The sequence below is a fragment of the Harmonia axyridis genome, chromosome 3, assembly GCF_914767665.1.
Source record: "Harmonia axyridis chromosome 3, icHarAxyr1.1, whole genome shotgun sequence".
NCBI classification, from domain to species: domain Eukaryota; kingdom Metazoa; phylum Arthropoda; class Insecta; order Coleoptera; family Coccinellidae; genus Harmonia; species Harmonia axyridis.
The window spans coordinates 21,047,725-21,320,130 of NC_059503.1; the positions used below are offsets into that span (position 1 = coordinate 21,047,725).

At 33.4% G+C, this 272,406-nt stretch overlaps 10 protein-coding genes, 2 long non-coding RNA genes and 1 pseudogene across 24 annotated transcripts; 7 read left to right on the forward strand and 6 right to left on the reverse strand.

Moving 5' to 3' along the window:
• Nucleotides 1–432: 432 nt before the first annotated feature.
• On the reverse strand, nt 433–159,297 carry LOC123676276 (tyrosine-protein phosphatase non-receptor type 13-like). 4 transcript variants are annotated; one of them, XM_045612083.1, is made up of 15 exons: nt 159,031–159,297; nt 117,642–117,685; nt 56,173–56,339; nt 37,691–37,875; nt 34,928–35,080; nt 26,161–26,318; nt 21,909–22,320; nt 12,883–13,077; nt 12,077–12,415; nt 11,629–11,838; nt 9,782–10,017; nt 8,633–9,240; nt 6,930–7,172; nt 2,957–3,471; nt 433–1,753 (listed from the first exon to the last, which is right to left on the reverse strand). In XM_045612083.1, the coding sequence occupies exons 3-15, from the start codon at nt 56,336–56,338 to the stop codon at nt 1,523–1,525; spliced, it is 3,651 nt and encodes a 1,216-aa protein (XP_045468039.1). In that variant the 5' UTR covers nt 56,339; nt 117,642–117,685; nt 159,031–159,297; the 3' UTR covers nt 433–1,522. The 4 variants fall into 4 exon arrangements, with proteins under 4 accessions (XP_045468039.1, XP_045468040.1, XP_045468041.1 ...); XM_045612084.1 differs by lacking the exons at nt 117,642–117,685; nt 159,031–159,297 and adding exons at nt 74,098–74,469; nt 91,388–91,514; XM_045612085.1 differs by lacking the exon at nt 117,642–117,685.
• LOC123676285 lies at nt 3,796–5,015 on the forward strand. Its single transcript, XR_006746902.1, has 2 exons — nt 3,796–4,772; nt 4,866–5,015. It is a non-coding gene; the product is annotated as an uncharacterized LOC123676285 (long non-coding RNA).
• Nucleotides 67,986–68,497, forward strand: LOC123676283 (annotated as a pseudogene).
• LOC123676281 (phospholipase A2 inhibitor-like) lies at nt 113,069–114,473 on the forward strand. Its single transcript, XM_045612092.1, has one exon. It carries the CDS (start codon nt 113,120–113,122, stop codon nt 114,176–114,178), a length of 1,059 nt encoding a protein of 352 aa, XP_045468048.1. The 5' UTR covers nt 113,069–113,119; the 3' UTR covers nt 114,179–114,473.
• Nucleotides 114,615–116,828, forward strand: LOC123676282 (leucine-rich repeat-containing protein 15-like). The gene has a single exon (XM_045612093.1). It carries the CDS (start codon nt 115,656–115,658, stop codon nt 116,655–116,657), a length of 1,002 nt encoding a protein of 333 aa, XP_045468049.1. The 5' UTR covers nt 114,615–115,655; the 3' UTR covers nt 116,658–116,828.
• A 421-nt stretch (nt 159,298–159,718) lies between the features above and the next one.
• LOC123676279 (sialin-like) lies at nt 159,719–189,505 on the forward strand. The gene is made up of 10 exons (XM_045612088.1): nt 159,719–159,900; nt 161,162–161,391; nt 162,831–163,055; nt 178,138–178,222; nt 178,606–178,772; nt 182,232–182,384; nt 185,345–185,477; nt 187,158–187,313; nt 189,042–189,127; nt 189,233–189,505. Exons 1-10 carry the CDS (start codon nt 159,834–159,836, stop codon nt 189,407–189,409), a joined length of 1,479 nt encoding a protein of 492 aa, XP_045468044.1. The 5' UTR covers nt 159,719–159,833; the 3' UTR covers nt 189,410–189,505.
• LOC123676280 lies at nt 165,282–177,013 on the reverse strand. 4 transcript variants are annotated; one of them, XR_006746901.1, is made up of 6 exons: nt 176,489–177,012; nt 176,042–176,405; nt 175,861–175,983; nt 175,541–175,797; nt 169,960–171,432; nt 165,282–165,403 (listed from the first exon to the last, which is right to left on the reverse strand). XR_006746901.1 is itself a non-coding variant. In XM_045612089.1 (6 exons), the coding sequence occupies exons 1-5, from the start codon at nt 176,603–176,605 to the stop codon at nt 170,821–170,823; spliced, it is 1,473 nt and encodes a 490-aa protein (XP_045468045.1). In that variant the 5' UTR covers nt 176,606–177,012; the 3' UTR covers nt 165,282–165,403; nt 170,807–170,820. The 4 variants fall into 4 exon arrangements, 3 of the variants coding, with proteins under 3 accessions (XP_045468045.1, XP_045468046.1, XP_045468047.1); XM_045612089.1 differs by having other exon boundaries at nt 170,807–171,432; XM_045612090.1 differs by lacking the exon at nt 165,282–165,403 and having other exon boundaries at nt 170,476–171,432; nt 176,489–176,628; nt 176,759–177,013.
• Nucleotides 189,506–189,811: 306 nt separating the features above from the next.
• On the reverse strand, nt 189,812–196,760 carry LOC123676278. Its single transcript, XM_045612086.1, has 2 exons — nt 196,649–196,760; nt 189,812–192,292 (listed from the first exon to the last, which is right to left on the reverse strand). The coding sequence occupies exons 1-2, from the start codon at nt 196,661–196,663 to the stop codon at nt 190,265–190,267; spliced, it is 2,043 nt and encodes a 680-aa protein (XP_045468042.1). The 5' UTR covers nt 196,664–196,760; the 3' UTR covers nt 189,812–190,264.
• Nucleotides 196,761–203,070: 6,310 nt separating this feature from the next.
• On the reverse strand, nt 203,071–210,237 carry LOC123676286 (carboxypeptidase Q-like). 2 transcript variants are annotated; one of them, XM_045612094.1, is made up of 5 exons: nt 209,777–210,237; nt 206,980–207,130; nt 205,644–206,134; nt 204,337–204,519; nt 203,071–203,455 (listed from the first exon to the last, which is right to left on the reverse strand). In XM_045612094.1, exons 1-5 carry the CDS (start codon nt 210,145–210,147, stop codon nt 203,203–203,205), a joined length of 1,449 nt encoding a protein of 482 aa, XP_045468050.1. In that variant the 5' UTR covers nt 210,148–210,237; the 3' UTR covers nt 203,071–203,202. The 2 variants fall into 2 exon arrangements, with proteins under 2 accessions (XP_045468050.1, XP_045468051.1); XM_045612095.1 differs by lacking the exon at nt 209,777–210,237 and adding an exon at nt 207,790–208,198.
• A 2,775-nt stretch (nt 210,238–213,012) lies between these two features.
• On the reverse strand, nt 213,013–241,576 carry LOC123675678 (protein unc-80 homolog). Of its 4 annotated transcripts, none has more exons than XM_045611131.1 (58): nt 241,369–241,576; nt 239,776–239,824; nt 239,672–239,707; nt 239,568–239,588; nt 239,014–239,159; nt 238,796–238,964; nt 238,520–238,739; nt 238,132–238,259; nt 237,048–237,197; nt 233,528–233,640; nt 233,214–233,444; nt 232,633–232,808; nt 232,396–232,583; nt 232,043–232,158; nt 230,635–230,664; nt 229,712–229,847; nt 228,866–229,063; nt 228,518–228,792; nt 228,132–228,370; nt 227,959–228,074; nt 227,754–227,905; nt 227,573–227,699; nt 227,327–227,489; nt 227,146–227,275; nt 226,977–227,092; nt 226,734–226,924; nt 226,462–226,677; nt 226,034–226,169; nt 225,716–225,982; nt 225,483–225,568; nt 224,837–225,202; nt 224,497–224,780; nt 224,272–224,443; nt 223,973–224,220; nt 223,717–223,924; nt 223,476–223,662; nt 222,620–222,789; nt 222,315–222,563; nt 222,133–222,265; nt 221,938–222,078; nt 221,510–221,703; nt 221,115–221,455; nt 219,661–219,856; nt 219,283–219,501; nt 218,987–219,132; nt 218,583–218,910; nt 218,231–218,434; nt 218,058–218,174; nt 217,874–218,008; nt 217,698–217,818; nt 217,031–217,240; nt 216,794–216,978; nt 216,138–216,288; nt 215,889–216,050; nt 215,618–215,728; nt 214,025–214,153; nt 213,730–213,884; nt 213,013–213,666 (listed from the first exon to the last, which is right to left on the reverse strand). In XM_045611131.1, the coding sequence occupies exons 1-58, from the start codon at nt 241,461–241,463 to the stop codon at nt 213,178–213,180; spliced, it is 10,167 nt and encodes a 3,388-aa protein (XP_045467087.1). In that variant the 5' UTR covers nt 241,464–241,576; the 3' UTR covers nt 213,013–213,177. The 4 variants fall into 4 exon arrangements, with proteins under 4 accessions (XP_045467087.1, XP_045467086.1, XP_045467084.1 ...); XM_045611130.1 differs by having other exon boundaries at nt 227,327–227,504; XM_045611128.1 differs by having other exon boundaries at nt 227,146–227,504.
• A 966-nt stretch (nt 241,577–242,542) lies between these two features.
• LOC123675653 (fatty-acid amide hydrolase 2-like) lies at nt 242,543–253,479 on the forward strand. The gene is made up of 10 exons (XM_045611098.1): nt 242,543–242,655; nt 244,185–244,398; nt 246,648–246,867; nt 248,725–248,942; nt 250,959–251,070; nt 251,127–251,284; nt 251,557–251,799; nt 251,862–252,020; nt 252,319–252,501; nt 253,291–253,479. The coding sequence occupies exons 2-10, from the start codon at nt 244,228–244,230 to the stop codon at nt 253,381–253,383; spliced, it is 1,557 nt and encodes a 518-aa protein (XP_045467054.1). The 5' UTR covers nt 242,543–242,655; nt 244,185–244,227; the 3' UTR covers nt 253,384–253,479.
• Nucleotides 252,435–254,297, reverse strand: LOC123675654. Its single transcript, XR_006746803.1, has 3 exons — nt 254,178–254,297; nt 253,481–253,659; nt 252,435–252,570 (listed from the first exon to the last, which is right to left on the reverse strand). It is a non-coding gene; the product is annotated as an uncharacterized LOC123675654 (long non-coding RNA).
• Nucleotides 254,298–254,381: 84 nt separating this feature from the next.
• On the forward strand, nt 254,382–268,485 carry LOC123675652 (fatty-acid amide hydrolase 2-like). Of its 3 annotated transcripts, none has more exons than XM_045611097.1 (10): nt 254,382–254,480; nt 259,214–259,463; nt 261,081–261,300; nt 263,442–263,659; nt 263,890–264,001; nt 264,053–264,210; nt 266,580–266,822; nt 266,881–267,039; nt 268,016–268,198; nt 268,299–268,485. In XM_045611097.1, exons 2-10 carry the CDS (start codon nt 259,293–259,295, stop codon nt 268,389–268,391), a joined length of 1,557 nt encoding a protein of 518 aa, XP_045467053.1. In that variant the 5' UTR covers nt 254,382–254,480; nt 259,214–259,292; the 3' UTR covers nt 268,392–268,485. The 3 variants fall into 3 exon arrangements, with proteins under 3 accessions (XP_045467053.1, XP_045467051.1, XP_045467052.1); XM_045611095.1 differs by lacking the exon at nt 254,382–254,480 and adding an exon at nt 254,487–254,667; XM_045611096.1 differs by lacking the exon at nt 254,382–254,480 and adding an exon at nt 257,358–257,461.
• Nucleotides 268,486–272,406: the final 3,921 nt, after the last annotated feature.

The window sequence follows — 272,406 nt, forward strand, 5'->3', positions numbered from 1 at the left end:
ATGAAGGAATTAGCAGAATCAAGAAGAAAATCCAAAATGTGGCGACGCAAGGGAAATGAATTTCTATTTCAATTATTTAAGAAAATGTTTTATTTATACCAATTTATCGACTTATGAGAATATGAGTTGCCTATAAGATGATGCTGACCTAATTTTAATAGTTTTATGGTAATTCATCAGTTCAATATAGCTCAAACAACATTTATATTGTTTACAATAAACATTGAGATGAAATTCATCAACTTCAAGGTGGGATATATTTCAACTATCCAGTTTTAGCACCAACCATATCATACTGATTCACTACAAACGCTAATCTTATTGAATATTAGAATCTGACTTTTTCAGAGTATGATGAGAGCTAAGCCACACTCCAGGAAGATATTTCTCAAATTGTTATACGATGAATCATAAATAATTAAAAAACAAGAAAAATTTTATAAATTATACTGAATATCAACAATTCCAAAGACACATACAGTTACATCTCATTATGCACTTCATTATAACATTCAGTAAACTAATTATGTTCGTTCATGATCTTATTTATATAATTAAGTATATCAATAAACATGGCGTAAATATTTTTGTTTCATCTAAGCATATTATATTCATTATTAATACGATTTTATTCAGACTGTTTAAATTAGGCACAATTTACAATGGCCATACTAAATTATCACTATTTACTCTAACATCACATATATTTATTTAAATCATTATGATATAATGACTGTAGCAGTCCATACCTTCAACTAATGAAGAAAAAAAATAGAATTCAAATAAGTTATTATACAACTCAATTCCAAGTAGTACACTTCACATTTTCTATTTAGATCAAAAAAATCTTTATTGCCCATATCATATTGTGTATATGATAGGGAAACCTTGAAATCAAATGTGCTTAAATGAAAAAGTAATATATGTTGATATGAAATTCATTTGAAATCTGAAGAACATTTTTTCACAAGGACAAAACTTGATATGTTCAAGATATGAACAATTGAATAGGAATTTTACATCTATTTTGTTGATACCTGTAGCTTCACAGAATAACTCCTATTATTATTGTTTAAGATGTTGATATATTTTGATATGAAACTCTCTGAAACTAGACAGTATCAAAAAACACAATTAGTCTTCTATAGAAATATAAAATAGGATAATGATGAAAATAAAGGTGATATAATATGCATACTAAGGAAGAAATTAAAAATTGTTTTTTTCAAATGAGGGAATATTTTCTGTTGGGTTGAATTCGAAATATTTCAATTGTCACATTAAGTATTCACTTATAACTTCACCATTATAGGTCCTTCGTGATATATTAAATATTTTACTTTATTATCTTCAATAATTTCGGCACTTGACATTTATCTAAGGAAGCTCTATTAGTCAATATACTCATATATCTTGGTCAATGAGATATAAAATAGCCATAAGAATTACTATATCTGTTTCATCATAATATTTAGCAGCTTGGATTCGCAAATAAGAAAAATCAAAATATAAACATAAAACATCAAATAAACACTTGTTCCTCATCTGAGGTGGTATTTGCATCATAACCATTATTTTTATCGTTTTTATCGAATTTTTTAATAGGTGTTACAGGATATCTCACTGGGCCTCTCCATTTCCTGCCAAGTCCAAGACTTCTTGGTAACGCTATTGAAGGGATGACTTCTTTACATAAGTTTTCTCCCTTCAAATCCCTTAGAAGTCTACGATCCATAGAATAATAATTCGGATTCTGAAAATGAATTAAATTATCAAATGCTTCAATCAATTTCCCGCTAATGCATAAAATCTAAGTTAGGCTGTTTTTTAACATTACACAGTTGGACAACGCAGTTGAAATTCAATTGAACGCTTATAAGCGCCATCTAGGAAGGAATATCATATTATCAGAACTTCATACAAAGCAAAATCTTTTGGAAATTTGATGAAAGTACAGGGATGGATTGAAGTGGGTGTTCAGAATGGTTATTTACTATTGGGATATAAACAATGAGAACTATGAAGCGGTTCATCAATTTTTACATATACATATGAATGAGCTAAAATACCTACTTTATCGGAAAACTGAACTAATAGATTCCGATAAGCTCACTTCAGGCCTATGTAAGATGAAAATATTTTTTATGTCATATCAGTTTGTTATTTGACCACTTTCTTTACCATTTATATTATTGTGTACATTATGACCCTTGGGCATAAAGAAGCAAGCACTCTTGAAATCTAATTTTTTGAAGATATACACTGTCCTTCATATATCCTTCAGCAACAAACCTACTCTTCGAATCACCATGGCGATTCAGATGGATTGTGAAACACAATTTTCCTTACTGGGTCTCGAATATTTCCACATGTGCTTTTGACCTATTTTGGCGAAAATTCTTCGACGTTGATGTAATCCAATTTGAGAATCATTTTCGTGACACTGCCGTTGCCCTACTATACTACCGCGATAGATAGATGTGAGACTCATCTAGTCTACAGACCCATATGTAGTTATAAAACTTGCATGCTGCTCCACACTACAGTGAGTAGTTATACTAATATTGTATTTCGGTCAGCAAATGAGAACTAAACTCAGTTAATTTGAAACAACATCCACTGGATAGAATTCATAGACAATAATGTCATGTTCTAAAGAAATTGGACAAAAACATGAAATATAGTCGCACGATGCCGATATACAATTTGAAAATAACGCTAAAAATATTTAACAAAAAACGGCGGACTTTTTACAATCTTAGGTCTTTTTTTCGCCACTGTGGAATATAATCACTGAACTCAACACTTAGCAGAACGGCACAGTTCAGGGGATATACTCGACAATTCATTGGCAGAGTAACTATGATCCACACTACTGAGATGTGAAAAGTGTATAAATCAGTGGGAAATGAATATCAGAGAGGAAGCGCGCAATGAACTTGATGCTAGTACTCACCATCAATTCCGGTCCTTCATTCAACCTATTGCAAGACATCGAGATAGCCTTCCTCAATTCCGAGTTTTCCTTATCGCTAGCATTTTCTGATTCTATCTCATAGCGGATGTGCTTATGGTACGGTACATCGGTCTTCGAAGTCTTTCCATACTTTCTAGTGTTAGAGAGGTCCATACAACTCTCTGTCATGTGTTTTTCTTCAGAAGTTTCTTCGTCTATTATTAAATGCTGTCTAGGACTCGTTGGAGCACTGGACATTTTTCTAAGTTTATTCATGGTATTCTGAAGTCTCAAGTTTGTCATGCTGGAATCGTTGATGTTGCTCAGATTAACCTTAGCCTGGAGCATGTTCGGGTCCATTGATAGAGATTTTGAATGATTGGTGCCATTCCCATTCTGAACGACTCGTGAAAGGATAAACTCCACCTTTGGCCCTGTGGACTTCAGCAAGTTCAAAGCATCTTCATATTTCATGCCTAGAAGGCTCTGATGATCAACAGCTACTATTTGATCTCCTATGGATGTAAAAATTAGTTAGAAGATGTTTTTGAGTACCAATATTTCGATCATATCCCAGCAAACCATGTTGTTATATGCGCCTTCCCGTTACATAACATCCCTAAGAAATGAGGTATATACCTGATACATCTCAAAACTAATGTATCTGATACATAACATTTCATATATTCATGAAATTATTTGACTTATTCATATATCATATATGTAACATTGTTATATTACTGAAGTTACGTATATGATACATCTTCCAGCATCCCTAAAAACAATATTACTCTGATATCTACTAGTGTGTAATATAGTTACATATCATATATTATGTAACATTCGCAATATATATTTTACATTGCTAATATTATGTAAAAGCTATGTAAATATAGCATATTCATGATATATTACTCAGATCTATACAAGTACTCTTATAATACATAACCTTTATTAAAGTTGAACTGTTTAGAGATTTTTGCCAGGACTAGTGCAGTGAAAAGTGATATGCATTTTCTAACTTTTGATTGTTAGTTAGAAGTGATGAACTATAATAATAATAATATTCAATATTCTTTGATTTTTCATCAATTCCGGATTACTTTCATCGTAGAAATATGTGAGATAAGAAGTGAAAAACTGTAATAATAATATTCAACATTCGATGATTTTTCACCAATTCCAGATTAGTTTCATAGTGAAAATATGTGAGGTAAGTGAATATAAGTATACTTCGACAACGTAACTACATTTAGATATATAAATGCTGTTGTATGTGCCTTTCATTTTGCTTTTGTACTTGCATGCCTGTTAATAGCATAGGTATATTTGCTGCATGTTTTTGTGGATCGTTAATGGAATGTGTGCATGGTTTCTGTCTTCTTCATTCAAATTATATGCATTTTGATATTTTTCCTTTTTATGGTAATTTGCATTTGGGTGTATATAGTTCTGAAGTAATACCACAATTGTTTTATCATCTAAATAAGAAGTACCTATCTGAATAGTGCGCTAGTTTTTACTACTTAGACTATTTTTCTGCTATATTTTATTTATGTTTGTGATGTATATACCTATGTTATTCTCTGCTATTCGTGAAATTAAAACATCTAGATTTCATATATGCACAATACACTTTTCTTCCATCATTATTAATGACCAATGTCAGATCACATAAGGATGCTTTTTGAGAAATAGATTCTGATAAGTTTAATCAAATGTTTTAGTATGATATAAATAATTTTGCTGTTTCAGAATGAGGAATCACCTCCTGAAGTTTACTCATGTATTCAAAACTTTCATAACTTTATATTATGTAAGAAATTTGTTATTTATCCAATCAGGAAACCTCGTAACTGAGAATTTTAATTGTAAATACCATTTTTTAATAACATTCTAATATGTTTAGGTTTTGCATCTCAATCTTTTATCCAATGTGCAGACTTTGAGAAGATAGATATCAGCCGAGTGGATAAGGCTGGCCACATTGAGGATCAAGAGACAAAAATAAGTTTTGGTTGATGTAGGTACTTTGATTACATTAAAAATTTTCAATAATTCTATGATCTTTTATTTAACAAACACCCAATTGTTAAATTATTGAATCCTGTTTTACTATTCATAAATTATTTGTAATATTTCAAATGAGGTGCATACCAAACGTAGGAATCTGGTTTTTGTTGAATTTTCTAGGTTCAAAATAATAATATTGTTGACTAAAAAATATCTTTCTAGCAAAAAATGAAAGATGGAGTTTAAATATATATTTTTGGAATGCACCTTAATTCATAAGTATCTCTTTTCATGTAATTTATAAGTGATATATCTCTTATTAATTGATGTTGGCTAGATACCAGCAGTTTTAGTTTCAATTGGTATTGTGTATCATTTGTTATATTTTTGTTTGGAAGGTATTGAAAAAAATTCCAACAAATTCACTAAAACATAATTTGTGTGGTGTCAGCATATTTAGATTTTTTATTTGTAGTTTGATTAGTTTTTCCTCCAGAAAGAATTGTACAGGTATGTATTGTTTTTGAATTGCATAGAGAATTTACTTCTGAGTACCTATATGTAATATAAACATTCAGATAACTATTACATTTTTCTTATGTCTCTTGTTTGTAGCAGATATCTTTCTTTTGGTTATATCACATAGAACGGATAATTTTTTTTATATTGCATGGTGAACTTTTTACTGAGTATATATTATGTAATATAACCATATACAGGTTGGCCCAGTTCTTGTAGAGTAACTTGGTGTATTCACTTTTAGGATGAAAGCGTCATAGTCACTTTATAGGTCAATAAATTCACAAAAACATAAGGAGGTTATTGACATCAGGTTGTTCAAAATTAAAGATTTTATTGATAAATCTGGTAACTTGAACAACCTCGATATAACTTCCTTATGATGAAATTACGACCCATATTCATATTATGTTTTCATCTTAAAAACTGAAAACTCTCACAACTGTTATTCTACAAAAAACTGAGCCAGCCTGTATATATTTATATTACATAAAATCGCAGTAAAAAATTCTCCATGCAATATAAAACAATATCTCAGTTCTGTGTGAGATATATTAGAGATATATATCAGCTACAAACATGATATATAAAAGTAACATAACAGATATCTGAATGTTATATGAAAGGTACGTATTATCTATGTAAATTATTATATAACAGCAATATATCAGCTACGTAAATGATACATAAAGGATATTACAGATGTAATGTACCAGCAATATCTTTCAATGTATCATGTAAGGTACATCATCTATACAGAAATGTAACAGCTACGTATATGATACATAAAGGATGTACCATAAATATTACAGATGCAATATACCAGCGATGTATCATGTATGTTACATGAAATGTAACAGCTACGTATATGATACATAAAGGATGTACCATAAATATTACAGATGTAATATACCAGCGATGTATCATGTATGTTACATGAAATGTAACAGCTACGTATATGATACATAAAGGATGTACCATAAATATTACAGATGTAATATACCAGCGATGTATCATGTATGTTATGTTATGTGTATCTGTACATGATACATGGCAATTTTGTTACATGTTATGTAACGGAAGGCGGACATAGAGCGGTCGTTGAGCGGTACTAGAAAGGCGCATGTATGTTACATTGTTATGTAACATAGATCGTTGTAATATATATGTTATGTCTATGATACGTATTTGTGTTTGCTGGGATTGATCATATTTAAATTATTAATTAATTGATTTCAAATGGATATCTATCAGATTGAGGCCAAAACAATCTTTAACACACAAATAACTTCATGTTATGAGGTATATTGAAGAAAAGTCTCTACAACAACTGCCGTTCTATATTTCCATTAGATGAATCCTATTTCTATTTATTCTGAAATCTAAGTTTGTTTTCAATGAATAACGACAAATCCAACTAGTTTCAACTGAAAATATATACCTGTCATCATATTTCCTGTCAAATGTGCAGCACCACCTGATATTACCGTCTGGATATATACATTTCCATCTGATCCCTGTGTGATTTGTATTCCTAAAGAACCATTTCTACCTTTTTCGACAACGACTGTGGAAAACACTCTTTCTTCTGTAAATGATATATTGTTGAACTTATCTAGGAGAGATTCACTTAGACTTTCGTGGAAATCTGGTAAAATATTACTGTAGGCCTTTATTGTCGAGTCTGTAGGAAGAAAGCAAATCAATTAATTATATATTCATCCAAAAATGAGATGAATTATAGTGATGTAGAAATTTGAATTTTTTATTTATTAATAGGCTAGATGGGAGATTAAGAAAGAACCCTCTTGTTATGCAGAAATACAATGAATAAATAAAAATGTCTGACACTTGGTAATGAATAAAGACAAAAGTCCGATTTCCAAGTGTATAAATATCTTAAGATATTACTTAGCTAGTTAATGTTTCGGCAAAATGCCATCCACATAACCATTGCCAAACAGAAGATTTCCACGTTATTACATAGGAATCAAAATCGAAAGTTACCCAAGGAGAATGCACGCCATCGAAGGAGGGTAGCGATATACCGGTTTCACCCTTGTTCATCAGGATCATCAGTACCGCATAACGTGGAAATCTTCTGTTTGACAATGGTTATGTGGATGGCATTTTGTCGAAACATTAACCTAATATCTTAAGATTTTATACACTTGGAAATCGTACTTCTTCACCTTCATGTAGAAATACGTCTACTATTTCCTATAGAACCTTTATTTCGGCAACTAAGTCATGTCTTGACGCAAATTATGAAAATTAGGTTTCAGTATTTCTGAAGGAGTTCAACACTTCAAAAGGTGAAAAATTTACAGAGTGATCCATTTGAAATAAGAAAGATCATTTTTATTCCGGAATAGTTATTTATAATACAAGTGCAGAAGGCATTGATATTCTTCCACGAGTTCAAAATTCAAAAGCGAGCCACGAAGTGGCGAGTTTTTGAATGAACGAGTGGTAGAATGAGCCTTCTGTACGAGTGTTATACATTATTTTCTCTAATCCATTGCATTTTTATTGAAATTAATGAAATATTTTCATAAATATCATTTAGTGATTTTTACATTGAAAAATGTTGGTTGGCAGAACTGATTTCTTTAAGGCAAATTTCAAATGATTTGACAGATGAAGCCGTGGCGGAAAGTTCGGAGTACCAACATATAATAATAAAATATAACAATGAAAACTGTGCGTTTCTGATATATTCTCGCACGATTTTGTTCTACAAGATGTGGAAGAATGAACGGAATAACCACAGAATTAGAGAAAATTCATTCTAGACTGCCATATGAAGGTTTCTTTCAAAAATTGATAGAACCGATCGAGCGAATTCAACACAGAAAAAAAATGAATCTGCACTGAATAACCTAATGGGGAAGGTAGTGTATGCCCTTAAAGAATCTATTTTTCGATCTCACCAAATTTCCTCATTTTTCAAATCTCGAAATGGCATTATGCTTAATATTTGATGAGATGTTCGAATATGAACAAGCGCAAAATTTCTTGTTTAATATCATTTCCAAGGATTACAACAGAAATTTAAGGCGTTCTGTCATTTTAAACACCAATATTGGGGTTGAATTGTTCGGACCAGATTTTAACCCTATTGATTTTTTCTTCTATACTCACCAAGTATATAAGCATTCGAGTTAGGTGAGAGAAGTTCATTGCCAGAAAGCCTTATAGAATTTGAACTGCAGTGCAGTGAGACAGATTGCAAAGATAAACTCTCTAAGTCATCCCTAGCGTTGACTGCCTCCATCGATCTCGAGATCCTACACCCTGTTCCTCCGATAGCTCTTGTTCCCATTTTTACTCCCCTCCTCTTATCGGTCACGTTTGACACACCGGAAACATATTGGCTGCCATGGGATGACGGATTTTCTCCGATTTTTTTTTCCACCACATAGTGCGAATTCCACTTTTCCTTGTCATCTTCATTGGGAAAGTCGTCAGCACTTTTCGATCTTCTGTATTTGTAATTTTCGGACAGATCGCTGTTTCTGGAAGACGGTCTGAATTCAATCCTGAATTCGGTGTCAGCATTGACGGTCCCCAAGTCCAGGTCCTTATATTCGGTAAGGGCCTCCAATTTATATAGGGAGTTGGTTTCATTCTTCATCTCTTTCAGGGGAATGCCAAATTGCTGCGAGAGCGACTGGAGTGATGCATATTCCGTCCTCAGTCTCAGAAAGAATTGGTGATGCAGAGAGGCCAAACGGAAAGTAAAGTAGCTCCTAGAAAAGAGATAACATTTTGAAGGAGTTATTCGTTCAATGGAATTGATATTGGATTCAGTGTTTTCACACACTTGAGTAGATGAAGTTCAAATTACAGGGTTAGGTTAGGACCATTGAGATTAGGCGACCAATTTGCACAAAGCCAACGTTTCGTCTATACATAAACAGGGTGACCCAACGAATATTTGACCCCCCAGAACTCAGATACGAAGAATTATCCAACATTTGAAAAAACAGGACGACTTCTGTATTGAGGGGGACGAATTAACATCATGAGTTTGTTCCGACAAAACCACCCCTATGAAGGTGGCATCAATATTTTTTCAATACATTCGAATACATTAAATAAAAATTGAGCTTTTAAAATTAAACATTGAAATTGTTGTTCATCTTGAACAATAGCATAGGTTAATTAATCTCTTTTATTTACTCTCATCTAATATTGTAGTAATACGAATAAGACCAGGAAATATCATTTTATAACTGGTGAGAAATGACAACTCTAAGTATTTCATGTTATTTGCATGACGGTACTTACTTCTTATGGTCCATCTTCAACTTGTATTTCTTCAATTTGGAGGCAAAGAACTTATTCTCCTTCGGTATCACACATAAGTAACGTTTACTATAGCAAAGGGTTTGTATATTTTTCCAGTCGAACATTTCATAAAGCTCTGGTCCACAATTACTTGTTGTTTGACCTCTCTTATACAAGTTTATTCCCTGCGCACTGATGTACAACCAGACATCCTTGGCGGAATTGTCCTTGAGTGTCTGTGGAATACGGAAAATTTTATTTATATTCCTTTAGATGACAGGAAAAAAATCAATAGAAATTAGTGAATACCCTCAAAATAACTCACTATCGAGCGAATAATAAGAATATAATTTGAAACTTGCTGGAATGAGAAAAATTCTTGATGTCAGGATCCTTTAAGCGTTAGATAATATATTCATGCGCCCGTGGAGACTATAGAACTGTTAATATGAAATGTGATTTGTTATTATAGATACATATAAGTATATAATTGTTGTCGGTTAGTTTATTCAGGGTTGTTGAGAGGTTGTGATGATACGATTTTTTTTTAAATATAGACGACATAGTCGATGTAGCCGGCAAGCAATGGATGAGAACAGCAAAAGACAGAGGAGCATGAAAAAAACAGGAAGAGGCCTATGTCCGACACTATATGGAAGAGGGCTGAAGAAGAAGAAGAGGAAGAAACTGAATTTCAACCTAATCAGATCTGTTGATACGGAAATATTATGTTTTTTTTTTTCAAATATTTTGCTTGAGTTTTCTATTATTCTGATGACGCGATCAAGATGACACTTTGATGAAGTTTGAACTTGTCATTATACACCTACACGCTGATTTTCAACTGGGTTGGATCAGTTGTCATGAAATAGTAAGTTTTTTTTCTATATTCTGCACGAATTTTCTATGATTCTGATGCAAAAACTATAAATTTTGCACGAAGCACCGAGTCATTATTTTACAGAATTGAATTTGAACATGTTCTTCGAAAGTGAATCGAACATTATCGTTTTAGACCCCTTCCGCCTCAAAAGCCGACAAAAGTGTTTGCTTTGAAATTGTTTCAAAATCGCATTTCTTAGATACAGCTAGCCAAAAATTGTTTCTCTGCATTTTCTTCTAATCTTTTTTTACAATATCCATGAAATTTCACTAGGAAGAATTATATTTCATCAGAATTACTTAATTCTACTTTGTCAAAATTTCTTTTCAATTCCTAGGTGTAACTGTAAGAAGACGAATCGGAAATCTTGAAAATGGACTAATTCTATGAATATTAAGTTATTCCTTGATTGAATGGATTAAAATTGACCGATTTGAGTTCACTTTATCTACAATTGATGCTCACGTGCTTGCTCCAACGGCAATTATCGCGAAATTATAGTATAATTGAAAGATTGTGTTTATCACGAAAGGAAAATCTTTATACTCGCCACAGAAATCTACCGCTCATATCATATATATCAATTCATAATACATCCTGAGTTATCTAATGAAAGAATGCTATTCAAGTGTTGGTGAATTTCTGTTGAAACAGGTTTTCGAGTTCAAATGTTTCTTCTTCCCTAGATGCCCAATTGTTTACAAAAGTAAGGATCATGCTCATAGACAATACACCAAACTAATTTTTGTATTGTGGAGGGGTTTTTGGTGAAGCTCTCGACAAACGATAATGAAAGTCCTGTCAAAAAAAAAACGGTACTCTCTAGAGTCTAGACCACTTCATGATGAGGACTAAAAACTACACTACAGTCCTCTAGAACCGCTCGTGCTCTCTCCATTGAATTTAATCAAAATAAAAAAAAAATCAAAATATAATAAAATATGACTTATAGTATTCAGCTTACCCAAGTGGCAGTATAAAAATGACCACCATAATGTGTTAACTTCTGGGCGCAGCTGATGAAGTCTTCCTCCGCCTTCTCCCGTATCATTCCATATTTCGATTTATGGGATTTTACAAGTTCTTCTCGTAGATATTTGTGATCATCAACAGCACAGGCCATTGTATCGGGTACATAATGTTCCAACAAAAAATAATCACTCGTTCCATGCTCCTGAAAAAAAATTGCCTTCAAATTTCCAATTTTGAATCTTTGTCAGTTTTTTGTAGATTTCGATAGAACTTGAACCAATGGCGGAATATTTCCCACTTAAGGAAAAAGTTAAAGTAGAAATTTGGAGGTGGAGAATCTAGTTTTTTCTTTTCTTCTTTTTTTTATCTGCTTCTTTTTAATGCAAAGTATTGGCGTAGGTATATTTCTAGTTTTACCAAGGGCTTTCATATCTACTTACCTTTTCCTTGTAGTCTCCAAACTCAGCTTGCATTGCAAGGCCGTCCATCTCTATCAACTGGGAAAAAGAGCAAGGCAACTGATGCTCTAAAATTGACCTTCTCAGTTGAAGATACAACAGATGCCGAGCCTGTGGACTCCGTATGCCCCTTAGGGACGGAAGGAAAAACCTGACCCTCATAAAAAGCGTCAGAGTTCCTGGCATATCACCCAAAGACTCTGACGGCTGCATAGCCTTACAAATTCTTGTATCGGATGGAAGAAACACGAAATCACCTGCTATAAGGGCAGACATTCCTAGCATAAAGTTCTCCTCGATGTGTTCTTTCTGAATGATGAGCTGTTGAAAAAAATCGAATGTTGTAAATCCTATTCATTTATAACACGCTCGTATATCAATTATGAACATATGATTTCCTTTGTTCTCTTTGTCTTGACTCAAACAAGCTTTCAAATGAAAATTGAAATAACAATGAAAAAATTCCATAGAATTGATATAAAAATATGATAAGAAATGATTTAATGTGAGTACTCATCAGGATTGCACCTGATTTTCTACTAGTAGATCATATCAAAAAACCTATAGTTACCTTTATAACTGAATTATTTAACAAAAAGTTTGGATTGAAAGAAGGTACACAGAAATGTTCAAAAATTTCTGTCATTAATCTTTGAACAGGATCTTGTTAGAGCAATGTTATGTTTTCAAATTATCCAGAATTATCTCAAAAATGGCTTACCCATGCATATTTAGGAATATCAGAAATGAATATTACTCAAACTCTCCTTCGAATCAATAAATCTTACCTCGAATAATTGACCTGCTGTAGTCGTATTGGGGTTGCATAAGATATCCAACTTTTGTCCATTGAGTAGGATTACCAGAACATTTTTTCTGTTGCTGTTTTTGTGATCTGGTAGAGCTAATTTTTTATTTGGCAAGGATGCTCTTACTACGAATTCTGGACCAACACAGTCACCGGCAGAACCACACTTTGATTCCTGGAATAAAATATATCATTGACAGAAAAAATAATCTAATAAAGGAACAACTATAGTAATGAATTTCATCGAATATAATCAAAGCTTTAAGAAAGAGAGGAAAGAATTTCTTAAATTTTGAAGAAATCCATTTAATCGATATGAAAGTAGTTAACGTTCTAAATCTTTCTTTGTCGACATGATGAAAAAATTGAACATTCTGCTTCTAATATAATCATGAAGCAGATTCCAATTAACGGGAAATTTTTTGGATTCTATATGCCCTGGATTCTTTGTCAGAACTAATCGCATTGGAAAAAGGCTCCAGCATAAAGTTAATGACGGAGTTCATTAGAAGAATCAGAGAAATCCTGGAAACCAACATCAATAATAACAGAATATGTATGGAGGTTCCTTGCTACCTAATCAGTAGACTATTGCTGATGTCGCTATCAAAGAAAAAGAGGAGATAGAGATTTGGTGGGCATCAGTGACGAAGATGATACAAGCGAATAGACAGCTTCCGTGAAACCATCAGATTTTAAACAAAACTGATCACATCATCAATGTGTGTTCACAAATAATGAAGAGCATGTCTGAAGTGATTACCAATTTTGAGAAACTGCGGAGGATTTACTCTTTTTCATGTGAATGAGTCTGAGTGAGGTGAGATTATACTTCGTAGACGTTACATGTACACAGAAGCAGAAATTACAAAAAGGCCTAATTTTGTAGCCATGAAAATGCATTAATATTACGTATAGTTGCACAGGTTGCAGTTATTTCAATTTTTTTATCTAGAACGAAAAATTGTACTTTCCCGGAGCGAAGTGGAGTTCGGGAATCGGGTTCGGGAAACGAGTGGGGAAAGTCCAACTTTTCTCACGTGTGAGAAAATAATAATACAAATAATACAAGTAATGTACCTGATTCATTTCAAAATGGCCTTCGTTGACAGTACCTATGCTTTTCTTGCGTTTCCATAGAAACAACTTTTCAGAAGCACAATTGCATTTGTCTACCAGCGAGGTGTGGGCAAAGTGCCGTGAGCAATAACATTTTTCACAGTATGAGCAATACATAATTTTGAAATTGAGTAAACTATGAAGAATACTCAACTATTCATAGCAATAAGTATTTTTGATAATATTGTTAATTCAACTAATAAAGAATGTTACGCGTTACTTTATGAGCACACACAAAACTATTGTATTTTTGTCCACCCTGTACCAATTGGAATCAACATGTGATACATTTTTGGAATCAGTTCAGCTAGAGTAATCGGAAAATTGAGACAAAATGTTCCATTTGAAAAAAATGACGGTGACGTCATTACTCGAAAGTGATTCATCCTGTATATTAGATTATTATCTTTAAATATGGTAAATTAAAATAAAAAATCGACGTGTTTCAGGATTATTTCTTAAAATGGTCTGTTTAGCTAAAAATGAATTTTTTCCATACTTTACGGACGCAATGTATGTATAGATACAGGGTGGATCAGATTTTAGTTCAATAACTTTGGCGTATAGAACAACTCTTTTTATGGAAGAAGTTCATATAAACATTTATCCTAACAAGCTTTGTTTTCGAGAAACATCAATGTGTTAAAGTGTAAGCTTTGTTGATTTCAGAAATGAAATAATTTTCTCGGAAAAAAGACATTGGTGTAGATTCTCAATCAAAAAAGATTTAACATACCCCTAAATCTACACTGGATAACTTTTGCAGGAGAGACTTACCTAATTCGAGACATTATATTATCTAGACTAGAATAACTAAAACCTAAAATTAAAACAAGGATTGTATTAATACTAGTGTTATAACTGAAATATTGATTTTTTATCAACACCCTATATCCCGAAGAAGAAGCTTGTTAGGATATATGTTTTTATGAACTTTTTCAAAGGAAAAAGTTGTTCTATCTAACGCCAAAGTTATCGAAGTTAAATCTGGACCACCTGTAAAATTATATCTAAAAGGAATATTAATTCAGCAAGAACAAGGGTTAAACATTATGATGGTATAATATTTCAATCAACCTATGAGTTACCTTATTGTCAAAGAGGTCGCGACCTAATGATTTAATGAATCTAACTAAGACAAATTGGGCCTCCATAGAAAAGCCGGATCACTGGTTAACACTGAATACGATTTATGACAGGGTAAGTTTCGAGCATTCGTTATTAATGGAATTAGATATGTTTGATTGTGATTGATGTTTTCATCGTATTTCCGTCGGGAGAATTTACGGCTTCCATTATTCTCAGTATAACTCAATCAACCAAGAAATTGATTACCTGTTACGAGCCATTTTTACGACAAATTTATCGATTGCCGAATTGTTGCCATTCTGGAATAATCCTTGAACTTTGAATGGTATTATCGTATTCTGTTTGGCAATAAGTAAAAAAATAACAATTATGAGAACAGACACATTATCAATTTTTTCTCTGGAATAGATTTAAAACTTCCTCACACGTTTCAAGGTCAATTGTATTCGTTTTATTTGCCAGAATTAGAAATTTTATGACCCGGAGAGTTTTTCGACACTCATCATTATTTCATTTACTGCTGAAAACAAAAATGTTGATCAGGAAACAAGAAGATCTGATTAATATTTATGATTTCTATAGTAGTTTCGAATTTTACTAACTGACAAAGAAATTGCAACACCCAGAAGGAGCTGATCAAATTACCATTTTTTGTTGGTAAAATAGATAGTATATCAAGGAGTAAATGCGTTAAGGTTTTTTCATGTAAACAATTTTTGTTGTTTGTATATTGTAGTCGTTTTTTAAATTTTACAACAAATCAGCTGTTCGAATTTATCTAAAACAATTTCAAATCCTTCGTTGTTTTCTCAAAATTTCAATCATTTACTCCTTGTTATACTATCTATGTTTCACCAAAAAAAAATTAAAATTTAAACAGCTCCTTCTGGGTGTTGCAGTTTCTTTGTCAGTATATTTTCTATAAAAATCAGAAATTAAAACACGGAAAAACTAGGAAACTAGGGAACTGCGATGGATATTTGAATAGGTTGTTATTCAATGGTAATCGAATGAAAACATCAATAAAAAGTCAAGATGAAAAGCACTAACATGAAGCCAGAAGATTTTGAGCGCCAATTACGTATGAGGGGACCACGTATGCTTATACAGAGTTAGAACTATTTAGAAGGGTCTCTAAATAGATCTAACCGAGGATCTAACCCAGTATACAGTTCTAAGATCTCGAAGGGCGTTATAGGTGCATTAATGATGAGCACTCAGAAGATCTTGATATCGCATCAGTGTCTCATGTTTTTTGATATTATACTAGAATTCCCTATGGTTCAGATGGACTATATATTATTATTCGATATCATCGAAAATATTGGGTTGAAAATTTGCTTTGAACTAATTCTTTTATATGCACCTAAAATCTAAACTACGTTCTACGTTGGTTTTATGGTTACGGAAATATTGAGTAATTCTTTTCCGAAATACTTCCTGAATTTTCTATGGTTCTGGTTACGCGATCAATATGAAATTTTGCACGTTATGATCAAGTCTTTCTTGAATATTTATATTCATTGTAAAAACCGTAATGAACTGACAAAATGAAACACTATTACTGAGTACATATTCAATTCAACCTTCTCAAAATTAGAAAAAGAGAACTTAACGATAGATATGATTTCGGCTTTCATTTTTTAAATGAAAGATAATTAATATGGAATTGATTAGATAATTACGTAGTGAGAGTAGCTAAACCTCAGAAAATCGAATTCCAGATTATTGAGCATCACGAAGACAGCAGCCTCTTTCATCTAAGGTAGTAATCAGTTTACCAGTGGTGTCGGTAAATAAAAATAATATAACTTAACTTCCTTTTGGGACACGGCCGAGAATTAAAATTTTCAGCGATCCTTTGTATATTCATTCGGATATTGTGATAATTTTTATCTTAGAAAGGTGAAAACAATCCTTTAGATTGGTATCTGCGAAAGGAATAAATGGAATGTTAGCCTCAAAACCTCTTGCCAAAAATAATCTCTAGGGATGAAATCTACAGGATTCATTGATTGTGACCTAATGAAAAATTCCTTTAAATTTTGTCCACTTAGAATTGTATTGAGGGGAGGAAACGGATACCATACCCAGGTTCCTTTATTTTTTTCATCACTCTTCTCAAAAATTACCTTAACACACAAAACTTACAGAAATCGTTTATTGTAAGCTAATTAATAATTTTATCCACTTATAATTAGCAGACGGGTGCAAATGGACATTACTACCAGATTTTACATATTTCTTCTTATTTGTAACTTTTATCAAAAATTTTATCGAATGAAAGTGGCTGCTTAATTCACGCCGGTAATTTATTGTATTGTTTGATGTACGAAAGTTTCTCTATCTCTATTATACAAGATACTTTTGCCATTTTGAATAAATGCAGCCGGAATCACCGGCTTTGTAAATTAGTGAGAGATTGAGACCATTTTCACGAATAATTTCAAACCAGAAATAATCGACGGTAGCTTTGAGGTTAAAGGCACCTTTACTATAATTTGGGTTTCTTTATGTCCTGTCTTTTCTTGATGTGATTTACCCAACCGTGACTTCTATTTAAATTTCAACCTTTCATTCATGAAGTAACTTGGTTTTTTCAGCTTGGAATTCTGGGTGAATTGTTGAAATTTCTAGAGCTGTTTTTCCCGAATAAACTTGAATCCTCGACAGCTAAATTGCCGAGTTTCCTCAATGTATGTCGTTTTGCCGGGTTTACGGCCACAGCAGCATTTATTTTATTATTTCAAATAATAAACTGAATAACTCACGAAAGTCTTCCACTTATTCTCTAATAATTAAAGTAAAGTAATTCTCTAATATGAAAATTGAGCCATTTGTTTGGCATTATTGAAAGCTTCATTCTCGAAATTCAACAGTCCACCTATTATTCTCTAGTGTTAACGTTGTACCCACACTATAGCTGATATTACTCCATAATCGACAAATAATAAAACAATAAAACTTCGTGGCAAATCGAAGGAACCTACTAAATTTGCTGTCTTCTGGCAGATACTTACAATCATGAAAATGGGTGAACATTTTTCAATTAAACTTTCACTTGAACATAGGTGAATAACAACATATTGAAATTATACACTTGTGTGAGTGGGTTAAAAATTATATAATATTTTAGATTAAGCCAAGTACTACTCATTTCTGTGGTTAACAATAAAAATATTTCAAGTGTAATGGCAATATCTCTCTCTAAAAAAAATATCCAGAGATTTCGGAGAGGCTGAAGATTTTATCGGTGTGTTGGTGAAACACGTATTTCATCTGGCCGATGTTCTGCTGACTAATGACCCGAAAAGGAGTTAGTAGAGCTGAAGCGAAATAAATATAAAATACGCTGAAAGGATATAAACCAATTGATTAATACCCCAAAATTATTGTTTTCTTTTGATAAAATATCGACGATAAAAATATTTCATGCTTTTTATATCCATTTGGCTTTCGTTAAATTTCCTGTGGAAAAAAAAATTGGAAAACATGTGGGAACTAAAGTTCCCTGTTAGTTTTAGATTTCCGTTAGTAGGTAGATACTCATATTCAGTAGATTATTCAATATTTGATTCGAGAGGATTTTCCATTAAAAGTGTTGCAAAAGTTTATATTTGCGCTTTGTGCGTACGCGAATTTAACAAAAATTGTAATTTTGCGACTAAAGCGCGCAGAAATGTTTCCAACATTCGAGTTTGTTGCTACTTAAATGATGCGCTAAGGATTCCTCTCATTCGGAAATGGATAAAAAAGTTCGATACTAAATAAACCAAAACCTGGGCGACCAAGGTTGATTAGAACGGACGAGAATGTGGAATGGGTCATAAGACTGTTCGTGATGATCCCGACCTCCTTATCCGGAAGCGTACAAGTGTTTTGAATGTGCATAAATCTTCGCTACACCGCATTCTGCATATTTGGAACATGGTTCCAGCAAAATGGAACAATTTCTCACACGTCCAATTGATCTCTTCCAAGAGTGAAATTTCTTCTGGTATTAATGTCATACAGAGGCCGTCTTTCTTTATTATACTTTTTTTAAATATAAACTGTTTTAAGAGACACCATTTAGAATGAATGATAGTAGCTGTAAGATAATTTCTCTAATAAATTACCAACATTTTGGCTGTACCAAAAATATGGGCTCATAGGGAGACGGTATGATTTGATTATAAATAGAACAAATTTTGAAATATCCGTTTTGATGAAAAAATTTTCAGCAGTTGTAAAATTGAGTGTAAAGCAACTATCTCAAATGAAAAGTAGTTCAGAATATACTTCTAGTCGTATCAAATAATACGATGAATGATGATACATGAGATTATTATTACATGAGATGATATCCATAAAACAGGACAAAATTCCATCAATAAGAGTGACATAGAAAATCTGAATATCGCGTACTATTATTTAATAGGAAAAATGAAAGATTGATAGAAGTTATTGTCCAACCAAGATTAAACGCGCACACTCCATAAACAACTGATATGCTAACCTCAGTTTTTAAAAAGTCCTTTATGCAAGCATTTGTTATCATTTCCAACATTTTAATTATTGACAATGGAACCACACAAAGTGAAAATGTAAGTCGACAACTCTAGTCAAAACACGATATTTTTCTAACATGTTTCCTCACTTTCTGAATTTAGATATATGTTTGTAAAGATTTTAAAAATAAGATTTTAACTTTTAATGTTGTAATTTCGTGCATCTGTATTTGATTGTAGTTCTTGTTGTTCCATTTCAGAGCCCTGATAAAGACTTTGAAATAAAGTCGAAACTAGTTGGCCTTTTTTACAGAAAGTTGGTTTTGTGAATAAATCCCTGACCTAGAAACCTGTTAAAGATCACCGTATCAAATAATTCCTATGTATTTTCCAAACATTATTTTGCACGTTTCGTTGAAACATTTGAGCATAAAATACTTTGAATTATACATAATCTCTGTTATCTTCCCATTTTTCCTAGTTCCTTGGTGGAAAAATTTTATTCACTCTAATGAAATTTTCGAAACAGATCAATTTTTTAGGCATTCCAACATGTTCATTGTTTTCTTCTAAGACACTAAACTTCTCATACCTCTTCTGAAATATCCCAAACAAGCATCTTCGTCGCTAATGATCCTCTCCAGAAACAGTTAGCAACTCCGGCAAACCTAAGACAATATACAAAATCCTGTCAACAACATACACTCGTAAACCATCGCTGGGCTTTACTTCGCTCGCAGTTACTTCAAACGGTGATACGCCAGAGTGAGTTGTATCGAACAGGAAATTAGACACATAATTTCCATGAACGTTTGATGCAAAAGCGTGGGCCACTCGTAACGTGTACATTTCGGATAAATGATGTATTCCGAAATATGGGCCGAAGCTTGCCATTAGTAACGAAACAAATGCGTATTCTCTAAAGGAGTGATTATTTCGACATGTTAGGGTTAATTCACAGCCTTTTATCCAAACGAATGAAATTGGCGGATGTTATTTCTACCTCCCTTTAATTTAGGCGCTCAGGAAGTCAGGGTCACATGAGAAATATAACGTATGTTTCGGATAATTAAAAAATCTAATAACGAATATACTCTGAATTTGAAAGAAAAACATTGCTTCCCCCATCTTTTTTTTCCGAAATTCGAGGTTTTATTGTAAAAAACTGTTTTATGATTCAAAGTATTGTCCATCGCTGACCACTACTTTCTCCCATCTTTCAGGCAGCGTACGAATCCCGCGTTGAAAAAAACTGGTCATCTTTTGAAACGATCCACGAATCGATCCAATTTTTTGCTTCTTCATAAAACCAGAAGTGCTGGTCAGCCAGGCCGTATGCTATTAATCGAAACACACTTATTTCGATCAATGGCACACGGCCTGGTTTATTCTTCAGACGTTGCTCCCTCGGACTATCTCTATAGTCCGAGGGAGCAACGTCTGGAGAGAAATATCACACGAGAAGGAAAGACGATTTGAAGCCAACAAAATTTAAATGTTCATATATCCAAAAAAATTTAGAATACCAAATCATTTCCATATACATGGTGTACACTTTTACAACGGCCTAAATTCAAGAAGAGATTAAACAAGTGATTTGCAACAAAAAATGCCATACAACACATGGTCGAAATGTTGGTGGTTATTCTTCAATTTAACATCTTTTCATTTTACGGAATTTTTCACTTTTTACCATAAAATCAATTATATCTTATTCATTTCTGCATCCTCATCGAATTTGATCATATATTCCGAAATAGCATAAATTTGCCTTAATATAAGTTATGAGTGGCAAAAGAGTTTTACTGAAGAGTATGGTGAAGTGGTGAATATAAATATTCTGAAGAGAGCGAAATAAGTGGTATCTCTTCAATCGTTTTAACCAGAAGAGATCAGAATGATTTATGAAGCCGAAAAATTGATGCAGAAAATGAAGATTTTTTGAGTAAAAAACTTATATGATCTATCGAAGTATTTAGAAGATGATATGATATACGTTTGTGGAGTGTTTGGGATGTATAACACTGGAGTTTTTTCCCATCCGATCAGTTATTAGTTGTCGTTTTAGATATTATTTTAAATTATCAGTTTTTGATATGCTCGGATTCTATGATGAAAGAATATTATACAATGATGTATTTATTTTTTGATTCAATAAAGAATATATATCTATTTATACCTATATATCAGTTATTATTTTCCAAAGAGCACAAGTGACGCATGAATGAACAAACCCTAGAAAGCTCCTGACTTTTTCTTGAATTGTTGATAGGATTTTCTGCACAAAAAATTCTAAACTAAATATTACCGTTTTTCCAGCAGTATATAACCTAGAAGCAGCACGTTGAACGGGATTCCTCCTACCCTTCCTTAACCTCCTGGCACAAGAACTATCACAAGACGTTTCACAAGAGCACTTTTTTACAGTTTTAGGCATTTTGAATTCACCATGGTCCCCACTACCGTTATTTCTATGTTCATCACTATACCTATTGTAGTCAGTAGGGAGCTCGTCATAGATGTTTTCACTTTCGTAGTAAGGCGTTTGGGGAACGCACATGGATTTCGGCCTGCAAACCGATCCTGGAACCCCACCCTCCGGCAAAAAAGCCACATTTTCCATGCTTGTACTGGCTTCTTTCGTCGTGGTTCTGGATTGGACGTAACCAGGCCACCTCCTCGGTATAGTTCCAGTAGCTTCTGTGTGTTTGGAATCGCTTCTGCAAATAGAAAAAAATCATTCCACGGCCATCGTTATATCTATTATGGGCTAATTGTTATGGAAATTTTTAATTGAGCGAATCAGGAACTTATAACTTTAATAATGTTGATTATTTCAGCACAAGATCATTTGTACGAAGATATTTCGATGTTGCATGTTCGCGAGTGATGGCACCGTTGGAAATAATGATAAAAGTGTTGTTTTTGATTCATCCCATGCATATTCATTGGGTAACGTGAGAGATTATATTTATAAAGATGGGTAACATTGTTCTTATTGATGGGATGCATAATCTATTTCTGTTCGTTGCAGATGAATTTAAAGGATGTCGTGATTTATTAGAAAAAAACAATTGTTTTCTCACTGAAAAACACAATAACTATCGAATACACTCAATGTATATTATTTATGCCATGCGTGAATCATTTTGTTGTATTGAGCAATTGCTGGCTATTTGATTTTCAAAATACACTTAATGTATAGTATTTATGCCATACATGAATCATTTTGTTGTATTGAGTAACTGCTGTCTATTTGATTATCAGAAGTGACTATTGTAAAAAAAATTTGTGTTTTAGGTAACGAAAAATTTTTTTTTCAAACATGGGCTGCCCCCCTGCCCCTCGCTGAATTCGTCTATGCCTCAGTAATCGAAGAAAAATGTCGTTACCAGACTGTGAAAACAATCCTTTTACTGCTTACAAATCAAACTGAAAGTTTAAGATGTACGTCTCAAAGGTGAAAAATATTGGGCAAATTAAAATTTGCCCAATATTTTTCGTCACTGATGACGATTCTGAATAAGCATGCTCAATTAAAGTAGGTTAGGTACATCGAAGACATATCAAGGGGTTAAGAATACGAACGTTAGAAATTGCCTGGTTTGGTGAATAATTATTCACCAACTTTCGTATTCTAAACCCCTTGATATGTCTTCGATGTACCTAACCTACTTTAATTGAACATGCTTATTCGGAATCGTCATCAGTGACGTCATGAAATTGCTAAAATTAATATACTATACATGACTTTCTTATGACTCTTTGAATTGATATCTTTCGTAAAATAAGACACACATCATTCCCGTCCTTATCTGACAGAGGGAGTTTAACTGAAAATTTTTAATTTTTCAGAAATTTGCTAGATGTTGCCAAATATGTATTTGTTACACATTTTCTTATACATACTGAACTGTAATTATTCCACACAAATATTAATTCGGATTTCAATACGTTACGTTTTGAAATTAATGTATTTACTCTCAGTCGAGAAAGAACCAGAAGTTTAATATTTGCGAAGTTCGCCTATAGTAGTATATTACATAACAAGAGTTTTAAGAAGCATATTACGCACACTAGAAAAAGTTAGCTCAATTCTAGAAGTACATAATTGTCTCACTTCTCGAGTAGTGTACTATACTTTTTCATACGACTGCATTCATTACCATAAAAACTTAGGTATGAAAACTGGTGACAAATCGCTACACACTTACGAAACGTCAAAAATTTATCAGCACGGACTGTTTTTTATAAGTTTCCGCGGAACTACTGAAGGTTTCGTTTTATTGATTATTCACCATGCTATTTACTTTACAGATGCTACCGTATTGGTTGTTGATCGTACTCTTTGTTTACGGTAAAGTAAATCGCACAGTTCCACGTTGCATAGTGTTTAAAATAAGCAGTTACATAGTTGGCGAGATGTACGATTTTCGTCACTTTCTGTAGGAGGAGTATAAAAATACATGAAATGGCACCCTGTTTTGTGAAAACTTAAGTCGAAAGTCAAGTCGAACGATAATAGTGAATATTTCACAAACTTGAACATACTGAGCAATACACATTTTGTTTTGAATTTTTTGGAAGAAGAAAATTGGCAACGTAATTTGACAAGATTGAGTGATTTTAGCTTAAAAATTGAAAAATAGTGGTTGTAATTACCTGATCCCCATCTGCAGATGCTCTAACAATTTTATCAATCACACACAAATAGTTTAGTCATCAAAAAGATGTTTATTTCTTTGAAAACCCGGCTTTATTGTAACTCAAAATAGCGATGCCATCAAAACAATGGTCTATGACTGGTATCTTCGACATAATGAATTCCACTTTTCTAGATCTTTCGTGGCTGATCCAATACCATAAATAATTACAATGTTCGAAAAAACAACTCTTCTGCTATACAATTTTTATTTCCTTTGTCTCCATAATCTTATGATAATTTTTTATAATTGCATATAATCGTTGGTAATATAAGAGTAAAAAATTCAATTAGAACATAAATTCAGTAACAATACAAGCGAAGAATCCAAGTGAGCCACACGAGTATAAGTAATGGGTTTTTAATGAATGCAGAATTCTTCCCAAGGCAATAATGATTTTATTATCGTTTTGGAAATTTGATAGATGTATTAATTTATAACCGTCAAATTCGTTTATTCATTAGGAATTTTGGGTATTTTGGGTTTTAGAGAAACGACGGGAAATTGGAATATCTTTTCAACTGTAACTGATGTCTTATTATATTTCGAGTTACGTATATTTAGATGAATTTACTGAAAATTGAATTGAAGTTGGAGAATTTCAAAATGAAATAACGTTTTACGTATTGACCATGTCAATTGACACATTCTGAATATTTTAAGAGCTTTTTTTATGAGAAAACTCTGAAGAGTTATTGTTTGTTTATTTTTAAGAAACATTTTTTCAACTAATTTACTCCTGACAAATAAGTCAGCAATAGCATTTGATTCCTAGCACTCTCGAGGGATAAAAAAACATTAAACAAAAGATGTTTTTCATACAGTGTTTAAAAAACTAAACGGATACAATTATTGCACTATTAAATATGATCCATTCATCAACACTTCGAGACTTGTGCGGTAGGGTTTCGAATTAAATAATTATTGAGTTATAGAGGTAATTTTTGTGGGTCTTTGACTTATAGAGGTAAAAATGGTAAAATATAACCGTGAAATAATTTTGAGTTAGTATGATAATTTTTCGACGTAGACAGGTCTTTTCAAGGGGATTGACCAAAAATTCATGTTATCAAGGATATTTTCGGAATGTAATTTTAAGCTCTATCGAAATATGTAGAAATATCCGGGGTGTCCCATTTGAAAAAAAAAATTCATAGTAATATCTCATAAAATATCAGTTAAAGATAAGATGAGAAAAGTTATAGCAATATTTCTTATAAGTATCAGCTATAGCAATGGAGTTGCAGTTTTCGCCAATGAGTTTCTCATGACAATTAGCCCGCAGACACCGTCATCAGTTTCCGTCTATTAGTAAAGAAATAGGACTTCCACTTCAATAGTGTCCAATATGGCTCACCTTTTACATTGAATAAAAACACATATCGAACCAATAGGAAATTCTTATAATGGAGAATATGAAAAAAATAAAATTACTATGGTTTAGGAAGAAACACACTAAAAATTAAGAATTTGACTTTTTTAGACTTGAGACATTGCGCGAACAAGAAATATAATGCAGTGGCACTTTGCATTTTATCAAATTTCAATATTGCTGTTGCAATTTCTTGCAATTCTTGACTTTTCGATTCTGAATGTTTTTCGTATGAAGTAGTTTATCTGAAAACTACCAAATGAAAAGTTTCCAAATTCTTTTGAAATATAATATATATATTTCAGATATGAGGAAAAATTGATTTTAGGATGTCTACATTCCTGTGAGACTGAATTGCGTATATTTATGTTGAATTTAAAGCAGACCTTCTTATTATGGCGTATATTGAAATAATCAAATTTATCATGGATGAATTTATTTTGCGTTGAATTTCGACAGTTCGTAAGACTATAGTACTAACTCACCTTTGAGATGTTCTTGGTTTTAATTCTGGCATTGCTGGTGGACCCCATGGTGTCTCATATGCGAGTTCTACAGCTGCCATTGCCTCTTGATGAAGATCCATCACAATATGCGAGAAAGGCCGACTTTGTTGACGTTTCTTGCAGTATTCTGATATAACCTACAAATTAAATTGCATTACAACCATATAAAAAATAATGCGTGAATTGGACGAAAATCAATAAAGAATAATTCAAATGATTAGACCACTCACATGTCTACAGTATATTCGAATCAAATGACGTGAAACGAATAAAGTATTATCATCAAGAAATAGTTCTCCTCTTACGTATGAAAGATACCCTTATCGAGTAGTTCTCCGAATAATTGATCGAATGATCGAAAATCCCAACTTTATCTAATAAGAGTTCGGCAGGTTTTCGATATTGTAGTCTCTGTTATCCACGAGAATGTTATTGATGAATATAAGTAATTTAGGTTCGAGTAATTTCAAGGTGATGAATTGAGTTTGGTACCAACTTAATTATCACAAAGAATGTTACGCTAATTTCGTTTCAACTTGATTTGCCGTTAAAGAATCGGAAAAGTATAAAGAGAAATTATTTAGACAATTAATGACCAATTTGTGCCCGATAATGTTGAAAACAATTACTATTTTTATTTGTTTTTCACATAATGCAGAAATTTGGATCAACTAGAAGTGATTTTTAATTAATACAGAATAAAAAACGAAAATCAGCAATTCCATTGGCATTAGAATGATAAAAACTTTAACAGACAACAACTCAAGACTTGAAGAAGCTTGTTTACAAGCTTCTTCAAGAAGAAGAACATATATGTTTCACTTCAATGATTCAATTAATCAACAGATATAATAACATACAGGGTGATTACTCTACACTGTTGAAAATTGCGGTTTTTCCTCATTTGTTCTTCCTCGATAAATCTTAAAGTATTCATTTTGAGTATAGGGTTTGCTTAGGTTCAGACTCATTCAACATAAATTCAAAGACGTTATAATTTGTTGTGTATAATTAAAATGGACCTCTAGTCGAATGTAGTCGTTCTCGTACTTAGAGTAAGTTATCGAGTAAAGTCTCAAATATATCCATAGTTCAAATTCATATTAATTTCTGAAGTTTTTCATTCAAGGGACTATGATGACGAGGAAGGGCTTAGAACGAAAAATGTATGAAAGACATCCTCCACATTCGTCGAAGTATTACCTAAAATGTTCCGGAGCCATTGAGAAACATCCCGTAAAATTAAATTATTCAGTAATATTTTTCGATATGAATTTAAAGAGAAAACAAAATATCCACTTCAATTGTTGATCAGTGTATACGACTTCAGACGATGAACTTCATTGAAGCGATCCAATGTATCGAAAAGAGGCTTGATAAAAAAGACAATTTCTTCTGACAGACTTGATATTAACCCAATATATGAGCATCTTCGCCCACTCGCATTACTGGAAGTTCTCGCAGATAGAATGAAATTCTTTGGGGAAATCGAAATACCGAATAAAAAACCAAACACGCTTTTTTATCAAGAATCTCGACCCTTTCCGTCTAACTTTTCAGAATTGTTTTCCGGAAGACAAATATAAATTTTCAGCAAACATTATGAAGTTCGTTTCAAACAAAGAAGATGCAAAGTCTGTGATTATTATTCGTCTGAGACATTTTCCATATATATGGCATTTTATTTTGGAGATCAAAAAGTACCGTTGAAACTTATGAAGCCTTACCAAAAGTTTGATGATCTAGATATATTCTTTTGGAAATTATTGATAGAAAGGAACACAAGAACGCAGTGATATAATCACGTTTTATCATCAAAATAAGGCTGAAAATTCGACTTCGAAATACATTCATTCGAACCAGATTAATTTATTAGCACTTCAGTCAATAAGTAACGAACCTAACCAATAAAAACTTTTTTTAAATTCGACTTTATACGTCAACATAGTCACCTTCAAGAGAAACACAAGTACGCCAAATCTCTTTTAACTTTTCAATAGCTTTTCTGTAAAAATATTTGTCTTTGCTTTCGAAATAGGATTCAACCTCGATAATGATCTGTATAATCAAGCTGGGTTGAAAGAGCAATTCTTTCAATTTGATCATGATTTTATCGATTTGTTTTGACAAAGATCAATGTCTTGGTAGAAGAGAAAGTTTTTCTTTTGAATATGTTTATTTTACAATTTCTGAACTCAACCGATCCAATACGTTTTGTGAAGATATCAATGAACAATTTACTATGAAAGTTCCGAAATACGGAAGCTATAACCTAGTCACCAGTTGTTGAACCGAAATTCGACTCCGACATACCTGAATATGCAATATTTTCTTCGCTCAATATAAAAATTATAGTAGAAACCTATTCTAAATATTAGTCTAACCAAAACGAAACAATATGTCCAATTACAAAATCCAGATGACTTTTCTTCAGCTAGTATTTCAGTTATTCTTTTCGGATCGATATAAATTGCATTTGTCAAAAAAATGTAGAATACAATTCTTGGTTGATATGTGCTAATAAATCTATTGAACTATATTTGAGATTTCTTTGCTAGTTGCTCATTTAAATGGATAAAAAATTAAACAATTTTCACAAATCTTGAAATTCTCCTCATTGAAATTTCCCACTCATAACGAAAATTGCTCTACTGTTTTGAAATGCCAGTAGTTTCGTCAGCCAAAAATTCACCTCTTTTAACTTGTGCCACCAACATTTCTTGCAAATAATCGGAACATTTAATAATTATTTGATTTTTGGATATTTCAACTAATTTAGGAAGGCTGCCTTAAAATTTCTATCATTCTCATTTTGAGTTGATCTCTCATGAATATCAAACGGTCCAAAATCTTTGTGACCTCTTGAAGGAATTCCACAAAAAATTTAAGTTATTTTATAGTCCCCACTTTATTTCTTGCTTTCAGTTCCAACTTGAAAATAAGCTGCAGCCTGCTACCCTCCTTGGGTGCGCCAATGTTGACGAGAAAAAAGAGGAGTATTGCACTTGTGGTGCCATCTGTGTGCCTGAGAGTGATATCATATATTTTATTATCCTCTTCGATTATTTTTTTCCATTCACTCATTGATTGCATATCAATAATTTCTGCCAAATTACAATGATATTGATCGAGTATAATTCACCTAAATTCATAATTATTTTCATATATATTGATAGCATATTGAGTACTGTAATTACCATTCATACAAATTTCTCACTTTATAATCCATATAAATTTTACTGCAATTGTTCAATTCCTATCATAAAATAGTCAGAAACAAAACATTAACACGAAGTAAATCTTTTAATCACCAACGCTATCAAAATGTTCATATATCACACAATACACTACACAGTATTCAAAAAGAAATTTATTGTATGATATGTATGGTGAACAAGAGCGATAATTATGAGTTCTTAGAAACGGGTTCAACAATTACTGCTGAGAACTATGGTAGTAAAAATCAGCCAGTATAAAAGACAATAACCAATAAATAGCTTTTTCAGATTAACAAAGAAAAATTCTATTCTTATAGGAGAACTCAAAACCACGATAGATAGAAAAACAACCAGGTTGCCAAATCAAAAATTCACTTGGACTTGAACTTCAATGAAGTCACACAATGTGATCGTGGAAACAAATCAAAAGAGGCATGGCCTGAATATCCGGAACAACAATACGATTGGAAATAACAATATGAAAACACACCCACAGCGTATACCTAGATTCCACGAATTAAAAATCATCATGAATTGCCAAATCGTCTAATGGATTGAATGTAAATTTCGAAACTCTGAATTGATTTGATATTAATTGAAATCGTTTCTTTCTGTCTATATGAAATAATTGAAAATGTACAGTGTGTCCCAGAGTGAGTGAAATGAATTAATAGGATATAAAGTACTAATGAAGAAGATAACAGCTTGTTAGGGGGATTCACATAGAGCGCCTATAAAAATCCTTACTATCATAGGCCTGTGAGTCCTCATAGATGGTAACAACTCGCTTGAGAACTGAAATGATTCAAAACTAAATCATCGTGCAACGGATTGAAATGGCACACCACTCAATAATTCCCAGGCTAGTTAACTAGTAAAAACACAGTTTTGATTAAAAATTCGGGAACATGGTCAATTTTGAGAGTGCTACCTCTAATCCAACACCCCTAAATTTGTTCAATACGGTTTCTGTAGAAATACTCGTCTTCGCTTTCGAAATGGCTTCATCCTCGGCAATGACCTCTTACTCTTCATCACCTTTTAATAACACTGATCAAGTCATTTAATCGCTAGCTCAGTATTTTTCCTCATCGGAAAAAGGTTTGATCAATACACGAAACTCGTTTTCATACATTTCTCAAACAACAACAAATGTAGCTTCGATTAATCTTCAATATCTCGATTTGGATTAAACTCTGTGTTCTAAAATCCACATCTTCTGAAGCTGAGTACAATCATTAAAAATCTATGAGAGATGATTTCCAAATAAAGAGGCCTGTAGCGATCCTGGTACACCTGAGGAATCGAAAAATTATCGCTTGAAGAATTGATCCTGGATGAAGAAAACCCCACGATTCGGGAGCAGATTTGGTATTTTCTTCCTGAAATATTTTCAGATCTCTACAACTTCCGGTTATACCGGAAACCTACTACTACTTCCTTATTTCAAATGGTACACCTAGTATATTATTGGATTATTACATAGCTGATGACAATTTCAGCATTTAGATTCTGCAAATACGTAGTATTAGACTGTTCACAGTTTGAATCAAAAATGTACAGGGTGTTTATAAGAATATCATAAATTTGGACAACTCAAATTGTTAAATTTAGTTATCGAAACATGGAATTTCAGTTTCTTTCTATGTTTTCCGGAAGTCAACAGATAACACAGTTAGAAATTGCGGTTTTTTCTCATTTAAAGTTCTTCCTCCATAACTCTTGAAGTATTCATTTCAGCTATAGGATTTGCTTGAGTAACCCTCCTTCTTTTTATACGTATCGACTGAAATAATAAAAACTGTAGGTTCTACTTTGAAAATCTTGAGTTTTGGTGAATTTCAGTTGTCCAAGTTCATGATATTCTGATAAACACCCTGTACATTTTTCGTCCGAACCGTGAACAGGTTGATGATACTAGGTATTTGCAGAATCGAAAATGAAAAAATGTTTTTTCAAGAAAAATTTTTTCTACAGAAATATTCATGAAAATGACATGTGATTTCACCATCATTTTTTTCATAAGAATCCCAATAACTCATGAACTGTTGAGTTTTAACCCAAGGTATGGCATATTGCTGCAATTTTCATAAAAAAATCCATTTAAAGATGCAATAAGATACTGGGTGTGTTATTTGAAATATGAAAGTAGTAGTCCGTTTCCGGTATAACTGGAAGTTGTATATATCTGAAAATATTTTAGGGAGAAAGATTTTTGTCTCAAACCTCTACATGCAAATTTTCAGCAGAAAATGATGATTAGTTTTCCATAAACGTCTAATAGGCCATCGCGGTGAATCACCCTGTATATATACTAACGAAAAAAATGGTATGACGGTGCCATCTATCTGCCAGGCCCGGAACTTATTGTTATAACTTGTTTTTAGCGATTTTAGTAGAAATTGTAAGTTAAAACTACTATACGAGAGCTTTGTATGGTAAATTATTTGTAATAAAATTATAATCACCTGTTCATCCAAAAAGATCAGGAAAGCCACCATATTTCACGATCCGTCGCTGCAATGCCAAACCACGAACATGTAGAATATTGGAAAAGTTCCATACGGCATAGGAAATTGGAATTTTGACGAAATGTGTCCACATAAACAGAACGGATTCGAGTAGTTACAAACCGATATGGAACTGACAACTGACAATAGTTACATGCAGTAGCGGTTAGCCGCATTCACGAGATGGGAACAACGATGTTCGTAAAATATCCCAAATTGCCTTCCTGTATATCGAACGACCATTCAGCTGGATCGGAAATTGCTCCTATCAGGACACACAATAAAATTAACCGAATAGAATTGTTTCGCACGCTGATTAGATTCGAGTTGTTCCGTTGGCAGAATTAAATATACTGATTTCGAACAATACTTGATGTGAATTGTTCGGATTCGGATTCTTAACAAATTAGTTTGATTTATTTAAGAACTAGACAAAATTTTGATTTTGAGTTGTTCAAGAATAAGAGAAAGTTGAATCGATATGTTCGCAGGAAACAACAATCCCTTTAGAGTGAGGCTGTTGAGCCCTTCCACGCCATTTTTTTTTCAGCTAATTGTTTTATATGTTGTGTATTACGTAAGTATTTTTCCATAAATAATGTGAAAAAAAACCACCTCACATTATCCGCGAAAAAAGTTGATATTATGATTTGTGCCAAATATTTCACTACCCACGGTTGAGGGAACTAAAACAGAATTCATTAGAAAAAGGTTGTAATACAATGAAATAAAAGACTTTAAAAATTTTTATTCCAACTTCAACGTCGAAAACAACTCATTGAGATATAATGTAACATTTCATTTTTCACAAGAAACTTGTGGAAACGTTACAATAGGGATATTTACATTTCTGACGATCTTCGTGCCTTTCAGAAAAGTATCCTTTATTATCGCTAAATATAAGGATACTTCCTTTTCTGTTGAATCCAATTGTGATTGCAGTAAGATACTTGGTCGCCCGCGCTTCTTATGTGGGTGGCTTGCAAGATCTTATTAGAATTTCTGCTAGACCAAGTTTGAATTCAGCCCGTAGTGAATAACTACAAGATTTTTTGGCTAATAATGTTCTCCTGCACAATATATAACTATTGCTGCACATCATATCCAGGAAATGAAAAAATTATACTCACATAAAATTAACAGATTTAACAGATAGCTTTGTCTGCATTTCAAAGTGTTCCGAATATGGTACAAGTAAAAAAATGGTTGTCAAGAACAAAAAAAAAGATGGAAGGTATTTCTTTAAAAGAATCGAAATAAGGAATATCTACCGTATATTGAATATTTTTTGTTTCACTAAATATACGAATAATACCTACGTCGGAAGAGGTGTAGGCCGGCGGGCACTTTAGAATTGGCCTAACTCATAAAATGAGTGTCATGTGGGGACAAAAGTTTCTGAATGTGGAACAGGCCGCCTCTGAACCATTCATTTGTAAAAAAAAATTTTTGAATAGGACATGTTCCAAATTTAGCACAGTACGGGCTAAGGAGTTAAGATTTTATTGCCTATGCAAAAAATACCTTAGCGTGACGTTCGATTTTACATGAATGTGCTAGTTTTTAAATACCATCCTATAAGGTAAGCATACGTCTTTAGTTACTGTTTCCCAAGAAACCCGGCAATATTCCTGCAATAAAGTTTCAAGCCAGGAACTAATTTAATCTAGCACGAGAAGGGTCATGGAGTCTGCTTATGATGTGAAGGTTATAAGTATAATTATTTTTTCGGAATACTTCCACATTCAAAATCATCACTGCAAGAATGCTTGAGGAAAATATGCTTGTTATGTACATGCATGTAGGGTGGCTATTCGATGACTTGAATGAACTTAAATTTCAAAATGAATTGCAGAATAGTGAAACAAATATGAATGCAGAATTTCGTAAAGATCCTATAGTTGAAAGATTGAAAAAAAAAAAGTTTCGTTGAATTCTATATCAAAGAAACATCCGTTAGATTTCACTAGAATTTTGTGTGTATAGAAAGCTCATCGAAGAAGTGAATTTCGAAAAATTCAGCCTTGCAGCTAGTACACTAGTGAAAATGAACAAATTTTCTGATCTGCATAACAAAATATCTTTCAGAGAACGGACAGTTTTGTTTTGAATTTTTTTTTCTTTATTTGCAGGGAGGGTTGGAAAATACTAATTTCATAAATATTTAAGAAAGAGGGGATTTTCGTGTTGTGTTCAATTTAAAACGCATCATCAAAAAAAAAAAATCTGTTAATTTAAATCGAATGTTCAATTCAATTTGAAATCGAAAATTGTATTGAAAAGTGACTCATTGCATATTCCTTGGTGAAACATAATTTCAATATTAATGAAAAAAATAAATAAAACACTCGACTTCACGTGTATTCAAAGTGGAAAAACCGAACCTTCTTACGTTGACATTTATTATTTTTTATATGTTCTTTCTTTTCATCAAGTTAATTTTTCCAAATATGTTTTACTCACTCCATTTCGTTCATAACTCAAAATCTAGAAACGACCGGTTGGTTCTGCTGTCATGTGTAGATTAATTAGTAAGGAAAGAAGTGAATTAAAGAATTTATGCCATACGTTTTCTTGTAACTCCGATAGTGCACAAGATACCCTACCTATAGTCAGAGACTTTCACCCACCTTGTACACAACATAAACCTAAAAAACTTATCTCTATTCGACATATTCATCAGTGCTATTTCATCAAAGTATCCAACAAAATTACCGAAGAATCTTTCATTTTTTAAAAGGAAATATGCATCATATTTATATAATATGTGTAAACTCGCATCAGTGAGTTTGGCGATAAGAGAGCGAAAGCAATCTTGTATGGTTGCTCGTCTAGACGTTCGTTAATTCAAGAAAATAACATCATACTGCTCCAAGAAAGATTGCCTCTCATTCAGCTGACGTAAGCTCATGTCATTGTTGATGGCTTTGCGCCGAATGTGAGATTTCACTCTTGCGATAAGGAAATGCATTACCAGCTGGAGGGCAGAATGAAAAAGTAATAATAATATTTACTCACGTCTAGCAAGTTCATCAGGGATGCCCTGGAGGAAGCTGGAAAGCGAGTCATATCCGTTAGAACCCTGCATAGTTCGATGCTCAGACGGGATGTGGCAGCGTGACTGGTCAAACTTGCTCTTTTCATTGTCTCTCCCAAACCATAGATCCACATCTGTGGAAAATCACGATTATTGCAATCACTCAACTGAAATTCTACACAATCTGTGACGAAGCAACAAGTGCATACCAGAATTCAAATGGTGATTCTGTTTTAGAGGAATTATTTGTTTAAAGGTGTGATTTAACTACAAGTATTATTTTTGAAAACTTGTGCAAACAACAAAGGGCTGTATTATTTTGTCACGATGTTTGTGTTATTTGAATTTTGATCCTGGAGTAACCTTAGCCGTCCAGCCAAGAAACCGATGATGAGAAATCTAGAAACTTCTAAATTGAAGTTTGTTAATAGGTAAATTCCGACTAGGGATTCCGTAAATATGAGCTTCAAATTTTTTTTTACGTTATGAATTGAAAACAACGAATTTGTTCGAATTATAAAGGTTTAATGAATCTACTTGATGAAGGATATTCAATATAAATATGAAAAAGTTGACAACTTTGTGTCTATTTCTTCACAATAATATATATTTATGATGTATTTGGTTTATTTTTGTCTTGGTATATAATAACAATTCTAAGAATGACTAACCAACGGATAAATTTGCAATTTTTAAAATTATTGTCTATTTGTATATGTATTTCATGAGAATAACAAGAAAGAAATCTATGACCTGGAGTAATTGCTTTCTTTGTGAATCCTTACTAGAGAAACAGTTACGTTTAGTTAGTTTGAAGTTTTTCAATTACATTTTTTTGTGAAGCAGATATAAAAGTGGTGAGATGGTTAATTCAGTAATTTTGTTGAACTATAAGGCACTGATGAGGACAAATTGTATTATTAAATACAAAAAATTCTGAAACGTACGTCTGTCTTTATGTTGATTCAGTTATTCAATGTGTTAACCGTTTACTCAATTTGTACAGTTTTAGTTATTTTGAATTTTCTTTTGGTTGATTATTAATTTTGTCATTTTTAGAATTGGAATTATATACCAAGATAAGAATAAATCAAATTTATCATAAAGATTTATTATTGTGAAGGAATTGTTTAACTTGTTTATTGATGTAGAACACTCGAAAATTATCACAATTCCCCAAGGACACCTATAACTGTGCATAATATAACAAAATCATAATCGATGTTGAGGTATTATGTATTTATTCAATGAAATGATAAAAACACTCGATTACTGATTCGATTAAACTTCGAAAGAGATGAAAAATTCGACAAGAAACACTGCAGAGGAAAATAGAAATATTTGATCGATTTCCTTCAACAAATGTGCTTAACAGGTAGAGTTAAATGTGTGAGAAAATCTTATTAAGACTTCAAAATTTCATATTCATTGTTGATGTCGTTTTTTATTTGATTGTGAACGAATTTTTATTTCAAAGGTTTTGATTGTATTTCGGAACTGAGGCATTCTCCATAACTTTATTTCAAAAACAAAAAGTCGGTGAGTACTGCAGATTTTCCCTTGCGAATAATGTGTAACGAATGAATTCATATAACGTATAATTCTGCCAAACGCATGTTACAATCTCGTTAGACGGGTACAGTAATGAGAGTCAATAGCCACTTTAATCCGCTCGAACACTTGTGACCAAAGCTAGCTTCTCGCAGAGCTTATAGGTGCTTGTTATTCCTCTACTCCAATTTTGTAACATCACGGAATCTTTTTCAGGTATAGTAGATTCAGCATCGTTCAAATTCACAATCGACTGATACTATATATCTAATGATTTGATGGTTACGGTCTTTGGAAATAATTTCATTTGGAAAAATGAGGAGAAAAATTTATTAAATAGTGAAAATTTCCCACAATGATGTCATAATTTTGTAATTTTCATTGAATTTCCTTCATCAAGTTAACGCATTCAACCTTAATAATATCCAACATCAAACAAAAGATTGAAGAATTAAACTTTCCCAAATTTTGATTTGTATACCTATTTCACAGAAGAGTAAGAGAGAACATACATGACTACCTGTTATGATTGATATCTCTGTAAATCCTGGGGATATATCAAATAGTGAATGTTTTGGCACAATGATAATGTGTATATTATAATTTTGATATTTATACAAAATCGGTAGATCTCATTTAAACTCTATAATTCATAATATCAAGGTTTATGATGATATGATGCTTCTGAAATTCGAATGAATATTTTAGATACAAAAATCAAATTTCAATCTTGTCAGAAATATATAAGTTTTTTTTCTCAAATTATGCTTAATCGTTTATGGCTTTTGTGACGCGATCTACAGAGATTGAAATTGTTATTGTACAAAATTTTGCACGAAGCTTGAATGGTAATTGTTGTTCAGGGAACAAATCACAGACGCCAATTTGGTCAACAAATTTATAAAAACATATTTCCAATACAGAAATAAAATATACGTTCTTCGAAATTTATATATAAAATTGGATTGAATAAAATCATAATTTTCAATTTTTTACTGGAAGTATGTATATTTACATTTGACGGTGTCGTATATTCACAGTATTTCATTTCATTCATTGAATCACTGACAAAAAAAATACTACCTATACCGACAAAATATCCCGTTTTATGTTGTGTATCATGGGATGTATTCAAATTAAATCAGCTTTATGGAAACACGATATTGTATCGAAACGACTTCATTTCCGCTCACCTTTTCTGTTTCCGTATCGGTCCAATGTTTATTCGGCCTATATTCAGGGGCAAGATACCCTGACAGATGAGGTGGTGGAATGAAACCATGAGAAGGATTTTGTTGGAGCTCCACTCTGCCCTTAGCAGATAAAATCAGGTAGTTAGGTGTAACCAATGGAATACACGAATCATTATTGACACCATCTGAAAAAAAAATTAACTTATCACTGGCATGAAAACATAAGTTTTTTGCGCTTGTTTAAACTCAATTGAATTAATTTTTTCCAAAAATATCGTAGAAATTTTCAAACCATTATCCTACAATCTAGCAGTAGATTTCTGCTTCATCGTGTTAACGATTTAATGTTTACTATCATGAAGCAATTTCAGTGATGATTAATGCTTTCTAATAGCATAAAACAAAATTGACGAGGAGCCTATTGGCTACTGTCATCTGATTAAATTTTCAATGCGACATGAAATTTTTAAGAAAGTTCCTGCAATTGAATGTCGGAACATTTTGGAATACAATTTCACAATTAATTTATTACGTATATCGATGAAATAGGGAATTAGAGTACCTACAAAATTTAATTCTTCACTTTGTTAGAACAATTCAGTTGTGGAAGCAAAAAAGCTCGTATTATTTATTTCCTCTCGTCAGACAATGAAGGTGATGGTTGAAATTTTATAGCAAAACCGCCAAGATGAGGAAGATTATCGCTACCTGACCAAGCCATCACTAAAACTAGAATGGACTTCAAGTTAGTGCTTTCCTCATGTTAGTTCGGAGAACGAGTTCTCAAAAAGGTTATAATATCATTCGATTAGTTATCAATTATGTTCATTATTTCCCAAAAATTTTTTTTAGAACTTGTTAATCATCAAAATCTATAAAAAATGTTGACTTCGAATGATTCAAATTGAAAAGAAAGATTATTATTGAATATTCTACTCATATGGTTACACAATTCAATGTATGTCTTTTTCGAATTTGTAGATAAAAATTGTTTCTGAGTTATCTTATCTGAATGTTAGATTTTCTCGAAAAATACGATGGAAAATTAAAAAAAAACGCATATCTTATCATATACCTTTCTTAATCCGATTTTATTATTTTGAAAACTCCAAACAAATAAAATTCAAAAGGAACTCCATTTCCAAGGGTTTGGAGTACACTCTAAGCATTCCTCCAATGACAGACAAAAGATATGAAAAAAATTATGCATGAGTTAAATGGCTTTCATCTCAAGATGTGTACCGCGATAACTCGTTCAGATTTTTTTCTGTACTTTGCTGTATGCAGCATCTTAGCGAGGAAAGATAGGGATTAAAAACAAAAGACTTCATCATAAATGCAGGATTTCCTGCATTTACATTTTCAGAATATTTCCACATCTCATTTTCGTCGGTTTAACTTTTCAGACAATGGAGAAGTGGTACATTAATTCATCCTTTGCGAAAATGGAAGAAGTTTTTTTCACAAAAAAAGCAGAGTTAGGAATATTCATGGAAAACCCTTCAAAAAAAGCTTAGTAGTGATATCTCCGCTTATCCTTACGAAACCAAGCTTTCAACAATTCGGAGACAAGAAATTGAAGAATTTTGCTGTAATTGATTCGATTGTAATGTTTATCATCCATTCAGCTTTTTAAATTGGTTTATAAGTCCCTTTACGCCCAAGTTCATAAGCGATACACTTCAAAAGCAACTGGTAAAATTTAATTTTCGTCGGTACCTATCGAGTAAATTATTAATTTTTTTCGAAGGGTAGGTACTTATGTGGAATTTCACTTACTTCGTAATAAAGTGTTAAGAAATCTATTATTATGTCATTAATAATTAAAGTGAATCAGCAGGAATGGTAATAGAAAATTCTTTTGCATAGAAAAAACACGGAAATAAAATAATATTTTAAGATAGACTGACACATAGTTCTGAAGACAATTCTATTTATGTAAGGGATTTTCACTTTCAACGCGGGTTTTACATCAAAACAAACGTCAACAGAATTTTTTCAGCATTTTCATAAATAGAATTGCAAAAACTACATAATTATTTGAAATTCTTGACTTGTGGGATTGATCGTTCAATCTTTTTTTGCAGTCAGAAGATATCCTTCTCTCGGCCTTTCAGGGAGCCTAACATAGCATAATTCATATGTATATGCAATATTCGGATGGGACACCCGGTATTTGTCTCGAAAAAAACTGTTGAAGGCCTATAAGGAACTGAGTTTTTCTCGATATTCAGTCTGAAATAATACCATTTATATTACGAAAAATGATTTGAAAACAGGTTGGATACCTGTTTTGAAATTGAATATTGAATTTTTTACTTTTACAGCGACCTTGAAAATGACATTGGACTTAGTTGAAATAAAGTGAACCATATGTGGAAAAATCGCATTCTGCAATCCTATACATGAAATTTTATATGGTATAACATTGTGCAAAATAAACATATCAGACTAGTACATTCTAAGCTTATCACAGACAAAGGTGATGTCATCGAATGTGGACAGTAATAGACTCCAGTTTAGCTCTTTTTGGAACTCATAAGTATTGCATAACCCAACATCGATGACACCTAATTAAAACAAAGGCTAGTTAATTGAAAACCAACAACCGGTTACTATTGAGAGATGTAGCATCACAGCATACAGAGTTAAATGCTACTGCTGACTTTGAATTAAATAGCCCCTGTATTGATAGGATTGTCATCGATTTCGGGTTATGCATAACTAATGAGTTTCAAAAAGATAGAAACCGGTCAATTGCTACTCACATTTGATGGTAGCTCGTTAAGTCTTAGATTCTATTGGTCTGATTCGAAGTGTGATCCTTCGTCCTGACTGTATAAGTATCAGGCGTCCTTCTATTGTGAATGTTGTTGATATGGAGTGTATATGAATGTGTGAAAATATTTGAGAGACTTTTGGTGTGTAGGTTTTTTCCGTTCATGATTGAGTTCAGAATTTTCTCGAAGAAACAATAAATGGTTATTTAAAAAATAGAAGTAGTACTACAACGATGTATGAATTGGTCTCTGATATGGTTGATGCTTTGGGAAGTTATGTTTTTTCTAGATTTCTCTAGGACATTTGATAGTATAAATCATGAACACCTACTAGAGGAGTTTTTTTATATGTGCTTGTCAACTATAGTTACGCAAAAGTCCAGGTAAGCAGTCTGGGATCTTTTCAGTTCTTGATGTATATCAATGATCTGGACCTCTTGCTGTTTGTTGATGATGCCAATGCCTTGTTACGCTGAGATATTGGTTCGAGTATTGAGCAAAATCAAACTCGAACTTTCAATTTAGTAAAACACTGGTGCACTCAAAATAGAATGGTTTTTTTTCCAGAAGACCCCACTTTTTTGGCTTTGTCTACTGGACTATTATTTTGATCGCCTGTATCTCCATTGATATTGGGTGGACGAAATAGTTTGTGAATATAAAATTTCAGAGAATTTCATATTCTACAATATTAAAAATGAACGTTCTGGTAGAAAACTCATTAAGTTAGAAGTTATGTGCAAAAAACCGAAAAAAATCCGAAAATGTTGAGGTTCTTCAGCCCTCCTCAAGTTAGCCCAGGGTCCTCGTGTTGGATAACTTGACAGAATCATCCCACAGCAGTCTCAAACAACCTGTAGAAGTTTCATTAAGTTCGGAATTTTTTCCAGGTAAAATGTACATATCTACTGGAGTACACTTTGACCTAAAAATTTTGATATGATTGTTTTCAATTTCAACTATCTTCATTCAATGGAGTATTTAATAGAAACATAGCATTCAGGTTTCTAGTTCTTTTCTTTTTTGTTTTCAGATTCAATTAAGATATATGCATCGTCAACTTCTGATTGAAAGGAAGAAATTTGTTTGGATAAAGAAGAATCCCTTCAATATAAATATATCCGCTTATTCTGTAAAAAAATACACAAACCAATCACTTCATCTATACGAAGAGACAGAGTTTTTGCTGAGTTTTTTATGTGCTCTTGTATCATACGTTGAAATGTATAATGCCCCGTTCACATTTCCTCTGCTAATACTGAGATTTATTGACACATGTTTCATTGTTTGAAATGGAGATAAATATTATGTCATGTTATATTCTGTTCACCTATCTCCCCTACCCTTTCACTAAGATCCATCAAGCAACGTCTGACAACCGAAATGGTATAAACACACTCCTTTCAATCAGTTGTCTCGATCACGGGGCAACCAAAGGACACTGCACTCAATCTCAATTATTCACAAGGAATTGGTAACGGAAGGGTTGCGCGGCACTTCTAATGGGTTATCAAAGACGACAAGCTTTATCAAACTAAAGATAATTGAGTATAGGCTGAACGCATTAATATCTCAGGAACGCAGGATGGGACACACGGATATCCCGAAATCGTGACTCGGTTCGTGATATCTCGCGGAACCCTTCGTGAATTCATATCGCTGTTGTGCCCGGGAATCCATAACAGGATAATTTTTTTTTCCAGAAGGAACGTAAACGTGATATCTTCTCTTCAGACTGAAACAAATGAGGTAAGAACTTTTTCTGCTATCCCGTCTCATATTGCGACGTGATTCGAATAACGAAATATATAATGTAAGATTTTCTACAGAAAACTTATTTTGTATTTTTCATATTTGATACAAGCTCACATAGCACAATTCACTTTAAATCCGATTTATCGAAACTCTCTTAACGTTCATGCTGGAAAGTGTTGTGGTGGGTTTCATAAAATTTTTATCGTAGTGATTCATTCGATCAAATCATTTTTGCGTTCAATTTCTGTTCATTTTTGACACTTTAATAAATTTTGAACTAGAGTTGATTTGTGTGACAAAATGGCGAATACGCCGGGGACCAAAATTTTGCAGGAAGTTTTCATTCGGGTATTGTACTATCTAAAAACATTCAGGTATCTCGACTATTGTGTAGTAATGCATAAAGAATAAATAAATCTAAAGATTGAGCTCCCATTCCCTGAACTCTGTCATTTTGGTAACAATATTCACAATTTTCGAATTTTGTGCCGGCAATGGTCAAACAAAGTTCGACTCACTGACGAAAACTTCGTCCTCAAATTCGATTCCGTCCAGCCGAATAACTTTCAATTAAAAGGATCTAAAAAGTTGAAAATGCAGGGTAGGTTCGGATCTCGGTTGAGTTCGTTATTTAGCATAATTTCGTAATAATGGACGTTAGAAATGTTGTAGTCCTGATAATTTCAAATCTAGTTATTCTATCCAGATGAAAATTTATATTTGGATGTAAAATAACATTTTCAAGCTCTGTGCAGAATTTTATGTTGAATGCTCTAACAGAACCAGAAAACTCAAGAATATCGTGAAGAAAACACCGTGATTATTTAACTGACGGAGTTGGGATTTTTAATGTCGATATGTTTCTATGTTTTCTATACCGATATACCGACTCTTTTAGGCTTCTGTGAGATCTTTCAGAAGCTTAGACTCTGAACAAGTATATAAAATAACAAATTCAAATTTCGTTCAGAATTTGGAGTTGATCATATCATCAGAACCATAGAAATTTCAAGAAGATTATAAGAAAAAATACAATATTTCTGTAAATAATTATCCGATCGGTTTGGATTTTTACGATCTGGGATAACTATTTCAAGCTATCTTCAAAACATCGTGTTGATAGCGTCTTCAGATCCCTCAGAAAATTCAAGCGGTACCTAACACTACAGAATTGTTTTACATATGCAAAACAATATCAAGTTTCGTACATAATTTCGAGTTGATATTGTTGTCAGAACTATGTCAGGAGCTTCTGAGAACTAGTTCATTATGCGAAAATTGCGCTCTTGGAGACAACATATAATTCTCGTCGTCGTCTCTAAGGGTCTGATTGGGGCATGAATGATATTTTTTAATACCTGATGATATTTTCATTTACTCTGAAAATAAGCTTTTAACAATCGCCGTGACTTAGTCATTGTCATTTGCAGTGCTCAATGATGTGAAAATTGATGCTTCGCTAGAAATAAATACAAGCGCTATGATGTGGACTATAGTTCACAGAATTACTGCAGATAGCTTGTAGTCTGATGTAAAATACATTATTATTTTCATGAAATCGATCTCATCGAAGAAGCGAATATTAACTTCAATATTGATAGAGACTTCGCTCATCTACAAAACAAGTTTGAAACTGGATTGAACAACAAAAACCTTAACCTAGATACCGATTAAACTCATTCAAAATCAATTCAATTTGTGGTCATAGTTGAAGTAAATGTCTCCAATGAAAAAGTAGTGACAGATCCATGAAAATTCAGCATGCTGCATCATTATCTATATTATATTCACAAGAAGTATTTCCGTACTTTCGATAAGATTTGATTGAGTACTCGGCAAAAGGCCATTCAACTTAAACGATTGTTTGAGTTAAAGCTAGGTAAAAAGGTCGATATTTTCCAAAGTTGGACAAAACTCTTTTCACTGATATTCTTTCTTGAAATTCTGATATCTACATCGCTGGAAAAAATGAACAAGAGTTTACGATCTCCTTGATGTAATTTTAGTTGGGTTGAAGAGAAAATTTGAACCCTTAGGTACTCATTAAATTTAAAATAAAAATTTGAATATTGTAACATTCGTTCCATCCGCTGCAAGCTTTCCTTGAAATTTGAATAATCCCTTGATTAAGAGCATAAAATTAAGCAAGATAACCTTCATAATATTTTATGTTGAGAAACAAGTTGAATTACGGAGGTAGAATAAAATTTCGTGCCCAGTTCCATTTCTATTGAATTAATGTTCTACAAAATCGCAGAGGCTTTTTTATTAAAGAAAGAAATTTTACAATAAGTTTTATCATACCATAAACCATCTCAGGTATGTGTTTCTAATTTTTCAAAGAGTTTCTGAATTGAAATAATTCATTTAGGAGTATCGGAAGGAAAAAATTTCTGTTTAAAATACACATGAAAACCAGATTTCACAGGGGGTCTAATAAGTTACTCGAACGATTGCAGTTTATTTTCAATGTATGTTGTGGTAAAAAAAAATGAGAAAGGCACTGATGTAGAGTGAGAAACATTTAAACAGTCTTTCATTCAGCGCCAAATACATTCTGGAGTCCACTTATAATATTCATATACATATGTGTACTCAAAGGGCGCAATTGTCACTTGAGTGAACGAGTGTTCAAAAGCTCAGTACTTAAGTATTTTTTTCGATATCCTGCTGGAATTTTATATGGTTCTGATAACGATATCAAAACAAAATTTTGAATGCTTGAAATTGTTATTCTTTATATACACGCAAATTCTCAATTAGAATGGATCTGTCGATATTGAAATATTTGTTTTTAAGATCTTCAGTTTGAATTTCCTATGATGCTGATTACGTTATCAATATGAAATTCTGCACTAAGCTTGAAATTGTTATTATATTTTATATTCACACCCAAAATAGCAACTCGTCTGTTTTGTGATCACGGAAATATTGGGTAATGTTTTTTTCGATATTTTTCTTAAATTATCATTGGTTACGATAACGCGATTGACATGAAATTTCGCATTGAGGAAAAATTGCTGTATCAGATCTCAACAAAAAAATTACAGCTTCGAAATTCTCGAAAAAAAAAATTTCAAATGGATATTTTTAATGAAAGATCGCCCAAAAATCGAGTCAAAAAAATGTTCCTTTCTAAGTGTGACACTTTTACAGTTGCCTTGTAGGTATGAAACGATGAGAACGATAAAAATAATGAGGTGCATATTTGCCACCAAGTCGTCAGAAATACGAATGGCTCAACTCGTTCAGGATCTCAGTCGAGAAGAGATAAGAAGCGAATTTTATGACGAACGGAAATTATTCTAGATATTTCATGTTCACAACGACGGCCATTAGGGACCTGACATCAACATCAAGCGAAATCTTTATCGCATAACTTCCGCGCCATAAAACGGTATGGCCGATGGTGTCACTCTTCATCGGGGCCGACATAATTGAAATCAATACCACTTAAAGTTCTTCTCTGAAACAGCAAATACTCTGTGAACCCATTAATCAATTCCAAGTCAGATTTGACATTATTGAGGCCAATCGGACCGCACCTCCTGGGAAAATGGAATTTCCAGTAGTTGCCTTCACTTCCGAGTTTAATTGAACAAAAAGCATTCATGAAATTTAATTAAGGAAGTTGGAGCGACATTCAGAGAATTTTTCATTCTCTAGTAGAGATTAGAAATTTAATTTTACCACCTCTTTATTCGACTCATGCCTCTGCGTTTGTGTACGTACTGTATGAAAAATTGTGAATATTAAAATGTTTGGAACATATCCAGGCATACAAAAAACCACAAGTTATTATCAGACACAAATTTTTCGAATTTAATTTTTTCAGCCAACTCTCGATTTGAAATTTGCTTGCGTAAACACACATATATATTTTTTCATTCTTTTCATCAAACTGAAAGTTTATAAACGAGCTAGGGGTTACAGACAAGATTTAGTAGCCGGGACTAACTAGGCATCGTGAATATAGAAATGTTCGTTGTTATCATATACATAACACTAATTTGAGAACAATATATAAAAAACGTTCGCAATTAAAAACTTTTTTACTTTTTTCATTAATGCTGTTTACTTGTTTATTTTCAAGAGCTTAATGGATTAAACCTGAGTATTAAGCTGTTGAAAAAATAAACGAAAAATTAAAGGAATCCTGTAATCCTGATAAATTGTATATATTATTGATATTGTATATATCTTCTTCTGTTCTCTTCTTCACCACAATGAAAACGTGAAATTCACAAGAAAAAATTCAGAAAATTACATTGAACCACTGAATCGAACAAATATATACCAATCTATCGTGAAAAAAAAATATAAAAACCCTTCAGTTCATTATTTTTTCTCTCAGCGCTCAATATCTTGACATGTCCAAATAATGGAATGTTAAAATTTTAATGAATTTCGAATTGCAGAATTAAGACTTGGTTTATTCATTACAAAATCTGAATAAAAATTTCAACAATTCATGAATTATACAAATCAGTGATAACTAAAACTTTGCGATAAATAAATATTGTATTCTATGATCTCAGCAATATATATGTATGTAGGCTTGGTTAATCGATCGTCTAGAGGTATGATTCGATTACCTGGCCTTTCGTCCTTTTCTCCGTGACTTTGTTGAATTTGTAATAATTAAACTCTTTTGAATTATTTACATCTATTTACAAAGCCACAATTATACAGTACAAACTCAGTATTGAGAAGATCTTAATTACGTCTTAATTACAAGTTTGTCACTACGGTACTGAATTTCGTCTTTAACTCGTTTGTTGATTACTCGAAACGTCTTGGATTATCACGTCTTCGTCGTACTTCAAGTTTTCGGTCGTCTCGTCTTTAACTTGTTCGCGACTCGTCTTAATCTAGTCCGCGAAACGTCTTTTCGTCTTACGTCTTAAGTTGACCGCCCGAACTTGACTCGTCTTCGACTCAAGTTAAACTCTGTCTCTGCCGATTGGAACTACCCTGTCTCGAATATCGACCCCCCTTCTTTTCGTCTTGGCCACACCCTTAGGGGAAAGTACCATCCCCTAGTCCAATAAGAGTTTTGCCGTACCGCCCACAAAGATTTTCGCGGATTCCTGGAAATCGAATATTCTAGAAGGACTAGAACCTGATAAACAGATGTAACACATCTGATACGACCGTGTTGTTCTCGAACATTATCTTCCCCCAAATAAATCTCTTCAATATTTACAACTCTTGACATATCTTCGACACCTCGAAGAATAACATCCTTTTTACATTTTGCACAATAAAATTCGTTCCCTGTAAATTCATTGAAAGTGTCATGCGCTCGACACTTGAAGAAATTAATAGGTCTCCAAGCATCCGATTGACCATCTCAATTAGTTACAGGGAACAATAAGTAACTGGATCCTACATGTATGTGCTTGATCTCATTACTATTATTGTGGTTAATTTTTCGAAAAATAATTTTTTGAATTTAGTTTTTTGCCAACCAAATCCTGTTCCCGAGATAGAAGACTCAATGCATCCTGTTGTTCTCATAAACATTTGAAAGACTTTGGATTTCTAATATTGAACAATTGAACACCAGGCTTATAGTTTCCTTTGTGTGAGAAACCTCTAAAAAATATTCTTGTATACTATATCTTTCTCTTCGTATTCCTGTAGTGTAAAAAAATATATATTGGGTACAAAAAAATCTTCGATATACGCATTCTTTTCCCATCTCGTAGAATAAACACAAAAATATTATTTTTGAATTAGCACAACTACATCAATGTAAGTCATCTTATAGGCTCAATATATTTTGAAAGAAAATTCTTTCAGATCTCGTGAAAGATTTATTCAAGTTTACTGCCTCAGCGAAAAAAACCGAGATGTTGAGTTCATTATAATTAATACCCAAGAAAATTTTCCTAATTAGATTTCCGCAATTCATCTTGGTAAAGTTTTACCTTCACAGTAAAAGAGTGCCCTTAGATCCAGGAAAGCGATTCAATAGTGTATTTGTATCACTGAATACCCCCAATTCAACGTGAATTCTTTCAATGAAATCCAAGTTTTTGAAAGCGCATAGATTCGAATAAATTCGATAGAATCTTGTAATTTGTGTAAGTTAATTGATTACAGGAAATCATGAAAATAATTATTCTTCCGCTGTATTTGAACATTGTGTCAAAATACTCAAGGCCGGCATTATAAAGAGATGTCAACCGTTCTTTGTGCCTAACCAACGACCAACTCCGACATTTCGACCTACCGGTTGAGACGTAACTCATTCGAAAGTTGACTCAAATCATAGCAGCGGTTTTGCTTTAAACAGGCAGTTCAGTATTGCAATCTGCGCAATGCCAACTTACCAAACTATCACAGCCGTCTATAGCGAAGAAGGGTATGTCATCATTTGACAAGTATAGTTCACATGTAAAAGCCTGGTTTATAATGGTATAATTAATAGTAGAGTTCACTAGCATAGTTTTTTGAGGAATACTCTACTATGCTCATTTTGGTAGAGTAACTGTATTCACGAAAGGTAGTTCGTAGGCTGAAGCACACAAGCAGCTAGAAAGATGCACAATCCTTTGCTAGAACTAAACTTGAGTTTGTTTACATTAACAACAAACGAACCAGTAAAGTAGATAAGTTATCTACTAATAAGTGTTATCCGAAAGATATCTTTTAACTGTCGGTTTGCTGACCGTGGGTTGAACCTGAGCTGTATAATACCGGCCCTCACTCGTTTATTATTTCAGAAGAATATTTAATTAGATTTTCGAGCATCAGATTCAATGCGGAAGAGCAACCGTTTTCTATTTTAGATTTCTCACAAAGAACTCTCAGAAATTCTTTTAAATACATATCTGGAAAACGTATGGCAAAAACTAGTGAAAATTTCAGATAGTCAACAAACGATATTCCAAAAAAATTTCAAAAAATTCAATAACCCCAAAACAATACTCATAATGACTCAAACTGAAAATATACTTGAGTATATTTAGAATATATCTAAAACTGATCAAAATATCAACAGACGACTACGAAAGTAGATTTTCATGTTGAATTATAGCAAATTCAAGCGAACTGCTCCAGAGTCTGATGCCTTTGGACAGACAATTAAATTCAGAAGTGAATACAGTTTCATACTCTTATCTGATTATTTCAACTGGCGCATTGATGAATAGAAGGAAGCGGAGTCCTATTATAAAACGTTCTCTTTTTCGGGGATTCCTGAAGTGAAGATCAATCCATTCGCAAGAAAAACGGTATTGTTAACTGAGCGCTCCCGAGCCAATTGTGAGAATGGAATTGAAATCTTTCGTATTCCGAGAATATCAGTGAATACTAGGTTGTGAAGATAGAATGGTAATTGAGTTCTAATTGATACTAAACTATTCCTTCAAATGAATTTATACTTTGTTTTATATTTTTGAATAAGGTTTAATTTGGTGATTTTTGATGGATAAAATCTAATATCTGCGACATGTCATTAGAGGAGAGAGATACCAGCTGTTGTAGTTGATAATACAGGGAAAAATTAAGGCAACAGAAGCAAAGGTCGCACACGCAAGTTATGGCTCCATAATCTAAGAAAAGAAATCAACTAATAATCAACTCAACTGTTTGGAGCCGCAATGAATAAAATGGAAATAATCATGATGATTGTAAACTTTTGAAAGAATACGACATTCTAAGAAGAAGATAAAGAAAATGGATAAAATAAAGAAATTGAAAAAAAATATTTCACTAGAAAACCGAAATACATCGTCGAAAGATAACTCTACTTTCTTGATTCATTAAGAATTCAAATACATAAATAATTAAATCTGGTATACGAATGATGATATCAATTTCAGTTTGGAATTAAACCACTAATGATATATTTTCTTGCCATTAATACTAATAATGAATTAACGATCGAACGAAAGTGGACGATACTCTGTACGAATTCATGAACGAGCTGAACAGATTACAGAAGCATCATAATCAATAAATACCATTACAGTTAGTGAAACACTTGAATTCACTGGTTTAATACATAATCGCATATTTGATAATACTCTAGTCAATGAGATTAACTTTATCGCATTACATATATGTATACACAAATGAATTGAATTTCCATTGTTTGAATTTCAATTCATCGCGTAAGTTGAAGGTTCGTAGAAATAATTATCTATCCAGAAAAGAATAGTAATGAAACAAAAATGGTAGAAATATAACAAGTTGAAAATAATTAACATAATAAAAGAAAATAATACGTGTGTGGTCAAACCATATAATCCACAGGTGGCATAGATTTTATTGTGCTTTGAACGAAATGAGGATAATAATGGCATTGGATAAAATAATTCAATTGATTTAATGGATTTCTATGTTTTGATTTCTATGTTTGAAGTTTGAAAAGTTTGCAAAATGGTGAATGCGCATATTCTAGAAACATTTAATGGATTTTTCATTATTATTTGAATGCATCGTTGCAATTGGTGATTTTTACATTCATGTTGAAAAGAATTATAACAGGTCTATTGCGAATCGACATCTACATGCTAACCTTTCAAGTTATATAATTGACCATAATTGAATTCTATAATCACATTTCAGTTGTTCACATTAATAAAAGTACATTTTCATTTGATTATACTGATTAATTTGCGATATCAGAAAAATAACTACACTAGGTCATTGTTTCGAGTTGAATCAGTCAAAAATCTTAAAAAGAAAACATCTTACGGAAAAATGTTTCTCATAAAAAGATGATAGTTTTCAGGAAGAAGCTTAACTTATGCCAGAACCTCTTCCATTTATGTTCGATAGTTTTGTTTCGACTCAGTCGACATTTATTAGACCCAGAAGCAGATGCTCACCGTTAAAATGATTGGTAGTGCGATTGGATGAATCACGTTCACGCGATCAATGGCGTGAGCATGACAAAGGATCATATCGAGATTTGACATTTAACTGCTCCACGTGGAAATTGGGTCGACTCGCATTGTATTCGAGAGTAAGTAATTATTGAGGTCCTTATTCCATTCCCTGCATCGTGCCGATTAGAATTCGGAATTCGAAATATGGGGACCAAGTTTGCGGCTGAATACATCCTGGGAGGCTGGTGTGCCGTTTGGAGAGCTGACCTGGAGGTCTTTATCTGAGGGAAAACGGGGACAGAATTTATACAATTATTCCTGTAGGGAATGAGGCAACAGTTTGCTTTATTCTAAGAACAAACAGGGGAACTGCTCGAGTCGACCAAGTCGGTCAGAAAATTTGGAATACTTAGTTCATTGTTATCGAAATATGTTCGTTGAAGCCCACATTTCAATTGCGATGTTTCATTGTGACAGTTAACTAGATTCAACAGTCTGGTAGGATTTGTTTGCACGTTTGCGCTATCACATTTTGAATGAATATTAATGAATATGTTTTCAATGACTAACTATTTGTGGTGAATATAATTATTTCCAAGTAACCAGACCTAAACAGACACTATAACTAAAAGAATAGAAATAAAACTTAAAATGTCCATGGTTCAAAAATACACTTAATGATGAATATGATATGTTTGTGTCCTTAAAGATATACAGGGTGAGTCTTTGACTTGTACATATATTTTAACCGAAGGTTCTTGAGGTCAAAAGAAACACTTTTTTCCTTTACCATTTTTTCCGATTCGGCCCTGTTAAAAAGATATAGCCATTTTAAATTTTCAAAATGAGCTAATTCACCCCTGAAAACCGGAACACTGAAGTTTTCTCAAGCATAAGATATACCTCTTGAACCTTGGAAATAAGCTACTAAATTAGAAAAACCATCATAAACTCACGTTTAACATTCCATTTGTTGAACAAAGTAGTGTTTATAATCAAATAAATGAGTTATTCCAATTTCGTTGACGCTAAAGATTAAATATTCTTCTCTTGATTTCTATTTCATTTTCGATAATTATAACGAATTGAGCTCGCTACCACCCATATTAGCTCTGATACCCATATCCATTCATTCATTATATTTCATTTATATGATATCGTTGTTTATTTTTCGTGCAAGAATTAACCTTAAAATCTCAAATAAATAATATTCATCTATGAAAGATCTAACACAGACTATAGTAATCTGTGGTTTTAAGTTTGAATTTCAAATTTCGAGTGATGCCAAATATAAACACAGCAGTTCGGTTCGAATAATCTATGTTCTAAGTTCTAACCTAAAATTTTCATTTACAGTTTACACTGTTATTGTTATAAGATATTTGTTATGAAATGAAGCATTTGATTTGTTCCAACTATCTCATAAAAATATTGAAATGCATCAATATTTTTGAAACCATCAGTATGAAAATATGGAAATATGTAAAATATTCTGGCTCTGTAATCAATGGAAAATGTTAGACTCCACTTGTAATCAAATTTGTTGTTAATGTGTACCTACATTATAGCAGGCGCGGATCCAGGCCCCACTTTTGGGGGGGGAACTTTTAGATACTCAAAATACTGATAATGTGGACCCCAGACACTTTCGCCATTTTGGGACGTCATTTTTTTGCCGTTCAATAATATGGTTTTCCACAAAATGTATTGAAAGTGAAATTTTTGCTGATCTTGTAATTATTCGATCCTTAGTATGTCAAATTCTAAGAGGGCCGGCAAAATTTAAGAGGTGCCCGGGCCATTTGGGGGGGGAACGTTCCCCCAGTTCCCCCCCCGTGGATCCGCGCCTGCATTATAGCCAACTTTACTACTTAATTCATCTTGATTTTGGCATTGAAAATAAATGAGAAGTATTCAATGTAAATATCCACAATAGAATATTTGGTTTCTTTCAACTCACCTAATTTGTTTTCACATTAAAACAATTATGGCCCTCTTGGAAGTATGTCAATCATAAGCTCTTAGGATGAATTTATGGAATAGCAAAAGAATAAAAGTATTCAATCTCAATCACATGAAAATTTGTCTAGTATGTACCTAGTCCTAGTGATATGTTTCGATGTGAATTTGAATGAGCCAAAGAAGAATACAGTATTGTTCGATAGCAGCAGTCTTTAGTGGGATATTGATTGTTGTCATTATAATGGGACTATTTTGTGAAAACTTTTTTAAACATGGGTTTTATGAATAATCTGGACTTTTCAAAAAGAATGTTGATTTTAGTGAAGTATCTTCTTATTATCAGAGCTGTGCCAAAGCTCAGTGATTTTTAATCAAATCGAGGAGTTGAGGTGAGCTTATTCAAATAACTTCATTTTCAAACTAAGTTGGCTAGTACTTCAATTCTTAAATCTGAGACATGACTTCATAGTAAATATTCATTTCTGTGGTTTTTTTTTCCACAATAGAACAGAGTTGCATTCAGCCAAAGTACCCAATTTTTTGAATTTCACAGATAATTTTTTTTTTTAAGATCAAGTTATTCGAAAACGGCGCTTTGTACGAGAAAATATGAAGAATACTTTTATTTTTCAAATTAGCCAAATATTCTTCAATGAACGTTCAAATTACTATTAAGAGTTGGTTTCTTCGAATTTCTGGTATTTTTATGGTATGTTATGTTCATAACAAAGAAACAGAAGAATGTGTATGGAATCTGGTGTTCGGAGAAGATGTATCACATCAAAAAAAAGCTATATTTCAAAAATCATTTCCTTCGATACAACCATTTACGAGATATAGCCGAAAATCACATTTTTTTAACGATTTTCAACAGCCTGTATCTTTTTAACCGGGCCGAATCGGAAAAAATGGTAAAGGAAAAAAGTGTTTCTTTTGACCTCAGGAATCTTGGGTTAAAATATATGTACAAGTCAAAGACTCACCCTGTATAATGAAGTTGGTTGCATAAGAGTATTAACAATGGAATTGAATACAACGTTTTCTTTAGATGTATATGAGGGTTGTCTTTCATACTTCGGAAATTCGCAATCCTGCTGACTAAACCTCAAAAGCGACGTTATCATCGTGAGTGATAACATTTCTCAGTATGAACGTACTCAGAATATTCGAGCGAAAATTTTCGCAAAAGTTGTTCATACTCGAAGCACTTCGAAGCAAATGGTTTCCTGTTTTTTCATAATAACCAGAATTGTAACTTTTTCGAAAATTTTGATGATTTTCGAGATATATTCAGCTATGACATTTTTTTTTTTTTATTTGTCACTCGGAAATCGGAATATGAGGTGTTTCTGAGTTATGGTCAGTCCTACTGAAATTTATTTTTGGTCGGATGTTATACACGAATTACTCTATCAAACGTAATATCTGAAACGAACCTGTGTTATAAAGGGTATGAAAGAAAAGCTTGTCAAATCTTCTTATTTGAACACTGTATATTTCAGATTCACAAAATGTACACGAAGGCGCATAAATTTGATTATCATTTATCGAAATTCCCCAATTTTCCTTTAAACAACCGTTTTTACGCAAAATGCTCATTCGAGGAAATTTTATAACTTGAATTCTGATATTATCGAAAAAAATATTTCCACTCTACTCGAATGGAATTGGCTTTCCAAAATGTTTCAACGAAATATTAATATTTACATTTTTCTCTTTAAAAGGAAGATCAGCCTTTGTTGACTCATCTCACTATAATATGCAGTGTGTTTTATATGAAATCAGAAATAAGTCTATATAACACCGGTCAGTTTCAGATATATTTTGAAGGGAGTAATTCATGTATGATATTTGGCCAGAAATATGTTAAAAAAAAACTCGCCACAATTTGTAATATAAAACTGTCATAGTCGAAAAAACTGCGAGACCAACAATATTTTTATACGTAATGCTCAACCAATAAGATAGCACCAAAAAAATAGTCGACAAAGTATCGGGCAAACAATAATGTCTGTCAGGAAAAGCAGCAGATTATTAGTCGAAGTTCGAATAAATCCGATGAAATTCAGAAAGATCAAGATTTTATGAACAGAAGTGAAAGAAAATCAGTATCATCGACAGCCTTGTCGAAGATGAGAACCATCAGCTCCATTCAAAGATGAGAACTAGAAACAGAACTTGAAGCCCAACGCCGCATCGTGCAATTGAAGTAGATACTGACTCAGGAAGAAATGCAACTGAAGAAAGGAGAGTTACAAGAACAAGAAGATTTAGGAGATACAGAATCGACAGGAAAGGAGTCAATGTGGAGAGCAAGAAGAAATATGTTACACTCCAGAATGCTGGATCCTAAATTGACTTCTTTTTTCAGCTGTATTCTGTCATTCTGTATCTCCTAAATCTTGTCGCTCTTCAAACACTTCTTTCTTCAGTTTCTGAATCAGTGACTTCTCCAATTGTATAATCTGACGTTAGGCTTCTTTCTAGTTCTCATCTTCGGATTGTACAGGTTCTCATTACCTTCATAAGGCTTTCGATGCTACAGTTTTTTTCTTACTTTTGTCTATAATTTTTCAATCTTTTGATATTCCTCTTGATTCTTTTGAACTGAACAAGATCTGGAGAAGAAGCTGCTAATAAAATCATCACTGTCATTTCATATTGTTTTGTTTGTTAGATAGTAAAAATCAGGAAACAGTTTGTATAAAAGGTAATGGAAAGTTAAGAATTGTTATTAGCTAGCAAAAGAGATATTTATTAGCACGAATTATAGCGTATATCATATATCTAGTAACACTCATTATGGCACAGAGTATATTTTGAAACCAATTCATTCAAATTTCCATAGAAGTGTTTGAATAACATCAGCAATACTGGATTAGTCCTTTCCGAAATTGCATTCTCTCTATCAATTTCCCCAAACACAGGATCACATCGAAACTAATACGATTAATTCCTCCAAACATTGGAATTCACGCGATAATCCATCTCCGGGAGAGTTTTCGACATGATTAGAACCCAGAAATAAATGCAAAGTCATGGAACAATGAATGACAGTGCAATAAATCGTTGGGGCAAACCACAGAAGACCGCGCGTTACGTCTTCCGTCTGACAAATTATTCACAATTACTCTATGCTTACCGGACAAAAAAAGATCTTGTAAGGCCTGCACCGATTGGCACAGAACGGCCCACGCTTCGGGTTCGGTGAGACCTGTGGGACGTGCCGTCAAGAGATCCCCAAGGGTGGCATGTCGGGTTCCTCCATATAGTTGATTGATGCTGTTAGATCCTTGAAAACGTTGCATACTGGAAACAAATTATGGAGATTAATATGAGAATATAATATCTTCATGATTGAATGAGAGCGTTTGCTTTCAACTCGTATATCAGGGGGTTTTGGATTTCATTTTTAATGGTATATCTTTGATCCTCCCTATTCATTTGATATTTGGCGTTATATACATTTGAAGAGGAATATCATGCCACATAATAAGTTCCGGTCCTGGCTCACAGATGGCACTGTCCACGAGCGTAGCCAGCGGGTGAGGGGTTTCAAACCAAATCCAACACCTTTGGAATGCTTGAACCTCGTCTTGAACAAGTGCGATAATAGTTATTTGTTTTACTAGGCAGCAAAGTAGCAGATTGACTGCCGTGACTGATGGTTCATAGCCGAGCGTATCGAGGCTAGGAATTCAGCCAAGGTAGTCAATCTACTTCGCTTGCGAGTTGAACACATAATTTTTTCTTCGATTTTTTATAAAGATATATGTAGGATATTGTATTTTAAAATCATTAAAATTCCCACAATCATTTTATTTTTCCTGTAGTGATAAATTAAAACGAAATTTGATAGAAATCGTAAGTGTTGGACTGGTTGGTTGCTAAGTTTGTCAACTTATAAAATATCTGACAATTGTTTTTTGGAAAAATATCGTATATTTTTATATTATGGACAGTGCTAGCGACTTAGAAGTACTTACCCCTCCAAAAATAAGGGAGGTGGCAAAAAATATTGATTGTCAGAAAATGTGGAATTTTTTATTCGCATTGAGGATAATCATTTTGCTGCCTATGCAAGAAGGTCGTTACTTTGCTGCCTATGCAGGAAAAGTAATACTTTGCTGATTGATATGTGCCTGCAAAATCAATACTTGCTTTAAATGGGAGGAAAAAACCTTTATCCAAATATTTACATATTACTGCAGACATCGGCTACTATACCTGCGACCCCAGAAAGAATAAACTTTAAGGCGACTAAAAACCTACCTAAGAAACATAACGAATGAAAACAGACTGAACTCACTGAACGGATTGGCTCTTATGAATATTCGCTATGGAATAGATATGAAGCCGATGAAGTAGATGGATATACTAAAGAATAAAAACAGAAGACTGATTCTATAATGTGTAATTTGAATCAAATATTCTTGTTTTTTAGATGGTTAAATATATATTTCAAAATAAATATGATCCCACGGTTATTTCATGCACTTTTATACGTTCCACCAGTGGCGTATCCAGAGATTAAGTATTTGCTCGTGTATTTACGACACTTGCCTTTCAGGCTAGTGCCACATACTCGGCCAAACTCGTGAACTTTTCCCGCTGTTTGCTCAATGTACTATTCTAACGTGTTTGGCTTATCAACCGGCAAACAAGACCTACTGTCTTGGCATCAGCAGTATGTATAAGTAATATTTATGTCTGGATTTTTACTGGATCGTGCAGAAATGTTATTTTAATTGTCTCTCTGATTAGTTTGAGTAGTCATCGAATCGGATTGTCTTTATTTTCGGTTTTACAGACCATAAAAAAATGCAACGAATTGAGACTTGAAACTCTATCCCGAAAACTGTATAATGATAATTGTATGGAACCTTCACAAAAATGATAGCCTAGTGATATGATCAAATAGTTCGAAAAAATCTGTTGAAGGTTTTTCTAAATGATAATTGTGTCTTAAGTAGCGGTGAAACTCAGTAATAAGGTCTACACAGAATACAACTAGCTTTTTCAACTTGGAAAGATAAGTACGCACAAGGACCTAGGAGAGCTGAGGTAGAAAATGGGTTATAAGAAACTAAAGCCAGTCAATAAAAACTTTTCTCTCATTTTGAACTTATGAATTCAACATTATATTATGTGCGGATCAATTTGATTCCATTGATTTCCACCTAAAAAAATGACCTTCAAATGCCCTGTCGCATTCATTCACAACGTTGAAGTCTAAAAGCGTATTTCACGCTATTCACCCTTTATTTCCATCAATTAGTTCAATTCCTCATCAACTCTGATTAGAGATTGGGCTCGGTGGTTCTCCCAACCTCTTCTATCAATTAATTCTGCACAAAGTTTAATTTTGGTACACGATGGATGAAATGATGCATGTCTAACGGAATTATCGGAAGTTAAGAATGGACAAACGATACATTTTAAAAGAAAACTTAAGATGGAAATATTACATCTTTTATCGGAAATATCTTGGTGATTTTCAGAATTAACTATGAATCGCTTTCTGATGACTCTTCTATGAGTTGGGAATTCCAGCATTGATACACTTAACTTGACACTTAACTCTAATCGCTTGTCGAGTTTGGTATTTTCAGATTTGTATATTTGACAGTTTGTGAGTTTCATAAAAACGGTGGTGATTCACTCGATCAAATAATTTCTGTTCATTTTTGGCACTACCATAGATTTACATCTACAGTCAACGAGTTGATCGGTCAATCAGAGTTTCATAAATCTCGTTTTTGGTGTGATATGAATAATCACGAATTTTAGATCACAAAATTTAGATTTTTTGTCATCACGGTGTTTGTTTAAAACACTATCGCGAAAATATATTTCCTTCTGGTATTACTCCTGACTAAGTTTTGGTGAATATCAAGATATTCAATCGAATAAGTTCAATAAGCAAAGTGTTTTTATCTGCAATTTATCTATTTTTCCGTCAGATATCATTCAGTACAAATTTTTCCACTGTTTCATTCTACTTTTGGGCAATTTTTTTTTTAAAAACCACTAGCTGAAACTAGGTGACTGGTGTTGTTAACATAATCATAGGAGTTTGAACTTCATCAGAACCTTATATAAACGTGAATAAACTCTAATTAATCTGAAATGTGTTCTGTGATTTTTAAAACAGTTAAAAATATTGAATAAAGAAATTGTCATGAATATTGATTTGCAAATTGAATTTCGTTTATCGAATACTGAAAATGATAGACAATTTGCCGAAAAAGAACAGAGTTTGTCAAAGAGAAATCATACTGATTGCATTCCAATAAACAATATTTTTTGAAAAATTACCTAAATCTCATGACAACAGCTGACCTTGTTTTCTTTTCAGAATTACATTCTTCATTTAGAGGCCTACTTTCCAATGAAAATGTAGGTAATCAAGAAATGATTCTGGATGGAAACCTACTCTTATATACTTAAGTCATAAACAAATGTCAATTCTTGAGAGCTATAAGGAACATTGTTCATTAACACTATATCGAACCAATTTAGTAGAAGCTAGGCGGATTATTAGAGGTGGGAATTTAATACATCTCATTCCACACAATTGCATAATCAGTCAAGCTTCGTCGATGGCAAAATACGCTTATACATTTCGGCATCAAGATGTTGTGAAATGTAGTATGTAATTTAGGCGTTCATAGTTTCGTAGTTCTATAGATGAACAAAGTCGTAGGTGCAAAACCATATAATCTAATTAATTAATTTTGGTAGATAGAAAATAAGAGTTGAGTTTCAGCAATGAACAACAAACACAACAATTGGTAGCGGCTGAAACAATTCAAGGTGTTCAGTTCTAATCCTCATCACAATACCGACTAAGAAATCAGAAATTGTATTTCTCAGAAGGAAGGAAACAATATTCGATGAGTAAGGGGCTTTCAAAGTTTCCGAGATCATACAAAGATTGATTATGATGCATTTGGAGAATGTGTGAGATTAATGTGTTTCTTGCTGTTGGTTTAACTGTATTTCAATATGTTGTTTGAGCCGGAATTAATTCGGATGGATGTGGAAATAGATGGCGCCGCTTTCACGAGTAGGCAGGTATTCATTCATTCAAACAATTCTACCGTTCTCTCGCAGAAAGTAATCAATAAGCTATATTTTGAAGCATCAATTAATTGCATATCATTAATTTTTCAGACCTGAGGCTTTGGTGAGATGAAAATTTAAACAAGTTTTTCAACACATATTGAAGCTGATGAAAAAACTCTATTATAATCTCCTACACAAAATAAGTGTTTTTATCACCAGCACACTTAACATGTATTCATCTCGCGATAAATAAGATTGTGACATGCGTAAGAGGTGCCAGCTTATTCGGTATGGGAATAGGAATTATTTTGGAAGTTCAAATATGCAGTTTTCAATATTATTTGTTTTTTTCTTGGCACTTTTCTAATCGATCGTAGCAGTTCTTGTAAGTTACTGACTTTACGTCAGTGCTATGGATTCACGGCTTGGCTTCATTTTCAAGCTACTTGGCTTGATCTTAACTTGAAATCAAGTCAAGCTCAAGTCAAGTAGTACTTTTGCAATCTCAAATCAAGTCAAGTATTTATTTATCAAATACTTGAATCATATCAAGCCACTTGATTTTTAGCATTATTTTTTTGTGTAGTTACACATCAATAAAAATATGAAGAAATGGGAAGGAACATTGCAAAAAAAATATTTATTTATTAAATTTATTTCATAAAAGAACCGAAAATATAATTTTTTTTGAAATAAAAACATGAATTAAATCACTATAAATCATAAAAAATAATAATGAAATAAAGTTTCTTCATATTGAGAAACCTTCAGGCTTTGTTTGATTTCATACTTTTCCATCCAGGTCTAAGACACATGAGGCATCTTATAAATTTGACGCCTTACCTATTGCGGGTTTTTGAAACTGTAAGAGCAGCTCTGGAGAATTGTCTTTCAACAGGAGCTGAAATTGCTGGTGTTGATTGGCCACTTTGACCAAATTTGGAAAAATATTTCTGAAACTACCAAAATCTACCAATAGATTTCATAGAAATGTGCGTGTTGTGCGACGTGTGTATATCAAGCTCAAGTAATATCAAGTAGCTGGATATCAATTCAATCAATATATATCTAAAATCAAGTTAAGTCAAGTAAATGTAATTTTTCACGAGCTTGATTCTCAAGTCGAGTAGTTGGTTAAAATGTCAAGCTACTTGGTCTGATGAATCTCTAGTCAGTGCTTTCCTGAATTTTTCCTAAAGAGTTCTATCTACAGACAGAAAAATATCAAACATATATTCCCAATATTTTCAAGCTAACTTTTGTGTTTCTTTCTTGAACCAGGAATATTTTATTCATTGCTTATTTAAGTTGAGTTTCCTCCATTTGCCCCCTATGTCTCATTTGTATAATATGAAAAATTCTCAATTGAAATATCTTTCTCAGATTGTTGTAAACAAGCAACCCAACTCAATCATAACGAAGTGAGTAAAAAAAAACTCTCCATCCATCTGAAGTTTATAATCAGATTTAGGCGAAACCGAGAACTGAACTACGGAGAGAATGACGAATTCCTGAGTTTTCAACAGGTTATCCCTGGCGGGAGTTAGTTGAAAAGTGTTTATACGTATAAAAATGCCGAATTCCTGACAATGCTGCATTTACATGTTTCGTCCTAGGATTTTCACCATGCGCTCTGAATGATCCAGTGTTCCGGTTGCAGTGATAACGACGAACATTTCTCACTGTCATTTTGCGAGATAACGAATAACCAGAAAAAATGATATTAGTTTCCGCCTCTGCAAGAAATGCGAAAGCACGTTCGAAAAAAAAAGATAATGGTATTACGGATGGCATATGCCAAACAAACGCTGTCAATGAGAAGACCTTGTTAGTTTTTTTTCATTCTCGGCTACACTCTGCATTTACTCCCTTCCAGCTGTCGAGTTGGTCCGTTTGTTTCTTTGTTACGCTCAATAAGAGATAACGAATCAAAAAAAAAATGAAAAGAAATGTGTCCATAAGAATCTCATATTTTCATTTATTTTATTAAAAAAGAAAATTTTACACTTCCTATTCTTCCAATAATAATAATAATAATAATATATATTCATCATCAAAGTTTACATATACATAAACATACATATGAGGGACTAATGAATATTCAAAAAATAGAGAAAACCAAGTAAAATGGTTTTCTGTGAGTATAATCACAAATATTAAAAAAATTTTACATTAGCCTTAATGTGTAGGTAAGTAGATGCAGAGTATCATTCCATTTTCGGTCTTTTATCAATTCAGTGTGAATAGTCCAATTCAGGTTCAGTGTCGCAATTCGGTGATCCATATCCATATCCGTGTATTATGTCACAATACGGGTAAATTCTCAGTTATCGAGTAGTTGGTCAAGATTCGGGTAAGTAATATATACACACATATACATATATATATATATATATACATACATATATGTCTTTTTGTCTATATGTCTTTTTGTCTCATTCTGTGATAGATTGTTCATTCTGTGATTAATTTTGTCTAGACTGTGATAATTTTTGAAATAAATTGCTTATTATTATTATTATACACACATTTATTTTATTATTTATTTAGAGTTTATAATATTGTAGAGCAGTGTTCTTTCGGTGTTTTTTATCCATATTTTTAGCTTGTATCTAAACTGATAACAATTTTGGATATTCCTTATATCTTCAGGTAGAATGCTGAATATTCTTGGAGCCAAGTATTGGTTGCATCTTTGGCCAATTGTCTTTTCAGCTCTTATAGTAGTGGGACGAGTACCTTTTATTCTCGTGGGATATGTATGAGTAGAGTGTGTTATATCATTTTTATTTTTATGATTATCCATCAGAGTCTTAAATGCATATAGTTGTGCCAGATCCATAACTTCCGCTTCTTTATACGTCCATTCACTGCTGTACGTTCTGCTTTTTCTTAGGATAATTTTTAAGAATGATTTTTGTATTATTTTCAGCCTGTTGAGGTGGCAATCATATGCTGCACCCCAACCCAGAATGCCGTACGATAGATGGGACTCAATTAATGCGTGATAGAGAGTCTTCATTTGCTTGAAGTCCAAAATTTCGGCCATCCTTCTAAAACGGCCCAGCATGAATCGTATCTTTCGTACTACATTGTCCACTTGAAGATCTCATTTTAGGTGACGGTCTATGATTATTCCTAGGTACTTAATATGATCTGCTTCTTCGATCTCTACTCATATATCATTTCAGAATTTTTCCGCTATGATCAGGTCAACCCAAATTCAAAACCTGAAAACTTGCAAGGACAGGTCAACTGTAATTCAAGTGGACCTGCTTTATAATTAAATTACACCAACCCTCTAAAAGGGACGGAAGGTCCCCCTAAACTCTTGAAGAAAGGTGATTGAATGCGAACTAATTCCAGAGGCCATTTCACTAACATTTCAAACTCTTCCCGTCCATTACTTTTGAAGAAATGTTTAGGTATGGAGCAAGCTATGGGCAAAATGTTTATGATTATGTTCATTTATTTTCTCATTTATTTGAGATAACAGGAATACAAAAAGAATAGAACCACAACAGTATTCACGAATTATAACGAAAAATGTATCGTACAATAAAAAAGGAAAAATGAAGGAAATTCAAACACAAAGAACTGTGGAGCTATAAAACCCGCAGAAAATCACATTTAAGCCTATGTCTTAAAGAAGACAAGGAGGAATTAATTAAACAGATAGATCTCATTGGAATCAAATTCATTTTCTGAGGACATCATTTTTACCACATAATGTGATAAAAAAAATGAGAAAAGGATTAATATTTATGTTTCCTCAAAATATTTCTAACTGTGCGGTCCGGAATCTCAATTTAATGAGAAATTTGAGCGGTGGTTATACTAGCAATCACTAGATACATTAATGCTACCGAATTTTCGAAGCGATGAGAATTTTTTTATAGTAATTGAAGAGACGGAACCTGTTGATTGTGATAACAAAAATTAATCACTCGACCACTTTTCTCGTGCTGCAAGCTATCAATCTGGTACACGATTTTTTCAGATTTTGTTGCACAAAGATCTTGTAATATGGCCGATACATTGTTGTCAGATCTTTTTTTTTCGGAATAATAATGAACTTATTATTTCAAATGGATTACCCTGTTCATTATTTCCTTTTGAAATCCTTGAAATACTACATATTTTTTCCTTGAAATACTACATATTTTTCATGTTTCTCTACCTGATATCCATAATTTCAAAATTATAGATATATTTACAGTATCTTCGCCGAAGTTAAAATAATACATTTAGATTTTTATTATTTAATAAACTCTCTTAATTTGAATAATCTTTGAATGTTCATTCCATGTTTTGAGGAATGTCCATATTTGAGTATAAAAAATGATTTTGACCTCGAATTCTTCATCAGCTATTCTGTCTCTACTTCTGGGCCAAAATACCTGAGTGTTACAAAATGGCGCATGCAGCGGGTTAGTATTCTTTGACAGTGAGTCTTCATTATATCATATCTCTATGCGGAACCTTTGTCTACACAACAATTTTTTTCTACATGGTTATAGAAAGAAGCCTATATTTCATAGCCTTCGGTATTTCAAACTATGTTCTGCTCATACTGTAAGAAATATTATTCTCCACGGCACGCTTGATTTGAATGAAGTTGGGTTTTTGAAGAGTCGTTTCTGTGGAAACGCAAGAAATGCATAAGTCCAGTCAACGAAAGCCATTTCGAATTGAATCAGGTACATAACTTGAATTATTCAAATTTTTGTAGATCGCATTTCGCACAGCGCCTTTCAGGCTAGTGCCACAAACTTCCACACTCGTGAGAAAAGTTGGAGTTTCCCCACTTGTTGCACAATATTAAAATTTTCATGGTGATCCAGGAAAATGTACTGTGATTTTTAAAAGACAGGCAGTGGCAATTTAAATTTTTTTCAATTTTCAAGGACCAGTTTTCTTATTCAGTGAGTAATTCAAGGACATATTCATGATTATTATTATTATAATTATTATTATAAGTTTATTGAGCAAAATTAACCAATTATTCCAATTATTATTCTGATATTTTTCATTAAATGTTTAGGTTCTGAATTATTCGATATACCAGCAGTTTGTAATGAGTAGGAAAGATGAATATTTCTAAATAACTTCAAACAAAGACTATTATATACCAAAACGAAATTTCATCAGCGAATGTATATGAGGGATCACAGATACAGCTACAATCATTATTGTTCGGTTCAGTTATTATCGCAATGAATGACCAGATAGAATTCAGGTTCGATTAAAACTGAATTCATTTAATTATACATATTATGATATCGCTTTTGTTCCACCTATTCATCATGAAATTATGTACAGTTCATATCATAGGAATTGAATCAGAATATTATTATGAATTCCAAATCGAATTCGCAAATGGGAAACCTCTAACAAACAGCTTGAATAATATTCGTTTGCATGAAAACGTTTATTTTGTTTCATTAATTTATGTCCGTTTTGTGGAAGAAAAGCATAATTTCGATTGAAGATAATCATATTCATTTCGTTGCCTTCCAACACGCATTCTGGCAGAAATATTTACAAAGTGGATTCTACCAACCCAAATTTCATCTCGATCTAACAATGCAGAGTATACGCAAAAACTACTGGAATAGCTAGATCAACTTTTGCTTATAGCACAAATCTTTCACCTATTCGGAAATTCAAGACTTATCACTTGCCCCACCTCCTACGAAGATTTTTGAGGTTCAACATAATTATCATATATCCTGCCCAGTATCGCCAATTATCTGTTTGCAAAATTTCATGACGATCGATTGCGCAGTTTGTGACTGATAACAAACACACATTCCAATTGATCAGACTGATTCGGTGCTGCAACCGAAGAACCGTACTTGCTCACCAAGTAACTGTCTATTTAAGCACTATACAACGTAAAACTGTGCGATTTACTTTATCATAAATAAAGGGTGTTTTTTTTGAGAGCTTAGGAACTTTAAATTGCAATAAAACAACAATGGATTATTCGATTGACATGAATTTTATTTATCCGCAAGATAATCTTGTGGCATTACACTTTAAATATGATTTCTGGCATATGACCGCCACGGCTAGCTCGGATGTAGTCCAATCTGGACGTCCAATTTTTGATGACTTTTTCCAACATTTGTGGCCGTATATCGGCAATAACACGGCGAATGTTGTCTTTCAAATGGTCAATGGCTTGTGGCTTATCCGCATAGAGTCATAGACCAATGAATTTACATAGCCCCACAGAAAGTAGTCTAGCGGTGTTAAACAACAAGATCTTGGAGGCCAATTCACAGGTCCAAAACGTGAAATTAGGCGGTCACCAAACGTGTCTTTCAATAAATCGTTTGTGGCACGAGCTGTGTGACATGTTGCGCCGTCTTGTTGGAACCATAGCTCCTGGACATCATGGTTGTTCAATTCAGGAAAAAAAGTTAGTAATCATGTCTCTATACCGATCACCATTGACTGTAACGTTCAGGCCATCATCGTTTTTGAAGAAGTACGGACCAATGATTCCACCAGCCCATAAAGCGCACCAAACAGTCAGTTTTTCTGAATGTTTCGACATACACTTGAGGGTTTGCTTCACTCCAAATGCGGCAGTTTTGTTTGTTGACGTAGCCATTCAACCAGAAGTGCGCTTCATCGCTAAATAAAATAAAATGGAAGAGTGCGCGATACGTATTCCGCACAGAACCATTATTTTCGAAATAAAATTGCACTATTTGCAAGCGTTATTCAGGCGTGAGTCTATTCATGATGAATTGCCAAACTAAACTGAGAATAAATCACTTGACAGCTGTTAAATCGGTCGCCATCTTGAACAGTAATGCCAACTTAAAGTTATATACCTCGAAAAAAAAACACCCGTTAGAAAGCACGATCAACAATCAATATGGTAGTATCTGTGAAGTTAATCGCACGGCGAATATACAATAAGATAGAACTTTTAATGGTTGCCATGGAAACTAACAACAAACAGCCCGCGTAGCCGATAACCTTTTGACATTTCGTAATTGTGTCGAGATTTGCCACCAGTTTTTGGAGTTTTTATGGAAATGAATGCGGTCGTAGAAGAAGTATAGTACACAACTCGAGTTGTAAGACAATTACGCACTTCTAAAATCCTTTTTCTAGTCGTGCGTTATATACTTCTTACAACTCTTTTTATGTAATATAACGGGGTGATTCATTTAGAGGTACTTTTTGTGGTGGGGATTTAATTGCGTATTGTGAAGTGCCATTCTTATTCAGTAGTGTTGACTATTCATAATGTAATCGTTCATTATCCGAATCGTTTCCGTTTAATCGTTAAGCTCTTGACAAGCTTCAGAAGATCAACTGTTTTCGATAAAAATTTTGTTCACCGGTGAGGCCCATTTTTGGCTTAGTGGGTTCCTGAATAAACAAAATGCGCGTATTAGGGTTGATAAACAACCCGAAGAGGTTCAAGAGCTGAAATTGAATCCAGAAAAACTATTGTTTGGTATGGTTTATGGGACGGTGGAATAATAGGGTCCATATGTCTTCATAACAGAGGCTGACCGGAATTTTACTGTGAATTGTGACCGTTATCGCGCAATGATAACAGACTACATATTTGATTCCAGAAATTGAAGTCAGGGGTCTCGGCGAAATTTGGTCCCAACAAGATGGCGCCACTTTTCTTATAGCCCGCGAAACCATGTCTTAACTGGGAGAGCGATTCGGAAAACGGATCATCTCACGCATTGGACCAACGAATTGGCCGGCAAGATCGTGTGATATCACACCTTTAGACATTTTCATTTGGGGCTATGTAAAGTCCAAAGTTTATATCGATAGGCCGGGGACAATTGGAGGCCAATATTACTCGTGTCATTGGCCAAATTTTTTTTTTTTAATTTTTCAATCTTCTGTGTCTAGATGGCGGATCAGAACGAAAGAGCATTTTAGAAACAACCTACAGTTTCCGATGTCCTTGCTTCAATTAAAAGTAAAAAAGGCATCGGCAAAAAATCGATGAAATCCTTAAGATACCACCGTGAAGTGGGTTTAGGATTCAAAACGCCTCGTGAGGCAATAGAGGGTAATTACATTGACAAAAAAATGTCCTTTCACTGGAAATGTGTCCATTCGTGGCCGTACCCTGACCTCAGGGTACGGCCACTAGTTGTACTAAAACTAAAAATGCAGCGCACCATCGTCATCCGCAGGGATTACCTTATGTACGCAAGTACAACAGATTTGAAAAGAGACATAAAAATATGTCTGTTCACTTGTCTCCATGTTTCAGGGATGTTGAAATTGGAGATGTAGTAACCATAGGAGAATGCAGACCTCTATCAAAAACTGTGAGGTTCAATGTATTGAAGGTTACAAAAGGCAGTAGCTCTAAGAAGAGTTTCAAGAAATTTTAGAAATACCACTAAAAATATTCAGACGCGTAAATCAAAATTGAAACTTCAGAATGGACGTTGTTAGTAGAAGTCGTGAACAACATTCGAAAGAAATTAACTTAAAAAAATAATTGTAAAGGATTGTTTTTTCGTGTATTAAAGAAAATTATAAAATAAAATTGTTTTTATTCATTTTTTTATTGAAAAAATACCTCTGAATAAATCACCCGATACCAATTCCGTATGTTCTGAAGGCACAATAATCAACATCAGTTCGACTAAATTCAGACCCAAACTCGACTGTTGCAGATCAATCGAATATTCCAAACGATACTGCTGACCATTTATAACCCGTAGGTAGGAGAAAGGCCATAAATAACTTCTGTCTTCATTTTCAAATGTTGCAAAGTTTAATCCTTCCATTTATTCCGTATCGCCTGATGCCGATTAAATAGAATCATTCGGAGCCGCCGTTCGATATCTTTTGTCGGCGTTGAATTCAAACAGCGGTAGTTTGTTGCAAGTCGAGAACGTTCCCCTATTGGATTTTAGCACGGGGGCGGCCGATGAAAGAGTGAACGGATTTATTTCTGGGCGACCATTCAAATTGAGTGGAAGCGCCGGCATATCGGTGATAATTTCTCGACTTTTTGCGAAACATCAATACCCGGGACCTTTTGTTGGGTCGGGAATTGCTGCGGTATTTTCCCGGTTAGTTGAACTTTCTATTCTTAACACTGAGCGTAAAAAATACGTCTGGTGTTATCGATTGTAGTTTTGTATCTACCTTTGTTCTCTACAAGAACGGCCAATGCATTGAATGCCTATATTTAGAAGAAGTGATGGGGCATCTGTTCGGGCAATGACCGCTCAAATAAGCTAACATTGGCATTACTTACAACATGTTAGCTCATTTCGTTCCCTGAATATATAGCTTTGTCACTTCGTTATGTTGACAGTTAGTATTCTGTCTATAAACATAATAATCCTCGAACGTAAAAATCTAGGAACTGGAGAAATGCTCAGAGTAGGTTCACAACAGGCCAATTGAAAACTCCCCGGTCTACCAAAGTAAAACACATTTTTTTAGCAAAATTCGATTATATTATTCAACATAGTTGTCTACGAGGGCGATACAGCGATTATAGCGATTTTCCAACTTTTCGATACCATTTTTGTAGCACGATTTGTCTTTCGCTTCAAAATAGGCCTCAGTTTCGGCGATTACTTCTTCATTGGCGCTAAATTCCTTCCCAGCGAGCATTCTTTTGAGGTCTGAGAACAGGAAAAAGTCGCTGGGAGCCAGATCTGGCGAATACGGTGGATGCAGAAGCAATTCGAAGCCGAATTCATGTAATTTTGCTATTGTTTTCATTGATTTGTGACACGGCGCATTGTCTTGATAGAACAGTTTTTTTTTGTTATTCAAATGGAGCCGTTTTTCAACGATTTCATCCTTTAAACGATCCAATAACGCTATATAATATTCGCTGATAATGGTCAGGCCCCTTTGGAGGTAATCAATGAATATTATTCCTTGAGTATCCAAGAATACTGATTCCATAACCTTGCCAGCTGGCAAGGTTATATAAGGTCCAATAGTCAGCTGACTATTGGACTCCGAAGTGAACTGATGGAGCCATGTTTCATCCATTGTCACATATCGACGCAAAAATTCAGGTTTATTGCACTTAAACATCTTCAAACACGTCTCAGAATCATTAATACGATGTTGCTTATGATCGATTGTGAGCTCGCGCGGCACTCATTTTACACACAGCTTTCTCATGTACAAATATTTTTGAATGATATGATGTACACGTTCAGATGATATCTTCACAATGTCTGCTATCTCGATCAACTTCACTTCACGGTCATTCAAAATTATTTTGTGAACTTTTTGATTTTTTCGTCGGTGACAGCCGATTTTGTGCGTCCACTGCGTTCGCCGTCTTCGGTGCTCATTTCACCCCGTTTAAACTGAACATACCAATCAATGATGGTTGATTTTCTTAGTGCAGACACTTCCTTCATCAATTCAATTACATTCAAAATTTTCGAAACAATGATATCAAATGAGAAAAAAATTAAGAAACAGAAATTCCATTATCTATAATGTTTCTTTCGGAGCCAATATCTGAATTTTGCAGATCTAAAACAAAAAAATGAATATCTTTTTATTGTCGTTAAATTCTTCATTTCTTCACGAAACTTGAAAAAATGAACACTTTTGTACGAATGTTTGTTTCATAGATTTCAGAATGACATATGATTGTATATGAATAATATTGTTTTTTTAGTATTTTTATTTCGAGCCAATTCTAAAATTATACGATGAATATTGATTTCATTCATAATTTCAGGATTCCTTCAAATTAATACGAAAATAACTAAATGAATTACATGTGATTCATTTCTTTGTATTATCGGTTCTCCAAGAATGAGCACTGAGATGAAATGGCCCAAATATAAAGTTATAGTGAAGTACAAATACGAACAGGAGTGCAAAAACCCGTGAATATCCTCTCAACTTTCTAGAATTTTATTTATCATACCTGAAAAAACTACTTCAACAACTGTCATAGATCAGCAAACTCCAGAGTAAAGAACTGGATAGTGACAAAAACTTTCCTCGAACTCATCTCACTTCTGATAAAGAAAAATAAAACGTATCTACCCAGTCAGTCGACTTGGATAAAACTGGGATAGAACTTACGACAGCTGAAAGCAAGTATTGCGATTTGACAGTTTCGTGTTCGTGCAACGACATAAAATTCTCCTAAATCTTCCATAAACATAGATTTCGATCTCCTTATCCTTGACTTCTTCTCAGCAGTGGAAAGTAATTGTGACATAAACGTTCTATATCTTTTCAGTACAGGGTGGTTCAAATTCGTAAAACTGTGACCTAGGGTCTTCTGATTTACTGTAGAAGTTTGAAAACTGATTGATCTCCTTCTTCAAGGAACATAAAAACTAAAAACTTATTGTTATTTTTCATTGCTCCAACATTTCAGCAGGATGTCTGTACCTACATAAGTTTTCTCAATTTTTAGCTGGGAATAGTCTCAAATAGTTCGGCACATAAGAGCTCTAGACTATTAATGAGCATAATTCTATATGCAATTCGAAATGTTGTTTCAAAGCTGAGATTTGATAGGGGTGAAATATTGGTATTTATATGAAGAATAAGAATGTCAAGCTTCGCGCAATGTTTTATATTGATCGCTCAACCAGAACCATATAGAAAATTCAAGAAGAATATAAAAAAAAAAATATCCGTGACCACAAAACCGACATGATTGAAAATTTGGATGCTGATATAAAGTAACAATTACAAGCTACTCGCTGAATTTCAAGCTGATCACATCATGGAAACCACAGAAAATTCAGAAAGATTTTGGAAAAGAAAAACCCAATATTTCCGTAATTAAAAATCTGATTAGGTTGAGATTTGACGTGTATATAAGAAATAACAATTACAAACCTATTGCAAACTTTTGTTTACATAGCGTCATCAGAATCACAGAAAATTTGAGTAGATCATCGAAGAAAAACCCCTGATATGTTAGGGACAACAGATACGACGGATTTGAAATTTTGCGTGTTTATATAGAATGAAAAATCCAATCTTCGTGCAAAATTTGATATCAATAACGACGTCAGAAAAAAAATCTAGCAAGAAATCGAGAAAATGCACATATGTGAAGTCTGGGGCTCTGAAATCTCATGCCTTCATCGTTTAAACATTAAAAAAAATAATAGCCTTTCCCATCATTAAATAATTAATTCAATAAAAGGTTGACATATGAAAGTAACATACTCCAATACAATACATCATAAATATCTTGGACTAGAGATCATATACGACTCCAATAATTGAATGTAACACATGGAACTATTGGGTTCTTGGTATGCATGATTATATATGTATTAGTTTATCGGTTCTAGTTTCCAGTAGTCAAATAGAATACCCAATTATTCTTCTCTTGGATTTGTTACAAAGAGAGATTTGATGCTGTAATCATCTCTGACAAATATTCTGTTCAACTCAAGTTGAAGCCAAATAGTGTCGCATTCAATCCTTTCAGTTGGATATCCTGATTCAATTAAGAGCTTTGCATCATGTGACTTTAGTTAATGGGTTATAAGACATGTAATACAATTCCTGACCTGCATAAATACTAACGTTTCATTTGTTTTGTCTTTATAATATAAATCCAATTATGTTCGAGCTTTCTCTCTAGGCTCTTATTTCACCTCATGAACTTGACAACGCCACATCACGTTCTTCCAGAATTTGAGTTTGCAGAAGGGAGTTTTGGCCTCCCAACGATGCTCAATTAATTTGATTAAAATTTTCCATGACCTCCATATCAGTTTTGAGAGAAAAGGAATTTGAAGGCAGTTTTATATTAGATTAGTTACCTACATAGAACCCTTATTGTTGAATACTTATGGAATTATTTGAGAGGAAGAATTAACAAGAAGACCGAAGTAGTATATTCTAAAACAAGTTTCAAAATAGGCTACTATTCCAACACGAATGCGTAATTCGAAAATGAGCGACGAAGGAGCGAGTTTTAGAACGCATGAGTGTTGGAATTGCCTTCTGCAACGAGTATTAGACGATATTTTCTCTATTTCGGCCAAATTTTGTGGAATATTGTCGAAATCAAATGAAAAATTCAGATTATATATCCTAGTGACTTTTGTATTGTATCTTGGCAGTTGGTGTGACTGTTACGAAAATTGACAGATTACGGAATTTGAATATGCATCGTTCGTTTCGAATTTAGAAATAATTTAGAATTACGCATTTAATTCGTTAATTATGTCTGACGAAATCGATTTATCACCACAAGAATTAAGAGAAATTGCGAATAATGTTGCAGATCATTTCACTATATCCAAATTACATTATATTGACAATTATTGACCCTTGTTGAAAATTGATAGGATTGGAAGTCAGTATAAACAACCACAAAACGAAAAATATAACTGAAAACGATGCTGTTATGAATTCATAACAGCACTGTTTTTAGAACTATAATGAACTCATTACGATAATGAAATAGAGAAAATAATTTTCATCACTGATTAAGTCCTAGGCCGGCTGCTCAGATGGCACCACTTTGCCATACCAATTTTTTCTCGTTATTATCTAGGGCCAACAGAAGAGTGACAAAATTTCATGAAATGATAAAACACAAATTTCTGATGGGAAAAAAATACGGTGCAAGCAAAACAATAGGTTGACGAGTGTCAGTCAAACTCTGCTCCATCTTCAACAACGGTTGAAAGCCTACCCTACTAAACTCCATGCTCGAAAGTCATATAAAATGAAATTTTTAAATGATAAGTGACTGATATTCGTAAATTCTCTAATTAATACTTGAATATATTTGTTTTTTCAAATAGAAATTGTAATTGTTATAATGTGAAAGTTGAAAAAAAGAATGTGTAAACGAGGCATATCTGAGAAAAACTTATTTGATAAACAAAATCAGAGGGATATTTCGTATTCTACACCTATAAAAATTAACAAGAAACAATTTTAAAATAGCGGACACCAAAATGTTTGTCGGCCTGTGTAATTATACAGAAACATAAAACATACGTACAGCTCCTCTCAAACATGGTCGATCGGTGATTTTTGCACCTCCCCAACTGATGTAACAGTGACGTAACACTGCAGGGGCCTGTTGTCGTCCGATTCCATGACTCTTCTACCAGGCAAGTAGTAGACCAGACACGTGACTCCCACCAAGAACAAGAAGAACACAAACACTATATCGAACATAATCAGTGAATTCCACGCGACCAATCGCATCACAAGTCCAACAGTTTTGTCCTCAGCTTCAGCTTCGGAACCACCATCACTGGATTCGGACAATTTTGGGGATGTTCAGCGCGCACATAACATTCCAATCGGCCGTAAATAATCGTTTACAATAACACGGGGCTATAGAATCGTTTATACCGGTTCTAAATATCTGGAATAAATATTATTATATCATTGATTTATGCACGAATAATTCTTCATGCATTGTGGGAGTAGGGTTGGTATTTCGGAGGGTGGCATTGTTCTAGAGCAATGCCTAATTTAACGTCAGTGCCTACCCCTTACCTGGAGTTTGCTGGGATGGTGTGGATGAATTTTGTAACATATAAGAAAGATACTAGATTCTCTACATCGCTAGTGAGTTTCAGATATTCACATTATAATATGTTGTGTTATAAAGAGTAAAAATTATGTGTTTTTCTCTGAATTAAACATACGAACTGTTTCTGAATGATAAAACTACGAAAAAGAGTGCCAGGAGCTTTTGAGCCATTCATTTATAGTGCTCGTGAATTATTATCCTATTAAAAAAATGAGCACGCCACTGGATTCTACGTAAAAAAGTGCATGTATTATGTAATAATTTCAGAGCTCCATTATCAGTATCAACGGATCAACGATATCGCCATTTTTTCAATTTTCGCTTATAACTCGGAAACAAAAGAAGGTGGCAAAAAGTGAATACTATTCTTGTTAGTTTCTCAGAAAAAAAAACGAGAATGGGGTATCAGATTTTGACTCCACTGGTTTGAAAATTGTAGTGCTAAATCATTGAAATTTGCCCACCCTGTACACATTGTATATACATGCTAATCTCGACTGCTGCCATTTTTCTCAACAAATCCAATTAAGTAAAATAATCACTCGAATTAGTATAGGGCACAATTGGCGCATCAATGATTTAGCGACAACACTTGCCTTTTTTTTTTTTTCAATTTATAAAAAACAGTATAAATCGCAGCTAAACGGCTTTATCTCCAATAAATCAGTAGAACATGGAACAGGCTCACTTCGAACTCGAAAAAAATATAGCTTGTATAATTATTTATTAGGAATAATGCTTGATTCTTAACAATTTCTTGTTGAACCCTTGGCTCATATTTTCTCATTATATTAATTCTGGAAATGTGTAACTAAAACATATAGAAAATGGTTAATATGCAAATACACAAGCAGGGACTATGGCAGCTGAGAATAATAAAACGTAACTACAGATTGAGCTCGGGGGATTTCATCTTGAACATGATACAGCACGTTTTATGTAACGAAATTGGTATGCAGCGAATTCAGAGTCTACGAGTATTCTGGTAAATAGCGATTTTTTTCTTAATAATCAATTATTTTCTGTCACGTTGTAGTAGTTTGTATTTTTTTGAATTGAATTATTTTCTTTGTTGTAATTATTGAAGAGATGAAATGACTGAAAAAAACTGACAAAGTGAACTGAAAACATCTTCGAACTAAATAATTTTTCAATAAAAAAAAAATTTTTCTTGGAAATTTCTGCATGCCTGTAATGAAGATACGAAGACCTTGTCAAAAAACATGAAAACATCTTCGAACTAAATAATTTTTCAATAAAAAAAAAATTTTTCTTGGAAATTTCTGCATGCCTGTAATGAAGATACGAAGACCTTGTCAAAAAAGTACCACATGAGCCACTTTCCCTATCCAAAAAATCTGGAGGGTTGATGGGGATGGCACAGGGTGCAACAAAAATCCTTCAAAAATGCATAAAAATTTGGTAAAAGTGAAACAAAAATCGACCTGTTTCAGGATTTCGTTGCTAAATATTGTTCTTCTGAGAAAATGAATTCATTCCATAATTTTGACGCGCACTGTATTACCATAGAAATTTTCATCCTAAAATAGAAATCTCTAGAACCTGACCTCATCCAATTTTCTTTGTAGACAAAATCTTGATACTAATTTCGAGTTCATTAGCCGAGATTTCCATAGTATCTACGTCAACGTTCCTCAAGAACAATTCGTTCACCTTTGTACCATCGATTTTTCCAGGCACTACAAAAACCCTTCAAACATCCAGGACTACAAGACCGCTCGACATAAAAGAATACCAAATGACATTATTCGATGAATCCTCTCAAGCCAAGCGTCAGCGAACAAGATTCCTATTATGGGGCAGCGGCTTTGATATACCGTCATTCAACGATTAGTTGGAGCTCGGGAACTTCGAGTATTCCACGTGGGGGAAACGCTTGAATGGGTCCTAGACAAACATAAAAGTTCAATAACGCCAAATCCTAACGTGAACTGTGTCAAAAAGGACCCGCTCAAAGCCTTGGTGAGCTCTGCCATTACATATTTCCGGGAAATCGTTCGGTTTCTCGTTGTTCGGAGATATACATTATTCATGGTAGATTATCATGGGTCCAGCGATGAGCATTCGTAACGATGCTGTAGATGATGTGGGCGCAATGAAATTCACAATCCAGCCGATCGGCACTACTTCACGAGCTGGAAAATCATCTGCTTAGAGTTTATTCCTCTGTAGGAATTCGTGAAAGCTAACGAAGTAAGAAATTCCAGAAAAGCACTGACTAAAGGTCAGGAACTTCAGCGCACTCGTTTAGTAATAGCTGAATGCATTTCACTGATTAAGTTGAAAAATACAGATTGTCTTCTGAATCTTAGGGTTTTCCAATGGTTAGTCTATTTTTCGAGCTTATTTCGGTCGAACAGAATTTTGCCCAAATGTCTATAATTTATAATTAATAATAAGTCAAGGGTGATTCCAAATGGTTCGAGTCACGAATATAAAACTCGATGTTATGATATAATCAGTTATAATATCACAAGAGCATAGACAATATTCGATTTTACACCGAGTCAGGAGACGTAGTTAGCGAAACATTACGAGAGCTGTGCTCGTTGAAATATCCCACCTTGAAGTTGATGAATTCCATTTTAATGTTTATTTATTAATGTTCAATTCAATTTTTATTCAATTTTATTCAATGTAATAATAAAGATTAAAATGAAATTCATCAACTTGAGGTGGGATATTTCAAAGAGCGCAGTTCGATTCACCGTCAGTACTGGCAGGGGAGTTTGTACTGATTCTGTGCTCTCTCAAGAGATTGCGTTGTGGGCTGCACATCTCTCTCTCTCTCTGAATGAACACCGCTTGGGACACTGAGTGTCAAACTGAAGATTACATCAATGATCTCGAGATGAAACTCCATAATCCTCTGAGATAAGTCACACCTTCGAAATTGGCTCGAGAACGCCTCGTCAAACACTTTATGTTTCCATATGTACCACAAGGTATCAGCAGAAACTGCCGAATAATTTCTCAGATATCGAAATTTTTCTTACGAATTTTTTAAGCAGCATTTTTTAAGCTAACTTTTGAGTTTCAACTGGAACAAATAGATTCTTCCCAGTTATTAGAAAAAAAAAGCTATAATAACTCAAAATCTTTGGGCAAATTCCACTGATTGAAATAACTAGCGCATGTGCTCTCAAGAGCCCTCTGAGAATTTAAGGACTCTCGACCTTTTCCTTCGGAAGTTATCGTGTTTATTGTCGAACGGTAAGATGGTCGCCTCCACATTATACAATTGATATTATGTCGAAATGAAGATATATAATTGGAAAAGATGAAATAATTATTCGCAACCAAATCCACCTGTCTGAAAAAACAACTGTCTTTTTTTTCCTATTTAAAGCCCACCAGAGTTTCCCTGAGGCGAGAAGTATGTAACCCTAGCTTCAAACCCGAATATAACCTAAATGAAAAAAAAAGAAGAAAATAGAGGCAAAATAACCAAGCAGTTAATGCTACTGATGTGGGATTAAAACAAAAATAGCTGAAAGTGTATCCCGAAGCCCCCATTATAATGGATACATCTATTCGAGTGCCTTTCCACTTTACATTTACATTTCCATGTGAAATCTACTCAGAGTAATATTTTTAGGTTCACCTATTCAGATATTGATCCTTTGGAAAAGAAAATTGCTCTATAAAGTTTAATTAAACAAATACCCATTTGGTCGATGTACAGGGTGAGCAAATTCCGATGTTTTAGCACTACAACTTTCAACCCAGAGGAGATAGACAAAATCTGATACCCTATTCTTGTTCTCTATTTCTGAGGAACTAATGAGAGAAGTATTCGTTTTTGGCTACCCTCCTCTATTTTCGAGTTATAAGCGAAGATTGGAAAATTGGTGTTTCATTTTATGGAGTCCACACAGCGAACGAGAAGAACAAGAAAACATTGTGTAGCACTCATAGGCAAACTTTTTGTTATGCACTTAGTCGCATTTATGTCGGAACTGAAATGTTCCTGGAAATGTTTTCACTGTTTGTAAAATGCGCATTATTGACGACCCAGTAATTTAGTATTGTCTCTCGAACTATCGTTCAGGAATCCGTATACCGAATGCAACTACAACTTCAACTTTTCCGAACGTCAGAAACCTGTTAGTCAAGTACTTATCTAGCGGGGAGCAGCCAACAAAAACTTTTTTCAGTTCGAATACCACGTCGATCGGAATTTTATTTCTTCCGCATTGGAGATGGTGGATAACTCTCAGGAGCAGTAGCGAATTCTATTGGTAGAGAGTAGGATTTGGGCAACATTATGCCAGATTTATAGCAAATCCCAACTATTTCCTCAGAATATGTGGCTGAACGTTGCAACCGATAACTCCAAATAATTTGAACGAAGTTCGTTTGGGCGTTATCGAGCCCGTTACGGTAACGATGATGTTTGCTCGAGGTTTTCCGAAACCAATATTCGTATCCATCCGCTGCCGAGGTGAATACTTGAACACTTCCAATTCAGGAAAAAATTGAACACAGTCAAACTTCAGAACTTATTTCACGGCCCGATGACCTGGTGGATAAGGATGTGATCCCCTAATCCTTATATCTGAAAGCCCTTGAGCACCAAACTCGCATCAGAGTATGGAAGCTGGAAGTTTCTGTACGCAACGTCCCCAATAAAGTCAAGTAGAAACCACCATTAACAAATTTAGATATTCATAACCTGGACAGACTGCCAGTGATAGAGATGTAAAAAATTGGGATCTAATTACGTCCAAGTCTAAAAGCTCCCAATTTGATTAGGTGGGAAATAGGAATGAACACTAACAAATTTTGATAATTGTGGCTTTGGCAGTTAGCGTGTGGTAAAGTTGCATAAAATTGGGATCCAATCACGTCATAATATACTAACTGACAAAGGAGAACGTCAACATTGGAATGTGGAATGGCATCAGGTCGTCTTTTTGGATGAATCTCGATTCTCCTTGGGTGCACATGATGGCCGAAGAAGGGTTAGACGACGTCGGGGAGAAAGACGTGAACCTCAGTTTGTGTTGAGCGTCATGTCCATCGAACAGTAGGCGTTATGGTATGGGGTGCTATTGCACATGTAAGTAGGTCACTTTTAGGCTTTATTTCTGATGATATGTCAGTGCTGCGTTACCTCCAAGAAATAGTGGAGCCATATATTCTCCCTTACCTTAACCGGCTCGACAATACCATATTTCAGCGAAATAATGCCCGACCTCATGTTGCCAGTGTTAGTTTAAACTTTTTCGAAGCGACCCTTTTGCCATGGCCGCCCGGATCCCCCGATCTCTCGCCAATAGAACAGGTTTGGGACATCATGGGTAGAGGGCTTGGAAATTTACCCCAGCCCCCACGGACCTTGGCGGCTCTGAGACATGAAGTACAGGTAGCTTGGAATAGTATCCCTCAAGGAGAAATAGACCATATTATCGCATCAATGCCGAGACGTGTTGGGGAATGTATAGATAATCGCGGTGGATAAACACAATATTAACAAATTCATTAAAAAATATTTGAACCCTCGTTTTTTCTCCAAATTTAAATCATTTACTCTTTGTGATACTATCTATATTTTACCAAAAAAAAAATTAAATTTAACCAGCTCCTTCTCGGTGTTTCTTTGTCAGTTAGTGTAATTATTGAATAATTCATCCTCATCATTTCGTATATTCGACCTAATATTTACTCACATATATCGCATCACGAGTTGGCTTTCCACATCTCCTCGACCAAATCCCCAAGGTGTGTAATAAGTGGTTTCGAAAGTTATTGTCTCCGGTCGCTGAGACGAAAACTCCGTAATTCTGACTCGATCAAAAGTAAGCAGACCGAGTATTCTGAGGTAGTTAACTATGAAATTGAATGCACACTTAAACTAAACCGAACTATTCATCCAGTTATGCTTGCATACAATAGAATTGTTCGATTCAAAACTTCAGTGACGATATTGCTCGGAATAAGCAAAAGGAAGACTAGGTAAAATTATTCATCAGCTAGCTGGGAAGCATATAATTGCATTCCGCTGCTTATTAAAGCTTCGCAAATCCACTTAGTTTTATTAAGTTGCATCGATATTGTTCATTTGTGAAGGATCAAATGGCGCTAAGCTTCTCGTTTAGATCTCTTGAGATCATTTGAAGTTCGAATTACGATCAAAAAGTTGTAAGGGGACTACATCCGCTCTTGTTTGGAATATTCGTAACATTCACTAGGGAAATGAGTGCATTCTGGAAAATGACGAAGTTTAAAAGCTTCTTCTTTTTCTGTGGATGTTGGCTCGACATGACTTTACTGACAGCTATGTTACATTATTTACTGTACGAAAACTACATCCAGTTCACGATGATCATCTTGCATACTTCCACTCAACAAATGTAAAATCCCTTTGAAAAATATATCCGTGGATATGAAGGAAGAATAATGATATACAGTGTGCTCCAACGAAAACTTAACAACTCGATTATTCGGCTTTGAAATGAAAATGTGGAAAATCGCTCGGACCCATCATTCTGATTCGAGGGGGAACAACTTTTTCGCTTTTCGCATCCCCGCAAATGCATCCCCCTAACGGGGGTGAGTACAGCACCTTGATTTTGAAAGGGGATGAGGGGTGTTGCTATACCTCATTACTCTTATCGAGTACTATCTGATCCTGAAATTTACCCTCGAAATTTACATCGATAACGAAATGACAGAATAATTAGTGGAAGGGTACTTACTACGAAATACCTTCCCTGTTATTTTATTACCGATGGGTATTTCGAAGAGAAATGTTATGGTCAGATAGTACTCGATACGATCTTCAAAATTAATTATCGCAACACCCCTCATCCCTATTCAAAATCAAGGGGTTGTGCTACCCCCGTTCGTGGGTGAAGTTACAGGGATGAAAAAAGCGGAAAAGTTCTTCCCCTCGAATCAGAAATTGACGGTTCCGAGCGATTTACCACATTTTCATTTTAAAGTAGGAAAATCGAGGTGTTAAGTTTTCGTTGGACCACCCTATATGTTAAATATAAATGCCTGGAGGAAATCAAGGATAATACACTGGCGTGCAAAAAAACGGGTCACTCGATCATTACTGTTCAAATAACTTTCTCACTTAAAATTTTTACGAGAATCGTGAATTTTCTGTAATGGTAGGGAAAAGAGAATTGACCAAAAAAAAATTGAACTAATATAAAGAGCTTTTTTCGAAAAAATTTAAAAAAATTTGTAAATTTCGGTATCAGTATGACGTGAGATCTCCCCTAGCTCTAATACCAGCTTCCAAAAGACTTCCCATGCTCTTGATGAGCGGTAAAATATTCTCTTTCGGTTTATCCTCCCATTCATAACGAAGGGCTTCACGGAGCTATTATTGGGCTAGGGAACCATATTTCTGACTCCCCTTCCCAGTTGGTCCCATTGATGTTCGATGAGTCAGGAATTCGTGCTGGCCAGTTGAACCTTGAAATTTCAACATTCAAGTAGGTACGTTGTCGAAAAGAAAAATAAGTACAATCTTTAGTACAATTTCCAATAGAGTAATAACATTACGATTCCTACGTAATAGATAGATAGATAGATATATGTTTATTCTCATTGAAATAAACAAAAATAAGTCACAGAGATAATTACATATATAACTTATATAATATATAATGGCGTGGAGACCTTCTGTCTGACAATGGTTGTGTTGATGGCAGTTTCCTATTGCTGATACATTAACCAGATAAATAAATTGTACTAAAGATTGTACTTATTTTTCTTTTCATCAATTATTTCCAAATATCAACCGTTTTATTTGTTAGGTACGTTTTGTGCAGATTTGGACCGTTAGTCGACGTCTCAATTAATGATTTTTCCAAATCATAAAATACTAAATTATAATTTACTACTATTTCGAAAATAATTTTTTAAACGTACAATAACTTCCTATTTCGACTGACCTGTTCATCGAAAAGTTTCACTTTTTCTCCGGCCGGCGTAGGGAAAACTGTTGCTATGTCAACGATGAATTACTTTTCCGTCTGCCGGAGAGAAAAGTGTAATCTAGCAATGGTAACTATCGAACTATTATATACTTCATGTCTTTCAAAATCAATCAAGCATGACAACCGTAACTAGGCAAATTTTCCATTGATCAATAAGTTATAAGGATCGTTAATATAAATCGTATTCAGAGTTTGATCTCCAGATTTTATGAATTTCAAAACGTTTGAAAAGTGAGAAGTAACACTTCTCCTCATTTTATAATATACTATTGAATCCAATGATTTTTCAATAAAAAGCGACTTGTACAATGAAAAAGTATTCTTAAAGACCCTGTGGCTATAAGTGTGCTGACAATGAATTATACCCACTTGGCTTGTATAATAGTAGTATTAATGGGGGTTACATTGCACCTCTATCTCATGGTGCCCCTTCAGAGCTGTTCTCGCCATTAGTCGTCGTAGTCTAAAGCTCGCCCTCCACGTCCAGAGTTCTAATGAACTTCAATATTTGGGATGGTTTCAAGGAGGATACATCCTCACTTCTGCAAATTTCACGACCAAAGCAACTTTGTGTTGGTTCACAATCGCTAGCAACTAGGTGATGATCAGGAGTTTTTTCCTTTTCCCTACAGAATCAGCAATCGTCAGTTTATGTACGGTAATTACTAAAGAAACTTCAAACGTAGCTCCAAATTTCAAGCCAATAGATAACTGTAAAAGAAAATCAAAAATCGTATATCTCATAAAACATCAAACATTAGTACAGGGTGTTTTACGTAAGCGGGTCACTGGATTTTTTCAGTTTATCCTTGAAACAAAATTGAAAAGTTACCTATCAAAATGATAGTATATTTCACGAGCTATCAAAATATGTTATCGGAAAAACTATCGAACCAAGACATTGAAAGTTATTGAGGAAAACCCGTTTTCCAAAAAAATTTTTTTTACAAATTTCACTAGTTTTCAAAGTTAGAAGGTCTCGAGATAATTAATCACTACTCGTTTCTTCAATGAAACTCCCAGTTTTCTAGAGAACAGAAAATTTTTTCTTGCAAAATATACTTCATAATATTTTCCAATATTTTCTGAATAAATTTGAATCCGAATATGCAAATATGGTGGTAGATTTGTATTTATTTCATACAATTCCATTCAAATTCAACCTGAGGAGATTCAGATTTTATATGCGGAAAATATATCCATATTGTCTGTGGTTCAATAAATATTTGATTGTCAAATTTTGAGGTTTTCAATCTCGATTATAATAAAAGCTAAAATATAAATCCTGAATTTTCTTTAAAAGCTCTCAATATGTTTACTCCTGAAAAAAGATGTGATATTTTAAAAATATAGTATATCAAAAACAACAAAAATGCTGTTTAGGCAAGGCAGGAATTATAACACTGCATTCATATCGATGAAATACTCCGCATAGAACTTTATGAGCAATGGAGAAATACAGGAACGGTATAGAACTATAGACAAAATTGATATATTTTCCGAATATGGATTCTGAATTTCTTCAGGTTGAATTTGAATGGAACAGCTTGAAATAAATATAAAACTGCCACTATATTTACATATTCGAATTAAGAATCTATTGAAAATATGAAAGAATATAATGAAATATATTTTGCAAGTTTAAATGAAGGAACAATTGGTAGCACTATTTCTTAATTCGAAAACCAGTCAAATTTGCCACAATTCTTTTTCTCAATAACTCAATAACTTTCCATGCTTTAGTTTCATAGTTGGATATTTGAATATCCGGTGAAAAATACTATCATTGTGATGAGTCACTTTTCAATTTTGCTAGAAGGATAAGTCACAAAATCTAGTGACCCGCTCACGTAGAACACCCTGTAGTTAGATGCATCCGAGGATGCATAATACGCAGTAATGTTAAGAAATAGGTATGTCGTCCCAATGCACTCCAGATATCTCCGGTTACCCGAATTAATTCTGGACAAATTCTTTACTTCCGAACACGGTGATGTAGAAATTCCATTACTCCAGCGGCTCTCCACAGATAAAGCGGATAGCGAAACGAATAATAGTGGATACTATCTATATAACGAGTTAGTTCGTTGCAAGCAGGGATTCAGCTCGCAACATAAAGAGAATTCTTCGTATACCGTACAGCATTCAAGATATCCATTACGAACCTTTTTAAATATTTGACTGAAGCACTGTCACCATTCTTGATGTTGTTCTGTTTACCCAAAGTATTATTTACGAACAACATACATACATCCTATGTGTGTCCTTTTATGAACTGTTCTCCGTTTGAATTAGAAACAAGAGCTGAACTTTTACTTTATGATTCATTGCTGCTCGTATTCCTTGACAGTTGAGGGTCATTGTTTCGTTCAAAGGGATTGAATTCGTTTGTTTTTTTGGATTTAAATTGAATATTCTGTTTGGATCCTTGCTCTTCGGAAGAAAATACACGAGTACTTAGTGACATCAAAATATGTTTAAGGTAAACAATAATGTCATATTTTTCATGAGCATAAAAGATCTCCTCAGGATAGAGAGCAATGTATTAGAACGAAAAAGCAAAATGAAATACTAATACTTCTGGAGGGCTGAGCTCTATACAATGGACTAGTTTAGTGATGTTGACAATACTATATTTGACACGATAGAATTAAAATATAGAGCAAAACTGATAAATCAGTGAAAAAATTTTGAAAATCCATCAATAAATGACTGAGAAATAGATTATTTAAATTTACGTATTTTAGCGCGGAACGTCTTTGGTCTGTGACGTCACGGCTCTTGCCTGTGATCGCTACACCATAATATAAATTACGTTTAAATACTTAGCCGCGCCAAGGCTCTCGCGCCGTTTCTAGTTGTACAGTGTAGTTTTAACTCGAGTTTTGTTTTTATGTCACCATAATGGAAGAAGGCTTCCTGAAAGGACAAAGTGACAATTTGCCTAAAATAGATATATTCGCAGTGATGGAGTTTTTTTCTTCAAATCCATCTTATGTCAGTGCAGAAATAAAAGGAGTTAAACTTTTCAAGTAAGTGTCTACTTTTGAGTTTGCTTCATCATGGTTCAACTTATAACGATGATTTATTTAAAAAACGTTTCATAAACAGTTTGTAGTTGAGTACTGGTTGTTGAAGTCTATCAATGGCAAAACATATTTATGTGAGGAGTAAAAAGTAAAAAGAGAAAAAAGTAATTTATATGTATGTATACAGGGTGGCCACTTTTTCAATGGGATTGTATTGGTAACTTTTAAACCATAAGAGTTAGAAGGTCGGTCAAATGGAGAAAAAGTTGCATGCATAGAAGCATTATCAAGCAGTTCAAACAAATCGAGATTATCAGGGCCGGATTTCGAGATATCATAAGAAAAGTAAATTATGTCATTTTGATTTTTCTTTTTTTCCCACTTTATTTCAGATATTATCAAAAAATGTCACAGGAATTTTTTATTCGACAGTAAATTATCCTCAATTTGACGTAATCAGATTTCGTATCCAACGTTTCGTACTCTCTGGGCCACCCTCAACCTCATTTTTTTCAATACGGACCTGCATATTTTATGACATTTTTCGAAATAACTTTTAACGCTGAATTCAACGATATATCATACAATGTCATTCAAAGTTGATTTTCAGGGGATTTGGACCCTTATCCAAATTTAATGGTGTTTATGTAAGAAAAAACAAGTCTATTAACGATATCAATGTTCTGACCCAAATTCAATCGAACCCAGAAAAAAAATCGAGGACTGTGGCCAGTGAATGGAATTTTTAAAAAACTGCTTGTAATAAAATAGTCAAGAGACGCGAATACAATGATTTTAAATTTGAATACCAAGCCTTGCAAAAATTATATCGTAATGATCTCAAAATAAAGTTCGATTCTGTAATTTGTTTCAACGATTCAAATGACAAATACAACAATAGTGATACCTCGCGAGAAAATTGAGAATGTTTTGGAAGGTATTCAAGAAGACCAAACAAGCAAATGTATAAGAAGTATGGGTTCCAGAACCGTAAAGTGCATTTTACAAAATGGTGGACTTTTCGAACACTTACTTCATTAATTTTCATTTACTTTCGAATAATCATTTGATTTTTCTTTCATTAAATGATACTTTCGTTTAATTATTATGAATTGAAATTTTCAAATGATTATTATAAAAGAAGAACCAAGAAACCAGTATACTGGTTTCTTGCTTTGATTCTAATATGTTCCATTTAGTTCAAGATGGGTAAGTTGATTTTCTTATCGAAATTTATTGCATATTGCATGTTGTTAATTAAACTAAATGAAGGTAATACAGATCCGACCCGAAGAAAATTGGATAAGGGTCAAAATCACCTGAAAATCTACTTTGAATGACATAGTATGATATATCGTTGAATTCAGCGTTAAAAGTTATTTCGAAAAGTGTCATAAAATATGCAGGTCCGTATTGAAAAAAATGAGGTTGAGGGTGGCCCAGAGAGTACGAAACGTTGGATACGAAATCTGGTTACGTCAAATTGAGGATAATTTACTGTCGAATAAAAAGTTCCTGTAACATTTTTTGATAATATTTGAAATGAAGTGGGAAAAAAAGAAAAATCAAAATGACATAATTTACTTCTCTTATGATATCTCGAAATCCGGCCCTGATAATCTCGATTTGTTTGAACTGCTTGATAATGCCTCTATGCATGCAACTTTTTCTCCATTTGACCGACCTTCTAACTCTTATGGTTTAAAAGTTACCAATACAATCCCATTGAAAAAGTGGCCACCCTGTATAGTAAGTTATTTCAGCCATCGTGTAACGAACAAAACACGACACGAACGGCACAAGTGATTGTACACCAATGAATTCGTAAGCACTCTGCGAATACTACTCGTCTAGTGTGTGACGTCACGCCACTTACCCGTACTATGAAATTATTCTTCCAAGCGCAACTTCAAAGTCCCATAACTTTTTCATTTCTAGAGATATTTCAATGATTCTTCCACATTTTTGTTTCATTTTACTTAAATTTTTAGAATAAATCCTTAATGAAAAAATGAAAACTAGTCCATTGACTACAACAATACTCTACAAGTTGATAGAAACTTTGTAAGACGTCACGTATGGCAAGTTAACAGCCATCAATGATGAAACGACACAAAAACGCATCAATTGCGTTCGATAACGATCGCCTGTGATTGTTTCAGTCGGTTTTAACAACTCATAATACACAACGCCAAGCTGGTCCCACCAAATACTGAGCATGACCTTGGAACCGTGAATATTTCGGAATATAAGGTTTGACCGTCGACGTGGAAGCATGACCGGGATATCCCTATGATTTTCATCCCTTGGGATTATCGTAATGAACCCATTTTTCGTCTTCAGTCCAATGCAATGCAAAAATCCCTTCCGTCTTTACCTTGCAAGCAGCTGTTCACAAACAAACAAACGCCGTTCAACATCTCTCGGATTCAACTCGAATGGCACCAAATTTCCTTGTTTCCGAACCATTCCTATGACTTTCAGGCGTTTTTAAATGGCTTGTTGCGTCACTCCCAATAATCCTGCTAATTCTTGTTGCGTTTGAAACGATTCTTGAGCAATGCCTCCAATTCTGCATCTTCGAAAACCTTCTCCCTTCCACCGCCATGCTGGTCCTTAAAGCGTTGAAACCACTCTCGGCACGTTCTTTCACTAATAGCGGCCTAACCATAGGTATTTGAGAGCATTCGCTGAGCCTCAGCTGCAGATTTCTTCATATAAAAGCAGAAAATTAAAACCTCCCGCAAATGACGATTAATATTTCGATGGCGTTATGTTCACAAATACCTAATCTTAATACCTATTTATTTCTACAATCTTACCGCCACTGCCATCAATTGCAAAATGGCGGAAGCAAAGTTGTAAAATTTAAAAATAATATCGCTTTCGCATTAATACAGATTGCCAATTTATACCAAAGAAAATACTCCATAAACTCCATATTTGAATAAGTAGATTTAGGAATATCTGCTGATATACCTATTGTCCTACCTCTATTCATAACTATTTCTTTTTTTCAGATGAAACCAATAATTGGTTCCGATAGATGTTGATGAAAAGAACTTCCACTAATTGGAAGCCTCAGAAGCTGATAAATTTGCCAACCATATCAAATGGTATGAATTTTCTATCAGTCAATGAAAAATTTAGCCACTCAATATTGAAATTTCTCATCGAATATCAAGTATTGCTACCGAAATATTCTGCAAGAATGAATATTTTCCACACTTGATCGATGTATACAAAATAAGACTTTTCCCTATCTCAAAACTGTTCATGGGAGGATATGACGTCGAGCAAATTTGTATAAGGGACTAGAGGGCGCAATATCTATTCAAAACTCGGAAATTCGCTTTGATAAACTTTCCATATTTCACACAGACTTGAACGCTCCCAAACAAAGATACTGGAATATAAAACGAGTAAAAATTGTGGGGGGGGAGAGTAATATATAAAACAAAGAGAATATAATGCAAGTTCTGTCGATGGAATTTCGACACAATAGATGTTGTTTTCGGTTTTATCAGCGTTGAAATAAATGATCCACATAAAAAAGTATTGGCAGGCACTGACTACGTTTTCGTACTGCAAATGTTTGTGGTTTTTCATTCGACCAAATCGCATTGTTGAATATTTTTATTCAATTTAGTGCAACATGACTACACGTGAAATTCTTTCAGTGATTTTGAGGAAGCAGTTGGTTTTCAATGTAGGTCAGTTGTTTAGATTTTCGAAGATATTTCCAACATGGTCATTTCACATGAGCTCTTCACCTAATCCCAATTTCTACAAGTTTTTTTTGGGGTTTGGTTATAATAATTGAACTAGTAATACATTCAACTTCTACGGAAACTCAACAATCTCGGAACTGAACCTCCAATTTACAAATTAGAAAACCACGAGGAAGCTTTTCAGGATAAATTTTTCTCATCAACTGATAACTCATGTACTCAAGCTCTATCAAACAGAAAAGCGGAAAATGAGAAAATATGAAAACCAGAGAACTAACTATTAGATTCACAAATAATGAAATACATAATGCAAGCCATTCGAATATATCATAAATAGAGATCAATGAAACTACTCCAAAAGCTGATTCTATATCATTAATTCCAATAGAAAACTTGTAGAAAGTCTCTGGAGGAGATTAGGAGATCATCTGTTTCCTCATTCAATAATAATATTCAATAATAATATAATATTTATTTTCATTTATCATGTCATAATCTAATCAGATTTCAGTGTTGAGTAAATCGTAATGAATATATGAAGATTTTGGAAGAAAATTGAAACAAGTATTACACTCTCAAGATGTCGTAGGTCAATTTGATTCACGTGAAAAAAAATAACAATTTTTATTTAACCGCTAAACAATCACGGTTGAAATTTGAATAGAAAATTTATTATATAATTCAGATCTATTTGGTGAACATAATGAAATATAAATGTTTAGTTTCGAAACCGAATTGCCAAATTAATTCGAATTGTAAATATGAAATCAAAATCGAATTGAAGATTCTTGAGGAAAATTTATACAAGTACATTATCAAGATTTCGTAGTGCAATTTTATTTACGTGGAAGAAATTAATAATTTTCATATCACCGTTAAACAATCCTTACGTTTGAAATTTGAATAGAAAATATGAAACATTCATCATTCAATTTGAATTTATTTAGTGAACACTGAACATAATGAAATATAAATCTTTGAAGTTCTTCGGAATAGGATTTTTTAATGCCCAAATACCAAAATAAATTGGAATCATAAAGATGAAATCCAAATCGAATTATTGATAAATGAAATAATAGTCATCTAAATCAACAAGAATGATTATTTGAAAACTAATAGGAAAAAAAGTTTTCCAAAATTGATCATTGATTCTGAAAAGATTACTCGAAAAGTTAGGAAATCATTTGTTTCCAATTGAGTCGCTTGATTTTAAAAAAAAAAACATTTATCTATTAAAAATTATACTTTCAAAAAACGAATCTTACCATTTTCAACTCAAAATTTACGTTCGTATAATGAAATTGTGAAAATTATAGTGAAAAAGGGTTACGTTGAAACTTAAACTTAATTCGCAGGGTCCAATACTGTAAAATCAACTAGTTTTTTCAGATTTCAAATTCAATATACGGAATTTCATAACTCCGAATTGATACAAGGTTCATATACACAAATATACTCTCAACAATTGTCAGTAATTGTATACAGTTCAAACCAATTGAAGTCCAATATGTATAACATTTAAATTTATGAACAATTTCATTTCAGCGTTGGAGAGAGCTATATGAAGGCTTAATTTTCGTTGGAGCATAGAAAAACTTTTTTATGTAAATTGATTCACAGGTATACACAACGATGAATTAAAAAGAAGGATCTTTTTAAATGAAAAGTTATATATATATATATTTTATGAAGTTATCGACGAGAAATACTAAGTTTATATTAAAATCGGTAAGTCAACAAAACTTGACAAGTGGAAGAGTTATTTGCGCCTCCGCTTCCCAAGCAATTTCTTATCAAATTAAAAATGAAATAATACTTTATAAAAAATTAAATGACAATTTTCAAAAAAATTAAAATGGAACAATCATAGTTCGAAATTTTGAGTTAAATTAATTTTTATTCAGTAAAGACCAAGTCAATCCAATAATACCAATTATTCTCCGAATTAAATCTAAAATCATCCACACCATCTCGCAAGACAAATAAAAAATTGTTCTAAATAAAATACCTCTCGAAATATCCCGCCACTCGTCCACGCGACGTGCAACAGTCAGCGTCCCGACGCAACAACAACGGTATGTCCTGCCGGCAGCGACGCTTGGTAGAAACTGACGTCGTGGGGGCGGCTAAGGCACGTTTCTATCGATGGCAGAGTCAACATTCCGCCCACATCCGCAACTATTGCAAAGATATAACCAGCATGGCGATATTTCAGGAACAGGGTATTTTACATGGGATGTTAAGTGCAGCGATGCATTCTTCGAGAGCGAATTTGAGAAACTTCTGGACCAGCTGACGGGGATTTCCTGGAGAAACTTACGGAGAGTAGGGTCCGTTGTTGCTTGAACTTCGAGGAGGCAGTCTTGGTCAATGGATTCCTTGGTGATGGCGTTGGGTGCTTCGAAAGTGGAGTGGAAGTGATTTTATTCATGATGCAAGTCAATTTTTTGCGATATGATGTCGATAGACATTCGAAAAAAATCGAGGAAAGAAGCTGGTTCAGAAACTTCACTGATCCAGATAATGAGTATGACGATCTCCTGAATTTTAAGGTTAGGAGTAAGATGTCTAACACACTGGTGTGCTCTCTTATTCTTCAAAAAACTTAAGATTAAAGTAGCGATAAGATGTCTAAAATACTGGTATATTCACTGATTTTGTTTAAGAGGGGTTTATAACGGGTGTTTTTTTCGAGGTATATAACTTTAAGTTGGCATTACTGTTCAATATGGCGACCGATTTAACAGCTGTCAAGTGATTTATTCTCAGTTTGGTTTGGTAATTCATCATGATTAGACTCACGCCTGAACAACGCTTGCAAATAGTGCAATTTTATTTCGAAAATAATGGTTCTGCGCGGAATACGTATCGCTCACAACGTCCATTTTATTTTGTTTAGCGATGAAGCGCACTTCTGGTTGAATGACTACGTCAACAAACAAAACTGCCGCATTTGGAGTGAAGCTGATCCTCAAGTATATGCCGAAACACCGTTACATCCAGAAAAACTGACTGTTTGGTGCGCTTTATGGGTTGGTGGAATCATTGGTCCGTACTTCTTCAAAAACGATGATGGCCAGAACATTACAGTCAATGGTGATCGTTATAGAGCCAAGATTACTAACTTTTTCATTCCTGAAATGAACAACCATGATGTCCAGGAGCTGTGGTTCCAACATGACCGCGCAACATGTCACACAGCTCGTGCCACAATCGATTTATTGAAAGACACGTTTGGTGACCGCCTAATTTCACGTTTTGGACCTGCGAATTGGCCTCCAAAATCTTGTGATTTAACACCGCTAGACTACTTTCTGTGGGGCTATGTAAAGTCATTGGTCTATGCGAATAAGCCACAAACCCTTGACTATTTGGAAGACAACATTCGACGTGTTATTGCCGATATACGGCCATAAATGTTGGAAATTATCGAAAATTGGACGTCCAGATTGGACTACATCCGAGACAGCCGTGGCGGTCATATGCCAGAAATCATGTTTAAAATGTAATGCCACAAGATTATCATGCGGATAAATTAAATTCATGTCAATCGAATAATCCATCGTTGTTTTATTGCAATTTAAAGTTCTATAGCTCTAAAAAAACACCCTTTACCAAGTATCTTTCTCGTGATCTGCCAAAGTTCAACTACTCCTGTCTCCTCAGCGTTTTTCAGTTATCACCACTTTTTAGGTTGAATGAAGCAATCACAAACGTTCCTCTGATTTACCGTCTTTTCTACCACATGCAAGAATCAAAAATACGTTTTTACGTCTTTATTATTAATTTTAGAGAAAACGCATTTTCAGGCTTCGACAAGACTTTTTGTATAAAATTTTTATGTGAAAATTCATGAAAAAATAAATTTTTGTTGGAAAGTTATTTCAAGCATATATTCATTTTTCAAAAAAAAAATTATCTCATTCCTTCTTTTCTATTCCGAAAAAAATTATAAAAAAGGACTTTCCGCAATGACAAACTCTTAAAAAAGAATAATAGTGAAAACCTCATATAAGTCAATGGTCTTTAGAGTATAATAAAGCGTTTTCTATTTTGAACTGATCGCTGAAACGGTATAGACCCCTCTTAAGATAATTCTGGTGACTGGGCTTGGGTCTCTTTTCTTCCTCAAGGTGGTGCTATACAAAGGATTGACCAATCAACGGCATCATTTCAATATTTTCATTTGTTCTGTCAAAAGTCCTTGATCTTGTTATTATTGTTGATTTATCCTCAAACCACGACATTGACAGAAAGACGGAAGACGTGAGCGTCACAGGAAACGATGAAAAGGGACCAATACCATTAAAACCCAAGAAAGCTGGTTCCTTTGAAGTCGCCATTTTGACATTAAGTCATCAAAAGTAGATGAGCACACCAGTGTTTCAGACATCTTAAATGGCGACTTTTAAAGGGACCAGCCATCTTGGATTTTAATGGTATTGTTCCTTTTTCACCGGATTTCCGCATTGTTTCTTATGACGTTCAAGTCGTCTTTCTGTCAATGTCTTTTTTTTTAGGTTAAATCAAAAATGAAAATTTTGAAGAATGTCGTTGATCGGTCAATTCATTCTATAGAGCCACCGCAAGGAATAAGAGGTTAAAGGAGCTGAGTCGCCTGAATTATCTGAAACAAAATCTAATCAATGAACACACCAGTATTTTAGACATCTAAGTTAGGAGAATTTTTCAATTGTGATGTTTTTCAGTGAATTTATGTGGTCGGTTCCAGGAAGTTTATAGCGTAAGTGCAGATTACTATAGAAAGTGGATATGAAGTGATTGACTTCGTGTTAAAAGGTTGAATTGTTGCGATATCGCGGATATCATATCGATATCCTGAGTATCCCGAAATTAAGGAATATTAAGTCAATAGGCAGTTCTGCATTTGAAAGTAATCAAGAGATAACTTGGGTAAAGTTTGTTTTAATTGTGATGTTTTTAAACTAAATTTTTGTGTTCGACATCTTACTGACATATGATTCCGCCCTTTGACAGCACATAACTGTTTATAGATCTCAGGTTGGTTATTTCAATTCCTAAATTCGATTTTATTTCCGAAAAATGTTCTTGTAGACCATTGAGACTACTGAAAAATATTGAATTCTACAAACGAATATTGAATATTTTTTGACGGATATTGTCGAGAATAAATGTTTCTCTATCTCCTGACAATTGATGTATTTTGAATGAGGAGAATAATTGGTCTTTTTTACGTAATCTGATGAAGTTCTCCAAAACTTATCTTGTGTCTTTTCACCTGAATAAAATCTTCTACAATTGACAAATATGAACATTCTGTGTTCGGGTGAGATAAATTGTAACGGTTTCAGGTAACGTTGATGAATTACCTATTATCTAAATCGTTTTTTTTTGTCGTTTCGTTTGAATGATTAAATGTTGTTTGGGCAGCAATTTAATTTCAGTAGATCAAACTGACGTTTCATATCCCACGAGAGCACGTTTCAATCGATGGAAAAGTCCACGTTCCTTTCACAAACTATTGCAAAGGTATAACCGGTAAAGCGATGTTTAAAGAACTGACTATTTTACATCGTATGTTAAGTGCAGCGATGCACTCTTCGAGAACGAATTTGAGAAACTTCTGGGCCAGCTGTCGGAGATTTCTTGTCGAAACTTACTGAAAGCCGGTTGTTGCATGAACTTCGAGGAGGCAGTCTTGGTCAATTGATTCCTTCGTGTACTGATAATTCCAAGAAGTTGATGGAGCAAGTGCTGTGTGCTCCGAAAGTGGAGTGGAAGAGATTTTATTCCTGATGAAGGAATCAATATCTAGAGTCACCATATGAAGACTATAAAGGAATATCTTCTTCTATGTTCGAAAAAAAAAACACGAACTCGTTGGGTTAATGACCAAAATTCGTAAATGATGCCTTTCAAAATTTTGATTCGAAGAAAATTGCAAAACTACGAATTCGATCGTGATAAAATTCACCATTCATGTGTAAAATAGGAATTTTAAGCTTCATTCAAAATTGAAAATATTGATCGTGTCACCAGAACAATAGAAAATAGAAGAACAATATAGAAAAATTAGCCAATATTTCCGTAATCACAAATTCGATGCAATATCAGGGAAGATACTAAATGCTTCTTTCAAAATTTTGGCCTGATCATATCATTGAAGTGAAAGTAGAATACTGAAAAATGAAAACACAAATTTTCATGATATTTTGCTGTATAATTTTTTTTCGCAAATTCTCCTTATTTCTAGAAACGGCTTGTTTTCCTTGAAAACTGACTATTTATTTTTTGCTCTGAAACCGGACAAGTTATTCCAATTAAACTTAGAAGGTTGCAAGAAGTAGATATTGCGCATCTATTGACATGCGATTAGGAATTTCATGCTCATCATTGAAGTGCATATGAGTAATGATCCTTTTTTTAGGAAAACATGTTACGCCACTGAGATATATCAAGCTAAAAACCATTTTAAATTTCTCGTTCAATTTGTCAAAAAATCTTTCATGCATTTAGTCGAAATGCAGCAATTTCGAATAATTCAAGAGGAATATCGAAAAAAAAAATTATATTCATCTTCATTGATGAGTCAAACCGAATAATTTCTTTCCAAAATAAAATTTTTTTGCATAATATTTCTTGCGAATTCCAAATTTATGAAAAATCGTGACGTCGTACGGTGATTTTGAACCTGAATTATGCAAATCCTCAGGCTATTTAATCAAGTATACAAAATGTGTAGCTTAATTAACACTCGTTCCGAAAAAGTTTTCGCTCGGAAGAAAGTAACGTAATAAAAAATACACTTTGTCATTGTCTATAAGGAAAAATCCGCCTAAACAATAACTGATGTGTAGTTCCACAAGATTGTTTATGGAGCTGCGCGTATTTTCCGTTCTTCAGGAGCTTCAGAGAAAATTAAATTTCGGAGCGATAGCTTAACATCATGAGCGTCCTTTGGAGAAATGGGGTGGATTTAAATCGAATTCAGTACGCGTGCAAGTGAAATATACAAGCGATATGAAATTAGATTAATATATAGGCTTCGCATATGTACTTACCTGATTATAATAGATGGCATATTTCGAAAACCCAAAGAAAATATTTGTTATTCCACCTGCGTTGAGCTCAATGATAATAGAATACTCTACTCTGAGGATAACGTGCTTTGGAAATTTAATCTGTACTTATAAAAATACAGACGGTATTTGTTAGGAAATATTCATTTTCTTAGCGACTGGGGAAAGTTATAAATAACTATCATCAATGTTATCATTTCTCATTTAATATAATCAAGAGAAAAAATGTTTTATTTTGAAATTTCTACTGCTTGATTTTTTCACCAACAACACCAAAATACCAAAACAAATATTTTGAAATCTTTGTCTTCGGAAGAAATGTTGGATAAATATGTTTCTGTCTCCCTTTAAATGGAATTAACATGTTCTATGCTTGTGACATATCTGTTAACTCGTTCGAAGAATCTAGATAGAAAAACATCAATAAGAATGCAAAGGTCGAATACAACATAATATTTTGTGAAAAAGCAGAGGACCATTAACACTTTTATATTAATGCGAGGGATCCCATGTATGAAAAACGTAAAATTGTTTGATACAGCTTCAAATTTCTTGTGTTTTTTCATATGAGATTATTGGCTGAGAAAAAGCGTAATCCATTTATATAGAAATGACCAGAGCAATAAAATCTCTGCAAGATCACCAACGTTCAGTCAAATTATGTCATTCTTCGAAACAAAACAAACAAAATGTATGCATTATTATAGGTAGTAGGTACCTATGTTTTGTAAGCTTTGTGTATACAGAATAATCTGTTATTCATGAAATAGTCGCTTCAAATACCATTCGGGCTTCTAATTTTTCCTGTGTTCGAAAGAACACAATATTTGGTGATTTTTTTCAACAGAAAGCATTCGTGGAGGTGCTGTTGCCACCAGCATTCATGTTTCTTGTTAAAATTTTACTTACCAACTCGTTTTTTTCGATTTTTTCGGGAGAATTAGAGACCCTTATAATATTATTTACGATTGTTACGGGAACAGATGATTTGTTGATCTGAGTTCACTGTTGCTATTTCAGGGTTATCATTTCTTGTTTAAAATTTGAATTTTTTTGTTATTCGTATTTTCCATTGTAGTTTATTTAATTTTTATATTTTTTTTTAATTTCGTGGTTGAGTAGAGTAGGTCAAGCTAGACTTCGCCCCTATATTATGTATTATTATTTTTTTTCAATAAAGGCACTATTATTATTATTATTATTCAAAGAGGATGTCTGTACTAAATTTCATCAAAATTGGATTAATATTAATAATAATGTTTATTCAACATAAATAAACATGGTGAGTTACAGAGGAAAATTGGATTAGGATTTAAAGAATGCGGACGCACAACGGATACATATTTTTTTTCATTTCAAATGCAATCACAAATCCTTCAGTAGCTTTTGTAGAGAGCAAAACCTTTATATGCTCTTCCTGCTATCCAATACTGATTAGGCAATGGTGAATAAACTTCTGGAATAACTACCAGAGAAATGAAGATAAGCAAATTTTCATTCTGATTGAATCTACTATTTTGGAATGAAAAAAAAAATTTTTGAAAGGTGCGGCAGAGCCGATTGACGAGTTTCAAAGGGTTTTTAAAGAAAAATGGTATAAGTTAGAAAAAAACGGTTTTATTCATTCGAAGCAGTAGGAAATATAGTTTGTTTGCTAAAGTTTTGAAGACGATATCACTAAGATGGCAGCCGTCAATAGCAGTACACTGATGTAGTCGATATTGGAAGTTTTCGACCGCTTTTCGGTATAACTCGGGCGTGTGTTCATTCAGTGTTCAAAGCAGTGAAAGTACGTATACGTTTTGAAAGATCACTTGTCGAGAATACGTCCTCTGTGTAGGCTGTAGCGCCATCCTGCTTGAACCAGATCGTGTTCTTCAGCAAGTTGTTCCAATTCAGGCTGTAGGAAGGTTTCCAACATTGACACATAACGATGGGCAGTTACTGTAACGGTGACATTTTCCTCCTCGAAAAATGTGACTGTAGGTGAATAGGATCTTTCATGAAGTTGAAAAGGATTACATGCCGAAATTGCGCCGAAATGCACGCTGGATCACTATCACAGAAAAGTTATTTTCGTAAAAAGTGCGAACGGCAAAGCCACGATACACTCCGGTCCAAATCATGAGTCTGACTAAAAACTACTGACTCTAAGGAACACAAAGACCCTTTCCGCACCTACCTGCCCCCACCACATCCGAAGAAATGACCTGTCAAAGCTCATCAATCGGCTCTGCCGCACCCTCATTTACCGATCCGTTAGTGCGATGATCTCATCGGAGGCATTCAAGATCTGAATCTACGTTATTAAATTCAAGTTTTTTAGGTCTTCCCATTCAAACGTTATCCTGTATATGGAAGAGAAATGAACTTGACGACAGATTTGTCATCAATGAGTCGTTTAAGAATATTCCCGGCTTAAAATTCGAAAATTACAGACATTGTAACGAAATGATAAAGCTATCGGTTCGAAGAACGATCTCTCAAAAAGAACCAACAGAGATCAAGTGTTTCTGTTACATCCCTGTTTCCTGTTGACAAGATCGAGATCCGTACGTGCGGATATGGGACAACCAATTTTTATGTTGTTCGACGTCGGTTCAGATCAACTCTTCATGCTCGATTCACGTTCACAATTATCTGCTATCTGTAGCTCTTCGTGTCTAACGATTCACATTTTACACCGACGAAAATCGATACAGCATAAAACGATACGGGTGTGAAAAATGTAATCCAGCAAAAGCTTTTAAAGGTTCTTCGTTAGACTCTATGTCATCTTTCATTCACCTGCTACATTTTCCTCCTGAATAGAGTTCTATTCCAGCAATACACTCAAGGAATGAAGAGAAACCTAGCTAGACAATGTCATTCTGGGATTGTGATTCGAACAACGGCCTGATTCTCAAAAAGAATGTGTCGGAAAGGAATAATCTAGAAACATTTGGAGTTCGATATACTACGAAATGAAAATACTAGAATAAAACAATTCTTGACATAGTGTATAAAACGCATTTGGGGAAATTCTGTAACAATTCTTTTCTTTCCTAAATTGACAAAATTTATATTCGAACGAATTTCAATCAGAGATGCTCATGAAACATAAAAATCCGAAACAAGAAATGACAAAATGAGCTTTTTTGCACCCTGGAAAAACAGAGAACTGTGTATCTAAATAAAAATGAGATGTGATTTACCATAAAGTCAATGTTGTCGAATAGTTTATCTAGATGATTAGAAGAGGGATTCTGTTGATAAGATACCTCTGAAATTCGGCATGAATATTCAAGTTATTATGTTATATCAGTATGTATTTAGTTTAGCAATGGCATGAAGTCACACCAAATGGGATTTCTGTACCAACCAAATACTTCTTGTTACTGCTTGAATGATTCACAAATCTGGGGATATTTGCTCGGCTTCTGCTGCCATCAATTCATGATTTTACCGATGTTTCAATTCGAATTCGACTTTTTCATTTAATTTTTCATGAATTGGTTAGGTTAAGGAATTTTATTTTTGATTGTTATGAACCATAAATTCAATTTAATAAATTGGTATTTTCAGATGCATAAATTTTCGAGTAGGTGGTTTACTTTGGAATTTTGAATGGGAACCCCGGTTTTTATTGCAGATTCGTATTCTACGCCAGAACAATGCAAAAGGTTTGTCTGTCAATTCGTCACAGATGACTCTGTAATCAAATTTGAATTTTCCGTCTGAACGACCTTATTGGATTTGTTCCATTAATCATTTACATGAAATTTTAGTCTTGAATTGTCGATGGAAAAAGTTCTGCCCATGAAGATAGAAGACTTGACGGAAATTTCCACTAGATCTTACATGAAAGAGATCCATTTCCATTTTTATTAGTTCGTATTTCGAAGCAAAAACACCAAAAACAAATAATTTCGTCATTTACAAATGATCAATGGTAGCACATGTACTGAAAACAAACCTCTCAGCCAGAATTCACTTGAATGATTATAGGAAAGCATATGTTAAGGACGTTCAGATGAAAAATTTCAAATTCGAATTATAAATCGTGAAAAATTATTCATACAAAACTTCTGTATTTTGTGTCGTTCAATACAAATTAACAATAAAAACATTTGAAATTCCAAAGTTGACCTCCACTCCCCACAAGAGCGCAGTAAATGAGAGGTGTTAGCATAAGTCGACTTCTCCCTCAAAACCATTATATTTTTGTTTGAAACATTTTTCCGTAACATTCTCCTTGTTTCAGATTTTTGACTAATTCAACTGAAAAATTCACCCGGTATATATTGTAAAGAAAAATATTCATCAATGTTTCAACTCACGTCGGAACTTCTTCATAAATTCAATTCTAAAGTTTCAACAATATTATTCTCATTCCTTGGGATCCTTATTTCCGAATGAACCACTCTGTAAGTTCAAGTTCGCAGTGAATATTCCGAAATATCTGCGAACTGAACAAAAGCGATAATGGCGTCATTTCTTGCTGACCCCTTTTTGAGGAGTTCGTGAATGTCCAGAAGTCAGTACTTAATTTATCTAGATTTCCTTGCGTAGTCCCTAAAAAATGGAAACGCTTTACTGGCTGAATAAAGTCCGAAAGCTGTTCAAATGAAGAAAGATCATATAAGTCTCACGCTTATTCTCCGAAGTCACACATAGGACACCGAGGAAAACCTCTGGACCAATTTTTCTTTGTTCATCCTATATCCGGACAAATTTTTAGTCATCAAGTACACTACCCTTTTCACTGAAAAAGTCGATTGCTAGTGTATTTATAAGAATGAGAAAACTAGTGGCTTGATATCAGGGGTTTTTGAGCGTTTCTTCATTCATGCGCCCGTGGAAAAACAATAGTTGGTATTATGATGTCATTATTATTGGTTAATAAATCTAGATAATAGTGATTAATTTACATAATATACAAAATAAATTTCAATATAGACGTATCGCTTGCTAAGGAAATATATATATATAAATAATGAATTTCATCTGCTTCTGGTGAAGGGAACAACAAAAACTTATGAACATGAACAAGGCTTGAAATGGTTATTTTATATCTAAAAACATATTTCACCTCGATCAAAATGCAATTATCAGAAGAACGAAATTTACAAAACCCCTAGTGAGATTTTTTCCTTTATTGGTGTACACTACCTTTTTCACTAGGTTCATGAGTGCAGATTCATTTTTATTCTGTTGGGAAATCCCTTTAGCGATTGTAAATTGGTGAAATAAACATTCGCATGGCAGTTTAGAATAAACTCACTATTTTTTTTATGACAAATTTTATACTTTTCGGGTCACATCACTGTAAAAGATTTTTTCATTTGTTTATTCTTATTTATTATATTTAATAATTACACCATTCTACAGCCTAGGCCATTTACAGAATGGGAAAATAAATATACAAGAAATGAAACAAAGTTATAGAGTGAAAACAAAGAGCATAAAACCCAAAACAAATCAAATGGAGCCAGGATTGAGAGAAAAAAACTCATTGAGAAAAAAGCTCACGCCTTACTAACCACGGTGAAGCCGTGGTCCCAAAACAGCCTTCCTTATATCAGACTGATTACAAAGAAAAATGTAGTAATGTAGTCCATTTCTCAATTATTTCAATGATGAATTTCAAAATTTTGGAATTTTTACATACGGATGAAAAATACATACAAACTATTTTGTCTGGCAAAAAAGAATTATTTCTTCTAGTGTATTCCAATTTGAAAATTCAGAATATCAATAAATGGAAATATTACCAAATGAGCGATAAATGTAAATGTAGTGTTTTAGAAAAATTAGTAGTTATATAATAATGAAAACATTTTGAAATTCATCATTAAAATACTTGAGATACGATTGAAATATGATTCTATTTTCGAAGTAATAAAAACAAATCTATTATACATTTTTTGGTGTAAAAATCAGTGAGTTTATCTGAACAGCTATACGAAAATTGATAGAATGCGATTTTCGCAATAACTCAAAATTAATCTGCACAGAAAGTCTATCGAGAAGAGTGAGAAAGGTAGTGAAATCCACCTAGCTTAATATTTCAAGCTTCTTGAAATCCGAAAATATACAGACATCATGACGTTATGTTCGAGGAATGAACGCTCAAAAATAATAGACTAGGAATTACTAGTTCCTTAATTCTAGTACTTCGCTATTTGCCGGAATCTAACGGAGAACGTTAAATCTAAATAAACACTCCTAGCGTCTACTAGCTAAGTTGATTCTCCGAGGGAAACTTCGACGAAATAGATGTATAATTGGTAGTCAGAAAAGGAAATCTTCGAAATTATATTACAGCTATTATTCTGTTACTTCTATATGAATAAGGAAATTACGAGGGCATAGAATGAGGAGAGTCGTAAATTATCCTTTTTATAGGTAGGTGCTCTAATTTATCAGATCGAGATCCTTTCAAGGCTCTTCATTCATGCGGAATTAATCCAAGACTCTTCCATCAGGATAATGAATGATAAGCTTCGTTCGATTGGGTAAATATTGTTTTAAAACATTTTTCTATTTCATTATGGATGTTATGGTGATGAACAGCTTGTTCGATTTGAATTGAGAATACATTTTTCAATACCTAACTCAGACTTCAAGAAATTCTGATGGTGTGTTCATTAGATTTTATTTGAAATAATTCTGACCACTCGAAGTAGGGGAGGAGGAAGTTATTTCAAGAAATTTTTAATGAATTATTTTCTTATTGCTTCTATGAAATCAACCAAAGCCTGGAGGTTTTTCATTATTGAGAAACTTTATTATTCTTTATTTTGTTATGATTTATACTGATTTCATTTCTAATTCGAAAAAGTTGACATTTTTGTTTCTTTTATAAAATAAGTTTAATAAATAAAATTGTTTTTGCAAGGTTCCTTCTCATTTCATCATTTTTTTCAAAGATATGTCACCACACAATAAAACTGTTAAGAATCAGGTAGCCTGATATGATTCAAGTATTTGATAAATAAATACTTGACTTGATTCAAAAACTACTACCTGACTTGAAATCAAGTCAAGCTCGAGCCAACTAGCTTGAAAATCAAGCCTAACCATGAATCTCTAATTTAAACGCAACTGAGTTACTTCAAGATATCAAAGAATCTCACTTAATAATAAAAAACTTATCTCAATTAGAAATTATTCAACATATTGAGCGGAGCAATTTAATTCCATCGATATTTATCTCATGAAATACTCTTCAAATGTATAGAGTATTAGTTCTGTCGCATTCATACATAACTATCAATCCAAAAGCATATAATACCGCGCAGTTCTCTCTTCATTTCCATCAATTAGTTCTATTCCCCATCAAATCTGATTAGATATTGGACTCGGTGGTTGCCCCAACGTCTTCTATCAATTAATTCCACCCAAAGTTCAACTTTGGTAACGATGGATGAAATTATGCATCTCTAAGGGAATTCTCGACAGTTTAGAATGGGCAAATAGTATATTGAAGAAAAAACGAGAGAAAACATTTCACTTTCTATTGGAAATATCATCCTGGTGTTTATCCCTATCGTATTACTTGAATTATGAAGTAATAAAATAATTACTAATACCACAGTATGAAGAAGGATAATAAGCCAGTGTAATGGTTCATTCGGTTTTGTTGATGTTGTGCGCCATCTAGGTGTACTCGAGTCGTACTCAATAAAATTCTTTATACTATGCTTCTTGTTCTTCCTCTTTCAATAGTACCAGGTCCTGTTCAATCATTTAGACTTGGCCTTCGTCTGGGACCTTCCTGTGATATCGAGCTCTCATACCACCTTTTTGGTGGTCTGTCTGCCGGTCTGCGTGTGTTCGGTCTCTGAGTTTTAACCCACTTTGCCCCCGCCATATTCCGAAATGTATAATGCCTGTTTGAAAATTTTATCTGAGTAAAGATTGAACAAGAGTGGGGAGCCTTGTCTTATTCCTTTCAAGATTTCACAGTCTTCTGTCGATTTTGCGGTGATGCCAATATAGGCTAATATAGATTTGAAATATTCTGAGATCCCAATTGCAGACCTTTATCTTTCAATAACTCAACCAATTTCTCAGGCTGTACTCTGGCCTTTATGTAATCAATAAAAACGGCAAAAACATCTCTGTTAAATCAACATTTAAAAAGTTACAAACAGAGAATGTTGATTAAAATCGATATAAATCATAGATCTCTAAATTTAAGACAATGATGCAACAAAACCTCATCTTACGAGAATTGTATAAAGTCACATCATCCATCACTTTGGTAGTTTTATGAGAAAAGCTTGTGCAGTCATACTAGTGAAATTCAAATATTCCACCGATATTACATTCAAGGAAAGTGCACTTGTCATCAGCAATATTGCGTAGCAAAATCAACTCATCGGAAAATGTAACTTCTAAACCACAAAAAGTATTGCTACACGTGTTTTCAATTGGAGATTGCTCGAAGGCATTCAGCATCCAGAGGACGACAATTGAATGATTGATTTCTCTCTCTCGAGGTAAATGGATCGAGAACAAATTGGAAAGATTGGAATCTGATTTTCATAAAAAGAATAAGAAGGCTAGAATTGTCGGAATAGGAAAAAAAGCATTGACGTAAAGAAGAGATCTTTTGAGCGCTCGTCATTCATGCGCGAATTGTACCTTCAAATATACAGTTATGTGATTTTCAAGGGTGCAACTAAGTGAACTAGTGCTCAAAAGCGCCAGTTTCCACGTAGGTGCTGTCCTCGTTATTTTTTCGATATTCTGCGTCAATTCTCTGTGATTCTTACAACAGGAACATCTCATATTGTTGCATAAAGTTGAAAATTATCATTTTGAATTTAATTTTCGCAATAAATTGTAAATCTAAATATAGATATGTAGGATCCAGTTTATTCTTCCCTGTAAATGATTGAGATGGTCAACCGGATGCTTGGAGACCTATTAGTCTCTTCAAGTGCCAAAGGCATGACAAATTCAATGAATTTACAGGGAACGAATTGTTATTGTACATAATGTGAAAAGGATGTGTAATTCTTCGGGGTGTCGAAGAATGTGTCATGTCGGTTGTAAAACTTAAGAGATTTACTGGGGTTGGGGAAGTTCTAGAACAAGACGGTAGTACAAGATGTGTTACATCTTTTTCTCAGGTTCTAGTCCTTCTAGAATATTCGATTTCCAGGAATCCGCGAAGATCTTTGGGGGCGGTACAGCAAAAGCCCTTATTGGACTAGGGGATGGTACCTTCCCCTAAGGGTGTGGTCAAACCGAGAGAAGGGAGGTTTATATTCGAGAGAGGGTAGTTCCAATCGGCAGAGAGCACAGTTCAAATCAAACCGAAGACGGGTACAGACGGTACAATTTTAACTTAAGTCGAAGACGAGTCAAATTCGGGCGGTCAACTTAAGACGTAAGACGAAAAGACGTTTCGCGGACTAGATTAAGACGAGTCGCGTACAAGTTAAAGACGAGACGACCGAAAACTTGAAGTACGACGAAGACGTGATAATCCAAGACGTTTCGAGTAATCAACAAACGAGTTAAAGACGAAATTCAGTACCGTAGTGAGAAACTTGTAATTAAGACGTAATTGAGATCTTCTCAATACTGAGTTTGTACTGTATAATTGTGGCTTTGTAAATACATGTCAACAATTCAAAAGAGTTTATTTATTACAAATCCAACAAAGTCACGGAGAAAAAGACGAAAGGCCAGGTAATCGAATCATACGTCTAGACGATCGATTAACCAAGCCTACAGATATACGCGAAATCTCATTTCGATCGGATCTATTCAGACGGAAATATTGGGTATTTCTTCAACTATTCTGCACAAAACTTGAAACTGCAATTTACATTTACATTCAAAACCCCAACCTTTTCAATTTCAAGGATGATGAAGAAAAGTTGATTCTTGAAAAACTTAAAACATTCAGTCTTTCGTGTAAAACATTTCGTCGCTGGTTAATAAACCATTGTGAAGTAAGAGGATGAGGTAAAATTATTCCCTTCCTAAAAATATAGATTTCAGCTGCATGAATTCATTAGATATGTTATTCTTCATCGATGATGAAAACTCCCACAGTTGAGCAATTTCGGGGAATACATACATTATGAATGCATGGTGAACCCCCTCTGAAGCCGTCACATATGTTGTTCAGTGGAATAATCAATGATTTGCAATTCAGTGTATGTTTTCAAACTGATATCAGTTCTGATCTGACATCTAACCGATGTTTCTGAACAAGAAAATATGATAATGTGGCGCCGCGCACATGTTTCATTGAATTTTACATTTTTTAGAGATCTTATATTCGACGATATTCGTCTACATAAAACCCTCAAAACCCTCAAGAATGATATGCACTGCAATGCTCTTCTTACTTTTTCGTACCTTTTCTGTAAAAAGATCGATCTGTGCTTTTCGAATAAGTTTCTTCATCACAGCCAATATTCTTTTCCTGGAGCACCTTTTAACCATTGTATCGACGGAGCACAGTCTGAATAACCCTTATCAAGTCATTGCTTTGCTCATACAGTATTGTTTCCCATCAGATTCCATCAATACAGAAATGTTTACACGTAACTTTTGATGCTTGGTACTAACTACTACCGAGATATACACCGAGATAAACTTAAAAACCAAATTCGTTTTGTTTCTTCATAATAGCAAAATGGTTGAAGATCTTTCGGAACGACTCAAAATGTATTATATGAAAACATTGGTGGTAACTTCGAACATCTTTTTGTATTCGTTTCGGTTACAACTTCCTTGATTTCTCGATTGAAATCCCATTAATTTTCAAGTATTCCTAGTCTTTTTCCTCAAAACCTTTGGTGATCAGTGCTTTCGACCAAATATATAATATAATAATATGCAAAAATTGAAATTCCGAAAAAAACAAACGAATATTTGAACTTATCTGTAGGTGACTTTGTATTATAAGTCAACTTTTTTATCTGAAAATGTTTAAAATATGAAAGAAATATTAAAAAATGATAAATTGTTCGAATCCATTTTTGCAGGGAATTTATTCCTATTGGCATTAGAACAATTAACTCCAACACCCATTCTGGAACAACCAGTGTTTAGTATATGGATTGTTGTTGCGCATTCGCCATTTTGTTCAACTGCTGAACAATAGTTTTGGATGTTGCATGTAACTACTACTTTTTTGTCTTCTTTCGCTAATAAGCTGGAGGTGAATTTGAAATGTGAAATTTAATTACCGAAACATCGAAATTAAGTTTCTTCCTGTGTTTTCTGTCCACTGCTCCACACAGTTAGGAATTGCGGTTTTTTCTCATTTAAAGTTCTTCCTCGATAACTCAGTATTCATTTTAGATATAAGGGTTGCTTAGATAAGCCCCACTATTTTTGTACTTTGAATCAACTGAAATAATAAAAAATATAGGTTCTAATTCGAAAATCTTGAATTTTGATGAATTTGAGTTGTACAAGTTCATGCATCATGATCTTCTTATAAACACCCTGTACATTTCTGCAGAGAGTCTTTTAATACTACATATTTGCAGAATCGGAATTTTAGGGAGGGAGAGAATTGTCTCAAACCCTAATGCAAATTTTCTCCACAAAATTATGATTAGTTTTCCATTAACGCCTAATAGGCCATCGCGGTGAATCACCCTGTATGAAGAATGTGGTAAAGACGATAATTTTATACCATCCGAAAAAAATATAACTAAGCTATAACTGAACTAGGTACCTGAATGTTTGGATTTTGTAAAAAGTGGACTCAGCAGATCAAGGAATGTCAGGAATTCAGGGCAGTCTGAATAATAATGGACATCGCTAAAATGAAACGATAAAGTTATGATTTCCGGAAGGAATCGAATGAATCCAGAAAGATTTACTGTTAGTCCAATACTATTTTCGATGAACTCATTTCAAAATCCATCGTAGTTCTAAAAAATGTAGTATATTTTTATCTGGAAAGAAATTCAAAATATTTCAGCTATAAAAGATATTTAAGAACAACCGTATATACAGAAAACTACAATTAAGTATTCTATATGTGTACCTACCCTTATCATTGTGGAAAATCTGTGAATATGTAGAATATTAATTCAGTAAGAATGGAACTAGGCCTAAAATTTTATTCTACTTTCATATTTCATTTTGTTTCTGGACATTAAAATTATACAGGTTATTTTGCCTCTTTCAGAAGATATGAAGCTTGACCTGATTCACATAATTCAATAGAATGTGAAAATATGTTGGCATTCTATAGAACATCAATATCGACTAAATTAATATTTTTGAACGTTGTTTTTCAACTCCTATGCAAGAAAATGTTTGGAATTTCTAATATACCCAGCATCACGCATGCATTAATGTTAGTCCGAGTAGAAAATTGAATCGCGGCACAATATGTTGGACGTAATTTCATCTTGTGTAATTACAATGCCTCTATCCATGTTCAACATAATGCGGATATTCTGAGCTGAAAAATTATTCCATCAACATCATGTGAATAACACATCCTGCTGGTATCGCCTCTTTTGAGTGAACCTGAAATTTTGATACTGATAAATAGTCTATTTATTGAAAAAAAAAGTCTACTGAAGGCCAACGATTCACTTCTTGGGAAGAAAAAATATTAGCAATTCTTCAATCTCAGATCAAACAATTTTGAATTAATCATTAATCTTATGATTTTCATTGGTTCTCGAATTTCAATGATTTCATCTCAAAAACTTGAATTGACATATAAATTAATTATCAAACTATAAAAACCATCAAAAGTTTCAGTTTAACACGGACAAACAACCAATTGCCTATCTGTGAACTTCAGATGATTGAATATTAGGTGGCCACAAGAGTCTCCGGATTTACCACCGTCAAATTTTTTCCTGTAGTTACATTTGAATCTAAAGCGATTTTATTTCTTAGAAAAATATTTATGGTTCACATTTGACAAAACACAAGTTTGGATTATAACATCAAAACAAATAGAAATAAAAAACAAATGATTACACCAATGGATTCTACTGAAAAAGTGCCTGTAGAATTTTTTTTTCATGTTTATGGCACCAGTAGTAAGGAAGTTATGAGAACTTTTCATTCAACGCCATTTTCCAATGTTTTCTTATAGGTAGCTTGAAAATTGTTGAATTTCCACCAAATTAATTCTTTCAAATATCGAGCCCGAAAATGTGTCATTCGTTTTTTTCTAGGGATTCTGAGAAGCTCTCATTAGACAACGAATTTCAATATCTAACATGCCTTTTACACTGTATTCTCCATGCTGTCCTAAACAAAAGACATATTTCATTTTTCATCAGACGCGTGCTCTTTGATAGAAATGAATTGCATTCGTTTTTCTCCTCTCACAAAGAATGACAGTCCAGTTCATTAAATACAGCATCTTTGAAATGCGGACAGATTGTTATTTTTGAGCATCTTTTTTCTCCATGGAGTTATTTCTTTGGGTTCCATGAGGATACCAGTGTTGATAATATATTGTCCCTTTTTTTGTTATTAATGTTATTACTTATAACGTTAGGAAATCTTAGGGATGAGAAGAAATAAATGGAATCTCATGTTTGCTGTATTTTTCTCAAACCTTTCCTACTGTTAATATTTCATTATATATTCTTCAAAAGCAATATCAGAGTCAATACGCTACTAGTATTTCAACTAAGATTTCACTTTTCCAGGCACATTTGCAAGAACTCCATCCATAATAATCTGAACCTCAAAGTTATTTCCTTCATTAACAATGTAATTATTTGTATCTATGCAAAAAATGAATATAGATTGATTGATATCTATTCAGATATTAACAAGTGCAGTTATTTGTTCTACTAGGCAGCAAAGTAGATTGAGGGTCGAGTTGAATATAATATTTTCATCGATTGTTTATAATGATATATGTAGGATATTGAATTTGCAAATAATTTCAATTCCCATAATTTCTTTCATTTTTCCTGTAGTAATAAATCAATACGAAATTTGATAGAAATCTCAATTGTTGGAATGGTTGGTCGCTATGGAAATGTATATATCCATAATAATTATAGTTTGACAGCTATGAAATATCTGAGAGTTTTTTTTGAAAAATATCGGATATCTTTATATTATGGACAGTGATGGCCACTTAGAAATACTTAATCTTCTAGAAATAAGGAAGGTGGCGAAAACTATTGATTGTTAGAAAATTTCGAATGTTTTCTTCGCATTTACTTCGCATCCTAGGCAGGAAAGCCGTTACTTTGATGCCAAGGCAGGAAAAGTAATACATTTTTGATTGAAATGTTTCTGCAAAATCAATATTTTGTGTCAATCGGAGAAAGAATATATTCGCAACAAGATACTCAAAAAGACTACTGAAAAAAATTAATGGAACTTGATGTCCCAAATCCCAATATTTAAAATATATAGTTACCAATCTATGACTTTGATGAAAGAAAACATTATCATACATACGATCAATTCATTTTTATTAAAAAAAAATTATTTTTTTATCGATAATGACTTTCCATTAAATAAGAATCGAATCCTTCTTCTTTATTTTAATCTGCAAATACTTTCATATTGTCACTGTATGTATGTCTAAACAATGTAGCTACAAAAATTAAAATTCAATTTTATATGATTTTCCTGAACCACCGCACCCAACCTGAATTCTTGCTCCATTTCCATCTGGATGCTGCCAGTTTTAATCACAATTTATAATTTCATGAATGAAATGAGGAAAGTGCGAGAGAACCAAACGGTCTCCCATTTCCATAAACACTTTGTCTACCTCTTAAGAGAAATGTCCTAATGAAGCTTGAATGAGATTTTTTACATTCATGTAATTCCGTAAGTAATCAAAATAATATCAAGAAAAAGGTCACGCTACTTGATAACGTTATGTTTTGATGGATGATACACAGAGAGGAAAAAATTCATCAGCAAAATGTTATCTTAGACATTCGGAATAATATTGAAAAATCTGCGTTATGAGGTTTTCTTAGGAACTCACATCAATAATTTATACTTATAGAATTATGATAATGATCCTTATCATAAAGGCAATTATATGAATAGACTAATAATTAGGAGAGCAAAGACAGGAAGACAGGAGCTACAGCTCATTTTCAAAGGACTCAATTGGCGCATGAATGAATAAGGGGTCAAAAGTTCCCAACTTGAGGTCAGAATTTTTTTTCGATATTCTTTTCGAATTCTTATAATTTGAATCACCTATCAGCACTAAATTTTTAGAAAATATAATTATTGATTCGGAGTCTACCGACGACAGACAGACAGACATAAACTTAATAACGACGCGATCAACACAAAATTTTACATGGAGCATAAAATTGTTATTTTATATTTACTTGGAATATCTCAACTAGGACGTATCTGTTGTAACAGAAATATTCGCTTTCTCATTCAATTTTCGTATAGGGTACAATTTTTTTCGAAAAAATAAAACATCTCATGGATAGTTCTCCATAGTTTGTAATCTCGGAAATATTTATTATCGAGTATCTTTTTCGATTTTCTTGAATTTCACTTCATAGAAGGTACTTGAAAAGAACTAGAAATTGGGATATATATCATGTCAACACCCAAAATCTCAGGTCGGTTTTCGATATTTTTTAAATTTTTTATGGTTCTGATTGAGCCATCAATAAGGAATTTTGCAAAAAAATTTAAATTGTCATTATACATTTTGATTTTAATCCAACCTACAGTTTTGAAATTAACAGGAATTCAAAATTTCGAACGGCTATATTCATGAAACCCTGATTCGTATTTTGCCCATTATTGAACATCGACATTTTAGCTCTAAACCTATCCTGGAAATTTCAAGTTTCTGGGCCTTTCCGTTCGGAAGTTTATATCGTGTATACCGTCCGCCGGCTGGACGGACAGAATTTGATTTGAGGACGACTTTGACACCTGAGAATCGAACCTTATCGTTCGAAAATTTTGAAATCATTCCCGGCTCAAAATTTGAGAAATATAGACATTATGAAGAAATTAACTAATAGTTATTATCAGAGATTCATTCTTGAAACTAACAATAAGACATCTATTTATATGAAATGCTTAGGTATCGATAATGAAATTTGATGGAAACTCTAATCAGATCTTATGAGCAAATAATACATAACATTAATGGGCACCACCAAATTATTCTTTGAATATTCTTTTAACGCTTAAAGCTATTTCACTCATTCACACTTTCTTCTGTCAAAGCATTTAAAAATGCAAAAAAAGCATTTTTTCCGATGTGATTGAACTGATGAGAAATTTTATTTTGAATGTTTAATTCAAGGATAGACCTTACTGTCCATTTTAAATTAAAGTGAAAAGTGATATTTTGAACTATTTTTTTTTTCACCATTCTCATTTTTGAACTGGAACTGCACTTAAACTTGAAGCCGATAAAATATAAGAATAGGTATACAAAAAAATGATAACACAAGAAATAGCAATCACTGCTATATTGCTTCCTAGAATAATGTATTCCCATTATAACTCTGTACAAACGAATCAAAACTAGATAACAAAACGCGAAAAGAAATAATCATAACACTGGCTCTCTACACAATTCATCGAATTAATTAACTAACAAAATAGGAGGTTATCGCTTCGGACTTCACGTTAATGTAAATAACAAATACCAGGAACATAGCGACAAGGTTTTATATAAACAACGGTATGCATCGTAACTCGAAAAAGAGAAAATGTTCTTCATTAAGTCAGTGCTGTTATTATGTATTTTCTGCTACGTTAGAGCAGAACATTTGACATTCAAAAATGTGACAATTCACGGGTACAGTGCTTTCACCCACAAATTCAAAAAAGTGATCGTCTCGTCGAATTACCTCAAAGATGAACTTCCAAGAAGTGTCTTCGACGCCGTCGAAATCAGACACCAAGATATACCTGTTCTATATGAAAATTGCATAAGTGATATCAGTGCTCTGGATGAATTGATACTTGAAGAGAATAATATACAAGACATTGAACCAGGAGCATTCAAAAACTTATCGCAGATTCGTGTAATAAAACTGAAGAAGAACCAACTCAAAACAATCACGGAAGGTATATTCAATAATCTCCCTGTTAGTGACCTCGACCTTAGTCAAAATGAAATTTCTGTTATCGAAGATAAGGCGTTGGACAATATGCCGAATTTGTTAAACATCAGATTAACCTTCAATAAAATAACCACTTGGAATAGCAATTGGTTTAAAGCTACTCCACTTCTTACACGTTTATCATTTCAACATAATCTAATAAAAGAACTACCATCAGATGCATTCTCAAACATGGCAGGCACTAAAACTTTCGGCAAGATACCTTTGACCTTGAACTTGATATTCAGTTACAACAAAATAAGTAGAGTGGACCCTCACACCTTCAGGGGTTTGAATAAAATCAACAATCTCTGGTTGGACAATAATCTTCTAGAAGATTTCCCTCCAAAAATGCTGAACAAGGTTTCAGTACACGAGTTGCGAATAAGCAGCAACAAATTGAAGTGTATAGATGACAAAGAATCCCTCTTGAAAGCGGAAATAAACGATATCGATGCAAATCCCTTCGATTGTGATTGCTTGTCTGATATTAAGAACTGGGCCGAAAAAAATAATAAATCAGTTTCTATGTTTTATGCCGATATGAATTGTTACGCTGGAAGATTGGAAGGAAAAATGAGGGATATAGAAAAATTGTTGAAAGAAATGAAAGGAAATCGGGAGAACAAAAAAGAAGAAAGCACTACAAGTTCAACCGAGTAAATTTATTTTTATTTGATATGTTATAAAATGAAAAAGTTACTGATAAGTGTAAGAATTTTGTAGTTATAACGGTTACTTTATTCGTTCAAACTTAAATGTGAATATTTTTTTCGATGTTGTTCAATCAGAAAAATATTTAAAAAAAAATAACAACAAAGACTATTTTCGTGAATGAACGAACAACATCACTAAGGTGCATAATGGTGTGCATTAACCTATAATCTAATAATATTGTATGAAGTAATCTTTATTGTTATTATTATAAACAATAATAAACAACAAATAATTTAATAAAGATTCCATTTGATATTCTGGGAATTTCATATTTGCAATTACTCAATACAAACCGTATATCCAAAAGAACAGAAATTTCTTTAAAATGTCTTATAACCCGACCCTAAAACCATACTCATAAATATCAGACCAACAGAACGCGAAATATTGAGGTCATAATACATTTCGATCTTGATCGAATTTGCAGTTTGAAATTACCAGGAACGCAAAATTTCGAACGGCCATATTTACGGAACTCTTAGTCGTATTTTGCCCATCATCGAATATCCGAGCTCCAAACCTATCCTGGAAATTTCAAGATTCTGGGCCTTTCCGTTCAGAAGTTAGGTATCGTATATACCGTCGGCCGGCTGGACGGACAGAATTGAATTTGAGGACGAACTTGACACCTGCGAGACGAACCTTAACGTTTGAAAATTTTGAGATTATTCCCAGCTCAAATTTCGAGAAATACAGATATTATGACGAAACAAAGTAATAGTTATATTCAGAGATTGATTTTTGAAGCCAAAAATGAGACAACTATTTATATCAATTACTTATCGATAATGAAATTTGAGGGAAAGTCCTCTAATACAATCCTCTGATAGCAAGTAATACATAACATGAATAGGCACTACCAAATTATTCTATAAATATAAACTTTCAATTTAATATTTCACTCATTCACACTTTCTTGTGTGTAGAAATTAAAAAATCCCAAACAAACATTCTTCCCGATGTGATTGAACTGATGAGGAATTTCATTTGAAGTTTTGATTCAAGAAAAGAGCTTGCTGTCAATTTTAATTTCAAGTGCAAAGTGATATTTTGAACTATTTTTTCAAAACATTCTCATTTCTCGACTGGAAATATGCATTTAAATTTGAACCCGTTAAAATATGTGAATAGGTACCTACACAAAAAAAATGATAACACAAGAGATATCAGTCCCTGCTATATTGCTTCCTAGAATAATGTATTCCCATTATAACTCTGTACCAACGAATTAAAACTAGATAACAGAACACGAAAAAAAAAATCATAACACTGGCCCTCTACACAATTCATCGAATTAATTATAACTAACAAAATCGGGGGTTATCGATTTGGACTGCACGTTAATGTAAATAACAAATACCAGGAACATAGCGACAAGGTTTTATATAAACAACGGTATGCATCGTAACTCGAAAAATTGAAAATGTTCTTCATTAAGTCAGTGCTGTTATTATGTTTATTCTGCTACGTTAGAGCAGAACATTTGACATTCAAAAATGTGACAGTTCACGGGTACAGTGCTTTTAACCACAAATTCAAACAAGTGATCGTCTCGTCGAATTACCTCAAAGATGAACTTCCAAGAAGTGTCTTCGACGCCGTCGAAATCAGACACCAAGATATACCTGTTCTATATGAAAATTGCATAAGTGATATCAGTGCTCTGGATGAATTGATACTGGAAGAGAATAATATACAAGAAATTGAACCAGGAGCATTCAAAAACTTATCGCAAATTCGTTTAATAAAACTGAAGAAGAACCATCTCAAAACAATCACGGAAGGTATATTCAATAATCTCCCTGTAAGTGACCTCGACCTTAGTCAAAATGAAATTTCTGTTATCGAAGATAAGGCGTTGGACAATATGCCGAATTTGTTAAACATCAGATTAACCTTAAATAAAATAACCACTTGGAACAGCAATTGGTTTAAAGCTACTCCACTTTTAACCCGTTTATCATTCCAACGTAATCTAATAAAAGAACTACCATCAGATGCATTCTCAAATATGGCAGGCACTAAAAGTTTCGGCAAGATACCTTTGACCTTGAACTTGCTTTTCAGTAACAACAAAATTAGTAGAGTGGATCCTCACACCTTCAGAGGTTTGAATAAAATCAACAATCTCTGGTTGGACAACAATCTTCTAGAAGAATATCCTCCAAAAATGCTGAACAAGGTTTCAGTACACGCGTTGAGAATAAGCAACAACAAATTGAAGTGTATAGATGACAAAGAATCTCTCTTGAAGGCGGAAATAAACGATATCGATGCAAATCCCTTCGATTGTGATTGCTTGTCTGATATCAAGAACTGGGCGGAAAAAAATAATAAATCAGTTTCTACGTTTTATGCCGATATGAATTGTTATGCTGAAAGATTGGAAGGCAAAATGAGGGATATAGAAAAACTGTTGAAATAAATGAAAGGAAATCGGGAGAACAAAAAAGAAGAAAACACTACAACTTCAACCGAGTAAATTTATTTTTATTTGATATGTTATAAAATAAAAAAGTTAGTGATTAGTGTTAGAATTTTGTAGTAATAACTCTTATTATATTCATTCGAACATAAATATAAATATTTTTTCCGATGTTGTTCAATCAGAAAATATTCCTCAAAAAAAATAACAACACTAAAGACTATTTTTGTGGATGAACAAACATCACTAAGGTGCATAATGGTATGCATTAACCTATAATCTAATAATATTGTATGAAGTAATCATTATTGTTATTATAATGAACAATAATAAATAACAAATAATTTCACAAAAATTCCATTTGATATTCTGAGAATTTCACATTTGCAATTAGTCAACGCAAACTATATAACTGAAGCTGAAATTCCTCTCAAAAAACCCGTCCCTAAAACCATACCCATAAATATCAGACCAGTAGTAGGACACGAAATATTGAGGTCCCGGGAATTTCTTGTTTGAACATGAGCAAGTTAGACCGTATATCTGAAGGGGGTCAAATTTCAATCGAAAGAATGAGTATCCAATCTGAATATACATAAAAAAGTTCTCATATCCTTCATCTGGAAAAGCTGAAATTCATATTGGGATTATATACAGCCCTTACGGAATAATCACTCCAATTATGCTTCTAATCTGATAATACTTTGGCTGTTACAAGCATGTACGGACACAGCGCTGGAGAAAAATCAAACTAAAGTTGTAACGAATGATATGAAAAACATTTTGCGATTGGAAACTTTGAAATCTGAAAGCAAAAATTTTATTTCATCCCTCATGTGAGCACAGAGTTTCCTCTACCTTAGGTACACTGGAAAGGGATCATAAGATAGGGAAGTCAATATACTAGAGCAAATATTTGGCGATTACCACTAATGTTACTGAATTAATGAGTAATTAAACCAGATTGGAAGATTCCTAACTTACCTGTACTAGTAATTGAACTATTCATTCGATGTTTTCTTCAATTTCTGCAAAAAAAGAAAAAATATTTTTTAATAGTTTGATAAATTACAGTACAAGAAGCGGAACAGATTGGCGATATACAGAGTGAGTTTCGAGAATGGAACGACTCAATTATCCTGGAAACGAATCGCCCGATTTTATAGATTTTGGTTTAGAAGGATCTTGTGATATGGTTTTTATATTATGGTGGTATTTACATTGTTGTCAGATTTTTCATTTTTCTGGTATAACAATGAACTTTGTTATTCATCATTGAAGAAATTCATTTTTTTAATACTGAAATGTGGAGATATCCCTAACATGAATTGAAGATTTGAAGATTTTACAAATTGAACGAGTTTATTCAATCATAGCCATCTAAATGTATTATTTTTACTTTTGCGAAGATAATATGAATAGATAATATGAATGTGATAGGGAACATTAAAAGAAAAATATTCAGTTTTTCTTGAGAATGTCAAAAGGCGAGAAATATACAGGGTAATTCGTTGGAAATAACAAAGTTCATGTTATTGTAAAAAGAAAAGATCCCACAACAATGTAAATACATTGTTGATATGGGATATAGCACAAGATCTTTGCACATCAAAATCTATAAAAATCGTACTATCCGTTTCTGAGATAAATGAGACGTTCCATTTTTAAAACTCACTCTATATAAATTATTAAATAATACCCTTCCATTCATTCATGATAGTTATTATTCTGCCAAAATTATTTTCAAGAAAAGCTCGACGATACCGCGGTCGAAAAGATTTGTTTTTTCTTCTATTTCTTGATTCTACACTCTTAAAAACTCCAATTAAAAACTACTGCGGTGTTAAAAATTCCACCGACAAGTTTATTGAGAAATAATAAAGCTATACAGGGTCTTTCACGAGGAACCTCACCCATATTTATACGGGAAAGTACTGAACGTATTTTCATGAAATTCAGCACTTATAAGTATTTCACGATGCTGATGAAATCTAAAATATTTTCAAGGCATGAGCACTTCCGGTTTTTCCGGAAATGACGTCAACTTCCGTTTTTCAAATTAGAACACCATTTTTTAATTGCAGAAATAGATTCCTTAGAAAATTTCAAGTTATTTTGATGTAACATTTGTCAGTTTTGATTGGAAAATTCTCTCTGAGCGGGAAAATTCGAAAAAAAAATCGAAAATAGAGCTCCGCTGAAACAAGAATAACTTCGAGGTTTTTGGATGGAAAATTTTCATTTTTGGGATTTTTCAAGATGTGAGATTGATGTATCCACTTTAAAAATCGAAATCGCGATTCATGATACAGGGGGTGAAAAAATCGCTTTCAAAGTTAGGGATGACCAAATCGTGAAAAATCAATTTTTTCAAATTAGAACCCTATTTTTTTCTGGCAGATATTGAATCCACGTTGAAAAATAATGTGAGTGTATGCATCACACCCTTGCCCTAAAGTGGATATTTTCTGAGTTATTCACAAAAAACTGTTTTTCGTCTTGAATTTTCAGATATTTCTTTTCCCTTCACGCCAAAAAGATGAAATTTTCAGGAACTGTTACTTTAACCATGTTTAAGATTTTACTACCCTAATATGCAAGAGAAAAAAGTTATAGGTTGTTCCTAAATAGATGGCGAATTTTGATTCGAATTCGTATCGGAAACCTTTTTATTTCAACTAATCGGCCATCGGTTTTCTCTCCAGTGATAAATAAATAATTCCTTATGAACCATATGCAAAAACTTACCAGGTTTTACATTCTTTTTTTTTAATGATAGATATCATTAATTACATCTGCCAAATTCCTCTTTATTCAGTAGCATTTTGTGTTTACTATTAATTCGGTGATAATTCGTATTAAGTTATAAAATCGATCACTATGTCTAATTTTACCAATGAAGATTATTTAAATCTCATTCTACTTCATGGAGAATGTAATAAAGTTGTAGATAGACCAATTCGACTGTTCATTGAGAGGTTTCCTGACCCACCCAGACCAACGAGAGATACCATTAACAGAACCATGACAAACTTGAGAAATGTCGGATCTGGTTCTCCTAATAGTAACTTGAAGTCGGTTTCAAGAAGGGGTGAAAAATCTACAGCATGGTTCAAATAACAGTTCCTGAAAATTTCATCTTTTTGGCGTGAAGGGAAAAGAAATAGCTGAAAATTCAAGACGAAAAACAATTTTTTGTGAATAACTCAGAAAATATTCATTTTAGGGCAAGGGTGTGATACATACACTCACATTATTTTTTAACGCAGATTCAATATCTGTCATAAAAAAATAGGGTTCTAATTTGAAAAAATTGATTTTTCACGATTTTGTCATCCCTAACTTTGAAAGCGATTTTTTCACCCCCTGTATCATGAATCGCGATTTCGATTTTTAAAGTGGATACATCAATTTTACATCTTGAAAAATCCCAAAAATGAAAATTTTCCATCCAAAAACCTCGAAGTTATTCTTGTTTCAGCGGAGCTCTATTTTCGATTTTTTTTTCGAATTTTCCAACCAAAACTGAAAAATGTTACATCAAAATAACTTGAAATTTTCTAAGGAATCTATTTCTGCAATAAAAAAATGGTGTTCTAATTTGAAAAACGGAAGTTGACGTCATTTCCGGAAAAACCGGAAGTGCTCATGCCTTGAAAATATTTTAGATTTCATCAGCATCGTGAAATACTTATAAGTGCTGAATTTCATGAAAATACGTTCAGTACTTTCCCGTATAAATATGGGTGAGGTTCCTCGTGAAAGACCCTGTATAGGTATTAGATACAATGAAACAATATTGGAAATGATAAACCGAAAGCCTACTTTACATGCTTCCAAATGACACATGATAATGATGAACATTTTTTGTTCTTTGTTTTCATACATTCAAACAGCATTGATCTGTGCATACATCAGCATCGTTTTCGTTTTCAAAGGAACAAGTTTAAGGACTGCTGAATTAACAGTCAACCCTACTCAACAATACTGGACGTATCCTTCGTTAATATGATATCTTTCGACACATTGAAACTCTAAGGAAGCTTGTAGCATGTCGGCATAATTTGAATTATTACTATCCACATCCAGATCACTGGAAATTATTGATATTGTCCGTCAAACCTACGAACTCGAGAAATATTCAAATTACTAAATGTATGATGGCTGTTGATGAAATATTTATATTGAACTAAATAAAATTTTGCAGGCGTAAAAGTACAAGAGCTTTTTTAACAGACGAACTTTGATTTTTAGGAAACCCGAATTGCTCCCTTAAAGATCCCATTTATATAGTTAGGTGGTCTCCAAGGGCATCATTAGCTAATAAATGACGAACTCCCAAAAGCTTCCCGTCTTCACGTCAGCGTTTTCCTCATTTTCATTGATACAGGGTTTTCCAATAACAGGTTTCACTTTGAATAGCTCGCTATCTGGGCAGCTGTCATCTTTTGACATTTGACAAGTAAATGGAAGGACACACGCTTTAACAAAGCATTAAAATTGTTCAAATCCAATACGAAAAGGGTGAAAATTTTGCAGTAACGGTTCACAAAACTAAATCACTTTTAGGTCGTCGTGAAGCCCCTTCTCGGTCTGCAATAGCGAAACAGGTGAAGAAATTTGAGAACAAATTTGGGACAATTTAGCGATGTAAACTTTACAGAAAGTATCGAAACCGTACTTCGCTCAAGAACAACTGAGGGCTGTAGCCCATAATGTTGATGAAAACCCAAGTTTGATGAGTCCTATTCCAGTTTCTGGATTTATCGAAGAAGTAATCACAATTCGCCACCAAGATATTGTAAATTAACACCTTTAGACTTTATTTGGGGCCATGTGAAAGATAAGGTCCATGCCAGAGCTCCACAATGGGTTCAAGATCTTAGAGATGGAATTTGTGGAATTTTCGAGGACATACAACCGTGAATGTGCGAATTGGTTATGGTCAATTCATGAAAAGGTAATGGTGCTGCAACCGTATCTGTGGCGGTCATTTTTCAAAGGCAATGGCATGCCTTTCTCTTCACAATGAAATAAACATGTATAGATTTCTATGAAAATATACTCGTTTTTTCATATCGAAATAAAACCTCTTATTGGAAAACCATTTACAAGAGTGAATCATGACGAGGTTTTTATCGCTGTAAAAACGATTCATCTCTTTCATCGATTTTGATATTACAAAAACGTAAAATCAAATATAGATTTCAGTTGTATAGTTTATTTATCTACAAATGGAACTAATCATGATGGAAAAATCTACTCGATTTGTGCTAATAAATTCCATCATGCTGTTCAAATAAGGTTAAGGTTGAAGTTTTCCCTCGACATTAGATAATAATATTACCGGCAGTTGAATGCTTTTCCGTTCTATTCGCCATCTGGCACAATTCCTTGCAAAAATATCGTGTAAATCGCGAATTTCTATCTGTCTGGGAGGAAACTATGTTAACAAGGGAATGAAGAGAGTGGCAAAATCAGTCGGAATGATCGAAAAAACTAATTTCCAGAGGAAATTGCTCAGGAGAAGCGAATGGGTGAAGACGTCTACAGATTATCATTTAAAATGAAAAAAAATTGAATATTCGTGGAGAGCTCATTTCGAGAAGTGTTATTCGACAACATTCGCGAAACATTTTATCAATTGCCACTGAGTCACAAATTTTACTATTGCAGGAACTTTTACTTCACACCAACAAGTTAGCTTTGAACATTTTCACTATTCTTTGAGCAGATTAACGAAAGTTTTGAAGTGAAATGTAACCTTCAAATTAGTTTTCAACATTTTCGAAAGTTCTTCCTGAAAATTACCGAAAGTTTGAATTAACCTCAATTTATAATTTTGTTAGTGATACAACAAATTTGGGCATTTCTATCATAATGAAGCAACATTCAACAATGGATTTTGGACCTATTAAGTAGTCGAATGAGAAAATCTGATTTATATACGTAAATTAGTACCTACATCCTTGTAGTGATTGAGTTCAATAATGTAATGGTATGAAGAAAATGCAATGGTATATGAAAAATGAAACAGTTATTTGTTTTACTAGGCGGCAAAGTGAAAGATTGACTGTCGCGACTGATAGTTCATAGCAGAGCGTAGCGAGGCTAGTCATCTAATTTGCTGCCGAGTTGAACATATAATTTTTTTTTCCGATTGTTTATAATGATATATGTAGGATATTGTATTTGCAAATTATAACAATTCCCACAATCTTCAAACAACAACAATTTTAAACAAAATTTGGTGAAATTGTCGAAATCAACGATTTCTGGATACATATATAGACAGAAATAAATAGGCAGATACAATAACAAATATGTTCAGAATGTTATGAAAGGCATTTCGTGATAGGAAATTATGAAGTTGGAGATCAATAATAAATTATTTCATAAGGAGCAGAAGTGTCACTACTCATGACGAGCCTGTGTTTACTCGCCGAACGTAGTAGCTTCGTTGATATAGCAACACTTTTCACTCCGGAGTAAAATAAGAACTTTTCGATTATCTTGTCAGTCAAAATGAGAAGTTGATTGTTCGTTTGAAAAAAAAACAGTAATGGGTGTAATATTTTAAAAATTGTCTGTATACTGTTGTGTACACTTGAGCAATTTACCATTATACTGAGATAGTGCTTGCGGCATAAAAAATGGGTTAAGCCTACTTGACCTTATTACTAAATTAATTGAATAGAAGTAAAGAGCAAAATTTCATTTCTTACAATAACAAACAGAAACCATTCAAGATAATTGAAGGAGTTTTTATGCCGCAAAATAATTAGAGCATTAGGATCTAACATTGTGTGTATCCGCCGTTAATTCTATCTACGTTTCTCTGATCACTGATGAAAATTTTTTTGATTTCATTACGAATCACCGAACCGATAGAAAATTATCAATGGAAAATTTATATGATGAATACGAGCAATTGAACGTTTAACCATCATCGATAAAAATTATCGGGTCGACATGAACCGAATACCGATGCAGTAATGTGATTCATATTTTGAACCTAACACGCGTTATATTGAACCTTCAAATAAATCAAATGTGACAACATATATTTTATTCAATTTTTCGATTGAATAAAACGCCATTTGAACGATATCGCAAATAAAACATTTTATCTACGATTAATATATATTGTGAGGATTACGCTTGTGGTTTTCACACTGCATTATTATTTTCCCCATTTAGAATTTCACAAATTCTAAGTGCATTAAGAATAGGAGTAACCAAACTTCTTCACGACAGTTTATTATTAACTATTATTAATGTTGACAACTAAAATCGTTCATTTTAAATCTAAAATACATAAGTCGATAAAATACGACGGACTTGATTTCATATCAGCATATTTCAGAATGTCCAAACTATTCATCTCATGAAATATTTTGCAAATTTTTTCAATACACCGTATTTATTATATCGAGGCAGGCATTCTTAGAAAGAGTCAGAATCCCAATATTTTGTCTGTCATTTTCAGCAGTGTACTGAAATAGTATTTCTTTTATTTGACACATAAGAATGAGAACATAATTCTTCATTTTTGGTGCTTTATATTTTTCAATCTTCTATCCCAGTGCATTTATAGGACACGAGTCTTTACAGTTCAGTCATTAGGTTCAGATTCCTCTGTCGTTAGAAAGCACATCATTTTAGTTTTGAGTTAAATGGAGCAAATTCAGGAGCTCAGGAGTGGATCGAGATAATATTGAAAGGGTATTTACCTGATTGAAATATTAATTAGTTAGAATCTTTTTGTGAGAAACAATGCTTATTTACTGGATTCAAGAAAAAGCCACGATATATTTTGAAGAAAACGTTGTGGAATGCATTTTGTTTAATGAGTCCATGGAACATATTGAAATTTCTGAAATGCATTGGAAAATTTTCTTCTGATCTTTGGGAACCATATCCTCATTTGTCGTTGGGTAAATAATTTAAGGCACTATCAGAAGTCAATGGGTCCCAGTAACAAAACTTGCACAGAATACATCTAGCCCTTCTAACTCACACAAGCTCTATGTTTGAGAGGTCTCATATAGCCCAAAGAAGTTAGAATCAGAAAAAAACATTAAACCTTAATAATATTCCGTATGAAAATACAGACCTGGAGCAGACTGAAATTCAGCAATTAGCTTTCGCTTACTTTTTTCACTCATGAGTCATTAACCTATGTTGAAATATTTATTGCTCGAAATGCATGCAGCAATGCGATTAAACATACATCTAGCATACTCTCAAAATTGAAAATATTCTGTTTTACATGACCAGACAACTATGGACTGGAAAGACACTTAACAACAAACCTGGTATCCAATTTTTCACTAATTCGATTGATTAAAAGTGTTTGGAGCAATATATGTGAATGGGATTAAATCCGTAAAAATATGCGAATGCTGCTTTGATGTTAAATTTTTGAATTTGATGTTTGAATTTTAACAAGAATAACTCGATTTATGATCCATATAGAATTTTTATTCTCATAATGAGACTATCGACTCTAAATTTTAATTTAATACAAGAAAAAATTTCACTAAAATTACAATTAGTGAAATAGATAAAACAAGTGGTGAGTTTGTAAATTCAATAATTTTGTTGAACTATAAGGCACTGATGAGGAAAAATTGTAGTATTAAATACAAAAATTCCGAAACGTACGTCTGTCTTTATGTTAATTTAGTTGTTCAATTCGTTAACCGTTTACTCAATTTGTACAGTTTCAGTCATTTTGAATTTTCTTTTGGTTGATTATTAAATTTGTCATTTTTAGAATTGGAATATATTCCAAGACAAAAATAAACTAAATATATTATGCAGATATATTATTGTGAAGGATTAGACACAAAGTTGTCAAATTATTTGATATATTAAATATCCTACATCAAGAAGACTCATTAAACTTTTATAATTTGATATTCCATTATTTTCAAAAAATAGATCGGTCCGTGAAGATTTTTTCTCTGAATTTATAGTTCTCGAGGTGCTTACATTGAGCATAGAATTTGGGACACCCTATAATCCAATATTCCTCTAAATTTTCAATACCTTTTATGCAGAAAGATTCGTCTTTGCTTTCGTAATAGGCTTCAACCGCGAATCACTTATTCATTAGAGTCAAACTAGAAAAAAGTTTCTTGGTCTTTATGTTGATGAGTTATCGTGTTGAGAAATGGATGGAAAGAATTTGAGGCCAGATTCGTCATTAATGAATGGGACCTAAACTTTGAGAACATTCCTGGCTCAAAATTGAAAAATTAGTGATATTGTGATAAAATGACAATAAGCACCAAATGGAAAAATTACGTACCTATACATATTTCAAAATGATTAAAATATTCCTAGCAATGAAAAAAGTCTTACAGAGGGTCAGAATAAAAACATAAGAACATTTTCATTAAGGACTTCCTCTAATGTATTGAGAGTTAGTCGATTAGCTGAATTACAAATGAAGAAAATGGATGCTCGATCCTAAATAACTCCCTGCGTAGCAAACTGAAGTCTGCTTCATTGGTTCTGTTGATTCAGTTGATTAATCGACAAAGTCAGGGGGAAGTGTTGCAGAGCTCCACATCAGGATTACAACCACGAATTCATTTCATCCTGTCAGCAGCTACAATGGCGGAAATAAATTCGAAGAGACATAGAACAGCATATTGGAGCAGACAATGAGGCTGAAAGTCTCTTATGAATAACGGCAACTAATTAAAAATATGGCAAATTACCAGTCGGTTTGGAATGCCGGTTGGAGGCATAGGCGCATCAACACCCTTGACTGATGACAAGGGATGAATGAAGCGGAAAATGTCATATAACATTCGTAGCCTTAGGTGGATAGGGAAATGAAGGAGTGGAATTTTCATCATAGACCAAAAATCACTCGAAAAAATCGTGATTTACCAAGACGACATTGTTGTCGGTTATTTTATCTATATGAGGGGTTCTTTTGATACGATCCGTCTGAATTTCGGCATGGAAATTTGCGTGACACATAAATAAATTTCAACCGAATCAGTTGTACAGAATTATTATAATTATATTGGGTATATATTTCTCTCTATTTCAGTATCGTAATGAGTTCATTACAGTTCTAAAAACAGTGCTGTGATGAGCTCATCACAGCATCGTTTTCATAAGTAATTGCACAAGTGCATCAAAATTACCGATAATTTTGCATGACAGCGTGTTGTCATAAAAACTGCATGAGTTCATTTTCATTTTTAGAGAAAGAGCCCGACACCGAAGGTGGAGGGCTCTTTCTCCAAAAATGAAAATGACCGAATGCAGTTTTTCAAAGAAAACACGCTGGAATGCGAAATTATCCGGTCGTTTTGATGCACGTGTGTAATTCGGGGGAATATTTTCCGAATGAACTATTACATTACTTGTCAAACTGATTTAGAATGGAAATGCCATAGATTCGAACTGTGTAAGTTGCATAGAAACTATGCATCTATGAACAGGACAATTATCGCAGTGCAGTTTCGCTTCCTACAATGCAATTATCGTAAGTAATATCATAAGGGCATCTAATTTTTCCGAAAAGAATCGAAAAAACACGTTGCTAAGTAATATTTTGACAAGAAGCATGAGTGCTGGTGGCAACAAAAATCCGAGTCGAAGACGAGGATTTTTGCACCTGCACGAATGCTTTTTGTCAAAAAATATTACTTTGCAATGTGTTTTTTCGATTTTTTTCACAGGAAAAATTAGATGCCCGAATGGTATTTGACAAGACTATTTCCTGAGTAACAGATTATTCTGCATGCATTACCTATGTATAGGTATTAATTTGAAAACTGAAAAACAGATACTCAATTTTATTTCATCCAAAATACTACAAATTTAATTATTTATGGTACAATTAAAATATAAATTGCAATTTTGGTACACGGTAGGGGTATTGTTTGAAACTTTTGTTGATTCATTGAAGATGTGGGGTGTAGGTACATCATTAATGTAATCTGTTGAGTGAGAAGCGGGAGGAGTGACTGCAGGATCTTCTGTTTTCTGCTTTTTAGCTGGAGGTTCTGAGGCGTCACTTCTAAGGGTGTTTATGATGTTGGAGTAGTGCTCATTATCCATTTGAAGATAAGGTTTAATTGAGTTGGCTGAACTGTGGCCAGTAATTTTAATTAATTGTTGTTCACCTACCCCTGCTTTAGCTAAGTTACTGACTGCTGTCGACCGCATAGAGTGGTTTGTTATTTTTATTCCTTTTGTATTCAATCCTGCCTTCTCTGCCGCTTCTTTAGTCCATTTCGAAAGTTCATTTTTTCCCACTGGAGAGTTTTTGTACCATCCACTTGAAAGTTCTTTGTTCCATGATGGGTTAATCGTTAAGAATAATCTATCAGTTGTTATTCTAGATGAACGTTTAACCATCAGAATTTTGAATAGGCGGACTGGACAAAAAGTTGGGTTCTTCGTGTTAGGGACCAGCCATTTACTTTCGGCCATTTTTTTTTCTCCACCCTGTGCCGTTTTATTGAAGAGAGGATTATATTCTACTCTTCCTAAAAAGTTGGATTTTTGAAAATCAGTTATTTAAAAAAATGTGTATTCTACCTGTTTTTATCCCAGAATTATCCACTTCCTCTTTAAAATAATGAACTTTGCAGTTTACTGCTTCTCCACCTCTCCAGGCAAGTTCCACTGAAGCGATATGGTAAAATTTCCGTTGGAGTCCTGCTGGAGTGTTTTCATCCCATAATGAAACCATTGCATAATACTCATCCAATTTCAAAGAAGCAGAGCTGCACTTCCTTTTATTTGCACACGTCTGCAAATTCCTTCTTTTCGCATTACGAGCTTCCCTACTAGACTTAAAGATAATGTCTTTAAATGGGTCAAAAATTATTTTCCACTTCACAAAATACATTTCTTGCATTTTTTTTGCAACGGTGTTCCACATTGTCTTCACAACTAGTTCTTTGTAATTTTCACCGTTTTCCTTTTTCATATTCCACGCCCAATCTTTCAGAATTAGGTTTAGTTGTTCTAAAGTTGTGTTTTCCATAAGCTCATAGTTCTTTGCTTTGCAGAATGTCATGAACTGTTTCCATATTGAAGTATGAGTTCTGAGGGTATTATACGGTATACTTTTCTCAATCGCCAGATCAATATTAGACAAAGAATCGCTTCCAAAGCGACTCATTTTCACGATATAAGCTGACTAACTAGCACTTGACAATAAAATCAGAAAAAATTGTTGAGCGTCGTTTTCTGGTGTCCTTGGAGATTATAATTACGTTTGTTTTCAAAGGTATTGTAATTTTTGGTGACAACAACTGTCAAGTTTTGCCGCGGGTAAACGCGAATAAACTGCTGACAGGTCCTGCCAAACAGTTTTTCCACCTAGAAACCATTTGTAATTCAAAATTGCGTGTTTCTGATTGGTGCAAATTACGACGAGGGAAATAGTCGCTGTAATTTTTGATAATTGTTCTCCAGATACATAGAATTTTTGACAGGAGGGAAATATTCAGTTATATTTTTCGTTTTGTGGTTGTCCACCCAGATTTCCAATCCTAAAAAAAATTCAACAAACGCCAATTAATCAATATGATATAATTTGAATTTAGTGAAATGATTTGCGATATTTTTCGCAATTTCTTTTAATTCTGTTTATGTTAAATCGATTTCGTCAGACATAATTCAAGAATTTAATGCGTAATTATGAATTATTTCAAAATTCGAAAAGTACGATCCAAATTCAAATTCCGTAATCTGCCAATTTTCGTAACAGTCACACCAACTGCCATGACACAATATAAATGTCACTAGGATGTTTAATCTAAATTTTTCATTGAATTTCGACAATATTTCATAAAACTTGACTGAAATAAAGAAAATATCGTCTAATACTCGTTGCAGGAGGCAATTCGCTCCTTCGTCGCTCGTTTTCGAATTCCGCATTCGTGTTGGAATTGGAGCCTATTCTGCAACTTGTTTAAGAATATACCATTCGATATGTTGCTTGAATATTCTATGAAATTGGTGGCACGATCAACATGAAATTTTGCATGAAGTTTGAAAGAACTATAGATTTTGAACTCAATCCGATTTGTCCTCATTAAAATCCTAGTTTTTTTCTGCATGAATTCAATACCTCTTCTGTAGAAAGATTCGTCATGGCTTTCGAAGTTGGCTTCAACATGGACAATCATTTCTTTCCCTGGAGCATTGTTTTGTCCGCAAAAACCGCGAAAAAACAGTAACCACTGGGGGATAGATCTAAAGAATGAGCTGGCTGATCAAGCAGTTGGAATCGCAATTTATTCAATTACACCATGGTTTTCAACGATCTGTGACAAAGGGTAGTGTCTTGATGAAAGAGATTTATTTCTTTTGCATTTGCAGACGTTTTTTTCCAATTTATACTCAATCGATCCAATAAAGTTATGTAATATTTACTGTTGATAATTCAATCTTTGTCAAGATGAACAATATATTTTGCTCGTCCCAAAATACAGATACCATAACCTTTTCAGCTGATGTTTGTGAATATGATCACTTTGGACGGCTTTCCACCGGCTGCTTTTCACGCTCTGTTTGACTTAAGAGTGTAGTGGTGAATCCATTTTTCATCCACTCTCACATATCGACACAAAATATCTAGTTTATTCCGCTCAAAGAGCTCCAAGCAGCGTTCATAATCGACAATGCGTTGTCGCTTTTGATCAGCGACGAGTTAGCCTTTTCTTTGCTTGCACAGTATTTTTCCCATAAAATACAAGGTTTAATCTATTGATGAAATACTGATATAGAAATAAAATAGGAAACTCGTTTGTATCGATTTTTGGACTAGAAAGAATAAGCGGCACTCAACTTTTATTCAGAATTTTTTACACTTACTTTTACTTTTACTTTTTTGAAGCTTCGAGCAAAAAAGTGGTATGATACTGGTGGTACTATCTGTTCGCCACTCCCGAAACTTATTTTTTCCGCTTTGACGGCTACAAAATTAATATAACTCATAAATAGAGGGAGCATATGTCATTTTCAGTAAGCAAATTTTGTCATCAACATGAACTATCAAATTGGACACGAAGCGCGCGGAAATGAAAACATATCAATCATACGATATTCAACTCAATTCGCGAGTTTCTCCACAAAGAACGCATTTTTTATGTCCCATAGTGAATCAACGTTTCATATCAACTCAAAATATATTTAGATGAATAAATAGGTATAGTATATCCAAAGTCACTTGGAGGAAACCAGAATATTTCGATTGGGCAAGGGTTGTCCAAATTTCCAGAAAGTCTTTTGGAGCCAGTGAATTTATTGCCTAACAATACTTTCCAATAGCCCCTAGTATTTAGCGGATCGGGGTATCCACTTCAAAGGGACATCTATGGCCAAGCGTTTTTATGGACTAGTTCAAGTGACTTTGCATATACTATACCTAAATATATCAGAAATTCAGAAAACAAACTTCAAGCGCGCCAAACGACGTGAAACAACGGATGATACTAGGAGAGCAATAGTCTCTTGCAGATATATACAGAAAATAATAAATATTCTGCATACTATAACTTCGACAATTAGGAAAAACAAATATTAAATTTCGCATATTTCATTGAAAATAACTCAAATAAATATATTTCATATAATATACATTCATAATGATATAGTAAAATATATCACAATCCGACAACATAATATTACCATGTTGGTGGCATTGCGTATTGTTAATCTATGGTATATACTTATTACATAAATGTTATGTTAAAGAGTGCTGTAATTTTTCTTAATATTATTTCAATTATATTGATTAAATACCATTTTGCAAAATGATAGCATGTTTCATTCGGAGAAAATCACTTTTTTCGGCAACCGTCCGGGAAGTGCTCACTTCCCGGACGCTTTTTCTCTGAGAAAGTAGCATTTCCCGGCCTAGTCCGGAAAGTACGTACTTCCCGGACTAGGCCGGAAAAGAATCATAGAATCCATAGCAACCGAGATAACGGCTGACAGTTCATATGAAATTAGTTGTCAAAAATTTGCATGTTTTTTGATCGCAATCGCAATAAAATATTGAAAGCAGCAGCGATAGTGTTATTTTACATGGTTGCCGAAAAAATATTGTACGCAACACGCCCGAAAATGGTTTTTTTTGGACTTACAGACTTTTGTCTATTCGTCCAAAAAAACCCTACTTTCCGGACTTGTTACGTAAATTACTATTTTGCACAATACAGCCAGAAGAAAGAACCGAAAAGAAGAAAATTAGTATATTACACATTTAAGTGAAAAAGTATAGTTAGTGCAATTGCTCACAACAATGCCTTATGTTTTAGTGGAAATGATGGAACTTTATACGTATATGAACATAAACGTCACTAATCAATGAATTGTATGCACCTTCATTTATTTCTTCAATCAAAAGTGCTTTGAAATCAAACTATGGCAGTTCTATCAATCGTATTGATTGAACTTCTGTTATCAAATCCGCAGCAGAATCAGATTGAATCAGATCCCAATAGTTCGAGGAGTAAAAGGATATAGAACTAACAAAAAGAAAGCTTTCTCGACTTCAGAACTCATTGAAAATATCCATCAACTCCCCACAAATATATTTTCACGGGCTGAAACCAAGCCAACACAAATAAACAAAGGATATCTTCGTAAATCTCTTATTTCATCCAACCTCATCAACACCGCTAAAGGTTGGTTCCTTTATTTCGAAGAAACGAGCGGGCCAAATGGAATAAAGGAAGCTCTTGCGGAATTGAATGAGAAGAGAGTGGCGTAACGAATGCGAGTCCAACGTCGTCCTTTCAAAGGATGCCATCCTCCACGATTAAATTTTTGTGTCACATACAACGGTCGAGTTGATGTACTTGGTGTGAAAATTGGAATTTCACGAAGAAACGCTGGGAAGATCATTCATCACCCGTGAAACCGTGAAATGACGGTCGACTCAAGACTCATGCAAATTATACAGTAATTAGTTTTCCTTTTCCGTTTACTATGCGTGAGACAGGGGTATTATTCACAGAATGTGAGTTTAAAATGATGACGTGGACTTCGGGAAAACTTTCAAGATTAGAAGTGCCATCTGAAGATATATTCGTATCGCATAAATCCCTTTATAATTATAGTAATTCTGAGAATAATACATCTATCAATAAAAGATCATGTGCGTTAACTGTGAAATGACAAAAATGGAAAAGGATAAAATAGGCTACGGTTAAAGGCAGTTTGGAGAAGTTAGCAAACTAGATGTCCAATACTAGATTATATTAAGCAATAAAGGTGTACACGATATGAGGTAATAAACTAAGTCCAAATGAAGTTACAGAACAAGAACTTCACTAACAACGTAAAAACGAATCAAGAAAACCAAGACGCTTGATACCAGTAAGAGGCAATGACAGAATCTACAACCCAGTAGAAGGTTGAGAAGATCTATTGCTGTGCTACAATGCATAGAAATGTGATAGAATTCGAGGGCACTTATCCTCTTAAAATACTTATTTTTCTTAGACTGCAGGACATCGTAATAACTCACGCATCTTATGCTCATAATAGTTGAAATGAACAAGGAAGTAATTCTTAAATTTCTCACTAATGACCAGAACCTCGATTGATTGCATCTTATCATCTACTGTGCAGCCTCCTCAAAATAGCAACCGGTTCAGATAAAACACCAAACACCATGCCAAAGAAGGCTAAAAACCTTCTACGACCAGCCTCTGACAAGATATAGGGAAGTCTACACAAATGGCAAAAGATTCAATGTCGATAGTGTCGATGCCAATATTTTAAAAAGTATCACTTACCCCATATCGATGAATTTTTTCAAAACCAACAGAATCCAACACCAACAATACTTACAACATAAAAATCATCACAACCCAGCAAACCATGTTGTTATATGCGCCTTCCCGTTACATAACATCCCTAAGAAATGAGGTATATACCTGATACATCTCAAAACTAATGTATCTGATACATAACATTTCATATATCCATGAAATTATTTGACTTATTCATATATCATATATGTAACATTGTTATATTACTGAAGTTACGTATATGATACATCTTCCAGCATCCCTAAAAACAATATTACTCTGATATCTACTAGTGTGTAATATAGTTACATATCATATATGTAACATTCGCAATATATATTTTACATTGCTAATATTATGTAAAAGCTATGTAAATATAGCATATTCATGATATATTACTCAGATCTATACAAGTACTCTTATAATACATAACCTTTATTAAAGTTGAACTGTTTAGAGATTTTTGCCAGGACTAGTGCAGTGAAAAGTGATATGCATTTTCTAACTTTTGATTGTTAGTTAGAAGTGATGAACTATAATAATAATAAGATTCAATATTCTTTGATTTTTCATCAATTCCGGATTACTTTCATCGTGGAAATATGTGAGATAAGAAGTGAAAAACTGTAATAATAATATTCAACATTCGATGATTTTTCACCAATTCCAGATTAGTTTCATAGTGAAAATATGTGAGGTAAGTGAATATAAGTATACTTCGACAACGTAACTACATTTAGATATATAAATGCTGTTGTATGTGCCTTTCATTTTGCTTTTGTACTTGCATGCCTGTTAATAGCATAGGTATATTTGCTGCATGTTTTTGTGGATCGTTAATGGAATGTGTGCATGGTTTCTGTCTTCTTCATTCAAATTATATGCATTTTGATATTTTTCCTTTTTATGGTAATTTGCATTTGGGTGTATATAGTTCTGAAGTAATACCACAATTGGTTTATCATCTAAATAAGAAGTATCTGAATAGTGCGCTAGTTTTTACTACTTAAACTATTTTTCTGCTATACTTTATTTATGTTTGTGATGTATATACCTATGTTATTCTCTGCTATTCGTGAAATTAAAACATCTAGATTTCATATATGGACAATACACTTTTCTTCCATCATTATTAATGACCAATGTCAGATCACATAAGGATGCTTTTTGAGAAATAGATTCTGATAAGTTTAATCAAATGTTTTAGTATGATATAAATAATTTTGCTGTTTCAGAGTGAGGAATCACCTCCTGAAGTTTACTCATGTATTCAAAACTTTCATAACTTTATATTATGTAAGAAATTTGTTATTTATCCAATCAGGAAACCTCGTTACTGAGAATTTTAATTGTAAATACCATTTTTTAATAACATTCCAATATGTTTAGGTTTTGCATCTCAATCTTTTATCCAATGTGCAGACTTTGAGAAGATAGATATCAGCCGAGTGGATAAGGCTGGCCACATTGAGGATCAAGAGACAAAAATAAGTTTTGGTTGATGTAGGTACTTTGATTACATTAAAAATTTTCAATAATTCTATGATCTTTCATTTAACAAACACCCAATTGTTAAATTATTAAATCCTGTTTTACTATTCATAAATTATTTTTAATATTTCAAATGTGGTGCATACCAAACGTAGGAATCTGGTTTTTGTTGAATTTTCTAGGTTCAAAATAATAATATTGTTGACTAAAAAATATCTTTCTAGCAAAAAATGAAAGATGGAGTTTAAATATATATTTTTGGAATGCACCTTAATTCATAAGTATCTCTTTTCATGTAATTTATAAGTGATATATCTCTTATTAATTGATGTTGGCTAGATACCAGCAGTTTTAGTTTCAATTGGTATTGTGTATCATTTGTTATATTTTTGTTTGGAAGGTATTGAAAAAAATTCCAACAAATTCACTAAAACATAATTTGTGTGGTGTCGGCATATTTAGATTTTTTATATGTAGTTTGATTAGTTTTTCCTCCAGAAAGAATTGTACAGGTATGTATCGTTTTTGAATTGCATAGAGAATTTACTTCTGAGTACCTATATGTAATATAAACATTCAGATAACTATTACATTTTTCTTATGTCTCTTGTTTGTAGCAGATATATTTCTTTTGGTTATATCACATAGAACGGATAAATTTTTTTATATTGCATGGTGAACTTTTTACTGAGTATATATTATGTAATATAACCATATATTGGTTGGCCCAGTTCTTGTAGAGTAACTTGGTGTGTCCTCTTTTAGGATGAAAGCGTCATAGTCACTTTATAGGTCAATAAATTCACAAAAACATAAGGAGGTTATTGACATCAGGTTGTTCAAAATTAAAGATTTTATTGATAAATCTGGTAACTTGAACAACCTCGATATAACTTCCTTATTATGAAATTACGACCCATATTCATATTATGTTTTCATCTTAAAAACTGAAAACAACTGTTATTCTACAAAAAACTGAGCCAGCCTGTATATATTTATATTACATAAAAAGGATGTACCATAAATATTACAGATGTAATATACCAGCGATGTATCATGTATGTTACATGAAATGTAACAGCTACGTATATGATACATAAAGGATGTACCATAAATATTACAGATGTAATATACCAGCGATGTATCATGTATGTTACATGATCTGTACATGATACATGGCAATTTTGTTACATGTTATGTAACGGAAGGCGGACATAGAGCGGTCGTTGAGCGGTACTAGAAAGGCGCGTGTATGTTACATTGTTATGTAACATAGATCGTTGTAATATATATGTTATGTCTATGATACGTATTTGTGTTTGCTGGGAACATGTTGAGCATCCCTAAGTACCTACAAATATTGCGATGAAAATAAAATAATTAACAAATACCAGAAAGCATGCTACAAAAATGGACTGAGATCGAAGAAATAGTTAGTAATAGATCAAATGCAACCAATCCTTCATGAAACACAGAACCCTTTGAATTGGCTCACATCAGGTGGAATGTATCCAGGAATGGAAGGTTTTTTCAAGCCATCAAATATCTAGTCATTTCAACGTGAAACTACTGCGAACATGTCGTAAAGAATCAAACTATCATTGAGGTATGGTCGATATGGATGTCCAACGAACGAAACTATCCAACATATCAAGGTGGATGTCAAATATTTGTAGGTAACGATTATAAAGAAATACACGATGCAGTAGAAAAGATTTTTCACCAAGTTCCATCCGAAAACCCTCCTCAAGAACGAAAGCAACTGTACTGGAAACTAATGTTTCCCACAGATAAAACATTTCTCAATCAATAGACCAGATATATTATAAGTCAATGAACATCAGAAAAAACCAATACTCACTACGAAGCAATCCAAATTAGCATCAACAATGACAACATATTGAATCGAAATCAACTGTACTGGAAACTAATGTTTCTCCCCAGATAAAATATTTCCCCTCAATTAATAGACCAGATATATTATAAGTCAATGAACATCAGAAAACACCAATACTCACTATGTAGCTATCCCAATTAGCAACAACAATGACAACAAATTGAATCGAAATCAACTGTACTGGAAACTAATGTTTCTCGAAGATGAAATATTTCCTCTCAATTAATAGACCAGATATATTATAAGTCAATGAACATCAGAAAACAACAATACTCACTACGTAGTAATCCCAATAAGTATCAACGATGACAACAAATTGAATCGAAATCAACTGTACTGGAAACTAATGTTTCTCACAGATAAAATATTTCCTCTCAATTAATAGACCAGATATATTATAAGTCAATGAACATCAGAAAACAGCAATACTCACTACGTAGCAATCCCAATTAGCATCAACAATGACAACAAATTGAATCGGGAGAAGATTTTGTGTGTATATTGAGAACCACTATCAAATCATCGCGCTAAATTTCGGGTCCCCGAAATCATAAATAAATCAAGAAAAAATGAATGAACCACTAACGTGAAGTCAGGAAGAAGTAATGTCTATATTCAGAATGAGTTTTCATATTTTGTTCATATTCATCAACTTGTATATTTGCAATATTTGAATCTCAAAATCAATTATACTCTCTTAATTTTCTTTGATCGCTTCTCATTTCACATGCTTCGTTCAAAAAGCTAATGACTCGTTGAAAAATTTGCTCTGTATTTAAATTGCATAATCTTGCGAACCTATCCTTAGCTTAAATGTAGGTACTTGTACCTACTGACTTTCATGTAATCTTTTTTGGTTTCAGTATTTAGGAGGAAACGCACTTGAAAATACAGAAGGCAATAAGCTATCATGTCTGCAACACACTTCTCTCAGGGATTCATAAACGCAAATGTGGCTTCATTTCTGGAGCCATACATGCATATGTATAGAGGATCCAGGATTTAACTCATAGAAGAAAACCAGACATGCTTAAATCGAGGTTTAAATTTGCAAACTGAAGACGGAATAATTAATTGCTATTTCGTAAACACCGAGATAATCCATGTCAGCGGTTTCATTCCAGCTGACCTGGAATCGTTTAGTTAGAGGGAAGTAGGAAGATCAAAAAGCTATTTTGGAGACAGAAAATTCATGTTCAAATATGATATTTAGAGCAAGTGTTGCAGCAGTTTTCCGGATTAAATTATTTTTTCAGAAGGTATCTGCGCTCAGTCGGAATTTACATGTTGGGAAAATGAAATTGAAGTGAGATTTGAAAAGGATCACTTCATCAAAACTATTGAAAATCTGGGAAGAATATGACTTCAGCGAACTGGGATATTTTAGCTGTTTAAATACCTAGGTATATCAAATAACAATTTTAAGCTATGTGTAAAATTTCGAACTGAGTGAACTGAAGGAAAGGTTGGAAAAGAAATACCAAATATATTTGTAATTGATGCATTCAGATAGACATTTTACGGGTATCTATAGTACAATCATTCAAACCTTAATCTCGTGTTGTTAGCTTCATCAGAAGCTCAGAAGGACACTCAAGCAAAATGGCAGGAAACAACAGTACATTACATACCAAGTAGGGAAGTGATCTATTACAACTGAGGGGCTAGGTAGCGTGGTATCACCCTATCAACTCTCAACTTGTTGAATGTGAAATCTTCACTATCTTATCACTTGAATGAAAACAATAAACCAGCAAAAAATGTTTCTTGTTCGGGAGAATACAGGTGAATCCGAAATTAATCGGTTTTTAGCGAATAACGAAAATTGTAATATTGAGAATAATCCGTGGAAAATGCCGGGACATCCAATTTCTTAGTTCGACCAGGCAAGAATGGTAGCCCTACATCAAAGAGCTTGGTCGGCCAGTTGATTGCGTTTGAATATTCCACGGAGTTCAGTGAAGCGCATAGTGACCCTTATCCTGGAAATCGGCAGCGTTGCCTGGAGACCTGTGCCTGGTCTACCCAGAATAACATCTGCAAGGAAAGACCCATTACATTGCAAATTTTACTCGAAACAATCGAACGGTATCTGTAACAGCCCTTGGAAGTAATTTTTTATGGACCTATATACAGATAGTCTCAACCAGCACCATAAGGAGACAGTTGCTTTCCTAAAATTTACGAACAAGAAGACCTTCAAGAGTACCTCGGCTATCACTTGGACATAGAACTACCAGTTGGCAATGGGCAGAACACCACCAAGACTGGCTTTTACCATAATGGCACAACGTATATTTTTCAGACGAATCACGATTCGGTTTACATAGTGATAGTCGACGATAAAGGGTTTGGAGAGGTCTAGGCAGACAAGAACGACTCAATTTCGCCCGGGAAGTTATGCCCTCTCACGGCAGATCAACAATGTACTGGAGGAATACCTATAATGTTCGGTCGCCGTGCCCCAGTTATTATTGTTGAACCATCAATGACTGGTGTCATCTACTTAGTAAACATCATTATTCCTCTGCGCGGCGAATTTGGAGATGATTTCATTTATCAGGATGATAACACCCCACCACAAAGCACACGAAGGGTTCAAAACATTCGTCAAGAGAACAATATCCAGAGAATGAACTGGCCAGTAAACTCACCAGACATGAATCCAATTGAGCACGTATGGAATTACTTAGGGAGATCAATATCCAATCGCCAAAACCAACCTACAACCTTTCAGGAATTGAAGTGAACCCTTCAGGAAGAATGAAACGATATGGCTGAAAATTCAATGGATGACTTGATTCGTGGAATGCTTAGGCTTTTGGGCAGTTGATTGAAAGAAGAGGTGGTAATACGGACTATTGCATTTGAATTCAGTTGTGGAATAACTATAATCAATCAAAAATAAATAATCTATATATTTAGATTTTTCTCATTTTTCCTATTTTGTCTCATCCTGCATAAATCAAAGAGTAACAAACAGAGATTTTTTATCAAATATATTGCAGTTAGAATAGAGGAAAATATTCATCTCAATTCCAACCCATTGTGTATTTCTTGAGAAATCTAGGGGGGCAAAGACTTTTGACGATGTGTGTTTATAAGCATGTAAGGAAATACAACACAATATAATACAATTTATTTGTATATAAATAGACAAAGGCTAGCTGGGAAAGTATGAAATATAAAAAATATAAATATAAATCCATAGATTACCCAGCGATTGTGAATGAATAAAATTCCATTACGGTAAAAGTGAATATAAAATAACAACGTTAATATTTATCCTAAACTTCATGTTTAAAATAGGAAATTTAAGCACAATATCGAACAGAGATTAAGATGAAAGCACTGGCGTGAAGTCATGAGGTTTTTGGCTTATTAGTTCCATTATTTTTATTGTCAAAAAAATCGGTAAATATAAAAATACCCGCGGGAATATCAGAATTCATTCCGTACAATGCTAGGTTTTTTATTGCTCCCGAGTCTGGAGTAAACGCCTCCGAATGCATTTGATGAAGTCGTTCATTAATTGCACTTGCCAGGTCCCATCTGCAGTCAAAACTACACATCGAGTTAGGCGGCAGGCGTACCTCGTAAATCAGACTGGCGAATGACGGACTTAAGATGTATTTAATTAATTTCTGGCAGCCAGGCACAGTCGATTCCAGGCACTCACAACAAGGGGAAGCCGGAATTCTGGTCGGGAAAGTTTCATTGAGTATTTAGACAACTGGGAAAATAGGATTTCTTACTGGTCGAAGGGTGAACTTAAGAACAGGAAGTTCTAACCGAAATATTGGTTTGATTCTGCCCGAAGGAGAGGTGATTAAATTGATTGAAAAGGGATGATGATAAGATAAAAAGATTTTGAACTATCTACTTGTTTCATGAGGTGAACACATGAATTCTTGCAGTTTTTTTTGAAGAATGATTTAGGTAAAATGTCGATTACTTTTCAGCGGAATATGGTTCTGTTCGTCATAAATTTCGTCTTCTCTTAAATTGTATTTAGTGCAATCTCGACAATACATATTTGAAGTTTCATGATTATTAGCTTTCATTTCCTTAAATAAGAATTTTTCAACATTTTATCCCTTCATTTTTTGCATTGTACTAACCCACCGCCTCTGGTGATCATTGGAAGAGCGGCTTTCCTCTGATCAAGGGGTGGTAGTTTTATTGAGATATTAATTAAATTCTTTCTCCTTTATTAAGGGAGAAAGTGTAGGTAAGGCCTGTCGCACTAGGGACAGGACTTAGTGTTAAACTGAATTTTTTCTTTGGAAACAAGTCTAGTGGTAAATAAAAGGCATAAGCTTTTTTTATAATTCCACTAACAAAAAAAATTTTTAAAAATGAACAGAAATTGATCTTCGGAGGACTTGCGTTAAACTGGCAGGTCTCTTTTATTCCCTTAATACCTCACATAAACTAACTGGATCTTTCAGAACATTGGACAGAATAAAAAAAAAAATTAAATATCTCAACTTGCTGCCTGTTACTTCCCTCGATGAATAATCCTTCAAATGTAAGGTAATATACTCCACTTGATCTAGACGGCAGAAATTCTTTTCTCTAATTCTGTGGTTATTCCGTTCATTCTTCTACATCTTGTAGAACAAAATCGTGGGAGAATATATCAAAAACGCACAGTTTTCATAGTTATATTTTATTATTATATGCTGGTACTCTGAACTTTCCGCCACGGCTTTATCTGTCAATTCATCAATTTGCCTTAAAGAAATCAGTTCTGCCAAACAAGATTTTTCAATGCAAAAATCACTAAATGATATTTATGGAAATATTTCATTAATTTCAATAAGAATGCAATGAATTGGAGAAAATAATGTATAATACTCGTACAGAAGGCTCATTCTACCACTCGTTCATGCAAAAACTCGCCAAAAACGTGGCTCGTTTTTGAATTTTGAACTCGTGGAAGAATATCAATGCCTTCTGCACTTGTATTATAAAGAACTATTACACTTCACTATCGTGAAATGTATCCCGAACTTTACGTAACTTTGTCGAAACGATACCGTTATTGCCTAATCTTCTAATAATTCTACTATCAACCCGTGACAGAATCAAAAAAAAATATTATTGAATTTTCCAAACTCTTAACTGCGCTTCAAACTTACTTATCTTCAAAAATACTTATACCGCCTAACTTCTACTAACTACAGATTTCCACGATCTACCTTTAACGTTTTAAATGTCAGAAACCCTTCATTTTCAACTATATTATTTTTAATGCTTTCAAATTATCCCAAATGGTATGGTAGTACCAACACTTCTATGTGAATGAATTCATACATGAGAAAAGAATAATCTAGTTACGATTATTGAGAAAACGTTCAGGTTTTTTCTCTTGGTGATTAACATTTGGTGGCCTTAGTCGTAATACTTTTTGGATTAGGATAGAGTGGTGTTGGCTTAATGGTAAAAGGCCTATACTCCCAAATGTCAGGGCTGTAAGGATTCCATTTTAAGCCTTCAATGCATCGCTAGTCACGTGAATGTTGGGCCTCAAATAATTCTTCACTCAAGAGTCCACAGTTGTCGAAAGTGAAGAACAAGCTGACCAGATCAAGAGAAGAACAATAGCATTATCGTCTACGGCCATGACCTGCTGGAACCACTTGTCATCGAGAACAATTTCTTCAAAATGATGTACAAAATACTGAATGCAGAATCTCCTGATTTCTCTACACCAAAAAGTGATATGATATGTGATGCTACCCAAATGCAGCAGTTCTACCTATTTAAAGAAGCCATCGAGGTAAATATAGTCCCACTGAAAATGATTGTCAGCACGAAATCGGCATCCAGTATGTGTCCTTTTGACAGCAAAATATCGCAAAAGTAATAAAATCTAACACACCATTTGGAAAGAAAATTTCAAAAAGAAATCAAACAACTAACCCTTATATCTTTAAGTAGGAGGCTTTTCACATATACCTAAATGTTGGCACTTATAATTTGTCATAACTTCCATCTCGCACAAACCACCATCTCTGCCATCTTCAAACCGTGAAAGTAGGCTCGAAATTCATTTACTGAGGTGGCTAAATACTATTGACTAAAAGCGGAAGAGCCTCATCAAGATGCAATAACCTGTGAAATTACGGATATTGCGAATGGAACCCATAAATTGTCACTTTAGGAAGCTTCTTGCAATTTCCGACAGCTTTGCACAAACTGTGGCAGATTTTTCATCAATATACTCAGAGTCTCTGATTATCACGGAAAATTAATTATAGATGGAGTTCGCCAATATTTGGACAGGAAATTATTCTCGAATTAATTTCCAAGCAATTCATACTTTTATAGTCTAACTTCTATTGGTATAGAAACTTTACTTCATCAGTTGAAAACAGATCATATATGGAATGATAAATTATATCAAACAAAACGAGTTACTTCTTTTGTTTTCACGACTTTTGAGGTATAATAATTTATACAGCAAATATACAGAATTCGAAATTTACCATCTCAAAGCCCTCAACCTTGTGCGATAACAAATTTGTTATTACCATCCAATTAATGCTTCTGTGAAACAAAAATTTCAAGACGAAAAATTTTCATAAAAACTGTTTGATTTTCTACAAATCTATAGATTAGATAGAAGATCTAACAAGATTGATTGTTGCATGTAATAAACTCTTTTCTTAACTTCGGTTTTCTTTCCACTTGATTTTTTTTTTGTTAATTGTGATACTTACATCTTTGGAATGAACTACTTTTTGAATTAGTTAATTTTTATGATTGAGGTGTATATGTTATTGTATCCCAATTTTGAAAAATTCGAAATTCGAAAACGAGCGACGAAGGAGCGAGTTTTGGAACGCATGACTGTTGGAATTGCCTTCTGCAACGAGTATTAGACGATACTTTCTCTATTTCAGTCAAGTTTCGTGAAATATTGTCGAAATTCAATGAAAAATTCAGATTATATATCCTAGTGACTTTTTTATTGTATCTTGGCAGTTGGTGTGACTGTTACGAAAATTGACAGATTACGGAATTTCAATATGAATCGTATGTTTCGAATTTAGACATAATTTACAATTACCCATTAAATTCGTGAATTTTGTCGGACGAAATCGATTTAACACTACCAGAATTAAGAGAATTTGCAAATAATGTAGCAAATTATTTCACTATATATATTGACAATTATTGACGTTTGTCGAAATTTGATAGGATTGGAAGTCAGCATAGGCAACCACACGAAAAATATATCTGAAAACGATGCTGTAATGAGTTCATTACAGCACTGTTTTTAGAACTGTAATGAACTCATTACGATACTGAAATAGAGAAAAGTTATTTATGTAATTCATTCAACTGGATAAAATAATAAATAGAGGTCAAAGCTAAATTATATCTTAATTTATAAATGTTGTAAGATTTATACATATATGGTTTTCGTTTTCTAATCTCATCTAAGCAGCACGCTAAAGATATAAAGCAATATTTGAACGATTCCAAAGGTTTATTATAGAAAATTTTCAACCAGACAAAGTCGAATCGCTATATTGATTGACTGTTCCAATTATTTATTATTTACGCATATATTTGCGTAACATACAAGCAGCTCTTGGTACGTGGGTGGCAACATTTGTTATCGAGTATACCAATAGTCTCTACAATGTACCACAGAGCCCGATTTAACCGATAATTGAATACCTTGAATACCCTCACTCGAATTGACAAATTAGCTCAGCAGCCGCTCAATATGTTCAGAGCTGTACCTACTACCCACAAACACATCAGGAAACGAGCTGTTCCAGGGTTCTCAAAGGAAGAATCTTCCTGGTAAATTGTTTGGCTGGCATAAAAATAATTTTTCTCATACAGGAATTACTGAAACAATAACATAATTACTCTTACTAGCTGTTTATGAGATTAAGCCATCCGATTAATTAGAAAAAAATTAATTGTCTTCCAAAATCACAACGGAAAATAGAATGTGATTGAAAATAATAAACAAGGTTAATTTAATATCAACGGATCTTTGCAGAAACAGATCATGAAGTCAAGGGTTGTTATTTTGAAAGATTACTCCGAAGAATTATCTTTCGTGTTTTGATTTATCATCGTCCGACATTCGGAGAATGAAGTTCTTCATAAAATTAAAATTAATTGAACTTTTAAAAAACAAATAACTCGAACCACTCGAGTTATATGAATCAATAACTTCACATTTTTCGGAATATAATGTGCTATAATATTTTTTCATTATTTTAATTATGGTTGATCCAAAAAAATTGCTTTGATTTACTAAACACAAACCTCCATTAGCAACAGTAGGAATCATGCCAAAAAACGTAAAATTGACAATTTGCGAATAGAAATTATTGCGGATGAAAAATTCATTTTCAAACCATAAACAACCGTTAACTCAGAAACTAGCAATAAATGTTTGTGTATTTATTGGGTAGAGTCTACAATTCCGAGATTGGAAATTCTTACTAAATCATGTATAGATATCTTATACTTCAGCCTTTCACAACCGATTTTCTTGTGGTCAGTTAACAATTTGCGAACCAGTAAGTTTCATACGTATAAAGTTTCCGGCTCATTCTGGATAGAAATATTTATTGATTATTGGACTCAATGCTCAAGACAAAGATGTAAATTGAAAAGGGGTAAGTAACAGAAGGGTAATATCTTCCTGGAAAACTCCAAAGAAAATAATGAAGCAATTGAAAAAAACTGTCATACTCAATATCATTATACTCCTATAAATTCGACAAACTAACTACTTTCACAACTTTGAACCCTTTCTGATTGTTTCAGTTGTAAATATTTATGCTTCATACAATTTGAAAGGCTGAATGAAAGAGTCTGCGGATTATCCCTCAGGATGAAAATTTTCAATAAGCCTTAGAATGGAGAAGGATTATGTAAAGTCAGAAGTTCAACTAAACAAGAAGGGCCAATATAACTTTTCCGCCCACACTTGACCGAAAAACTTCATCGAACTGAAAACAGTCAGTCGAAACATTCGGATGTGAACTTGATACTAAAAACTAACAAATAACCATCAACTGCATTAAAATTTTTCACCAAATGTAATAGAAAATAAATAAATTAGATGAATGATAGCATTTTCCAAATGCCAACCAGTGAACAGAAAAATCGTTAGAATACTGATATGAATTCTGGAGCTTTTGACTGCTCTTTCATTTATTCACCTCCTTGGAGATTTTTGTTTTTAGATATCCTTCTGGAATTTCCTATGGTTCTGATGATGCTATCCACACGAAATTCTGCACGCAGCTTGAAATATGATTATTCTATAGTTTACACGCAAAATATCAAACCCGATCGAATTTGTAATCACGGAAATATTGGATGTTTCTTTCCCAATATTCTAGTTGAATTTTCTATGGCTTCAATAGTGATATGATCAGCTTGAAATTTCGCACGAAGCTCGACCAAGTTATTTCATAAAGGATAAAAGATTATTTCTGTATAGTATATCCACTTGAACTAGTCTATAAACTATCTATTATCTATCTATCTATTATCAAACCCTTGAGTTGAAAATAATATTTTTGCTTATGTATGGGACTCAGATGTCGATTTTTTCAGAAAATTTGCGACGTGAGTAGCTTTTGCTGTCACATCAAAAATGATAGGTACTGTCATTCTACGGTGTTATAATTTGATTATTCTTTATTCTCGTAATATACTATCAACGAACGTTATCAACGATGATGAACTGATCGTTGCATAGAATTATAAGAGCACGAAAATATTTGAGATGAATTCGGAAATGTTCTGTCTGAAGATAAGACAAACTACCTTAACTTAAGATCCTTGAATGACATCCAATTTAACAAATTAGCAGCTACGTTGCCGAATTGAATTTTATTTCTTCATTATTGTAAGGCGAAATTTATGTCCTCAGTGGAAGCAGAAGGCTAAATGATAATGATGTACAGGGTGATTCATCGCGATGGCCTATTAGACAAATTGTAATAAATTATTCGTTAAGATGGTTGAAAATCCATAAACCAATAAAATTTTCAATTACGAATAATTAATGACATTTCATGATATGTCAAATTTGGTTATCGAAATTTCGATTTTAGTTTCTATATTTTCCGGAAGTCATAGACCGAGTTATAGACTACTCCACTCAGTTAGAAATTGTAATATTTCCTCAGTTGAACTGAGGAAATATTACAATTTCTAACTGAGTGAAGTAGTATATGACTCGGTCTATGACTTCTGGAAAGCATAGAAACTAAAATCGAAATTTGGATAACTAAATTTGACATTTCATGAAATGTCATTAATTATTCGTTATTGAAAATTGTATTGTTTTATGGATTTTCAACGAATAATTCATTACAATTCATGAAATTTCGACTTTTTAGTTTCTTTTTATGTTTTCTGGAAGTCATAGACTACTCTATTCAATGAGAAATTGCAGTTTTCTTTAGTTCCAGTTTTTTCTCGATAACTCTTTAAGTATAGGATTTGCTTGAGTCCCCTCTCTCTTTATACCTACGTAAAATTGACTGAATGAATAAAAAATATAGGTTTTTTCCAAAAAACTTTTTGAGTGACGATGTCACTCAAGGATCTCAAGGTCATGCACCTATTCTACTCTAGTTTGTCTTCAGACATAACATTTCCGAATTCATCTCAAACATCATGCTCTTATAATTCTATGCAACGATCGATCAGTTCATCATCGTTGATAATGTTCCTTGATAGTATAATACAGGTCGAGAATAAAGAATAATCAAATTATAACACCTTAGAATGACATAGTATCATTTTTGGTGTAACAGCGAAGTCTACTCACGTCACAAATTTTCTGAAAAAATCGACATCTGAGTCCCATACATACGCAAAAATATTATTTTCAACTCAAGGGTTTGAAAAGTGTGCGCCTATGGTTTATAACTGTTTTGCAATTATCTCTGGTCAAGCGTTTTTATAGACTAGTTCAAGTGACTTTGGATATACTATAAATGGAGGAATAGATTTGATTCATATCATATTCATCTTTTTTTACATAAGCCAAAGAATTAGAATTGTGCCTAACATCATAGTCGAAATCATTAAAAGCATCAGTCACACAACGAACTAAAACTACGTAAAAATGCATTTCAATAATACCCCTATGGACCACACTGGTCTATGCGAATTATTAGAAAGTAATTAAGAAGTGATAGATGCAGCCAATGAGTGTAACCAAAACGCTCTCAAAGTGGAAAGGGGAATACGAGGGGAAATCTTCAGCCAATAAGATCAATCAAATCGGGACATTCTTGTTTCGAAGACGATTTGCTAAATACCGGGGTTTATTTGAGAGTATTGATAGCAATATTTTCATAAATTCCAATGGAATTTCTGAAAACTTGGACAACCCTTGTATAATTGAAATATTCAGGCTTCCTCCAAGTGACTTTGGATATACTATACTTAACTCTTCATTATTAATTACAGAATAATAAGGTAAGTACGATAAGATCCCTAGCCCCTAGCTGAGCTAAGAAGTTTGTTCTTACGTCTCTGTTCGTATGGGGTTTTAGTTATAGAAGTTTTAGTTATAAAAGAATAATAGAAGTTTCTCATACTTGAAGCTTCTTTTCGCTGGAAATTACCAAAGAACAACTTTGTAAAAAAGGTATGTTACAGAGATCAAATTCAACTCGCTATACAGCGAAGATTGTTTTTATTTCGATCTCATAAAAATTCTCTGTTTCTTTCACAAGCTTTTTATTGCGCGTAAGAGAAATCGAGGGAAAGCAAAATATATTGATCTTTTCGCCCAGCTCTGCTTCCGTTAACGATAAAATCATATTAATTTTCTTGCAACCCTGGCTATAAATTCACAGCCGATTGAACAATCGACATCTTCGAATCCTTTCACGTATTTCGATTAGCACGCTTATCAGGAGATTATTGAAATTCATTTTCTGAAGTCTCGGAATCCATTAAAATCCTTCCTCGAGAATGATCGATTGGCCATGAAAAGAACCGTTGAATTCAGTCGGCTCGTTTCGGCCACTTAGAGATATTCGGATTTATTATACAGGTTGGCCATTTGAAAACGAAACAGACGAGATTACAGACGAAATAAAGTTTTTCGATAGAAATGCTCGGACAGGTCGATTTCTGTTTCGAGGGGGACAACTTAAGATGTAGGTTACGGACGCATAGCGCTTCAACCCTTGCTACTACAACCCTCACCCCCAAATTTTGAATAGGGAAGATGGGGTGAGTGATACCTCATTTGAAAGGTATTTTTATACTGATTTCAGCACAGTAATTGTTTTTTCATTTTATGCATTAGTTCTCGAAATATTCTTAACTAAGTATTTGAAAATGAAGTAGTGTTTTCATGGCACTTGTAGTGTTTTGTGAAAAATCGACATTTTGAGCTTCAAAACAACCATGACTGTGGCTTCCTTCCTAACTAACTAACGCATGAATATTTCGAGAACTAATGCATAAAATGAAAAAACAATTACTGTGCTGAAATCAGTATAAAAATACCTTTAAATTGAGGTATCACTCACCCCATCTTCCCTATTCAAAAATTGGGGTGGGGGTTGTAGCAGCAAGGGTTGAAGCGCTATGCGTCCGTAACCTACATCTTAAGTTGTCCCCCTCGAAACAGAAATCGACCTGTCCGAGCATTTCTATCGAAAAACTTTATTTCGTCTGTAATCTCGTCTGTTTCGTTTTCAAATGGCCACCCTGTATAAGGCATTTATCCCAAAACGAAATTTCAATCGCAATATTGTCGGGGAATTTCCAACTTGGTCGATTCAACAGCGGGGCCAAAAGGTAGCTCAAAACGGCCTTTTTGTCATTCAAGTTCTGTCCCATTGTAATTACCCCTAACGAGATTAGTTGTCCGCTTATACCATTCTGGCAGGCACCGATGATACTCAATGGTGCTAATTTGATTAATTATCTCTCGTAATCGATCATATTAAAGTCCTTAGGCGTCTGTCATAAATTGAAAATCTGATATGCAGTTAGGACTATGAAGCGAGGCTTTTATAATAGACTGGAATTGAAACTGAAGGATGCTTTACAGCAGTGGCGTTTTAAAAAGAATAGGCCCGATTACCATGCTTTGCTTCAAAGTTTAACGAAGAGACTTAATCTTTTGAGAAGTGAAAAATGTTTTCATGTCTTCGATATGAAAATTTCTGTTCTCAGAATGCTTTACAGATAATACTGAGAAACTTTGTTTTAGTGTCCGAAAATAATTGTAACTAATGTAATGTATGGAAAATTTTACGAAAATTTCTGGACAAAAAATTTTTTCAGGTGAGATCGAAATTCGTTTAATCAGAGATGGTCAATCCTGACACCGCTCACAAATTCTCCGTAGAGCTCACGGTTTTGGGGAAATTTGAACTCGAAATTTGGGAGAAAATTGAATTTGCCTCGAAAAATCGTTATATCTTCCGAATTATTCGTCACAGACCCCTCGAATAAAAACGTTTTCAAACATCAAGTTGCCATCTAAGACATTCTGAGGTTTCAAGGGCGTAGCTTACGTCCAGGAGAAGTTACAGTCTCGGGAATATTATAAATTTTTTTCTCGAAAATTTCAGATTTTTACCTATAATTTCTGAAATAATGTACTGATCCCCCAACTGCAAGCATTTTCGTGATCCACATAATCGAATCAATCAATAAAATGATACAATAGTCCCACGAAGGAACGTTTATTTTTTTTTCAATTTTCTAATGGTTAGGTATGGAAAATTTTACGAAAATTTTTGGACAAAAAATTTTTCAGGTGAGAACAAAATTCGGCTAATCAGAGATCGTCAATTCTGGCATCGCTCACCGATTCTTCGTAGAGCTCACGGTTTCGAGGAAATTTGAACTCGAATTTTGGGAAAAAATTGTATTTGCCTTGAAAAATCTTTATATCTCCTGAATTATTCGTCACAGACCCCACAAATAAAAACGTTTTTCAAACATCCAGTTCTGATCTAAAACACAGTTAGGTTTCAAAGGCGTAGCTTACGTCCAGAAGAAGTTACAGCCTCGGGAATATTATCCATTTTTTTCTCGAAAATTTCATACTTTTACCTATAATTTCTGAAATAATGTACTAATCGCCCAACTGCAAGCATTTTCGTGATCTACATAGTAGAATCAATGGAACAATTCCTTCATAGGACTATTATAGTCCTATGAAGGAACTTTTATGTTTTTTCAATTTTCTAAGGTGAGGTAAGTTGTTCTGGGGAAAAAGATATTGTGCCAAAGCACAAATTCCATAACAACCTAGAAAAAAATATGTCGATATATGAAATTCCGCAAATTGTAAAAATACCATAACCATTTTTTTAGACAGTACACAAAATGTTATTCATTTGACGTAATAAAATATTACTCATATTATTTGAATATCCCAAGAATAATATTAAAAAAAAACTGCTTTGCAGCATTTCCCATTCAATCTTCATTATTCTTGGGATTCTCGTTCAATGGGAATTTACCAACCTCACATGGGAGTTCTTTGCTTTGCTTTTTCAGCGAATCCATTTCCTCAATCAATTCAGCGGCCTAAATGAAGATATTTGTGTGTTTTCAATAGACTCCGATACTTCCTCAATAGCATTGTGACATATGTCTATTGAAGAGTGGGAGCAAACGTGTTGGTTTTATTGTTCCATTAACGAATCTTTAGCTCCAGAACTTCTAGGGATCTACGTTTAATTATTACTCCGACCATTCTGGAGCGATAAGGAGTAGAGCTCGGAATGACATTCAGTTCAATTTATGTTCGCAGATTGTGGACCAAGATAGATGAGAGTCCTTTTAGCAAGGACCCCTCTGATGACATTACGTGGTAGTATTGAACTTCCTGTTTATGTGTTCATATTTCTCCTATATATGAAATTTTGCTCAACTGTGAGCGGTGTTCTTGACACTAGATGAAAAAAATTTATTCAAATTTTCATCAACCACATAAATTTTAGTCAATGTCAATGGACTAGTTTTTTTTGTTAAGGATTAATTCCAAAAATTTAAGTAAAATGAAACAAAATGTGGAAAAATCATTGAAATATCTCTAGAAATGAAAAAGTTATGGGACTTTGAAGTTGCACTTGGAAGAATAATTTCATAGTACGTGTAAGTGTCGTGACGTCACACACTAGACGACTGGAAACGTTTTTTAAATAAATCATCGTTATAAGTTGAACCATGATGAAGCAAACTCAAAAGTAGATACTTACTTGAAAAGTTTAACTCCTTTTATTTCATCACTGATACAAGATGGATTTGAAGAAAAAAACTCCATCACTGCAAATATATCTATTTTAGGCAAATTGTCACTTTGTCCTTTCACGAAGCCTTCTTCCATTATGGTGACATAAAAACAAAACTCGAGTTAAAACTACACTGTACAATTACAACCAGCGCGAGAGCCTTGGCGCGGCTAAGTATTTAAACGTAATTTATGCGTAATCCGCGCTAAAATTTAAATAACCTATTTCTCAGTCATTTATTGATGGATTTTCAAAATGTTTTCACTGATTTATCAGTTTTGCTCTATATTTTAATTCTATCGTGTCGAATATAGTATTATCAACATCACTAAACTAGTCCATTATTTTACAATCCCCCCCTCAATATACAGGACATTCTACATGTGATTTTCAACAAAAAATTTCATAGTTTATAAGTCATGGTCGAAATATTGACGGTAATTCTTCAATTCAACATTTTGTGTTTTCACGAAATCTCTCAATTGTTTTTATTAAATTAATCATACTCCAGTTATCCATGTAGAATCATCAAATTTAATTACATATCTCAAAAGAACATGAAATTGGCTATAGCACAAGAATTTTTTATGCCAAAAAAATCCTTACGGCAGACGTGATGAGCAGATAAACATAACTATTGTTAGGTGAACAATATAAATCATATTTTTTCAATAGGTTTATCGAGGAAGTTCCCAACAAAAAAAAACACATTTTTTTTCAAAAATTCTACTATATTCGTCAAGATAATCACCTTCAAGGGTTATTCATGTACTCCAACGCTCATTTAACTTTTGAATACTCTTTTTAAAAAAGGATTTACATTGCTTTCCGAAGAGGCAATCACGTTCAAAGTCAGTATACCACCAATGACCTTTTTTGTCGATGGAGGAGAGTCTGAATAACTCTTATCAAGCAATTGACCATATTCACCGTCGCCATATTGTTGTGCGACAATACCAACTACCCAGTGTTCCCAACGGAGAAATATTGATCTATTGGATCAACTATATTCGATTTTTCTTCTCTAACGTAATCAAGTAACTGCCATAGAAGTGCATAAACATGTTAACAACGACCTGAGACTCCTGAAATACAGGAGCAGGCACCTTTTAATACTTCTCCATGGCTTCTCAAGTGAACATTACACTTATATATAAGTTTTTTCATTGCCGCTTTCACCTGAGCTTTTATGATAACACCATCGGCACTATAACTTAGCAAAACATTTTAAACTTTATTTGCCTCATACATGCGATAACCCAGTGAATGATGTTTAACACTGCCTTCTGATTTCTCTTTGAATTTCAAAATATCATCTTCTTTATATGTTTTTGGAAAATCCAAAAGGTTTTTTGTCCACGGCCCATTAGGAAGACTCATAACTATTACTTAGCATTAAAAATAAAATTCAACTTATCAACTTATTCCCTTTCACCTGACATTTTTTCAGTTAACATTTTTGGAATGCATTTTACAAATATTCTCATTCAAACTTTCGCGGTCCTAAGAAATTAGTAATTTTCGTTATTCGATGTTGAGAACCCTGGGTAGTTGGTATTGTCGCACAACAATATGGCGACGGTGAATATGGTCGATTGCTATGCTGGTACGATATTTTTCCTATAAGAAAACTGTTTTTTATGAATACGCGAAACTCTTTTCTATCAATTTTTCAAACTACAAAAGTAGCGTCACTTAACCTGCATCTCCAATATATCTATCCAGACTTAACTCTATGTCCCACAATTTTGGCACGGATCTTTTGAGCTTGAAAAAGCTAACGAAAAAAAAAAGTAGGTACACCAGGCCTGGTGCTTATTGAGTGTTATGTTACGAAAGATTAAATTTCTGGATTTTATATCACTTCAGACCATGGTATTATTAGATATGGCAATAATTATTTTCTCAACAATATCATAAGTCAATCGAAATAGTTCAATTTTCATGATATAGAAACATCTTCAAAACATAACATTATTATATTATATAACTCGACGAATAAATGCAATTGTTCCCAGTGTTCAGGGTGCCAATATGTCACAGCCTATTGAACAAATGTAAAACATCTGCCTCAGAAATCCTCCATTATACAGCTAATAGGATCAGAGTCAGTTATGGCTTCTCTTCACTACATAAACTGTATTATATCAGTCACATGCAGACTTCGTCCCTCTCAACAACCAACAGTCACATCCCTGTTGGAAACTGACAAAAACAACAATTCTGTTACATCTCTGGCAGCCAGTGGAAAGGGGTCTTAATCGAGGGGGCGTATAAGTGTGAGTAATTCAAGTAGTTAATTCTGTAAATCTTATTGAGGTTATAAACAATGAATAGTATTGCGCATAACTTTGTGTGCTAATTTAATTTCTTATAGCTCTAGATAATACGATTATATTAATTCTGCCTCACTCGTATCACCCTTATTTCTGAAGACCTTGCTTAGCTGACCCGTCTATCTTTCCCATCCACACATGACAATTCTTCCCGAAGGAAAATGAAAATTGTCTCGCTGAGATTAAACTCCTCAAAATTTAGTCTTCAAAGAATAGTTATTCGATCAACTAGCTCATTAATGACATTTTGTATATGTAAAAAATCATTTTAATGTTCATGACAAAGTTCATCATAACTCTCAATCTAGATGAACAAACCATATACTAACTGACAAAGAAACTGCAACACCTATAAGGAGCTGTTTAAATTTTTTTTTTTTTTGTTGGTAAATCATAGATAGTATAGCAAGGAGTAAATGATTGAAATTTTGAGAAAAAAAGGGAAGGTTTTTTCAGGTAAACAATTTTTGTTACTCAAATATTAAAGTCGTTTTTTGCAAGTTTTTTAAATTTTTCAACAAACCAGCTGTTCGAGGAGATCGAAAGTTGATGTTTGAGTGTTGTTAAAATGCCTAGAGCACGTGAACGCGGAATTTATCGCCAGCTGAGTGAATTTGAAAGGGGTCAAATTATTGGTCTAAGGGAGGCGGGGTTGTGATTTCGAGAAATTCAACTACTGTTATGAGATGTTGTCAAGCGTGGTTTGATAATGCCCAAAATCGAAGAAGAGTAGAAACCGGACGTCGAAGGGGCACAAATGAAGTTCAAGATCGACGTCTAAGACGGCTATTAGAGACCGATTTGCGACAACTCGATCTTTGGCTGATGAGTGGTTAGGAGAACAAGGCCATCCTGTAATTGTCCGCGGTATAAGGTCTTTTGTACTGCAGCATTATCGACCCCATCTTGTGTTAACTCTGACGGTTGAGCATCGCCGGCAACGATTACAGTGGTGCAGAGAACGTCAACATTGGAATGTGGAATGTGGAAATTTACCCCAACCCCCACGGACTTTGGTGGCTCTGAGACACGAAGTACAGGTACCTTGAAATAGTATACCTCAAGAAGAAATAGACCATTTCATTTACTATTTGCTATAGGTACTATCTATGTTCTACAAAAAAAAATAATTTTAAGCAGCTCCTTCTGGGTGTTTTCAGTTAGTATAATCTTTGCTTCCTATCATATGGCACCTATCAGTCTGTCGTAACATATAACCTTCAATATAGATGGCACACAATTCAAATCTTACAACTTCAATAATTTCATTAAAACATTCTGATGTTCTGAATGATCTTATTTGATAATCAAAAACGCATTATCGAAGAAAAAATTGTTCATCTTCAACAATGTTCTGTTCATTCTCGAACATCAGCAGTTTTTCGTCGGATCGGTAAAAAGTCGACAAGGATCCAAATATTTTTCATCGAAATGATACAGCTCACACAAGTACACTTTTCGTTAATTGCCCCATCGAAAAAGTTCCGATAAACGTTTCAATAACACTCTGCTCTCCAATTTGCGAAAATGATTCAATTCCCCATTGAGCTCTGTAATAGCCAATATAGCGAAGCCAGTCGGAGAATTGCAAACGATAATATCGGTCACATCAAACGAAGCGCTTTCCCATCTTCCGACATTGACTGGACGAATTTACCCGAAAAAAAAAACAAAGTTTCGACATATTATTTCCTATGATGTCGACTACGAAGCCTAGTTTTGTTTTTGTGACGGAACGAAACTTCCCTTATGGTTTCTCTGAATCTTCATGCCGTAGGCTTTGCTTCGGGCTCTTTGGTTGAGAGCTATTCGTAGTTTTTTTTTTTGTTTATTTTATGCAGTCGAATGTTTACCGATATATCGGTAGATTTAAAGAGAGGGAGAAGAATACGATTTAGAATTGGTTGATCATTTTCTATTATAAACCTTTGGAATCGTTTTAAATAAAAAATTGGAACCCCTTCCCTTGAGTATTCTCCAGGTTTTGTCGCAAAATCTATGATATTGGATAAGAAACTAAATGCAAGAAAGACGCTGATATGGCGTGAGAAGCTTTTGAGCGCTTATTCACGCGAACTGCGCTCTTCGATACCACATAACTATATGTAGGTAAATACAGTGATTCACCGCCTATTAGATGTTTACAGAAAACTAATCATAGTTTTGCGCTAAAAATTAGCATATTGGGGTTGGAGACAATCGAGGAGACAATGATCTTTTTCCCTGAAATATTTTCAAACCTCTACGGCTTTCGGTTATACCGAAAACAGACTACTACTTCCTCATTTTAAATGGCGCACCAAGTATATTATTGCATGATTAGATAGCTTATTCGATGACACTTTCAGCAAAATGCATAACTTGGGTATAAACTCAACGGTTCATGAGTTAATGAGATTCTTATGCAAAAAATGGTTACAACGAGGACTCATATTTTTTTTCAATATTGCTGCAGAAAAAGTTATTTTCGAAAAAATCTTTTCCATTTTCGATTCTGCCAATACGTAGTACTAAAAGGCTGTTTGTGGTTTGGACCAAAAATGTACAGAGATGAGATCATTAACTTGGACAACTCAAATTAATCAAAATTCAAGATATTCAAATTACATCCTTTATTTGTTATTCTCTCAGTCTGTTCTACGTATTGAAAGATGAGGGGTTACTAAAGCAAACACCATAACTAAAATGAAACTTTAAGAGTTATCGAGAAAAAAATTGAACTAAGGAAAAACCGCAATTTCTTAATTCTGCTTGATTTTTCTAGGTAGTACAAGGGGGAATTATTGGAAGATATCTGACATATGTCGGCTTCCTCCTCAAAACCATTATACTTTTATTCTTGAACATTTTTCCGTAAAATATTTCCTTTTCGTGGTTTTTGACTAATTGAACTTAAAAAATCACCCTGTATATATACAAATATCTACCTATTATTACCAAAGAGAGAAAAGGTCGAGTAGAATTCTGAAACTTCCATCAAATTAATTTCTCCATAATACTAATTATATCATTCCATTTCAAATGAAATAATGTCAGTTATGAAATTAATTTCTCAACTCAACGAAAGTTTATGGCTAATAATAATTCAATTTGTTCAAATTATTTCTCCATAAATTTGATGATCTGCTTCAATTTTAACGATGTTCGATTAATTATTTAATACCCATTTTTTTGCAGCTTCCAAAAAATAAATGTATAATCAATGTCAACCAAAAAGAACCTGCCTGCAGCATCAAAGGAGAAGGAAAATAAAGAAGCTGATTCTGTAGATTCGGAGACTGAAGAATCATTCTCGAAGTGGTTGAGATCTGATCAAGGAACAGAAAATTTGAAACTATTTGTTCTAGGAAATGCTCTAGTTCTTTTTTTAACAATCACTCTTCCAAAATTATCGGATGCTTTGTACATGATATACGAAATTTTCAATCAGTATCACAATAAATAACATCCATAGAATTTAAGAAATGTTTGCCGTATTTTTGAAAGCGATAATATTTTTAACTGTTATGGGATGGTATTCCTTAGAAGTGCTAAAGATGATCGATTATTATTATTCGGAAAAATTCCATAAACAAATTTCAGAGAGTTCATCATGCAGTGAGTATTCCACTCAAAGCCCACTCACAATTCGAAAAGAAAGGGGTAAAAATTCATTGGTTTTTGGGAGTGAAACTCCTTTCACATTCAATAGTAATGTTTGCTTCAATAGTTTTGAATTTGTGATATCTTCTCTCAATATGTGCTATAACTAAAAATATGAATGTTGAAAAAAAAGTCGATGCTTGTTTAATGATTAACTTTCAAAATGGTGTTTGTATAAAGATTTATTTGCTATGCTGAATTATATAATTTAAGGGTTGATGACATTCATTAATATAAAACTTTTGATATCAAGAGAATAAAATTAAAGAAAGATAATAATGTTAACTATAAAATTGTAGTAATGAATTGTAGTAATAAGTAATGAATAAAGTTATTATTATTTATTTTATAATTGGATAAAAATATTGCATTCGAAATCCTATTGCAGCATCTGATATCCAATAAAATCCTTCCTCTAATGAAAATGTCGAAAAAATTTTCTTGTTTTCCGTAAAATATGATAATCAGATAGAGAAACTTTATATTCATCTGTATCTTCATATCTAATTAAGAATTATCTGAAGAATATTCAAATTTCCTGCATAATACCCTAGTTTTCGAATAATAAATTATATATTATATTATACCTAGGCCTCAAATATTTTCTGATATGATTGTAGGATAAAAATGTAGAATAATTGATCTATCCTCATGAGATTGAAGGAATAATAATAATAGAATAGAATAGAGTTTATTCAAATATTACATTGATTGTTTAAACTCTAGGAAAAACTATGAGGAACCTAAGTAATTTGAAATATTTTACTAAAACCGGGGAATAAAATATAAATTACTAATGTAATGTCCTTCTGCATCTATTTATATTTAATTCTTTCGAGTAGGTATATACCAATGAGATGATATGCACAGATTGATATTGCTATCCAACCAAAGTTCAAAAGTACCATCACTCACCTCGGCTTCGTCCAGAATTTGAGGTTAGAAACACATAAACAAACCCGAAACAGAACTCATTGTTAAATAACGCACAAAACCATATCTTCTTGACACCCATATAATAACGGTCTTTTTAATTTTGAACTGGTTGGAATAACAACAAATGAACTCATTTAATTAATAAGAATGTACGTGAAGGTATAAAAAACCGTTCATATTAACAATACGAGCATTTAAATATGGAATACTTCAGTACCACCGGTATGCTATTGGGTATGGGTACCTAGGTACGTAGGCAAACAGAAATGCATCGGTTTAATACCTTACCATTCGAAGAACAGGTGGTGCGGTGTTGCCATATACCATAAGGTAAGGAGCATTCATAATAGGAACCCATAGGTTAATACCATTCAATCCAAGCTCTATTTGAATAATTCAAACTTCATTGATGAATGGAGATAACACAAAAATGGTTGTAGTATTTGAAGTGTTGTCTGAGCTTATTCACTAGAATTAAATAATTCTTTTGAACCTAGGTAGGTATATATGTCTGAAAAATGTCACGCAAAATGCTCGAAAATAAGAAAAAAAATTCTGAAAACGCTTCATAAAAAAAATACTTTCTATTGAATGATCTCAGTCAGTTGAACTGATCTGTAGGCGTAACAAGAAAGGATGTACAAAAGTCCCACTAAGTGAGACGCTCAATGCAATTATTCTATAAATTTAACTTAGAGTAGAAGGCAAAACGAATAAATAACTCTGCGAAGACAGTCGTCAGTTGAATATTTATCTTGCAATGGATTGAATTACATATTGAAATGGATTTAAGTGCTACCTTTAAGAGGGGCAGCATTCAGGTGCAAAAAGCAGCTAAGGTTGTTAACAGTAAGTGGAAATATCGACCTACCTACGCTTTTCTGCATGAGAAAAATGTATACAAATATCAAGTACACATTACTACTGTACGTTTTTCTGTCCGAATGAAATTCGTCAATCTTTCATTTTGTTCTTGTTATTATGACAAAATATTTTATACTTACTCTGTTTATTGGTTATCAATATACATTAAACATATTAATTGTTGAAACATACAAATAAAGTATATAAAATAGCAATTCAAATCGAACTATCCTGTGCACAAATATTCGAATCATCTGGGTTCTGAACAAATTTTTCAACTGTACCTATACGTCCTACCTACTTCAAATTAGTATCATTCGAAATATTTAGTTTATAGCCTCCATAAAAAAATACAATGAAGTTCTAAGCACATGATTTTGTGCGTACTGTCAGAATTCTATAAATGTTTTTGTTATTGTATATCTACACACACATATTCTTTTCGAAAATATTTTTGAAATATCGGTCTTATTTATCAAATCTGACACTGAAACTAATTGTTAAAAGATTGCGTTAGTAATAAAATAGGTATTTTAACAATTCGGACTAGCTCAAATATCGTTAAAATTTACTGCCATATTATCGCTCTTGGTTTAACATTCATAATCACGTCAGCGTGATTTTTATCAAATTTGCATCAAAACCAGACACCTGAATGTATGAAAAATGGTTAACTACCAGTTAATTTAAAATGTTATTATTGTCTCTTGTAGATCGTTATGGCCTTAGTAAAAAAACTGATCAGAAGACTCTGGTCAACGCTGATTCCCAAGTTATAGGGTGTGAAGAAGAAAATAAAATGATTACTCGTGTCCAATGTCCTTTGAATTTACAGACACTTCTAGAGAAAAATTTGTAATTCGAGTAGTTCGGTGCTTTTACTTCAGAATCTTATTAAGTTTTAAGATTGTTTATTTTCATCATCAATTTAGCCCGTAAATAAATAATGATTATGACAACGACAGTAATATCAGATCAAGCCCTTTCATATAACCGCTGGTTATCAAATTCTCACATAATTCAATTTTTGAGCGTTGTGACTTATAATGGATATTCCTCATGAGGGGGATATATCCCCCTTGGTACACCACTGGTAGTAGTACCTACGCCATTCTAAGATGAGCGTTTGAAAACATTTTTGATGTTTAGATTTTTTATTATTTGTATATGATTTCAAAAGAAATAATGAAGATATTTCATTATCTATTCTTATTATATTCTTCTTTTAAAAATCAGAAATTTGCAGGTCAATTTGGATCGACACAGATATTGATCATTTTCATCGTTTGTGGATTCATTTTGTGTGGAATTGTAGAACAGAGTGCTTCAGTTGCATTGAGGGCAAACAGGACCGCGAGTTATTCAGCTGAAGAATTCGCCGAATATGTGGAGAATACCAGCTACATCACTAGATACTGTCAAACCCCTACTAATAGGAGTGAAACCCATATTGTGCGATCCATTCCGCATATTGAGGTGAGATATAACATGAATTGAATAATTCGATCTGAGAAATCAATCCATGCATACGGAGCCCTGAAAGCGACATCCAATATAAAAATTTCTCTCTTTTCCTAAATTTTCGAGTTTAGTCAAAATTTACGGGTTATAACTTGGAATTTTAAAATTCTGAGATATAGGTACCTAATTATAAAACTTACTCATTAAAAAAAAATTAAGGCATCCTGATAAAATTTAAGTAGGAATAAAAATTGAAATTATTGATATGATATTGATAAATTTACATAATTTCGTAAATAATCATATCGTCGATACGCCCCTCCTCGAAACAATTGTCTTCAATCGTCATACTTGCCGTTCTTGATTTACCCTTTTTTTTTTTTTTCATTTGAACTTTTCTGCCATAGGATGCAAGTTTATTTATTATCAAGGGAAAAAACTGGAGAAATCGTGCACGGTGCAACTTCAAACAATTTTTCTGTTGTGTAGCGGTGCTCTGCTTGAAAATTTGTTCATTGCACTTTTGTTCATTTATTTATTGTCATGATTTCATATAGGGTTTTCCAATAAGAGGTTTCATTTTGATATTACAAAAAGATATTTTAAGACAAATCAAAGGATATTCATTTGATTATAAAGAGAACAGTATGCCATCAATGGTGGAAATTTCAAAACGAAATTATGGAGATATTTCTTCTAGCAAATCATGGATTTTTATGGGTTTTTCACATAATTTAAAAATAATTAATCTTTATTGTAGAAAGTAAATTTTTATAATTTGCAAATGCAAAAAAATTTTGGTAACTTTTCGTTTTTCGCAAAAGAATTGTAAAATGTACATAGGACTGATATATTTTCAAAATATGTATTCGTGAAAAGAACTATCAAAAGACATTACAAAAGAGGAAAAACTATAATTTTGTGAAAGAAATAATTGACCGTCGTATAGTGGTGCCCCCTGCTTATTTGCTTTGAAAAGAGAAAGAAGATGAGGTGAATGTATCCTTCGTACACCTCACAAAGTTATCTGTCTCTTGTTTGAATTAATTCTATATTAATTGATCTGATTAGGTCATCACAGGAGCACCAGAGGGGGTACCAAAGTTTGACTGAAACGCAGAAAGCCACAAGGTGGTAATCCCTCTTAAAACCTAAGAGTTTATGCAAAATATGGCTTTATTCCGTTCGAGGAATGCTGTTCTTGATACTTAATATATTATTTTTATGTATAACTTTCCTGTAATATAGGGTGGAAATTTATTCCTTCGAATCAAGGAAAAACCAAAGTCGTTCAAAAAACACTATAAGCATCAGACAATAAATGAAGTCTTCGCAACGCTTCCCTTCAAAACAATTATCTCCGATTTTTCCGATGAAACATTCCTAACCGCCCTTGATACTTAATATACTATTGCGTCTAAACTACCCATTTTCACATCTGGAATGTCTTCCAGATTCCGATGTCGAGAACAGACGAAACAGAGGCCATTCTACGTGAAGCTTTCATGTGGGGCACCTTAGTTTCCCCTTTAGCTGCCAGCAGGATTGCCGCACGAGTTGGAGCAGAAAGGCTATTCGGTGTCGGAGTTTTAGGAGCAGGCCTAATAGCAGTCATGGTGCCTGCATCTTGGCTTACGCCGTGTCACGTCATAATACGCATCATACAGGGAATTTTCATGGTATGTTGTTTATCTTCAGGGGAGATCAAAGATGGAATAACTTGCAAGTTTGTTTGAATTTTCGGAGCGTTCCTGCTCTCCTTTTAATTAGAACATCCCAACTCCCATGTCCCCAAACTTTAGTAGTGTAGTGGATAATCAGGTCTTGCTTTGAAATGAGTAGGTATACAATTTCTATAATGGGTGTTCGGAACTAGACAAGGTCGAATTAGGGATTAAGTAATGGAAGTATAACTTGGTCATTCTCCTTTTTGTTTATTACTTCCAAAAGTGAAACGTTGGAATACATCGGAGATAAAAAGATTTCACATAAATTACGTTTTTAAAAATGTAAAATACAAAAATTGAATGAAAAAACTCCCTCCGATCACCATACAGAGCTTTTCTCGGAAACTGTTAGAGCTATTCGGGTGAAATTTACAACTTTTTCCTCTTAGCTCAAGAAAAAATCTGTTGTTTCTGAGAAAATCAAGCATTTTTCGAACTGAAAAAAATCATATAACGGAAACTTGAGGATTCATAATCAGGAAATTCAGAACAAGAATAGCTATGATGATAGTGATGAGACTAAAAGCAGTTTCAGGTAATAACCTGGTTATCATGGCTAATAGTATCTACCAACTGCATTCAAGCGCTTTTGGTCATTGTTGGTTATATGACATGACGACATGAACTAGCCCTTCTATACGTCACTAGAGATGCATTCAAGTCAAACTAGTTTGATTTTAATCACAAACTTGACTTGAAAATCAAACTTTTCATGTGAAGAAAGTTTGACTTGACTTGATTTCTGTATCTTTAGCTTAGGCTTGAAATCAAACTTCTTCAGTTTGAATATCATATTGCGCAACGTGTCTGAGCCTGTACTCCATTCCGCAAATTAGTTATAGTTCATATTCATAGTATGTGTTGTGCGTTGTGCCTGAACTCGAAATGTTTGAACCTGAACTTTTTTCATGTAGCTCATGTAGCTCGGAATACGTACTAAAACAAAGTAAGTCTGATTTTGAAGAATTCCCCCTTGCAAAAACTATGAGAAAAATCTGTAGACAGATAAACAAGTAAAAGAAATACAGATTTTTTCGATGTTGTGGCAGCCGATTCCAAAACAATAGTAGCCAATAGTGGAACTAGTTATTCATCAACATTTTTTGAAGAGTCACGAAAATTTGTATGAAGAAGAATTTCCGCACGAATCAACCCTTTCTGGATCAAGTAGTATTTGTGGTAGTAGCAACATAAAACGTTGGATCCACAAACCAAATCGGCAAATGAGAATATTCGTACCGCATCCGAGGCCTGATGCCTGGATCCTATAATAATTTATTATCGATTGATAGTTTGATAATCGTTCCACCGATTATCTATTGAAAGTTTTTAAATAAATCGATAATAAATTTATAGGATCTAGGCTCAGATGCCATACTAATATTCTCATTTGCCGCGTTGTTTTGTGGGAACTTTAGTCCCGTCGCACATGACCCCACTCGCATTGGCGAACACGAGCCTCGCGCGAGTGGTGTAGTTTCAAACCTATGTCAACCTACAGATCACCGCATTTGGACTCACGTGTCAACGGAGCAACGTACATGAGCGTGCAGTGATGAATAGCCTTCGAGAAAATTGAAATCAATCAAATGGTGTAGCTTATAGTTGAAGAATGAGGATCCACTCTTCATAGGATCATCATGGACAAACGTGTTTTTAATAATAATCCTTTTAAAATTGTATCTTGCAACGTAAAGATGAGAAATAGTTAGTAGTGTTTTTCGTTAAGTATTGTAAAAATTATCAGTGTTTTTCATGGGTGGTGCTCTTAAATGTTCAGTACCCGGTTATAAAATTAATTCCCTTCCGCGGCACCGTGTCCCCAATGTCAGGAAAGATTTCAATAATGGCTGAATATTTTACAAAAAGATTTCAACGGACTGCTGCCAGAATCAATATACAAATATTAACATGTCTGTCATGTTCATTCCGATAAAAAAATATTGTTCCCCAGGAACAATACGGCTACATTTAGATGGAGTACCAACCCTTTTTCTTAAGAATGGATAAGCTTCAGGTTTATATTTCTGTTTCTATTAAAGAGCCTATTCGAATAGTAGGTATATTATTAGTAGTAGTGAAATTCTTCTGGTAGTGAGAAGGGGCTTGTTTCGTCTCAGAGTAATAACAATATGCCATCTGTGTCAAATATTTTAGAACAGGAATGTAAGCAAAAAATTATAATTAAATAATATTTTTTAATAATATTCAGTCATTTTAATTTCTGTTAACATGTTATATAAATGATTTATTTCCAGCTGTAGGAGCATAAGCAGCAAAGACAGAAGAATCAAAGCTTTCTGAAACAAATGAAAGAATTTTAAGTGGAAGGAATAGACGAACATAATATGTGGATACAGACCCGATCAAAATTGCAGCGATTGAAATTTTCAATTCTAGGAAAAAAAGGATCGAAAAAGGGTGCAAAAATACTTTTAAAAGCATATTATACATCAAAACTATCCCCATTTTTTCAATCTTCACAGTCCCCCTATCTCAAATTTCCTTCGCTAATAGACTTAACATTTTGCCATTCCAGTTTAATTTTTCCGTTTTTTTATTCATTTCAATATATTGAATTTCTTGATTGATAAATATTAGATAATTGATTTTTTCTTAAAAACTTGGTGTTTTCTATAATAAAAACAAATGGGATGAGATGACGACTGGCATTCTCTTTAAACCAAAAGCCTTTCCGAATGTTATTCATATAAATGTGATACAATCCTAAAACCTATCCATTATAGTACTTGTTTATGCAATCTTGTTTCAGGCATACATTGTATACGATACCTGCCCTATAAGTTGATTTGACTCTATTGCATTTGTTATGTTGCTTTCATGCCCTATTCATTGTTCAATTATAATGTGCCTTATATTCTGTAATATAGAAACCAATTCGACACAACATACATAGTTTATTTATTATGATATTGTTATGAATTAATATTTTTGTATTTTTTACATGGGAGCAATTCCATCTTTTGTACTTGAATAACTTGGCAGAATACAAGCTTACATGGGCTGAATATTGTGCATTTTATTTTGTTATTTCTCACATGTAACTTTGAAATATGACTAATTAATCGAACTACTATAATACTTTGTATTTTTCGTATCAGTATAAACTATTATTATTAATATATATTAATGTTTGGCGAATCGTTCTCGAGCCAAGTTATAGGTGCGCCCTCTTCCAGTGGTTTTGTGTTTTGTCCCGAGATCGCTGGTTAGGCTATCCAGCGATCTCTGCCTAAGACACACCTTCTCGCACCATCGTGGAGAAGTGAATCGGTATCGGTTGCAACGCGACGACCCCTTTAAATACGTTGGCCGATGTGGCGCATACAGCCATAGCGCCATCTATGAGCAAACCGAGTCATTACATTCTCCCCCGCCAGTGCCGACAACTTACCAGAGGAGGTACGCAGGTGGTCCCAGGGAAAAGAAAGCGCATGCATGCTGTGAAGGAGGAAATGAAAGGCTCAGTGTGCCATCGGGTCTAGTGTCCGATGAACACGCCAGTAGCCGTAACATTGAACGGGGCTCTTTTCTGTGGCTTTCCGTCATTACGTTGGGGTTACCACTTTGGCGAGTTTTAGGTGTGCCCTCTCCCTGGGGTTTTGGTGTTTCGTCCCGAAATCGCTGATGGACTCTTCAGTTGGGCTATCCAGCGGTCTCTGCCCAAAACGCACCTTCTCACACCATCATGGAGAAGTGAATCGGTTGCAAGTTGCAACGCGACGACCCCTTTATATACGCCGGGGCCGATGAAGTGTGGCGCATACAGCTATAGCGCCATCTATGAACAGACCGAGTCACTACAATTGAATATATTTCTACTTTTCTGACTCAAATTACCCTTTACACATAGTTTGAGTCAGAGTTAGTTTAAAAATTGGGTGTTTGATATGGCTGTGCGATGTCACTACCTCTATTATTTACGAGACATCTTATTCTCTCTTTCCATCGTAGATGCTCATATTTCTGCCCTCAACGCTCGATCTTCGCCTGGTGCTGACGGACTTTCAGCTAGGTTACTTGAAGAATGTGCTCGTTCTCTCACGTTCCCCCTTTCTATGATTTTTTCAACCTCATTTGAAACTTCCTCTCTACCTGGCAGTTGGCGAACTGCACGTGTAAAGCCGATCTTTAAAAGGGGAGACAAACAGTGCGCTGGCAATTATCGTCTCAACAGTCTGGTTCCTAGAGCGGCAAAAATTTGTGAGAAGATTCTACTGGATCGAATTCTTCATTTTGCTCAAAGACACGGTACAATCCCACAGTGCCAACTCGGTTTTCTCCCAAGCCGCTCGGTCATTACGATTCTCCTCGAATGTGTCAACTAAAGGTGTACCAGTCCATATTATTTATCTAGAATTTTCTCGTGCTTTCGACCGTGTACCTCATACACAAATTGGAGCATCTTGGTATTTGGGGTCGTCTTCTTTCGTGGCAGAAGCATTTCACTCGGACCGCACTTTCCAAGTTCGTGTTGGGGATACTCTGTCTACTCCTAGATCTGTTAAGTGGAGTTCCTCAAGGATCTGCACTGGGCCCCATGCTGTTTCTGATATACATATCAGACTTGTCGTCTAATGTTGGCTTACACTCTTCCCAGTTTGCTGACGACACTGAAATTGTTGGAGACCCTACTATAGTGTCAATACCCTTCAAGATGACCTCGATTCTATCGCACAGTGAAGTCTAAGCTGGCTGTTACCTCTAAATGATGATAAGTGCTCCGTTCTTCATATGGGAGCCCGCAATCCGCGTCGACGTATTAACTCAATGGAAATCCCATCTCGGTCTCAAGAAGTCACTGTGATCTAGGGGTGATAATAACGGACAACCTGAGTTGGTCTGACCATATCCTTCATACTGTCAATAAAGCTAAGAGGTCCATATTTTTGATTCGGAAAGCCTTTGGCAGGTGTGATCTTTCAACGTGCGCGGCTATCTATCGGATGTATGTTCGCCCCATACTAGAGTTTGCCGGTCCCATTTGGAACCCGGTTCTAAGCCGTGATTTATCACTATTCGAAGGTCTACAGGGTCGCGTGACTCGTCTGCCTTATGGCCTTATGGTGTCTCGCGCCCTTCCTACAATGAGCGGCTATTAATAATGAACTTGCCTACTTTTGCGGATCGAAGGACTCGTGGCAACCTTATCATTACCTTTCGTGCTCTACATGACTTTTTTTTGGGTTTTAGTCTGCGTAACCTGTTCGCGATCAATTCGGACGATCATTTGCGTGGCCATTCCCTCAAGCCCAAAAAGAGAACTTTAGAACAGTGCAGAGACGGTATTTTCTGACTAATCGAATGTTTAGTGCGTGGAACGCTTCACCTTCGGCCATAGTGGGTGCAGTATCGATTAATTCTTTCAAGAATAGCTACGGAAGCTGGCTTCGCCATGAGAGATGGGATGTGGTGGATTTGTTGGTTTGATTTGGTCTATTTATACTTCGAATACTTTTTATTTTTCTTACATACCTTTTATATTGATTGTATTTTTTTTTAGTTTATAGGCACTGCCTAAACTCTCAACAATTTGTAATAATAATAATATATTTCAATAACAGATATAACAAACTAACATTAAATGTAGCCAAAACAAAATACTTGACCTTTAGCTCCTACTCCTCCGGTATTCCTAATATGGGACCCTTGAGAGAAGCCAATGGAGTAGAGATCGAAGAAGCAGATTATATTAAGTACCTAGGAATAATCATAGACCGTCACCTAAAATGGGATCTTCAAGTGGACAATGTAGTACGAAAGATACGATTCATGCTGGGCCGTTTTAGAAGGATGGCCGAAATTTTGGACTTCAAGCAAATGAAGACTCTCTATCACGCATTAATTGAGTCCCATCTATCGTACGGCATTCTGGGTTGGGGTGCAGCATATGATTGCCACCTCAACAGGCTGAAAATAATACAAAAATCATTCTTAAAAATTATCCTAAGAAAAAGCAGAACGTACAGCAGTGAATGGACGTATAAAGAAGCGGAAGTTATGGATCTGGCACAACTATATGCATTTAAGACTCTGATGGATAATCATAAAAATAAAAATGATATAACACACTCTACTCATACATATCCCACGAGAATAAAAGGTACTCGTCCCACTACTATAAGAGCTGAAAAGACAATTGGCCAAAGATGCAACCAATACTTGGCTCCAAGAATATTCAGCATTCTACCTGAAGATATAAGGAATATCCAAAATTGTTATCAGTTTAGATACAAGCTAAAAATATGGATAAAAAACACCGAAAGAACACTGCTCTACAATATTATAAACTCTAAATAAATAATAAAATAAATGTGTGTATATATGTATGTATATATATATATGTATATGTGTGTATATATTACTTACCCGAATCTTGACCAACTACTCGATAACTGAGAATTTACCCGAACTGTGACATAATACACGGATATGGATATGGATCACCGAATTGCGACACTGAACCTGAATTGGACTATTCACACTGGATTGAGAAAAGACCGAAAATGGAATGATACTCTGCATCTACTTACCTACACATTAAGGCTAATGTAAAATTTTGTAATATTTGTGATTTTACTCACAGAAAACCATTTTACTTGGTTTTCTCCATTTTTTTTGAATATTCATTAGTCCCTCATATGTATGTTTATGTATATGTAAACTTTGATGATGAATATATTATTATTATTATTAACACTATCGATGGAAAGAAAATTAATAATGAAAACCGCTTACGTCAATTCAAACTACTGATTTAATATCAGTACACTAAATCGTTACTTCCAAAGTTAAAATTTTAATAGAACAATCATTAAAACCTGAACCTAGTTACCTGAATCAAAACTCAATACGTAGAATGTACCATCTATTCAAGCTATACCATATGCCAGGAATATAATATTCACTCGAACTGAACCAAATATCAGAATGTACCATCCACCAGAACTGTACCAGAAATTGACCACCATATACCAGAAAATCATGTACTAATAGAACTGTACTATATACCAGACACTAGAATTCTCAAATCCAACCAGGTGCTAGAATTGTCCAATTTAACCAGGCACTAGAACCCATTCAGTTGTTGTTCAAAGGAAAGAATCTTCTTGCTATTCTTCGTGTAAGTCCAACAGTTATTCGAACTCTCAGATCTTCAGGGTAAATTCAATACAAGAAATGGTCCTTGAGGGAGAAAATTTTCATAATCATGTATAAAATGTATTTCCCAGAAATATTCCAAACACCATAAACTGAACTGGGATTTATTCAAATTGGAGATATAATCGCCTATTACAAGGATGATGAAGATCATATATTCTCCATTTTAGTTCAATTTTTTTCCAACAGCTTTCAATCTCAAAATTATCTAAAATCACCGATAACCTCGTTTTGACAATTTACCGGTAGTTTCATTCCTAACCACAGAGTATACCAGAACTTTCCATACAGAAGAAAAATAATAACAAGAAATCCAAAAATTATAAAATATTTCCCAATGGCAATGACATTTGATCTTATTTATCCAGAAATAGGTGTTATAATAAATTCAAATTTGAAATACTCCAAGCTGAAATAACAGCCAATGTCCAGAGGGCGCATTACCAATCGAAACATCAGTTGTTATTAATTCTAACCGTTACAGTTTCTTTACTTGGTGATGTATACTACAATGTACCGACCTTGTTATTGCTGTCTATTCGTTATCTTCTTTGAAAGGGAAGTTTGATACTAGACATGAATCTGTGATATCGATATCTATGGATGGTTTGTAGTCTGTTGGGCTTGGTGTTGGGGTAACTGATCGCGTTGAATCGGTATGAGATAGGTAGACATGATTCTGCAATGACTGAGATGACATTGAATCCGGTGAAACCTCATTCATTTGGTTTTGTGGTGGACCAGATAACGTTGGATGACATGGTTGGTTAATTCGATTTAGTGGCGAATGAAATATTGAACATAAAGGAGATTGATGTATTTGATTATGATGAGGTAGCATCATTCTATCTGTCATACATGCTCGGAGTACCATGTAATGCATATCATTCATTAGAATATCTCTTGTATTTAGGTTTTTGATTGTCCTCAATTTGCTAGCAATTAATTTTCCAAACATTTCATATTCATCGTTTTTACTATCTTTCAAATGCTCAAACCCCTCTTTCATTTGCCTATTCGCATGTAAAATTTCAGGTATATCAATTCTTTTTAGCATATTTGTTGGCATAGAATTTCGTTGAGGTGTTTGTTGCTCTTCAGGAACTGTAGTCGCTTCATCTTCACACTCTTCCATTATATCTCTGTTCTGAAATAAAGAAAATCTCTTTGAGGTGCCTGGCAATGAACAAAAATGCATGCAAAAACAAACCGATTTCTTCAATATCTATGCTCGGAAGTAAACATGAACTGAATCTTACAACTATATCATACATTCAGTATTGTTCTTATACATTTAGTTGATAAGAAATATCGCTTCATATATACAGGGTGTATCAGTTTTAACCGAATTGCACGCCACTGGTGTTCCCCCATAATCGAAAATATCTTCATAAAATGGCCCTTAGGGAGTAGGGTAGGCATGCAAAATTTCGTTTGAATCCAAGCTTTTTTATGGAAGCTATTGCATAAAAATGATTTTTTTTTTAACTTCAACACCCTGTATCTCTATTAAGGATCGAGATAGAGGTATATAATGTATATTTTTCCGAATCAGGACAACGAGGAGAATATCCCATTAAATTTTTAACGATTAAAACTGATACACCCTGTATTATCTAAAATGTACTGAGAAAATCAATTGCACCCGAATTAGATCAAATCTCTGATGTAGAAATGTCTTGCATATTAGATGCCATATGATTTATTAAGGAACATTAAACAAGAAATGAATTTTACAACTATATCATACATTCAATATTGTTCATATATGGTTTTAATTGAGAATTTTGTTATACATATAAATAAAATAAGATTCTGGTAATAGTCCATAGGTGGAGTAGATAAAATTCTGTGACAATACTTAGTTGAAATTATATATGTAAATGTATAAAAGCAATTTCCTCATGAAGAATTTCAATTCCTGTAACCAGAATCATAGATATAAATGGTCCAACATGAAGAGGATTATAGAAATGCAGAATTGTCACCTTCGGGTACTCCAAACTAGATTTCATTGTATTAGGGATGAAGCAAATTTTTTAGGGACGGTATTATAAAGAAGCCTCAACTACCAAAATTATTATATATTATAAACGTCAAACCATTGGCCCAGCTGGTGGAAAGAGAGGTTTTGCCTGGAAACGACTGCTGAGGGCATTGACCGTTGAGGAAGATGATATAACATTACCTTCTATGTTTATTGTGCATGTATGGATGACTTCTAGAAATTAGAAATGAACAAAACAATGAACAAGACCATTGTTTTGAGTGTGAAAATGAAATTTCTTTTCAATGCTAGTGTTTATTTGGTGTTCAATATTGATCATATTCGTTTTTTGAAACATGTCATCACAAAATAGATATCCCAAGTGTTCTTGGGATGATAATAGTGAAAAAACTTCAAAATTTACTGACAAAGTAGTAGCGAAAGTGATAATGATTATGCTTGATAAAGAATTGTGAGAGCACCAAGAAATGCACTGACAAATACTTCACATGGAATGGTTAAGAAAATGCATGGTTATATCAATATGACAATTGATTTACGTACAGTCCATTCAGGAATTATTGACATCGAAGTAGGCCATGAACGTCTAGTCGCGGCTTTATTTCTGGTTACAAAAATATCACTAAAAATTGCTATGGTTCATCATAGAAATGACCAGTTTAAATTATTTTCATCATTTTTGTATCCGAAAGATCCTGAATTTTCGAAATTACGATTATTACGAAGGGACGCATACAGTCATGATTTCATAAATTGAAATTCAGATTATATAACGTAAAAATATAGTGAAATGCTATCTCATTTCAAGGAAATTCAATGAAGAGATATCTATTCATTTAAGAGTCGCTCATGAAAGATCCCATTGAAGATCATTAAAATAGGCATATTCCTTTTCGCCAAAGGCTCTACAAAAATTGTTGCATTACTGATGGACACTGGATACCAACCTGCTTGCAAAATTCTTATTAAATCACTCTTATGGATCATTTTAACTGTGGTGTCTAAACTGGTAAAGAAAACAGAAAAAACTGGTTGATAAATTTAAATAGTGTAGCTTAGTGAATGGAAGAGCCGTATCATAATAAGACAGAAATAAAATTCAAAGAATCCATTTAGTATATGAAAAATTTTGACATCACAGTTGTACTGTAACTTTCAAAATTGGAACCAATTTATCAGCCGATGTGTAAATTACTTTCTAAAGTCACTATTTATTGAAACTGTTCATGACATGAATGATTGATTAAACTTGTATGAAAAATATAGGTACTATTTGTACTAGAGTTTTCTGTTTTTTATTGAAATGCTTGTATACTAGTTTCTATTAAATTACATAAATTATTTTGCCCATAACAGCTTTAACTCACTCACTAAAAGCATTTTTGCATGAAATTATTTTTAATTTGTGAATTTTAAAATTTTATTGCATTCTATTATTATCTTCAAGGGGGTAAGAGATGAAGAAATTCTTGAAGTTACTCTTCTGAATATATTTTTCAATTAAATACTCAGTAAAAATTCTATAAAGCAATTGGAATTTATTAGATTTTTGGATTACTCATTGAAGAACAAAACACAGATATAACAATACTTAATTTCAATATAGAATATAAATAAGCTATAGATGCAATGCCAAGACTTTGTTTAGCAATCCAATCATAAAATAATTCTCTCTTCATAGATTTATATAATCCTCATGATCACCACTGTCAAAACAAAACATCCAGGTAAAAATCCAAATATCCAGCATTCAAAATAGTGCTCCTTCTACTTTTACCCTTGAATATACTTGAAAAACATTTTGTTTTCTTTCTAGAGTCCACTGTTGAATAATGCTGGCATTTTCAAATAACCAAGTTTCCTCCAGATAAATGAATTTCACATTTTGTTGCAAATATTCTCTGTATTCACCATAAAATCGTACTAAACTTATTATATTTTTCTGTTTATCAATAAGAATTTTCCTTTTATTAACTGTTTTGAACTTGTAACCAATTACGTTTATGTAATGTTGTCTTTGATTATCCAGATGCTTTTTGGTCAATTTTCATCCAGGCTGATATATTGGTTGCTTTTGGCTCGGGTTTTGGTAACAATCAAATCATTCAATGATTCTTTGAAGGTGAAATCGTATTGCACAGGTTTTCTTCCACTAATAATCCAGGTTGTAATGACTTGCCTTCTTCTTTTTTCAAACAGTACTGTGAGAAATACTCAAATAAACTAAATAACTAAATAAACTTTTAAGTTTCAAAATTTCTTCAATCAAAACCAATAACACAAACATACTGAAATCTAACCTCTTGTCAATGACATTTCCAATGCCAACCCGAAATCTGCAATTCAAAATGTTACTGAATGAGCCAGTACCAACTTAATTTCGATTTTCCATAGCCACCCGGGATGTCAATAATTCCTGAATGGACTGTATATAATTTTCTCTAATTCTGTGGTTATTCCGTTCATTCTTCCACATCTTGTAGAACAAAATCGTGCGAGAATATATCAGAAACGCACAGTTTTCATGGTTATATTTTATTATTCTATGTTGGTTCTCTGAACTTTCCGCCACGGCTTTATCTGTCAATTCATCAATTTGCCTTAAAGAAATCAGTTCTGCCAACCAACATTTTTCAATACAAAAATCACTAAATTATATTTATGGAAATATTTCATTAATTTCAATGAAAATGCAATGAATTAGAGAAAATAATGTATAATACTCGTACAGAAGGCTCATTCTACCACTCGTTCATTCCAAAACTCGCCACTTCGTGGCTCGTTTTTGAATTTTGAACTCGTGGAAGAATATCAATGCCTTCTGCACTTGTATTATAAATAACTATTCCAAACTAAATGTAATTATGGATCTTTCGTAAATTAAACAGAGCGCTTGTTAGCAGAAGTGAAGGTTTTCTTTGCTTAGTTCTTTCCTTCATAAGCCCTTTGAACTAAGAGACTAAAATATTGAAATAAATTTTCTGAAATAAATGTTTTTTTTCAAAATGTTTATTGAAAACTAGGAACTCCGAATTGAATGGTATATATCATCATCACTCACCCCTCAACGTCCACTGCTTGACTGAATAATAATGAATATATAAATACTATTTACAACCTGGCAACTTAGCTGCCAATTTGACGTCTTTCGAGTGTCCCAAGGTCATATACCTATTTTGAATTTCTACAAGGTCATATTCCAATTATGACACATGATTATAATACGAGAACCTAAAATTTCATTTACCTCTAAAATCATTTTGTTCAATTCCTTCTTCTTCTTCTCCAATTTACTAATCTCTTTGCTAATTGATTCCTTGATTCTCAATGCATGCAGCTCTTTTTCCATTTTCATCTTCATTTTATGGGTTTCCATATTCCTACGAAGTTCCTCTAGCAGAAGTTTTTTTTTTATTTCGTGAAGTTCTTTCTTCTCTTTACTTTTATTGCTTCGGAGATCCTTTCTTCTGGGTATCTTGAGAGTGTGGTTTCTGCAATCTTTAACTAAATATAAATTAATTTTATACTATTCTTGATACAATAGCTGATTCCAATGTAGTCTCTTACTTTTTTTATTACTTGATACACTTGCAGGTGTTGAGGATGGTTCTGTAGTTTCTTCTGAGGTGCAGGTAACTTCTTCAGTTAGTGCAGTAGGATCCACAACAACAGGGTAAAAGGTATCGTTGACTAAAAAATCAAAAACGATTCAGGTTGATGAACAGCAAATAATCAAATCTTTTTATACCTGAATCGAAATGGCAATTTTTTGCTGAAGAGAAACGCTCTTCTTTTGAATCTGCAAGTACTAAAAGTTTCTCATAACCTTTATCAATAGTCCTGAATTCAACTTCATCGCTGTCACTCTTACATGATGGTAAATCATCCACTGACATTGAAATGATTTTGTATACTTTGTCGTAAAGTTGTTCAGTCGATTTTCTCAATATAATTTTATCACCACCTGCCTGTAACAGGTTCTGTTTTAACTTGGCTCTATGTCTACGAACATCTTTCTTCAAATTATCGTATTTACATCTTAATTGTTCCCATGTTCGAGGATCAGTAGTTGATGCGTTATAAACTTCTGCAATATGAATCCAAGCGGCGATCTGAAATGATATTTGGGTTGAACAATCACAATAATTCATAAAATGACAAAAATGTTATTTTCATGATGTGTACCAATATTTACCTTATCTTTCCATGTTGCGCTATCTGTTTTTTTGCACTCTATCACATGTTTGAAATGGTTTATAATATCTATTAACTTGTGGCAATCTGTTTCTAAGAATATAACTCGTTTGGCCATTTGGAAAACTTATCCGCTGATAACTCAAAAAATAAAATCAACTTGCACTACAAACTACAATAAATATTAAATTTTAGGTTATAGACATTGAGGTTATATGGTTATAAACTAAATTGAATGAGGCATTCCATGCCTCAAAAAAAACATCTCTACTCCATAGTATTGAATGAACTCCAAAACTTTTTGATAACTTCAATACATAGGCACATTAATTTGTCGTATTTTCTCCTGATGTCAAAAAATAACACATTTAATTAATGTTGTGTCCATTGTATAATTGTAATCAAGTTATATATAGGGTCATAGTATAAGGTATTCCTTATACTATGATAGGGTATCCCATTCAATAAGACATTAATTATTGTCTTAGGGATATAGAGGAGATTTTGTGTTTTTTTTAAATGGGACAGCCTATGTATAACTTGATTACAATTATACAATGGACATAAAATTAATAAAATCTTGAAATAAATGACAAATAATTATATATAAGTTGTTGCATCAAAAAAATGAAGTCTAAAAATTCAATATCTTTGAAACGTATGATATTTTTGAGAACCCGATAACGCGATGCTTTTCTACATATCAACAGCTAAAACCTATTGTGAAAAATATAGGTCGCATTCAAAAATCACCAACACTCCTTCATATCTCTAAAACGGTGATTGATTTCAATGATCTGTCATCAGTGTTATATAAACCATCATAAAAATTACTGAAAAAAACGTTTTGGAATTTTGGGATATATCGAACAGGAATATATAGCGAAATATTTCGAAACAGTCATTTTTCAGAAACGCCCTGTAACTCGAGGACGAATCAAGATATCTATTATCTGCTTTATGATATTTTATTATTTCGAAAGAAGGTCGGGGTCCTTGAAGATTTTTTCAAGAAAAAATCTTATAGTTCTCGAGGTGCTCCCAGTGAGCATCGAATTTGGGACAACCTATTCTTCTGACGTTTAATGAGGAGTTAGAAGAAGCAGCGGTAGCTATGTCCCGACAGAAAATATTCGGTGCACGAAACCTTTCGGAATATGGGGAAAATGTGGTGAATTCCATACACTTCTCAAATTACAGCCGACACTCGATAACTCGAACCTCGTTAACTAGAAATCATCGATAACTCGAATTATTTTCAATCCCCTTGAAAAAATCTGTCTGTCGAAAAAATCACCATGTATAACTCAAAATTCTTTGACGATTATATTTTACCACATTTAGCTCTATAAGTCGAAGATCCAAAAAAATGACCTTAGTATATAACTCGAAGTATGTAGTTAAAATAAATAAATAAATCTTTTGTTTAATGTTTTTTACCCCGATTGTCCTAGGACTCTGTAATGCCTCTCAGAGGATTTTTGCTGGACTCATTTCAGATTTTCCTTAGATTTTGCCTCCATAAAGTTATTCCGCAGTCCTTAAATTCTGATGTAGGATCCTAAATTCTGGCTTCAGCAAAATTCTCGGTTTCATATATCTATCAACCATTCATTATTATCTATAGTATGATAGAAAATATTATTTCAGGGAGCTATATGGCCAGCCGCCCATATGATAGCTGTCACATGGATCAAACCAAAAAATGTGAGTGCTTTCGTCTGCCTTTATTCAGGTAAATAAAAAAATGCATTTCACATTTGATGTGGTAATATGGTGGATGCGCTAGGCAACTCTGAATAACCTCTAAGCTTACATCAGAATATAAATATACATATAATAAAAATTTCATTACGGATTAACCATGTAGGCAATAATTGATAATGATAGATAGGTATTTATGTTGGTAGAACTATATCTAAAGACAGTGAAAAAAATATTCAAGAAATAAACATAATAACAAATAATTTGACATTGCGTTACGAACAGAATAGAACAGAAACACTTAGGTACAACTACTATTATTATTACCTACTACAATCTACAAGTTATTTGATGCATTACCAAATTTTTTTCCTGAAATATTTCATGATTCACGTAATGTTTTAATTCTTTCAGCTGTCAATTTGGGATACGCAATTGTTGGCATTCTTGGAACTATTCTAGTTCATTCATTTGGAAGAGATTGGTTGAGCTACGTTATCTCAGGATTGGCTTTTTTCTGGTATTTTTTCTGGTGGAGGTTTGTCGAAGAATCCCTACAGTACAATCATCCAAAGAGAGATGTGAGTAATTTTGATGAATATTCAATATTCAACCAGGGATTGGCGCTAGCAATTTTGGCGCCTGAAGCAAAGAATTTTTTAGCGCCCCTGCTGAAAAAGTATCAATCAAACCCCTCCCTCCCCAACAAAAAACATCACCTGCTTCGATGATGTCTTGTAATCGTGCTTAAAAATTTTTTAATTCTAGTGAATAAAGAACATTGAAATATTTTGATATATAAAATATCGGTTTTTTTTTTAAATTTTTGAATGAAATACAACAGCAAAACTGAACTGAACAAATACATATAGGTACATATGTCAAAAAAAGACCTAAATAAAACAAAAAATCCCAAAAAAACATTAAGTTTATGTATACTAAAGCATAAAAATATAAAACAAAATATCCATTGCATAAAAAAAGTAGGAACGGTAAAAAAATCATTTTACCTACAAAAAATTCATAATAATAATACTTTTTCGGCAACCGTCCGGGAAGTGCTCACTTCCCGGACGCTTTTTCTCTGAGAAAGTAGCATTTCCCGGCCTAGTCCGGAAAGTACGTACTTCCCGGACTAGTCCGGAAAAGAATCATAGAATCCATAGCAACCGAGATAACGGCTGACAGTTCATATGAAATTAGTTGTCAAAAATTTGCAAGTTTTTTATCGCAATCGCAATAAAATATGGAAAGCAGCAGCGATAGTGTTATTTCACATGGTTGCCGAAAAAATATTGTACGCAACACGCCCGAAAATGGTTTTTTTGGACTCACAGACTTCCAGGACTCGCTTACGCTCGTCCTGGAACTTTGTCTATTCGTCCAAAAAAACCCTATTTTCCGGACTTGTTACGTAAATTACTATTACGTGCCTGCTTTTGGAGAAAAGTCAGATCGAATAAAACGAAATGTGTGTCTATTTACCTTATGTCTTTTTACGCTGTAGGTATCTTTGATTTATTACGTAAGTAATCAAGGGCGAATAAATGGGAGAGGGGGTACTGGGGGTAATTACCCCAATATTATTTTCACTCGAACTCGAATAAATATTAAATATGAGGTTATAGACATTGAGGCATATTAATCAGTTTTTTTTTCTTTTTATTTCAGTGTTCGGACTAGGAAATCTAAAAGAAAAATATTACAATTGTCTGAGCAGTGTAGCCAACGAAAATAAATTGGCCAAAACCGATGATTGTACAAATGACACCAAAAATATCTCCAGCCTCGTTTCAACTGTCGGTTGAATCTCAATTAGCGGTTGGGCGACTTTCAGTCAACCGTTCTTTTATAATACCGGCTCTAAGATGCAATCCCCTTTATTTGCAGGCAGCATCAATGCATTCGAATGAATTTCGATAATTCACCAATCCACCAAATTTTGCCTTGCAGCGTCCAGGGCCCCCGCAAGGGACATCAACGCCCGCGTGCGGAACATATTTTGGCGCCCCTTAAAGGGGGGAGGTGGAGAAAAGTACTACTGCATAATCAGAATTTTTTTTTTTTTTTGAAGTTTTGTTGAGAATTTAGTGTAGAATGGTTGAAAATCTATCAGCAACCTTCATTGCCTTAAGAACTTTATGGTGTTATTTGTAACATAATACATTTCAAATGTGTTTCAAAACTTAAGCTGTATTCTTCTATAAATTATTCATAAAGGCATAAAAATTTAATTATGATCAATCCAGAAATTGAATGGATGTTTTTCTAGATTTAGCTGCTGCAAATTCTTTTATATTATCAATCAATCAATTTTATCGAGTATCTCTTGCTCTATATCTAAGATTGCCAATCCAGAATATCTTTCTTAAGACATGGTAGACTTCAAATAGTTTTTAAAAATTTTTAATTCAGTGAATGATCTCTCACCAGAAGCAACAGACACAGGACACAGGTAAAGTGAGAAGGATTCTTGAGACAATACTAAGATTCGGTGGAGAAGAAGTTAGATTATTTTCAAAAATATATTGTAGAATTTCAAGAGGATTTTCGCTTCAGATAATGAAAACAATCTTAGGGCTTTTATCTCGTTGATTAAATCATTTTCTTTCACGTCAATCTCTTTTTGTCCTGTCATCAGTTAGCTTTTGTAGAAGAGCATGACAGCATTTCAATGTCATTTAATTTAAGAATATCACAACTAAAACAAAAAACGTTAACGTTATCTACTATTTAAGGAACTTAGTGTTTGATCAATTATTTTCTAAAAGAAATTTATTTTAAAAGCGATTTTTGGATCTTCCGTCTGTTCATAATCGAACAATTTTGGTTTATACTTTCGTCTTACAGTATATAATGGAGAAAAATCTTGATTTATCTCAAGAACAGCCGCTAGTTTTCCAGCTCCCGCAAGTTTTTCCTCGAGAACATTATCATCCCTATAATTTTTGAAATGATCAACTAAATTCTTCAAATGGTTTTGGCACACTTTAATGTCAATCGCTACACTTTGCATCATGTTGTTAACAATATTAATCTGGAATGAAAAATCATAAGAAATTATGATACTTCAAATAAATTTAAAAGAATAAATATTTAATAAAAGAGAACTTGCTTTATGTCTAGTTTTTATGTTAAAAGTATCATTTTCTACTATTTCTAAAAGACTATCACATATTTGAATAAAATAAACTTTAGCATCAATTCTACTTGACCATCTAGTATCACTCAGGGGTTTTAGACGTAACTGAGGATCATGCTTTTTTATAACATTCCAATCTCTTTGTGGATGAAGAGAAATATATATATATATAAAATTCTTTTACAATATCAAAAGAGTCCACTGTTTTATTTGAAACCTTAGCAGCATCATTTTCAGTTAAATTTAAGCTGTGTGCAGCACATAGCGCAAAAAATGCCCTAGGATTAGCATCGACTATGCGTTTTTGTAAACCAATATCTGGCTATTTCATGCCGATTGCGACGTTCGGAAACTTGTATAAATTGCAAGAAAGAAGTTTGGAAAAAAAAATTGTTGAAAAATTTGAAAGAATCTTTTTCGAAAACCTTTGGTCCATCGGTTCTTCATGCGGTCTATAAGAGGTTTTGGCGCCCTTTTAGAGTGGCGCCCGCGTGCGGTGCACGCGTTGCACGCGCCTTTGCGGGGGCCCTGGCAGCGTCATTACCGCATCTATTTGAATGCAATATCATTCGAATGTATTTCGAATTATTTGCCAATAAGGTGGAGTTTCAAAAATTATATAGAGGAATATCCTAGGCTGCATGCGAAACAGTGCCTTGAGACTTCAAAACGATTGGTCATTTGAATAGCTGACATTTTGTATTCGAATGCAAGGAATTAATTCAATAATCGAAAACTGCATCGAACTATTGAGTTCGGCTTAGAAATACAGGGTTCTAACCACTCAGCCAAATTTGAATTTATATTTAATTATCTCTAAGCAGAAAACTCATTTCAGTCAACTTCATAGTGAAATTTCAAAGAAAGTCTTATAATGAATATTCTTTAACTCTTGTAGGAACATCGTAATCTACCTTGGAGAAGACTACTCATGTCAAAACCTGCATGGTCTTGTGGTATCGCAGTCATAGGCAGTCAATGGGCTGATGCCACTTTGATGTTGGGAGTTACCAAATATTTGAAATTAGTGTATGGGTTTTCTACTGGATATGTGAGTTTCTTCAACCATGTATACAGGGTGTTTCATTGGGAAACGAAAAAAGGACACCGGGGTGATTCTCAATATAGCACATTCCTTATCTATGTTACAGAGATGCAGGGGATTTTATGAGTTTAACTCAGTGACGGCTCGTGCCCTCGAGATGTGGGTCGGCCACACACACACACATATATATATATATATATATATATATATATATATATATATATATATATATATATATATATATATATATATATATATATATTGTCTCCAGATAACAGTCGTACTATAAATATCGTGAATCTTTAAGGGAATTCGACTGATAAGAAGGATTTCAGTTTTACTCTTTATTCATACCAAGCTTTCGGAACTGGTTAGTTAGGAACTGGTTAGTTAGGAAGGAACTAACCAGTTCCGAAAGCTTGGTATGAATAAAGAGTAAAACTGAAATCCTTCTTATCAGTCGAATTCCCTTAAAGATTCACGCTATATATATATATATATATATATATATATATATATATATATATATATATATATACTATATATATATACTATATATATACTATATATATACTATATATATATATATATATATATATATATACTACTTGAGATGGATCTCCCCCATAACACCATTGCATGGATGCAGAAGGCCGTAATTTTGGGAACGGTCAACATAATACGGCAAGTACTTTTTCCTCATTAACAGATGGGATGGCTCTTGGCAGCGATGCCCGGGTCATCTGACTGATCCACATTGCGTGTGAAGGTAAAAAAAAAAAAAAAAAAAAAAAAAAAAAATATATATAAATTTTCCCACACCCCTTATCATATTTATAACTATATAAATAAATATATATAAACAAATAGATTTCCACGTCACCCAAGTTGGTTTTTTGTTTTTAATGGGAAACCTCACCTAGAATAGCCCTATTATAACCCAATATAAAAATGTAGTTCTCAAATCAATGAAAACTGAAATAAAATGAAACTCTTGAAAAAACAGAAATAATAAAATATTCAATTATCAACATAAAATATATATTTGAATAAACATAGAGAAAACCTCTCACGAAAACATATAAATAAATGTATAAAATATAAAAAAATCTTATAAAGACCACAAAAAATATTGTGGAAATGACAGCATGTATTCTGGTCGAAAATGTATGAGCTTGCATACCCTTTATTCATTTTTATAGATCAAATCAATTGGACGATCTTTCTTTGTCGCGAAGTCATCAATTATTTTCTCGAAAAAAATGTTTCCTCTGGCTAGTTCTTTAACTAAACCTCTTTCGATTGATATCAGTGCCAGGTTATTCAAACGGTCTTGAGACATCATGTTCCTACTGAAAGATTTTATTCTTTTGAGCGCTGAAAAACTTCTTTCTACTGACGCGGATGTTGAAGGCAGGGACAAAATCATACAAAATAACTTATATAATTCAGGAACATCGGAAACAATATTATTTGAGAAAATGAATTCCGTAATACCATTCAGCATATTTGAATTGCCGAAGATAGCATTGTCCCAGTACATGATCAGAAAATCAATACCTAACTACTATCGAACGGCATAAATAAGTTTTTTCTGATTAAGACGTTATATCCCATAATCAACCATTCATTTGAATATATTAATTATATTTTCATGATCTGAAAATCAATAGCTACTATCGAACGGCATAAATAAGTTCTTTTCTGATTAAGACATAATGTCTCATAATTAACCATTCATTTAATTATCAAATATTTGAAATAAACTGTGAAAAGTTGCTGCTTGACGCTCTGCAATAGGATAACCGGCCAGCCGACCCTGTGTATTGGGAAGCGACCTAACATCGAGTTGTTGTGCCGTTCTACTGAGTGGACGTATTCTGGGCGTATGTCGTAGTATCTTTTCCTTTACGTAGCGCTCTCGGTAGCGCTGGTTCCGCCATCGGCTCTTGGCCGACCTGATGAGATGCTTTCAGTGACATTCCAGGAGTTGCAATTGTATAATTGTAACATTTGTGTTACATTTCAGACCTAATGTTACGGTGTTACGTACAATTCTAGAATAACTTGTTTGGGGTGATGTTACGAAAAGTAAACATTTACGATTGTGGTTTGTAACAATTTATGAAAGGGAATAACAACACTGGATGCTTTGGAAATCGAATATTAGGTGGGTCCGAGAGAAAATATTGGCCGATATAAGTTATATTTTCCTGTTCTGAGTGGAAATATTCATTACCGAGGGAATTTGGATATCGAAATCGATAACTCCGATTGAGTTTGAATGAATTGAATATCTAGAACTATTTTCTATTTCCCGATAATTTTTGGGTCGGCCCGGCCGACCCTGCCGACCCTGACGAGCCGTCACTGGTTTAACTCATCACAAAAAAAAAATACGAAAGGATTTTATATTCGAAACAAGACTCTGTCTAATGGAATTTTGAAAAAATTATTTGCATATTTCAAAATAGCTGGCACACAAAAAAACTGTACTGAAACGTTAACGTATGCTCCAGTTTTCTGAGCAGATAAACTGTCTGCTCAGAAAATTGAAGCACAAGTATCATTTTAGTTTTATGTTTTTTTTTCTTCGAATCTTCAAAAGGATTTTAAAAATTCCGATATATAGTCCGTTGCTGCAAGGATTGCAAGGAACTTGACCTGAATTTGCGTTCTGCTTATTGATAAATTAATTTGAGCATTAAATAAGAACCATGCGTGTCTAATAAGAACGAAATATATGGATGGTTTGCTTGTTATGACCCCAGGAAGGCATGAGTGAAACCCCTGTATCTTGATAACAAAGGCAATCAGAGCCAATAAATGTGCTATATCTAGAATTCTAGAACAACCTCGGAGCCCTCTATTCACGTTTAAATGTTTTTCGTTTCCCAATAAAACACCCTGTATACAAGCAATCGGTGAAGTTTTCACTTTCTTCAAAATTTATATCATTCTTTCAGGATGATGTCCTCCAATATTTACCACATATTGGACATTTCTTTTCAGCAATAACATTTGGAATTGTAATAGATCATATAAGGACATCTGCAATTGTTTCCACAACAACGTCAAGAAAACTAGTCGTTTATTTCTGTAAGTTTCTAATGGAATTTTTCATTCATTTGTATTTGAATTCTCTGATATCCTTTGAATAAGTGCTACATTTAATTTGAAGGCAAAATGTTTGTCAATGTATGCGAATATTTTGATATCTATTACCTAGATTTGTCAATGTTTCAATCTAAACCTTCATTTTTTGCAGAAAAAAGTATTCAACCTCTTCGGAATTGAACCTGTAGCCTTGAGAGTGATGCCAAAGCGTTAAAAATTATCCAGGGTTGGAAAATGATGTTTTAATATTCATAAACTGATATAGAACTATTGACAAATTTCCCTACTATTGAAGCGTAGATTCGACTCTTCGAACATTTGATTTTCTACCTTCAAAATTTATGGATCGCTCACTCGATGCAGGATGATAAATGCAGTTCATACCTCAAAAATTAGTCGTTATCAACTCATTTTCTTCATTTCTTCGTAATGTCTGTAATTTTTGAATTTCGGGAAATTCTCGATACGATAAGCTCTCGAATGAAAAGATCTTGAAACTTAACGATTGCAAGCTTTATGCAAAATTTCATGTCAATCGCATCACTAGAATCATAGCAAATATTTACAAGAAGAATATAGACCAAAAATTAGGTAATCATTATTTCCAAACTTCAGATTTTACGTATCTTTTTATATAGAATGACAATTTCAAATTTCGTGGTGAATTTCTGTGATGTACCTAGATGTTTCATCCGAACTATAAAGAATTCGAATAGAATATCGAAGAAAAGAGGAGGAAGGCACTGATGTTAATTCAAGAGTTTTTGAGAGCTTGTTCAATAATTTTGTCCATTTATTTTGGCTCTCATCAACACTATGTTTTCATGATCTTTGGCCACATATATCTCAGAAACTGAGAAAATAAAACCATTTGAACTCACTTACTCACATATTTTCTTATTGACCACAAAATATAATTTCAATTAGTAATTTTCGAATATTGAGCCGGAAATGGGCTCGAGCGTTATATAATTTTGTCGAGTATGACTCTCTGACCCCCGGTTTCTAAAAGACTGATCAAATCTTTTTTCAACTAAAACAAAATTTAACTTAACAGCGATGTCAAATCCATCTGATATGTTGTACAGTGTTAAATTAACTAATATATGTTATCTGCAGCTTTCAACTTAAATCAAAATGCATTTCAAAAACCCAAAATGACGCTTGACGTACAATTCATGTGTAATATTTGACCATTTTGTTAACTGGCAGAATGTACAAATAAAAGGAGTTAACCTCACTTTCAGCAACCCAAATGACGCTTGACTATAGAATTGACAGCTAAATTTTACGTTGATTGGCCTTTCAGAAACCGGCCGTGAGTCTCTGATAATGAATCAATGGTCAAATTCAAATGTCCAGCTGGTTGAGCGATCAAAATTTCCAGAAGCCAAGTGCTTTTACATTTATGCAACATACCGTTATCAATATTGCTGCCGTGACTCAGGAATTCGAATACTACAACACCATCAACATTTCTGGAAAATTGAAAAGCGATCTCGAAAAAATAACCATATTTTCCATGAAATTCGGTTCCACTTTATCAATTGAAATATGAAAAGCTAAACGAATCTCGGTTCGTCGAAAAGCGAACTCATAAATTAACAAACTTTCGGATTGAAGTATGTGGACTAACTCGTATTATATCATTTCCATTTTCAGCTCATTTCCCTCCTGCTGCTTTCCTCTTTGTTTTGGGATATACCGGTTGTGATCCAGCCGCACCAGCAGCACTCTATACAGCTGCTCTTGCTATGACAGGAGCAACACCAGCTGGAGCCTATTCCAGTGCGGCAGATATTGCGCCAAATTTTGCCGGTACGTATTGATATCCATTAAATTCAATTTATCCCTGACATTTTGTGAAGAAATAACCCAGCGAGGTGAAAGGGGAGGAGTTTTTAGGGAAATTAAAACATATATCAGTATTCTTTCAGCTTTTTTATGTTCGTATCGACTGTTGATTCGGGAATGGGTTACTAAACGAACCACAGATGAATTATCTTTATATTTCGTGTTAGTTTTCGCAAATAATGGAAGAATTGGCAAAAATAGGGAGAGACAATCAAAATCTAATTGACTTATATGTATATAAATAAGTACTTGAATGAACTTTTGAAATATGAATTGAATCGATATCTGCCTTTTATAAGGCAAATAAATATAAAACAGACATTTTGGTGCCCCGTTCCTGTATAATTTTTAGGCGCAAAATCCAAAAGAGCCCTGAGATTTTGTTTACCAGATTTATTTTTCGAAAAATGCCACAACAAACCTTTTTTTATTTTCAACTTGTGTATGTTATATTTCACGTTAGAATTATAACTATTAAAAAAAAAAATGGATTTCAGTATTTATTCAGAGAAACACTGGGATTCAAGTATTCATTATACAATTCATTTACCTAAGTGACTCATCATTTCTTGAAAATTTATTTTTATATGACTTTTTATCAAGAGCAGGGTAGTTTTGCTGAAAAATTCGACAGCAGTCAACAATCACGTAGATATTCCATCAGCGTTGATATCGATCTTTCATAGTTTTAATGTCCTGATGGAATATTTTCTCCATTCTTTACTAAAAACTCCTCAGTTTTCTGGAAAGCGATTTAGATGGCTGTGGAGGTAGTGAACTTTGATTCTCATATTACAGATTGCATTTTCAAAATTAAAAGTATAGTTTCCACCTGAAGTTTCCAAATGAACACCAAGCGCTAGATTCAGTCACGTTCATCGATGTGGTGAATTGTGGATCTTCAACAATTTGCATTATTTGAGGATTATCAGATATAAGTACCAGCTTTTAGTTTTTTCATGCTAATCCCCAAAATTTCACTCGATAAGTATTCAAAACAATTTCGATCTTGATTTGAAGCTTTCACAAATTGCTTTATCAGCCCCAATTTAATATGCAAAGGCAAAAATTGAATTTTTATCTCGTTGCCAAAATTTTGTTGATAACGTTTTGTTTTCAATGATTCATTACATATCCTGAAGATCAAGTTCTGGTATACGATATTTTCTGCATCCACTTTGCTGTCTAAGGAGGAGGTTGAATATCATTCCTAAAATTTAATAGTCTATAATATATGTATACATCTTCTTTATTTCTCCTCGAAATATCTAAGTGCATTCCAAAGTTCAATTTCCTTTTGATAGAGATTAAGGAAAATATTCATATCAAAAATCACGAAATAACGAAATATATGTAAAAGAAGAATGAATATTTTTGAAATATTTTTTTTAATCGTGCAAATTTGCAAGATGGAAAAGGTGTGCTTTATTCTCCTATTACACAGAATTCAGTATTGTGTAATGAATGCAATGAATGAGAAATACTAAACAACACATGTTACGTATAGTTTTTTTGAAATGAAAATGTATTTCATTATAACGAAGGAAACAAAAACAATTAACAACAAGGGAACAAATGTCAGTCAAAATAAATAAATTTGTTTCAACTTCAACGACGATTAAAAAAAACACTTTCTTTACTGATATCAGGTAAATAAAATATTGATTATTGTATTTCTGATAAATATTTCAGGTACAGTGTTTGGTTTGTGCCAAACTGTTGGGGCTGTAGGTTTATTAGCTGCCAATTATACAGTTTCTGAAGGTCTTCATGGATCAGTAAGTTATTCTACAATCTTCACAATAAGAAAATATTTCTAATGGAATGATTGAAAAAATATTTAGTTTTTAAATTCCGAAATGTTTATTTTTCGAAAATTTCAGTTCGCTGGCTGGTGGAGGTTAGTTTTTGGAGTTTCATCAGCTGTTTTATTAACAACAGCAGCCTTTTTCATGGCATTTGGAAGTGGATCTGTTCAAGATTGGAATGCACCTGGTGATGTTCAATCCGAAATGGAAGCTGTAGAAGAACCTTCAAGATTAGACTCAGTTCTAGAATAAATTTAATAGAATTACGAATCCTGAATTCAATAACGCATATTGTTTTTTTTTTCAGATCTGATCCCATTGATAAATATATTCCCAAAAAAAGATTGAGTTATTAGTTTTAGTATTATATTCACAAATCCAATGAAAGAATTATAATCCGAAACTAAATTGTTGAAAATGAATTGATTCGAAAACAGTTTCTTCTGAATAATGAAAAGTTTATTCGGAAGAGCTGAACAACCGATGTTTAGATTCAGTGATTCCATTGTCAGTTTTGCAAGGAAGCAAATGACAAACCATTTAAAATGCAATTAATGCACGACTGCTAAGTCGTTGTGCTTTCCTTCTTGTCGTGAAATTTTCCCAGCTTCAGATTAATAAATTACGAAAACACTTAAGACAAAAACTCATGCATATTCATTATTGTTTTATTATTAAAATAATAGAACATTCTTCTCGTTAGGAAACAGCGGTAACAGTTTTCTCACAAATTCAGTTCACATCTTTGGTAGTCGACAATTATCTTAGTTATGCAACTTGGAAGAACAATACAGAGTGAAAATTGTGGCAATTCTCATCAGTATTGAATAACACTATGTGAGATACAAACAGTGGAAATTTGAAGAGTCAAGAATATTGAAATTTTTTTCACTTTCAGCAGATGATTATGATAAGATTCAAAAATGATATCAACACTTAATAATTAATTCCAATGAAATTTTTTTTTGGAAATAATGAAATGATCGTCAAACGGCTGGTTCTCACGTTGGTTGATTTTGATAATAATAATAAATTAATAAAATAAAATATATATACATAAAAAAATATATAAAAATAACATTTCTCTGGTTTTTGTTTGTGTCAATTTCATTCGGTATATTCTAAATCGTCTGCTTCTTTGAATCTCTTCACTCTTGATGGTCTTCTTGATTGTTCCTGCTCTTCACCCAATATTTCAACATTTCTAGATGGATCTTTCTTAAAATAATTTACAGGACTATTCGTGCTACCAGACTCTTCACTATCTGGAGGTAATGCTGGATTGACTGCCAGTTGCAGCATTTTCAACAAGAGCATTTCCCTTATATCAGCTGGTAAATACTCCTCATCATCCGACGGCTCACCCGTGTTCTTCAACAGTCTTGCAACCCTTTTTGTTGGTACATATGATTGTGCGAATTGTTCATCTTCATACTGATTTTGAGAATCTTGATATGGAAGTTCGCGGTTACGAAGTGTGTCATAATGTCTTCTACCCTGTGCATCTTGATTAGGAACGAATTGTACAACCTGATTGGTATTTGGCGCAAAACGACGATAGTACTGGTTCGGTTCAAAATTCCTCTTTTGCTGATATTCGCTGATTCTTCTGGGATCGGTGAGTTCGTGAAGACGTTCTAGCCGTTTTTGTCTGAGTTCTAATTGCTGGAGTATTATCTGAAAATCTCTGATGCTAACTGGAGGTTGAATATTTTCGATACTATTGGACGGAACCTCTTGCAGATATCTCTGAGAAACAGGAATTGGTACGGCTACAAATTTTTGCTGCAGGGATTGCTGTGGGTACTCCCTTACGTAACCATTTTCGTCTATTTGAACTGGCATCGGTCTTAGAGGAGACAAACGCCTTGCATATTCATGTCTAGGTGCTTCTTGACTATAAACAGGATTTGATGTGGGTTCTCCTGTGTACTGCTCTAGTTGAGGTACATATCCCTGAATATTGTCATTGATGTCTCTAGGAGACGCAAATGGAACTAGTCTCCTTTGAATATGACTCAGAGGAACTAATACCGTATTTCTTTGATATGGATGTCTTAAAGCTACTAAAGTTTCTGGTTGTGCTCTATTTGCAGGTATTTGTACAACAGGCACAGTTGTAGGTGTAGGTTCAGATACAGCAGGCTGCTCATTGGACTCTTCCTGTTCAGTGGAAGTTGTAGTTTCTTCCTTATGCTGGGCAGATGCTTGCAAATTCTTCGGATATCTAACCGTAGCTCTTCTGATAGGTGAGGTAGTACTTGAAAGTCTGATTGGACGATAAGTTGTTGTAAAAAGAGGTCTAGGAGTTCCTGTAGTCATTGAGGCACTATAAACGTCAGGAGAATCACTACCAATCGATTGTTGAAGGTTGTGAATATGTTGATGCGGATCGTAGTCATTTTCTCTTGGTAATTGTCGACGGAGTATATTGCTTTTCAGTTCAGGTTCTTCAGTCACAGGTTTAATTTCAGTTGCAGGATGATTCGCAGCTAGTCGTCGAAACAGTGGAATTTCTGTTGGTCTGTCCAATTCTTCAGGACGAGCCAACTGACCTTCCTGTTTAGTGTGTTGGGAATCATCAGAAGATTTCAACAAAAATCTACTACGTGGAGTTGTAGCGTATACCAAATGGGTTCGTGTTGTACTTTTACTGACCGAATCATCAAACGTAGGTCTGTTGGTTGTAGAGCTGACTATATTGTGTTTTTTCTTTACAAGATTCTGTATACTTGAAGCAGTAGTTGTTGAATGGTAGGGTCGATTCGTTGTAGAAGAAACAAACGTTCTATTGTGCTTTGGAATTCTTTGGACAACAGAATCTCCTTCAACGTGATGCACGATATCTGTAGAATTTGTGGAACTGTATGAAACTCTTTTGATTTTTCCTGTATCATCTATGTAACCATACGTGCCTTTTATATTGCCCAATACATCCCTACTTTCTATTTTGAAAGAACCATCGTCAGCTTCATATCCCACGGTGTAAGAACCATCGTTGTTCACTTTCTTGATTTGCTTGATGATTTCCAATGTTCCATCTTTCGATTCCGATTGGACTAGATCTTCTTTTGCCTCGGTTTCTGTACTTCTCACTTTTCCGATACAAAGAAATATCAGCATCCAAACGTTAATCTGCAATTTGAATTGAATTGGTAAGTGATTGGAGATACAACAAAAGAATAGCTCAACATCATGTCATAAAATAATAACATAAAATTTAAATTGTGTGTAAGTAAGAAATATAAAGAAGTCGTTGGATAAATAATTTTAAATGTAATTCAAGAAGGGCGTATGTTTCGGAAGAATCTGTGGGTTGATTTTAAGTATAGAAATAGCATTTTCGTTCAATAGGTTTATCTGTATGAAAAAGATCCAATATATCCCAGAATTTTCGTACATCTTTCAAAATATCGGAATGAAAACAGAAACTATCTGTAACTTGTAAATATCTTGAGTATGATAGAGGTATATGATAATAACTGTTTGATACAGTTACCATAAGAAATATTTCTTCGGATTGCTCCTTTCATCTAGATCTCCTTTCAATTTCATTCATCATACGATGGCTTATTTAAATTAGTTATTCTTGAAAAGAACATATTCAGAATACATCGGTGCTATGTTTTCATTGACCACAAGATCTCATTCTATAAGTTTTAATGATTACCTTCTGAAAGCCTAGTCATCCTCCTAATCTGTTTTAATGTAGTTCACCTTAGCAAAATCATAATATGTAAAAAGAGGAAGTCCTTCTATGGAAATGAATAACACCCAATAATTTCGTTCTCAAACTTTCTCCTCTCTATGCATATTGAAATCGATTAATGCTCAACAAATAATACCCTTGTTGGTTTATAAAAAAACATAGGTACCTAATGATTTATCACTAATGTCTCTAAGTGATATAATTGAATGAGGATGCGACATAATTCAGATTTTATGACAGCGTATTTCCAAATCTCCATCCATTCAATTCCGGTTCCCAAATGAGAGGTCTTTTCTGGATCTTAATCGTTCATCGACAATTTCACGAATTTGACGTACACAATACAGGGAATTAACTTGAAGATCTTACATAAACTTCGTTGATTAGGGAAATGAAACATTAATACTATGTAGTCACGGTAATACCACATGTATGTGCGTCCCCATCTAATTGTTCACGGTTACGCTTTCATGATCCTTCGAAAAAAAAAACGTTTCAATTGGAGGATATGTGCATTAACGCCTCATCCTTGCCCTTAAATTATAGGCAATTTGTTTGTTTCTCTTTTAAAAGTAATTTTTTGTTTATAGATCTAGATAAAGAAATATAAATATTTCTATTAAAAAAACAATTATTTGCTATAAAAATCCCATACAGAGATTCATGTTTTTTACTTGGGATTTTCTATATCTCGAGAAATATCTCGAATTAAGAAACAAATCCGATGAATTGATAAGCAAAAGCAAACATTCACCTAAACTGACAGTGTTCAGCTGAGTTCTTGATAAGGGAGTTAAACGAAATTCAATAATTATTTAAAAATATGTACAAGCATATCTTGACCATTAGGCATCTGCAATTTTCATATTTACAAATCAATGAATCGAATGAAATGTGCTTTCATAATTTTTGCGGAAATGAGAGATTTTTTTAAAGATGATTTGACATACAAATGAATAATTTCCCAGTGGAAGATTATTTAATTTGATTGTGGTTTCCACAGATAGTTTAATATCAACTCGAGGAAAAATTCTGGTTTTGTTCCCATTGAAATAAGATGAAAGTGGAAAAATGCATCTTTCGAACCAACCACACGAACGAAGTCGCGAGCTCAAACTAGTGAAATGAATGTAAAATATAATTTCTGTACCATGACAATTTTTTCCAAACCTTCTCTATACTGTTTGCACAATCTCAAAAACTGATTACCTACTGTGATTCTTCGATACGGTGTAGTTGATAAAAACGCTATTGAAGAAGAGTTATATTTAAATCAGGTATGCTTACAAAACAAACCAGCATTGACAAAATTATGGGTTAGTTTTTTGGCTCATTTGCAGTATTTGCACCTCCAAACACATTATTGGGTTCTCAATTGAGGTTTTCTTCAATAGTTAGTTTAATTTAGTAGAAATTGTGATACTTTCTTTTCTCAATGATAAAATATACGTGAAATTTCATAACATGAAAATTTAGTGATTATAGATCGATACAGTATTTTTTTGGGAAAACAATATACAATGCACTGCCTGAAGTTGCGATAGAACATAATAACAAAGCCTACACAAGATGCTACTGGATCTCCCAACTGACACAAGCTCTGAGTTTCAGAGAGTTCTGTAGGTAACTAAAAATTTTGCATCAAAACATTCTGACTTCTTTCGTAGATTATAGGACTTTGAATAACTATTGAATTCGGCATTCTAAATTGAGACTGAAACATTTCATTCGACAAATGAATATGGGTCAGCTATGCCTGTGTGAGTTTTGAATATGCATTCAACTATAATAGGTGTTAACTGTGTGAGAAAAAATTTCTCTTAATAGTTTTGTTTTTGTGAGGTTGCGATATCTTTAGATAATGGCAATACAATGAATAGCTTGAGAACATTGAACCTTTGTCTAGAATTTGCAGCATATTTCGATATGAATGTTTTACATTGGTGTAACGCTTAAGTATTCAAAATTAATATTCAACTTATGATTGTTACATTTGAGCACTTGTTCCCCGAACAAAGCGCTATCATGTCGTCACGACGCTTGTAATTTTAGAATTTTTAGATTCAAGATCCTACTTATCAATAACGAATAGTGGGTTAAATTCGTGGTCAAAATCCTTGAATATTGCCATTCGAGATTTTGTTTTACGGAAAATTTTAGAATTTTATGTTATACACGTAATCAGAAAAAAAGAAAATTCATGGAGAATATATTGGAAAAAATACTAAATATTTTTAGCAGTGACAGATATGACCTAGTTGAAAATATTTTTGTACTACAGTAGATTTGACTAGATTGAAAATCAGTTCGTATATGTAAAATAATCACTCGGATGTGTTTACCGAATTTCAGGAGGATCAGAATCAGAATGTAATAACAACACCTCATCTAAAAAAAAAATAACCGACAACAATGTCATCATCATAAATCACATTTCATATATTATATCTATACACAGTTTTATGGTCTACATGAACGAAAGATGAGGGGGCTTAGTCATATGACTGAACGCTTAAAAGCTCCCGACACCAAATCAGAGTTTTCCTGATTTTTTAAGCGATAATTAAATTAGTGTATATGTTCAGATTAGTATAGCATATCTTGCAAGCTTACAAACTTAACCGTACAGGGTGTCCCAAATTCGATGCTCATTGAAAGCATCTCGAAAACTATAAGTGTTAGAGAAAAATCCCCTGATTTCTTTTTTCGAAATATTGAGATATCAGAAAGCAGATCATAGTTATCTTGATTTGTTCCAGAGTTACAAGACGTTTCTGAAAAATGTTTTTTTCAGTAATTTTTTTGGTTTTTGTGATACTCATAACAGATCAAAAAAAATAATTACCGTTTCAGAGATAAAGGGTAAAAATCATGTTTCTACGCAGTTTGTACGCCGCAGATTTGTAGAAAAGCATCTCGTTATCGGTTTTTCGAAAAAGTCATTAATTTCAAAGATATTAAGTTGTTCGACTTTTTTTTGATGGGACACCTTATATATAAACACTCTTCATTTATTTCGAGTTTTAATTCATTTTGCGTCCATTGTATAATTGTGATCAAGTCATATATAGAGGGAGTCCCATTTAATTGAGAATCAATTATCGTTTTGGAGATATAGAGGAACGTTGGAGTTTTTTAGGTTACACTATATATATCTTGACTATAATTCTTACTATTGACACAAAATGAATCAAATCTTGAAATAAATGAGAAATATGAATATATAGGGCGTCCCATCCAAAAATGGAATCGGAATCTATGAAATGGATGACATTTTTGCAAAACCGATAATGGGATGCTTTTTGACAAATCTGTATGTTGTATTTCAGGAGGGGTTGTTTCGAGTTTTGTGCTTTTGGAGTATAAAATTGTTAGATTTGATCGAAGAGGTTGTAAAATAAGCGTGATAGTTGATAACTAGATCCAAAATTTTTAGCCATAATCCATAAGCAATATTAATGGTCTCCTCATATTTATAAAATCACTCATCGCATATGAAAAAGTATTATAACAAATGTCACAATGCGGTGTTTGAGCTCTGAGTTTTTCGTTCTGTTCATTTGAAATATTCAGCTATTTATAATTTAGAAATTATTAGGGACTAGACTTCGCGAAAAAAGGTTCCATATACACATTCCAAATCATCCACTGGAACAAAAACAGGCTTCGGAAAAATGCATCCCTCGAACTAAATTTTTAATGAAACAACCACTCAATTCTGCCAGATATTCACGTAACACTCGGTATAAAGTTGCATTGTTTGGGTATCATAATCAACGTACCTTAGCAATGAACATTATGTCAATACATGAAAGCACCACTCTTTGCACTGACTACCTTATAATTTTCCACCAAGACTTTATAACATGTTGAAGAAGATGACCATCATTCAAGAAGGGAGACTGAAAGACTCCCACCAGCGCGAAGAAAAGAACAAGGCTTTCGAGGATATACAATACCATTGAAAGTGAGATTATTGTATTCATTTTCAGCTTACTGAGTATTCTTCATTAGACAAATCCGGATTAATCGAACAAAATTTGTATGAACTAATGTATCATTTTCAGTAATGGCGAATAATATGTATGCAAAAAATTATCGAAAATATCAAGATCAGGTTAGAAGATAAAGTTGGATAGAGTTTATGTATTTATCTAGATTTAATGATGAATTATTCTTCAAATTCAATTCTTATAGATTCGTTTTTTATCATTGGCGTTAAAAAATAATTATCTTGAGAATACAAATTTTCATGCTATCTTTGAAGTTTGAGGGTGCAAATAGAAAAATGATTTTTGACTAATTTTGTTCTTAAACCTTTATAATTGTTGTGTTAATGAAACTGGTGATAAAAAAGCAGTGATACGTTTTCCTCATCTTTGCAAGCAATTTTAACCCATCTAAGGTACTACGTTATATATTATCCCCAATTGGTATTGGTTTTTGAATTGGTTTTTCTTTCAATACTTTGAGTTTGTGTTTGAATTTTCAAACTGAAATGTGTATTAGTGGTGAATAAACAATATCATTATAATTGAACTGTTCTATCCACTGCAATTTATGGGGTATTTTTGAACTATGCTTCAAAAGAATGAGGAAAGCTCTGAGGTAACGTCACGATTTTTTGCGCCCTTGGAAAACTCTTATTTGTATAACGGTATTCATATGGTGTCCAAGGGAAGGCGTTGATGCTATTAACATTAAATATCACAAGCGGCTTGAAATTCTTATTATTTATAATATACACTCCAAATTTCAACTCTCTCCAATATCATTTTTTTTCAATCTCCTGCTTGGATTTTCTATGCTTCAGATAACACTATGAAAACGAAATTTCACAAGAAGCTTTGCATGGTTATTCCGTTAATACAATACACATGCAAATTACCAAATTTATCGAATTCGTAATCACAGAAATATTGGGTATCTATTTCTTTTCCAATATTCTTTTTGAATTTTCTGTGGTACTAATGATGCCATCAGCTCGATTTTACACGGAGCTTGAAATTGTTATTTCACATCAAAACAACATATATTATGCTTCTAGAAACGTGTTCGCATCAAGAAATTTTCACGAAGCTCCAAATTATCACTTTACACACAAATGCCAATTTTTATCCCAATCTAATATGCAATTTTGAAATGAAAAAAAAACACGAATGGCTATATTTACGGAACTTGTCCGATTTTGTCTGATCAACGAACTTGAGCGCGGCATTTGAGATAGGAATGTTCTTTTCAAATTAGTAATTTTTAGGAATTTTTGTTCGAAAGTTATAGTCTTTAGGTACGGACGGACGAACAGAATTTGAGGATGGATTCGTTTCTGTGACGAAATTTCTTGAGATGATGTCTTTTTAAATAATAAAAATAATAAATCCATTAAATATGCTCAGTTTATTATAGATCAAATACATCCAATGCATGACATTGGAATTGGATATTTTGAATATTGAGTTTAATGATTTTGATAGTAGTTTCAGTTTGCCTAAACTTCTCTTCTCAATTATTGAGGTAGTTCAGCTTTTAAATATTACCTATTGTTCATAAATCAACTTTAGTGTAAAATACTAGATAATTAATTATCAAATTACCAATTTCCGAAAATTTATGATTACTATAAATGAAGAAATGAGGTCCATCTTTTCTTTTTCTGCTAGAACACAGAAATTAACATATTCCTGCTAGATAGTCTTTGGAAATATATAACATTCTTTCTAACCCGGGTATAATATGATGAAACGAATTCTAGAAATAAATCTAATATAAAAAACATTTTTCTCAATTTTTAAATTATCACATATTTTTTGATGGAGAATTTTGTTCAAATTTGCTTTACATTAAAATGTAAAGCAAATTTAATATTAGTGAGTTTCAATTTTAGTGAGGTTTAATTATTTTTTTTAGGTTGGTTGTTCAAATTATATTTGAGATGATTTTGAATATTTTTTTTCAAATTGAAGTTATTGAAATGTATGTATGTAAGATTCAGCTCTTCATCCTTTTAAAAGGAACATGAATCTAAAAGGGTTTCAAGGATCGGTAATTTCCTGAAAATATTGCCTCCCATTAGACTCAACCCTTTCTTATCACTTTCCGGTATTTATATTACTCTAATGGACGAATTTTTTCCATAACTCTACTCCGAACTTGTCAAGCAATTAACTGAATCCACATTCATCTTCCGGGAATTCCATTTATGACTGATGAAATTTTTATATCAATCCATATTGCAAATTGGTTTCAAATCTATTTAGGGATATCGTTTGTACATCAGAGGATCGGCATAGTGTTCAATGTCAGTGTCGAACTATACGCAATTCGATACTGATGATCCATTTTTAATAATGAACTTCCAGGGACGGACAATGATTTTTTTCTCTGTTGATAGCAACGCATCACCGGGAAATGGGTTTTCGGTGAATTTGCTGGAAAATGGTGCCCTTTACTGATAAATTCCACGAAATAATTATGTGTGATTCAATTGTATTGAAATATTTCCATAAATATGTGTTCGACGTAATTACTTCGAGGATATTATCAGTGGAGGACACCATTTCCTGATTCACCCTATACGGGGTGTCTACTTTAAAAGTCCAAAACTTCTTTCTTATAATATGTATTAATAAAATTTAGTTGATTTGTTTGACTCGACAGATAAATTAACAATTCTAGTGAGAGTAACTCCAATATTCAATCAGAGAAAACAACTGATTTAATCATTAAAACTTCAAAATAAAAGAAAATCTTGTTTGAATAATTTCTTATTTTTCGTTGTTATCATGATATTGATCACTAAATAGGGTAGTTTTTGATGAAAAGAAGACGTGTTCACAATTATTCATTCTTCATCGATAAACCTATTGGAAAAATATGATTGATATTGTTCACCTAAGAATAGTTTTGTTCATCTGCTTACCACGCTGGCAGTAGGAATTTTTTTGTCACAAAAAAAATCTTGTGTTATAGCCAATTTCATGCTCTTTCGAGCTATGTAATCAATTTTGATGAGGCTACAAGGATAACTGGATTGTGATTGATTTTATAAAAAAAAAATGAGATCACCCGTAAATACACAAAATGTTGAATTGAAGAATTACCGTCAAAATTTCGGCCAAGTGTTATGACATTTTTTGTTGAAAATCCTATGTAGCATATCACCTTGATGTTTTCGACTTTTTAAAGTAGACACCCTGTATATTTCACACACCTCACTGCCGAGTGATCTCTTACTATCTCCACTCTGATCGATCGATTTAGTAATCAGCTTTTATATACAGGGTGTCCCAGGAAGAATGCGACAAACGAATACCATGAATTAAGGTCATCATGGAGGACCCGTATCAAGAGGTTTCAATCGCCAGAGTGCCTTCGTTTGGGATATACAGGGAGATGTTCATTTTATGGCTGAAATTTCACTGTTGAATAACTCTTTAACTAATCGACCGAATAATTTCAAATTTTGAAGTTTTGTCATCCTTTCCTATCGCCTTCCTTCAATATTTCTGAATTCGAGTAAATCAGATCCGGACTAGGAAAATTTCAGACTTTTCAAACAGACTCTTCAACAAATCCACCTAATAATTGAAATTTTCATGTTTTGTCGCCCTTTACTATCGCCTTCCTTCAATATTTCTGGAATCGAGTAAATCAGATCCGGATCAGGAAATTTTAAGACCTTTTTTATTTTCTTGAATATTGAATCACCCTGTATGTTGATATAATGATTCTTTTTCGTTTTCGGAAACACAAAGAATCAATTCATAATAAAAGTTTTAAATCTCTGCTTGGCGCCATCATTCAGGGTGATCAATAAACATTTCTCCATGAAAGAAATTTCATAGTTCAAGATATCTTGAATTTATCCGTAGAATTATTTCGAAAATTGAACTTCCTTCACCCTTCACGAACGTCTCACCTAAATGTTCCTCAAATTATTTAAGAAAACTTTTAATCAACAAACTGGATAAAGAAGTGGCAAGCTGAGTTTTAGAATGTTGATTATGAATTAATTCGTTGTGGTTACGAAGACGAAAAAAATTATGATATTGACGTACAGAAAGATCCAATATTCACGAAAATAGAAAAAGTCTGAAATTTTCCTAGTCCGGATCTGATTTACTCGAATTCAGAAATATTGAAGGAGATAGGAAAGGGTAACAAAACTTCAAAATTTGAAATTATTCGGTCGATTAGTTAATGAGTTATCGAACTGTAAAATTTCACTCATAAGATGAACATCACCCTGTATATCCCCAACGAAGGCACTCAGGCGATTGAAACATCTTGATACGGGTCCTCCATGATGACCTTAATTTATGGTATTCGTTTGTCGCATTATTCCCGGGACACCCTGTATATATGCAGTTTGAAAAGAAATAAATACATAATAGATATTATGTCGGTTTAATCCGAGACATGTAAACATCATCAAGCGCAATTGATATTGATATCCCAATATCCAAATATCTGAGAATGAATGAAATTCCATCAATTTCTTGAATATCACTGAAAAACTTGATGTCTTTGGACTCACCCTCTATATCTTCTAGGCGCGCAGGAGTTTATAGATGGAATAGTATCATTTTTAAATGTTCAAACGGTACAAAAGTATTTGATTGTTGCGGTAATTTTTCGACTTATTATTTTCGCAAATATTTAGTCTCTTAATATTCTGACTAAATTTCAATGGTTGAATTCATATTACTTGTATTGGCGAGTGAGCATTTCATTTCGTCAATTGGAGGGTGTATCCTATTTTTTTGATTCAATTTGTCAATTATTCTATTTATACACCTCATTAATAGATATAATCTCATAATAGAAGTTCTCGACGGAAACATGCAATTTTTATGGTGCGGCCACCAAATTGTAACACTCGTGAGAAATGGGACATTTTTCATTGTTTCAAACGAGTTCAGATTTCGTAAAGTGCGATATTTCAGTTGTACACCTAAACAGTTAGCTTAACTCTATTGTACCGACAATGCAGTAGTGAATTTTATCCACCTAAAGAAAAGACAAATTAAGACAGACAATTTATCAATTCACAACATTTTCTTTATGAAATTCGAAAAGCGATTTAATTTTAAACAATAATTATTTTCTAACACAATTGAAGGTTAAGAGAATAGGAAAGAGCTTTAATCTCGAGTTCTCTTGAGTAATGGATGTGAGTGTATGTAGATTGTAGGTACATACAGCAGTTCTGTGATAACAAATTTGAATGTTTTATTATTGCCGTATGGGTTTTTTCATGAATTAGACTAGATGATTTAACTCAAAAATGAGAAATATCACCAATTTATGCAATTTAAAGGAAACAATATCAAAACAACATTTTGCTTATTTAGATACGGTCTGATCTTAAGATATTATGAAATGCTTTTAACTGTTTGAATTTCTGAATAACTTTCAATGCATATTCCCAATAAGAAATGGATATCATAGGCCGAACCAAGCATTCTTGTGGTGAAATATTTTATATCTGAGGAATTTTCAAACAGACTCATCAAGCGGATTGAGATGTGGAGAGTTTGGAGGCCATGCGACCGGACCAATTCATGGAGTTATCATGGACACCGATGGCCTATCCATCGTTGTGCCTTGTGTTGAAGTATTCCCTAAATATTCTGTGATAATGTACCAAAGCAATATTTTTTCCTTCTGGGCTACCAGTTTCCAACAATCTTAGGTGGATTTGAGACTAATCCTAAGATAATTTCTGGAAGGGAACGATCTATGTCGACCTAAACGATTATTATGAATGGTTATAAAAGTTTATTGATTCTATACTTGATGAAGGTTCAATATGATTAACAAAAAATTGACTTTGTTGTCTATTCCCTTCACAATAATATATCTTTATGATATATTTGATTCATTTTGGTCTTGGAATTCACTTCCAATTCTAAAAATGACAAAATTAATAACCAACCAAAAGAAATTTCAAAATAACTAAAACTGTACAAATTTGTACAGTTTTAGTGCTAGCTGAGTATGTTGGCAACAGCTGTCATCACCCAAGTCCACCTGATTCCCTTTTTGAGCATAGTATCAATCTTAGAATATAGAATATTTATTCTATACTCTAAGGTATCAATAGTCATTGATAGAACTAATAAGAGATAGGTTAGTTTATCAAGGCAGTTAGGTACTTTTGTTAATTCAAATTCATCAACTATCTTTGAATAATAGCAAAATCTGAAAATGAATATTATTTCAATGAAAATTATTTTGCGACAAAATATTGTTTTCTCATATATACAATAGTAATAATACTAAAGAATATTCTCCTAATTTTAATTCATAAACACTCTATTATCACAAGATTCTTCTAATCCCTTGGGAAATCATCCTCTAAATTAGCGATTATGTAAGCTGTTGCTGCCCATATTGCAGTGTTTTTATCCAAACTGACTGGATCTTCAACATCCATGGTATCTCCTTGGGAATGATGGAACCAGAAGTACTTTTCATTTTGTTGTAAGACAGCTGCCCCTGGAATTCCATCATCTAGCCATAAATTGATATCTGAACCAACGGAATCAGATCTGGTAGACGAAGTTGCGTTCAAATTTTTGAATAACCTGAAATTGGATCTTCTTAATTTTCTCTTCGACGAAAAACGCAATGATTTTCATTTTGCATCTTATCTATTTTACTGGAGACTTGAGGAATTCCCCATCTCGTTGAGAATAAAATTTGTTTTTCTTTGTTTGAATCAGACTCGGTCTCATAACATTCAGACTTGACAGAATTTAGCTTGAAACATAGAGTTTACATTTCATCGTAATAACCAACGAAAAAATTTTTAACTGTGATTTCCTAAGGAGAACATCGCGAAAATTTTTTGAATATTTCATTATTAATAATTTTTGTACGTATTCCAGTATTAGCCGATCAAAAAAAATTGTGGAATAAATTGCTTTTTCTCATCTAAGTATTTATATTCCCAAAATAAAACTTTGAATTCTGATATACTATCGTTGCATTATCAAATTTTTTCATCATTAATCTTTTACTAAAAAGCTCAGAAGCCAACGCAATTGAATTTTAATATAATCTCCATTCGCTCAATTGGCGCATGAATGAAAAAGCGCTCAAATTCGATACTACTCTTGAATTTTCTATGGTAACATTCAACTTCAATTTTTCATCTCAACGAAATCTGCAGTTTTGAAATTGACAGAAAAATAAAATTTTGAATGGCTATATTTACGGAACCACTTGTCGGATTATGCTCAAAATTCGAAAATTACAGACATGTCTGTTCAAGGAATCATCATTCAAAAGTAGAAGGTTCAACTTTTGTTTTTGTAATAATGACTTGAAACAATTGACTGGAAGATATAAATTTTCATCAATCAGGAGTAGTAAAGAATTGTACATTGTTCCAGTTACGAATTTCTAATGTAGGTATTAATGTAGCGTGAATCTTCAACTCAATAAAACTCTAATTTCAACTCACTTGACTATTTCCTTAATGATACAAGATCCTTTATCACCACTAACATAATTCAAACCATAGGGATTGAAGGTTCCTTCATCCGATTCCATAATAAAATTCCAGTTATGAGTCTCATTTTTATGATCTTTATAATACTGTTGTGCTCCAACATATCCAAACTCCTCTGCAGTCCATAAAATTGTCCTGAAAAAAAATTAGAACATAGTTTTCATAGCATACCTACTTTTAATTCATAATGAGGATGATGTTTCTGAACACATAAAAAATATTGTCATAAATTTGAATTTCTTAATTGGAAACTTTACGTTTTTTAATAACCCTAAGCTATAATTTTCGAAAGTTTCTACCACCCCCGGACTCCAGTTTCTCGTTGATTTCCAACCCCTTAGTACACTGTTCGTGCTTATTTGGGCAATTTCACTTGGTTACTTTGTAGATTAATTTCCAACCGATAGAGGGCACTATTATAACATTTTCAACATATTTTTCCAGCAGCAATTTTCACTGAGACAAATGACATTGATCTCCAGTAATTTCTGAGATTGAAACCTCGTTTTGTTCATTTATTTTTGAGAGACTGAATGCATGCATGTCAGCATGTCCTAGATAACATTCTGATAACGATTGAAATACAATGAGACCACTTTACAAGCAATTTCTAATATTTTTGCCGATTTGAATTCTAATTGCTTCTGATAATAGGAAATCTTTCCGGATGGAATATACTGTCTAAATATAAATATTAAAATTGTAAGAGTTGACTCGAAATATTTCTCAAACAAAATAAATAGATTTTTAGACAATTATCCTAGAAGTATGGGGTTGTATGGTGTCCGCTCTTTACAAATTTATTGGATATTATTTATCAATTGGCAAAAAAAATCAGCAATAGTGAAATTTCTGATATACTGAAGAGCAGAGGGCTGGATTATTTCAACGCTTCAATTATATTCTTATTCCACTTCATTATTTCGTTTAACAGTGTCGTAAACTTGTTGACCCTTTGTTGAGAGTAGTGAATATTGTGAGTTGATTGAAAAAATGGATGTGCTTCCGAAATATAAAAACTGTTCATGGAAGAGCATTGAACTAGAAATTAAACAAAATGGTTTTCCAACTTACAGCTAAGAAAATCGCATGTTTTCCAATATTATTAGTTTCACTCCCGCTCTGTAACACGGCTTTGATTAGCTCACGAGCCGCTACTGATTACAATCACTATTAGTACTAGTAATTTCGGCACATACATATTATGAGGTACCCTGTGAATAATGTATGGTGATACCCAAATCTTGAAAAATTCTCACCTTATTGTCCGTTTTGGTCTTAAGTCCAAAGACTTCAAAACATTCAAAGCATTCCATGAAATAAAAGCACCACCACCATCATCCATAGCACCCTGACCAACATCCCAACTATCTAGGTGGCCAGATATGATAACGACTTTTTCTGGATGACTTGAACCTTTTAATTCAGCAATTGTGTTTCTCGATGTTTTCACCTCACCCAAATGAGCTTCCATCTTCAAATTGACAACCACCCTTTGTTTCCTGCTTTGCATTCTCTCGAGAAGATGAGCATCTTCCACAGCAAGTGCAGCAACTGGTATTTTCGTGACGTTAGCTTCGTAGCTTTGCATCCCTGTATGCGGCGAAAGTATAGAGAATGGTGCAATCGAACGGATAAGGGCAGCAACTGCTCCATGTTTTGCAGCTTCTGAAGCAGCTTTCGATCGATACACAACGGTCTTGCCATATGAAATGAATTCTGGTGCGAAAACAACTATTTTACCTTTTGCCTGGAATTGGAGAGGGGACAATTATTACATTATTCGGTTTTTCGAAATTTGTGCAAAATGTACTTCGAATTTATTTGCTTTTGGTCGGTGGAACCTTTCTTTGAGAATGGGATAGATATTGATTTTCCTAGATATAATGCAAAAAATAATGTCATAGGTAGTAGAGGTTTTACACCCAAAAGAGACGATTTCTTTGACCTGATTTCCCAACAACAGAAAAACTCCATTTAAACATTTAAAGCCTTCTACAGTAGCGAGATTTTTTCATTTTTGATAGTTCGTGATAAATCAATTCAAAGAAACTCTTTGGTAGAAGCATATTAAGATATTTCTATTCCTTCAACTATTGAGGACTATTGGATAGAAATTTCAAGAAGACTTGAGGAAGCCGATGCCATTTTTCTTTCAATCGATGTAGTATGAGGGCTCCATGTAATATTAACATCAATTTTTTAACCATCTTACTTTAATTCATGTAACAAGACAATCGTCATTGCGAAAAAATCACTGTGTATATATCAACCTTATATTAGGCATTCATGATGTCTGGATCTCTAAGATAATCAAACAAAACAATATTACTCAGATTTAAAGGGACATTTCACATATTAGCTATGTTAATCGTTCATGTTGTTATAGTATTTACATTATCAATGATAATTCATATAAACTTTGTAGATGTCGTCGGATCATGTTTGATATAAATACAACAATTAGATACGAGTATAAGTATTGAATTATTGTATAGAATGCGGTATGATAACCGAAATAAAACCATATTTTGTTGACAATTTCAATAAAATACTATTTCAATTTTCTTAGAAGAAAATTTTCATTTCACTTACCTCAGCACTTCTTTCATTCAACTCATCAAAACTTTTCACAGTTAATACTTCAGCAGTAATACCATCTTCAGAAGTTCCAACGCTATTACCGAGTCCAAGAATGGGAAGATTTTGTCTTCTTGGAAACAATAAGGTTGCTGACTCTTTGCCCCTACAAAATTAAATGATTTCTATTTTATTTTTTAGTTGTGTGCTATCAGATTCATAAAATAGAACAAAGTTATTTCCACAGATCAATCAAATCATTCCATAATGGTGCTATACCTGAAGATTGATGTATTAGGGAAACGATGTTTATTTTCAAAATTTTCTTAATGTTGTTTAATAAGTTTGATATTTTTGAAGCATCAATTATACTTGAAACAAATGCATTCGTATAATGGGAAGAAACTTTTATATATTTTCAATCAACATGAATCAAAAAGTTCGAGAAAAGTACTATTGGGATAAGGAACTTAGAGACAATAATTCTGAGATACATGAACAAATTGAATTTCCTTAAGGAATTTGCGAGAAAACTTGAAAATATTATTAGTTGAACATCTACAATGGAAAAATTAACTTGGTCAGATCAGTTGTTCTTATTTCAATAGTGGGCTCGAATTTTCTTTGAATAGTTCCCTGCTCCAAATTAGAGAATTACAGACATCGTTTCATAACAGTGTCCGAAATTTTCGCTCGATTTAACTCTCTCTTCGTAGACAATCGCGATTGTTTTTTAATGAAACCTGAATAAGAAATTGAATTTTTTTAAAAATCATATTTTCTAAATGATGAAAAACTCCAGTGAAAGAAATTTTTTGATTTTACCTTATCCAAGTTTGGACAGGAGCATCTTCACCATGTACGTTCTCAAGTTTCTTCAATTTGGACTTTTCCAACATATAATCGATAGCATTTTCCAAATTTTCAGTACCAGCCAATCTATTACCAAATTTATCAATAAAAGTCGCAAGTTCGTTGTACGTACTAGTTTTAAATTGTCCATTCACTATTTCTTTGATTAGTACATTAACCGTGGGTTGATAAGAAGCAATCTCCGCTATCAACTTGTTCGACAGATAATTTTTACAGTCTAGTATTTCGTTATCCAACACGCTCGAATGAATCACATTCAACAACAATAATAGCACAAAAGCCTTGATCATCTTTGTCATATTAAAAGCTGACCATACCAATCAACGAATTGGAATGGACTGACCAGCGGATCAAACTGAATAAAACGTCGTAGACAATTTAATGAGTTCTATTCTTTTTGCATCATTATCGTCGAGATAAGTATTTCCTAATCACATCATAATCTATACAGGGTATTTCTAAATTATTGCGAAAGATTTTACACTTTAGTTAAAATTAAAATTAAGAAGATGCTTCTTTATTATATTTGATCGCTCGTTCACCGATCGCAATTTTGTTGAAATGTGTGTACTGCCCCCAGAAAATATGATAAATGATGAGCCCTCATCAGAAGCTCCTGAATTCAGATCAGAGCTTTCTTCAAGTTTAGGTACCCAGTTATTTTAACTGATAAGAAATAGGCTTCTTTTCAATAAGAGCAGCCTTCTCCTTCAACAAATTATAAATTCTTTGACTTAGTAATCTGAATATTATTTTATTTTTGAGAGGAAGACAATAGAAATAAAAGAGTTGTGTATTGGATTTGTATATATCTGTATCCTTTCTTGATATGATAAAAAAATGGTCACTCGCAAAGGTGCAAACTGATAAAAATCAGTTGAAACATGCATAGACTGCTTGTATGATATACCTGATATTTTTATTTCATCAGCAAAAATAATATCAGACTGAATACAGCTGATATTGCGAATATCTAAATGAACCAATTGAAATTGCTTATCATAGATAGACACAAGAGGATTTGTTTCTCAATTTAATTTTTCAAGGTACCTACGAACAAGGAAGAATAATACAATAAAATCCGATATACCTAATAAGCGGATATTCGATAGGTATAGTATATCCAAAGTCACTTGAAGTACTCCATAAACACGCTTGGCCATAGAAGTCCCTTTGAAATGGATACCGCGATCTGCTAAATACCGGGGTTTATTTGAAAGTATTATTAGGCAATAAATTCACTCGTCCCAAAGGAATTTCTGGAAACTTGGATAACCCTTGCATAATCGAAACATTCTGGCTTCCTTCAAGTGAACAACCCTTGTATAATCCAAATATTCTCTCTTCCTCCAAGTAACTTTGGATATGCTATACCTATTTATCATATTATATCATATGAGTCGCGATGCTCGTGAAATTTTTGAAACAAATTTTTGTCAATCATGGCGCATGTATTTCACTATTTGGTTTTATTAGATATTCATTACTAATCACTTATTATGGTACCCACTTATCATTAATTATTTATATTTCATTTTTGATAACTATCATTTGTTATTACTAATTTTTATATAATTTATAACAATAAACTTTTGGAGTATGTATTCCAAAAAAAAAATTAATGATGGAACTAGTAGTCTACATGAGTGCTATATGAATGAACTCATAAGAAAATTTTTTTTGCTGCACTGCATTGATTCTCCTGCTACTAATTTCAAAGGCTGAAAATCAAAGAATCAAATGAAAGTATGATTCATTTTTCCAAAAATTGATGGTATATAGCCCTAAATTCTGAAACATGAGTTGATAAGATGAAACTTATTCCTTTCACTTTTAACTCATATTGATTTGGCGTTGGCATTGTAGACTTCTTGTATTAATTATAAAATATCGAATTCAGACAAAATATAATGAGAGAATTAACAAATTGATACCTTACCTACTCCAGCTTTCTAATGAAACCTCCTCTGTGTGAATATTTTCCAGATTTTTAGATTTAAATTTTTCCAATAAATAATCGATTGAATTTTCCAAATTTTCACTACCTGCAATTCTATTGCCAAATGTATCAATAAAAAATGCCAGTTCCTCAAAGGTGCTACCCTTGAATGAACCAGTAACGGATGCTTCAACTATTGTGTCAACCAGAAGCTGATATGAAGCAATCTCTTTCTTGACAGACGCAGTCAGTGACTTTTCGCAAAATGCGTCTTCAGCATTTATCGGATTAGAAATAAGGAGTGCTACCAAGCATCCAATCAAAGATATTATGATTAATATACTAGCGCTGTACTTAAACAAAGGACTCATTTCACCTGATAATATTCTTAATGAAATTATTCAGGACAATCAAATGAATCTGATAATCAAGTATGATCAAATCCAAAACATACTGACAAACAATTATATTCAAATTTTCGTCCAACATGTTGTTATATTGCGCTTTATATTTGATGTGTGATTGAAAGATCTTTAGTAAAACACAAATATCCTAGTTACAATTGTTCCCATTACGATTTTATAATTTACTTTCGAAAGAATGGTTTAATCATAGTACCAAGCATTATCTCTGATAAGAGACCTTCTATAGAAATCAGTAATGTCAATGTTGTGATAGGACAGGTCTCGAAATTTAAGGCGAAGTTTAAAATTTCCTTGAAAATTTAATAAGCCACGATAAATTATATCAGAGTGAGATACAGGGTGAATTTCAAAAAACTTTCCATTGGCATATCTCCGTAGTTATAAGAGGTATGAAAAACAGTTATAAATGTTTGAATGGAAAGAATACCGACATCTTGACTTGATCATGGAAAAAATAGTTGTACAAGGAAATCCAGTATTTATAGAAATCAGATTTCCTTTCAACAGGATGGTGCTCTACCTCTCGTCCCACAGCCTTCTTGGCGTTCGGTAATGATTAGCGTTGAATACCTACTCACTACCCTAGCCAATGGATTGGCAGAAGCAAAAAAGTACTAATCGAATGGCCTATTATATTAACTGTTTGAACATTTTTAACTATTTTTTCATATCTCCTTGAACTTTAAGAAATGCCAATGATATTAAGTTTTCAAAAATACATCCTGTATACTTATCTCTTCCAGCAAGAAATGTACTCAACAATTTCCATAGGAAGATCTTAAATAAATCTGGAATCAGTGTTAGAGAATATTCTACATATTTGTCTGATAGATAACAAATAGAATGTTCTATTATTATCTCAAATAAGGGATTCGAAGACTCAAGAAGGCAACGCCAATCGGCTTAACATTTTGACTTCGGAAGTTATACAAAAAAAATCACAACTCAGAGAGTTGAATTCATTTATTCCGGTTTTTTCCAATTATGAGGAGATTGAATGTTATCGATAAGAAATTTCAATAAAATTTGGTTTTTTCAAATCACTCTCTTTCATTTTTGTATTGACCTATTAAGCCCATACAACAATAGGTTATAAAAGACTTTATATTTCGAGAAATATTTAAAGTTATTTTGCAATTAAGTAGCACAATCTTTTCACCCACATGAAATGTAACAAAATTTCGTTTTTTATGTAGGTATTATTACCTAAATATCTCTGATAATTTAATTACTTGATTAAAATTATTTCGAACTTCTTTGAATACTTGTTGCATCCATATATGCAAGTAGGATGTATATATAATTTTGAGTTCTCATATAGTTCATAGTTTTGTATTAACTTTGCTACCGCTGTTTTTTTTTCAGAAATTCGTGGCTTTATTGTAAAAAACTGGTTACACATTGTATCGATGGAAATTCATTATGAAAGAAATAAAATAATATATTTGTGGTATTTTCATATTTAATTTGAAATTATAGATTGTTGTTCTACTGGAAGGAGCCCGAAAAAATGGTTTCATAAATTTATCTGGCGAAAAAATTTAAATTTATCAACTAAAACTAGATTTCTCATTAGTTATTAAAAATTATTATTGTTCTCTCTGGAATAAAGTTTTCGTAAAAAAAAGTTTATTTCGATGGAAAAAAAGCTCTTGTTCTTTTACCTAAGATAAAACAATTAGTATTCATATTATGATGCTCCGCTTATGATGCTCAAGCCAGAGGTATGGTTGTGCCATAGACGTATCATATATTATCATATATTAGGATAATAAGTCTATGGGTTGTGCCTCCTGTAGCGACATCTATAGAAAGCTAAGCAAAGCTTTCAACTGGAGGTTCAAAAATCTTAATTCTATAAAACTATTTTATAGCTTATTCTATTCCGTCTAGATGGTGACTCAGGTATACATATTAATAATATTTCACTTCCACTGAATGAGCCGATGAAATTCTTACCAATACTATCATTCACGATCGTTAAAAACTCACCTAGCGATTTTCATTTAGGTGGTAATCGTATTTTACCAAGTTCTCATCTTGAGAAAGTTAGTTGTTTTTGTAGGTAAAGTGTAGATATCGAAATGACGGAACCTGGTAAAAGTGTTGGAAGGTCACTGGTAATAACATTATTTTTTCCAGAGAAGGCTCAATTATTTATATACTCAAAAATCTCTATTCGATTCAGATTTGTGGGAAAAGTTTAATTTTCCAGAAACAGATTCAAAATATCTATTTTTCATTCAAGTAGGATGAATTAATATAGGATAGGATATAGGTACCTGAGTCAGGCTTAATTTTTGATGACATTTTTATTACATCAATTCGTTTTTAAATTTTGGCTAGAACAAATTTTTCTGCTGAGTTGATTCTCTTATAAATTTGCTTCAATCGTCGAATTGAATCTGAAAAAAATTGATATTCTTCAATTTTGAGTTTCAATTGGATTCAATTCTCATTTTCGGCATTGTTGAGTGAAAAATTCAGATGACAATATCTGCACAACTAAATTTTGCCGTTTAAATACTGAATTGGAGCATTCAGAACTCAAACCTATCAAATGAATTGAATTTGATCTTCCTTATATGTTCCTGATGAGTTCATTCTTGATCAAAAAATTAGGAATAATACAGAATATGATAGTATTCCCTTGAACAAAACAATCAATAAGAAAATGTGTAGCAACAAAAAATATGTTAGGGAATATTTTCGAATACAAACATCTTATAGACAAAAACCATACGAAATAGGAGAAAGCTATATTAGGTAAACCCTGTTTTTTTTTGCCCAAATGATAAAGAAAAACAAAAGTTCACAACGAATTATATACTTGCTCAAAAATACTATTATGAATAATATCATATACTTTGAACATACAGATGACATTTATGTATCACTATATTTCTAACATAAATTCTTCAAAAGTATTCATATATTTTCAATATAAACTATCAACATATAATTCCAACTAAACATTTAGATGAGTGTTGTTTCATCTTGTTGATCGAATACAACTAACAAAGACTGTTGAGACGAGGATCTCTCAGCATGGCTCAGCAATGCTGTTTTCTCCCCATTTTCATTCAGAGAACATTCTGGGGAGCTGTTATCACCTTGCATGAAATTGTTGGTTGTAGTAGCACTGCTGGTAGAAGGCAGGTCTTGAAAATCTGGCGAAGCCAGAGGGGGAAAAGCCTTGGGGCTTGATTCCAATGTTTCCTTCAAGTGCATCACAGGGTATGATTCTCGATAACCCGAAGTGCTAGATGTCTGAGATACGGCACTGTCCTCGTCCCATGACCCTTCGGTTGGATTTATTCTTGTGGCTATACGCAAGCGATGAGGATCTGGAAGAACCTGTGCTTGACTGCCAGAGCTCTGATCTGATGAGCGTGTAGAGGTTGCTGTTACTGGCGAGGAAGGTTTGCTCAGTTCTTCTTCATTTGTGAGCTTAACATGCGAAACCTGTTTATTGAAAATGCATATCATACTGAAATCATAGAAGGATTTGAATTGTTAAAGGTTTACCTCACTTCCATGGCTGTTTTTTCTGCTCCTTCTCAAGCGAAATGTCTTTCTACTCTGAGGCTTTATTCTCTGCAATTTGGATCTACTAGGTTGATTCTCACCAGAGCTCTCTTCTGCAGGACTACCAGGACTTAACGGCGTCGTGGACGTTTCACCTATTTTGGGACAGCCAATAAAAATTGTTTTCGTTTATATACACATGCGCAGATACAACATCGACGTGCAACAATGTCTAGTTCATATAGGTGTGTTGGTGCATAAGTTTGGCTTTGTTGTGACTATGTAGAAGTATTACCTGATGAATGTCTAAATTCTACGGAAGAAACAAAGCGCAGTTTTTGAACCTTCTGAGCAATGAAAGATTCGGATTTGTGTATTTGAGTGCCTCGGTCCTCGCTCACCGAAGATCTTTGGGAAGAACGATCTGAAAGAGGTAATGCACGACATCCAAACAACTATCACATTGAATTATATAGGGCATTTCAGTTTAAAAGGTTTTTATTTCAATGATAATAAAGGAAACGAAAAATTGCGCACAACGAAAGAGAAATTATCTCGAAACTTTAATTTAAAATAAACTATTCTACTTCTTCTTTTAATTCATTCGCTGATCTACTTTCGTACTTAATTTTTTCCACTGAATGAAGAAATATTTGCACGTTTGCAGGACAAAGAAATTAATTGAAAGTAATTTGATACGAAATTCAGTTATCTTGTGCTAGGAAATTCTGATCAATACTTGATTTCAAAAAAGCTCTTTGTAACAGACACTGGATAAGGCTGGTTACTATTATTTTCTTTGTAGAATATTTAGTCAATTAGAACAAACTATCAAGCTTTTTGATCCGTATCATGAAGCAACCTTCAAATTACCAGAAGAGGCAACATTTGAAAAAATATTTCTTTTTCATTGACACCCTCATTTATGATAGTTCAAGAAAAATATATAAATTAATTTGAAGAAAAAATGTTGGTTATAAGAATGTAATGAATCAAAGTTATATTCATAATAACAGTGACATTAGTGTGTTGGATGAAATTTTTGATTGTTTGATTTATTTATTTGAGTAATTTAGATGTGAACTGGAAACATCCACTTTGAAGTGCTCAATGAACATCACTGAAATATTTGAGTGGATTTAAACATTTTTGTTGAATAATTAGTATTTTTGGGTTTTTCTTTTGAGAAAGTTATCGATCTTTCAGTTGAATAAATCAATGAAAAGATATCATTCAATTCAAACCATACAAAACGATTTTTCTTGAGTCATGGAAAAAATTAAATACCTACATAAATACTTCAACAAATATCGATAATCCCCCTGACATTGTGCGCAGTATTCAATTTATTCAACGTTAGTTCAAGAATTCGGCGATGAAACATATTTAGGAAAACTAATCTGCTAAAATTCAATGTTTACTACTAGTTACTGTTTTAAATGAAATGGATATAGAATGAATAATAATATAATAGAATAAAAAGAAAATTAATAAAATGGACGCATATGATTAAAAAAATACCCGCGTCATAAGTATAACGTTTTTTCAATGAACCACCTGAATTGCCCTACTAGATAGGGAGATTCAACATTAGGTAGCAAAAAATTCATAGCAATAGGCACATGATGCAACCTACAAATACATTTCTGAATTATTTGTATTCAGTGTTACATGCAAGTATCACGTTATTATAAACGACTATAAAAACACCGCAAACTATCAAAAAGGGAAGAATATACAATATGAGAAAGTTATATATTCAATATTGTGCTTTGGATAAACAAATTCAAAGCTCAGTTATATTATGTTCTTGCGGAAAACACATATTAATAACACTATTAGTATAGCATGAGAACTATTTCTGAGATTTGAGCTTTCTGTCTTTTACCTGGTTGATTGATGGGAGTTGAGCTTTCTTTCTGTGATTCATTTCCTTCAAGAATACTGTTAGCTGTACCTTGATTTGGCGTTGAAACATGACTCGTGCTTGTTGAAGATTCTGAAGAGATATATCCAACATAAAAAAATTGTTCTAATCCAGAAGTATAGCTATAGGTAATTCAAAGTAATTTCTTCATTGGCAAATTTACAACACTTTTGGAGCGCTTGTTCTCCGAATCGTTTGCTATATTTTATTGATTATAAATGAATATATGTACCTTTATGTCCGAAGTGACTATGCGTCTGATCATTCCCAAATTTTCCTTCGCCTGTCAACAAACCTATTAAGGAATGCCTAGGATGTTTACTAACTTCCGAAGTCATCACTACAGTTGGCTGCATTGGTTCGTCTCTTTTTTGAGATTCTGTGCTTTCTGAAGCTGTAAAATATTCATACAATAAAAAAGCAATTCAATTGTAAGAGGTGTGATGAATTGTACAAAACTGAGAATGAAGAAAAAACTCACAATCTTCTAGCTCCTCTTTGAGCTCTTTCATTCGACGGGCCAGTTCTACTAGAAGTGCCCCCCGACATTTTGGAAAATTATGGCTTTTTATTTTATCCCTTATTTTTGAGTGATACTGCCTCTCAAGATCTGAAATTGGTGGATTGGAGAGCTGAAAGAGAAAAATAAATAGCTCATCAAGTTATATAATGTTGTGCACCGTTTGGACATAAATCTAACCCTCATAAATGACAAAGTCAACGCTCCGCTATGAATGTAAAATGCGTATATGGTAGGGACTAATAAGTCGCCGTACTGATGATTAGATCAGTAACCCTTCTATAAATTCCCTGAGAAAGGGTGCACCTTTGAATAAGGTTGAGAAACCCCCTCCAATGCTAGCCCAAGAGATGACGCCACATGCTGCGCAATACTCGGCAGAACTGCACCACTTCGCTATGGAAGTGAAGGGTGTAGTTTATGTTAAAATTCAAGGATTTAAGTTCATAAATGCAATATAAAAGAATTCTTGGTTACAGAGAATTCAATGCTTAGCTCTTTTATCAGTTAAAAATACACGAATAATAGAAATCAAAATAAATCAACATGAAATGTTCAATCTTGCAATATAGCGTATTCAATTTTAAATCTTTTTGTGAATCTTGATAAAAACTCACCTTTTGAAATATGAATGGATACATCAGGATATAGAGTGGAGTTCTGTGAGTAACCACGAACTCCAAGAAATCCCACAAATAGGTATGTGCTTCGTTTCTCTTTCCTAGTTCTCTCATAACTCTTGTTATTCTGTGCCATTCGTTACAAAGTTCAGGCTCAAAACAAATGATGATTATTTTCAATGCTGCAAAATATATTTTTTTAATAAAATTCATAAAATTTCCTGCAGGAATTACCTAAGAATGCCACCTGGTATAATGACACATTGATCTTAGTGTTAATTTTTGTATCTCTAGTACCAGTGAAAGTTAAGCTGCCGGTTCTTATTTCGGCAATGCCTTTGGTATTTGGGCCAATAGGACCTAGATTTTTAGTTGGTGGATGCATTGCATGTAAGACTGTTGTGAGTGCGAACGAAATGTCAGCTTGACTCATTTGTGGTATTGCTGAAAACGTAGATGTACTTAGTTAATCAATTTCTGCTATTGACATGAATGATTTATTATTAGGACGAACATCTTTCTTTATCTAGAACTAAATATATTCGTTCTAAAAACACCATGTTTTAAGTAATAATAATAAACGTCTTCATTAGGCAGATATACAACTTCATATACTCAGGAGCGAAGTCTAGCAGAGCTATTCAACTTAATCCCCTGATCCAGAGTTCCGAAACATAACTCGTATAGGCTCTGACCTTCCAAAAATCCTCAGAAAGACCTATAAAGCCGAGATAAAAAAAACAAACAAAAAAATAGAAGAAGCGAAAACTTATATAATTATTTGAATTCGTGTTTCTTCGAGAGATTATTGATGAATATTCAGAAATTCGATATAAACTTCAATGATTTTTGCTTATATATGATATTAATATTACACTGAAATACTGAATCTTGGTCTTACTTCCAGTTCCAACTCGTAAACATAGGGGCATAATCAAATTTATTATCATGCTTTCAGCCTTTTCTTGCGTGGGGTACACTGAGCTGCCTCCACACACTTGTTCCAGAGCATTTGATTGTTCCTTAAATCCAAAAGCAAATTAAAACAGTATAATTCACACAAAAAAAAGCACTCACAATATTATTTTGCATTTGTAGGGCTATAAGCCGAACAACCATGGAGCAAAACTGTGGAGGAGGGGCTTGACTCATCAAAGCAGCAGTTGCTGAAGGCACACCATCTCCAGAATTAGGATCAGTGACAATGAGGCTCTAAAATGATAATCTCAAAGAACGTCAAATGGAAATCAAGAAAACATACCTGACAAGTGTTGAGAAGACCCTTTATATGCTGCCAGTTACTTATATACGGATATTTATTCATAGTATCATATATCCCCTTCAGTAAACCTGCAGCTGCATCCCAGTCAGTATTTCTCTGCAATTGATTTGATAAAATATATATCTGTAAAAAAACCTTTCAGAGTGTTATACCCTTATAGAAGGTTTTTTTGAGATCTTTTGGAAGACTTTATCCAATCTCCTTAAAATCGTTACAAGAGCTGGTCTCATTGCATCATTAGCCCACTCGGTTGAAGGTAAAATATAACTCATATAGTGTTGAAGACCTCTGCATCCCATAGATTCTGGATCATAGGGCGATACTTTCAACAAGCTATGGGCTATATCAGCTAATCTCTGAAAAAAAAATATAACAATTATTCATGGTACAATATAATCTGATTTCGGGAATCTAAATGAACTACGGTTTTGAATGAATAATTTTAAAATGAGAAATTAAACAGTATTGTATATACCCTCTAAAACATTATTTTTTTTTACTCACTATGTGAGACTTAATATCGAGCAAATCGATAATCTTGCCTTCCTGGTTATTCTTCTTATACAGTTCTTGCATCCGTATTGTCGCTCTGCACATAAATTCGCCAACTAAAGATAGCAGTACGTCTCGAGGTCTTCTGTATGCAGCTCTGAGTGCTTCTGAATCTTCAACATCATGTTCATACATACTCTTAGCCCTCGAATGCTCGCTCATGAACTTTGTATGGGATTCGTCTTCAAAATCGAATCCAGATGTGTAAGGTCCTCTGCTGTAATTCCTTTGACTAGATCCTTTATGTTCAGGACTAGATCTGTGGGGTCCATTATAGCTCCTGGGATATAAAATTTGATATATATTGGATTTAGATACGAATAATATAAAACTATTATTTGTAGGTAAGTTCTTACTTCGTAAGTGCTTCACAATTATTCACTAGTGTCTTTATTGCCACTGCAAGTTGATTTATAATTTCTTTTTCAGTTTTCCCCTCTTTATTGTAAGAAGGCAGTTGAATATGTTGTACATAACAAGGCAAAATAGCTTCTAAGATGATCTGTAAATAAGAAGAATTCTATAATATTCAAACATCTACAATGTAGAGCACTCGTATATAGGGATTGAGCATTTTTCATTGTATACGAAAATAATTTTTCTCTACAATATATTTTCTCACTTAAAACAGATTTTAAACTTTAATACTTACCAGCATTTGGTATCCTCTAACACTATCAGAAGCATAGGACACAACCATGACACAAAGTGATATGCAGTCCAAAATGGTAACCATTTCATTTTCATCGTGATAACAGAAGTCAATCGCTTTCAAAGGTTTATCTTCTTTCACCAGTTCAGCTATGCTCAAAGGATCTGGAGATGGCGTTTCCAAACTCAAGAGAAGATTGAAAAGGCAACTCGACTGAATCTGAATAATTGAAGTAGTAAAAATTACTTGAGTTCTGAACAAATAAATATTATTATCAATTCATGGCCATCGTATTGAAAAACCACATAATAAATGAAAATGATATAAATAATATAAGGTATTACTCACAATTTCCTATATTAAAAGGGATAAACTTACCTTATGGGCATCTCCATACGTTCCTTCTTCATCAGTATCTAACATTGCTGATACTGATCCGAACATTTGCAAGATGAAGGGCTTTCTGTTCATCAGGTAAAATTGTTTTACTGCATATTCAATTGTTGTTTTGACCAGTTTATTCGTTTGATGATTCGAATAAATCTTCAGCAGGGTTGGCATAATCAGTAAGTACCTGAAATACTCATGTATTTAATAATAATAATTCATTCATGAGCAGATAACACATATATTAATTCAAGCAAAAATAAATAAATTATACACTTATTATATGTTACTGCAGAAAGGAGCTTGAGACAGTATACTGATCTCAAATCAAGTCCCACAAAAATTACAACATAAAAGAAATGCCCGCATAAAATGTACATAAAAGTTTAAACATACCTATATGAAAAAACATTTAAATCCCTGCTCATTAAGAATACCTATGAGAAGTGAACGAAGCAGTGAAGAGAGGAGGAGGAGAGAGGAGACCTCTGAATTTCAAATTAAAAGAATGCATATCCGGTCTTCAATAGATCGATATAAACATGATGGAAACTTTTTAGTTATGATAGAATGGAACAAAACTGCAGCATAAAACTTATATCTTGTCCCCTTATCAAGCCAATTATACCTTTGCTTTAAGTTTATGGATCACAGGATCATATTTTCTTATACTATAAATAAATCAGAGACAAGATCTCTACACTCTCTGTATCCTAACACAATCTGTGCTGGTCAAAAAAGGCCCATAAACTGTATCGCGATAATGGAAGTGACTTGAAACTAATTAATTCCAACATTATTATCAGTTTTGTTGATAGGGTGTGCCTATGTGGATATACGGGTAGCATTTTGCGTTTCGCGATTGCTTTTCGAACACAAGACAATTCATGCCTACCGAATTTGAGATCCCCATCCAAAAGAACACCCTAATGCGAAGTCATATCGACACACTCAAGTTTTATGTTCGACCTTCTGATCGCCATATCTCTATCCTCACCAAATACCAATATTTTAGTATCAAACGGACTCGGTGAAAGTTGATGTTTCCCAGAATTAGCAACTAGTTGATCAAGATCTTCATTTATTTTGGCGATGACCTTTGGCACAAATGCAGAAAAATGAATTTATTACCTGTGTGTCAACGGCATATTTGAAGCCCATACAGAACCTCAAACCATTCGTAATATAATGGGTGTAAAAACAAAATAGAAGTGGACCCAAGACTGAACCCTGGGGAACACCACATTCTACATAACTACCCACACAAGTTTCCACGTACTGCTGACGACCTCTTAAATAGCTCTCGATGAACCTTATGTTGTCAACAGAAAAACAAATATGTCCCAGAATAGAAAGCTTTAGAAGCTTTGGAATAGTCCAATAAAATCAATACACAAATAAAATCAGTTCTTGAATTCAATCAAGTTTTCATAATGCAAACTCACCCGTTCGTGGAAAATATATTTTTGAAGTGAAAAGCGGCATTTATATAGGTTGCCATGACGTATCTCAAGATGAGGGCATCTTCCGAATGTAAAATTAGAGAGCCATTCAAAACATTCAAAAATAAGTGAATGTCACTGGAATAGGCGAAATTTCCAGCCATTGCCTCGAACATTCTTGCTATCAAACGTATCCACATAAACTTATGAAGAACATCCAACCCTAAAAGGACTTTTCCGAGTTCGCCACCCTTGTACAGTTCCAAATTAGACTCCAGGGCTTTTCTTGGAAAGGATGGAAGTTTCATCAGTTCTTCGTGAAGAAACACAACTCTTTGCACTACCTTAAATGTAATATTTCAGAATATAATTTTTGTTCAAGTCATCAATTTCAATACCATATCCACATTCTTCAAGATAGCCCATGTTAGAAGAACTTTTCCAATTTCAATGAACTTATGAACCAGCTCTTGCTTCTGCAATGCATTAAAAGCCTTCTCTTCCTCCATGTATGCCAATTCTAGTTGTGGGTATTGTGACCTCTTGAAAAAGTAGAAGTCTCTTACGTAGGAATTAGCGTTTCTTATTTGACCTGAAATTTTGAAATAGATTTTCTGACTTAAGAATTTCGCATATTCATATCTAATACATATTACACCTAAATAGGAAATAAAGCATTCGTAATTATATATTAAAAAAAGTAATAGTTGGATTATTTTATGCTTGATACTCATTTATAACTGTCCAATTTTAGATTGTTGGCTTTGATCAGGTCGAGAAACATAAAACAAAAAATAATCCAGCCATTGAATTTCAGGGTACATACGAGTCTTATGATCTATAAGAAAATACTCATGTCGACGATTTTCATCAATTCCGAAATACTCCAGTGCTTCCCGCAATATTTGACAGAATTGAGTGTCTTCCTGAACAGGAAATTGTGTTGGAATACTTCCTGCGTCTCGATCTGAAACGCAGCATATTGTAAAAAAAAAACTAGAGAATGAAGTGTTCAGTTTACCTTCTTGACCATGTACTATAATTTTTTTTGCAGATGGAACATTCGCAGTAAGAAGTATAGAGGCATCACATTGCTCCTTACGCAGAATTTGTTTCAAATCTTTGAACATAATGCCATGAACACTATGAACAACCTAAAAAGTATCTATTTATATGATTTCTTCCAATTTTTCATTTATTCACCATCCACAAGAGAGATAGAGCAGCTCCTATCAAATGCTGGCCTTCTTCATGAGGACTCCGTACATAAAACATCACATAACCAATTATGTAATTATAGAGCGCAAATGCAGCCTGCTGAGGAAGTTTTGGAATAAATCTTATCAAGTGTCTGAGTATCTTAAAAATCTTCTCTTGTTTATCTCTGGTAAGACGCTCTAGAATATACCTCAAGAATAATGCACTGTCTTCGACCAAACAGCACCAGATAACCTAAGAAGTAATGGACATCTTTATCATCATGAATGAAGGGGAGATATAATACATACAGAATATGCTACTTCATAAACAGCATTTCCATCTTCAGAAACAGCACCATCGTCCAACAAATTTATTATCTGAACAACTGCAGAACATAAGCAGGATGGGAAAAGGGAATGAGCTGAATGTAGATGGTGGCCAGTATTTCGGGGTTGACCATCGACTTGTTCATCATCAGCTGGAGTGATACATAATAGTTATTTACGTTACAAGTAAGATATCGATATTTTTAACGAAATATGAAAATGACATGAGTGCTTTAATAATATATTATCCTACGTGTACACGATTTTATCTACAACTGAAGATCTCATTATTTAACTGATTATTTGGGTAGAATTCATAAATTCAAAAATGCAGGGTGTGTTTCACCTTGATAATGGACTCATGTGGAATTGACACTATGTTTCTTATGTCAATCTTTGTCAGAGTTTCATCTGAAAATTGTATATTTTAAAATGAGTTCAAGTGATGATCTGCCATCTGATCTGATATAAAGAACGAAGCCTTCAAAGTTATTGTGCAGTATCGCGTGGAATGAATTCTCAAGATTACCAACGAGAAACAATGATTAGCATATTTCTATGAATTGAGCTTGAACTCAGAAGATGATTTTTTGAAAAAATTATATTCCGATCACTTTTAATTTAAAATTTTTTGTTATGAATTTAATTTTGTTGTATATCATAACCACACTAGTACGGTGATTCATCGAAAAAAGCACACGTGCGGTAATGTAAGTTATTATAAAATTTAGTTGAGTGTTACATACTTCATAATAATAATGTGATAGTTGTAGATAAAATCATTTTGATCCTTCATTTCGAATTTCTTAGATCATTATCATCACATCAAAGTCATTACCTTCCTCATGATCTTCACTCGTATGATAAAGACTAGGCTCATGTGATGCCTGTATGGTTATTGGTATAGTGGTGATTAAAAAATTTTCTCTTTCCTCTCTCTTTTTATCGTCCTGAGCTTGTAAAGCCATTTTGATCAATTCAGTTTGCTGTTTTTTTCTCGTTTTTGTAGCAGTCACCAATGATCTCTGTAAATAGATATTTAATTTGGAAACATGACAAAATTATCAGTAGGATCATACATGTCTCTCTTGGTTAATTGTCACTTCTTCGACTTTTGTTTTTACGTACAACTCCCAAGGAGAATCCACAACATCCAAAGATTCGATTCCAATTTTGGGTGATGGTAATGTGAACTCTATTCCAGGAGGAGGGACTTTAAATAAGGCATGTGCGCCTTCTTCCATTCTAGGCCACACTTGGTACCTCATTTTCCATAGAACCTGAAACCTTCACGGAGAAATATTATTTTTTCTTGAGAAACAAGTCCGAAATTACCTGAAAATGGCGTCTATTCGGGTATTCGTATCCGAATGTGATAAATTGTGTTGCATTATATCAGAAACCTGGTGGGGAGCTTTTACTGCAGCTAAGATGAACAAAGAAGCTGCGCATGCAGCAACTTCTTGGTTGTTTTCAAGAAGGAGTTCCCATGCTACTGGAATGATTGCAATAAATTGCTCTTCAGGAAGAATCACAGCACCCTTAATGAGTGTAGCAAGTGGTGCATGAAAGGCATCCTTGACCTAGAAATATCTGTTTCGAATAGAATTTGTACAAAGATAATTCATAATTACGTGAGTTTTCAAATATTTCAGGATTGGCGGTGGTTCTTCAGAACTGCTGCTCTGTTTCTTAGATGAATCTGTTTCAGCTGTCTCACTTCCACTAGCTGAGACTGGAGTATCTTTGGTTGAATCCTTCGAGGATAGTTTTGCGAGTAACGATGGATCTATATTTTTATCAATTCTGAAATAATACGAAGTGAGCATGTTGACAACTTCAAAATGTTGGAAAGATACCTATCTTTTTTCCCAACACTATCTTTGCGTCGTATAGGAGATACTTGCGAACTAGTTTGATCAGAAATCTTTCTACTCTGGTTTTTTTCCTTTTTATTTTTCTTCTTATTATCAAAGTCCATACACATCTTATCCTCCAGAACACCAAACTCTTCACCATATACCTTTCTCACTGCTCTCACCAATCGTGAACAAGATCTCATGACCCTTCTATAACAAAAAGGGTGACAGAAGTTCTGATGAGGACAAAAATAGTAAAATGAGTTCATGACTTGGACCATTGTCTGCAAAAGTAAATAATGGCATATAATATATATCTATACTTAATAAAACGACTTACCTTCAACCAAGGCATATGCTTATTCGTGTCATCAGTGTCATTACTATCAGTAGGACTCTCTGGTGGTTGATCATCACTCAAAACTCCTGGTGATTCTTCCCCACTCACTTCACCTGTTACACCAGGTTCTGACGTGTCACTCCTATCAGAAATCGAACTAACTTTCCTCTTAGACTGTATTGAATCAGTTCTTTTAACTGATACTCCTTCAGCTATACGTGCATCTGTTTCCATATCTTTTCCTTCTTTTGTCCCTCTTCTTAGTTTCAAACTTCGTCTCTTGAAAGATCCTCCTCCTTGAGCTGCAGTTCCTCTTCGAAGCAGGTAGGGTCTAGAGGCTTGGTTTATTCTTTTGCCATCCTCTCCCTGAAAAATTGCTATTGGTAATAATTTCTAATAATAGGTATATAGAAAGATTTTCAATATTTTCCTTAAGGAAAATACATATTCTTCTCATATTGAAGTAGATAGTCAGAAATCTTGGGAAGTTTGGAAAGAAGTGAACGAATATCGTTTTCATTTTAGAAATATGTTTCCAATCATTTTTTTGTACCTCAAACACATGAACTTTTGAAGTCATAAATATCATGATTGATGGTGAATATAGGTAATAGTTCTTCAATTTCGGTCGGATCATTATACTTACTTGCATGGTTACTGTTGTATTGCTACTTCCTTCGGATTCATTATCTGGCTCATGCAGCACAAAACTTATTTTTCTCTCAGTCTGACCTATAAAAAAAATTAAAACACTTTCATTTTGTTCAATCAATGTAGGGGTTACCCATATTTAATTCGTCGGTTTGAGTTTTTTCTATTATCTCTATCTTTTCAATTCTGAATTCGATTTTATTAGTGTCTTCTCATCATTTAACTCACCTGAATCACGATCACCTGCTATTGACTGTAAACTTTGTGCAGAAGTTTGAGAATGACCCATAGAGGAAAGTGCCATACTCCATCTCCTGTTTGCTTCTCTACTATACAATCGTTCCCAAGGAGTTGGTTTTTCCTTTCCTGTCATTCTTGACGATTTTGGAATAGTTTGGTATGTTTCTCGTAAAAAAGCAGTGATTTCATGGAGTAATATACAGGTCAAGAGACGAATGGCTGCTGAACAACTCGATCCGTAACAATATATACTCGCTAAAAAAAAACTCATATAATTTCACTAAAAATTCTCATTAATGTGAATACCTTCATCGAGGAAATCTTCCTCTTCATCCTGAGTCAGAAGCTCTTTTTGCTTCTGCTCATCAGCTACCATCGCTGATATCTGCATTTCGTTGTTTTTATCTTCCTTTATCATGCTCTCTAGACGTTGGCCCAGCATCTACAATATATATAATATCTGAGTTCATACCGACAATATGAGTAGATTAGAGAACAGGAGAGTTTTTAAGATACGATTTATTATTCGGTATATTCTTTTTGACAATGAAAAATATTTTTGGCGGTATATCATCTGTCTACTATCCTTCGAGTCACATCTTCAAATATTGCAGAACTTTGAAGAAGTTGGGAGGAAAATAAAAAATCACAGTGTATCAAAGATTACCTACATTACCCTATTTTTTATTTATTATTATTATTTTATTTTACCATCTTATGAAATTTTTTTTTACCTCTGCCCATTGTTGAAACATTTTCCCAGCAGATCTTTGAAGGATATGAGACCTTCGAATACCAGTCGGTGGCCCTCTTGCTGGAAGGGGAACTGAAGGTCTAAATATCGGATAGTTGAGTTTCATCCAAGATGGCCATTGACCCTTATTACAGCAATGTACAAAGTATGCACATTCCATTAAGAATGCAGCCCTTGCTACATTTGCTGATCGGGGCTGGATAAACACAAGTATAAATTAGTCACAATATAAGAAATTTTTTAATAACTCACTAAATCTAAAACAGAAGCAAGTAAATTTGCATCTGGCACAGAACCAGGTGGACATGCTTCTAATAGAAAGGAGAACCTCATGGTCCCGTTGAGCACAGTGGTTGTTGAAATCAACTTCCTCTCTTTCAACACAACAAATTCTGATTCTCTGGAGGATTCACCCAAGTCATAAGAATTTTTCCGGCTTAGATCTTGAATAAAAAAAAATTACATCTCTAAAATTTGTTATGGAATCATACTAACAAGTTCCAGAAGGTTCCTCCATACTGCCGTCCTTCTTTTTCCCTTTCTTCAATACAAACTTAGTAAACTTATCTTCCACCCTCCTCTTCGCTTTTTGGAAAGTTTGTCCGACATTGCTGAAAAATTTCTTAGAATAAAACTTTTATATGTTCAGATAACAAATGTTTACCCCTTAGAAGATGATTTTGTGGAGAACTTGGTTGGTCTTGTACAGCTTGTTGAATCCGTGAAATTTTCCACATTTTCAAAGTTGTCTATACTATCCGTTGAACTTTGACCACTTTTTTTGAACCAATTGACTGAAAATTCTACGTTATTTGAATTTTTTGGCTTATCAAATCGATTTTTACCTATTTTAGACATTGGTTTCGGTTTGGTTGTTGTTGAAGGATCCACTATCCCCAAAGCTCTCTCACTCTGGCGAGGTGTCAATATATGATGCTTCTTCCTGAAATTACCTAGTGGACTTTGGCTGGTTCTGAACGATTCTTCTGTTTCGGTTTCCAACAGGCTCTGAATCAACAGATTCTATTATGAATAGAAGAACGTTACATTAATATGAAAGAACATCGACCTTGAATTTGAAATAAAATTACCGCACATGTTGAAGATGTACTTCTTTTTTTGAAAAGGAGTTTTCTTGCGCTTTTGTCATCCATTCCATAGTTCCCAGTTTCAGAAATCGGTTCAACTGGTTCTTCCACTTCAGAGTGATGCATGTGTCTGAAATAAATAAATTATTATTCAACTTTAATATATATATTTGTCGAAAACTACCTTATGACTCTGGTTGTTTGAACGTTCTTGTTTTCTTTTTTATTAGGTCGATCAGCTGTGTCAATTAAGGCACTTAATACTACTTTCCTAAAAACACTTCCATGTCCTTCTTTGACATAAATCATCAGTTGTCTTATTTCACAGTGGATACTCTTAGGAAAAATTAATTAATTTTCCATACAAGTTGAACAGTGTTCTAACTTACCAAGTTTTCAGGCAACTTCATCTCTTTTGATATTTCAACAAATCTCGTTACCAACAGCTTGAAGGTATGAGAAATTATTTCTCCTTCAACTCCTCTTATACCAGAACCACCCACACCTTGAAGTTAATTTTTGATAATCTTTTTCTATTGAACTTGAGGTTTTGCTAACTTACTAAGAGGAGAAAGCAGTGAGCTTGGGTCAATACAAAATCCAACATATGCATGAAAAAATTCTAATAAGTCCGGAAGAGTATGATTTCGGATAAAATCTCTCAAAAAGCCTTTAAATTCTTTTCCACTGGCTCTATTCAATTTTGTCAAAATATTCTGACACTGAGTACGCAAAAATTCGGCAGCAGGTCCTCTTTGTCCATCTGAACAACCATGAGGACATCCCAGATGCTTGAGTATTCTAAAATAAATGTTTAATGAGGAGATGATATTTTGTGTATTTAATGAAGCAATTTTGATTTACGCTACAATCTTGCATAATCAAAATAAATGAGGAGATGAAATTTTGAGTATTCAATAAAGCAACGTCTGTATATTTTGAACGGACCTTGTTATCGTATTCATAATTAACCGGTGTGATGTCATTGGTTTGACAGATTTCTCAGGTTCTGGCCCATTAGAGTTCTTATTTTGAGATCCTTTTGTTGGCTTTCTAGGACTTCGATCAGTCGATTCTGCTGGAGTTTGATTTATCATCGCTTCATCTCTTAGGAATTGTTTCAAAACTCCCATGTCCATGAGTAGCTCTATCAAGTTCAATATTACCTCAACAACTCTCAATGTACAGAACTTGGAATCTCTGAGAGCAGTTGCATGAACAGCCTAGAAGAATTATTGAAAGGTTTTTCTATATATTCTTTGAAACATAACTAGAAAAGAATTACTCGTTAGGTACCTTCAGAACAACATCTAAGTCAATATCGCCATCTTTTGTGATATAACATGCTGATCCAGGCGCTTCTGGGATGTCTTCTCCAGCATATGTTATATTGGAATCTGTTTGAGATCTCGTCAAACTTGCTTTTCTTTCATTCCAGTGTCCCATTTTACTACCACTTAGACTTGCTGCGTCCAGCTGGCTATCCATGGAACCCTTATGAACGAAATAAATTCATTTAGACTATTTGTGTTTGTGATATCAGGCAACAAGGAAAAGTATCAAGAGTGAAGAATAGATTCTTATAAATTATGAGGAGTATAGTTAAGTGAATCAAATATAGTATATACAAGATAAAATCATCAAATAGACATTTGTAGTAACATAATAATACTGAATGGAAAATTTTATCTGCAATCTGTTAATAATATTTTGAATATTCTCTAAATTCATAACCTTCACGTGGGAAACATCTTTAGTATTTTTTCATTTCGGTTAGATATTCTGTATTTCATTGGATATTATGCTTCTGTTATTTCAAAATAGGTAATGACGAAGGAATTTTTATTCGAAAACCCTCGCCAAAGTGTAAAAATTTCAACATCATATAGAGCTGTCCAAGATGAAAGCATCAATTAATTTCTGCTAATATGCTTTTTTGGTTTATCTGCACTCTTGAAAATTTGTACTTTGATTTAAAAGCCAAATTATTAGAAATGATTTAAGAAAAAAGGAGGCAAAAGGCACTGACAATAGGAACTTTACTTTTCCAACCGATTACTTGGACTGAGACAGCATCATCGAAATTGGAGATTCTGTTAGACTAAATTAACAGATAATAAATTCACTCTAGAGTGGAGTTACCTGTCGTCTCAGATAATCAGGTGAAGGTACAGGAGTGTGTTCAGTCACTGTTATGATAGGATTCGCTATAGGTTGAGAACTGTGACCACCATATCTACTACCTTTTTGGCGTTCCCAATGAATTTCTCCGATATATCTAAAGAAGAAAAAAAGATAAAATCCGAAATCAAAATGGCGGAATATTCCTCTCTCTCTACTACTCTACGAGTGAAACATCCACTCATGTCTTAATTGAATAGACACAAGTTCTGATAAGAAATCGCTACCATGTTTGGAAGCTAACATGAATTTATCTGGATATCACTTTGCAACAATGCTCTAAGCTCTAAGCTATTTTTCTGAGTCGTAAAATATTTCAAATGAACCCATTCACAAAAATCATTTCATAAAGGTACGTACACGTAAAAATAATAAATGCTACTGCACAGAAGAATATATCGAATAGTCACGACATCGAAAGCCTTATATACCAATTCAACACATCACAAATATACCGCATCAACATCTTGAATGGTGTGAAGAAATATAAAAGAAGCTAATAATTCAGAGATCCTATCTAATATACTGAAACTGTTTCATTTCACTTTGACCTTTACATAGCAAAAATATCTATTGTGCTAATATGCATTTTCAGTAATTCTTCAAAATCGATTACCTATTGTTGGTATTTCCAACTCCAGGAGATGAAAAAGATTTCAACCCAGAAAATATCTGCAGGATATCTCGAAAAAAAGTTTCAAGTACACTCAAAAATATGAAATCAACCAGCATTTGAAGAATCTCTTTTTCTCACGAACATAATATTTCAAGAATAAACTATTTTTTCAACTAGAAATCAATCAATGATGAATACTACAAAACTAATAAGCTTCATTAGAAAGGCCAAAGTGAAAAACTGGACCAGGTTCAATTTCCAAACTTACCCTCCAGCACATAATTCATCTATCAAACAGCTAAGAAAGACACAATAGGCGATAAGAAAATAGATGTAAACATCAGAGGAAAAACTGTTCAATTGTAATCGAAAACAGATTCATGAAGATAAATGGGCTCATTCAATATATTTTCGACCATTTTTTCAGATGAATAGATTCTCTGAAAATATTTTCGAACTGAATATCTTCTCATTGTCACATAAATCGCATTAATTTGTAATATAACTGAACATTCAGATGCAAACTGTGACTGCAACAATGTTACCATACGTCATCAGATACTTAAGGGAACCTTCAAAAATATAATATTATAAAGAGGAAAGCACTAACGTCTATGGTATTATTACATATTTTTTTGCGTTTTTTTGCTATGGTTCTGGTGACTAATATGAAATTTTGGTGTATTCTATATGCAGGGTGTTTTCTAATTGAATGTCAATATTTATGGGGGTGATTTTTGGGTCCATTTTAAGAAAAAAACTTCATCTGAACATATGTCCTAAAAATCTTAACTTTTGAGATACAGGGTGGTAAAAAAATGAAATCTGTATTCGATAATGAGCATATTTGATCTCTTGAATTTTTTCAGTCCGAGACACGAGTTTCATCTAAAAAATAAAAACTACGTATGTCTCTGCATAGTGATAGTTTTTTATTGTAAAGAGGAAGGTAATTAACGATATCAGCTATGTCTACTGCACTATACCTTTGTAAAGAAAGACCGAATCAATTCAAAAAATGTCGTATATACATAAAATAAAACGAAGTAATATCCACTATGTTATTTAATTGTTTGCAACAATTGTTTCGCCACACTGTGGCTTCATCAGGCTACATTTCTGAACTGATAAGAGTACAAAGGTTTTCAGAATCTTATATAGGAACAAAATTGACACAAAAATATTCGAAAGGGTATAAATTATAAAGTTATATTGGACCATTTACCGCCTGGGATTTCCAAACTATCGGAAGAAATTCAATACTTCGTTTTATTTTATTTATAATGAATTTCCGCCAAGTAAGGACCGAATCCATTAAATATGTCGTATATACAATGGTTATTGCAGATAAAGCGCCTTAAAAAACTTAACTATCTTATCTTGGCTAAAGGAAATCTTATTCCATAGTTTCCTCTGTATGTAGATTCCATCTAATCCTTGTCTGAGTGCTACTTCCCTGTCCCAGTTATATTTTTTTATTATAATCACCTTATATAAAAACAACAAAAATGAATAATATGGAAATGGATTGAATGGTGAAAATAACTGAATGAGCTCTTGGAAAGTGATTTGAATGAATTCAATATTTCTAAAATGTCTGTTTTCATGCAAGAAATTAAGAAACGTTGAAAGTTCAATAGGAATGTCGAAAAATTCGACAACAAATAATATATTACCTTAAGCTTGGCATGCTTTTTCCTTTCACTAGATTACTAGGCGCAAATGAAATTCTTGCAGAAGAGCTTGGTCTAGTAAGATGTTCATCGCCTGTATCTAGACTCCTGTGGTAATCCTTCAAGAAATAAATTCATCATCATTAATCATACAAAGAAGGAGATATAACATATGGGCGACAAAGTATCATAAATTGTGTAAAAGGAAGAAATAAAATAACATAACATTAACGTTAGATCAAGTAAGTTAGAGTAAACAAAGTTTGTCGTTAGTCAGCAAACAATAGAAAAAGGATGGGCTTAGATAAGAATGACTAGAATAGAATAGAGAAGAAGAAATTTTAATGTACACTCACCATTTGCTCCGCCAGAGTTTGAGGATCATCTTGTCCGATTTTTTCAAGAGCCTTATCAGATTTAGAAAGTAGTTTTGTTTCCACGAAAGCTTTGAGATCTGCCATTTTCATCTTCTTTTTTATTTTCTCACTGGCTCGCCTGTGTATAGATTCTTCTGATCGCTGCTTCCTACCCACATACGGTGATTCTTCAATGAGAAGTTTTCAACCAAGAATTATTAGATAAAGAGGTCTCACCTGATAATAGTGAAACATCTTTCACTTCAGGAACTTCAATAAAATCTTTATTACTATCTGATTTCTTAGAATCAGACCCTTGGTACAAAGAGACCTCTATTTTAGGTATTGGCAAAGAATTACTACGTCTTCTTGGTTGTTGCTGGCCGCTTGTTGCTTCATTGATGTCTCGTAATCTGTAACGGTTGAAATCAATCAAAACAATAAAAAAAGAGAAAATACTGATGACTCAATAAATATTGAGAAGATAGAAATAATTCAATAGGAGAAACAAAGTAATTTCAGTTTTAAATCAAATGAAAATGAAAACATAGATTCGCTTCCTATCTACGTATTATTTGTGAATTATTATGAAATGTGAATTGAATTTCATACATATTCAAATATAGTGTTAACTATCAGTATGCCCCTTTCTGAAAATGTGCAGATGGATCCAAGAAAATACATTAAATCCATAAACGAACTAGATTTATTTTTGATTTTACCTGCAATTTTTGTTATTGAGTGATTTCAAATTATCGACATCGATTAACTAATTTATATTTCTTCATAATTGTCATTCAAGAAAATAGAAAACCAACCTGTTATACAGAAAATGTAAAGCCCAATAAATGCCTTCTTCCTGCCATAATGTAATAAATAAACATCTTAAAACTGCTACGTCCAAAAATGTGGCAGCGCAAATATCTGAACCTGGATAACCTGTAGTATGTTTCTGTGAATCTTCAGATTCCCCCATACCTTTATCCAAGGTAGGTTGTACGTTCTCCAGAAAATCCTTTTCAGGTACTGAATCCTTCTCTGGTTCGGACCTACTCAAATTATTATAAAAGAAATAATTCAAATTTATCCTATATTTTGGATTTTCCAAAAGTAAAACTATTCAGAGACTTACCCAGATCCTTGTTGAGTTATTTTCTGATCAGTTTCGGAGCCTGCCTCAGATTTTAATGAACTCCTGCTGAAGCTGTTGCGTTTCATTGATAACTGAAATAAACTAGCCTCTGCCTGAAAGCATTGTATAATTTCAGTTACTTGGAAAATATCGCTATTATTGCTGATATGGAAAATTGCAGAAATCCTAACATATAATCGAATGCTTACTTCTGTACATAGGAATGTTTGAGCTTTACAAATTTAGGATTCACTTACTGCCACCAAAATAAATTTTCCTGAAAATTGCTTTCAGCGTCGAATGAAATCAGTCTCAACCAATAATCAGACAATAAAATTCTCAAAAGGTCAAAGAGAATTAGTGATGGAAAGCTGCAAATAATAAACCTTAGGATATTGCAATCCTAACTAAAATTATGGGTATATATCACAATAGCAACACTTTTGTCCTTCCTACCAAAAATAAATGAGTAGTAGAGTAAGTGAAGAAATGAACTAATGCTTTGAGAAAGGCCTTTTGGAGAAATAATGATGGAAGCAGAACACTGAAAGAGAATTGTCAGCTCTGAATTAGACAAAGTAACTACAACGAAAGAGCAACTATGCAACTATTTTTAATTCCATAGAAGGATGAAAAAATATCATACACAACGAAGACGAAAAGGAATAAACTTTTAAAACAGAATTCAGTTAAAGATGAACGAGAGTACTATTATTATTCGGTGTCTATGTGTAAACTCAGCAACTACTTCTTTCTAAATTAAGCTAGGTTGACAAGGGTAGTTCATCACGGTCGTGGTTAGATAATTCGTAGAAAATGACTAGTGTCAACGGAACAGTCGTGCAAATATTCACGAAATGAATGATGACATGGGTAGTGAAGCACAATCGTGGTAAATTATGTCGTGGAGATGAATGGTTACAATCGTGAAACGATATATCAAACATGTTAGAGATTTCACGAATCTATTAATCGTGGAACGACCATAATGAAAGAAGACAAAGGGTATTTTCAATTTTTTTCTGTACTGAATTGTGCTGTGCTAGGCTGTGCTACTTTAAATACTTGTGCTACATTTCTGCTGTCTTGTTCTCGTCAAATTTTCAGAAATATGTCTCAAATTTTTCTTCAAAGGATGGGAATCAATTCTCAGTTAATTGTTTATCCGACAAACATCAGTCAGCACAAATATATAGCCCAACTAGGGATTCACGGCTTGGCTTGATTTTCGAGCAACTTTGCTTGAGTTTGACTTGATTTTAAGTCAAGTCCAGTAGTAGTTTTTCAATCTCAAGTCAAGTCAAGTATTTATTTATCAAGTATTTGAATCATATCAAGCTACTTGATTTTCAGCAGTTTTATTGTGTAGTGTCACATGAATGAAAAAATAGTGAAATGAGAAAAAACCTTGCAAAAAAACTTTTATTAAACTTATTGTATAAAAGAACCGAAAATATCAACTTTTCCGAAATAGAAACATAAATTAAATCACTATAAATCATAACAAAATAAAAAATAATAATAAAAAACTAAGTTTTTCAATATTGAAAACCCTCCAGGCTTTGTTTGATTTCATAATTTTCCATCTAGGATCTAAGACACATGAGGCATCTTATAAAATTATTGCCTAACCTATTGCGGGTGTTTGCAATTGTAAGAGCAGCTCTGGAATATTGTCTTTAAACAGAGGCTGAAGATGCTGGCGTTGATAAAAAATTCTTGGCCATCTTGGCCGAGTTTGGAATAATTGTTCTGTAATTACCATAATCTACCAATATATTTAATAGAAATGTGAGAAAACTACTAATAAAGTCACACTGGCGAATGCTTCAGTCTCTCGGCGCTCTTATTTAGTTTAAGCGCGCACGAGATTGCAGAAATATATGCCTAGCGACGCGTGCATATCAAGCTCAAGTAATATCAAGTAGCTTGGCATCAAGTCATGCAATAAATATCTAAAATCAAGTCAAGTGAAGCTCAAGTATATAATTTTTCACGAGCTTTATATTCAAGTCAAGTAGTTGGTTAAAATGTCAAGCTACTTGTCTGGATGAATGCCTAAAACCAACTAAAGAGTGTTTTTTTAGAGCTATAGAACTTCAAATTGCAATAAAACAACGATGGATTATTCGATTGACATGAATTTTATTTATCCGCCAGATTATCTTGTGGCATTGAATTTTAAATATGATTTCTGGCATATGACCGCCAGAGCTGGCTCGGATGTAGTCCCATCTGAACGTCCAATTTTCGATGACTTTTTCCAACATTTGTGGCCGTATATCGGCAATAACACGGCGAATGTTGTCTTCCTATGCTTATCCGCATAGACCAATGACTTTACATAGCCCCACAGAAAGTAGTCTAGCGGTGTTAAATAACAAGATATTGGAGGCCAATTCACAGGTCCAAAACGTGAAATTAGGCGGTCACCAAACGTGTCTTTCAATAAATCGATTGTGGCACGAGCTGTGTGACATGTTGCGCCGTCTTGTTGGAACCACAGCTCCTAGACATCATGGTTGTTCAATTCAGGAATGAAAAAGTTAGTAATCATGGCTCTATACCGATCACCATTGACTGTAACGTTTTGGCCATCATCGTTTTTGAAGGAGTACGGACCAATGATTCCACCAGCCCATAAAGTGCACCAAACAGTCAGTTTTTCTGGATGTAACGGTGTTTCGACATACACTTGAGAATAAGCTTCACTCCAAATGCAGCAGTTTTGTTTGTTGACGTAGCCATTCAACCAGAAGTGCGCTTCATCGCTAAACAAAATAAAATGGATGTAATGCGCGATACGCATTCCGCACAGAACCATTATTTTCGAAATGAAATTGCACTATTCGCAAGCGTTGTTCAGTCGTGAGTCTATTCGTGATGAATTGCCAAACCAAACTGAGAATAAATCACTTGACAGCTGCTAAATCGGTCGCCATCTCGAACAGTAATGCCAATTTAAAGTTATATACCTCGAAAAAAACATCCTATATATAAAACAATTCTCGGTCAAAAAACCCAAAACCCTGGGTTAACTTTTCCAATTTTTTTTTCTTTTTCAAGAAATTATTCTCATACATCATATTCATTAATATCCAAATTGCCACAAAAAAACACGTGTTCTCCCAGGGCGGCCCTAGCCGTAAATTTTGGGGGGTCACCGTTATGGGATTCAAGTTTTTTGATGGGACCATTTCGTACCTTGTCTGCTTGAAACGCATATTAAGTGTTAGGTGGTTTTATTTGAGGAGGTGGTGTTGTTCATGACCCCCTTGAACCCCCCTCCCTCTGGGACCGCGCTTGTTGTTCTCATTTGGTCTTGTCGGCGTTCCCTTTGCCGCCGAAGAAGCAGAAGCAGCATACGATCATGAAATTCGATAATGCTTCATTCGTTTTTCGTGAATACGAAAGCTTAACCAATGATCGTGCTCCACTACCCATGTCAACCTTCCTTTATGCATATTCCATAATTCGTTAGCCATGTAAATGTAACTACCTCTGTTCTACAAGCTCTTACCGTATATATTGATGGATCTCTCAGAAAACCATCACTTTCATACAGAGGAGGTAACCTAAATATCACAACATGTTCTTCCTCTGCGCTTGAACTCTCTTCAGGTATAGTTTCCGGAAATACCGTATCTTTCGGTGATGGATGATTCCAATTCTGAAAGGGTATGGTATATTTATACCATAGGAATGGAAATATTGATGCATTATGACGAGAGCACCAAATTGTTACTACCCTTAACTTAACTGACAGGGATAGAATTGAGAAAAGTCTATTAGGTAATGGAAAATATGATGATTTCAATTTCTCTGCTAATGAGATTTCAGTGAAATCTTTTGGAATTTTGAAGATACTTACACTAAGAATCAGTAGTGGAGGTATAATATAATAATTGATATATCAACATTTTCCATGATTGAATGTTTGGATGATAACAGTGCTTTCAACACACAGTTTTCATCCAAATGATAGATGAAGAGGAAGAAGCAAATGCAAGCAAGCAAAAGTCAATCTATCTAATAATTATAATGCATTATGCATATGACCTACAAAATGGTATCAGGGTTGTGTAGAAGAGGTCCATCAAAGAAGAATTTGAAACTACAATATAAAGGTCACAATTTGAAAGCTGAATGATTTCAGGGAAAATGTTCTACTTGGATAATGGAACTTTTATAATTCTAATCAGGTTGTAAATTTTGCTGAATTAGTTCATAACAGAATAAGTCAAACTATCGGTTTCATTTGCATGAAAAATATGAGGAGAGGCTTGAAAAATAGTTATTGAGAGTTTGAATATTCAAAGATTTTTCAAGAGAGTAATGATTTCCTGAAAGGGTTGGTGTTACAAACCCAAATACTTTTGTAAGTCGCAAGAACATTTATTGATCCTTTTATCGTCGTTAAAAACAAAAAAATCATAAGAATCAGGTTAATTCAAACAAAAGTCCTCACGATTAAATTTCAGTGCCTGCACAAAATGACACTTGATTTTGATATTGGGTAGAAAAGGCATGTTACATGCAACTACAGAAAGCTTTTGGGTATGATTTTTGTATGGATTTAATAAAAGTAATAGATTATTTCTAACCTCATCTTCTGTTATCTTCGAGAAAGTGGCTGTTACTGTCACTGTAGTCGGTATTGCAGATTCAGAAATTGTTGTGCTGATTTCTTGAATAGGACTCTCTTGTACTGTTTCTTCCTGGGTTGACTTTGCTAAAATTTTATTCTGATATGTATATGATTTATTCCATCCAGAACTTTATTTATACTTCCTATCATTATGTATTGACATGGAAAAAAACTAACTGAAATGATATGACAGTAATTATCCTCCCAAAAGACATCAAAGAACTGATTGATTATTCTGAAATCGAATTCTATCGAGAAGCTACCTTTTTCATCCGCTGTAGTCCTCATATATATAAACCTAACAATTCGCTATCATATATAAATTTATATTCAGATCTACTTACAACGTCCTTGAAACACATCACCAAAGTGTATTTTCTGATTCCAATATTTGTTGCTGAAATTTTTGGGCTTTGGTTTACATTGTGAGGAAAAACAAATGCCTTCTGGATGCCGGAATTCCCACATAGGTTGCCATATCTTCAAACCGTTTTCGAGTCGAAAACTATTAAAGTCTGACTCTTTGAAATTATGACATATAGGAGCGAAGAGATAGACAAAGAGCTAAAAATTAGAGGATCATGTGGAATCAACTAATCAAAGTCAGAAGTTTGTCTCACTGTTATCGTAGGAATCGAGAACAAGTAGTGAAATGGAGATGGGTGAATTATTCCTTCATCATAATCACTATCTGCGCATTCCTCAGCTGCATCTAAGATAATCCAGTGTAATGTATACATTAAAGTTGTCTCTGAAGTTCCCAATCCTTGAATATTTCCGTCTTTTATTCTGAAAATTTGTTGATGAAAAAATGTTTGTCATAGAGTTACTATGTTACCTTCCATGTAGAAGAGAAGCTACACTGTGCATAACGTGTGGAAGAGCAGCTTGAATTAACCGCCATCTAGGAATTGAGCGAATAACTTCAGCAAGATCTGCCTTCAACCCAGACTGAAGATTTTGAACAAGTACTTTTTCATAGACCTAAAATTATTATATACTCAAAACAAAATTTTGAATTGACTTGAACATAAATAAAACATGAAAAACTTAACATAATGAATAAATCGATATTCGAAGGGTGTATCAATGAAAGTGCAAGATTCAGATTTCAATCAAATTAATAATACATCTACATCAGATGAATGGTAAGCAACGGTATTGAATGAATGGGACCGTACTGAATTTTCATAGTGTCTAATTTGAGCATTGAGTCTTCAATGATTCGGTAGCTCATAGGACGGAATTCGTGCCTTCAAAAAAATAAAAAAAAAATCTAACAAGTTCATCAATGTTTCATGATTATTTCATAAGGTTCCCAAAATGAATACACATCTTAAGCTACTAAAAAAAAAAATTTAATACAAATAGATGGATATTGAATATTATTACCTTACAAGATTCTTTCACCTCCTGTGATGAAAAAAAAATTCTGTATTATCAAAGATTCAAGCATAACATGGAAATTCTTTGAAATGTCTTGAAGTTCAACTTACATGATGAATTGTGGTTGTGGAGCTTTGCTGACAAATCTGCAATTATTCATTAAATTCAGACAAAAAGGCTCTCAAATTACTGTTTTTTTTTTATTCATTCTTACCATACATGCTGCTTCATGAAATTTCCCTAATCTTTGTTTGATGAATGGACTGCGAAAAATATGAAAAAATGTTGTATTACACATCAATAAATATTTTTTTCGAATATTTTTTCAGGTATTATATAGGTGGTCCAGACTTTTCTTAAAAAAAAATTCTTATAAACATATATCCTAAGAAGCTTCGTTTTCGAAATTTGGGGTATATTCTTTTTTTTATTTTCAGGTTTTGAAGTGTTGATCTCCTGCCGAAATTAACCAGTCGCGTAGATATAGATATTTTCTTATTGAAAATCTACACCACTGTATTTATTTCGAAAAAATTGTTTTTTTTCTGAAATCAACAGAGATTCATTGAAAAAATCTCTTTTCAGATGACATTTTAATAAACTTTTCAGAAAGAAAATTTATCAGATTCTCAAACAATAAAACATATCGACAAACATATAAAATGTTTATTGTTTAACTGTCTTTCAGAAATGTTCAATTTAATCCCATCTGGAAGCATTATAATACACTACGTCAATTTTGTACTTTCATCACTAATGGGAAAATTTGAAAAATCTGTTTTTGTGATATTGTTTGTTTTATACTAGATTATCTCGAAAATGGTACATTCTATGAAAAAAATTCAAGAGACTTTTTTTCATCAGAAGAAATTAGAAGCTTTGTTGATTTCAGAAATGAAACAATTTTTTCGAAAAGAAGACGGTAGTGGTGTAGATTTTAAATGAGTGAAGGATCATCGCAGACTTATATCTACGCCATTTGATAATTTTGGCAAGAGACAGGTTCCTATTTCAAAACATTACATTTTCAAAACTTTTTTTCAAACTTTAACACTCTTCATCTCGAAAACGAAGCTTGTGAGGATATATGTTTATAGAATTTTTTTCATGAAAAGAGTTGTCCTATCCGTCGCCAAAGTTATTGCACTAAAATCTGGACTACCCTGTTTATATACCTCTATAAAGCGCGTACACTGACGGTAATCATTTTCAGAGTTAGAATGTTTTGCAAAATGTATACTTTACGAGCTTAAATGTTTACGAGCGGTTGTTTTCACGTTACTCGCCTCTATCACATGTAGTGATATTTCAATTTATATGGCAAAGATTCCCAACATATAATTTTTCAATTGGAAATTAAATTTCGTACAGTCCTTTCCAATTCGTCCAAAAACAAAAATAAATTAAGAGAAAAGCACTGATTTCAAGTCAGAACAGAAGAAGTAACTATTGTCCACGGGATCTTCACATGTGTTTGAGGCCGTTTCAACAACAATATTGTCAATCGTCATCTTCAGAAACTGAGGAGAAACGTGGAAGTCAGAAATATTATATTGAAAAATAAAACGCTAACAGGGATAGTCTTGAACATAGATGTAGTTTGATAGAATTTAAAACATTCATGAACTATTTTTATCAGTTGTTGTCATCTACAAGGATTTTCCCGAACTTAAATGCTGTACATATTTTTTATAACGTTATCAATTCATTAATCTTTATTAAGTTTGAACTCAATGAAAATAGGTATAAAAGGTACTATTAACGAAAAATATTGAACCTGAAACGTAATTAACAACATAACACATACCTAACTTGTTTCCACAGGTACACTTGGATTGGTATTGGTATTGCCAAGTCAGATAAGTTATCGTCAGAAAATCTGATATTTTCTCTATTTGCCATTTTGGATTTTTTTCTTTTACTAGTCACTCCAATTCTATATGAAGATCACTCAAGTCATATTAAGCGATTGAGATATGACGAATTGTGTTGAGATGCTTTTGGTGAGATTCAGCATCCACTGAGGTACTGTTGTTTTTCCGAATGGGAAAGATTTGGCTGATCGATAATTCAGGCGCCGCCGCTCCTGATACATCCTAGCAAATTTCTGGACTAGGGCAGTTTGCGAAATTCCCACAGGAAGATTTCAGCAGTGATTGAGGTGATATCAGAGGAAGTTCGTGTACAATAAGAGTTTCAGTGCAAGATGATAATTGAGAAATTCCAGAAAAGCACTGATATTAGGTCGGAGGCTTCTGCGTGTTCGTTCAGAAATAGTAAATAAATTTTAAGAAATGTGATTACTAGAGTTGCACAAGTTTGACTTGAAGAATCGAGATTGACTTGAGTTTGACTTGAAATTAAGTCGAACTCAAGTCAATCTTCCTGAAAAACAATTCAAGTCAAATCAAACTCGACAATAGTTACAGGTTTGAAAATTCAAACTATTTGTCAAACTAGTTTGAAAGAGTTTGAAAAATAATTCATTTACTGAATATGCCATGAATGGGAAAAATATTTATGTTAAATAGGTACAAAATATACCTACATTAATTCAAACAAAAAAAAAACAATATTTTAAATATTTTTTTCAATTAACTCCAACTTGTCACTTCAAAATTCTTCGTGGAAAGTAAAGTTCTTACTTCAGAACTTCTCACAAATTAGGTGAATGTGAACAAGAAATCTGGCACTAGAGCTAATAAATATTACTAGTACCTACAATAAAAAAAACCGCGTATTAATAATGAGATGCAAGTTAAACTTTCTTCACAATAATATAATACGTAGTGCTTAATGCAACCAAAGCTTCAAAATAGAATCTTTAGAACTTGACAGTAAGAGTTGATTCGAGAATCAGCTAAAACGGATCTATGATAACCAACAATATTTTAAATTCGATAATAAGGTTACAATGTGACACAATGTAACTCTATCTCAGCACTAACAGTTTTAAATTTTAAAGTTCAAATTGAACAGTCAGTTATCAATTATAATCTTATGATACACTTGTCATTTTTCTGAATACCTACCTACAATTTATTGAGTGACTTTCGTTGATTTGAACATATTGTGCTTTCATACCATTATATAGGTATGTTGATGGTTTAAAATATTTGCTCAATAAAGTTGAAATAAATTATATCATGTGAAAAATGGGCATCATTTCTTCGTGGTCCCGGGCCTAACCATTAAAAAAACATTTCTTGAAATTCAACATTATTCGTTAACATAATCACATGATACATGTACCTAAACGCTCCTCTTACTGTTGAATATCTTTTCTGTAGAAAGATTCGTCGCTGCTTTCGAAATTGGTAACCGCCATTGTCAAAGGAGTTCAATCTCATAATACTTATCAAACCATTGTTTTTGCCTGCACAGTATTACTTTTCATAAAAAACAGTGCCTCATCAGTATCCGAAACTCGTTTTTATCCGTTTTTAAACAACAACAAATTTAGAATGACTTAACCTTCAATATCTCGAAATTAATCATGCTAAAAAGTAATGTTAATACATAAGTAAAAGCTATCATTATGATCTTTAACACAAGGTATAACATGGCCTATGATCCCTACTCAAAATTTGTGAAGGTTTCATTTTGAATATATGGAATTAGGTGAAATAAGCATTTTTTTAATGATCCATTGCGCACTATATTCAATTTTCGATGCAACATAAATACCAATTAGATTTAAGCATAATATGGAATTGAAACTAAATTTATTTTATGTGTGACACTTGTTGCTATTTTTAGCTGCTTGTCTTTCCTCATGTACTTCTTAAATATATTTCTTTCTTATGTACTTCTTAAATAACTTTCATTTCCTTGTTCATTTTGAAATATATATTATTTAGTTAAGTCAAAAATCTTCTCACGCTTTTCAGTCAGTTTACGATGAACCTGATGAAAATCAATTGTTTAATTAGGCCTATTAAAATATAAGAAACATACATTATCAATTACTGCGAAGGCGGAAATTTCATAATAGGTACCTACTTAATATTTCAAGTTCACTGAAGTAATTTATGAACCTCTTATAAATTACTCAAATAGTAAAATATCAACCAGCATTAGGTATCTTATGTTTCATCAGACAGATATTATATTCTTCTCTTTTTCGTCCAAAAATTACCGTCGATGATTATAAATTTAACAAATTGATTCTATTTTGAAATATCATGTGAAAAATAATTAAGTAATATAATTAATTACTGTTGTTCAATTGGTACAATTTCCGCAATTATGTCGTTGAAGTAGTAACCGAAAAGTTCATTACGGTTTTCATTCATTTTCAATCAAAAAAATTATCCGAATGCATCCATAACAAAAATCAGACTTTTGAACTTGTAGAAAAATTATGTATTCTAAGGCCTATACTGTTGAATGAATGAGTATCATATAAATGAATTCACACAAGGTTTGGTTGATCAGTTTAATCATCGATGCAAATCCACATTTGAAAAAAAGTTTATTTAGTGACATTGGGTCTGAAATATATATCAAAATATAGTTTGGGAATCCACTGTTCGATGGATCAGTCACTCCCTCATTCCCAGCAAAATTCAAGAAAATAATTTGATCGTTATGTATCCCTACTCATTTCAATATTTTCCTTAGCTAACCTTCAGTCAAAACATAGAAGATAGTTCCATAGTTCCTAATGGGTGTCTTAGTGAAAATACTTCTTGTGTTGGCGAGAGTTATCAATTTTTTCGTGGAATTCTGGTGGTTGATATTTCCTAAGGCGGAAATAAAAAGTGTTCCTCCTCCTAAGGATGATTTGTTGTTGATAAGTGCAACAAAGCTCGCTGAATTAATCAGGAAGAAAAAAGTGAGTTTTTAATTTTTTTCTTGAAATTGCTGCTATTTGAATTGCTCTCAATGAAACAATACAGCTGCAGACAGAAGATAAAAGATTCGAAATACATAGAAAAGAAGCGATAATCCATAATATATAAGATAGTCATTTTCAATGAAAGCTGATTTACATATATATGTGGATTTATTTTTCAACTGTGTGATTTGAAACATCAATTCACGCTATGTTCAAAAAAAAAATAATTGTTTAGTATGTATTATACGATATGCTCATTCAACCTTATCGACAAATTCTGGAATTGTGACTTCCCTTAAATTTATGAGTCTAACATAGTGGTCCTTCGAGACAGATTAATTAAGGATTTACGACTCTTATTTCAATCACAAATCCAACGCCCGTGAAGCCAGACGCAGAAGTTCAAGGGAAGTCTTAACTCCACAGTTTGTCGATAAGGTCAAATGAACAAACTTGATGGAAATGTTCATTTAAACTTATCGACTAAATGTGGAGTTAAAACTTTATTTGAACTTCTGAGTCTGGACTTAAGGGAAAAAACAAACGCTTGAAAACCAACGCCCGAACCAGTCTCAGAATTCAAGGGAAGTCTCAACTCCACAGTTTGTCGATAAGGTTGAATGAACACAAATCGTTTAGAATTTTTGCAAAATTCTTATTTATAGTAAAAATATCAGTTTTTTTAGTATAGACTTATCGGTATTTTTTGGAAGAATTTTGACATTTTCGGAAAAAGATCAGATTTTTTTGCTATAATTCAGAAGTTGTATAAAGGTATTTCAAATTCTACTACTTAATTGACATAATAGTGACTATGGAATTTTTTTTTTATTTTAGTTTTTTTTATTCTGTGAACTACTAGGTCTTACTCCACAATTTGAGGACGTAGTGATTGAAAATGAAAACAGTTGGCTCATGAATGAATAACCGCCCAAAATCTCCTGCCTTTTAACAGTGCAGCGTTTATCATTTTTCAACCGGTTCTCTTGTTACCAGCTTTAAAAAGCACAGAGCTCAAATTTGGGTTGAATTAGTGCATTAGTGCAAATTATGTATTCATTGGGAAAAATACTACAATATATTTTTTCAACAATTCAATTTGGAAGCGACTATTTAAAAATATCAAAGCCAGACATCAACCATCACCATAATTGTTCTCAATCAACAGGTATTTTCAGTAATAAGCAAAATATTTTGAAATATCAAATACATAAAACCTCCATGATTGAAAGGTTCGAACACTTCGAACGGTGATATAGCTGAATAAGTAATGCATTTTTCTTAACATATCATTCATCTTAGCTCAGAGTTTCAATGAATTTCTACTGTGGATACTAAAGGTCTCACAAAACTTTGATCAATCGATCCAATCCTTGCCTTTGTTCCAAAATCAAACCGTGAATAAAGTGTAATGGAGCATAGACGTCATTTGACCATACTCATACTCACTAATGACTAGAATGAAAATTTAATGGCTTCACAAAACGTAAAAATATTAAAAAGTACGAACCATCATACATTTTAATTTTCTTTCCACTTAAGGAATGCCAACAGACAATGTAATGTCCAAGATAAGCATTCACGGAAGCAAATTTATACTGGTATGGAAATCTGTCAATGAATATCAAATGAAAACAACTAAAATAAAACAAATCATATGAGCATTTGAAAAAACAATTATTGTTGTTATAATAAACAATCATAACGAGGAATAGATGAGTTACTTCTATAGCCATTGAAATAAAATAGCATAGTAGGTACTCAATTTATCGAAATTATTTAGATGAATAGGAAACACAAGACACATGCAGAATTATCTTTCATATATGAAATATAATTCGAATATCTCGAAATGAATGTATAATCAATTAATTTATTATTAATTTCTACTATTTCAATTGATCAAATATTGATATTGAAAGAAACTGAAACTTGAAAGCAGAGAAAATGAATCATAATTATTAACCAACAGTCACAACTTATCTATTTTTTCCAATAGAAATCCTAAATAGAGATATGCCTATTATTATTTTCCTATATAAAAAACTGTATTGGAACCATGATTATTACATGACCGTATTTTGCATACAAGCTTTATTCAATAAATACAATTTTTCATTGTCTGGAACTAAAAAAATTATATTTACTTATCCAGCAAACCAATATATAGATACTTCGTGTTCAATATCACAGCATCCTTTATCATAAATAAATCTTCGTTTGAATATTTTTTCGTGATTTTTCAGGTGTCTAGTGAGGATGTTATTCGTGTTTATATCAACAGAATAAAAGAAGTTAACCCTCTTATAAATGCTGTGGTACAAGATAGGTTCGAAGATGCCCTGAAGGATGCAAAGGGGGTTACAGATTATTTAAGAACGACATCATTAACTGAAGAAGAATTGCAAAAGATGAAACCATTGTTGGGTGTTCCAGTCACAATCAAAGAATCTTGCATGCTGTCAGGTAAATTTAAACAGGAATTCCAATGAGAAATGCAACTGTATTCTACTGATGTGAATTTTCAAGTATAGTAAGAAGAAATCCGTTATATTTGCATAAAAAAACAAAGGTTTAATTACCATAGTTAGAATGATCTGACTAAGGTGAAATATGCGCCGTTTTGTTCGATAACTTGTTGCCATTTTGAAGGTATTATTATTATGTCTCTCTCATAGAAGCCCCATTGTGCTGGTGGAAAATTCACATCCACAGAGGCTTGTGATAATCGACTGTTTCATTTTTTGCCAATAGGGACAAGGGCTTTTATGAGAGAGACATAATAATAATACCTTCACTTGCTGCCAGGTCCGGTGGATGCATAAAAACCAAGCTCCCGAGTCCATGGGCTTCTGGCGAGTCACTAGCGATGTGTGTGGCCTGGTTTTGTTCTGATGAAACAATATTCCTCTCCTATTCGTCAAAGCTGGCCGCTTCTGAGCAATTGCTTCCTTCAGACGATCCAATTGGTGACAGTATAGTTTCGAGTTAACGGTTGTGCCGCAGCGAAGCAGCTCATGGTAGATAATTTCCTGCCAATCCCACCAAACATACAGCAAAATCTTCCTGGTCGTCAATTGTCAATTGTCCACTTTTTCCGCCGGCCCACCGTGTTTCGACCACGACCGTTTTCGCTAGACGTTGTCATAAGTGATCCACTTTTCATCACCAGTCATCAATTCTTACGAATGAAATAATAACGCACACTGCGAATGAAAACATCGGCAACATAGCAAAGGGTTGATAACACAAACTTTAGAAATTGCCCGGTATTGTGTGCGTTTTCAAGATAAATAACGGGTGTTTTTTTCGAGGTATATAACTTTATGTTGGTATTACTGTTCCAGATGGTGACCGATTTAACAGCTGTCAAGTGATTTATTCTCAGTTTGGTTTGGCAATTCATCATTAATAAACTCACGCCTGAACAACGCTTGCAAATAGTGCAATTTTATTTCGAAAATAATGGTTCTGTGCGGAATACGTATCGCGCATTACGTCCATTAGCGTTGAAGCGCACTTCTGGTTGAATGGCTACGTCAACAAACAAAACTGCCGCATTTGTAGTGAAGCTAATCCTCAAGTGTATGTTGAAACACCGTTACATCCAGAAAAACTGATTGTTTGGTGCGCTTTATGGGCTGGTGGAATCATTGGTCCGTACTTCTTCAAAAACGATGATGGCCAGAACGTTACAGTCAATGGTGATCGGTATAGAGCCATGATTACTAACTTTTTCATTGCTAAATTGAACAACCATGATGTCCAGGAGCTGTGGTTCCAACAAGACGGCGCAACATGTCACACAGCTCGTGCAACAATCGATTTATTGAAAGACACGTTTGGTGACCGCCTAATTTTACGTTTTGGACCTGTGAATTGGCCTCCAAGATCTTGTGATTTAACACCGCTAGACTACTTTCTGTGGGGCTATGTAAAGTCATTGTTCTATGCGGAGAAGCCACAAACCCTTGACCATTTGGAAGACAACATTCGCCGTGTTATTGCCGATATACGGCCGCCACAAATGTTGGAAAAAGTCATCGAAAATCGGACGTCCAGATTGGACAGCCGTGGCGGTCATATGCCAGAAATCATATTTGAAATGTAATGCCACAAGATTATCTTGCGGATAAATAAAATTCATGTCAATCGAATAATCCATCGTTGTTTTATTGCAATTTAAAATACTATAGCTCTAAAAAAAACACCCTTTACTATACTATATAATATTCTACTTGAATTTATTGGAGTAGCACAAAACAAAAATATTTCCATTGAGAATTTATATAAACAAACTTTCATATTTATATGTTTTATAAGGAATGAGCTCGGCTGTTGGTGTGGTTTCAAGAAGAGGCTTAAAAGCAGAAAACGATGGAGAGGCCGTAGCTAGGCTAAAGATGGCTGGTGCGATTCCATTACTGGTATCTAATACTCCAGAACTAGCAACTGGGTTTTGTTGTTATAACAATATCACAGGAAAAACATGTAATCCATATGATTTATCGAGAAATTCTGGTGGTTCATCGGGTGGGGAGGTAAGATAACCCATTAATTTTAAATTATTTCACTGTGTTGAAGGCTTATATACTCCTACTCTTTTTATGGTTTGGTATAAATAATAATAATAATTATTATTATTATTATTATTATTTATTTACACATGTAGAAATATAAAATTAGTAAAACATACATCATGTGTAAATATTTGCCATCAAAGAATTACATGGCTTGTCAAGTTTGTAAAACATACACCTATAGTATAATACAATTATAGTTTATATAAAATTATAATAAATAGTTGAAACACTTAAAAATAAAAGTCGTAGAATTCGTTCAACTCGTATATAGTCTCTTCCAAAAGCAACTTTTTCACTTTCCTGGTGAAGGCAGGTAAGTTTAACTCTTTTACATAGCTTGGGAGCTTGTTATATAATTTGAGACATGTGTAATTAGGACCTTGCTGTGTCTTCCCTATTCTTGCTTGCGGTATAGAAAAATGTTGTTTCTCTCGTGTATTATAGCTATGGAAGTGAGAGTTTTTAGGAAACTTATCTTGATGTTGGTGAACATATTTGACGCATGTGAGTATGAAAACCGAAGTAGCGGTGAGTATCCCTTCCCTCTTAAAAATTTCTCTGCAAGAGTCTGTTGTTTTCATATTGAAAATAGCTCTTATAGCACTCTTCTGTTTGAGAAGCACTTTTTTGGCCTCCACAGACTGTCCCCACAGAATAATACCATATGTCATCAGACTGTGGAAACTTGAGTAATATGTGAGTTTAGCGATGTTGGTATTTGCTATTTGTCTCATTCTTCTGATCAGGAATATTGAAGTCGATAATTTTCTGCAGAGGTTGTCTACATGTTTATTCCAACTCAAAGAAGGTTGAAACTCCAAACCCAAATACACCATAGACGAATCAGTTTGCTCTTTGCTAGTGAATACTATCCTCTGTGTTTTAGTGCCATTCATCAGTAGTCCATTCGCTGAAAACCATCTCTCCGCTTCTTTTTCACTAGTTTTTGTCATTTCATGGAGTTTACTTCTTGATTCTGATTTATTAAGAATAATCGTATCATCGGCATAGCTGCAATTCTTCCTAGATGTTATATTATGGAAAAGGTCATTGGTATACAATAAGTAAAGTATTCCTCAATCCAAACTGATATTTTGTCATCTGCACATATACTCAGCGATATTAGAACTGTTGGCAAAGCGCATACCAAAGTGGTGTGGCAGTGCCGTGGTAGATGACGTGGTAAACAAGAGGCAGTGGTGTTGCGATGAACCAGTTTGGATATGATTCAATTCTCACTGAGACTGAGGTGGCACTTGGCACATGACACTACTTCTAGACAAAGCGTTCACCGAAGTGGTAATTGTGAAAATGTCTTCCTCCGAGGAAGGCGTACTCTCGTATTTGCAAATTTTAAATATGAATGCTGAAAACTAGGAGAAAAGAGAAGACAAATATGGCGTCCATGCTCTATGGCACAAGAAAGGGCAGATATATTCAACGTTTTCAAGAAAGATTTGAACTCTGATGAAAAATTCAAACTTTTTATCGAATGAAGAAATTGACATTTAAAAAGCTGGCGACGTAACTGTTACCTATGATTCAAAATAAGGAAATAAACGTCAGAAAATGTTTAATCCCCTAGGAGACATTGGGTTTACTCTAAAAAAGTTATTCAATTGATGTTAATATTATTGCTGTAGTGGAAAAATTCTTGAGAGATCGTATATTCTCTGACCTCCTTCTCCAAGATCCTTTGAAGTTTTAACCCAAACTTGTTATTGGACATGTAGGTTGGCAGAACAGTTTTCTGTATCACAAATTGGACAGATTATATCCGCGGCATGAGAGTTCCGATTACCAACATATAATAATAAAATATCACCATGAAATCTGAGAGAATCTGAAATATTCTCGCACGATTTTGTTCTACAAAGTGTGGGAGAATGAACGAATTAGCCACAGAATTAGAGAAATCACTTTTATGCCTCATTTATATAAAATATATTTTGAAAAAATATACATTTTTTATAGGGTGCCCTAATAGGCTCTGGATCCTCACTTTTTGGAATTGGATCTGATTTAGCTGGATCAAATAGATTCCCAGCTTTCTGTTGTGGCATATTTGGACATAAACCATCACCAAGTAAAAGCTACAATCATAGTTCAATTCGATACCTACCTCATTCTTTTTTTTTTCAGGACTCATTCCTATTCGAGGTCATTTTCCATTTATATCTGATAAAAAGTTACCTGATTATTTGTCCATAGGACCTCTTACTCGATATGCCGAAGATCTCAAACTATCCATGACAGTACTATGCGGAAAACAATCTATTGACTTGAGACTTAATGATAAAGTAAGTACCTTTGCATCAAAAGGGAAATGTAAAACTGATTCTGTTGAATGAAAAGCATCTGCTTCTAAAGCCTCATTTCTTGAAAGACTTATCAATAGAATTGAGTAAACCTTTGGATTAAAAGAAAATCGAAAAGAAATATGTCCACTTCCTCCCCTAAGTTTTCCTCAATGGCTATAAGGTGTACAACCTTGCTGTTGTACAGTATACTGTACCAGTTTTGTAGTTTTATTCTATTTTCTAATATACATCTTTGAATTATATTCTTACAGGTCGACCTCAGCAAACTACGAGTTCATTATATGCAAGAAGCACCAGTGTATCTTATAAGCCCTCCTGTTCAAAATGAAATTAAAAACTCCATAATCGAAAGCGTTAAATATTTGGAGAAAACTTCAGGATCGAAAATTATTCATAAATGTCCTTTTGAAAAGGACTTCCGTGACAATTTCGATATTTATACAAGTCTCATAACTCACTTGGATAGACAAGAATATCCAGATTTATTGAAAGGGGTAATCCATAAATCAATTTCGTCTTTTGTTATATTCTTATATTCTAATTCTTGATTTTTCAGCAACCTCACAATTATTATTTGGAATTCCTGAAAGCTCTTCTAGGTCAATCTGAAATAACCTCTCAGTATGTCATTCATAGTTTCCAAATGGGTTTGAAAGATATTATATCGGATAAGAAGCACTTCGAAATAAACGACGAAATAAAAAGAAAACTTACTGTAAGGTTTCTATCATTATTTAGTCATTCAGTAATATATGAGTGTATTTTTTGAAAATAGTAGTAGTTGATTTTTCTAGATTCTCGAGAAATCATTGAGTAAACTATCATTTAAGTTGAAAAACGTTGTTGTTATCTAAAAGAAAAAGTTTTAGGACCTGTCAAAGAAGCTTTTATTCGTTTATAATCCTCATCGAAAGTTATTGGTTTTAAGAAACTACGTAATGTCAACAGGGTGTTACATTTAGATGAATAATACATTTATATTTATCCAAATTGTTTACCAGCATAATTTCTAGTTGCAACTGCGAGATGATGGTGTTCTACTTTATCCTACATTCCACAAAATAGCTCCTAAACATGAAACTGCTATTTTTGAAACATTGGGAACTATATATATGTTACCTTTTAATATATTTGGTCTACCAGCTACTAATGTACCATGCGGACTGACGTCTGAAGGAATACCCATCGGTTTGCAGGTACCTACAATAATATTATTTGTATGATGAAAAATGATATTCCGCTGTTCCCCTGGAAAAAGCATCCTCCTGAAAATGAAATACAACCCAATTCATCTGGAGCATAAATGATTACCACCTAAATGATACAACGTAGGAGGGTAAAATTTTATAAGAATGCTTTCGAATGCTCAAATTGAGCCCTGCAAATTTCTTTACAATCTTCAGATTTCATTTCTCACTTTCGGGTATTTCAGGTGTTGTTTTGCTGTATTCGTCGATAATAAAAACTATGAAATCTTATGAATGATGTGCACACTAGTATCGTAAAAAGTCAGGTTGCATGAAAATAAGAAGGAGATATGTTGCTCCATCTCCATCTTGAAACTTAAATCACATGAACTGGAGAAAATTATTGAAATGGCGTTATTGCAATATCTGTTTTTGATTGATTCTTGAGATTTATAGATTTCATTATCGATAAATACAGTCAAATAACTCTGATATACACAAAAATAAGAGACGGAAATCTGAACAAAAAAATCCAATGTATGGAACTTTGTGGCGCTCAATTCAACCAACTTCTTCCTCTTCTTTATCAGTCCTTGTAGGTCCACTTCTGGACATAGGCCTCCTTCAATCTTCTCCACTCTGACCTGTTCTGTGCCTTCTGATGTCATCTATTTCCTACCTATTCCTTGATATCGTCCAGCCATCGTTTTTGGGGTCTTCCCACACTGCGTTTCGTTAGTATGGGACGCCAGTGAATAATTATTCAACCAACTAATATTTTATTATCTGTTACCTTAGGTAATAGCAGCTCCTTATCAAGATAGATTGTGTATAGCTGTAGCTGAAGAATTGGAAAAATGTTTCGGCGGATGGATACCACAGAAGAATTGAAACAATGCTAATTTATGGTCATTTTGCTCATTATTAATGTTAACAAAATTTTTAATCCTAGGATGATTATGAAATTATATATATTTTTAGTACCTACCTACTGAGTTTCTTTTTGTACATATTCCACTGCCTAATCCTGAACTCATGACTCAGTAATACTTTAAAGAATTTTACATTCAAATTTTGAACAGGCTTACAACTAGTGCGGACTCTAATCTGGGACTACCTTCATGAAAGAATCCGAGCCCTCAATAATCCAATAATCTTCGAGTAGACCTGCAACAAATGCAAAATGCTTCAAATGAAGAGTGGTGCAATGGTGCAACTTGAAGCAGGACTTTATACCTACATTACCTACAGAGGTTAATTCAGAGCATATTAAAACTAATGTGCGCTCTTATATGGGCTAAAGGTAGCAACACCTAATATAAAGTTTACTGAACAATTTAACAATAAGCAATTTAATACAATAATCTATTATTTTACCGATCAAGGAGGATATCCTTGATCGAGAACGAGAATTCTGTTCATGAAATATGAAGGCGAAAAATCAAGGCATCAAGGAAAGAAAAAGATGTAGATATATATGATGCTGAAAGGTTTCGCAGGATGATTGCTCAAAAGGGTAAGAAAATTTTTTAACCCTTAAATAATAGGTTTTTCAATAGGTTTTGGAGTTATAAATAATCAACGATTTAATAACGTCTGAAGATGTCTACCGCAGTTGTCGTTAAAGGCGAAACGTTAGGTGAAAACCGATCAGATCTAGGTTAAAAATCACAGAAATCTCTTACTCAGTTCAACAATATAGATTCCCTTGAATGTCCTAAATAATTTCTTCATATGACATAAAGTGAGCTGAAAACTTCTGTAGATATTGTTTCATGTAGACCTCTTATCGAAAACGATTCAGTGGATGCAAGACTTAAAACGGGATGCAACTTCAACTTCCTACACAACAATATAATATGTAGGAAAACAAGTGTTTCCAAATAGAATATAGAACCTAAGAGCGGGAGTTGAACTTATTTGAGGATCAGCCGAAACGGATCTGTGATAACAAACAATATTTCAAATTCGATAAGGTTCAACGTTATGTAAGTACAATGAATAGTGATATGCAATAAAACTTCATCTCATTGTTTTGAATCTTTAAATCTAAAATGAACAATCAGTTATCAATTATAATCTAATGATGTACTTGTCATTTTTCTGAATACCTTCAGTTTATTGAGTGACTTTCGTTGATTAGAACGTTGACGGCGCTTTCACGCCATTTGATAGGTATGTTAATGATTCAAAATATTTTCTCAAATATTTTTTTTTATATTTTGTTTTGGTGATAGCTAACGCTTCATCGGTGAGGTTTGAGACCATTGTAACGAAATGATAGAGCAATGTGTTCAGGGAAAGGGCGCTCAAAAACCACGTGTTTTGATCTTGATATGTATATAACAAGGATTACTCGCTCAAGAAATCCCGAGACCAGCAAGTCAAAGTACATTTCTTCTTAAACATATATTTATCAACATACTCACTTTCAAGAGTGATACACGTACTGAACGTTTCCCTAACTTCACTGGCTTCAACCTCAGCAATCACCTCATTATTTCTTTGCTCAGGCACCTTTTAACAGTTGTTGTCGAAAAAATAGTGTGCATTACAATTCTCAAGCTAAAGTCTGCTTTCACATTAGTTTTTTTCCATCAGTGAAAACAGTGTTTTATCAACATAAATACACGAAACTCGTTTTTATACAATTTTTTCAAGCAACAACAACCGTCAAAATCTTGATACGATTCCGAAATATAGAAATAAAAATTTTTCATTTCACTCTTACCGGACTACCTACTGTTTCATCAACTGTTCAACCTTGTTTCCTCTGAATAAGATCTGTACCTGTATGTTTGATATTTTGCGTCATTACAGAAATATTTAAGGCTATTGAAAATATATGGAAATATATATAAGGTGTGTGAATAAGTCTTTCCCGTTTTTTTTCAAATTTTGAGCCTTTATTGTGAAAAAATGGTTACAAATGAATTATTGAAAGTATTGGCCATCGCTAGCTACAACTTTTCCCCATCTTTCTGGCAACATACGAATCCCGTTGCGAAAAAATTCGACCGGTTTGGCCTCTATCCAGTCATCCACCCATTTTTTGGCTGGTCAGCCAGGCCATGCGTCATCGATCTGAAGAGATGGTAATCAGACGGAGCAATGTCTGGACTATATGGCGGGTGGGGTAGGACTTCCCATTTGAGCGTTTCTAAGTATGTTTTCACAGGCTGTGCAACATGTGGGCGAGCATTGTCATGTTGCAAAATAACTTTGTCGTGCCTGTCGGAGTATTGTGGCCGTTTTTCTCGCAGTGCGCGGCTCAAACGCATCAATTGTCGTCGATAGACCTCGCCTGTGATCCTTTCATTCGGTTTCAGAAGCTCATAGTAAACCACACCTAGCTGGTCCCACCATATACAGAGCATGAGCTTGGCGCCATGAATATTTGGCTTGGCCGTCGATGATGATGCATGGCCGGGTAGTCCCCATGATTTTCTTCGCTTCTGATTATCGTAACGGATTCACTTTTCATCGCCAGTCACGATACGATGCAGAAAACCCTTTCTTTTATGTCGCTGAAGCAGCTGTTCGCAAGTGAAAAAACGCCGTTCGACGTCTCTCAGCTTCAGTTCGTACGGCATCCAATTTCCTTGCTTTTGGATCATTCCCATGGCTTTCAAACGCTTGGAAATGGTTGTTCGGTCAACTCCCAATGCTTCAGCAAGTTCTTCTTGCGTTTGACACGAATCTTCATCAAGCAAAGTCGCCAATTCTTGATCTTCAAAGATTTGCGGCCGCCCGGAACGCTCCTTGTCTTCCACGTCGAAATCGCCACTTTTGAAGCGTCGAAACCATCCGCGAACACTTGAATCATCGACACAACCTTCTCCATAAGCTTCCTGAAGCAACCGATGCGCCTCGGCTGCAGATTTCTTCAAATTGAACCAATAAAGTGAAACTTCCCGCAAATGACGTCGACTCGGCTCAAATTTCGACATTTTCACGATTTCAAAAATTTATGATGCGAAAAAATTTCAACTAATGTGTTAGTGTAGAATTGTTGACAGATGAATAAGCTTTGATTATGACATATGTAACCATTAAATACTCGCACAGTATTGGTGGCGCCATCTCTTACAAAAAACGGGAAAGACTTATTCACACACCTGATAGGTTAATCCATTTAAGAAATCACCCATTCGTTGAATATTTTTTTGGCAATGCCCCGTATATAGAAAATAATTTCCTTAGATGCAGAAATAAAAGTGCAAGGAACCTGTTTTCCAACGAAATTGGAAAAGCAAAAAAATTCGAATAATGTCTTCTTTATAGAAAGTGTTTATAAATTCTTGTCGGTAATTTTTTATAACTTACCAAAAATATTTGCATATCTATAGAATATTTGTTACGAATAAAATGAGTTTATAGAGTTCCTTTTATGCCCATTAGAGCTAAGATTTAACCCGTATCGAAGAGTTAAGATAAGATTTTTATCGTCTTTCTCGAATTACCTTGGATCATCCATTTGTAGGGAAAATCTTTCAATCGCCTCAAAAAAATTGATTGAATAGTTGAAAAACATGGATACCTCGAATATTTTTTATTGAAATCATATATTATACATAGCTTCAAGTATCCAGATCTCCAAATAAGAATTGTTAGCGAAACAAAACTGATGTCTTCTGAATTCTGAAATAAGCATTTTATAAATGATCCCTTAGCGTGCTATATTTGGTGCATTATAAATATCAGATTGAAATAAAATATGGCATTGGAGCTAAATTAATTTATGTGTAAAAATTATTGTTTTTTTTTAAGCTAGTTGTATTCTGGACTTCTAAAATATATTTAATTTTATTGTTCATCTCGAAATAAAAACTTTTTTCAATCGAAAATTTTCTTACATTTTTCAGTCGGTTAACGACGAATCTGATATACGTCAACTTTTTAATTGGGACTATTAAACCAAAAGAAACATACATAATCAATTACTGCGAATGCGGAAATTTGATAATAGGTACTTAATATTTCAAGTTCACTGAAGTAATTAATGCACCTCTTTAAAATCACTAAAATATCAACCTGCATTAGGTGTCTTTTGTTTCATCAGACAAATAATATATTATTCTTGTTTTCATTTATCAATAAATGATCTGATCATAAAGAATTTGGATTCATATTTTTGTTAATTCATCTTTTATTCTTGAATTCTCTAATTATTATCCGTCAGATATTGAAAGTAAGAAACCAAAAAATGAAATGATTTGTATTTTCTGGAAACTATAACACAAAAACCAAGGTCAAAAATCTGTTTCATCCTCAAATAATTGAAGATTTATTTTCCTACTTGTTTAGCTAAAATGCAAAAAATATCCTCCAAAAAATATAGAATATGAAAATATCAACTTTAGGTAATTGTGGTAACTCAAATACACAGTCCCTAATTAGCTAGCTCATCTATATTGAGGTTCTAAATCTCAATGAATTCGGCATAAATATTTAGTTAAGAAATTTACATATACAAATATTTGGTTATTTTTTTATATTCTGGTAGAGAGAAAAAAAATAGATTAAGAGAGCAAAAGAAAAATGAGACGCCTAGAAATAAATTAGCATCATGTGTGACTGATTTTTTTTTATTACGTTCTGCACAAGCAGTAAAGTTGTTTCTTAAAAAAAATAGATTTCTATCTCTTTCCCGTTTAGAGATATATTCACATGCGCCACTGTTACAGGACATGTGTATGTATATATAGCGAAAATATACCGGGATTTTCGGGATACTATCGCTCAAAAAGATCACTTTCTGTCGAATACTATAATTAAACAACTTAATTTTTTTTAATATTCATGTGACAAAAAAATATAATATAATAAAACTTTTCTAACTGTTGTTGAATTTGTGGCATTTCCGAAATTATTTCGATGGAGTATCAACCGAAAAGTGTGTGAGGGTGAAGATTTTGATGCCGAACGATGTCTCATTTCATGATAGGCATGAATATTGATTTTCGAATAAAAAAATTATCCGAATGCATCCATAACATGAATCAGGCTTTTGATTTATTCCTCAAAGGTCAGTTTAATGGAGGAATAATATGGCTGCTGGAAGGTACACATTTAACACACGGTTAACACGTTAACAGACCTATAAAAGGAATCCATGAAAACAACAAACAATATGGCCGGTAGAAGTGCAACCAAATTTTTCATCACTAACACAGACACCCACTTCAATTTCGAATCACATTTCACCTACAATGCTAGAAATTTTCACTTATTTCGATTTCCAGGCATATAAATGATATCTCATATTCCTTATATTGTCATCTCTGATTGCAATATTCGAGTATTTTGTGACTCCTTTGCTAATTTTATATCAAGTTCTTGATAATAGAGTTAAAATAAATAACTTATTCATTTTTGTCGAATACGTATTCATTGAATGAATAATTTCTCATACTTATATGAACATTACACAGAACTTCAAGAAAAACCGCATCTTTTTCAATTTATAATAAATTCTATACTCTAGAATGAATAACTACAAATAAATTCATTCTCATTGTTTGGTAATTAGTTTAATTGTCGCTGCAAATATCCACATTTGAAAAAATTTTAATTAGTGACATTGGGTCTAAAAAATATGTTAATATATAGTTTACGAATCCACTGTTCGATGGAACACTCTCTTCCTCATTCCCTGCAAATTCAAGAAATGAACTTTATGATCGCTATGTACCTGTTCTCATTCTAATATTTTCCGCAGCTAGTCTCCAATTGAAACTTTGAAGATAGTTCCATTCATAGCTTCCAAGTTTCATTCGGAATATTGATTGGTACGAGTGATGGGTGTCGTACTGAAATTAATACTTGTGTTGGGGAGAACTATTAATTTTTTCCTGAAATTCTGGTGGATGATATTCTCTAAAGCTGAAAGAAAAAGTGTACCACCTTCTAAGGATGACCTGTTGTTGATGAGTGCAACGAAACTAGCTGAATTGATCAGAAAGAAAAAAGTGAGTATTTTAATTTTTTTTTCGAAGTTGCTGTTATCCAAAAAGCGAAAAATCATTTCATAATACTTAGAAAAGAATTATCCATAATAAAGAAAGTTCGTAGAATTTTTGAATATTCGGATTTGATATTTTCATTATAAGGATAAGTTTTGCGGATTAGATATTAGAATACTCACAATGATTTCAGTGGCAGTGTTCATAGTTTGATTTGAAAAATCAAATCAGACTGTGATCAAATGGATAAAATCTATTGTAGTTGAGAAATGTTTCAGAGTTTCTGCGAAATTAATTTAATTTATAATTATATAATATATATAAATAATTATAATTTAATTTATAGTTACAAATATTTCGTGTTTTTCCCTTCAAAGCCGGTAATGAAAAAATAGTTAAAAAAAAATCGGTTTATAAAATATAGACTTCTCGGTGAATTATGTGAGTACTGAACGTAGATATTTTCGGAAAAAAAAGATCAATTCTTTTTTACTATAATCCAGAAATTGATGTATACAGCACATTATATAAAGCTGTATGCATGATAATTTTTGAAAAATATTTTTCACCTGAAGAAAAAATAACATAAGTGAAAAAAATATCAAACTATCGTATCATTATTTTTAACACACTGGTTATCAACCAAAGATAAAATAATTTGGGCGAATAATATCCACCTTAAATGAAATAAAAATTATAAAAGCAATAGATTGAATAGCGCTCATTCATTCATTCGCCAATTGTACCCTTCTACCTATATACAGATATTTTATTTCAAAGAGAACAATTGACGCATGAAAACAGACTTTACGTCAGAGTTTTCATCATTTTTTTAATTAGTATTCTTGTTACCAGCTCCTAAAAGCACAGAACTTATGTTTGGTCAACAATACAGAGGGTGAATTACTTAGTGCCAATTATGTATTTATTGGGAAATATATTATATTTTTTTTTCAATCATTTTCAATTTGAAACGACCTTTTGATTATCTCGAAGCCAGTTTCAAGCATCTCTCAAATAAATAATATCTTGAATGTAATTTGTATATCTATATGGTACTTTCAGTTTTAAACAATACATTTTGAAATATAAAATACGTAAATTGAGAGGTTCCAACGGTCTTTCAAAATTATTTTTTTGAACATGAAAAGCAACCCTCAAGTATATAGAATATACTAATAATCTCTTCAAATAAATTTATATCCAATTAATTTATCAGAAATTTTAACATTTCCGACCGATGAAATATTACTGAAGGATGAAAATACTATAGAAACTCAAACTTGAAAGCACAAAAAATTATCTACAATTAACCATCGGTTAAAATATTCATCCAATTTTTTTCACAGAAATCCTAAATAGATACCTACCTATTATTATTTTCCTGTATAAAAAACTGTACCTTGGCACCATGTTTAGAAATGGTCATTAGATTACATATTTTGAATGGGAGATCTATTTAATGAATGCAAACAAGTTTGTTTATAATTATAACCTTAATCATTCTATCTGGAGTTGAGGAAAATTAGAATTACTTATCCAGCAAACAAGTATATGCTCAATAGCATGTAATATTTTACCATATAATAATCATCAAATGAATATTTTTGTTTTGTTTTCCAGGTGTCCAGTGAGGATGTTGTTCGTGCTTATATCAACAGAATAAAAGAAGTTAACCCTCTTATAAATGCTGTGGTACAAGATAGATTCGAAGATGCCCTGAAAGATGCAAAGGGAATTACAGATTACTTGAGAACGACATCATTAACTGAAGAAGAATTGCAAAAGATCAAACCATTGTTGGGTGTTCCAGTTACAATCAAAGAGAGTTGCATGCTGTCAGGTAGATATATCAGAAATTTCAATGAGAAATGCAACTGAAGGTATTCTATCGATGTGCATTCTTCAAGTATTAGAAACTCGAATATTACGTAATGTTCTTGTACAATTAGAGCATTTACGAGTATCAAAAGATGTCTCGGATCACAGATTACCGACATAGTTGATTGCTGAGCAACAAAGTCGATACACTGCTCATTAATTTCCTTGATTTTACTAGCTGATATTAAGACGAGAACACTCAGTATGAGCTTCGGAATATTATAATTATTTACAGGTTTCATACCAAATACAATATAAATATAGGTTACGTTTTCACTAAATTAGATTACTTTAAATAATCGCAATCAGTAAAACTAACGTTTGTTGATTGTGTGTGCTATACAGGGTCCGGCACAAAGGACGGACATTTTTCAATTTGCTAGTACTCGTCCCTATTAGGGCGAGATTGGTTGGAGCATTTTGCACACGTGTGTACTGCACAGCCTTCCCTTTCGTGGTTAGGTGCCTTATTTCCAGGTTTGATGATAATAATTGGCCCCCTCGGTGCCCAGAATTTTCCATCTGCGATTTTTTACTATTGAGATTAAGATTAAGATTCAATTGAGGAGGTTTCGTTTCACTGAGACCTAATGGACTATTGTGTCCTCCATCAGAGCTATTCTCTCCATAACGTGATTTCCAGCACGCCTTCCAGTTCCAGAGTTCTAATATCTCGGATGGCTTCAAGGAGGTTAATTCCTCACTTGCACAAGTTTCGTATCCAAAGAAGGTTTTGCGTTGGCTAGCAATGGCGAGGCATTCGGTCACCAGGTGATCCGGAGTTTCTTCCTCCTCCACACAGAATCTGCACTCGTCATTTTCTGTTAGACCCATTCTCATGAGGTGTTTCCTAAGGCAACAATGCCCTGTGAATATTCCAGTTAGGAGGTGAAGCATATTTTTACTAAGATCCAGATACTTCTTGGATCTCGTAGAATCAACAAGCCCTGAAGATTCGAAAGAGGCAATTCGCCCAAGCTGAGAGCGCGATGTTGGAGACTGTAGAGAGTCCTCTCGAACTTCCAAGAATACCTTCAGCAAAGCACCATCAAAATGGATTACCACATGACTGCTGTGATGTTCCACATATAATTGACACAAATGCTGTTGTATTGTGGACTGGATTCGTCAATAAATTTGTTTTAAAGTAAAAATTACCGATTTATGTTTTTTTAGAAACAGTACGTCTCAATATGCCTGACCCTGTAGTATACATTATGTCTAGATCTAGAAGATATTGACGGGAATTTAATTTCATATCATTCAATATTGATTTATACTAAGAAAAGCTAAAGATAAGAGCTTCATGTCACTGGTTTCACTCCATACCTAGGTGCATTCAGATCGACTTATAGAGGGAATATCCAAGGGTATATCACTAAGAAAATAAAATTCGAAGGTTCAAAAAAACATAAATTTCTGTAGCAAATTATTAAAGGTGACTCGACCTCGGCATGTGTCAGTTACATCCCAAGTTTCAATAAGTTCCGTCGATAAGTTTGGTTTTGATGATTCACCCTGTAGCTTTCTTAGGAAAGGCGGAAATTAATTTTTTGCAGTCAATCCGTACTCACCTAGTCCTACTCTATCTCTGGAGACAATATGTACAGTTACTCCCAGGACACCTTGTATAAAATGCTCCTATAGCTGAATTGGGTTTCCTAATTAAAAGCAAGTTTTCATCCCAATAGCAATATGAATATCCAGATATCCATCAAATGTCATAGACCTTTCAAAATATGATAATTTGATAATCAGCACCTTCAGTATTGTTGAATTTATCAAAGAATATTTAATTGGTAGACGCTTTTTCACGGCCAATGCTCTTAAAGGTTCCAAGTTAGGGGACACATCTCATTAAATGCATGTTCTCACTATAATTTGATCATATATTGGATGAGAAGAATAATCAATTTAATTTTAAAATTTTTGTAGGTATTATACCATTGCTAAAATAAATATACTGTAGTATTCAAATTTTTCTTCTGCACTCAGCACATAAAAACACATAAATCATATTATAATTATAATTGTAATTATAATTACTTATTACCTATTGGAAATTTATATGAAAGAACTTTCATATCTTTGATATTTTATAAGGAATGAGCTTGGCTGTTGGTGTGGTTTCAAGAAGAGGAATAAAAGCAGAAAACGATGGAGAGGCCGTAGCTAGGCTGAAGATGGCTGGTGCGATTCCATTACTGGTGTCCAATACTCCAGAACTCACAACTGGGTTTTATTGTTTCAACAATATCACAGGAAAAACATGTAATCCATATGATTTATCAAGAAATTCTGGAGGTTCATCGGGTGGGGAGGTAAGATAATATATTCAATAATTTCTTATTTTAGTGATTTCCCCTATTATTCCTATGGTTTAATGTTTAATGATATTGATAAATTCTTGAAGCAATGATCTATTTTCTGTCGTCTGAATAGGTAGTTAGTGGTATTAGATCTGTTTAGGTGACTAGTGCTTATCCACTTGTCAACAGTCTGCCGATTGTACCCAAAAAAAATCCTGAATTTATAAATCAACTTTTTGCAGGGAGCTTTGATAGGCTCTGGTTCCTCGCTTGTTGGAATTGGATCTGATTTAGCTGGATCCATAAGATTCCCAGCTTTCTGTTGTGGCATATTTGGACATAAACCATCGCCAAGTAAATTATACAATACTTTTTCGATACCATATCTTATTCTTTTTTTTTCAGGAGTCATTCCTATTCGAGGTCATTTTCCATCTCCATCTGATAAAAAGTTACATGATTATTTGTCCATAGGACCTCTCACTCGATATGCCGAAGATCTCAAACTAACCATGACTGTGTTATGCGGTAAACAATCTATTGAGTTGAGACTTAATGATAAGGTAAGTGCCGTTGCATCAGAAGGAAAATTTAAAAACTGATTTTGTTAAATGGAAAGCAGAATCTGATTTTAAGACCGCATCTACTGAAAGACTTATAATTAGAGTTGAATAAACCTTTGGGATCATGCCCAATATTTCGGTGACCATGAAATCGAGGTTTGGTAGTTGATATGAAATAGAAATATCAAGCCCTATTCAACATTTCAAGCTGATCACATAAGACACAATAAACAGGGTGAGTCAAAAATGTGCACCGAGCTTTCTGGGGGTGATAGTACATTGCTCCTAAAAATCATGACTCAACCTCTAAAAACACCCTTTATAACAATATCAGATATGTTTTTCCACAACATACATTTATGCACGAAATTTCAATCTGGTAGCATTCACGAAGTGAAAAAGCGAAAATAAATGATTGGATATGAATATCAGATTTATTATGGGTGGTTGTAAGCTGAATTTTTTATTATTATTGAATATAAAATAGAAATCAAGAGAAAAATAATCAACATATTTATCTCCCACGAAATTGCTATAACTCATTTATTATATTGAAAATAATACTTCGGTCACCAAAGGGAATGGAAAAAGTGAGTTTATGCTTGTTTTGCTAATATAGTAACCCATTTCCAAAGTTCAAATGGTATAAATTTATGCTTGGGAAAACTTCAGTGGGCTGATTTCCAGGTTCGGCATAGCTCATTATGAAAACTTAAAATGGCCATATCTTTTCAACTGAGCCGAATCTTTTGACCTCAAGAATCTACGGTTAAAATTTATGTACAAGTCAAAGACTCACCCTGTATAATTAAAAAAAATAAATTTTTCTATGAATAAGAATTCGAAAGAATTGAGATGTACAGAGATGTATATTAAGTAACCATGTTAAGCTTCTTTTGTGTTGGAGGTTTATCACAACTATTGAAAATTGAAGCTGACTAACGAAAAAAATTGGTGTAATCTGCGAGAAACGATTAGAAATAATGAATAGAACTTAATCGTTTTTGAAAAAAATTATCTATTCAAAAATTAGAAACATGTCGACGGAATGATACAGCCATCTGTTTAGGGAATGAAAGGTCAAAAAAAATTCAACGCAAATTTTGAAATGCTTGCGATAATTTTATGAATATAAATTAATCTGGCATACGTGTTTTCATACGACCTTGTTCACTATGAAAATAACACGTCAATAATTCCTGGTATATAGTCTAGAAAAAACTAATGATACCAGTTCCACAATATTAATTACATCATCATTATTGAATTCAGATTATCATAAACTTTTTCAGCTCCATGCAAAAATTTCAATTTACTTCCACAAATAGCTATTCCTGATACAAGTTTTGTAAAGGGTGTTTTTTTTAGAGCTATAGAACTTTAAATTGCAATAAAACAACGATGGACTATTCGATTCACATGAATTTTATTTATCCGCAAGATAATCTTGTGGCATTACATTTTAAATATGATTTCTGGCATATGACCGCCACGGTTGGCTTAGATGTGGTCCAATCTGGACGTTCAATTTTCGATGACTTTTTTCAACATTTGTGACCGTATATCGGCAATAACACGCCGAATGTTGTCTTCCAAATGGTCAAGGGTTTGAGGCTTATCCGCATAAACCAATGACTTCTTTACATAGTCCCACAGAAAGTAGTCTTGCGGTGTTAAATCACAAGATCTTGGAGACCAATTCACAGGTCCAAAACGTGAAATTAGGCGGTCACCAAACGTGTCTTTCAATAAATCGATTGTGGTACGAGCTGTGTTACATGTTGGGCCGTCTTGTTGGAACCACAGCTCCTGGACATCATGGTTGTTCAATTCAGGATTGAAAAAGTTAGTAATCATAGCTCTATACCCATCACCATTGACTGTAACGTTCTGGCCATCATCGTTTTTGAAGAAGTACGGACCAATGATTCCACCAGGCCATAAAGCGCACCAAACAGTCAGTTTTTCTGGATGTAACGGTGTTTCAACATACTTGAATATTAGCTTCACTACAAATGCGGCAGTTTTGTTTGTTGACGTAGCCATTCAACCAGAAGTGCGCTTCATCGCTAAACAAAATAAAATGGACGTAGTGCGCGATACGTCTTCCGCACAGAACCATTATTTTCGAAATGAAATTGCACTATTTGCAAGCGTTGTTCAGGCGTAAGTCTATTCATGATGAATTGCCAAACCAAACTGAGAATAAATCACTTGACAGCTGTTAAATCGGTCGCCATCTTGAACAGTAATGCCAACTTAAAGTTATATACCTCGAAAAAAAACACCCGTTATTTCTATTCTATGGCTGGCATAGTCGACTATATCATGAAAATATTAATATTAAACTTTAATTAATATTCTTGTAGGTAGATCTCAGTAAACTACGAGTTTATTATATGCAAGAAGCACCAGTGTCTATAATAAGCCCTCCTGTTCAAGATGAAATTAAAAACTCTATACTCGAAAGCGTGAATTATTTAGAGAAAACTTCAGGATCGAAAGTTATTCATAAATGTGCTTTCGAAGAGGACTTCCGTGAGATTTTCGATATTTCTTCATCTCTCATGACCAACATGGATTTACAAGGTTATCCTGATCTATTGAAAGGGGTAATGAAATATCAAGTTCTTCTTTCACATATCTTTATTTTGATTTATGATATTCCAGCAATCTCACAATTATTATTTGGAATTCCTGAAAGCTCTTTTTGGTCAGTCTGAAGTAACCTCTCAATATATAAATTTCCGTCTACAAATGGGTTTGAAAAATATAATATCTGATAAGAAGCACTTTGAAATGAACGACGAAATAAAAAGAAAAATTGCGGTAAGTTTTTTAATATTAGTAAGTTGTTCATTAATATATTTCTTGGATTCCTGGTAGTTGAATCTCCTAGTAGATCCTCGAAAAATAATCATATTTGTCATTTTAGTCAAAATATAGTGTTGAAATCCAAGAGGACAACTTCTAGGACCTTTCAAAGAAGTTATTGGTTTTATGATCGAATTGATTACAGCCATTTAGGCAAATGTTGCCCACAACTACGTAACGTCAACAAGGTGTTACATTTAAATATTGTTATTATTATAACTGAATCGGAGTCGTTGCGGCTCTGTTAGCCTTCCGGAAACTGCGATCAAAAATTGATCCTTTGTTCTACAACCTATTCATACAAACCCAAGGAGACTGCCTATACTATTGATGAAGCCGACGACTTCCTTAGGAGCCTTGACTGTTACTTCGTGTCTGACCAGAACTGAGTATTCCATATGAGTGATTCTTAGGCCAGTCAACCCTGCTCATTTGCACACTATGTTCTTGGCTGATCTAGCTCCTTTCCACAGAGTCTGCAAATCTCATCTTCTGACTTACCTATACGGTAAGCTCTGATGGAGGCACAATAGACCATTAGGTCGCAGTGAAACGAAATCTCCTTGATTAAATATAATCTGATCTAATCTCTATCCATGCGGTACAAAAAGTATTTGCACCTATCAGCAGTCCCCACCATTACCCGAAGCTCAACTCGTGGTAGCTTCAAGAGCTTCCTGGTATACTTCAGTGAAAGCTATACAAATATCTTTACCTGAGCAAGACCAGGAGTGTTGCTCTACACAGTTTTTCTATTTTCATAGTCCCATTGCTGGATCGCTGGCTTATATTGGTTTTTTCCAAGCCCACCGAAAGTCTCAGGATCAACAGGTGTTAACCTCGATGCTCTATTCGCACGTTCATCGCCTTTACATTTAGATAAATACTTTATCTTTATATTATCCAAATTATTTACTAGCATTATTTTCAGTTGGAACTGCGAGATGACGGTGTTCTACTATATCCAACATTCCATAAAATTGCTCCAAAACATGAAGCTGTTATGTTTGAATTATTGGGATCTGTGTATATGATGCCTTTTAATACACTTGGGCTACCAGCTACTAATGTACCATGCGGACTGACGTCTGAAGGACTACCTATCGGTTTACAGGTACCTATGTTATTATTATTTTGTATAATTATAATACTCAATGATAGATTTATATAGGGTATAGAAAAGAAACTAATTTTTTATTCATCTGTTATTTTAGGTAATAGCAGCACCTAATCAAGATAGATTGTGTTTAGCTGTAGCTGAAGAATTGGAGAAATGTTTCGGCGGATGGATACCTCAAAAGAACTGAAAAGATGCTAATTTATTGTCAATTTATTAATATTGTAATTAATGAGAAAAAAAATTATTCTAGGATAATTATGAAATTATATATATTTTAAGTACCGAATGAGTGTAAAATCATACACAAAAATTCCTTGAAAACAATATAGGAAACAACATGATTACTATAAGATTTCTTAAGAGAAATCAGAAAGTAATCAATGTTTCAATTTTAATCAATCTTTAGGCAAATGGTGCAACTGGCCATAAGATTCCCTAAAATATGACAAAAACTAACAGCATGATCAGGCGTTATAACACTGTCACCCTCTTCATATTTTGCTTGTAAAAGAGAAAGAAGATAAGTTGAATTTATTTTAATTCTTTATTCAGCCATCAGATACAATAAGAAGAAGAATCTATAAGCTAAAGTGGTGACAAAATTAAAAAGTAATAAAAAAAAAATTCATAAAAAATATTATTGCAGGTTGATGCCCCTCGACATACCTGGCTAAACTTGTTAATTCGATTAGCCATATTTTCTTTAATCTTTTGTTGATTATGAGAATCAGCATAGGTTGCATCAGATCGTTTTAGTGGCCTTCTAATTTCTAGTGATGAGTTTTAGATCTGCTTCGGATTGTCTCTTGGATTTTTGGGATGTTTAGATCCGTGTGTAGCGTATGGCTTGTAACAAACCAAGGAACACCGACCATCAGTCAATAAGGTGAATGTATGTACAAATTAGTACACCATACAAAGTTTGGTCATCGCAGGAGCGCCAGAGGGGTAATCCCTCTTAAAAGGCCGATCATATCCTCAGAAGAATGTCTCGTGTGAAGCTCCCTATGATTATCCTACAGTTGTTTGATTCATCCACAGGTAAAATACATATATCAGTTCAAGCAAAAATAAATAATTATACACTTATCAATATGTTACTGCCGAAAGGAGCTTGAGACAATGTGACTGATCTCAAATCAATCCCAATATAAACTTCTATTGTAGAGAGAATCTATTTATGACGCTTTAAAGCTATATGTAGGACTCAAATGCCGCTGCCGAGTTGTAGGGTTCAACGACATCCTTAAAATTCGACATTTATTCTTCTCCAACCAAACAACATCTACAGAACCCAAGTGACTTTACAGAGTAGAAATAACTCTCTCCAGAGATGTATCAGAACGCGTGCAGCTCCTCCACTACATTCCTGCAATGATGATTCAATTCCTACAATTACTATAGATTGAAATCATTCACTGTAATTATAATGCTGAACATACCTCGTGAAATTTCATTGACAAAATTTTGATTTTGTGCTTCCGTAAGAACACCAGACCTTCTAAAAAAAATGCTGCATGTTATAATTTTTCCGAAAATTGCTAAGACAAATGAACAGGATGTTTTTGTTTTCGACAGCTTTGTCGATACAGCGATGCCCGGTTTTTGTGATTTTCCCCAAACCTGGGGAAATTAGATGAAAACTGAGGAAATTCATTGTGAATCGAAAGCGATTCCTCGCTTATCACTCGGTGAAACATAATTTCAATATTAATAAAAGAAATAAAACGTACTTGACTATACTATTCACAATTGTTGAATGTGTGAAACGTATTGTCAAGTGTTTTAGTTCTTTTATTAAAGTTCATTGTTATTTGGAAACTTGTTACCAATGCATTCAATCTAAATGTTTCTTTCTGTCTGTAAAAAAAAATGGTAAGAAAGTGGAAAAACGAGCTTTATCAAATCAGTTTTCGTAACTCTACGCCTGGGATAATTATTAATTTCCGATGTTTATTCTTTTGAAATGAATATTCCTAGAAATATACAGAATAAGTTTACTCAAGAGCAAAAAACCTGGACTATCATATCAAACTAGGACGGACAAAGCCAGGGAAATGTCAGTGAACTACCCATAAGTGATATTTTACAAGATCGCGTTGTACCATTTGCCACACTTGTTGGAGATGATTTCACTTCAATGCAGAATGCATTATAATTCACGTCCCTACGTAGCCAGAATAGTATAGATATAGACGTACTATACCTTGAGGAATTTCACACTCAAGTTTCGATCTGGGTTGCAACTAGTCAGGATTTGTACCCAGTTCAACACGCTGGAACTACCTTCTCAAGAGAAATCCAATCTCCCAATAAACATGTCAAGCCGAATGTGCGGTCTTAAAAGGGCTAAAGGTGACAACTCCTTGACTTTATCTTGCTTTAATACTCTGAAAAATACAGGGTGGGCAAATTTCGATGTTTTAGTACTACAACTTTCAAACCAGAGGAGATAGACAAAATCTGATACCCCGGTCTCTTTTTCTGAGAAACTAACAAGGGTAGTATTAATTTTTGGCCACCTTCTTTTGTTTTCGAGTTATCAGCGAAAATTGGAAAAATGGTGATATCGAAAAACATTTATATCTCCGCTAATATTGATGATAGAGTTCTGAAATTAAAACATTATACAGGCACTTTCCTACGTAGAATCCAGTGGCGTTCTCGTATTTTCGAAAAGGTTTTTAATCATGAAGCTATGACCCAAAGTTACGTTTTTTCAAATGGGAATACTAGATTTCTGTGCCATTTTCTGAAACCTTAGTTTTTCCTGATTTCAAAAATATATAACATGGTATGGTTTGTGTCAAAATAAATAACAGAAAATGGTCAAAAACATGTTTTTTCCTAAGAGTCTCAATATTTCTATGTTTTCAACTATTGATGGGCACAGAAAAATTGAGCTTTCTATAACAAGAACAGTGTCCTTCCGTCAATTTGATTATTTCTATGCTTTTTACTAATTTCTACATAATTCGAATCTAGATTTATTTTATAAAAATAGTTTCGAAAAATATAAATGATCTCGGAAAAAATTTCCTAGGTAGCTTGAACAGTTTCAAATATTCATCTATTGAATTCGGTGCGAAATATCGAGAAAAAGTGTCGACTGTGGATTGTGCAATTGTTGGCATTATTAGGTTGAACATTATTTCTTGTTTGTTCTCTTCGTAATTAAATTGTTGAGTTCAATCATATATGCGTTGTTTTATATGCTATTCAGAATGGATTGGTACTTGTGCGTATTCATTCTGGAGACCTATGTAAATTATCTTCTGATTCATCGATCCTAATACAACTCTTCCGATCGAAACATTCGATCTTGTGGATCTTTTCGTTATTTCCAAATACATTTTTAGATAAAAAATTTATAAAACATATCTAGATTCGAATTTTGTAGAAATTAGTAAAAAGCATAGAAATAATCAGATTGACTGCTCTTGTTATAGAAAGCTCAGTTTTTCTGTGCTCATCAACAGTTGAAACCATAGAAATATTGGGGCTCTTAGGTAAAAAGAAAGGTTTTTGACCATTTTTTATTATTTATTTTATTACAAACCATACCATGTTATATATTTTTGAAATCAGGAAAAATTAAGCTTTCAGAAAATGGCACAGAAATTTAGTGTTCCTATTTGAAAAAACATAACTTTGGGTCATAGCTTCGTAATTAAAAACCCTTTTGAGAATACGAGCACGCCACTGGATTTTACGTGAAAAAGTGCCTGTATAATGTTTTAATTTCAGAGCTCTATCATCAATATTAGCGGAGATATAAATGTTTTTCGATAACGCCATTTTTCCAATTTTCGCTTATAACTCGAAAACAAAAGAAGGTGGCCAAAAATGAATATGTACTACCCTTGCTAGTTCCTCAGAAAAAAAGACCGAGAATGGGGTATCAGATTTTGTCTATCTCCTCTGGTTTAAAAGTTGTAGTGCTAAAGCATCGAAATTTGCCCACCCTGTACAGTTTTATTTGAATGAAATGAAATTATTGCTTGTATTTCGCAGCAGAACGCGATCTTACCGTGCGGACTAGACCGCCCGTCTCTCTGCAAATAGAGATATATTTTTGTGCTGCAAGCGACCAATGACAACGTCAGATAGCATGTAAATTGTGTTACTTTGACTGACGTCATGGTCACGGCCGATCAAAATTAAAAAAGTTAGTAGAATATCTTGTATTCTTATAACATTTC

Excerpts from the sequence above, each read along its gene's own strand:
- LOC123676276 (XM_045612082.1), bottom strand. The coding sequence starts at position 96,442 with ATGCCATCTATTATAATCAG. Across the intron at positions 13,078-21,908 it reads TATATACTGCTGGAAAAACG|GAATCAAAGTGTGGTTCTGC; the intron begins GTAATATTTAGT and ends ATTTTATTCCAG. Across the intron at positions 10,018-11,628 it reads ATTTTTATACTGCCACTTGG|ACACTCAAGGACAATTCCGC; the intron begins GTAAGCTGAATA and ends CGTATTCCACAG.
- LOC123676281 (XM_045612092.1), top strand. The coding sequence starts at position 113,120 with ATGTTCTTCATTAAGTCAGTGCTGTTATTATGTATTTTCTGCTACGTT.
- LOC123676282 (XM_045612093.1), top strand. The coding sequence starts at position 115,656 with ATGTTCTTCATTAAGTCAGTGCTGTTATTATGTTTATTCTGCTACGTT.
- LOC123676279 (XM_045612088.1), top strand. The coding sequence starts at position 159,834 with ATGGATTTAAGTGCTACCTTTAAGAGGGGCAGCATTCAGGTGCAAAAA. Across the intron at positions 187,314-189,041 it reads TATTGCGCCAAATTTTGCCG|GTACAGTGTTTGGTTTGTGC; the intron begins GTACGTATTGAT and ends TAAATATTTCAG. Across the intron at positions 189,128-189,232 it reads CTGAAGGTCTTCATGGATCA|TTCGCTGGCTGGTGGAGGTT; the intron begins GTAAGTTATTCT and ends CGAAAATTTCAG.
- LOC123676280 (XM_045612089.1), bottom strand. The coding sequence starts at position 176,605 with ATGGCCAAACGAGTTATATTCTTAGAAACAGATTGCCACAAGTTAATA. Across the intron at positions 176,406-176,488 it reads GCGCAACATGGAAAGATAAG|ATCGCCGCTTGGATTCATAT; the intron begins GTAAATATTGGT and ends ATATCATTTCAG. Across the intron at positions 175,984-176,041 it reads AAATTGCCATTTCGATTCAG|TCAACGATACCTTTTACCCT; the intron begins GTATAAAAAGAT and ends TTGATTTTTTAG.
- LOC123676286 (XM_045612094.1), bottom strand. The coding sequence starts at position 210,147 with ATGAGTCCTTTGTTTAAGTACAGCGCTAGTATATTAATCATAATATCT. Across the intron at positions 204,520-205,643 it reads AGACCAAAACGGACAATAAG|GACAATTTTATGGACTGCAG; the intron begins GTGAGAATTTTT and ends ATTTTTTTTCAG. Across the intron at positions 203,456-204,336 it reads ATCATTAAGGAAATAGTCAA|GTTATTCAAAAATTTGAACG; the intron begins GTGAGTTGAAAT and ends ATCCAATTTCAG.
- LOC123675678 (XM_045611128.1), bottom strand. The coding sequence starts at position 241,463 with ATGGCAAATAGAGAAAATATCAGATTTTCTGACGATAACTTATCTGAC. Across the intron at positions 232,159-232,395 it reads AAACTCTGGCGGAGCAAATG|GATTACCACAGGAGTCTAGA; the intron begins GTGAGTGTACAT and ends TATTTCTTGAAG. Across the intron at positions 225,203-225,482 it reads ATACAACAGTAACCATGCAA|GGAGAGGATGGCAAAAGAAT; the intron begins GTAAGTATAATG and ends GCAATTTTTCAG.
- LOC123675653 (XM_045611098.1), top strand. The coding sequence starts at position 244,228 with ATGGGTGTCTTAGTGAAAATACTTCTTGTGTTGGCGAGAGTTATCAAT. Across the intron at positions 251,285-251,556 it reads ACTTGAGACTTAATGATAAA|GTCGACCTCAGCAAACTACG; the intron begins GTAAGTACCTTT and ends ATATTCTTACAG. Across the intron at positions 251,800-251,861 it reads ATCCAGATTTATTGAAAGGG|CAACCTCACAATTATTATTT; the intron begins GTAATCCATAAA and ends TTGATTTTTCAG.
- LOC123675652 (XM_045611097.1), top strand. The coding sequence starts at position 259,293 with ATGGGTGTCGTACTGAAATTAATACTTGTGTTGGGGAGAACTATTAAT. Across the intron at positions 267,040-268,015 it reads AAATAAAAAGAAAAATTGCG|TTGGAACTGCGAGATGACGG; the intron begins GTAAGTTTTTTA and ends CATTATTTTCAG. Across the intron at positions 268,199-268,298 it reads GACTACCTATCGGTTTACAG|GTAATAGCAGCACCTAATCA; the intron begins GTACCTATGTTA and ends CTGTTATTTTAG.